The 232,297-nt window shown below is 41.4% G+C and overlaps 8 protein-coding genes across 24 annotated transcripts; 6 read left to right on the top strand and 2 right to left on the bottom strand.

Annotated features, from left to right (window-relative positions):
• The first annotated feature begins 2,009 nt into the window (after positions 1–2,009).
• Positions 2,010–60,356, top strand: LRCH3 (leucine rich repeats and calponin homology domain containing 3). 9 transcript variants are annotated; one of them, XM_058031476.1, is made up of 23 exons: positions 2,010–2,220; positions 26,236–26,380; positions 26,733–26,859; positions 27,389–27,494; positions 27,681–27,817; positions 28,779–28,888; positions 33,037–33,130; positions 34,000–34,120; positions 36,569–36,717; positions 38,054–38,130; positions 40,778–40,870; positions 41,283–41,334; positions 41,465–41,602; positions 42,836–42,883; positions 43,880–43,933; positions 46,955–47,035; positions 48,315–48,386; positions 49,247–49,295; positions 49,791–49,904; positions 50,521–50,639; positions 52,124–52,261; positions 54,349–54,426; positions 56,696–60,356. In XM_058031476.1, exons 1-23 carry the CDS (start codon positions 2,010–2,012, stop codon positions 56,894–56,896), a joined length of 2,514 nt encoding a protein of 837 aa, XP_057887459.1. In that variant the 3' UTR covers positions 56,897–60,356. The 9 variants fall into 9 exon arrangements, with proteins under 9 accessions (XP_057887459.1, XP_057887461.1, XP_057887463.1 ...); XM_058031478.1 differs by having other exon boundaries at positions 2,031–2,220; positions 59,655–60,356; XM_058031480.1 differs by lacking the exon at positions 40,778–40,870 and having other exon boundaries at positions 2,031–2,220.
• Positions 59,976–85,110, bottom strand: IQCG (IQ motif containing G). 6 transcript variants are annotated; one of them, XM_058031487.1, is made up of 11 exons: positions 84,161–84,707; positions 82,823–82,857; positions 80,860–81,007; positions 77,488–77,693; positions 76,316–76,444; positions 74,329–74,410; positions 68,170–68,331; positions 67,505–67,579; positions 65,930–66,061; positions 64,652–64,753; positions 59,976–64,176 (listed from the first exon to the last, which is right to left on the bottom strand). In XM_058031487.1, exons 3-11 carry the CDS (start codon positions 80,983–80,985, stop codon positions 64,042–64,044), a joined length of 1,149 nt encoding a protein of 382 aa, XP_057887470.1. In that variant the 5' UTR covers positions 80,986–81,007; positions 82,823–82,857; positions 84,161–84,707; the 3' UTR covers positions 59,976–64,041. The 6 variants fall into 6 exon arrangements, with proteins under 6 accessions (XP_057887470.1, XP_057887472.1, XP_057887468.1 ...); XM_058031489.1 differs by lacking the exons at positions 82,823–82,857; positions 84,161–84,707 and adding an exon at positions 85,040–85,110; XM_058031485.1 differs by lacking the exons at positions 82,823–82,857; positions 84,161–84,707 and adding an exon at positions 84,837–84,873.
• RPL35A (ribosomal protein L35a) lies at positions 85,100–88,670 on the top strand. The gene is made up of 5 exons (XM_058031495.1): positions 85,100–85,161; positions 85,491–85,533; positions 86,664–86,816; positions 87,666–87,810; positions 88,612–88,670. Exons 2-5 carry the CDS (start codon positions 85,523–85,525, stop codon positions 88,633–88,635), a joined length of 333 nt encoding a protein of 110 aa, XP_057887478.1. The 5' UTR covers positions 85,100–85,161; positions 85,491–85,522; the 3' UTR covers positions 88,636–88,670.
• A 98-nt stretch (positions 88,671–88,768) lies between these two features.
• On the top strand, positions 88,769–92,084 carry LOC131087678 (uncharacterized). 2 transcript variants are annotated; one of them, XM_058031494.1, is made up of 3 exons: positions 88,769–90,746; positions 91,200–91,333; positions 92,036–92,084. In XM_058031494.1, exons 1-2 carry the CDS (start codon positions 90,188–90,190, stop codon positions 91,304–91,306), a joined length of 666 nt encoding a protein of 221 aa, XP_057887477.1. In that variant the 5' UTR covers positions 88,769–90,187; the 3' UTR covers positions 91,307–91,333; positions 92,036–92,084. The 2 variants fall into 2 exon arrangements, with proteins under 2 accessions (XP_057887477.1, XP_057887476.1); XM_058031493.1 differs by lacking the exon at positions 92,036–92,084 and having other exon boundaries at positions 91,200–91,995.
• Positions 92,085–96,813: 4,729 nt separating this feature from the next.
• On the top strand, positions 96,814–101,187 carry C10H2orf72 (chromosome 10 C2orf72 homolog). Its single transcript, XM_058031398.1, has 3 exons — positions 96,814–97,351; positions 99,764–99,880; positions 101,096–101,187. The coding sequence occupies exons 1-3, from the start codon at positions 96,814–96,816 to the stop codon at positions 101,185–101,187; spliced, it is 747 nt and encodes a 248-aa protein (XP_057887381.1).
• Positions 101,188–104,111: 2,924 nt separating this feature from the next.
• PSMD1 (proteasome 26S subunit, non-ATPase 1) lies at positions 104,112–169,779 on the top strand. Its single transcript, XM_058031035.1, has 25 exons — positions 104,112–104,258; positions 106,257–106,300; positions 107,292–107,365; positions 107,612–107,781; positions 108,621–108,826; positions 110,053–110,196; positions 110,939–111,165; positions 112,567–112,630; positions 113,941–114,069; positions 115,078–115,166; positions 115,782–115,860; positions 116,175–116,348; positions 117,210–117,321; positions 117,926–118,122; positions 118,713–118,808; positions 119,315–119,379; positions 147,039–147,153; positions 149,010–149,126; positions 157,168–157,270; positions 161,257–161,426; positions 162,539–162,631; positions 163,652–163,744; positions 166,639–166,785; positions 168,615–168,769; positions 169,572–169,779. The coding sequence occupies exons 1-24, from the start codon at positions 104,243–104,245 to the stop codon at positions 168,759–168,761; spliced, it is 2,871 nt and encodes a 956-aa protein (XP_057887018.1). The 5' UTR covers positions 104,112–104,242; the 3' UTR covers positions 168,762–168,769; positions 169,572–169,779.
• On the bottom strand, positions 128,719–138,601 carry HTR2B (5-hydroxytryptamine receptor 2B). The gene is made up of 3 exons (XM_058031036.1): positions 138,096–138,601; positions 131,845–132,045; positions 128,719–129,787 (listed from the first exon to the last, which is right to left on the bottom strand). The coding sequence occupies exons 1-3, from the start codon at positions 138,403–138,405 to the stop codon at positions 128,907–128,909; spliced, it is 1,392 nt and encodes a 463-aa protein (XP_057887019.1). The 5' UTR covers positions 138,406–138,601; the 3' UTR covers positions 128,719–128,906.
• Positions 169,780–175,381: 5,602 nt separating the features above from the next.
• ARMC9 (armadillo repeat containing 9) lies at positions 175,382–232,097 on the top strand. Of its 3 annotated transcripts, XM_058031069.1 has the most exons (26): positions 175,382–175,423; positions 175,930–176,017; positions 176,534–176,653; positions 177,136–177,306; positions 178,318–178,473; positions 180,154–180,246; positions 180,876–180,900; positions 185,552–185,709; positions 187,533–187,631; positions 194,065–194,100; positions 199,172–199,206; positions 200,347–200,458; positions 201,381–201,473; positions 202,631–202,721; positions 203,628–203,751; positions 205,255–205,394; positions 206,176–206,252; positions 207,135–207,209; positions 208,261–208,351; positions 209,665–209,723; positions 214,261–214,365; positions 215,416–215,531; positions 219,801–219,925; positions 223,310–223,433; positions 226,859–227,028; positions 231,071–232,097. In XM_058031069.1, the coding sequence occupies exons 2-26, from the start codon at positions 175,967–175,969 to the stop codon at positions 231,091–231,093; spliced, it is 2,469 nt and encodes an 822-aa protein (XP_057887052.1). In that variant the 5' UTR covers positions 175,382–175,423; positions 175,930–175,966; the 3' UTR covers positions 231,094–232,097. The 3 variants fall into 3 exon arrangements, with proteins under 3 accessions (XP_057887052.1, XP_057887054.1, XP_057887053.1); XM_058031071.1 differs by lacking the exon at positions 194,065–194,100; XM_058031070.1 differs by lacking the exon at positions 175,382–175,423 and having other exon boundaries at positions 175,817–176,017.
• Positions 232,098–232,297: the final 200 nt, after the last annotated feature.

Genomic DNA, 232,297 nt, shown 5'->3' with positions numbered 1-232,297 from the left:
TTTTGTGGCACTTGTTTGTTTATACCAAAGAGAGGTAAGATGTGAAGCTGATCCAAAGTGGTCAGACATCTGGAAATTGTCTGAAACTGAGGAACGTTCCTGGAGGAAAGCCCTCACTTTGCCAGCATGTGTAAGGCATTAGGCAGGAGCATATAGCCACCTGCTTTAAGCATAGCTCTGTGCATCAGAATCTGCAGGATAGTAACAAGTGGGGCATCCTCAATCTGTATTTATATAATCCCTAAAACTGAGGCACCTCTTCAGAATTGCTTCCAGACCAGGCATTGATGATCTTGGCACTGCTTTTTGGTGAGGAGGTACAGTCAGGTACAGGAGGGGCTGGCTTGCTGCATCCAGGAGTGTTTATGGTGTTTGAAGCAGGTTTAACTCCTTTTCACATTCTTGAAGAATTTATATTTGACAGAGTTGGTTTCCTTGCATTTTTATCTCAAATTCCAAGTTAACTAGCATATACTGGCAACTTCAACCTTGAAGAGCACTTGACAGCAGAAGGGCTTTTTTTTTGGTATCGTTTTGAAGTCAGAGTGCACTCTGATGCTAAATAGGACTTAAACCCTTGTTTTTAATGTTGGAAAATGTACCTTAGCAGAGGCAAACTAAATGTAATGGTGTTAAGGTTTCTTTCTCAACTACTAGTAAGATTTTTTGTTTAATAAATTTCCCACTGTTAGAATTTGACTAGGTAAAGAGTAGTCAGTCATCCTGTTTCAGTGTATACATTTTTCATGTGCCAGGATGCAACAAAAAAATTCTTTTGCATCAGCCTAGATGCAAAACATTGATGCAGTGCATCAAAAGTGCTAGTTTGTATTTAATGAGAAGATGCTTTACACTGTACCTTTTGGTATTTTTTGGAGAAGTTATTACATTTGATCTATTCTGAAGCTGTTAATTTTTTTTTTTTAATAAAAAGTTACAGGTTTTATATTGTCTTGTTCCTGTTATAACCACCTGGGCAATATACTGGTTATATGAATTTTCTGATAGCTTGCAAGGGGTTCTTATTAATCAAATTCTTAGTAAATATTCTGAAAAAAACAGCAGAAAGCAACCTAATTTAAAAGAGGGTTCACACTCCTTGCCCACCTTAATACTCTGACAAGGGAGCACTTACTGGAGCGGCGCTGTGGAGGCTCACTTCCATTTGAATGTGTCAGCTACTAATTAATGTTTCAGTAGCACTTCCTAACTCAGTGATTTGCTGTGGTGAGAGTGCCAGATGTGTCAGGGATTGCTGCTGTGACATGTCTGATAGCGAGAATCGCTGTCATCAACACCTTGTGCTGCAGGAGCAGCCCGAGCCCTTCCCGGCTGTGTGCGAGTGCTGTGCCAGCAGGAGGCACAAAGCACTGGCAATGCTGCTATCAATTGTCAGTGCAGGACTAAATACTGCCTGCAAATAAATCTGGTAAGGTGTTAAATATTGTGGTTGTCTTGCTACTTGATTATTGACAGCCTTTGTTCTTCATTATCAGCTCGCGTGTGTTGGCTGCAGCATCAGGTGGGTTCAGTGGAAGGAAGCAGCAGGGGAAAATGGAATTTATTAAGATGTAGCAAAGGGTGTGGTCTTTTAATGTAATCAATCCTTAAGTTAAAAAACGTGAAGCAGTTTTGCATTTCCCCCTTGGCGGAGATCTGTGCGCTCTGCCCTTGTTTTGCTGCTGGCACGGGCCCGACACCCAGCAGCTGTGAGCGATGCTCACCCAGAAACCATCCTGTGACATCCCACATTGGCGGGAAAGCTATAATTTTTAACAGTTCCAGCAGGTGTCCAGGCGTGTCCGGGGAGTCGATCCCCTTGCACGCGGGCGGGAAGACGCGGCCCCGAGGAGCGGCTGGCCCGGTTCGGCCCGGCCCGGCCCGGCTCGGCTGAGGCGGCTCGGACGGACGCGGTACCCGCGCGGTCCCGGAGCCGCCGGGCGGCGGCCGCGCATGCGCCCCTGCCGCGCGCTCTGGCATGCGCTGTCCGGCCGGGCTGTGGCGGGGAAATGGCGGCGCCGGAGGGCGGCTCTGCCGCGATGCCCGCGGCTTGTCCCGCTCCGCCCGGTCCTTCGGCTCCCGGCTCATGGAGCCGCTCCTTGGACCGAGCCCTGGAAGAAGCGGCGATCAGCGGGACCCTCAGTTTGAGCGGCAGGAAGCTCCGGGACTATCCGCGGGCCAGCGCCGCCAACCACGATCTCAGCGACACCACCCAGGCTGGTGAGGGACAGGGCGTCAGGGGGAAATGGGAGCGGGGGCTCTCGGGGGCTCTGGGCGTCCTGGCTGCCGTACCAGCCCCTCGCTCGGGCCTGAGTCTGAGGTGACCAATTTGCTGTCTGTTCGTTAAATTGAAGCTGGTTTCGCCTCCTCCCTTCGCTCTCCGCCCTTCCTCTCCTCGGCTCTCGAGGCATGTTGGAGGAGCTCTGGCAGGGTTCTTCCTTTGCCCGTCTGATGAGATCTCTTTCATTGCAGGGGTTTTTTTACTTTACCATCTCTGCTGTAAAATGTTTCCCTTTATGGGGAACTGTTTTAAAGAGCGTTGTGAGGTTTTTCTCAGTATTGCTGCTCGCTGCTGCGATTTTAGCTAGTCTTGTTCTTGCTCTGATACGTCTGTGTGTGAATGTGTGTATATACACATTTGTGTGCCCCCTCACAATCTCTCATCTTGTCCTGCTGACATGGGAAACCAGCTTCCCAAGAAGGGCTGTCAGGTGTGTATGCTAAAGAAACTGTTCTTTATAAACTCTATAAGCTCTTATGCTTCCATTATTGCAATTTCAAACAGCCATAAGAAGATATGAAAGATACCATGAATATAATCACAGCCTTTGCTTTTTTTTCCCCTGTATAGCATGAACTTAAGGATGTTAAAGATTGTTAATTACTTTACAAGGTACAGTAAGCATTAGGGCTTTTGTTCTCTCTATTCCTTAAATGTATTCATAAGAATAGACTAAAAAACTATACTTTGACTGTAAGTACCTTGATCACAAGTGAAAACACATCTGTGTTTGCATATTACTGTACGAGCTAGAGAGCTGAGAATTGGGAAATGAGAGTTTGTGCAGATGTAGAAATCTTCTTAATACATGATGTAGATTAGATTTAGTTTATTTTGATTGTGTTTGTATAAGTGAAGTCAAAGTAACTTTAAAAGGTGTCAGCATGCCATCTGTTTGAAGCCTTGAAATGTAGATTTTTTAGTATTGTTGTAGCTGGAAAGCTTAGAAATAAGCTTCCAACATCACTTTTTTCAAGTTATCGTGTTTGTAAGTGCTGCTTACACTGTTGTTAAGTGATTCAAAATGGAACCTTCTTTAAAATTCTCTTGACTTCATATTCTGTCCTGTCACATGCTACTTATGGAAAAATCTGTCACTAACAAAAGAAACACTCATGAAAACTCAAACCTTGAGACAGCAGTGGTTTGCTTGTCTTGAACACAGCTATACATAGAAAACACTTCTTGTTGGGATATAAATTTTTGAGGTGTTTTTTGTTTCTTTTGTACAAGTGCAGTTGCACAGTGCATGTGTAGTGGACTAATCTGTAAGCCAACACAGCATACACATTTGTGAGGGGTTTGGGCTTTTTGTTTATAACACTATTCATTTACTGTACTCTTAAACAATTTGTGGGAATTCTTGTTCCCACCAAGGTTCCCATCTATTGTGAAGAATATTTGCATTGTAGTTGTTCAAGAAGCATTAAATGCTAATAAGCAGCAGTGCATGCCATACACTTTCGTGCTTTTATCATCACAATGAACCTCAGAAAAAAGCTAGAAGCTGTTCTTAAGTTGTAAAAAGCAAAGCTTATTGAGTGTGTGTGGGGACACACATTATGTTTAAATTCTCTGTTTTGAAGGCTGCTATGAATAACTTCATCTTCTGTCTTTTTTTTTAGCGTGGTCTGTTGACTTTTTCATTTTTGTTTGGAATAATGCTGGGCAGAGATTTGTTCATGGGAGGCTTAAAATTCTTTTATACAGGACTAGAACACGATACAATGTATTTGTGTGTTAGGTGTTATAAACACCTAAAGTAAACACTTTAAACAACACCCCACACTGTAGACTCCCTAGAGCCTTCCTATATGCTGTGCCACAGACTCCAAGCACATGAGGTGCTGCGTGTCTGTGTTTCATGAAAATGGCTGGAATTGCTCCCAAATTACAAATTCAGTTACAAAACTGCAGACAAAACAACGATGTGCAAACCTTCCTCCTCATGTGCCTGAGCAGACACCTCTCTGGTGTGAATCATGTACTGATACAGCTCATTCCCATTCTTGGAGCAATAAAAGTAACTGCATGTCAGTGTGAGCACATGGATGGGAATGAATCACATCCCTTGGTAATGTAACTGCCCTGCCATAAACCAGGATCTCCCTGCCCAAGGCCTGGCACAGCCCCTGGCAGCAGCTCTGAACGCAGGTGAAGCAGCACAGGGGTCAGCAGGAACAGGGTGTTGGAGATCAGAGGTTTGATCAGGTCTAGCTGGGTGCTCTGTGTGGATTTTGAGGTTGATAGTGGGTGATGTCAGCCATAACATGCATTTCCAGATGTTAAATCAACGGGAAGATCACATTTTTTTGGACCCTGTATGGGTTCAGATTTGACTAATAGTAACCCCGGTGCTCAAGCTGTAATAGCTTCTAGGTACCATTCTTAACCACTCACTGAACTGTCACCAGAGCAGCAAAACCAGGTCAGGTTTGTGCATTTTATTTTTGAACTTTATAATACAGTATTTCTTTTAGGTGGAAAAGTTAAGTTTGTCATTAATCATTTCCTTCAGTGCATAAACTTTTCACTGGGAAGTGGATTTTCTGGTCATGTCAGAGCCTTGGCTGCTTCTGGCACTGCTGTCTTCAGATGATGGAAACCCACATGGGACTTTTCAAACTGAGATCAGTGCTCAGGGTACTCTCAGCACTGAGCATGTAACTTCAGCAGGCAGTAAAGCACGAGTGGGTTTCTAGTTGTTTTGTGCTTTGACAGGAATTCAGATCCCCTATAACGTCAAACTGAAGATGGGATAGTCTGGAGAGCTTTGGCATGGATTAGCAGGAAGGTGACTCTGCAGTCACACATCTTGTGCTCTCCTCTGTGAGGGATGTGCAAGAAATGCAGTGCAGTAATAACTAATAACTTAGATATTGAAAGAGTATCTCATTCCTTTCTGTTGCTCCCTAACAGTTTAATTGGACTTTTAGAAAGTGAGCAGGTTTACAAAGCTCATTGATGGTGAAGAATGAGCAAGCTTCTTCATTATCAAATGAAGGATATGCTTTCATACTTTTTGTTTTCTTTCATGCTTTCATTGAACATTCATTATCTCTCCCCATTTTATCTGAGTTACAACCCATTTGTTCATCCCACTCATGTTCTTGACCACAGAATAGGAAAAAGAAGGGCCATAAACCACCTGAGTTAAATGTGAAAGAAAGCACAGTTGCATTTTGCCAGCACCAATGTAGATTGTGATGTCATTATTTGACAGCTTTCCCAGTGGCCTAAAGCATAGATTGAGCAGAAAAGTTATTTGTCAAACCTTCCATGACAGCTGTAATTGCTTAAACCACTCACTGCCTCCATTTGTAAAGGAGAAGATGGGAATATGTGGGTTTATGCAATAAAAGAAATGTCTGTTGTATGGAAATTGAGTAAGATAATTACATGCAGCTCACTATGTCTCATTTCTGGAATATATTAGTAGTAAAGAAGGATAGAAGGACTCTGAACAGGTCGAATAAAATGCTCTGCTGTGCCTTTTCAATGGCTTTGCCAATAAGCCATCCCTGTAGTTTTATTCTTACTAGTTCTCCACAGAAATGGTAAAACCTGTCCATAGTGTCAGTAAATTTTCTATATGCCAAGTGCTTGCTTGCATCTGGAAGGATTGCAGTGAGTGTGTGAGTGTTCTGCACTAAAGGGTCTCACTGGTGGTTTCATTCCTGCTGCAAGTTCAGTTGATAGTGCCTAATGAAATGTAAAATGGCTCAGATAGCACTGGCCCTGTTAGCCAAACATTTGTTCTTAAAGCCACAACAGCACAGTCAAAACCAGCCTAAAAGTAATTTTTTTTAATCTCTTTGGGTTACTGTATTTTGAATGTAAATTTATTGTGATCCTTAAGGTAACTGGGAAGGAATTGGGATTATTGTTTGTTCAAATCTCAGACTATTTGCTAGCAGAGTGTACCATTTTAATACTTAGATCATCTAAAGTTTCAGTATTAAAACCCAAAACCTGATATGTCAGTGGGGTCATTCAGATTCTTGGGATTGCATTTGTGTGTTTGTCTCTACCCTTACCAAAACCCAAAGAGAAATGCCCTGTGCAGAGGTTCTAGTAGCTGTAGGAGTGGGAAGGAGAGAGGATCACAACCCTTCCCTTGACTTTGGACAGTAATCCAGCTTTTTCCATTCAGCTGCATTTTTTGATCTTAGCTCCTACTTCTGTCAGTCCTTATTTAATTTGATTATTGCTCCCTTTTGGTTTTGTTCTTGTTGTGTGTCTGGTATTAGGAAGTCTTGATCTCATGTGGTCTGTGTATAAATCCTGGCAATTTTTGGCCTAATGGAGTTGTCTGAGAGTGGTGCTTTGGTCAATTGCTAAATTGAGGTCAGTTCTCTGGCTTTTTTTTGTTACCATGAAAACCCAGAGATCAGTAGCCTGTGGTAGTTTAGGGTTCATTTTTGTTGGATGTGTTGGGATTGGATGGAGACCTGAGGACTGCAGCAATGCTCAGCTGCTCTTTGCCCACAGGAAATCTTTTTGCCACACGTTTTATGGCTACTGGGAAAATGCAATCTGAGCTTGTGGCTTCTAATCCTTGTGGCAATAAAAGCAATACGTGACATGCAGAATGCCTTTGTTTAGTGAGTTTATCTTTTAAAACAAACAATAAAGTCCTACCATCAAATTTTACTGCCAGTGAATTCTTGTAAGTGGTGCTCAGTAGTATTACATGTGTTTCTAGTTACTTCCCCTGTCTTCCCCTTCCTTGACTCCACCATGATCAGATTTAATTTTTTTAATACTGTCCTGACTGCATATGCCCTTGTGGTTATATTTTTGGAGATAACTGTACCTACATAAAGAGGGTAGGGATTAATAATTGAATATATTGAGGCCTGTAGTCACATGAAGGACAAATTAGAATTTAGGGAAAAAATAATGTCTGTGTTTCTTTCATGATGTTTCCAGCTGTGTTCTCCTGTGGTTATACCTGTGCTTGGAGGTAGGAAATTTATGCTGGGTAAATACTCCCTGAAGACTGTCATAAATACACAGCCTAATGTGATCCAAGTTCTGTGCTGATGCCAAAAGGGGAGGAAGTTCTGTCTTCATCTCCTGCTACACAGTCAACAGCAGCAATCCTGGTGCCTTCCAGCAAGCTGTTTCACACTGACCTGGCTGAAAATCCAGCCAGTAACTCTGTGCATCAAATCCTTGTCAGCTCACTGGGTTTCACGTGCATGTGAATGCCAGCAAATGGAAAGGATGGAAGCACTGCATGGATGGTGGGAGTGAGAGGATCTGTTTTGGCAGATGTGTAAGTTTAAACTGACTCTCACCAATTGTGAAATTACACCTTGACTCTGTTTTGTAACCTTTTATCATTCACCTGCTGTAAATTTGCTAATCATTTTCTTCCAAACAATCTTTCACTCAATGAGCATAAGAAATTTTCATTCTACAATATGGATTATAGAGTTGAATTTCATTCAGTGAAACTTTACTCCTGATAGGTTTGGCTCTCGTGCCTCCATTTGGCAAAATACATTGTTTTATGTAAGTAGTTTTAAACTGATGGTTCAGGTTTAGAGTGCAGTAGATGTAATTAGTTTTGTCAGCAGAAGAACCAGCAGTAAAGAATTAGCTACAACAAACACTACAAATTATGTAGCATGTGTTAAAAATAAAATTACATGGTAGCTAACAAAAAGGCTGTAACTCAATTCAAGGGTTTTCTCTGTAATAACTAATCAGGCTTGGATCTCATGGTTTCTGATGCTGGCCAAACAGCTTGAATGAATTGCAGTTGTGTATTCATCTGAAGCCATGGGCTGTGCAGGCTGCTTTCTTCTTCATCTCCTGTGGCCCCCTCTCCAAAGTGGAGGGGTGGCAATCCATTCATGTTAGAAATGTCTTGTGGTTTGATTTATCAGAGCATCAGAGTTAAAAATATTGCCATAATTCCCTGAATTACAGATACTTAGAGAGGATGCAAAGGGTACAACATTGTGGTCTTGTCTTTTCACTTGAAGTGCCCAAAACTGTCCCAGCAGTCCTTGGCTTCAGCCTCAATCCTGCACTGCAAACTGCTGCTTCCACTGGCAGCTCACAGTGTCTTTGTTCTCTTCTAGCTGATAATGTTCCTGATTTGAAAGTGCTTTAACTTTCATACAAGTGCTTTTACACTCATAGCCTTCTCCCAGTGAGCTTCAGGCACTCCAAAAGGAGAACACACTGAAACCCCCCAGTTTGCTGTGCAGCCCAGGTGTTGGTGCTGGAACATGTGGTTTGTGACCAGAGTGTGCTCTGTGCAGAGGGCAGGAGGATTAGGGAGCATCTATTCAGTTCCAGCCACCACCCCCACATTGCTCAGTGACCCATGTGAATTTTAGTCTCTTTATTCAGCTTATTGTTGAAACTTAGCTTTGAATACAGAAATGTGTTATTGTTGCCTTGGGCTTTTGGGTAGTGCTCCAGACTATTGAAAAGTTTTCAAACACTATTTTTCATGTAATCTCTGTGCAGTGAAGCATGGTAATGTTACTGCATTTTTTATGTATGAAGCTTGGAATGGTACAAAGTTTGAAAGCATCTGTTGATTTGGAGTACCACAATTTAAAATACTTAGTGCCTGAACTTACAGGCATTATTTTTAAATGTAGCTTTTAATAAGTTCAGATGCCTTGGTGACTCCTTAGAAATACTGGGAATTAAGCCCAACAACTAGAAAAAATGTGATTAATTGATGTCTTTTTGAAAGATTAGTTTAGAAAATTTGCTTAGTACTACGAAGGAAATATGTGGCACTGATAGTATGCAATCTATTTTTCCAGAGCAGCCTTCCCTACTTTCAGATTAACCATTCCTTTTTCTTTGTGTAATTCCCTGGGTTTTTTCCCAGGGAATTCATGGTTTTTCAACAACACTCCTATAAGACTTCGACTGTGATCAGTCCTGATTCAAAAAGTCTATTAGAACAGAAAAAATTGGAAGAAGAATGAAAAGTGGTATGTGGTTTTTAATTAAAGATGTGGGGACAGTAGATATGCACAGGAAAGGAGCAATTAAAGTTCTGTGGGTATCTCTGATGATAACTTCATCATCCTTGTGCTTGATTTGGCCATGTTACCTATGTTTTTAACTGAGTGTTCTCTTTACAAAATATCAGTGTGTTTTCCAGGTTGCTTTCCTGATGCTGAATTCTAAATTCAGGGTGGGTTTTAGTCAGAGATGCAGTCTGAATTCTCTAGAACAGTCAAGTGGAATAAAGCTGGAATCTGTGTGACTCCTCAGGACAGTTCAAACGTTTACATTTCCCTGAGGTGAGCCAGCAAGAGAGCAGGAGTTTGTCATTCCCTGGAACCTGTTTGTGGGGTGGGATCTGTACTTCCAAGTTGTACAAATGTCTGAGGGCAGAGGTGGTGGTTTGATCAGATCTTTGGTTCTGTGTTTGGGTGTTCTGGAGGTGATTATGTTCTACACAGGTTCCTCCCTGTGTTCATGTCACATCTTGTTCCCAGCAATGTTTGTTACCTCAGTTCTGTCTCTTCTGCCCATGGTTTTTTCATCTCCTTTATCCCAACTTCCATGTCTTAGCACTTCCTTCTTTTCTTGTTCATCTTGCCTGGTCTCAAACCCCTCTCTCATCACCAACTCCAGTCTTCTCACCCAAGTTGTTAGCATGAGAAAAAGAGGAATAACTAGTATCTTAAATTTGGTAGGAAATATCTTTTAAATCAAATCAGAATATTAATTTTAGGATGCTGATGAGACAAGTAATCATTTGAACATGAGCTTAACTCATGATTACTATTATTTATGGTCACATATATTAATTATCTTTTAGTTCAGTCCTAGACCAAGGCTTCTGCTGGTCTTTGGGCTGGTGTCAGTCACGCTGTTCTCAGGGGCTGGGAGTCACTGAGCACAATAAAAGCAGGACAATCAGGAGCTTGTCATTACACTGGTCCCCAGCTCAGCTATGGAATAAATGTTTTTGTAGAGGGCCACAACTGAATGTGATTGTGAGCCATAAAATCTGCTGTTTCCTTTCATTCTGCTGGCTTGCAAAGGACTGGGGAGATTTGTGCTTAGCAAGGTAAAAAATTATCTTTGGAACCCATCTATGCTAAAACAGCAGGTCATCCATTGGAGCTGTGAACTTATTGCAAATATTCAGATGTTAAATATTCATGGCTCTGTTCTGCTGGGTGCAAATTGTGTCACATCATTCAGGGATGGCTGTGTGTCAGAAAATTGTTATAATTACCATTAAATGTTAGTGTGGAAATCCCAGGAGCTTCACTGTTGGTAGCAGCCATCAAACCTTCACTGGTGATTAGCTCAGAGCTGGTGCTGTTGTTCTGAGCATGGTGAAGGAAATCACAAACACATTTCTGGTGCTCGTGATTTGGCTGTGAATTATGTAACTGAATAATGCAGATGTGATATTTTAAACATCTGTCATTCTGCTTTCACAGATATGGTGCAATGAGAAATGCATCTCTTAGGTTCTTTTATCAGCATTATTGCATTTCAGTTTCTGTTCACAGCCCCTGTATTGCCCTGTAGTGGTTAAGAAATAAGTCTGTGGAAATTCCATTTGAAAAACACGTTATCAGTTTGAAACCAGACTGCTTAAGTGGCTTCCCACATATAAATAAAATTAAATGTTATTCAGTTCATATTCCTTTTACTTAAAACACATTTTTCTTCTTTGGATGCATAAAACAACAGGCAAAAATACAGATTTTCATTAATAATGCAGTTGTTGTTCCATTGCTGCCAGATTTGCAGTATATAAATGGAAGAAAACCTTTTAACACTTTTAATAATGACTATAATTATTTCTGTCTAATTAGATTTTCAGACAGAAATGTGATTTTTTAAAATTTTTTTTTAACTAACTTTGGCTATACTCTTGCCATATGATACAGTTCTTTTCAATTCTTAACCATGCTGAAAATGTTACAGATAGAAATAGAAGGGTTTTTAGGAGCATGCATTGCAGGCTGTGTGAGCAGACTGTGGGATAACTCAAATGAGGTGTTGTTCTTTGTGCTTTGGGGAAGAGGTTTCATCTTCCAGGGAATGTCTGCAGCACCTGTCCCTGGGGCTTTCTCAGCATAGGAAGGAGAAATGTGGCTGGTACCTGGCAGTTGTTGGGGGTAACAAAAGCAAACAAAACAAACAGAGCTGAGGAGAGCCCTGAGATTTTCTGTTCTGCACTCTGTGGGCTGCCCCACTTCACCCTTGGAGAAGCACTTGGGACTTCTGTTTTCCTCAGCTGGAGGTGTTTCAGTCTGCTGAGCATGGTTTCTGGTTTTATATCATATTAGAAGAAAGTGTGTTCATATTTCTAGTCTGCTTTCTAGATTGGCCTGTTCTGTTTCTATTCTGGACCATAAAGAAATCCTCCTGTCATTGCATTTCCCAACTCTTTGAATCTTGCTTTCTATTATGTGTGGTACATTCTGCTTCCTTCCTGTGTGCACCACGACATCCTTATGTCAGAGAATTTAGAGAAGCATTTAGAGAAGAACTTGTTTGGTGTATTGTTTTACTTCTCAGACAAAAGCATGACATTTTAAAGCTGGAAAGTATAGTTTGTGCTCCATGAAGAAAGGAGGAAAAAAAGAAATTATAAGATACACCTTATGTGGGGGACTTCTTTTTAATCTCATTTCAAGTTTTGTGTGGCATATAAGTGAATTCATTGAAACAGGTTTTTCATATGCCTTTGTATTTCATTTCCATGCCAGATGATTTGAAGCTCCGTGACTACATAATATCATAAAATTGCATGTTGTGCAGAAGAGTCATTTTTGGTGAAATGTTGGTATTAATTTTTAAAAGCAATGTCAGAATCCAGTGGCAAACTTTCATTACCAAAATTTTTTGTCAGTTTATGGCAACTTGTCTTATGGTCCTGCCACTCTTGCTGTCTTACTCTGTACCAGTGAAATGCAGAACTCTCCATTTCTTTTACTTAATATTTCTTGTCACAGTTACAACAATTTTTCTTCTTTGCTGTAGGTGCTGTTTAAATAAAAAAATATTGTTTGTTAAATACTATCAGGAGAAATACAAACTAAAATAGTTTTATTTTCAAATATAGTTTGTGGTGAGACTTTTCACAAGCTTCTCATTCTTGCCAGGGAGTTTTATTTTACTTCTGTTAGAAGTAGAGATGCATTTCTGTGCCTCTGATGATTTCAGGATAGATTTTCTTCATTGTGTTGTGCTTACAGTAATAAACTCAACATTAGTTTCAGGGCAAGAGAAATATTCTGTACTGCCACTGTTGTTAGTGCTTTATCATAACTTTTTTTTATATTACTTCAAATGTCCTGGTTGACTCACATTTTCCTACTCTTAATATTTTTTTTTTTTTTTTTTTTTGCTTATCACTTCCATATTTATGCTGAAGTTAGATGAATCTTTTAATACTGTGTCACTTTTATGATATTGTTCAAATATTGCATATCAGGGCCAATGATTTTGAGTGTGTAATCAGCCCTTCCAGTCTGCTCATTTGCCATTCAGTCAATATCAAATCTGTAGTTTCTTTGCTGCATCAAAGCCCTTCTCTCTTATCTCCCCACAGCCTGTGTAGACTTTAAGAAGTTGTTAAAGCCAAATTATTTCCATTAAATCTGTTGACTAAAATCCAGGGAGTGATTTTTGCATTGGGACTATTTCTGTTGTTTGGGGTTGGATTTCTTTGGGATTTTTTTGCAGTTTCTGACTATTCATTTGCCTCGTGTTCACACAAGTTGGAGGCTGTTGACCCTCTTCATACCAAAGCCTGTTATCCTAGAGAAGTTTTGGGAAAAGTGAGTGGATTTAATAAATATCAAATGTATGTTTTAACAACACTCATAATTTTTGATAGGAAAAAATAATAGATGGATCCAGAGGTTTGCACACAGACTTACAGTCTGGCAATACTTTCAGCTCAATTTTCAAAGCTTTTCTAATTTTCAAAGCTTTTTAAATGGGTCTTGCTTTTTGAAGTTGAAAAAGCTGATTTTTTTGAAGTTGAAAAAGTAGATTTTTTTTTTTTTTTTTACTTGGGTAATTCCTTTTGTACTTGAAGGAACTTTATCTAAAGGGCTGGGGGGATGAGTTCATTTACTGCACACTTCCCCTCAGTGCTGACTTTGTGAAGCAATGTTGGAAAATGAAACCCTGCTCTGCTGGAAGTCAGTCAAGTATTTCAGGAGCAGGGGCAGAAGGCAGGGTCGTGTTCCAGGAGCTCTGAGTGCTCTCACACATCTCCAGTGTCTGCCCCTGGCCCTCTCTTAGCAGGGCTGAGGCACTTTCTCTGTTACTTGGGGATTTTTCCACCTGAAATTCTTACATGCTTTCAAATGAACACTTTTTATATTACAGTTTCATACACATGTACAGCTAAAAATAGCAGCAGTTGAAATAGTCATTATGAAATGGAATAATGGAGATCTCTGCAAGTGGAATTCTCATCGTTGTTGTGCAGTGTGGGCAGTGGCTGCACAGCTTCTCTTCTGAGGCTCAGTGTTTGTCAGGAATTCTCCTAGCAAGGCAAAAAAAGCTTTCATTTTGCTCAGTTTGCACTGAGCTGCTATAGATAAAAGTTTTCACATGTAGAAAACTGTTTCACTGAAGGACATGGAATGATAGAACCAACTAGCCAAAAATTTTCAAAGTGACTGCTGCAGTTTGAGATTCATTTTCATTGCAGCTTCTTAAGAGCAATGTTTACTGTTAAACCTCAACTTAAGCATTTCCCTGAAGAGGAATGGCTTGGTTTGGATTTGAAAAAAAAAATCATTTGTGGTCAGATGAGTTTGGATTTTGTTTTATAAAACATGTTTGCTTCCAGCATTCATAATGTTAATTTTATTTTGTGAAAATAAGTGCATGCAATTCACCTCAAATGCTGACTGGAGAATGTAGGAATCGTTTTAAAACCTTGCTACTAGTTTTTAGCAAGCTTAGGGTTTTTTTTTTTTAAAAATGAAGATGAATGAAATGGTGGCCCCCAGTCCTGTAGCCCTTGATCCCTGGTAATGTCTGCATGGTGTGGTTTTGACTGAAGGTGACTTTTATGGTTTCCTATTCAAAATTTATTTCATATTTTACACATATATTTTGGCAATTGCTGCCATTTATCTCCTTGCTTGGCTGTTCCCTCTGATAAGGGATATTTTCCATGCACATCCTATACTGTGTTTTATTCCTTGACACTAAAGTGGCTTGTACTGCACAGATGACTTTGTAAGACTCCACTCTCTTTCTGGAATTCTGGCAATAATTGTCCTATTGAAATTGAAGCACTGCTTGTGTAAAGTGTAACAGGCTTTTTTTGTTAGGGATGATGTCAGCATGAGAGATGGCCTCAAGGAGCCATTAAAAGAACATAGGACTTTTGACTGTTATTGACTTTTCTCCTCAGTAAAATACAGTTCTGCAGAAGATGGATCAGTGCCTGCAGTGGTATGAGATGTATTTGTTGCCTTTACTGTGCAGTCTGAAGAATCTGTATCTCAGTGCAATAAATACAGAGGCACTCTATTAAGAATGTCAGAGAAATGCAGTAATAAGAGGCATAAAATTTTATAGAAATGCTTGCCTTTCTCTGAAAGTAATTGGCCTTTTTATGTGAAATTACTCACTTTGCTTTTTAGGACCTTTGAATTTTCAGTTCTGGTTTGTTTCTAACTCTTCCCTTAAGACATTTTGAAATGTAATTGCAGCTAGCAATTTTTCTTTATTGTCTGTCTATCTATTGCAGACTTTATCATTCCATTTAAACTGTTGTGGGGAAAAAAGGACTTCAGTAATACATTTTGAACTGTTTGGTGAAATATATGGAGAGAATATGCAGAATTAATGTGGCAATAGGTAAATAGCAGCTGTTATATTAACTGACATTTATATGTGAAAATGCTTCTAGATGGAGAATTTTATGTCCAGTATTAAGATGAATTGAAGCTTTTAGTAAAGTAAATAGATGAACAGTAGAAATAAGAAGTCTTTGTTAGTTGCATTTTATGTTTCCAGCCCTCCTGAGTGACACATTCCTCCTGCTTTTATTCCATGCCAGGTTGTCCTTCCCCAAGTTCCAGTTTCCTCACAGAGCTGTTAGAATGGCTGGATATATGAGGTATTTTACTGATTGAGATGGAAGCCAGGGCAGAACATCCAGCAAAGTGACAGTACCACACAGTCTTCCTCACTGATCTCTCCAGGTGTGACTCTACAGCCATGAACAGATTGTTGAGGGTTGCTTATCAATGTGGTCCATGTACCTGGGATGCCTGAGCTGGAAGGACCACCTTGGACAGTGTAACTGTACTCAAAATGCACTGTGCTGCCTTGCAGGGTTTTTCTAGCCTGGCTCAGTCCTTCTAGAGGTCCTTGACACTCTTCTGTCACCAGTGTCATTACCAAATCTAATGCATGCTCTGCATTAGATTTTATATTAACCTGTGATTTTGCTTTGTCCTGGTTATCTGACCCTTCCTTCCCCTCCCTTTTATGAATACCTGAAGTTTGGCTGTGGATTTTACACTACAGACTGTGGTACCTAGCATAGTAACTGAAGTCTTATAGTGAAATGGAGGAGCTAATATTTATCATATTCCTGATTTCCTGTCTGTTTTGGGAGAAGCTGTATGTGCAGCATAGTTCCTTGGCAGGAGTCTTTTCTATTTTCCATATCTGCTTCTGTGCATAGCCTTTGTTCATACTGTGTGCCCTGTGTTTTCCATGTAAAATTGGAAAAGAGGGAGAAATGGGTTTGAGGAGACAATAATGTGTGGAGACCTTGAAGCCTTCTGAGTGCTTACTGATCAGTCTCTGGACCATGAGAAAAATGTGGTACTTGTAACTTGTAGAAGTAAAGCTGCCCCATAGAGCACAGAGCCTTCTCTCTCTCCTCTTGCTGAGAGCAGACATCTCCCTGTTCCACTGCTCAGCCCTTGCTCTGGAGGTGGAATCCTGCACTGTGTCCTGTAGTGAAGTTTAGTTTTGAATACAACTTACCACCATGTGAGGACAAGCATAACAACATTAGCAAGCTTTTAATTAAAAACAAGATAAAAATATGTATGAAGTGACTTGACTTTCAAATTCAACATTTCATCTCAGGCCTCCAAAACAATGTCTTCAGCTGAACTTTTTACAGCCCTTTGCCACATTTGTTCCTGTTTCTGCATGGCAGCTCAGCTCCCCTCTGCACAAGCCAGATCACTAAGAAGAAGTTGCTGTAAGTTATGAACTGACAGCCAGGTTAGTTCTGCCTCTGTGGACATGACAAGTTATACTCAAGTCTTGAGCCATCAGCTGTCTTGAAGTGTTCATGGGAAAGTGAAGAGGTGATGTCAAAGAAAATGAGGAATTGTTTTGATTGGGAGAGTCCATAGAAGGGAGGTGTGTTGATGGTTTTGGTAGGAGTATGTTCATATACTGGTATTTATTCTCCATGGTCCTGAGTGGGAGAACTGAGAAAAGCAGATGTCCTAGATAAAAACAGATGATGAAGAAATACAGAAGAGGTAAATTTTGGTTTTTGTATGCTGGGAATCAAAACAGCAAATCTGAACCATGTAATGATTTTAAGTGATTGTGTTGCAGTGAGACATTTTCAAAACAAGATTAGTCTCCTTTGTTTTAGCCAAGATGGTTGCATAATGCTACAAGAAAATGGAATGCTTAAGTAATGAAGACTTTGATCTCACTCAATTCAAAGTAATGTCAACTTAGAAGATCCTGATGAAAGATTTTCTTTCAGAAGTTGTTTTCTTAGTTCTCCTTTTCTCAATTCTTTGTTAAGGCAAGACTTCAGCTTATTTGTCAGTGTGCTGATAACAGCTAATTTAAGGAAACTGTGCTGCCAAAGGAAGTCACTGCCCTCATATATCCACTAGAGAGACAGTTCATGTAAGTCCTCCCCAAGTTAGCTTCAGGCAAAATTTGCAAGAGAAGTTTAAACAGCTTCAAAAATCATGTGAGCTAACTTGACGGTTTTTCTGCCTGATGTGAGTTGGGAAATGCTCACACAAGCATTGCAGAATCAGTAGCTTACAGCAAAGGGCTGGTGGGGAGGACCCAGGAGAGGGGTAATTTTAAACCAGTAAAGTCGGATCCCAGAGGGTGGGGATCTCCAAAGCTTTCAGATGTGCTTAAACTGTCTTTGTTATACTGTATAAAAGGCTAGACATGAGGGCTTCATGCTATCATTTGACTTTTTTGTTTTTCTTTTTTAGCTTTAAATCAACAAGGAGTATGTTTGGGCCAAACCCAGCCAGCTTCTTTCAAACCAGTTTTATCAATGGAGAGGTGTAGGCTGCCATACCAGCTTTGTAGGTGTAGTCCAAAGGCTGCTTTCCTTGGAGATAAATACTGTGTCTGTGTATGTTCTGCATTAAAAAAGCAGAGGGGCTGCACTGCAGCTGGACAGTGAGGAACTGAGCTTCCCTCATTTAACTGGCCCTGCTGAGCTGGAGACTCCAGTTCATTCACTCAGTGAGAGATCTTCTGCAAAGTTACTTCTCCAACTTCCAATTAGCTTTAGAGCTGTTTGAAAGAGAAGCATGATTATGCTGTTGGGTGAGTGCCAAGTTCAGTGAGGAAAGGGAATGAAATTACTAAAAGAGAGAAGGCTGGGGGCTGTCACTGGGAAGTTGGAAGTAGAGCACATGTGAAAATTTCTTTAACCACAAACCCCATGTGAAGGGGTTGGAATTAATTCCTGTTTTCAGACATGGATAAACAGTTCAACTTTGCATCATCTCTGCTGTAGCAGTACATGAGTTGCAGTTTGTATTCTGTCTGAAATCTGTCCTATTGTTTACTGGTCAGTCATAAGGCCCAGCTGGGCAGGTCACCTGACTTCCTTCTGCCTCCCTTTTAAAGCTACTGAAAATCTGCCCCTGCTCATCTGAACAGTGGTTTCATCTCACTCTCAAAGGGTTGACTTAGCTCCAGTGTGTGCCATCCCTAAAATCCCATGGTGTGTACAGAAGGACATACATGCTTTGTACTGAGGTATGTATCCATAATGAGCAGAACTTGGGTGTCAATCCCTGATCACATTCCTGTATTTGCTACTCTGAAAAGACCTGTTTTATTAGAAGTGTTTGTGAGTTAAGGAATCAAAGCAAAAAACAAAAGAGCGGTTTCATGGTTGTTATTGACCAGCTAGTCCAAATCCCAGGTACTGCCAGAAGTCCTAATCTTGTTCTTCAGTACTCACAAAGCCACATTCTTGTCCTCTCCCTTGTGTTGATGTTAGAGATTACTCAACTGCAGCAGGAACTGGACCATGCCTCAGAAGGGCTGAAGACTTTTTGTGGCTTTGGTTTTGTTCAGGATTTGCTCTCAGTAATGAGACCCAACTGGCAGTGTGGCTGCACAGGCTGGTGCAAGGGAGAGCATGGCAACACGTGGCCAGTAAGGAATTGCTCTGAGGCTTCATGTGGCTGACTGTGATGGCAGGGTCTGCATTGAATAGTGAATAAACAATAGTTGATGTAACAGTTTGATCCATTCAGGCTACACATTTTTCTGCTCTAGAGCCAATTAGAGGAAAAGCAACTGGAGTTGTTGGAATAGAAGAGTTTTCAGTTCCTGCAGGGACTGGAGTTTGTCACTCTTGCCTGCTCTCCAATAGCCACACAAGAACAACTATGTAATGGTGTTCTATAGTTGTCACTGGTTTTTTGTTTTTAATAAACAAACAATATTTTTCCTTGTAAAAGGAAAATGAAATCATTTTGCAGGGGAAGTGGCATTGTATTCCAAGTTACTCTTGTTAGAATGTTTATCCTCTTCTTGCTGTACTCAGGTGGTTCTGCTCTAGCAAGACATCATGCTTTCCTTGGAAATGTGCTTTCTTCTCAGTGGTCATGCAGCCTTACATTAAGGGCAGGACTGTAAGATGTTTGTGTTTAGTCAGTGTTTTTTATGGTGGCACCTGTGAGGTTTTCCTTCATATGTCAAGGAGAAAGCTAAACTACAGCAAATATACATTAAAATCATGTGAAGAGAAAAAAGGGAAGGAGAATGGGAGTTGGTGTTTAGAATCTTCTGTTTTCCTCTTTGATCCCAGGTATGATTGAGTTTTCTTACTTAGTGTAATTAAAGTTCTTACAGATCTTTGTCTATAGATTTTTCTAGTCTCAAGAGCAAGTGGTGAATGTTGCAGAGACTAGGCCAGGTAAGAGGGTTGTACTTGCTTAATTTTTTCTTTTTTTTTGTTAATATGGTCTGTTTTAACAGATAAAAAGCCCAGTGTAGTTCAAGTAACTCAGAAGCCAGATTCTGCAAATCTCCCTTGTGTGACTGTTCTTAGGATGCTTCGAATTAGAAAACAAAAAAGCCAGCCAGGTTTCATGGGTAATCTGGGTGTTGAAGGGGGAAAAAAAAGGTAAAGGCTTTGGCCATAGTTCTCACTTCATTAAACCTGCTTCCAGCAAGGGATTTGTGGGAGTTCTTCAGAGAAGTGAGGGGTTTTCTTGTTTTTTAAAAGCTTTGGCAAGAAGCTTTGTTATTTGTATTGAATATTCCAAAATAAAACTGTAGCCAGAGGAAATAGCATCTGTGAAACTTTGATTCACACATGTGGAACTTGACAATGATTTGGCAGTGATTTGAAGCAGGTTTTATAAAGGACAGTTCAGCAGCCTTGGTTAAAAGCTACAAACCTTGTCTTTAGCACTCAAGGCAATCCTGAGGGCCCATGTCAGTGTGATGTGTAATCTTCTATTTGTGTTTCATGTCATGCAGTGAATTCTCAGGTTGGTGGAGCAAGTTTTGATGGTCACTCTGCATTCCAAATGAAGAAACCACTAACCTTTGCCTTGTTTTCTGCAACTGCAGAAATCACAGCCTGTGCATGGTGCCAAAAGCAGCAGGTTGGAGAGTCTCAGTTACAAACTGTTAGTCATGGAAATGGTTAAAGTGCAATTTAATGCTGCTCTGCTGCTGCTAAGCAGGAATGTGATCATGCATATCAAACATGGATCTGCTGAGAATTGAAATGTGATAAGTGTATCAAGGATGGATCACATCTGAACTTAATCTTCCTTCATGAAATGCTGGAAATTGAAACTGGAAATTCTATATTTTATTACAGGGCTACAGAAATAATGCAGGTGAAAACAGTCTTTGTTACATCTGTTCTGTGGGTATCTGGCTTGGGCAGTGGGGCTGTCCTTGACACTTTACCTGGGGAAAACACAGAAGGAACAAATGCATTTTGGTTCAGCAAATGCTACCTTACCTTAATTGGTTTACATGAAGATTATCTTGATGCCTGGGGAAATAATTGGGAAAAGTTCAGGTTTGACAGGGCTGGCAGGTAGAAGGTGAGTCAGGAGATGACATTTTTGGGGTTTGTTTTAAATTAGGGTATGGCAAAAGTGGTAGTCTTGTATCACAGCAGGCAGGAAGAGGTAAAGTCACCCCTCCTGTGTCAGGAAATCCTCCAGGTGTGAAATGAAGCTTGAAGGATGCCAACATTTTCAGTGTTTGGAAAGAAAAACACTCCCAGTAACTGAGTACAGGGAGCAACATCATCAGAAGTATATCACAGAGGTATTCCCTTATGATGATTTCTGGTTTCCTTGTGCAAGAAAAGTCAGTACCATAATACCAGTACCTCATCTGCTTGGGGCTATGCTTTCATTATATTAATTTTCTCTTAATAGCTTTATGGGAGTGTTTCCTAAAAGTCAGCAGAATCACAAGGATTGTTGCTCCTAGGTTATCAAGTTCTGAAGTGTTTGAGAAGTGAAAAAAAAATCATAAAACCAGGATAAAGATGCATGCATTTATTTGGCTAAAAGAATGACAAGCTAAAGGTGGAGCTGAGGTTTGTATAACAATGTGCCTCAAATCCATTTGGAAATGTTGTTGTTCTAATAGAGTTGATTCTAAATGTCAGCATTGAGCAATCAGATGACATCAAGTTCCTCAAAAGATGGTTTCAGTGACATTATCTGAGAGGTGGCTGTACCTAAGCAGTCACTTTGCAGGGAGCAGGAGCTGTGAATGAGCTGTTCCAGAGAGCTGCTTTCCCTGTCATCAAGGCTACATCACCCCATTCAAGGATATTCTCCAGTGCCATGGTGGTTTTGTTGTTATCAGTGTGAAAGTGTGGAGTTTGCTTCTGATCTTTAAGTTGTGTATGTGGGAAAAAGTAAAAAAAAAGGGCTGTTTACACAGTTCCAGATTTTGGTATTTCTTCTTAAACAGCTGCACCTTCTCCTCCTAAAGCAGTTAGTGCTGCCTTTTGCCTTCTGTCACTATATTGCCTGTCAGTCTTCTTGTCATTGATTGGCTTCTTTAATTATTCATAAGAAAACATATTTTCTTCTGTCAGCTGCAAGCTCATATGTCTTAGATTTGTCTGTTATTAAAGGAAACCATGAATGTGATTTCTAGCTACAGTACATGTCTCATAGTTTTTGGGAAAAAAGAACATTTGCTTGCCATAGAAATGGAGTCATTCTAGCTGAGGGCAGTCTGTAGCCACCAGTGTCAGCATTGGGATTCAGATGAATTCTCAGGTGCCAGGGTTGTTGCATCACTGCAGCAAGTTCATGGCTGCCATCCCACAGCTGCAGAGGGGCTGTTCTGGAGCTGTGTTACATCATGGGAGGGAGCTGACAGTGCTGCCAGTGGCACAGCCTCTCTTACATCAGTGTTGCCAGCAGGTGTTGTGGTGGTTGCAGACATTTGGGTTTGAGTAGACAGCCAAAATCTGGGCTTTGCTGGTTGAAATTTTAAAAAATAAAAATTTAAAGTGTTTGGGGAACACGTGCAGGTCTCTGATGACAAAAGGCAGACTTTTATTAACAAAATTTTGTAGCAAAGCCCAGGTCTAGAGTGTCTGTCTTTGTGGTAGTTAATTGGAATGAGAGCAGGAGCCATATTCCCATCACAACAGGATTATGGACTGATCCCATCAGCATCTGGTGATGAACTGGAATTCACCCCCACCCAGCTGGTCTGAGTGCCAGCCACAGTTGAGCTGCAGCTCCCTCTCTTTGTAGTGTGGATAGTGGGTACCCCATGTGTTGAACAGTGCATCTTTGTGCATCACTCATTGTCCTTTGGAGACAAAATTTGTGTTACAGCTGAAGCTAAAAATATGTGAACACAGACCTGCTAATGTTTGATGTTAGAGGAGCATTCTTTGTGCAGCAGGAGTTTGCATTTAATGCCAAATGATGCAATTTGAAGCACAGTGTATCTCTAGTCACATTTAACATTGGATTTGCTGGCTGTCTCCACAGAATTCTAATTAAGATGGAAAAGGTCAGTGCTCTGACTCTGCTCTGAGATTTCATTTTGTATCTGTACTGTTGGCTTTTTTATCTTTCACGAAGAGCTTAGTTCCAAAGAATGCTTCCTCTTTGCCAAAATTCCACATGATCTTGCCTTCAAGGAAACACATCCATTTTTAGTAAACTAGGAGAGCCTTTTTTTTTTAAAGAAGATTTCTGCTAACAGTGATTTTAACCCATGAAATGTGGACACAAATGAGTTAATCCTAGTTCAAATTAGAACAGCTATATTTCATTCATATGATTATTCATAGTGAAATTCAGTATTTGTGCTTTTATGCGGGAATTAGTAATTTGATTTTTTGCAGTTTATGGTAGGAGAAGCAGCAAGGGTGTGCACCTACTTGTTAAAGAAAATAACCTGCATCACATTGATTTCTTCTTGCCTGTTAAAAAATATGAAAATTTAAATAATACCTCACTACAACACCTGTTATTTTCTCTGAGAAACAGAAATCTTTGCAGAAATTTTAGTTTACACAGTATATATCACTTATACTTTCTCTTTTGAGAAAGTAACCAGCTAGTGCTGTGCTGCTGGGCAGCAAACATGTGAATATATAACCAATCACTGGGATGATTTTGTTATCTGGTTTTGTTGTAGCTGTGCCTCTCATTCAGGTGTTCTGAGGAAGGTGATGGGGGAGAGGATGGAATTGCTGAATTGTTTCATGCAGTAACTGCTGCACTCTGCCCTATTTCTGGTCACATTTAGGGTCTTTTCTGGCATGGGAAAGGATTCCAGAGAAATTGAACAAAATAAAAAATGTCACTGTATCTTCGGGATGCTGTGTTCTGAACTTGAGGAAATTTAAATACTTACTGAAGGTTTATGGGGGACAAAGCAAGGATTGCAAATAACCAAAAGCAGTTCTTGAATTTGCAGGTTCAGAATTCACACTGTTTTGTCATATGTTGCTTCTGTCTAATTCTCAACTCAATTCTCAACTCTCTTTTTAGCTTAGTTGTTGTTTTCCTACTGCTTGTCTGTTTTTATGGTCCTGGCCAACCCTCACTCCTGGCTCCCCCTTTGGGCACATGACATCACAGAGGCTGTGTACAAGACAGCATTCTCATGGCCATAATGAGTAAAAATGCTCTGAACTTGTTACCCAAACTTGTTAGGGATAGACCCATTTTGAATGATTTAAGAGACTATACTGCAGCATCAAAATTCAGCTGATTTAATCCATTTCCCACTGAATATCTACTGCTAAATAGGAATGCCAAGTTTTAAAAATCACTGTAGATTGAGAGAAGTCTAGAAAACTTATTCATTGGTGCTAACCAGCTTTGGTGTCTCTTTCCTATCACACTCTGAGCTCATTTGTTGCATAAAAGTGTATTTTCATTTCTTCATACCTAGTGTTATTTTTGCATGGAGTTATTTCTGTAGAAGTACTAAATCATAGTTCACAGCATGTGAAGTTCTTGACTAATTCATGCCTTATGGTCTGCACAATGTGTAAAAAATAGTTTTTAGATGTTTGGTAAGGTAAAGTGAAACAAAAAGCAAATGAGAATTCTCATATTTGTGGTTAAACCCTTTCCAAAACAGAGTAGAAAGAAACTTTTTGTGACTTTTCTGCCAGAAAATGGGCTCACTACTTGGGATGCCTGTTTCTCTGTTGAAATGGGTAGAATTCAAGCTGCCTTTGGAAGCACAGCTGTGGGAAGGAGGGATAAAGCTGTGAGCTGAAGGATGCTCTTATGTTGAGAGACAAGTGGTGGAATTCAGAAACTTTTACACCTTATACGTAAACCAGTGTTGTAATAATTCTTCAAATAGATGGTTAAACATCCAGTCAGTGTGGGAAATAAGTATTTTCTCTAAATTACTCTTGCTTGTTTCTTGTCTACTCTGAAATAATTTGCATTTTTCTCTCTTTCTTTCATGGTAATACACAATTATATTGTGAAACCTCATAGCAAGTTGTGTGGATGGTAGGTAATTCCAGTGTGGTTAGCTGCACTTGGTAGAAATGTCTCAGGATACATGACTTATGTTGGAACAGTATGATTGAAAACTTCTCTTCTCCTGTTATGTTGTACAGCAGTGTTGGCACACAGATCCCACTAGGAATGTCACAGTTTTGGACACCACACTGTAGCACAGCACTAAACTCTCCTTTAAATCTGCAGCTCTGCAACTTGGAGGGGAGGGCTGGAGTGTGCTGTCATTGTCACTAAATCCTAAATTAGAATTAAACTATGGAAGTGAAGCAGAAGGGACTTTAGGACATACTAGAGCACTGGGAGATGGCTGGTGCAAAATCAGCATCCATTGCATAAATTCTTGAAAGTGTGTGCTCTGTTCTGCAGGATATATACAATTACTTTATTGACTCCTTTGTTACCTACAGATTCTTGAGCAGGTTGTGATCAGTCCAATTAATTTGCTGCTTCCACTTAAGTTGGAGTTCAGTGAGTGCTTTAAAATGCCAAGAATAGTCTCTGCCACCAAAGTAGGGATTCTTCTGCCTGCACCAGGATTTTTCCCTGGTTCTGGTATAGGGTTTTTGGGAGAGGTCATCAGAAAACCACTGTATTTCTGATCAGTTTCTCATCAGTTTCTCTCACACACTCTGGCAATGCAAAGCACCTGGGACAAGCTGTAGAGGTAGGGAAATTCTGCTTTGGCAGTAGCAGGAAGAAGGATCCATCAGAATGACATTTCTTTGCATTGATGCATTTATCTCATGTTTTATCTGGATTAGCAAATGGTAAGATCAGGATGTTTATAGAGCCTGTCTTTAGCAATCTGTAAGTGCAAGTTTTTCTTCACTCTTGGAAGAAAGGGATAAAAGGGAAAAATGTTTTTCTTTTTCACAAAAAGTAGAAAAATAGGGCAAAGATCTCAAACTGCTTTCTGTCATAAAATAATAAAACTATTCTAGATATGCAATGCAAACTTATTGCTGCCTTCTATCATTTTGTAGTTTTAACTCCCACTATTAGAGCTGTCGGAAACATTCATTTAAAGTGTTGATTTTTCAAAATCAAGTTTGGACAAGTTGAAGCTGAGGTCATGTTTGAGCCTGATACCAGCTGGAAAGAAGCACTTGGTGTTTGTGTATTGGCCGGGGAGTGATTTTTAATTTATTTATTTTTTAAAATTTTTATTGGTGAACGGACAAGGGGTTTCATGATGTTCCCCATTAACTTTTTGTATTGGTGGATTAGAAGTTTCCATGACTTTCATGCTTTCTTACCTGTGTGCACCCTGCTGAACCTTATATCCATCCCAGCCCCTGCTGTAGTGAGCTTTTGGCATACCTGGAGGCTGGGTAATGCTTCTATCAGAACTCAGAGCTGGGTGTGTCAGGAAATGGGGCCTGTAGGTGTGTGTCTGTGGGAACTGCCCTTTGGAATTTATGAGCAGCAGCTTTCCTTGACCTTTAAAGAAAAAAGAATCCTTTGCCAACTGCATTATTTATCACAATACAGCTTGGGAAGGAGAGTAATGCTCATGGATATTTTGTGCCCATAGACTGGAAATTGGAACCGTCCAAGGAAACATACAGATTCTTCAAGTGTAACAATTTGGTAGGTGTTTTGGTTAGAGAAGTTTAACCAAAACAACCTTGCCAAGCAAGGAACTTAGTGAAGTTCTAAGGCAGCTTTACTGACTCTTTCTGGTTTCCCCCCCTGCAGACTTGTCCCGGAACAGGCTGTCGGAGCTCCCAGCAGAGGCCTGCCACTTTGTCTCCCTGGAGACTCTGAATCTGTACCAGAACTGCATTCGATATATCCCAGAGGCTGTTCTGAACTTACAGTCTCTAACATTTCTAAATATCAGGTAACAGTTGTCTTACCAATTGTGCTTTAGCATGAGGAAAGCTTTTGCACTAAGCCGAAACACACTCCTTTGTGACAGAGCATGGTCACTTATCAGAGCCCCTGAAAGGGCACAAAAACCTCACAGTGCTTCACACTGAGTTCAAAAGCCTCTGATCAGCCTTGATATTCAGATTTTGTTCACACATAACTAGATAAAGCAAGTAATGAAGAACAGTCTCATGGAACCACTTTTGTAGCAATTACATAAAAACTGATTTGATCATCTAAGTGGAGTGTGCTTTTTGTGTCTTTCATTGCATGAATATTTCTCATTAGGCTTATGATTATTTTGTTTTCTTTCTGTCCAAAAGTCGAAACCAGCTTTCAACATTGCCAGTACACCTCTGTAGTCTACCACTAAAAGTTTTGATAGCAAGTAATAATAAGCTGGTTTCAATACCTGAAGAAATTGGACGGCTCAGACAGCTGACAGAGCTTGTGAGTATACACTTGATTTCCAACTATTACTGTTCTGCTCTTGGCTAAGGATGATCTGTGTCTGCCACAGTGTCTCTAACTGTGTTTGATTTTATATAGAGGTGTTAGAAAAGAGTTTTAAATACTTTGAGATTTTAGAAGAATTTTATGTGAGGGGAAGATGCACTGGAGAGCAACTGATCCATGTCAGTTTAAATGTCTTCCCTATTCTAGAAAGGAAGACCTGGTGAAATTAGAGTTCTTGCTATGTTTATTTCTGACAGAAAGCTTTTATGTAGCAAATTGTGCTACCTGATATACTATGGAGTAACTTGAAATAAGTTTCTACATCTGAATGCTTCGTTTTTTAAAGCTTTTATTTCCCTCTGTGTTTAAAATGAGAACATGCTCCATGTCAGCAGTGTGATTGAATGAATATACAGATCTGAGTTGTTGTATAAATAGCTGTCTTTTTTTTCTAAGTACACCTGCATATTTTGGTCAACAGAGACTTAGACAGTGATAACTCATTCTTTCCCCTTCTTTGTAGGATGTGAGCTGTAATGAAATACAGACAATACCTCCACAGATTGGCAGTTTGGAGTCCTTGCGAGACCTAAATGTCAGAAGAAATAATTTGGTGCGTTTACCTGAAGGTGAGAAAATGGTTCTCCACTCTAACAGCAGAAACTTCAAACACTTCTCTGTTTTCAGTCCCTTTTTCTTCCCCTGAGAGCTAGAAGCAGCTTAATTGTTTTCTGAAACACATATTTTCATACCCTTGGGTTTTTTTCTTATCCTCTTTTAATCTTCTGAATTGTATGTTTGTTTTCTATCTCCAGAGCTTGCTGAGTTGCCTTTGATTCGATTAGATTTCTCCTGCAATAAAATAACAACAATACCAGTTTGTTATAGGAACCTCAGACATCTTCAGTCCATCATGTTAGAAAACAACCCTCTCCAGTCCCCCCCTGCACAGGTAAACTGCAGCTACAAAATCAGATGACAAGTTCAGCTAAATTGGGCAGGACTAAGTTATAAATTGAAGGATTTAATTACATATTTGTTACTTAAGAACAAGAGAACTTTAAATACATTCTGTTGTCTACAAGTATTAAATATGTAGCACAGCTTGAAAAATCCCTTTTCTTCTTTTTACTGTATTAATAGTCTCTGCTGTGGAATATTACAAAAAAATTCCCTAATGTTGGCTTGAATATTTCTGCTTTCAGCAGAGGAGAGAGGAAACTCTGTTAGGCAAGACTCATTTTCTGTCACTCAAATGTCAAAATTTTGACTGAGGCCTCAGTGCTGCAGTTTGCTGATCCACTTTGCAGCAGAGTACTCAAATTGGCCTTTGAGCTAGAAACTGCAGTATTGTTAATGACTAATTTGATTTTCAGTGTGGGTATAGGAGCCCCTGAGTATTACAGGTTCTACTGTGAGCTGCTGCATCAGAGTCAAGAGGGGCACTTGCTGTAACTTGTAGTTTCAGTAGGGTTTTGCTTTCCTTGTGAAAGCAGAGACAGCTGTTACTGCCTTCATTGACTGTAAATTTGAGCTGGCTTTGGCAGTCTGCCACTGCCATTCAAATATGGGCATGGGTGGGATGCATCTGTTCTGATGCCAAGGGTATAAATTCTGGTACTTGTGAATGCTCATGTCTTGTTTGCATGATGAAATTTCAGCATCCAACTGACAGAATTGCTTGCAGACCAGATGTACTTGGAGGACAGCTTCCATTTGTCTACCACAGGCATCCCATGATGCTCCACTATAGGTGTTCCTCTAAAATGCAGTGATATTAGAATAAAAGATACATTGACTGATGTAAATGTGCTCATTTATTATTATTCTCAACTGCATCTTGAATGTCTGTAGTGTATTTTGAAAATATATTGTCAAATTATACTTACTTGATTTTTAATTTTTTTTTTAAGATATGTATAAAAGGAAAAATTCATATATTTAAATACCTGAACATAGAAGCATGCAAGATAGCTCCAGACTTGCCTGATTATGATAGGAGACCCATGGGATTTGGATCATGGTAAGTTTTGCACAAACCATGCTCCCAGTTTTAATGGCATTCGGGAAAATTTTGTCAGTCCACCTTGAGTTTCTTAAAAAAAAAAAAAACAGATCAAGGATTGTTCTTTGGTAAGTGGTAAGTGCATTGAGGAGGTTTTGAAAAATACTGTTTATGGTATTTCATGGTGCATTCTAGTAAGGTGTAAAAACTGAGAAGTGGTTCAGGAGATGACCTGGGCAGTGTCATAGGGAAGGCAGTGTCAGAGCTGATATGCAGTAAAAAGAGAATAATAATAAACAATACAGGGGGTATGCTCCTGTGTTGTTAACATCTATGTTCAGTTTACAAGATTTTAATATTTTCCACAGACTTAGTGAATGATATCCCAGCTGTGATTTTTAACCTTTTGTACAGAATTTTATAACGGCTGTGCTCAAACCGCAGGTGTAAATGCTGATCTCCACCCCGTTAGTAAACTGTTATTTCTGGCAAGCTGTCACTTGGCACTGCTGCTTGGCATTGTAACACAAATATTGGAACAGTCAGCCATATCAGCTGCTAAATTAAGATGTCTAGCAAAAAGCAGGAGTTGAGATTTATTTCTGGTATGTGATCCAGAAGAAAGGCAGTCAGTGAAGTATGAAAGTGAATATATATAAAAATTACTTCAGTCATCTTTGAAGGTAGTAATAATGTGTGGAGGAGTGAGTTGCTGAAGGATATACTGCTGCCTTAGCAGCAATAAAACACAAATCAGGGGGCTTCACAGTAAATCATCATGAGTCAGATTTATGAAGAAGAATTTGCATGAGGAACTGACAGTGATTCCTCATCAGCACTGAATGTCATAAGTTACTGTTCTAGATGAGGGCAGCATATGAACATGTCAAGGGTTAATCAATTTCCAATACAAGCTGGTCCAGCTGGTTTCTGCATAATACTGAGGATACTGTCCTTTCTCTGAAAGGAAAAGACTCTAAATTAGAAAGTGTCATGATCTGTTTAGCTCTAGCATAGTTTGTTAATTTTTAAGAGAAATTCAAAATCAGGTGGGCTGTAGGTTTACTGATTAATTGTTGTCTGTAGCTGTGTATTGCTCTGGAAATTTTCATAAATTGCTTTTGTGAAATGAAAAGAATTAATATATTTTAATCATAGCTTGAAATTGTAAATGTAAAAACAAGGGCAGAACTTTTCTCTAGGATTTTTACCAGACTCAGCAGTATGAAATGAGCTTCAACTGGCGTTGCTGTATTTCTGTACCTAAGAGGAGATAAGAGGTGGTGGTAGAATTATTTGTTGTTACTGGGCTGTTTAGGGCATTTAGTGTTGCAGGTGATTCCTTCCATCTTCATGTAGCTATGGAAGAACTGTCAGCGGAGCAGAGCACATATTAGGAGAAAATTGTGGAATGATCCTGTGAAAGAGAAAATCCCTAGTTATTATATTTTTATGTAATTTAAGATGAAAGAAATAAAATCCTTCAGCTGTGATACAATTAATATTTCCAGGCAAAGCACAAGAGCTTTGTGTTTGTTATCTTCAAAGGTGACCAATAGAAATACGCTACCAGTCAGTCCACCTAGACTTGGTTGCTGGTTTATCTGATCAGCTTGGTGTAATACCATGCAAGTTCAAGTTGAGAGTCTGAGTGGTAGAAACTCTTAAAGTTAAGGAAATCTGTGTCATGCTGTCAGTTCACATTTGTCAAACATTTTTAATAGCAAGGCTGTTGATACTGCTAATAAAACAAGATGCTCTGAAACACCATAGCAGGATGTGGGTTGGAGGTTCTAGCACAGCTAATTGATTGTTTTAGCCTTGTCAAATTCTATCAGACTGTTTAACCAGAGTGTTAACAGTGGTCCTTTTCTAAATGACAGTCATCTTCCAAACATAAGCTATGTGAAATTTATCTTGTAGCAAGTTTTGTTCAGCTGCAGCAAGCCAGTCTCATTTGCGGCAGTGAAACTCAGAGCAGCTCAGGTTGGTGCTGGAGGGAATGAGGTTGAGAGGAGGCAGAACTGTCAAAGCTGTGTAGCATTTGTTGGCAGATTGGCACAGTCTGGAGCTAAAAGGTTTTAAAACACCAAGTACTCATGGGTGAGCCAGTGTAGTGAATATTCTGGGACGTGGGCAACTGTTCTTGCTTACAGGAGGTAAAGATACAGCTTTTAGTGTGACCTGGAAATGGCAGCAAGTACTGTCTGTCATTGGTGGTCTTAGCAGGCATTTGGCCTCTCATCCTTTGATTTCAAGCTTTACACAGCTTCCTTTAAGCTGTAGTTACCCCACAATGGTGTGATCTCTCCAAATGCCTAGTGATTGTTCCTTGTGGCTTGTTGGTCGGGGAGGAATAAAAATCTCAAGTCTCAGCTGATTTCAGGATGGCTGCTGTATGATTATAAATGTGCAACGTGTGTAGTATTGGATAGGTGGGTTTAGTTGTGAGAGCTGGGAAGACAGATAGGAGCTTTGTTGTTAAAAAGGAGAAGTCCTGGGCACAGTGTTTATGTATTTTTGAGCTTCCAGCTAACTTCAGTGTTAGATGTAAAGCTTTACAAATTCTCCAATTGAAAAGGGAGGCTAAAAGAAAATTTGTATCAAAACTTCCTCATTTTTGAGCTCCTTAATTTGTAATAATTGTTCAGTTTACAGCAAGGCACTCAGGAGATGCTGAAAATATTGATTCATTTAAAATAGAATCCTACTGCAGATGGATTTTTCTTTGATCCATGTTTTTAAAATATATGTAAGTTCTATGAACTGTTGGAATAATTATGGTTCTATTGTCAGTTACTCAAATTAGTAACTCTCTAACTACATTGGGTGACTTCATTCTTTTTTCCTCCCACCCAGAAAAAGGGAGTTGGTTTTTTCTTTGGCTTTTTTCTTTCTGATGGTTTATTGTGCAGATGATCTTTCTGTTCAAATACAGGGCCCTAAAAGTGGATTTGAGTTAATCAAAACTCCATGCAGATACAAGAGCTTGTCTTTTAGTCTACATCTGCATAGAAACAGATGCATGGCTTAATGTGTCTCATCTGTAGCCTCCATCTCTCCTGGAAGGATCCCTTCTTTGCTATTTCATGTCTATCTGAAAACTAAAATAGGCCTTGAGAGTAGTCTGTTGGTCTTCTATTAAGATAATAATAATAATAATTTGAAAATAAGTGTTTCCTGAAACTAGAATTTCAGAGGGAGCAGCAACTTGAGAGCAGTGCCAGTGAGAAAATGACCTGCAATTTAGTTAGGATGGGCTGATGCAATTAGCTTCCTGAAATTCATTCTTCCTTGTGCATTATGTAGTAATTACTGCTGCAGTTCTCCCTGGGGCATCGAGTGCCAGTAGGACAGTTGAGCCATTGTGAAATGCCATCTGCAGTGGATCAGACAAGTCCCATTGTCTCTTTTACTGTAGCTATCTGCAGCAGTTGCCAGAGTTGACATCTGTGATGGCTATATGCTGAATTACGTAGTTTCTAAGCCCAGAAATTTAAAGATCTGTATGCCTGTTTGGTTATATGTATTGTACCACTGAGCACATGTCTAATGCCTTTGTCTAGACATGTCATTGACACAGCTCTGTAAATGAGAACTGTACTTCTACAGTTATTGTATTATGATGCATCTGAAGTACTGTAACTTCAGTTTCTTATGTAATTACATCACAGAAGACATTTATGTAATACATGCTGCATAGTTTTGAGTAAAAGTAGTATATTCTGTAATTTCAGTGATTTTGTACTTTTGTACATATTTATGTCAAGGTTTGTTTGACAGTGGTTTTCAACCAAAACATCTGAGTAGTAGAAAATGAAAGTTTGACTTGCAAAACAGAGAAATATGAGACCAGTTTGCAGTTTGCTTTGTCACAGTTTCTCTTTGGGAAAAAGAAGAGTGGATCTGTCCTTTGAATCAGCTCAGCTCAGAGGGCCAGGCAGTGGCAGGTGACAGCTGACTGACAGGGATGGTGAGCTGTCAGCATGTGCCTCCTGCTCTGTTGTAGCAAGTGCAGAGTGAGATTTTCAGACATGCTGAGCTTGTGAACACACTGCAAGTGTGCTTGGTGGCTTATTCTGCTGCTGAGTGGCTTATTCTGTGTAATGGCTGAGAAGCTTTTGGTGGTGTTTCCATCACAGTAACTAAAACTGTGTGTTTGACAGCCATGAGGAGCTCTATTCCAGTCGTCCATATGGAGCACTCGATTCTGGCTTCAATAGTGTGGACAGCGGAGACAAAAGGTGGTCAGGGAATGAAGTAAGTGTTGCAGCTTTATTTCTGTTGACTGCAGTACTGTACAGTAAAGATAAATAAATGTATGCATCTGGAAGCACATTCCATGGGTAACATGCATGTCCTGGTGTGCAGGTTGCCTTGAGCCAATATTACTTGTTAGTTGTTTTATTGGAGAAAAAGCAAGGTTAATTTTATATGGGATAGACCCCAAGTTGGAAGTATTAACAGCAATGTGTAAAACAATGCATGAGAGGTTAATTTACTGAAGCATAAAAAGTGAGAAAAATAGGGTTCTTCATTTTAAAGACTTTGTAACAGTATCAAATTACAATGCTGAGTCAACTCTAATTTTTCATGAAAAGATGTTTCAATAAAATAAATCTGAACCTGAAAATTCAGCTCTGTAAATCAGCTGGAAATTTGTCTTCTTCCTTTGTTTAAAACATTAAAATCTGTTTGCTATTTACAAGGAGGAAAATATGATCTCTTCGCCAAAAGACTGTAAATTATTATTGCCAGGAAGAAGTTCCCTTTTCCTCTTGTTACATCCAGAAAATAGCCAAGACCTGAAGTGCCACAGTGAGCTATACTCCATACTTGCACTCCTAACTTGATTTTAGAGAAGGTGCTAGGATTTTCCATCCTCAGATGTTTTCAGTCACATGCAGGTACTGCAATCAAAACTGTAGGTAGCTGGTTTCTAAAGAAAGCTCAACTCTATGTTTTTTTAAAACAATACATTATGGCTGTCTTTTGCTTTAAATCAATGTTTTGTGGTTGTAAAGCAGGGCAATTGAAATACAAATCAAGGACAAATAAAGAAGTAGTAGATTACAAAATTATGTTTCTGAAGAGAAATATTTCCAGACTTCACTGTTTGTTTTCCAAAGCCAACAGATGAGTTCTCAGATCTCCCATTACGTGTGGCAGAGTTCACCAAAGAGCAGAGACTGAGAAGAGAAAGTCAGTACCAAGAAAACAGAGGGAGTGCAGTTGTAATTAATGGTGGAGGTAAGTAGTGACTTTTGGCTAACAGTATTTATTGTTATCATTATTAAAGTTCCAGCATGTTTCCTACAGATAGTAGCTTGTTTAAAGAGGAAAAAAACCAGAAAGGTCTAGGTGGAATTACACAAAAACAGTGTTGTGAAAACTGTAAAAATACTATTGTTTTAAGGATGTTAAAGGCAAAATCAAATAGCAGCAGAATTGGCATTTTCTTGAAAACTTTGTCAGCTTTTGGCTGTGTCCTATATTAAAGTCTCAACTGCTTCAAATGGTATTTTGGAATATTGAATTTCAGTGCATAGAGTTTTGCTGTTTGAGCTTCTGGGGAAAATTTACTACAGCAGTACATTGTCAGTGCTCTGTGCCAACTGCTGTGAGAACAGGATGAGCAATTTTGTCAGGGAATTTCATATTTCTGACTGGTACTAGTGTCTCATTCCAGTTTTGGGTTTTAATCCAAACTTCAATATCATCCAGGAGGGGCTGGTGGTTGAGTGGCAGTGCTTTGTTGTGCTTTCTCAGTCTCACAGGATCACTTTCACAGTTGTTCAAGAGGTGGTTGTGCTTTCCATGTTTCTTGATCTCCAGTCCTCTTTCATTTTAACTTCCAGCAATCTCTACTACCAGTGTCTCCTTTTGTTTATATGCCTTAATTTTAACAGTGCTTCAGGTTTGTTTTCTCAATCATTCCTTCTTCTCCATTGTTCTGCAGTACTTATTATTAGATCTCATCTGCATATACTTTGATCTTCTTCTTTGTCAGCTGCTCCCTGGTTTTCATTTTCCCTGATGGCTACAGTTTATTTTCTCTAAGTGTTACTCTTCCCAGCTACATCTAATGACCTCACTTCTCTCCTCTTCTCATCTTTATCTTTTGCCATCTTCTTTTCTTGGTCTTAGTCTTCTGTGCAAACAATTTTTTGTTTTCTTTGCCACCTTCTAGAAATATCTGAAACTTTTTATTTAACTCAAGGTCTTTCACACATTAATGAGGAAGAAATTAATTTCAAACAGTTACATTCTGGCAGTTAGAAGAATTGAAGATATGGTGTCATAGGGAGTGTTGGGCAGCCTTAATAAGAGGTAGTGCTGCCAGCTCTGCCTCCAAGACTAACTTTATTTTGTTCTTTGGCTTTTGCACACCAGGGATTTCAAAATGCCTATAGCAGACTTTTAAGCTGGAGCATGATCAGTTCATGAGTAGGTGTACCTGGGAGGGGCACAAACCATAGCGTGTGGCTGTCAGAGATCCAGATGCTTTGCAGTTTTACAGTTCCTAACACAGCTACTAATATCTTTCACCTTTTTCTCTATTGTTGTTGTTATTATCATCATCATTATTTAATAAGCAAGCCTGGAAAGAAGGGAAGTTTGGGTTTTTTGGGTTTTTTTAAGATTTGAAACTGAGATGGAAATTTAATGAAGCCACAGTATATAGGAATGTAGTTTTGGATGGTTGTAGTAGCAGAGGGGGTGGCTTTGGCAGTAACAGTTGCTAGATTGTGTGGTGAGGCAAAGAGAAGTCTGTTTTAGACAAGCAGGAAAGGGGCGGGGGAGTAAAGAAGAATGTCTGCAAGAGTCTGGAGCAAGTTTGGGGAGAGTTTTAAGAAAAAAGAAATCTCTAGTGCTCTGAAAAGGAACTTATACTTTCCCCTGCATCCCCAGTGCAATATTTTTCACCAGGGGCGTTTGCTCAATGTCATGACTCTCAGAATCCCTGGGCAGAATGTGGAAAAGCAGTGACAAGTGAAAAAATTGCCCTACTTAGTATCTCCCACACAAAGAAAAATCAATACCAACTACACTGTGCTGTTTCTTGCTCTCATTTCAGTGATTCCTAGTTTCTTTTTCATTCTTCTTTTAAAATAAAATTGTAGACGCCTTATATTGTTTTAGAGGAATCATGTTGTTTTCTGTAGTGTTGTTCATTATTTCCACATACACTTCTTATATTTCTTGTATTTGCATCCAGATAACTTAGACATGCTGCTCTCTTTTTTGTTGTAGTAGTAACACTAGTAGAAGGATCTGTCATCTGCATTCTGATTTTTCTGACAGACAACCAAGAGAAATTATTCCAAAATATACACAGGTCATTGTACAATCTTGATATTAGCTGAAATACTTTGATATGTAGTTTTTGGTTTTGAAAAGGAAATCACATTATTTACTTTTTCAGTCACTGCAAAAGTATTTGCAGCCAGCAGTATAAAACTACCTCCTTCATACATGTTCCTTGTTGCTTTTTAAAAGGCATAAATTTTACAATTATTTCAAAATTTGTTGATCTAATGTTAGCGGGCCTGACAAAATCCAGGAGCTTTCAGGCTGAGCTTTCCCAGATGGTAGAAAAAGCAGGGCCTTAGCTCCTGACCGTGCTGCATTGCTGGGTTTTGTCCTCTCTCATGGGTTATCTAACAGTGGCTGTTTTCTCTGTGTGTGTTTGTCAAGTGGAACACGATCTGGATCAGATTGACTACATTGACAGCTGTGCCACAGAGGAGGAGGAGGAGGAGGTGAGGCAGCCCAAGTGCCAGGACACAGACAGCCTCAGCTCCCAGTTCATGGCCTACATCGACCAGCGGCGCATCTCCAACGAGGTGGGGCCTTCCCTTGTGTTCACTCAGTTCACAGCACAGCCCTTGGGAAAACTCTTCCCTGTTAAGTCATTTGGATGTTACCCTTCTGGAGAGAGTCCTCAGAAACTGAACCTATAGAAACAGATTTTTAGCCACATCATATTTCCTTCTATGTTCTTAATATCAATGTACACAATTACACAGTTCAGTGGCTCACTGTACAGACTACATGAATAACTTGTCTGAAAAAAATCTTTGTGGCTGCTCTGCTTAAACAGTAACTGTGGTGCTGTGATTCAGATGTGTCCTTTCCAAGTTCTGTATGTTTTGAAACAGAAAGATATTTGCTACGTCAAGAAAGAAAGGAAAAAAAGGGGAGCTTTAGCTTTTATGTAGGAGCTTGGTCCCTATCTTGTGAACCTTTTATTACTGTTTAAAATCAGTCACACAGATATGAGAGATGCATTCACTTTACAAAGCTCATAAATTCAATATCAGATCACAGAAGCTGAAGCACAGATGCAAGAGCAAAACTTTCCTAAGTCAACTGTAGGCAATGCAACCCAAGGACTCCTTGCTGTAGATAGGGAAAAGGCATTGGTCAGCATGACAGCAGCTATTCCTCAGGGTCTGTCTAGTCATACAAATTAAACTGCTTTTAGCTGAAGGAGTAGTTTCTCTAAAAAGACTGCTTAGGAAAGCTGACTGCATTAGCAGCATGCATGCAGGCATGAGTGAAAATTGACACGTTTATCTTGAAAAGTTTCTTCTAACTTCTTCTAAGTTTCTATTTTCTTATATTAATGGGTGTCAGTGGAAGTTTTTAAATAACACCAAAGGCAATATGTCCCTGTTCCCAATAGGATAAATTATTTCATTGCTCAAATTAAATCGAGAGTCTTCTTATTAATCCCATGTTTTGCTTTCTTAGTCTTTCTGGGACCTGTCTTTAGAATGTTGTAAAGGACCATCAGCTTCTTTATTCTATATTTCTGAGAATCCAATCTTCACTACTCTGCACTTGTAGAGCTAAACTCCAAAGAATGTATTTCCATTTCAATACAAATTTTATACCTACCTGAACTTCTCTGCATGATTCTTAATACTGGAGGTTTTAAACTCCCAAAGTTACCAGCATATTTAATCTTGAAACTATTATTTATTTAAATTGGAGAAAAAAATAAGAGTGAGCTTTCTTGGTTGGAAACGAACATCCCTGACGTGTGTTTTGTGCTTTGCTGTCAGGTGTTTTAAATACCAGTAGTTACAGATGGAGCTCTACAGAGAGATTGTTTGGCATTAATGTACAGTTTTCTGAATAAATTGCTAGCTTAGTCTTTTGTGGTTTTTTGCTTAGAGCTCACCAGTAAAGCCTGTATCCATCAGAGACTTTCAGAGAACAGAGGATTCAAGAAGACATTTACATCAAAACAGGTAAGAATTACTGTGGCAACAATAATTTTGTCCAGAATTTTGTGATGAATACAGAGCATGTATTTACTGAACATTTTTAGAAAATGGCATTGTTTCCTGTTGCTTTGCCAGAAGTGTGTATGGCACTTTTTTGATAAATTATTGCTCCAAATTAGGAATTGGAATTCTAATAATGGCAGTGAGCAAAAGGCATAGCTGTTCTCTGCCAATACTTGACTTAAAATCAGTTGGTTAAAGAAATCTGCATAATTAAAGTGCATATTTTTATACTGATTTAATATCTTCTTTTTGTGATTTAATTTGTGCTTTGATTGAATAGTTGATTTAAGCTGTAGTGCAAAGAGGACAAAAGGGATAAAGGTACTTGCAGGAAGGATGGAGATAGCATGGAGTATCTGATGTGCTGTGAGGACACATTCTTGGTTGTCTCCTGCTGGTTTTGGTATTGTGGAAGATTAATTTATTTTAAAAAGTACCTTTCTGGGCCATAATCATGAGCCTACATCAGCAGAAGGGATAGAATGGTAATCAATTCTGAAAACAAGTTGTTTATTTTGATGAAGTATGCCCCTGCTCTTTAATGATTACTCTTAATTGATTACTTTAATGATTATTGGAGAGAATGCTTATCTGTTATATAAAGGTCAGAATTTGACAGAGTATCAGTGAGGGGTGGTTAGGTTTCTGAAAAGAATTTTGGATGTCTAGTTAAAAAAGATAAGCAAATAAATGATAAAAAACAATTCTTGCAAATTAAAATTGATAGAGCCTTTATTATGCTATTGAAGCATTTCTGAAAGTGAATTTGCAGGGACTCCACAGAAAACCAGCCCAGTTGTACTTGGAATGTTTGGGGGGTGGGGGAGTGGTGGAAAAGACAACTGCTAGTGCTAAGTAGGTCATTACTTATACTGTCAGTAGAAACCAGTTTTTAATGGATTCTGAAATGGTATTGAAAGAGCAAATTAAACCAAGATTAGTGTATAAATTTTTCCAGAGTTTTGGCAACATTTTAATAGGTATTCTGAAATGTGCAGAAAATGTGCAGATACAGTAGCTGTACTGATATAAGGGAGGGTAGCTATTTCAGCATATGTCAGCAGTCCTTATCCTGTCCACAGGTTAGGTATAAAGTGATATAGCAATTCTGCCATGCTCTCCCCCAAAAAAAGAGTGCTCTTCGTTTGAAAAATTGACTTTTTGCTTGTTTGTTTACTTCCTTTTTTTTTATTTGAACGTTTGTGGTCAACATGGAAATAATTAAACCTTGCAAACCCTGGTTTCCATGATAAATCTGAAGGAAATTGGAGAAGGCTGGTTAGCTGGGGAGAGCTGCTGTTTACATAGACAGATGTTAATGATAAAGGAAGTTGTAGCTCAGTAAGCTATCCAGTGATTTCAAAATTTAACTTGAGGATAGCAGGAGATCTCCATGCTGAAGTAGTTAATCAGCAATCTGAATGAATTGTAGCTTACTATGCTGCAGCAGAGTGAAATGATGAAGGCACTAAAACCAGATCATGTTGTTATTGCCTTCAAAATTGTGTAAAAACAGCCATATGACAATGAGTAATTTTTTGTATTTTAAGCTTGTATTAGTCAAATATTTTATTTTGTGGCAACCACAAGCTGTAAAGGGCTTCCCCAGTAATTCTGTGCAAGTGCCTTGGCAGCCAGCCTCTTCTTTTTTTTTTTTCTTTAGCATGCTGGAGCCATTAAAACTGAAAGTTGGATGTAACACAGACTTCATCTCAAGAGTACTTATATTAGTTGATTCAATTAAATAAATACAGTTTATGCCTCTGGACAGACTGTGGTGCATTCCTGATGCACCAAAGCTGTGTGTACTCTGCTCTGAACACACTCCTTGGCACTGAGCTGAACCCAGTCGTGTCTGTTCAAAACAGCTCTAAGTAATGGGTTTGTTATGTGCTTCAGTGCTAATTTAAGTAACAGAAGAGACCTGTAACATCTGGGTCTTCCACATCTCATCTCCATGAGGAAAAGGCCCTAAGTGTGCACACAGCCAGCTGGACTGACATTTTTTGGAAATGCATGGTGAAGTGTGTCTGTGTTCCATGGCTGCCCCAGGAGCCAAGGTCACAGAGTTTAGGCTGTCAAGAGGAAGCTCCTTGATTTCCATCAACTTTGTTTGTAGGCAGCAACATGTCAGGGTACATGCTGTAGGCTGTGGACCTTGGGAATTGTTTCAGTGCTTACAGCTGCCTTCTGGCAAAGAACTGACTGCAGAATTTCTCTCTTATTGTTGATGTGATGGATAAGAGCCAGATGGGTTCTTGTTTACCTTGTGACTTTGAGGGCTTGTGTCACTGGCAGTCACCTGATTGGTGAGGTGAGCAGATTTGTGCTGAAAATACCCAGGGTTCCTGAAGTTTAAAATAATTCTGCTCTTTCCAGAGCAGAATAAGGCCTGCAATAACCCAAATATTGTCTTAAAAGAGAGAATCCATCTTTGTGCATTTTTAGATCATTGTTAATTCAGCAAGTTGTGTTTTAATTACGAACTGCAATTGTGATCTGACTTGCAGTTGTGATCTAACAGTTGTAATCTAAAGTGGAATTAATCTGACAGTAGTCTATATGCATCAGTGGCCAAATCCCCTTCCACCTGGTGTCTTACCTGCAGGGATACAGATGAATTACGAAGACCTGAAACTCTAAATTTGATGCAAGACAGAGAGCATCAAATACTAAGGAGTTATGTGGACAGGACAGAGAGGTAGGGAAAAAGAAATTGAGTGTTTCTGCTGATTCATTTTATTGCTTTCCCCTCCCTCAAATAATCATATTGTGCAGTTGTTCCTCTAAATGAGGATCATGTGAAAAATTCCTGGTTTGGTTACTCTTAGAGAATGGGTATAAAGTATTGAGTATGTCAATGTAGTAGGCCAAGTGTACAACCCCACTGGTACATCTTGTGCTGTAAAAAAATGTTATTACAATTCAGGAGAAGAAATAGAAATGACTCACAAAATCTGTCATTCACAGTGTTAAATCGTCATCACAGCTGTTAGTAGACAGTTACTCTTCTGATTTCATCAGCTACTTGTGTGTCACTGACAATTCATGTATGCAGAATTTTTGGATTTAAGATTAAAAGTCTACTTACTCTCTGTTTTTGCATTTGTCAGACCCCTGCCTGATTCACCTTATTTTCTGTCGCTATCAAGTCACCACACCCAGGTAACACATAGAATTCACATAGCTTTGAATGGGTTTGATGTGAAACCAAAGTGTTGTCCCCATTAGACGTGGGCAGTTTCTCCACAGCCCATCTGCAGCCTCACAGCCCCTGGTGCCTGTTTGGTTGCAGGTGCCCAGCGCGGACTCGGAGCTGCAGCGCCGGCACATCGAGCGCACGCGCCGCGAGGCGCAGCTGGCAGCCCTGCAGTACGAGGAGGAGAGGATGAGAACCAAGCAGATCCCGAGAGAAGCTGTCCTTGACTTTAAGGTGCCTCCTTTCAGTACCTACTTCATATTTTATCTTTTCTAAATCCCTTAATTATAACTAATTGCCATGATAATTACTGCTTGTATGTTATACTCCTGGCACTTCATAAAGAATTTGGACAAATACCATTTCAGTCCATTAAGTGTTGGCGCTGTAGCTTAATACAGGCAAAGCTAGAACTGAGGAAGAAGATGGAAGATGTATCCAAAATGTGATTGTTGCAAAGAATTCTGATTTTTGCACATTTCACCTCATACTTTCAATTTTCATTTGCATAGATGTGATGGCATTGGTTTAAGAAAGAAGAGGCCTTTCTCTGAGAAGGCATAGAGGCAGTTTAATTTTGAAGACATATTTGGCAGGGAGGAAATAATCATACACACAAAAATTTAATGCTGCCTGATCTATTTTGCTGTTTTGTGATAAAAAAATAAGTTTGTTCTGGGTAAAGTGTGGGTGCAGGCCTGTGGTACGTCAGGCACTCACTCTGAGCACTGTGTCTTCACTGTCTCTATCTCTGCATTCATGTCTTCTGTTTAGCATGCCAGTTTTTTAATATGATAGTTGATTTAAATTTGTTGTACTGTTTGCTGCTCTGGTCACTTACCTGACACTTACCATCACAAATTTAAGAAATATTACAGTTAATATTTATTTTGTGTTTAGAGTGGTCTGCAGAGAGGCAAAGCATGGTTTATTGCTTATATTTAATGTATAAAGTTAGTCTAGGAAAAGGTCTTAGCTGCCTAAAACCAGGCTTTTCATTAGCAACAACTATTCTTAGGCCTCTGGCACTATTTTGTAGTAAAGCTGCTTATTAAAGATTCAGCTCAGTGTTTTAGTTAAAGATTAAGCTTATAGGATGCATGTTGTTCATTGATGAGTCTCCTGGGGTTTTTGGTTTGGGTTTGATTTTTGGGTATTTTTCTTCTGTTTCCTTTGTTGTTCATGACCACTTTATTCTCAGCAGTTAAATTCCTCACATGAGTTATATTTTGGGTTTATTGTGCATCTTTCATATACATAATTTTAAATTTTTGTTTGTTTGAATGTGAAATAAAGGCTGATTTTTTACTAATATTAGGGAAGTTTCAGCTCAGTGAACCCAGTGCACGTTCTGTTTTAAAAAGTGAGACCTCTGTTTTCAAACACTTTTAAGTTACACTGCTTGCTTGTGTGCTTTTGTTTCTCTGTGACATTATTTTAAGTTTTGTTTTTTCTTTTTCTGTGTAGCATAAAGCCTCCTTAAGTCCTCAGAAACAAAGCCCAATGGATAGTGAGGTAAGAGTCCAGTAAGAGCACTAGTATGGATGTCAGCGCTTAAATTCCTAGCTCTCCATCAGAGTTATCCTTATTGTGGAAAATACCTCAAAATTGGGTTATAGCATATTTTTTTCACATACCATTAAGCCTTGGGTTGGGGTTTTTTTAATGGGCTCAGCCTAGAATTTTCTTCTGTTCATGTAGATTGCCTGTCCAAGTGTGTTGCTTTATTATTTTTGTATGTTTTCCTATGTTCTCTGCAGAAAATATATTTCATATTCTATTCTAACCTGCTCCTTGTGAGCAGTGCAGTTTATGTTCTAACAGGAGTGTTCAGTCAAGTTACAGTGTTATAGTCATCCTTCACAAATCAGTTTTCTCCCAGTTTCCTGTTATTAGATCACCAGTTGTCCCAGACATATTAAGCTTTAGAATTTTGAGGGTTGTCAGAAAAAGGAATAAATATTTTTATAAGTTTTTTATAGTTTTACAATAATGTAGTATTTATAATCAAAATCATGTCGTGATTTTGATTATAAAGTCACTTGGTAGTGTTAATTAGATCAAAACTTTTAATATTATAACAAATATAATAGTTCTTTAGCAATGTTTTGCAGCTAACTCTTTTTGTTAGAAAATTAGCAAAACATGGGGTAATTGAAATAGTTTTTTGCTCCTTTTTCTTCTTAATGTTTTTCTGTTCTTAATTTATTCTTTTAAAAGGTCCTTTGTTCTACCAGAGTCAGCACTGTGAATGCATAGTGTTCTGTATTTGCTTGACACAACACAGAAAGCAGAATAATTGATTCCTTAAGTAATGTGGCTGCTCTGTAGTTCCTGGGTCACGAGGCTGTGTGTTCCTACAGAGTTACAGACACTTCAGGGATTGTTTTAAAGAGCCTCACAGTGCTATAAGCAAGCAGTACATGTTCCAAAATGTCTGTCTGTTCACATACCATGTGTTTCTGACATTGTGTGTGTTTCTGACATTGCTCCATCTCTCCCACCTCCCAGTGTCCCTTTCCATCCAGAAGGTCTCAGCATACTGATGATAGTGCCTTGTTAGTGGTAAGATCCTGCACGTAATGGCCTTTTTCTGTGGCAGATTCTAGAGCATAGAAATGACAACATGTAATGATTGTCTCAGATTAGACCAACTCTTTTAGAGCTAATCTAAATAGCATAAAACATGACCACCTCCTTTAAAAGTATCTTAGCTGTGAACTACGATGTTATGAATGTGTTGACACTTTTACTGTCAGACATTTGCTAATAATACAATGATGTTTTTCCACAAAATAATTAAAGTTTATATTTTGTTTGAGAGCAGAAGACAATTACTGATAGTAAAGAATAGTTTCTAAGATGAAGAATTCATCTCTAGTTGTTCTGGTTTGATTTCTTTGCCATTCAGCTTGCTTCCTAATTGAAGTGCTCTTCAATGGCAAGGAAGCAGTTTTAATGCTTAGTACAGCCTTCTGCTTTAACTTGTCTGTGTCCTGCACATGGGTGTTAGAAATACTTGGCACAAGAAAAAATGTGTTCTACTTGTGAATGCTACAAATCATTAAATACTCCTCATCCAGTTTTATTGTTTATTAGGGCAAATGTCTTAAAAATAATCTATTTTGAACACTTATCAAAAATAAAAACAAGTGTGCACATATTTCATGTTTTATGCTATTACTTCCTTTGTGGCATCTTAGCAATGTAGCAACTAAAAAATCTAATTAATGTCATAATCCATGTCTAGAAAATTAAAAATACACATGATTTGCCTGCTGTTGCATGACTGCATGCCTAGAATTTATTTTCTTAATTTATGTGCTTGCATTATCAGCCTAAATTTTCTTTAGGCAGTGCTCTTGGTTAGAGTGTCTCTCTCCTGAATGTGTTGGTCAAGGTATTTACTGTGTCTTTATTCAGACTTTTTGGGTTTTCTGCTTTTGTAAGACTAGTACTTTGTGGGTGAGGAAGAAAGCTTAAAATGTTAGAGAGAAATTTAATAATCATATGGCTGTTTAGAGAAATCACTATCAATGAGCATATTAAAATGTACTTTCATAGTTAAGTCATAAAAAGCAGTAGAACAGCAGTAGTTTGGATTGAGATGATTTTCTGTTGTCAGTGAATTTGTCTTTGGAACATATTTGAAGATGCCTCTAGGAACCCCATTTCTATTTGATTTTGTGATCACATGACCTTTGTTGTAAATTAAGATACCGAATTTTCAGAAACTACATTGAAACTGGCTTCCTACATTGAAACAAACATTGCTGTTTGTTTCCTTTCTTGTCTTTAACCAAGTTACATCCTTTTACTTCACAAAAAGAGTGACCAGGCTGGCAAGGAAGGATTGAAAGCAATAATTTCTCTGCTCATTTTTCTTTTGGTTCCTCATATTTTTCAGCAGCACTAAATTATAATAGTATATGAAATGCAGGGGTTTGTGATCTGTAGCTGTCTTCTGTGGTGGAAATCCACACTGTGCCTGATGATCACTTATGCCAGGGCAGCTGTTTGTGGCTATTACTGTAACTGAAACATTAGGCCCATACTGGCTCATGAATTTGTTCCATCTTTTGTGTAAAGGTAAAAACAACAAGAAAATGGTCATCAGATTGCTTTAAAAAATTATTAGAGTTTACATTGTTTTTACCTTTTTATATTCTGTTATCTTTCATTTGAAACTTCCCCTGTCCTTATGTGTTTCAATTTTAGCTAGGTCTAATTTCTGAGGCCATAAGGAAAAGCTTTTAAAAGTACTAAATCTAATACATAGCTAGAAAACAAGTAAAAAGCAATTAAAAGCAGAACTTTTATTTTACTACTTTACTCTTCTGACATTGTTACTGCTTTAACAAAAAATTACAGTTGTGAATCTCCTTTTTAAAATCTTTGGTATTTCTTTTGGTCATCTTTTTGTTGTCTTTAATCACTAATTAAAATTAAAATGTATTCATGTTGCACAGGTTACTCTGACCATTTCCTTCTGTTTATAAACAATGTCAGGACAGTTGGTTTGAAGTCCCAGAATGATTGCCCATACCTTGTGTGGCTGTTAATGGTTCCCTTTAGTTGTAGTTCCTCCTGCATACCTGTGATTTGAAGTGAGTCTGTCTGTAGAACTTCATTGCACACTGTGGTGGATTTCTTTGGGTTGACCTGTAATGGATAACCAGACTAAAATGTTGTTAAAGAAGTGTAATCACTGGCCTCTCTGAAAAAATAAAAGTTTTATGTTAGTCAGAACTTCTTGCTGTTCTCACAAGGATAGTTCCATTTGTTACAATGGATATTACTTTCAGAGCTGGTGTTAAGCTTTCAGACTTGGCTAATAACTTGGTTTCAGCCTTCATTGCTTCTAAATCTCATTTTCCTCCAAATAGTTTCTTGTTTTCTCCCACACTGTCCCTTACAATGTGGCTGCTGTCAAAGGGGGAAAAAACCCCAAAACAACCTCTGAAACTGCTGCTCAGTTTCTCTGTTGTGAAGCCCACAAGGTGCTTGAGAAGCATCAGGCAGCTGCTGTGACCTCATCCTCTCACAACCTTTGTGTCATTGCTGCCTTATGCTCCCTTCCTTGAGTTGTTTTATTGTTGTGGTCTCAAACGTAGCCTGAGTCTGTCACATTACTGTTAGCACATAGGATCTCTGAAACATCTGAAGTTAAGACTGCGTTTAAGTTAAGCAACAGTATGTTACAAATAATAATGGTTATGGGTAAAGTAAGCAGGACTTGACTTAGGCAGACTTGTACCATGGAGTTTTCTCTCAGACCTTTGCATTCATTTGTGTATTCAAATGTTTAATAACTGAATTCTCTTAAAATATCCTTATTTGGTTCATGCAGAGTTCTGGTTGGGCTCTCCTTTGGCACTCCCTGTATCTGCAGTTGTTTCTGGCACAGGGAAAATTTTGTGACTTCAGTGCTAGGCCTAAAGACTGCGTGCAGCATGTGCAGAGGGTGGTGTAAGTCTGAGCTGCAGCCTCCTGACTCCTTTGGTGTTGTGGCTGCCTTTTCTCACAGTCATTCTTTGCATCACTTCTTCCTTTCTTCCCTCTCTCTTTCCTCACTGTCCCTGACAGAATGGCTTTGAGCCTCTCTTTGTGTTTGAGATTGACAATAACACCAATACCATTAAAAGGAGGCCAGGCACTCGCAAACAGGTGAAGAGCATGCAGTGTGTTGGTGTTGTGATTGTCCCTCCTGTGCTGTGCTGTGTCCCCTTCCCTGTGCCCACTGCTGGCTGTGTGCATGGTGACTCCTCCTTCTTAATCTGTGTCAAGCTTGCCCTGCTCTGTTCATACAGGAATAAGCAGATACCTTGATGGTACAGAGCACCTAGTTCTGATTTATTTTAATGTTCTCATGTGCTAACTAATGTGTTGTCTAAGACAAGTGATACTTGAAACTCTTAAAAAAAAATCCCACCATTTTGGCTCTGCCCTGCTCTGGACAAAGAGGCGTTCTTGAGGATCAGCTGTAAGTCTCTACAGGGGCTAAAAACATTTGTGTTTAAGGCTTGCCCTGAGTGTAAACCTTCCCTTCTAGTCCTTCTGGCTGTGCTGGTCTGAAGTGGCAGAAAAGTTGCAAATGTTTTAAAAATTAACTCCCAAATATATCTTTCACTACGTGTAGAGTTTCCAGATGTCATTTGATGTTCTTTCCTGTGCTGCACTGTCACTTTGCTATTTGAATGCTGTTTCAGAAAGCATAGTGAGCTATTCAGTCCTCAAATGTTGAAATTCTGATGGTGCTTTCAGTGAGACACAGGATTTGGCCTCCTAGATCTGCCTGTCAGTGACAGATGGGCACAACTACAGCCCCTGTTCTTTAAACAGGAAAAGTTATTTATTTGGCTGGGTTTGACACTGGTCATAATTGAAATGTGACTGCACTTTATTTATGGCAACACTGTAAATCCTGACACTGACATATTCCCCAAGAGTGAGATTCTACCCACAGAACCTCATCTACTTCATGGGTAATCACAAGGACCAGTTGTTAGTGTTTGTGGCAGATATAAACTGTGTATTACTGAGCCTCTGGTACATGGGTTTCCCTGATTTTTCAGACATGCATAACATCCTCAAAGGAATGAGGAAGCTGTTTATTTTTAGTGATTGCCTAGAATGGACTATTGTAGGGTAAAATTTCTTTTTTTTCTGATGGCGTAGATGTTACTAAAGAAGCTTTTGCCTCACTCACTGTTCTTAATTCTGTTTTTAATGTCACTGGATTATATGTAAAAGAAGTACTATACCTCCCAGAAAGTTCAGGAGGATAGGAAGGCTTTAAGTATAATTCAGCAAGTATTGATGTGCTGCTTGTTGAGTGTTTCTAAGAATGTGATTGTGATCACCTCTTCATTTTTACTTCCACCTTTGTGTACCTGTCAGCTACTCACTAACTCTGCTACTGCCTTCTCTTTCTTTCTGCATTCAGTCACTCTCAGGGTTGAACCAAGAAAGCTGTGCTACTACCCTGCCTAGTGCCTCTACCTTCAGTCCTGTCAAGGTATCTCTTGCTATTATCATTCACCACTAGAGCCAACAAAAAAATCTTGGATCCACACATCGGTTTAAACAGGTGTTAGTCTGTCCTCATCTAATCAAAAGTTCAGGTAGGGCATGAACCTGATTCCCCTGATTAAACTGTAGTGTGTATTACCTCATCTTAGCTTTAGGCTGTTTCTACAGGAGGCCTGATCCATAAAACATGGTAACCAATCTCTGCTCCAAGGGGTTCTTAGTTGTCTTTGATGTTGCTTTTTCTGTACAAGATCATTTACTCTTGATCAAGTTGAGTTCATCAAAAGTACACTTGTATTCTTTGCAGGTTTCTTTCTTTTCTGTGGAAACTGCTGTGCTGAATTCATTCCTCAGAAGAATTCATTAGTCTGTGTAAGCACTGTGATGAAAGCACAGTGTGTTTGTTTCACTGGGGACAGATGTTCAGTAAATAGCAGTACTGCATCAGCAAGGTGTCAAAGAGGAGTGGCCTTGTCAGGGGTGCTGTATTGCCAGTTCTGCATGTTGTTTAATTCCTGCTTTTTCCTGTCCCCTTTGCAAAGAGCACTTCTCAGTTTGAGTTGGAAGGAAAAGTTAACAATGATCTGTCATTGCATAGTCAGGGCTGTTTCATCATTCCTATTCTAAGGAAAAAGAGCAGTTGTATCATTTCTGTAAAAGAAAAAAACTTTGTCTTTGCAAAGATGAGACTTGGGAAACAACATACAGTGGTTTTTCTTATTTCTGGTTATTTTTCTGAAACACATTTAGATGGATGGAGCTTTTCTTAAAACACAGCAAATTAAAATGTAGTCAAAGCTTTTCCAGATTAGGACCACTCATGCTCTTCTGCTTTTTTGTTCACAGAGTGATGACAGATCTACCATCTCCCCTGGCTCACCTACTGCTCAGACAGGTAACAGGGACAGGAAAAAAATTCTGAAAAATAAGATCAAAATGCCTGCTTGCTTATTTGTCCTATGAAGAAAGGGGAGCATCTGTTCCCACCTCTGTCTGTGGCACTGCTCTGTGTGAGAATTTACCCAGTTACTTGGGTCTCCTTAGAAAAACACAAGGGAAGAGACAAAAGGGATGAAGTATGTCCTTAGGCAGAGCACAGGGTTTGGCTGGTTTTGGCCTTCATAGAGACTTTGGCACACAGATGCATTCAGCAAGAGTGAGAACAGTTGTTGGAATTGGTATGTGGAATGTGCTTTGCATGCAAGTGTCCTTGGAAGTGCCTTTTCCTGCTCTGCTTTTATCATGCATGGCTGTAATTTATTTTGTCATCATTGCATTAAAATTTTTGGTTTGTTCTTTTAATTACCACATTGCTGTACCCATTTCCTATTTAACTCTAACCATTTCCTTCTTCCTCCTTCCTTTCCTGTGCCTTTCCACATTTGTTTAGTCCACCTTTCCCCTCCATATCCTGGCCATGCAGCCCCGCCTTCCTATAGAAACCCTTCCCAGCGACCCGAGAGTTTCCTTTTCCGAACAGCTGTCAGGGATGGAGCCAAGAAAGGTAGGTTATAAAACTCAGAAATCAGCTGGTTTTGCTACATTATATTGACATCTGCATTACCTGGGGCTTGCAGTGTTTTGTTACCCCAGGTCTTTATCATCGAACTACTTCTAGAATTCCATTTGTAGTCAGATGATATCAGATATGCTGTGAACGAACAGGGTTTTATTTGGAGCTGCCCAATATTCTTTTGTCATACCTGTACAAGTGTGAGAATTTGCTCATCCTGGTCTGCACTTACACCTTTGCCACACAAGCCTTCTACAACTTGATAATTCTTGCATTGCCCAGTAGCCTGTAACAGAAGTGCAATTTCTGGAGAAAGACAGAACTGTTTCAACATGTGGCAGAACTTTGTTGTCATTTGTGCATGACTTACAATCCAACAGAAAGATCAGAATCTAAACAGTGAGGGAATTGTGTTGACATCATCATGTGTTGACATCCCTCATTTAGGTTGGTAGACCATTAATTGATTAATTATCAAAGGTAAGAAGGAGATTTGTGAAAAGGAATGTAACATACCCATTCTGGAACTTTGTGTGCAGTGCAGTAGCAAACAACACAAAGCCAAACTGTGCTTAGTGATTTTCTTTCCTTCATGCTGCTGTTTTAGCTGTTGCTTCATCCTCTACCTGTGCCTTGTCTCCTGCTAATGATTCTGCAGACCCTCGAGTGAGACAGAACTCCAAGCAGCGGGAGGAGGAGCTGGAGCTGATAGAGCAGCTACGCAAGGTCAGTGCTGCCAGGAGCCAGAATGTGAACACAGCAGGAAATGCACTTTGTGACCCTGCTAAATCTGCCTTTGTCTTGTGGACAAGTTTCACTGAACCAGTACGGGGCACAGTTGAACAGAATGAAATGGTGTGGTACAGTCTGTGCACTTCTTTCAGATGGGTGCAGTGGTGTTCGCTTGGTTGTTTGTGGTAGGTAGAGTCAGCTTCAAATTCTGTATAATAAATTATGTCAGGTCTTCTGTCTGGTGAACTCTGCTTTTATGTGTGTTTCCTTTCTTCCTTATCAGCTTTCACACTTGTAAGGAGCTCCCTGGAAAGTTGCCTTTACTGTCTCCTGTTAATGCCTTTTTTTAAAATTCTTTTTGCTATAAAGCTGACAGATGAGCAGATGGAGTGCAGAGACTGCTGCCAGTCATGCTGCCATCTTGGTTTCCTCATGTGCTCTAGATCTGTCTGTTGATTGTTGCCTTATCCTTAGTTAAGTGCAGAACGCTTGAGCCACTAATGTTTCTAATATTTATGCTTTTTGTCTGCCCGGGGCACCACACTCCTGGTTTGTGCCCAGGTGCAATGACAATAAACAGGGATATTGGCAATGCCACAGGGCATTAAGGTACTGCCCTGCTTTGCCACAGACTTGTTTCTGCAGAGCATGAAGGGATTTCTTGTGGTGCTGTAATTAATTGTTAAATTTTCCCAATAAATAAGAATGTATTTGCTGAAACTAATCTTAAAAGCCATAAGCATTCCAGATAGAAAAAATTTTCTCTTTGGGGGGAAGATTTGAAGTAAAGACAGTCTCCTTTCTCTAAAGGAGAAAGGTAACTACCTTAGATAAAACTTGGTGGTGTTTGCAGACCCTCTCTTATGTTATCTCAGATTGCTTTCTATGTAGTCTGTCTCTTGTTCTGCTCCCCAGGAAAGCTTAATATTATTTTTTAATACTTAAATTTTGTACAGTATTACAAGTTAGTGATATTCACATAGCATTTAAAATGAGTTTGAAAGCCTAAATTTAATTTTTATTCATTCTCTTAAGCAAATGCTAACTATCTTCTTTTTAAAGGACTGCTTATGCCAAATAGTTCAGTTTTTACTTTAAAGGCAAAAATATTGTCTTGACTTTTGTTAATTGTGTTGTCCTCCAGCCCACAAAGACAATTATTTTCACTTCCTTTGGCAAAACCATTATGTGAGGATATGTATGGTTAAAAATACTGTTCCTAGAGCCTGATTTCCATTATTTTTGCATAATGGTTGCATTAGTCCATCATGCTGTACAATGAAAGCTGTTCTTCGTTGAACTCAGTTGCTCCCAGGCTGTGGCCAGCCCTGGCCACAGTAATGCACAGGCTTTCCTTGGGGTTATTCAGCAAGCTGGTTGGCAATGCCATGAGGACAGACAGAGTTGTGATGCAGGAACTGTGCAGAGTTCCTGCAGGAGCTCTGAGCCCCCTGTGTGTCCCTGTTGGTGTCCCACAGAACATCGAGTCGCGGCTGAAGGTGTCCCTGCCCAGCGACCTCGGCGCGGCTCTCACCGACGGCGTCGTGCTGTGCCACTTGGCCAACCACGTGCGGCCCCGCTCTGTCCCCAGCATCCACGTGCCCTCGCCTGCAGTTGTAAGTGTGCAGCAGTGACTCTGCTTTATGGCTGCCCACAGGGATAGCCTGCAAAGCCCTGTCATCCAGACAGGCACTAAAGTCAGCATTCTCCTCAGTGAATGTACGTGACAAAAAAAATAACCATCTGTGCTGTTTAAAAAAAGGTCTGTAGTGTCACTAAATGAAACTCTGTTTGGGTTTGTTTCATTTAAAGGAAATTACTTGTAACAGCTTGTAAGCAAATGTTAACGTTTTCATGTGCTCCCTAAGCACATTAACTTCAAAATTAGTGAAATATGAGACAATTGGGCATGAAAACTAAAATAGGATATTTTAAAAGATCAAAATGACTGAGAAGTTCAGGAAAATGTAACAACAAGTAGGATCCCACTACACAAGACAGTGAAACCAGGCAGAGACCAAGCTGAGTCTTGTGTCCACAGCACTACAAATTCCTCTGCTTAGGAATTTTAGCAGAACACACTCAGGATACTTGGAGAACGGCATCTCCTGGAACAAAACGAATCCTGTCATACCTTTGTGGTAACAGGAAAAAAAGTGGCTTTGTCAGGGGACTGTTGAGAGCAGGGAAGTATTGCAGTCTGTTTGGTAGGGAAAGCACAGAATTAGAGAAAGGTCAAAATCTGTGAGATACCAACAGATTATTTATCCAGTTTGTGTTTGTGGAAGTCAGGAAGTTCAGTGAAAATATTTAGGATCAGCTACTTGAAGGTAATATGGACAGGCAGATTGCTTGTTGTGCACCTTTAAAATTGTATGCATAAGGAAAAAAAACCAGAGATTGTTCCTTGGGGAAGAAGTTGAAACATGCACATAGTCTTCACTTATCCTTCTTTTAGAGTGAGTCTTCATGTTGATTGGAATCTGAACTGGCACTTCCAGGGCTACCAAGTGTGTCATTGTGTCCCTGAGACTCAATGTGACCAGGCAGATGGCCCTGTTATTTTGAGAACGACTGAGCTGGACCCACCAACACTTCAGGCAGATTGTGGGATCATTCTAAGCAAAGGCAGGGAGCCACTGCTCAGGAGACTTGCATCAGTGAGATCTTTTCAATGGCCTGGTTTGATGTGCAGCTGAATGTTCTGTGTTAGGAATTAAATTGTGGCTTTGTCATGTGAATCCCAAGGAAGAGGCAGTCTGGAGTCTCGTGGCTCCAGGAGCAGAAGAGGCATCACGTCATGCCCAGGCACAGGGTGATCTTTGTGCACACTTGGTCCTTTGGGAGAAAGAAGCCAGTGCTGGCTGTAACCTGCTTCCTTGGTGGGGAGCACAGCACAGGGAGGGGACAGAGGAAACCCCATCACTTAGAGAAGGGTGAACACCTGGAGGCTACTGCCTGCTGCTCCAAAGCATGTTCATAGGAGCAGGGAACTTGTGTCTCTTGAACCAGAAGAGAATAAGCTTTGAGAGCAGGAACAAGACAGAGCCTGTGCTGTGGTATGTCTGAAGAGGTGTGAAAACTGACTGCAGAAAAAAACCTCAGTTGCAGAAATGCCAGGGAGTGCAATTCAGACTGCTCCATTAAACAAATCTACAACAGACTGACAAGCAGCAAGCTTCACTTCCAGTTTTCTGGCATTATTTTTTTATTTCCTCTAGCCTTTATTTTTTTACCTCTTTGTTAATTGAAGCATGGTTTGATATTTATATAGTTTTGCATTATAGTAATCCAAAACAGATTCTAGATTGCTTTATGTCACGAAATTGCTCTGAAATCACAGCATGCAAGCCATGGATGTGCATTTCATCAAAAGGCATTTTTAAAATTATTATAATGTAGTCACTAAAAGTGTTAGCCAGTTTTATATAACACTGTGTATATAAATATTGCAGGGCTTAGAACTGTCCTTTTTTAAAAATCATCCAGCATTCATAACTTAGCTTTTCATAAAACAGCTTTGAAAACTGGGATGGTTTTCTAAGAAAAGCAAACTTCAGCAGAGCCTGCTTTGAATTAGACGAGCTTATGTCAGCGCAGTGTTTTTGGCAAAGAGATTTATTAAGAGTTTTATTTAAATAAAATGTAAAGTCTTTTAAAACCTTGCCAGTTAAGAACACTGTATGCCTTTGCTTTTTTGCAGCCTAAACTTACAATGGCAAAATGCAGACGAAACGTGGAGAATTTCTTGGAAGCTTGCAGAAGGATTGGAGTGCCTCAGGTATGTATTTCTGATGTCCTGATATGTTTTAGATGCATTTTTGCTGGTGCTTCAGAAAATAAAACTTTCTTTGGAATATTGGTTTAAAACAAAATAATTAAAAGTTTAAAAGGTTCAGGAACAAGCTGTCCTGCAGTATAAATCAGACTTACCTTGCATGGTCTTCCAGAGCAAAATGAAGCCAGGTACAGTTTATCAGAGTGTAGTATATAGATTTTATATTTCAGTATAGATTCACTTAAATACTGTACATCAAATTCATAACAGCTGATGGACTTTGAGTCTGCCTTTAGAACTGGCAGGTTCTATAAAACCAGTTACATTTTCTCAATATTAGGTATGTGACAGCTTAAAAGTGGGATAAAATCTGGATGATGGTTTGCATGTCTTTTTTTTAATCCCAAAGCTTTTCATGTTCCTTCCCAATAATTCTCTTACATAAATGTCTTTACTGTCTTACCATCAAGTCACAGAATTATTGGCCTTTCTCTGATGGTAGCTGTCTTGCATAGTTCCTACTTTTGTTATGTACCAATGGTAGAAGTCTGTCTTCCTTGTCCCCCTTTTGAAACTGGTAAGATCTAGGAGGTGGACACATAATAAATAGTCCATCTTATCCTGTTGTTCCCAGTTATCCTGTTTTATGCTGTCCTGTCCTTTGCACTTTGTCTTATTCAGCAGCTCTCTCAATACAAATAGTTTTAATATATTTTTCCTTATTTCCCTTCCAGTGCACTAATCAATTTGGGATTTTACATTGCTGAGCATTGGTGTTTCTGTTGTAGGTGCTGGTTTCTTTTATATTCTGAGAGGGAGAAGTAGACCCCATGACTCAATTCCCAGCTACATCTAAAGTCAGTTCTTGAGTCAGTCATGCAGGATTTTCTGTGTTTTCAGATCACTTGCAGACATTTGAGCCACTGGGATTTTAGGATGACTTATTTATTGAGCTGCCTGGCAGTTTCACATGGCTCAGTGGTGAATTGTGTTAGAAGGGGCTTGGGAGTTGTAAGTGATCCCTAATGCTGGGAGATCCTGCACTGCTTTGTCCCCTAAAAACCTTTGGACTTTCAATCCCAGCAGAACTGCACAATATAAATTCATCTGGGGCATTGTGCAATTCCATCCCAGCTTCCCTATTTATAGCTCCCTCAAGCATGAAGATGTCATTTTTATGGGATTGCAGTACAAAGAACATCACTGGAATGACCCACAATCAAAACCAAACAAACACAAAGGCCAATCAAGAAAAAGTCCCCTGTAAATCCAGGCTGCTCCATCTGCTACCCCTGCTGTGCAGGGCCCTCCTGTTTTTCTCATATATCTTGTTTTAATGTGAAAGAGTTCAAGGAGTTCTCCCTGGGAAAACTTAGTAAAATACCCTCCTTGAACCCAGAGCTGCTCTCACATGTCTGTATTACATCTCTGCTGAGTTGTGAACATAAGATACCTGTATGGTACCAGAATGGCATGGCAGCCTGGTATGTTTTTCTTGAAAAGTTACTTGAAGGTTTTTCATTTCATTTCCATTCTAATCATAAAAATAATAGGCTTTCTGAAAGCATGGATCCATGGAGGAATACTTGCCTTTTAAGGGGAAGGCTACTTTCAGAAAGGGCTAATTACAGGCACCACAGCAGAGCAGCAATTTCCTTAGGACTTTGGTGGTTTTAAAGCCCTTGGATCAAAGGAAACCCTCAGCTGAACAGGTTGATCCATGCATCTAGATTTCACTGATTATTAGCAGTTACCTGTGGGAAAGGGAGACGAGAGACACACAATGGGAATACTTACAGAACTCCTAAACTCTAATTAGTAATAGATATTTCTGCAGGATGCTGCATTCAGGCATCAGTTACACATAAATTATTCCTTGTCCTGCTGTTTTCATTAAGTTACATGTGGAGGCTGAACTGTGGTGAGTACTCAATGCCAGCAGCATCTCAGATACCTGTAACCTCTTCACTTCCAGGGAAAAGTGGGTTTCACTAAGGCTTGTGTAAACTGCTGTTTTTAACAAGGAATAATTACATGTGGGAGCGCTGGAGAGGTGACAGGCACCTCACTGCACACTAAACACTGACATTGAGTTCTTTGCAATGGGAGTCCTGCAGATTTCTGTGTGAGAATTAACCAGCTGTGATGTGCTTCTCAAATGTGTAGGTTGTATCTGAGATGTCTGATAACTGCTTCGTGGATGTTGCTATGGCTAACTGACTGACCTTTTTTTTCTGTCTGTTTTCCCTTCCTGCTCACACACTCTGGACAGGACAATCTTTGTTCCCCTTCTGACATTCTCCAGCTAAACCTCAGCGTTAAAAGAACAGTTGAGACTCTTCTTTCCCTGGGGACAGATTCAGAAGAATCCAGTCTTGTGTCCCTTTCCGTTCAGCTCTGGGGCTTTGTGGTGTTTTACTGTACTCTAATGCTAACGCTCTGTATGTTCTATCGCTGGGTCTTTTTCCTCTAGTGAAGGATAGTGGTGCTGCTTCCTCCCTCCATCACTCCAGTGCTTGGGAACAGATTGTGGGCTTTGCCAAGACTGTGTGTATGAAGTGCTTTGTTTCCCACGGAGGGGACAGAGGTGACAAGTCAAAGTACAAACACGTTGGTGCACCCACGGCACTGTCCGTGACCCAATTCCCATTGGTATTTGCTGTGGCACGTTGAGCAGATGAAATGCCTTCCAAGGGAGGGAGGAGCTGCTGTCCCTGGGCTCCAGCGAGGGCTGAGGGCAGGACATGTGGTGCATGCTGGAGTCTGCTGACCAGTGGTGTAGTGAAAACTGCAGTGTCAGTTTGTGCCTCTGTTCCCCCATCTGTGTAATGGGAAATGCAACCACTTTGGTAAACTGCTTGAGGATTATCTGATGAAAAATGTTAAACAATGTGAAGTATTTTTTTCAATGTCAATGTTCTTGATGTGATCTCACAGTCTTAGGAGACATGGTCTGGTGTCATCCACAGAACTTTCAAACTGGTTTGTTTTTTTACCCCCAGTCCTTTATCCTACTTCTAAGAGCATTTGATTTCTCAAATTTATAGACTCTGCTGTATTACTTCGATTCAGGATTTTCAAAACAACTGTCAATGAATCCTGAGCTACTTGAACATTATAACAGTTTCAAGCAGAACAATTTCAGAGAAATTAAGCTCTTCAACAGCTTTAAGAGAAAAGTTTTCTGTCAGAGAAAGAAAAATCTTTATGATCCTGTCAGGTGCTACAGAATGTCGCAGCATTTTACTGTGATCTGGATAAGACCAAAAACTTGTTGAATTTTCCCTTGATCTTGGGCACTCCAACCCAAGCTTGTTCCATGCTTATTCTCTTCTTCCTCTTATCCTGTCATTTTCAGAAACACTTGTATCATGCAATTGCACAAACATAAGGCCCAGCTGCACAAGCACTCTTCACTGTTTTACAAAACTCAGGTAGTCTTCCATAAAGCTTCGCAGCCTTTCCCTCCCCAGGGAAAGCACCCTGGTGCTTTAATGCTTTAATGTCTCAGGGACACCTCAGAACTTCAGGGCACTCCCCATGTGTGTAACAGACCATGTCTCCTCAGAGTGGGGATCCATTCAGGGAGCTCTGCTCAGACACCAGTCACAGGTAAGTGTTCAGGAAATGGCTGTTCCAAATCTGTCTTCAATAAATTTTGTTATATCTGCAAGTGCAGTAAATGGCTTGGAAGCCCAGTGCAAGTGGTGTTGGTATTCCAGCCATATCCTGGAACACCTCTGAAGCACAGTTTAAGGTACACAGGAGTTCAGTTGCAAATGTGGTCACTACCAGTAAAAATGTGTTATGTGTATGTGGGTCTCACAAGCTTTTGTACCATGAAGTGAGTTTTTATCAAAGGAGCAAGTAAGAGCTGCTGCCTTCTGTCCAAGTCACACAAAGTGTTCTGTCCAAGCCAAATATCACTGAGTAAAGAAGGGACTTTTGACAGGGGGAGATTGTTTTACTTTTAAGTAAGCTATTTTTGCACTGCTTACTGGTATGAACTAAAACGAACTCAGTTCCTGTGTTTTTTAACCTCTAATGAACACTGTGATAAAAGCTGCAAGGGGTTTTACACTAACAGTGCCTTCCAGTTTTTAAATTTTGTTTGTCATTACTGTCTGCGGTATGGAGTCATTCCAAAGCTTTTCCCCCCTTATCTGTTTGCATACATAAGAAAAAGATAAGGCATATTTACTCAAGTTTACAAGTATTTTCTCAAAAAGCACACTTTTTTCAAAGTAATATACATTTGCTGGAAGAAAAATGTATTTTAGCCTGAGCATATGGCTTTCTATGAAAACTGCAGTCGGGGCTCACTTGTTTTCTCTCTGCTCGGAGCTTTGAGGGAGGAGTGTTGGCTGCCACTGTTTGTGCTGAAGTATTTCTTTAACCTCAAACATCAGTAAAGACTCAAGGAGTGGAGAAATGCCAGTTGATGTGGAAATGACACATGAAAAATAGTCTCTGTAGCTGTATAGGAAGGACACACTTGGGTTATTTTCTGCGGATACAGAGAACTGTTGGACATGTATCCTGACTGTTGTGGAGGGAGGATGGCCAGGAGGTGCCAAGGACTTCTGTAGGATGAGGCTTTAAATACATCTTAGACTGAGAATAGCACAACTGTTAATAAACACTTTGAAACCTCTTTTTGCATGTTGTGTGTTACTGTTACTCCTCAGGATGATTTTGGGGGGCACTTTGGGGAGGTGAGTGAGTGACAGTGGCTCATTTTCCTCATCAGGGCTTCCCTCAGGGCTGTAGCTGAACAGGCTTGTCCCAGCAGAGCTCTCTCCAGAAGGTGATTTGGGAAGGAAGCTGTGGTTCCTCTCCTGCTGTGTTGTAGCACATTGATCATACTGAAGCCACCCCCTCCTCAAGTCCATCTACTTTGGTTTCTTAAAATGCTGCCATCTCAATGTGGGCAGAGATGGAGGACAATTTGCTATTCCCCTTTCCTCCCACAATCCTTTTTCAAATTCTTATTTATAGAGTTTTTTATTAAAAGAACACGAGAGATTAGCCCAAGGCCACCTTTCTTGAGTAGTCAAGGTCATGGTTCCTTTGTCACAAGCAGAAATCTCATGTCCTACCCCTATGTGTGTGTGCTGCCTGTCCATAACATTTCATATTTCAGTCACTTTTTGCTTAATTTTTTTTTTTTCTTTTCAGTTGAGTGGTTTTCATCCATTTTGTTTTTTGTCTTTGTTTTGTTCCCCATTCAGGAGCAATTATGTTTGCCTCTGCATATTTTAGAAGAGAAGGGTTTGACACAGGTAGCTGTGACTGTGCAGGCGCTCCTGGAGCTGGCACCCCCAAAGCAGCAGCCACTGCACCACTTGTCTGCTGTGTAGAGACCTCCGGGACCTTTTGGGTTACCTTGGCTAAGCAGAAGGACCTGAAGACTTTACTGCCCATGCAGTGCATCCAAACACACAGAGCTCTGTTCTAAGGAAATGAGTTTCCGTGATTCCTGACAGGAATGTTTTACTTCATTTCTCCATTTTTTTGGAGATCACAACAGTTTCCAGGAACATTTTTATTACCAATATTTTTGCCCCTTATTTAAAAAATGAGAGTTCATTGGGAGGAGGGCAGGGAATTCTAGTGGCTGGCTGTTGGAGCCAGCTGTAGAAATGGACCTTGCAGGATGAAGAAATGGGTTTAGAGTCTGAAAAGCAATTCCCAGGGGAATTTGTAAAAAGAAAAAAGAAAAGGTGTTGCTGTAGTGGGCACACAGGGAATTAAATTATTTCCTTATCCACAGGGTGCAAAGAAATGGAGTTTCTTTGCCTCCAAAGAAAGAATGGCTATTTCTATTATAATATTTTTTAAATTGCATCACACAATCTTAACCTGCAGTGTTTGATAACACGGTCGAACTTCACACAGCTGTCACTTGCCTTGGTAGGTCCTCATCACTAAAAGTTGAAGAAAAATAACACTTTCCTTTTCCCCAAGTAATTTTTCCCCAGTGGAAATTACTGCATGTTTTTTCTGCCAGAAACACCTTAGTAAAAGATACTAAGTCAGATCTGTTCAAATGGGATTAATCCCATCAGCATTCTTGCTGGGTTCCCTTTCTGTTTGGGTTTTAACATGTCTTTATCTGAACTCTTTTCCAACAGCAGTGGAGGGAGGTTCCCCTGTCCTCACATCCCCTCTGGTGGTTTTGTGGGATCACCAGAATCCCGTGCATTTCCCTGCAGTGGGAACAGTGCCAGCCTGCCCTGCTGGTCATTAGAAGTCTCCCAGCTAACACATTTAAGAGGGGCTGAAGCATCCCCTGCAGGCACAGCGTGGATCATGTTAAGAGCACAGTTCTCAAGTTCCCCAGGTGGGCTGGCTGTTGTCAGAGCAGCTCTGTGCTAAGGCAGCTCTGAAGGGTTAGGCAAGGCTTTCAATAAAGCCCTTTATTAGTTGGAGTTTATGTAGAGAGATGTGCTGGTTTTACAGAACTGCTGTTACTTGATTCCTCTTTCCATAACATAATAATGGAAATTCACAGTACAGAAGTGGGAGAGGCAGCTGACAAATTTTGCATTTTCCTGGAAAGCTGATGTGCAAAATAAAGACAGGTCTCTGTGCTCTGGTCCTAGTGACAAGGCCAAGCTCGCTACCAGACCAATTAACAATTTTTTCCCCCTTGCCCCCCCAGAAGGCCTCAGAAAATCCAGTTTCCACCTATGTGGTTCCTTTGTCCCTGAACATAATGCTACTAATACATGGTACATGGTCTGAAAGCAACTCCAGGCATCAGCCATATTCTGTCTGGGATATATTTGAAGCAGAGTACACTGAGAGGATTTTATGCAGATAAAGGAAGAAGAAATGGAAACAAATTAGCTAGAAGTCATTTTTGTAGAAGTAAAACCTGCTGTGGGAGTGCCAAGGACTGGTCTTAGCTGCATTTTCCCTTTTGAGTTGCAGTTTTGTTTCCATTTTGTTTTGCTTCATGTATTTCTTTCAAGGGCTGTTGTGGTGATTGCTGACTCCCCTATTTCTCATAATTATTCCAGTTGCTTCTTACTGGCATTGGTTGGTAACATTTTAAGTGAAGAACACCTGGGAGGTGTTTAAGAGTGCCCAGCTGCAAAGAGAAACCTCCTCATGCTGGGCAAATGCAGCGCCCTGTGCCCTGCAGGGAATGGAGGTGCCAGGAACTCAGAGTACCCACAGGAAGAGCAGCTCCACACGGGCATTCTCACCCCCTTAAGTGGTTTTTGTGTTTCACTTGATGCCATTGTTGAAGAACCTTGGTCATTCCCACAGGGTTACACAGAGGTGTCTGAAGTGTCTGCTGCTGTTTGCTGGGAGGAAGGTGCTGCCACTCACAGGCAACACCACAGACTCGGTCAGAGTGTTCCTGGTGTGTTTGTCTCTGCACGTAATTAGAGAGGGAGGGAGGCACTGACTTCATCTTGGTGTCCAGCATTGGGTCACCTGTTGTTACAGGGACAGTTGCATTTACCAGCACACCCATCATGGGCTGTTTAAATACCCTTGTTTGAAGAAAACCATTCCCTTCATGAACTGCAAAGGTGTGGTGATTGCTCCAGCACTTAAGGAAAGTGAAACTTAACAGTATTCAGGTTGGTGGAAATTTTGTCATTTAATTAACAGTGGTTTTTATTGGGGTGGGGGCTTGAGTGTGGCCTGCAAGAAAGAGCCATTTCCTGTTGCCATGTGTGGCTCATGGCCACCTGTGGCTGAGGCCAGGCAGGCAGAAGGTCCCTGGCACCAGGGACTCTGTTGTGAGCAACATTCACTCTGGAGTTTCAGTGTAGGTAATTGTGTTAGTTTGACATTTGTAATCTTAGGTTTTCAGGCTGGCAAGCACTAAACCTTGTCCAGATGCTTAGGACAAAAATCCAAACCTGAAGTTTCATCATGCGGTTTATTTAATGTGTTACACCAAACCCACTTCAGTTCTCTCTTGCAGAATGGGTTGGGATTTTTCAGTGTAGTTATGTGCAATTTTTGTTGTAGCCCATGAAAAGAGTATTTGAAAGAAAACATGTATAAAGTTCTATTCTGTGTGTTAAAGCAAAGAAGAGATGCTCTTTCCTCTTTGGGGCATTTGTGCTGGAGGATGTGGGAGGGATCCACCTCAGTGTTCTGTGCTGCTGGTGTTCCTGCACTGACTCCATGGTGCCACACTCCATCCTCAAACCTGACGAGCCCTGGGCACTGCCTGAGGCTCTGCAAGGTCACACACTCCAGGTGGAGCAGCCCAGGCACTCAGGAGCCCCTGATGGCACTGGGGGGCCAGGGCAGAGCAGCTGGGGGTTCCCCTTAGAAGGAAAGGCTTTTGTAAAGGCCCTGCCCCCTGTTAAATCCACCAGGGACAACTGTGCACAGCACCAGGGCACCTCTCTTGTTCTTGGTAGCAGCAGGATGGCAAATGGTATTCTTACCCCTTTATGACTTTAAATGGTTCTTTGAAAAACTGTTTTAGAAACAGAGGACTTGTAAGGTGAATTTGGACATCAGAAAATTCTTTTGTATAGATATTGTGATGTTCTACAAAGTGATCTAATTTTGTTACTTCTGAAAACAGTGTAAACGTGTAAGTAACACAGTAAAGGATTTTAAAGCTGCATCCCATGCTGTATGTCTGTAAATACATTCCATCATTTCTGTTACATATAAATGTGTCTGAATATTGTATATTTTAAATTGCCTGTATTCTGCCAGTAGTGTGAACTTCTAGCACATAGGTAATATAAAAGGAAACCATGGGTATTTGAAATAAAGTTTTAAAACTTACATGAATTGCAGTATTTCTTCTTGCTGTTTTTCTGTTGTCCAAGGAATGTCCCATCCTCTGTGTCAGGTGTTTATTCCCCTTTCACATCATCCCAGTTCGCATTAGATGGACCTGCTTTGATTTTCTATTTTTCATCGTTAACCAGGACAGGAAAATCACAGTATTTTTACACATATTTTGCAGCCACATCAGAAGGTTTTTCTTAGGTATTTTTAGCCTTCCCAGAGACTGATTTTGTACAGAATCCTTTGCTCATATATCCACAGCTCCTTGTTTTTTCCTTGGTCAGAAGGTACATGGAGCTGTTCTGTCTGTGCACTGACACTGTGCAGGACTGTGGCAATGGAAACCTGCATGCTCTGACTGCACTTGTGTTTACACTGCAGACTTGCCCATGTTCTCCCTGCTGACCTGATGCCAGAGCTGGAGGCATGGAGAGCACAGAGAGAGCCCAGCTGGGGCTGCCTCAGCCTCCCCACCTAACACAGAGCCACAACCAGTGCTTTGGGGGCAGCAGAGGAGGTTCTGGGTGCAGAGCATCCCACACTGCTGAGTTACTGGGCTGGTAACAGATTGCCTCCCACTGTCTTGTTTCCATAAAGCTCTTTGCAGGGGATATAGTGTTTCTCACTGCTTTGATGCAAATCCCCTTTCTGCTGGGGAAAAAAGGCTGAACAAGGGCAGCTTTAAGATCTTTAGTGCAGCTTCACCATAAGTGTGTCTGCAGGAACTGCATTCTCCAAAATTGCCTAAGCTCTGTTACATGGTTTATTTTGTCCTGTCAGACATACCACAGTGCCCTGCCCAGCAGCAGTCCTGGAGCACATCTGTGGCCACTTTCTTTACTTAGCTTTTTTCTTCTTTGCTCCAGATTTTTCCTTGCCTGTTTCCTCTCCTATTCCCTTCAAATACTTCTCAAGCTTCTGGTAGGGGCCGAGGAATCTGCGGACCATTGTACCTTTCCACCAGGCCTGCACCTGCAAGTGAGGGAGAGAGAGGCCTGAGGGGAAATCACTGCTGGGGCACCTGGTACAGCTCAATGCCTGGAGAGTCTTTCCTGTGCTCCCCAGCCACAGAAGGGAGCCCCCAGCCCATGCAGCAGCCTTTGGGCCTGTGCTGGTTGTGCCAAAGGCATCCATAGCTGGGCTGAGGGCACCTGTTGCTGGTGGCCAGGGAAAAGCAGGGACACTACCCTGTCACCCTCCCTGTATCACCTGTGCAGTGATATTTGCAGGAGACTGGCTGCTCCCCTTTCATTTCCCTTCTCAAACCTGCAGCCAGCTGCTGGCTGAGTGTGCCCCAGCAAAAGGAACAGGCTTTGTCCTTTGCTTGTGCCACCCCACACCAGCCATCTTTCTTGGGCTGTTTTCTGCCTGGACAAAGCCTGGGGCACAGATTATTAACTCCCAGCTGCTGCTGGAGCAGCAGTGCCTCAGCTTTGCTCCCCTTTACCTTCACAGCACTCCTCAGCTCCAGGGCTTCCCGCTCTCTTTGTTTCTTCTTGGTCTCCTTGTCTGTCCGGTCAATGATGATTGTTGTCTGGAATGTCAGGCACTGCAGGAAAGCACAGGGATGGCAAAAGCCATGAAAACACATCCCCTAAACTGCACAGCCAGCCTTCAGGGCTCACTGTGCCCAGCCATGTGCCAGGGCAGGCCTCACCCGGACCCTGGTGCAAAGATTCTTTCCCTCTGCTGCCTACAGGTCTCATCCTTGCTACACACTTCCCACAGCCCTGCCAGGACTGCTCAGGCCCATGGTTGTGGTGTCTCTGCAGCAGGGAGCTCCAGGGCAGCCCAGGGATAATGTGTGAGTGGGGGCCTTCCTCCCCACCTCCATTATTTGATCTTTCCTAAATCCAGATGGCAAATGTTGCTCATTACCACCGTCAGTCCTCAGGCACTTGGAGCTGCTGCCAAAGTGAAACCTCTCAAGGCCTGGATGTGATTAACCCCTGATCCTGTGCTTTAAAATGGCTGCCTGATGCTTCCCAGGCAGCAGCTGGTGGTGGGAGGACACTTGGTCCCCCAGGCCAAGCAGCAGATGATCTACAAACACACTTGGGACCCTGAGATGACAGTGTGCAGAGTGAAAAATGAGCCCACAAGCAGGGAAACATCCAGCTCCATCCCATCACTTCCAAGCCATGGACGGTAAGGAATGTTTACAAGTAAATTCCTTCTGGTTTTAAAGCACACATTTTTCTAGATGCTTTTCTCTGTTCTATGCTGCTGTTCTGCTGTGATCAGAGCTCAGCAGGTAACCAAGAACCCAGTGGGGCAGGAATGGTTGTACCCAGAATCAGCTCCCTGATCACAGAGCTCTGTTCAGCTGAGAATGTGTATCTGCAGGAAGGGATGAGCTTCCAGTCTCAGCTGTGTTATCCTGATCTTCCTAGAAGGAGCAGATTTGTTCAGACTCAGGCAGCAAAGTAAGGTGAGGCATGCTGATGGGATGGGACAGTACCTCTGCCCCTCACACAGGCTGTCAGTAGCTCTCTCATTACTTGCTGGTATATGAAAATAGCATCATCATCCCTCCTTGATGTCACAGGTGGCAAATAGAAGATGACATCTCAGCCCCTGTCTTCCCAAGACAAGTGCCATAATCACAGCATATGCCTCAAAATTACTGATTTTTTCCTGTGGCCCTCGTTTCTTATCCAAATGAGTGTAGGAAAAAGCCCAACGCAATTTTGCATGGCTAAACATTGAGATGCTGATGTCTTACCTCCTTGGCAAATCTCTGCATTGTTTCCAAGTTCTCTGCTTTTAATGCTCTTAGATCATCCAGTTCTTGATCTTTTGCAGCAGTGTCTTTTTGATACTTGTCTATCCAGTATTCCAGCCTCTCTTTCACCTTCTGCATGGGGAGAGTGGTGCTCAGCATGGTGCAAAAAGAGGGCACAGGTTTGCTATTACATGGCCTGCTTTCAGGATGGGGGTGAGAGTCCTGTCAATTGTGCATGGTCAGTGTTTCCTTCTCACCTTGAAAGCATCAAACCCCTAAGACTACTCATAAATTACTGCAGGGCAGTTATTTTGTGCAGTCAGTTCTGATGAAGCAAGTGACAGCCAGAAGCCATTTGTTGTGTGTGTACACAGAAGGAGGGGAAGGTTTAAAAAGCACAGTTTGTCAGTGGGAGAGCTTTTATCCTCTGCCTGACTCCCTCCCTGCTTTCTGAATTAAGGTCAGCACACCAGGAATAAGGTCCCAGGGGACAGCACTTCACACTATTTCAGGTTGTGAACTTGGCTTTGTGTTCATGAATAGGGCAGGTGTTTCTGAAACAGGCACCCAGATGACTTCCTCCTATTCACCAATAACTTCTCCATAGCAACCACCGTGATTGCTTCCATGGAAAAATAATCTGAGGAAAAGCATCAATCTCATTACAGCATCACAGCTGGACACACAAGGGGGATGGAGGGCATGGCCATCCTCCTGTCTGCAGCCCCTGCAAGGGCAGCAGCTGCTGTCTGAGCGCTGAGGGGCTGCTGCTGGAGCTCAGCCAGGCTCAGCGTGTGCTGGGGCTGTCCCCTCACTGGGAGCATTGATCACACCAAAGCTCTGGGGTGCAGAGCACACTGTCCAACTGCTCACAAGATACACCACTGCTTTGCACTCAAACTACATTTTTAAAAAGGTATTATCTCCTATTAAATTCTGTCACTGGCAGTGACCTCAGGCACCCTGCAGCAGTCCAGGTTTTCTTCTCATCATACCATTTATGAGAGACTTTGCAGCATTATTCACTGTCAAGTTATTCACTGTTAGTAACAGGAATGCTCTGAACCTCTGAATCAACACCACAAGGACATTCATGTTGCTGAAAATGCGTACAGTAGTTGTGGTTAGCAATGATCCAACCCCAATTCTTCCTCAGGTAAGGCTGGACTGGCAGTTTGTGTCATTCCCTCCCCAGTGTCCCTCCCCTCTGCACAGCCCTTACTTTGGGCTCTTCACTGGGGGTGCTGGGAGCCCCAGTGACAGCTAAGTAGGGTCTAAATAAAATTCCAGTTAGCCAAATACAACTATCTGAGAGAGGAAAAATCCATAACACCTGAATAAACAATGAAATTCAGTACATGAACCCTAATTTTAAGGAAATATATCTGTATGTAGCAAATCCCAAGCCTTGGAGAGCTAGGTTAATTAAGATTTGAGGACAAGTAATCATTCAAACTGCAGCAGTCATGAACCTGGTACATTTGATGGAGCAATAACTGTTTTCCTTTAGGCACTAATCGATGATATGTTGTTTATAGGTTGCTATTTTAAGCATTGGCTGACAGTCACACATACCTGATACTCTTGCATGAGGAAATCTTCGGTCTCTGTGTGAAGCTGAATCTCCTCATCAATTTTGCTCTTCAAATTCTGTGATCAGAGCAGACAGAACATGTGTGAGACACTGTTGGTGTGTGTGTGTGCACACACTGCTGCTGAAAGCTGAGTAACAAGTGCTGGAGCTCTGTGTAGTCCACAGACATTTTGCCCAGTGATAAAATCAGCCAAGGCAGTCCTTGCTCCCAGGCCATCCATGAAAAAAGGACAATTAGATCTGACCTTGATCAGTCAAAAAAAGATGCTTGCAAAACCAGACCATTTTCTAGTCCTTATGGCCACAGAAGCAGCTCTGTGTATAATCTGCTGGGGGCACTGCTGGGAGCTCAGGTTGCCAATACCTTTGGATACACTTCTGGGTCTGGTTTTCTGGCCATGGCATTGCTTGAAGCATTCCCTGTCTCCTACAGCCATGCCATCCTTGTTGTTGCTGTTTGCAGCATCATACAGAAAAACAATAGAAGAGATAAAGGTGTCTATCCCCAGTGAGTTTTCTCATCCAGCTCAACCAGCTGTGCTGGTGACTGCAATGGAGAACAGAGAGGGCATCTGGGGAGCAAGGGAGGGCTTTTCCCTTAATAGATGGAGAGGCCTTTCAGTATGGGCCATGGGGAAGGGCTTACCTGGATTACCTTCTCCAGGGCATTCTCTGCACTGCTGCACTTTTTCTGGGTTAGTTGGATCTGGAGATCTGAGTTTTTCTTCAGGTAGTTGCTCTCTGTGTCCACTTTGGCCGTGATCTCTTGAAGCTTATCTTTAAGGCCATCAATAATTTTTTCTCGTTTCTGGTGGAGACAAAAGCAGCACAAAAGTAAGCCTGGAAACTGAGTTCAGCTCACCTTCTTTAATCTCTCCACTCCCTGATAAAGTCAGAAGAGACAAAGCTATGGGCTTCACTTTCACTTGAATGTTGCTCCATTTCAAGGAGCATTTCAAAGGTTAGTTTTAGCTGTAACCCGTATAGGCAGCAACAAACCCATCAGCAAGGAGTGATTGCCTCTGGAAACAGCAGACTGAGGAACAGAGTGGGGCAAGAAGGCAGGCCTGCTCTCTGGTCAAGGAATTGATTCAGTCATGCTTAAGATAAACATTAATAAAAGCCAAAGAATTTTAACCACTTAAAGTTAGGCTTTACTTTTACTAACACCTTGCATTAGACTATCTCAGTGAGTGAGCCTCTTAAGAGGAGGATAATGTCTCAGCCCCACAAAAGCCAAAGTTTGTTATCCTAAAGTATACTCTGTTCCCTGGATTTATTTTTTTTTTCTAGTTATGCAGCAACTGTATAAACACAGCCTTAGGAACAAGTGCAAATCTAATGCTGACTTGCTCGTATTTTCAAACAGTTCTTTGTTGAAATCTTACCAGGTAGATGGTGCCCACTTCATTATGAAAACACACCCAGGCCAAGGAAGCAGTGTCAAGGAAAATCTGCCTATGAGGTCCCAGCCTCTCCCCATGCCTTGCTCTGCAATGGAGCTGAGCTTTCCTGGGGCAGAAAGCTCAGTTTTCTGTTCCCTAGAGTTCTCCCATACAGCAGAATCCTGAGTGGTTTGTCCAGCTTTTGGAGCATGCTTAGGAAGCAAAGTGCATTTGCTTGATTTGGGATTGCTGTTCTGTTTACTCCTTTTTAATTAATTTATTTGAATAGCAGATAAAGGTTCATTACCCTGGGGTTGGAACTTGGGACAAATGCCTGTAAAATGAAGACTTTATTGAGTTAAAAAGGTCATCAAAGCTTCCTGTGTAATTATGCAAGATCAATGTGAATGCACCCAACTGCTCCATTACAGCCTTTCTCTTTGCTTCCCTGCCATGCTGTGGTGGGTTTGATATTCATCAGCCAAACCTCCACAGCTGAAGATGAAATACCAAAGTGCTGACATTTTTTGAAGCCCACATATCTTGTCTCTGAAGCACCTCGCATTCCGTAGCTGTGTAAACATGGAAAAATGCCACTAAAAGAAGCCAGCTCAATAGTGCTGTGTTTGAAAGCCCTTGCAGCATGACTCATTTGGAAAAAGTCTCCTTATAAGAAGAGTTTGGAACAGTTAAAAGGAAAGTCCTTCCTTCTGCACCCCTTGTCATGCATAGGAAGAGTAGAGTACCTTTATGAGGCTCAGGATAATTGGGGCCTTGGCTGATGCTGTTTTGTGGGTTCAAAGATGTTCACATGTTTTTCAATGTTTCAAACATCAGATACTATTTTTATGGCCATATCATCATATGACTGCAGAGAGCTACAGACATGAGCTGTTTGTGCCTCATTAAGGTTTCTGGTCATGGCCTTCATTTTCCCTGGCATGGAATTTTGGTGGCCATTGGGAGGAGTTGTGTTCCTGGTCAGCAGACAGGGGATGTGAGTGTACTACTCTATTTTGAGATTGTCTTCCTGGGTCTTAGTGGAATGATGTCCAAACTGAAGAGCCAGCAGAGAGACTGAGGAGATGCTAATTTAAAAAAAGCAAACCCACAACTTTTTGTGGCACTGAGGCTCAGGGAAGTCAAACACTGCTGATGTCAGTGTGTTACTGCTATCTGCTCATGATCTGCAAACTTGCCAGAAAATAAGGGTTCAGCCTAGGTTACAAAGTACTCAGAGAGTTGGGGCAGAGCATGAACTTCTCACCAGGTTATTTTCTTTTTCATTTCACATTTATTAAAGAAAAAAAGTGCTTTTGATTCCCATGCCCCAGGCCTCAGCCGGGATGGGGGCCCATCTGCTCTGTTGTTTTCTCTGGTGAATGGCATGTCTGTGGTTTGGATTTGGTCTGCAGTGTTGTAAAACACACTGGTTAGAGGTGGGGAGTCTGGGGGCTTGGTTACACAATCTAAAGCAGACAGGAAGTGAAATGCAAAACCCACGGGTGGTTTACAGCAGCATCTGCCTGGCCAAGGAATGCGGGCTGCGGGCGTGAGGGCAGCTCCTGCTGCAGGACCTGCAGAGCTGGGGCACCTTTGGGATTTAGCTCAAGGCTGTAAATGCAGCAGTAAATGCCCACTAGCTGTGGGTACCATCTGCAGAGTGTGCTGTTCCCCAAACTTCAGGGACAGTAACTGGGAAAATGAGTTAATATTTATTCATTCTGGTTTATCATAGCAAAGGTCCATGCCAGGACATGGAATGCTTTCATAGCTGATGCAGTAAATCTCTGGGCTGCTTATTTGGGATGACTTCAGTGTTGAATCTGCCAAACCAAATCGTCCCTCATATCCAAAACTATCAGAAAACTGGCAGAGACCAAGATCAAAACCCAGGAAATAATTGTCAGGAGCCAGACTGCTTCACAAGCAGGTAAACAAGCTGATTTTCTCTGATCTCTCAGCTCACAGACATCAGCTCAGGGGCCTGTCTACTGTCACCTGGTGCCACTGGAGTCATCCCCACAGATGCTATTTGGCTGCAAAAGCAGCTGCACTTAGCTGGAAACCTTATCCACACTCCTATGTTTTCATTCACTTTGATTTATCTCTCTTGTAAGTGCCACCAAGCTCTTCCACAGCAATTAGTGTTTACAGTCATAAAATACAGCTGGTTACAAAAATAGCCCCCAGAAGTAAACAGTCTGAGGAATTCTGCAGCAGTGCAATGCTGCCCATTTGGCAGGGGAAGGAGTGCTGTGCTCTGTGCTGACAGAGGCCCTGCTCTGCCTTGCTCCCACACCGAGTGCTCAGAGCTCAAAGCTCTTCCTGGCAGCTGTGGCATCTCAGCTTGCAGGGCCTGGAGATGAGCTTGGATCCACACAGCTGCTGCAGCCTGGGCTCACTCCCCTGAAACCACAACAGGGGAGCAGCAGCCCTGCAGGCACTTCAGTAGGGCTCTGCCTGCATCACTGTCCCAGCTCCACAGCACCCTCGGGGAATGTCTGTGCCCCAGGGACAGCAGGGCATGGACAGAACGTTTCTGCAGCCCTTGGCCAGCTCAGCAGCAATGCCAGCAGCTGCAGGAGAGCCCCTGGAGGGGCACTTTGCTGGCAGAGGGAGCAGACCTGTTGGCAGCAGCACTCCTATGGAAAACCCTGCCCCTCTGGATCTAGTGCACCAGCCCCAGGTCCTGCAGTGATCCTTGGGGCTCTGCCAGCAGGGAAGCTCAGGACCATCACAAAACCTGTGCCTTCTGCTGTAATCATCCTGTGCATATCTCCAGTAGAAACATGCACCAGTGGGTGTGTGTATGTGTTTAAAACATTGCACAGAACACTCTGTTGATGCATTTGTCCTCCTGGGAGAGGAAAAGGGAAGAAACATGGGTTTTAATCTTGCTACTAAAAGCATGACTGAGTGATGCACTGATGCAGTGGGTCTGGGTGTGTTATGAGAACTGACAAAGAATTAAAGTTACAGATCTGTTTTCACTGGTCCTGTGGTGCAGTGGCTTGGCTTTCTGTCTGTTTGGTAGCTGTAACATTACTGCTTGTTACAAAATGACACCACTACCTGCACACATGTATAACAGGAGTACACCACAAAACCTACAGGACATAAAAAGTCTTTGGGTGAAGAACAATGCAGGAATGCTAAATTTTACATTCCTAAATTTTTATCTTATGCTGCATAATCCTGTATGATATATTAATATGTTTCAAAAGCTGCACAGGCTGCTGTTACTTGTCCAGGAAACCAGAGAAAGTATTTTCATAGAAACTATGAAATGAACAGAGCAGCAGCAAACAGACCCCCTGCAGCCAAACCTGAGCTACCAGTGCTGCTCCTGCACAGAGAGGTAAGAGCAAAACCAGATGCACCATTTCAGCTCTTTTAGAGACATCAGTGCTTTCCAAGAGAAAACAAAATACAGAACATGTAGCATTAGATTTGTGTTCCATTAGAAAGAAAAATGAGTTGAGCAGGTTAATACACTATTAATTAGCATCTTATTAAGAGGTAGAAAGGCTGAAAATACAAATTCACAGCAACATGAGTGAGACAAAGGCCGTGTTTTTCTGGTTCCAGGATTAGAATTGCTCGCTTTTGTTTTCTCAGCCATGTAGGCTTTTGTCTACAGGTCTGTGCATTATTACTGCTGTTCAAAGTACTCCAAAGTCAGTGAAGCTGTATTTTTATTTTTAATTAGTTGGCAAGGTGACAAATCATGCAAGTGTCTGTAAAACTGCCTATGGGAAAATCCCATATGAAGCAAATAGAAATTATTCTCCCTTGGGAGACACAGTGAGACACCATTATTTTTGGCACAGGAGGAAAGCAGTACTTTAAAGTAGTCTTGTCTTTGATTTATCAAAGCTGAAACTATAAGGGAGCTCAGAAAAGGACTTTTAAGCTTGAAATATTTTTTTTTAAAAATCCCAGATAAGTGCAAATCCCACTTGATGAGGCAAAACCCAAGAACTGAATTAGAAAGGACAAGAAGATCCGCCCCCCTCAGCACGGGAGCTACACACATTTTTATGACTGCAGGAGGTAGGAGAGGTGCAGGGCAGGACACAGAGAAGATCCCCCTGACTGTGGAGGGCCGGGACATTGCTGCTGGTACCAGACAGGATGATTACAGCCCCTGGGAAGGCATTAAACCAGGACTGGGTATGTATATTGTGTGCATGGACATGGTGAGGTTTGCAGAGCACTACACAGATGGAGAAATACCTTATAACATTCACCAGCCTGGGGAGTGGGAGAGCAGGAACTTCCCAGGAGCCATCAGAGTCTGACTGAGAAGGGACAGTGTGAGAAGCAAATATGTCTCCCCTGTATTTACAATTAAACTGTCCACTGTGTATGCATCCAGGCTGCCAACACAAAACCTTTGTGTTCTACAAACCAAACTTCACCAGCATGTCTGGAGCTTAAAATTCCTGTCTGTAGTCAACTATATCCTGGCTTGATTACTCTCCACACTTTTATCCAAAGACAAAGCTCAGTGACACCAATTCTTTCCTCAGATGCCCTTGCTATCCTCTTGCTCACCACGGAACCAAGTGTCAGATTCTAGTTCCTTCCCCCAGCCCCTGTACAGCTCTGCCCCAGCTTCCCTTCTGCTTGTTTGCTATCACACATCTGCCTCAGCAGGGCCAGGTTACATTTCCATGTTGAATGAGCATCCAGTCTGAGTTGTCTGGTGAACATCAAAGTGACCAGTGATAAGCCATTCAATTGATCTGCATTAGTGTAGCAAGTTTTATATTTCCAGAATGCCCCATATTTATTGTGCATGCACACAACCTTTGCACGATGCAGACAGAAGGGCTGAAGCTTTCCAGAAAGATTAAGTTGACAGCATATGTGCAATAACATTGATCTGCCCTTGTGTGGGCATGTTTGGGATTTTCTGATGTCTGGAAGCCTAGAAAAACAGATTAATAGAATGACACTTTCCCCAGATGAAAATGTAGGTAGAAAAATGGCCTGCCCCTATGACAGGTGTCTTTCTCACTCCCTTTGGCACACTTCCTTCTGTGCCAAATGATCTGTCATGACTGAGTATGACAGGACCTTAGATACTGTTATCTGCAGATAATCTCTTTCTTACTGATTGCACTATCTGTGCTTTGTCACTCCCAGCAGAATTTTTGGGATATTCTAATTTGACCATGGTCTCTCATGATTATGAGCATTTTGAGCTTCCATTTGAAAACCATCAGATGCTGCTCTTGAAGTCATTAGTGGGCTTATTCCAAGTACAAATCTTTATTGTAATTATTCTGCTCCAGTACTCCTAAGTGGTGGCTCATTGTGTATGGCCATGGCCCCCCTGAGTGCTGGGCAGCAGAGGCCAGCTTCCTAACAGGCTTCCCCCTGGCAAGATGCCCAGTGCTAAGTGCTCTCACCTGAAGGTCTTGACCAGTTTGTTTCTTGACTTCTTGCAGCTGTTTCTGGAGTGCCTTTATGTCCTTCTTTCCTTTTTCCTCCCTGAGGTGGGAAAATACAATCACTTGAATATATCAAAAAAGACAAGAGCTGTTTACCTAGAAGAGGAACTTCCTGTCTCCTGATACATTGAGGTAAGATAAACAAAGACTTCTCACCAAAACTACTGACTTGGTCAGTAAATCCTGAAAGAAGAGGTGCATAGACTGAGCAAGGCAGATGGGAACAAAAGGGAGAACAAGCAAAAAAAACAGGGGATGCTCTTATTGAAGGCCTGGAATGGATTTGAGGATGATGCAATTATTATAGTGGAGATGGAAGATGGCTGTCATTGAGTCACAGTTTCTACATTTAGGCAAAAAATGCCTTGAGATTCTATACAATAGCAAGCCTGAGCAGCAGAGAGTGCCAAATTGTGTTATTAGGTGCATGAGAATGTTGTTTCTTTCATATCAGACCTAGAATCTTCCAAAAAGCACTGCCCCAGGTTCTGAGATCATGAAGGGACCTGAAGGAAGTGTTCATCTGTCTAAAATAAAACAGATGCAGTAAATATTCTAGGTATTATTATCTTGTTTCACTCAGAGTGCTTCTCTTAGATTTTATGCTTGTGATTAGTTTTAAAGCCAGTAAATACTACCATTGGTCCCTGAAACTTTGTATCCTATTCCAACATTACAATCACACATGCATTTCATTTTCAGAGTCCTTATCTGGGTGACTGATGAACAAAAGCTCCTGATAAGGAGTCTCCCATCATCTCACAGCAGGTGGCTTTCAGAACAGTGTATTTACACAAAATGAGGCAAATATTTATTATCTTGAAGGACAGATCAAGTTCATTCCATGAAAAGAATGTATAGTACAACATGGCTAGATATGATTGACAGAAGGGGATAAAAAGGATTATGTCCTTTCTGATTATAATTTGTCTGCTCTTTTCTACCTGTCAGTATTGGATAGTTACTCCACAGCCAATTGCTAATCTCATTCTTGCTTTCTGTCCCTTCCATGGATAAACAATAAATCCCTTGGTTTTAGACAGTGGAAGTGGAAGAGTTGGGTTTCATGCTTGAAGTCACACATTGCACTGAGCGGGAGATTTGCCCTGGAGGCAGATCCCTGAGTCACCACAAGAGCAGTTCCAGTAGGTTGCACTCCTGGCAAATCATGACTGAGAGCAGTTTTGCTGTGCACCCTCAGTGAGGGGCCTGAGCTGCTACACTGAGGTAGCTTTAAAGTGGTGAAATATTTGTCTGCAATTCTCTCTGACAGTTTGGGATTGAACCAGAGGTTTGCATCCTAAAAAAAAAAAAGGGGAAAAAAACCCCCAAAAAAACCCCATCTTTAGGCTCAAAAGTTTGAGCTGAGAAATCACCAGTTTGAGCTGAGATTATAACAAATGTGTACCCTGGAAGATTTGGGACAGAAAAGAATCACAGCACAGTGGCTTATGGATTAGCCTTAAATACAACCCCTCTGTCACCATCTGTGCTAACCCCTCACTGCTGCTGGGAAAAGGGAGCCCATTAGCATATGGGTCAGAGCAGATTCTCCTGGGCATCAGACAACCTAAAGGCCATATGTTGCTGGCCCTGATTTGAACAGATCCTCTGCTGCTCTGGCTTTCACTGGGGACAGAAGTTAAAGATCAAGGAGCTCCTACATCACATTATGTTTTAATTGAAATGAGGCATTTGCACTAATTCAGCCACTGGTGTCCACTGTGGTCAAAGCTCAGGCAATTCCTATCTCAGATCAGTATCAGACCCATCCACTGTTTCTTTCCAAAGGGGAAAATTTGCAGTTTGCAAAGCAAACAGAATAATTCAAGTTTTAAAAGGCATCCCTTCTGTATTTTAGTTTTATTGGGTTTTATTTCCTTTTCAGCAAGTACTGAGTGGGAATGGCTTTCAGCATTTAAACAGGGAAGAACACAACACTGACCTGCTGAGGATGTCATAAAACTTGCCCTTTCTTGCCTTCTCTCTCTCATTAGCATCTGTTAGGCTACTAAATGTTCCCAATTCCTCCATCTTTTTAATAGTGACTGTGATTACATCACTTGCATACTGCCTGCCAGGAAGAAAAGGAACACAACAATACTTTACAGGTGCTGGTAGTATCCATTACTGTTTACAGTAAAATGTAGGGAAATAAAATATCCCTTTTCTGGTCTTATGTCCTATCAAACCCAGGAGTGCTTCTCCCGTGGTATCTGTTTATTGTACATCTGGAGAACTCAGTATTATGAGCTGCTGGAAATTTATAATTTAAAATGCTGCCCAGCATGCTACTCTGGAAAATTGCAAAGAGGCTCAAACATATCCATGCTGTGCCAGACTGTGTTGCCATTAAGAAGGCTGCTGGCCTGCAGCAGTGATGGCAGGTGGATCTTGGAAAATGAGACCTGGCCATGTAATACATGGCCTTGGAATATCATGATGCATGTGGCATTTACATTTTAGCTGCATTTTCCTCATTTGTGTCAGAATCTTCCTTAAACCTATTGTTGAAATGACATTAAATGACAGAAGCCAGGATGCAGAAAAATGCATACTGAGCATTCAGCTGCATAATCTCTTTCAAACCAAAGGCTGTTGGTATTTCTGCAAATCAGGGCACTGGTTTAGGTGCAGGAATAAAGTTTGTTTTAAAAAAGAAAGAAAATCTTTAGTTTTTATATACATTACCTTTTCTATAGTGGCTATAACTGCCACAGAAGCTCTGTGTGCCCTGCAGAATGACCAAGTTCAAAAACAAGGCTCAGATCTCCCTTTGCATGTGGGATCACCTAAAGGCACCTGAATCCAGGTACCAGAACATGAGCACTGATTAGTGCCTGGCATGATTTCTGCCCAGGCAACCATTATCAACGGGGTGATGTTTTACAGCTCCATTCAAAATAAACTCCTGGTCATTAGGTAGCATTCAGAGGCAAGCAAAGGCTGGAACTAAATGGTCTAGGAAGGATACCACTCCTATCCCTACAGGAACTCCTTTCAGACAGAGACTGATGTACTCTGGCAGTGGGAGAGCAAGGATTTTTTATTTTTGCTTTCAAAAGATAGACTGAGAACTTTACAGCTCTGAGCATCCCTCACAGGTCCTTCACTCACCTGTCAGCATAGATTTTTTTGAGCTTCTCTAGAGCCCGAGTGATGTGTTTCTTGGGGGTTTTGGAAGATCTTTTGTGATCTTCAGTTTTCCCCTGCTGCTGCTCTTGTTCGGTGTTTTCCAGGACTGTTTGCCCACTCTCTTGCTTTGCTGCCATAAGCTCTGGGAAGTTGATACCCAGCTCCTCCTGGATCACTGCTTTCGTTTCCTGGATGGGAATGAAAGGGGGTAAGGGAAATAAGAGAATGAGGGAAAAGGGAATAAGAGAGACCTGTTTGCACATTGCACAGCAGAACTAAACCCTCTGCAACATTATGTGATAGGAAGGAAAATTAGTAATTAACTAGAATGAAGCTATACTGAGAACAGCTGATAGTGCATGTTACATTTTGCCAAGAGTGGAAGATCAGAAACATTTCTGTTGGTTAGTTTTGAGCACACAGTGTAGCTCATTGAAGTTTATGGGCTCAAAAGTCCTAAAATGACAGGACTAGAAAAGGCCTAAAAAGGTGAAATCATTCACTCCAAGAGATGATGGTTCAGACTGTTCTTAATCTGACATGTTCTTAATGGCCTCCAGCAGTGCAGACTACACACCCTCCTGTCATTGCCAGCACCTCACAATTTTCTTTACTATAAGAAATTTTCTCCTCCTCAACAGTATTTTAACTCCTGGCTTGTTATCCTGGTCTCTAGGCACAGAGAACAAGTTGTTCCCTCCTTTTTTGCAGCAGTTTTTACAAACTGTTAGCCTGTTTCTCCTCCTCCTTCTCTCCATCTTAGACATTTCCCACTGCCTGTCACCAGAAACTTTCCCTACAAAATAATTGTTATAACTAGAGCTGTGTGGAAATAATTGCAATAGACTTTCTGTCTGCTATCTACTTAGCAGGTTTTTTGAGAGTAACAGCTGAATTCAAAGGATAAATTCAAAATATTGGCATCTCTGTCCTTCATGGAAAGGTATCTTGTGATTGAGTACAATTTCATTAAAAGAGGAAAAGCCCCCAAAAATGCAAAGGTACACTTTAAAATCAGCTAAGCTCTTGCTTCTAGGAAATTCTCTGCTTTATGTGTTATGGATAAAATGCAGGTGTATACACTGGGACATTAAAAGAGAACATTTTGTTGCTTGCCTAGCAGCATTTCTGTGGCTGAACACTTCCTAACAGCACTGCTGACTGCAGCTAACACAGTCTCTGCCAGCCCCATCCCTGTGCACAGCTGCCTGCTCCCCACCCCGGCTGCTTGGGGAAGCAGACAGAGAATTCACTGTGATGAAACATTTTCCAGCAAAAAAGAAAAAAAAAAAGTTATTTTTAGCAACACTAGTTCTCAGTCCAGATCCTTCCACAACCACACACACATTTGTGCCAGCAGAGCAGAGAAAACAAGTGGTCAGGGCAGCAGCTGTGGATGCCAGGAGTACTTGCAAAAGTTACTTGTCAGGCAAGTCAGGCAAGGCTCTGTCAGAGGCTGGAGGTGCTGCTGCAGTCTGTGAGGGCACTGCAAGGAACTGCTTCATGCTGAGTGTTTTGGACAGCTCTGGTTGGGATGGATCAACCTCTGGCAGTGCCTGACTCATCAGTGACTACAGAAGGAGGATAAGTGACTATGTGCTTAATTTTTGGACTGTTAAATTTACATTCAATTAATCATATACAAAACATACACTGTCCAATGAAAATTGCATTGTTAATTAGTAAAAAAAAAGGGCTCAAATAGCTGGTTGGTGACAACTGCACTTCAGAAAGAACTAATTTTGGTAAACAAACTGCTTTAATATCATGTAGATTTTATGAATGTTCTGATGTTTTTTAATGTCTAGGAAAGTTCAAGGCAGGCAATAACTGAGTTGTCTGTAAACAGTAGGTAGTTACACACTAATAATCAACAAATAACTATGTAAAAGCAAGAACTTTATAAACTGCATGTGTTACCATCTGTGTAGTCTCCTAAGTGCTTGTGTGTTGCCCAAAATCCAGCAAATAGAAAGGCTGCCTTCCTCTGGGGCATGCACTGTGTGAAGAAATGTGCAAGAGCATCCAATCTGGAAAATCAGTGAGGTGCTGGCCAACACTGTGATTAATCCTCTCAAAAATGTCATCAACTGAATTTCAGATGTCAGTCTTTGAAAATGCCATTGCTTTGTCTGCCTGATAGAACTCCAGGGTACTTTGCAAATACAGATCTTGTACAAATACAATGAAAACAGCCAAATGTAATCTGAGAAACAGGGAGGAGTAGCAAATTACAGAGCACCAAAGTTAGCAAGTAGCTTCCCTAAGCCATTTTCTTGTTTCTAAATTGTTTCCTCCTCAAATTGTTTTGAAATCTTTAAGAACACAAGTAGGGTTTCTAACCTGTGAGAAAGTTGTGTTCTAAGATGTGACTCGGTGAAAATGAGCATCTGTGATTGAAGAGAAAAGCAAAGGTGTTTTCTCTGTAATTTACATGTCCCTTCAGTAGATCTATCAACCTGAGTCTGTGTGTCTGAAGAGGACAATTCCTGCTGTCCCAGAGATTTGCTCTTTCTCTGTCTTTTGCTGCTGGCACATAAGAGAGGGAGAAGCATCCTCTGGGAGCAGTTGAGGCCGCTCCCGGGAGTCTTTCAGGGGAGCAGTGCCCTCTATGGCACAGACTCAGCATCGTTCCCGCCCTGAAAATCAGTGTAACTCCATCCTGACTCCTATGTCTAACAGAAATGTCACACCACTTCCTCCACAGCAACAAACCCCTGCCTGAGCATTAGGAATTCTCTGTTCTCCACATCTCTGCCCAACCATCTTAGCTATGATGCCTGTTAGAAATAATAATTATTATTATTATTATTTATAATTATAAATTATTATAATAAATTAATTATTATTACTAATAATTAATGAGCACTGAGAAAGGGTAGTTACTAATATATTTTGAAATGCATCTTTCTTAATACATTGTGGGAACAAAAGGATCTTTGGCATGGACCTGGAGAGGAATAGAATTAACCTGGTTTTGAGTACTTTGAAATAACCTATACATTTCTACTTTTAAAATAGCTCTGTATCTACAGAAGAGCCTACATATGTTTTGCTTCCTTTCCCCCAATTCTTTGCTTATTGTCTAACCACAGAGATTTTAAAATCATAATCTTAGAAACTTCATCTTGGATCAGAAGAGTCCTTTGCACAAATTCTTGACCAAGGCTTCTCAGTGATGCTGCAATATAAATATTTAAATTAGGTAACTTTTATTGTGTTTCTTCACCCAAGAGTCATAGAATCACAGAAAATATATTTGAGTTAATTTTTTTGTAATGCTGCTAAAAGATATAAAACCAAGACAAAGGAAAAAAATATATTATATACATCTTTTAAAGCAGTGGCACATACAAGGTTGATGTCTGCCTTGTCTGAAGGTGGAACTGGCATGATGTATCCAATAATTGTAAGCTGATCCACACAGCTCTCCAGCACAGCACCAAACATCAGAGCTTCCACATGAGTGATTTTTTCCATTTGTTTAGTCTCTGTGTTCTTGCTAGGAGGAACAAAGATAAAAGATACCAATCAGAAAAATGCTGTGGTGTTAGTAATGTCAGCAAGAGTAGTTTAAACTAAAGGTAGACCCAAAATAGCCTTATTGCAGCCTTACATATACTTCCCTGGCTTTGTTTATAACCTTCCATACACTGTTTATAAGAGGAGCTGGGCTCTGCTAATGGCTGCATTCAGGGACAGTGGGAATGTTTAGCTTTCACAAAACAAAGAAGTCCTGGTCCCTCCTCCAGCAGATCTGGGTAGACAGGCTGAGAAGGGAATGGGTATGGAGGGCACAAACTGGGTGAGGTGCCTCAGTATTCAGTTCAGGGGGAGCAGTGGATCATAGTGGACTTTGGGAAATGACAGAAGAAAGGTGCCTTTTCATAAGAAAAACATAAATCCATATCCTTTAAAGTGTCAGAGGGTGAACATTCATGCTCTAATCATTCCTCAATATTACTGTGTAGCCTTCACACTTTTATGATCCCAGTCCCCTCTCAGCAGGAACTGTTACCATCTTAAGATGCTGAAAGTTAAATAAGAACCAATATCTGGACTGAGTAAACAATCGTTAATTTTCTGCATTATTTTATTTTAACTTGCAATTCAAACATGAAACTGCTCTGACATACACTTAAGCACCCCTCTGACTTGCCTACAGATGTAATATTGTGAAAGCATCTCTAAGGAAAAGTGAAAATTCACTATTAATCCAAAAATACCTAAGAAAGCACCTGCACAACAATGGGGAAATTCTCTGAGAATGGTAATGTTTTGATATGCCATTGGACAATCCCTCCAAAGCCTGTACATACAAAGCAGGTATTTCTTGTACAACATGTAGCACAACTGCAGTCTGAGGTGGCTGAGATCCTGAATGTCATTGCAATGGAAGTATCAACAGCCACTAACAAAATCTTAATTTGGCTGCTCTACCTACAACTGGATTTGTGCCATCTGTAAAACCCTTGCATAAACATATCCTAAGCCTGCAAAATATTACAGCCCAACCTGTAAGCATGCCAAGGAAACACATCAGGCAGTCCCTGTTAGCATAGGACATGGCCATATTCTGTGAAAATTAAAGAGGTTTGAAGGCAGCTTTGCTCTGCATCACTGGGAATCAGTGATATTTCATAAGCAAGTGTTTAAAAAGATTCATACTTGCTATAACATTTCTGTAGCAGTTCTCATTTGTCCTCCTCCTTTTTTGTTGTTTTTTTTGAAGAAAGTACGTAATTTAGAGGTGGATCATGAAGTTAATTTCACTTGGCAGAAAAGAAGAGCCACTTTTCAGTGCAGGTTTATTTGATGTCTGTTAGTACAGAATAGGTAAAACAAACAAAAGATTCAAACTCAAAACAAACTCAGATTTCACACATCTATTTCCTGACATCCCTGTCTGTTGCAGGAAGTTGTTTAATGCAACACTTGTTGAAATGTGCTGGAAGAGGACAGGGCTCTCCCTGGGGATGAGATTAGAAAGTGTGCCCAGGGCAGTGACTGGGATTGCTCTCAGTAAATCCATAGGAAGGGCAGAGACCAGGGAGAGACAGAGGTATTTAAGGTAAAGGATAATACTGCTCTGGGTCAAGGGAGAGTAAATTCCCCTAAGCCAGGCCATTGTGATAAGGTTTCTAACTCCTGAATGGATGAAGATGCAGAACAGCCTTTCAGCCAAGGTAATGGCAGAGGCATCCTGATTTATTTCAAGAAGCTTGTCTAAATCATGGCAGGAAAAGATAACAGCAAAGTAATGATTCTGAATATTATCAGTATGTTCACTACACTTGTATTGTTTGTAACCACTTACATCTAATTCCTCTGAGCAGGGCTTTTGATGGTCACCTAGGACAAAGAAGGAAGTGATTTCATCCCTTTGCTTCTCAGATTTTTTTCTCTCTTTTATTTTAATTATAACAACTTGAGATAGGAATCTGATAAAAGTATTAACAAAAAAAAAATGGCAAATGATCTGTATAATACACTAAACCGATCACTTTTCTTGTCAACCTTGGAATCAATTATAGATCTGGAGATGCAGCATTTTTTCATCAAGAAAAGCAGTGTCTTCAGTCAACAGACACTAATAAAATATTTTTCTATGTTTTACTCATTTTTATCTTTTTCAGAAATCCATGATCCATATTTTAAGTCTAAACAACCTAAGAATAATCTATTACATGTGGAGTCATAATGCTAAAAATATGGTGAAAAAAGATGTGTTGGGAGATAGCTGTGACAGATGATTACAGCAGCATTTTTGGAAAAAAAAAATAACACATGCAGCTCTCATAGGAAAAAGTGACTTATTTGGAAACAAAGGAGGATGCAGCAGCTTTTCCTCTTTTCCATTAGCAGCTTCTGACCCGGAGAGGATTAATTCAGGATATTAATATGTTTCAAGACAGCTGGCAGCTGGAATGTTTCTCTAAAGGCCCTTTGCTGCTTTGCTCCTCCTGTGTATCTTCTCTTACATCCCCATCCTTGCTCAGCAGATCCATGTGCCAAGCCAGCAGGGTCTGGGCTTGTGTTAAGTTGGACTTGAGAAGGAAACCACTGTCTGTGAATTAGCAAACTCTACAGATATGAGCTGCTTGCTCTGGATTTCAGTGTCAGCACAGTGCCCCTCAGACCATCCACTGGCATCACCCTGCACTGTTTTATTTGCTGAAATCCCTCATTAAACTTTATTAATAATATTAAAAAAAAAAAAAAGTATTCCCCTGTGACTTTTGGATGACATTCTTTCCCTGCTGATATAAAGAGAAAGAAAAACATATCAAGTAATAATTTTTAAAGCAACTGTATAAAAGGTCTGGCCTCCTGCTCCTTCGGGGATTGCAGCTCCCTCTGCTGTGTGAGAGTCCTGGATGTTCATTTCTCCCACCCTGCTGCCTGATAAAGGAAAATGGATACAAGAGCAGCATTTTGTGCAGCATTCCTTGTAGTCAAGAGAAGAGACTCCAGTGAATTCCAGTGATAAAATGCATAGCTGAGAATGTCACATCCTCTTTAGATCTGTTTGGCAAATGCTTGGCAAAGAGAGGTTCTGAATATCCACAGGAGCAACAGCTGAGCCAGAAATCACAAGTAACTTCATTTCTACCAAAGAAAGGTCTCTTGAAAAGTAAAATAGGTGTGGCCTTACCTTACACAGCTCTGCTTCCTGCTTGAAACACTATGACAGCAAGGTGCTCATTTAAAAAAAAATAATAAGGGGGGAGGGAGAAGGGGCAAGGAAAAGAGAGAAAAGAGGAGGAATGGAGAGAGGAAGAGGAAGGGAAAGAAAGGGATGGGAAGAGAAGGAAAGGGAAAGGGACCATCAAGGTTCCTCAAGGTTTCCCTTCCCTTCACTTTCCTTCCCCTAAATCACTTCAAGTGCTGTGAAAATGCACCTGGATTTCTGGCAGTGTGAGGGAAGTGGCAGAAATCGGGAGTGAATAACCCTGACGTGAGCAAATGGGTAAGTACATGCTTCCAGATCTTATTTTGGAAAATAAAGGAATGTGTTACAGGGATTTCAGTGTCGAAATATGTTTTCTGCCTCCAAGGCGATATCAGAAGTAAAATAAATGTGGAGATGATTCATTGACTGAGGGTGAGAACATCGGACGACGAGCAGGGCCCGGAGCCCACCGCGAACACCGAGGGCTGCTCTCTCCCCCCGCGCTGCCTCTCTTCGGGCCCCTCGGTTCGTTCCACCGCCGCGGCCCATTTTCATTCGCCCTGCCCAGAGCGGCCCGCGCTCCCCTCGACCTCTAACCGGGATCTGCCCCCATTTCCCCCGCTCCCGTTCCCACTCCCGGTCCCGTTCCCGCCCTCACCGGGATGCGCCGCCCGTCTCCATGGCAACCACCACGCTCGGGGGCCTCGTGGGGCTGCCCGGCGGGTGCCTGAGTAGCGGGGCTGGGGCTGTCCCTCCTGGGATCGATCTTGCGGGGCTCGCCCTGGAGCACGCGTGCACAGGACAGGGGACACGGGACACAGGACAGGGGACACGGGACAGGGGACACGGGACGGGCGGTACCTTCCTTACTGGGTGCTGCTCACTCCGGCAGGGCTCGGGCTGCCCGCTCGGGTCCTCGTGGCGCATTTCCCGGCAGGCAGCGGGCCGCGGGTCTCTTTCGCCGCCATCTTGGGGCGCTGCGGGTGAGGAGGAGCGGGGCCGCGGGCCGGGAGCGGGGCTGGTGGATGCTGCCCCCGCTGTGGGGCCGCCGGCGGGCGCGGGGCTCCCGGGGCGCGGTGGATGGCGCGATCCGGGGCGGAGACAAGGCGGGATGGCGTCGATGCGCGGCGGATGGTCCCAGTCGCGCGTTGGGGCCCTCGGCTGGAGCGGAGCTGAGGCGGCTGCTCTGGGGGGCAGTGGAAGCTCCCGGAGCTCCGGGTGGCTCCCGGGCAGTCCCCGGGTGTTCGGGGTCCCGCTCGCCGGGCCGGGTGGAGCTGCCGGCCCGGGGCTCATGGCTGTGTGTCGTTTGCAGGCCTGCCGGGACCGGGTCTGCGGGAGGACACCATGACCGGGAGGTGAGTGAGTGCTGGCTCTCGGCTCGGTGCTGTCGGAACGTTCCTGAGAGCGTTTGTTGAAGCGGTGGGCCATGAGCAGTGTTCCTCTGCCCGGTGTTCCTCTGCCCGGTGTTCCTCTGCCCGGTGTTCCTCTGCCCGGTGTCCTACCGGGCCCTGTTGAACGCCCGCTGCTGTGTGTCCCTGTTCTGAAGTCTCTTGAGCTGGTTGTAGGTGCTGTTCCGATGTGCTGCGCTCCCCCTGGCCTGTCAGTAAATATCAGTGTGACATTTGTGGGTTTGTTAATCTCCAGTGTACAGTGGAGCTTTGGGATGGACTTTTTCCTTGAGTAAACAGGGTATTGTGTTTTTCTCATGGGTGAATTTTCTGTTGTGCCACCGTAGGGATTGAGTTGGCAGGGGAGTCAGAACTGGATGGTCTTAAATGTCCTCTCCAGCCCAAAGCATTCGATGGTTCTGTGAATCACAGCTTTATTATCTCTGGAGTTTATGTCCTGTTACACGTGTGGCAGGTAGAACTGGGTATCTCACTTGGATCCTGCTGGACTCCGGGGCAGATGCTGGATGTCCTTGGGCCAGATGTGCTGTCTGCTCGGTGCGTGGGACAGGTCTTAGAATGACTTCTTCAGTGCCTGAAGAATTGTCCTGAAGAATTACTGGGGGGTTTGTGCAGTGCCTATGTCCAGGGGATGTCAGGCTGTTGCTGTGGCTGTTCACTCCTTTAAAGCTACAAATCAGGGGCAGCTCATGCCTTCTATAGCAGTTACTGCAACACAGGAGAGTTGCTGTGGTGTGTAGAAAAAAAGCAATGTTTACTCGTTGTTAGTACATATTTAGGAACAATATCTGCTAATGCTGCAGCATTTGAAACTTAGTATGAAGCCAGTATTGTTGTGCCAGGAGTTTATGACAAGCAGAAAATGCAAAATTCTCTCAAATACTTCATGTTCCATATACTCAGCTTTCCTCTTTTCATTGAACATAAGTATTTGCAGTGATTTGTAAAAGTTGGCTATTTCCCCTGCTGATTTCTACTGGTGTGGAATTAGTTTCTGCTGAAGCAGCCTGTGATTTGTTTTTATTTTTGTTACTTTGGAGTGATTCATAATTCACAGATGTTTTCCATGTCTTTAGGCTGTGGTGCAAGGCCATTTTTGCTGGCTACAAACGTGGCCTCCGAAACCAGCGGGAGCACACGGCCCTTCTGAAAATTGAAGGTGTTTATGCCCGTCAGGAGACAGACTTCTACCTGGGCAAGAGGTGTGCCTATGTGTACAAAGCTAAAAAGTAAGTGATGTTTTATTCTTGTGCTGAATTAGCCAGTTCCTGTATTGGCTTTGTAAATGCTAGGAGACAATGATATTACGTGAGACATTAGAGAGCAAGTGTGATGAGAAACAAGTTTTGCCTAAGCTTGGCAAAAACTGAAGGTGGGCCGATGGAGTAAATTGAGATGGGTGAATTTGTGTTAAATACTTTAAACTGTTGAGTTACTTAAACAGTAAAGTGATTTTGTGAAGCCTGGATGAATTTGTATTCTGACTTTTGTGTGTCTGAGCAATGTCTCTCACTTCTGCTCTGCTGCCATTGGTAGACACCATGGGATCAGCTGCTTATTGCTTCCACTTCTTTTTTTTTTTTTTCTTGAGTACTGTCAGAATTAACCTTGAATAAAATGGATCAAACTGGTAACTTGACCACCATCATTTCCAGCATGGTCCATGGCTCTTCATTTAAGGTGATTTCTGCCATCTATTGCAATGGCCTATTCTTCTCCTGCCTTCAGTGTGTCTGAAGAAATAAGGTGTTGGCAATTTCATATTGTTGATTTTTCAGTCTCATCCTGTTAGCAAAAGTGTTTTCCAAATTTTTGAGCTTTGTAAGCTGTTAATACTTGTCCAGTGGAACTTCTGATCAATTACAAGCTGTAATTATGTCTTTGAAAGGTACAGTGAAAATCCCAGGCCAGGAAAATTTCACAGCTAAATAAAAGTGGATGTTGCTCTAGTTAAAGATGGCTAGGGAGCTAAATTATTGAGGTGCCTTAGAGGAACATATGGCACCTCAGTTGTCACTGCTGGTGACAGCAGAGCTGTGACTGCCCTGCTGAGCTGTTCTGTGCCTCCTTTCCCCCAGCAACACGGTAACCCCTGGAGGCAAACCCAACAGGACCCGCGTGATCTGGGGGAAGGTGACGCGCGCCCACGGGAACAGCGGCATGGTGCGTGCCAAGTTCCGCTCCAACCTTCCTGCCAAGGCCATTGGACACAGAATCCGGGTGGTAAGTGGACGTGGTTAGCAGCAAGATATTTATTGGCAGGTCTTGGGGTGCCTTTTAATTCCACACAGTATGAGGGAACATTTGAATTCTGGTTTTGTTGTGTTGCTGCTGGGTGTTCAGCATGGCTCGGTGACTGTTTATTTTGGAGCCTAGAGAGGCTTTTTCCTGGCTTCATATGCTGAGGAGGTTTGTCTCTTTGTCAGGTTTGTGTGCTTGCTCAGGTTGTCTGGAAAGGCTCTTCAAGTTCCAGGACTCAACTCCTTTCTAAAGCTGCCTTGATTTCTTTTCCACCAATCTGTTCTATGTATTTTTGCACCCTTCTACTCCTCCACCTTTTGATTTTTTTTCTTGCGTCCCAAATGTTTTCACTGAGGGCAGTGCTCTTCTATCGTGGCCACTTCCACCTGTCCCCACTGTTGGCATTTTAGCCACAGGGCTTCAGTGGAACTGTCCTTTTCGGGTCTCTCACCCAGAGTTGTGATGTCATATTTTCATAGTGATGCTGTCAAAAGGAGTATAAGAGGGGTGCAGTCCTTTCTTTCTGTCATTCTCCTGTGCCTTAGAAACAGCACAGATAATTCCTGAAATCCAGAGCCATGGGAGCTCTTGTTGGTGCACAGGAGGGCTGGCTGCCACAGAGTCTGTGCCACCAGCAAAGTGCTCCTGCAAGTCATTCTCACACTCTTCTGCATAAACTGGGGATTGCTTTAATAGCAGGTGAACGTGGTCTAGATTGTAACTGCAAAACGTGTGTTTGAATACAAGATTTCTAACATGATTCTCTGGTTTTGTGTTTTACAGATGCTGTATCCATCTAGGATCTAAATTTTTATTCAAAATAAAATGGAGAAGCTGTTTAACTTTTGTATATTTCTGGTTTTATTGCCTCCACCAATTTTGAGACCTCTTTCTCAGTAGGGTATCAGAGTTGACAGCACAGACAGAGACACTAAATCCTGGCAGGTGCAAAGCCTCTCTCACATCTCACAGTAGTAGTTCTGGTAGAATCCCTGATAATGAGCCCACATGTTCCTGGGCAGCACGTGTGCCTGTAGGGTCTGCTTTGTGTAAATAATTTAAACACATTTTCATTGCACAGCTCTGTAGTGCCCAGGTGTTAATGCTGTTTTCTTGGCCACCTTATCCCAGCTTGTCATGTAGGGCAGTGAGCATCTACCTGCACTTCCTTAGTTCTTTTCATTTTGCTGAACAATATGGTGGTGAAAAATGAACTTACAGTTGTGAAGTGCAAGGCTCAGTTTCTTATCTCTGAAAATCCTCCCAAAATACTGGGTGGTTCAAAGGGCGGTTTGAGGTGGGTACAGGTTGTCATGGCTGCTGCTGATGTCACAGTCCCACAATGACCTGTGGATACCCTGTGAGAGCTGTTCCACATACACCAGGTAGTTCCATCATTTTCAATGCATCCTGTTTGGTCGGGCAGGTGAGTGTGTTGGCTCAACCACACCTTGAGCCCACTCCAGTGCAGTCCCTCCTTCCCAGGGCATGAGAGTTTCCTTCTCCCTGCCTGGGCCTGCTGCCAGTGTGTGTCATGGAGCCCTCTGAGTTGTTGGCTTTGCAAGTCTGCAGTGGGCTGGTATTTCACAGCTAATCCTCTTCTTGATGAAAGAGGTGGAGTAGTTGTCTGTGCAGAATATATTGTTGGGTAAATCATAAACATTACTGTGAATTGGAATTAAAAACTTGACCCAACTACTCAGCTCTGGTATAGAAATTATTTTGCTGGGCTTAAAGACCTAAGCCTGCTGCCAGTGCTGTCCTTCACAGCAGGAGAGCCTTTGCCATGGAAAACTGCCTTTTTTTAATCTGTGTAGAGAAATTGCAGTTTATGGGATGTGGGACCAGGTCAGGCAGGGCTTTTAGTCTTCCACAACTACCAATGGGTTGGACATGTTGGATTCAAAGAAGGATGGATGGGATTTCCAGCTTTAGGCATTACAGAGGAAGGAGGCGGAAACATAATGAGCAAAGTGAACTGTAACAACAGGTTAGTAGGCCTGTGGTCACTATCATATAGTTGGGTTTTGGTGATGAGAAGGGAGTAAGTTCTGAGTTTGATACAAGATGCCCAAATACACATAATCATCCCTTCTCTTTCCCCTGTAACTTGTTTCTGTTGTACCAGACTGCCAAGGTACAAAGCCTTTTTGTGGGAGGTCCAACCCCAGAAAGCACATGGCTGCAATTTGTGAATCTTTGTATCAAAACTGCTATTTTCACATTCATTTGGTCCCACCCAACCCAGCCTTGGCTGCTCAGAGCAGCAGGTGTTGGCTGTTTTGAGCCTTTGCAATTGCCTTTGCTACTTCCAGTCCTTTCCCCAGCAGCACAGTAAACTGAGGTGTGAGAGGAAGCTATGGCATCCAAGGAGTCAGCCTCCTTCGTGGACAGAACCACCTGGGATTTCCTCAACCTACTGGACATGCTGGGGAGCCGGAATGGACGAGTGGGTGTGATGGAGGTGGACCATGCTGAGTCAAGAGCTCCCTCATTGCTGGTGGATTTCACCCGGGACCTGTGCGGCACAGGGGACATCAAGCACAAACCACAGCAGGCAGAGAATGAGGGAAAGGAAGAGGAGGACCTGGTTCCCCCACATCTGATTTTTATGCTATGGCAAGCCAGTGTGTTGAAAAGGCTCATGCAGTGGGATCACCTGGAGGAAGCTGTCCGGGACGTGAGGAGCCTCCTCCCCTGCCTGCCAAATGTGCTGGTGCTTGTGATGATCCGTCCTGACTCCCAAGAGCAGCTGGACCAGGCAGTGAGGGCGCTGAGGAGAATGCAGTGTGTGCTGGATGGGGCCCTGCAACTGACTGTAGAGACTGCAATTTACAGCCCAGGCCAGCCTGGAGGTGTCCTGGAGGCAAAGAAAGCTGCCTGTAGGGCACTGAGAGAAGCCTTGAACTGCCATGAAGGTAACTGGGTGACACAGGGGTGTGGGACACAAAAACAAGCTCAGGGCAGAGCCTGAGGGACGGTGTAGATGGAAGTGGTGCTTGTTGACTGCAGATACAAGAGGGAAGACAAGCTGGACCTTGCAGGTAATACGAGCTAGAAATGAGAATGAGGGTTTACGTGCTGGGGTGGGGATGGACAATGTGTCCAAGCTAAGTGTGTTCTCTCTTCCAAGTCAGATAGTGTAGGGTTTACCTTGCCCCAAAACACACATGGCAGTGGAAATGGCTGCTCACTGTAAGAATGCAGTTCTGACTCTGCTGGAGCTTTCTGTGATGATGTTAACTGCTCCACAGCCCCACTGACATTGAGTTCTTCATTAGAGGGATGTGCCACCCTTTTTTGGGTGGCCACAGACCTTAGCTTAGAGAGGATGGTGTCAGGTGTTCTATCATTTGTGTTTCTTCCCCTAGAAGTCGACTCCCAAGAGCCATTTGTTATTTCACTCCCGGAGCTCAGATACTGCCGAGTTCTGCCTGAACGTAGGCAAGAGAAGATATCAAAGACAGATGGAGAATGAATTCCCTTGGGCAGCCGAACCTGTCAGGTTGGTTTTAGCACTGTCCTGCTGGATGTCCCATTGCAGAACACTTCCTTCCTGCTCACTTGCTTGTCTGCCCAGACCTTCTGCATGGATGAGATTCAGTGTGTGGCTGCTGCCAGAAGGGGACAGTGTGCCCTCAGCATCGCACTGTCCTTGCCACAAAGCTCAGAGTTCTTTGCTGAGTTGGCCGAACAATCTGCCCCGGGAAACTTTTAACAAAAATCACGGGGTTTCTGCTTTGCATTAAATGCCTTGTTTATCAAAATGTCCCTAAGAAAGCTGTCAGCAAAAAGGGAATCAGAGCAGGCCAGAAGCCTCTAGATTTGAAACTGTCCCAAAACTGAAATAGTGAGAGAAAATCAAGACTAAGGCCTCAGACCATGTTTTCCCAGGAGAACCTGGATGGAGGAGTTTTTAGTATTTAGTTCTCATCAGGAACAAAGCTCCTGAAACTCTCCCAGGTTTTTTGTAGCAGGGGGTTGACCTTCCATACAAGCATGTACACATCCAGCAGATTGAGTTTCTAGGATGGGTTATTTTGGATGGGAGGAACTGTGGGAGCAGTAGAATATTTTTAAGTCCAATTACCCACATAATAGCTGAATTAATTTCCCATCCTCTCTGGGCATGGCAAAGCACTATAGGTAGCTACACTTCTTTTGCATTGGGAGTTTATATGTATTTTTTCTCTGGTGTTTTTTGTAGATCTTTTGTCATCCTAAGATCTTCAATGTCATCAAAAAAAGGATTAAACACCTGATAGTTATCTCATTTCTCTGTGTCTGTGTGTATCTATAAGCTTTAAAGCTTTTATCTAAGACTGCAAAACTTGCTGAAGCTGCTGGTTTGTGCAGTATGGTACAGAAGGGGTGAGATTTGAGGGCAGTACAGATCCTGTAAACCAGTATTTGTCAGAGAAGGGATTCTCCAGGTTATTTTTGAAATTCAAGATTCTTTCCAGATCCTTAAGGATGTGGCTTTATGAAGCAAAACAACCGTGCTCTTAAGTGTTTGGGTGGTGCTGGTGCTTGGCAGACTTTTGGAATGAGGTAACCCAGTTGTTGTGTTGTGGAGGAGACTTTCCACGAGCATTTCCACAGGATGAATTCTGCCTTTCATTACTGAGAACACCGGTTTTTGGTCAGCCTAATGAAGAAATAGTTCTCTTGAGTCAAAGTAAGACATGTACATGTTCAGGCTGTTTGTGAGTGAAGAAAGTTTGGCTTTAAAAGATCAGCATACTAGGATATCCTTAAAGCAAGAAGCCACAATGAGGTCCTGTGTCTATGTTATTTCCTGTAGCATCTGAAACACACAGATAACCATCCAAATCCAGGCATAGTCCATGCAGCTCTCAAGTTTTTCCTCTGGCAGCACGTTTGTACTTTGTCCAGGAGCTTCTGTGCAGGGTGATGTGGGGCACTGTCAAGATGAAACAGGGAAGAAACTCTTGAGATGTGGCTGAAGTCCTGGCCAGAGCTTGGGAGCACAGGAATGCCCTGCAAGGGCAAGTGATGTACCCACAGGAATGTGTGGCCAGGACTGACCAACACTTTGGGCTCTCTGCACATGGCCCTGTGCCAGGTTTCCATCCTCCTCTTCAGCCATGCCTTCCTATGCCCCTCTGCCATCCAGAAGGGGACAGTGACTCAAGGAAACATAAGGAAACTTAGGACAACTGCAGAGATGGGCAACTTTTAGAGGGAACAGAATTTTGGAGAAAAGAGACAAAAAAAAAGTTTGAGGTTCCCCATCAGGAAGCCAGGCTGTGTCCCAGACGTGGAGTGCCAGGGACTTCCCAACTTTATTTGCTTATGTGTGTAACCTCCCCGAGTGGAGCCCAGAGGGCTGTGATGACTTGGATGGATCTGGGTCAGGGCTGAGCTGGTCCAGGCTGCCTTGGGACCAAAAGTGGGGCTGCCTCAGCTGGCCCTGGAGGTGGCTGGATCTGTGGTGAGGGACCTGGGTCAGAACAGTGTGACCATCCAGTTTGGATTCAGTTGTGACTGAACTCATCACAGAAGGGGTTCATGTCTGGTTTGATACAAAGTTCGAGCTGCAATGGTTGAAAAGTGGGAAGATGTTTGGGTTCAGGGGCCAGAAAGATTGAGAGGATGTGGAGGAAATAGGAAGAGCCATGGAGGAGTGAACAGGAGGCAGGCTAGAAGGGAATCAGTGGGACTGGGATGTTGGGGGCAGGAGTGGGGTTTGGGGTATTTTCTTCTCTCACAATTACCTCCTCTGCTACTTCTTTGGGCAACCCAAGGAGGTCTCCATGGATGAGGAGCTCAGTGAGTGCTGGTGCCTTGCAGCAATGCCCTGGAAACAACTGGTAGTGCTACACAAGTAAAGCATGTGCTTTCCAGCATCTAGTAAGGATGTGTTTTTCAAAGTAATAATTGAAGCAAGTTTGGAGAACAAATCAGTGGAAGAGCAAATGTACAAAGGTCTGCTGAGGCTTAGCTTAGGAGCTGGAACTGCAGCCAGTTCCAGCTCCTACCTGGCTCAGAGGCTTTTCCAAGTGTCCCTGTGAGTACCAAAGCTACTGAAAGGAAGAGTTTATGGAGCTGGGCTGGGTCATTAGACATCGGGCTCAGAACAGCTCCTACAGATTCCTTCTTATTCAGTCTCTTTGCTCTTCTATCATCAACACTGGCACAAGAATCCTTTATCCCTGTCCTCTTTTTACTCTCTTCAGAAGAAAGGTTAATCTTGGTAAATGCAGGCTCTAATGCAGTAGACCTTTTTTTGTTGTTTAGGCTTCAAGGCATTACTGATACACTTCACTCCTTTTTTGAAGTCAGAAATGAAGAGATGTTTTGTCTTCTCTGGACGTATGTAAGAGATGTGATGACCCTCACTTAGGGCTGTCTATAGTGATTCTCTGCAACTGTGACTGTCAGATGGATGTTTGATGGAGTGTCAGATTTTCTAAATATGTCTGAATTCTTGCTCAGATTCCTGACAGGGCTCTGAAGACATTTTATGGAGGACTACAAATGCTGCTGAGCTCATGACTGCCTCTGAACTGTTTGAGTTGTACCTCTTTAAGTAACACAAAGGGAGTCGTATGTGTTAGATCTTACCCCTGTTAATGAGTAAAGAAATGTAAACAAGGTTGTTTGGGTATTGTGGGTGACATTCACCTTTCCAACCAGCCTGTGCTGACAGTGTTACATGTGTACCCAACATAAACTAAAGAATTGCAGTGGCCATGAAGAACAGCTCTACGTGGTCCCAAATATTAGTTTTTAGTGGCTGTGCTGGCAGTTTGAACATCGAGGCCACTGCAGAGAAGTAGCCAGTGGTGTACCTGAGTTAGGAAGAAAACTCCAATTTTTTATATACCTTCTCTGCAAGAATTATCTTCATAAATGTGGGGAATTGCTAACTAGAAAGTCAGCTTCCCAGTGCCTGAGGCATCTTGGCATCTCTAGGCAAGTCACTGGCATAGTGCTGCTCTGGAAGAGCTCTGTGAGAGCCGTGCTGTAATAGTCTGCACATCAGTCAGTCCTTAACCAGTACCACCCCACCACAGGCTGTGCTGGCAGCTCATGAGGAGTGAAAACACTCTGTGGATCTCTTGGCAGTTTTCCAGAGAGATGAGGACTTCTGGGGACTAGCATAGTGTTCCTGTCCCCTCCTGCTGCTGACACAAGTCATAATGCTGATTATACCCTGGACTTTTGTCCATGGGACCATGAACAGTCTTCTGAACAGATGAAAAAATCCTTGTAAATACAAAATCTGGGCAACACTAAGGCCACACCAGCCTACTAAATTATGTCTGACTTTGTAGCCCTCCCATGTTGACAGCTACTCTCAGGGCTACCACACTGGCATGGGGGCACAGGCTCTTGGAGACCCTGATCTTTGGAAGAGGAGCCTAATCTTTCTGTTTTACCTTCCTCTTTTTGCCCTGTCCCATTTGCTTATCAGCATTTGTCCATGAGTAAATTACTTTTGCTAGGACCCAGGGCAGAAAGTCTCTCTTGAAGCCCTCATCCATGACACTAGCCTGGGGCAGTGTTTGCTAAGCCTTCCGTACTGGGGAAAATATTTTCCTTGGATTAAAATTGGTACCACATTGTGACCTTCCTGAGGTGCCACACTGCTGTTGTGCCTGGGGATCAGCCTGTGGTGCATCCTTTCTACTGTGGCTCCTGATCTGCTTGGCTTTGGGGACACATGGTCATGAGTATGGACAGGCAGCAGGCACGATGGCTCAGCCACATTTGTGGCTGAGTGTATCTGAACACCCAGTTTGGGAATCACCAATCCAGGACAGACACATGGATTTTGGTTCTGCTTTCACACCCAGTACACTCAGAGACTCCTCCACTCATCCCACAAGAGATGGTTTGGCTCCAAAACTCCTCAGAGAGCAATTGGCCAAAGTGACCGTTTACACCTTTGAGCTGTTTATCCCTTCCCAGGTTCTTGCGATAAGACGTTATTGGTTTGGAGGAGCCTGTTCTGATATGGCATAGGGGAAGTACTTACTGCATGCCATGGATTGGAACTTCCCCATGCAAGTGTCAGGGCTGGGCACAATGGCTTTCATTCACTGTTGGATGGCAGAGATCTGTGCAACGAGTGCCAGCACTGAAGCCCTGACTAAAGCTCCACACACATCCCTGGAAACATTAGTGCTTTGATGGGATGTAGTGATGTTGATGCTTGTGGGCCTGTGACTGCAGGCTCTGTTTTGCATGGAGGTGGCAGAGGGGAAGTCAAAGGGCTCTGGCTTGGGAAGGGACTCAGAGATGCAGCATGTGGTGTGGGGGCTGCAGCTGAGGTATGCCCTTGTGAGCAGTGGGGTGGGTGTGTCCTTTGAGGGCATAATTGTTTCCCAAGGAGGAATCGTTTTCAGGGGTGGCTATAGCCTGGCCAGGCTGTGCAGCAGCATAGTGCACATGATGCCAGAGAGACCACCCTATTGCTGCTCTGGGGTATGAGATGCCACACCATAGGGGACACCCTGGGGATGATGATCATGATTGCATGATCAGCTGCTCCTCTGTCATTAAGTACAGGCTCTCTGCAATTTGCAAGCTGTTACAGCTGCAGTTTTCAGTGTGTGTCCCATTTTGCAGCCATCACGGCCTCTCCTCATCCCCTCTCACATTTCAAGCCCCTCCACAACACAGTTTTTTGCCTGAATTTTATCAACTCCTCATCGGCAAGAAGACCAGCCTGTGCAAGGGTTCTGAGTCTGGTCGTTTGGGGCTCTTTACTAGCCTCTCTGCTGTGCCCACCGGGCAGCAGGCAGGGGCTGTTCACCCCGCTGGATTGCGCAGGTCCGGGACGGGGCTGGAAGCGGGGGGGATCCTTGATACCCTCTCGCCCCGCTGCCCCGGGGTGTTGCTCTGCGCGGGGCCGGGGCTGGTGCAGGGTGCCGGGGCGGGTGCGGGCCAGTGGGCGGTGCGGAGCCGGGGCCGGGGAACAGGCGGATGCGGACCGGACAGGGAGCAGGGCGGGGGATGGCGGCGGCGGACCTGCAGGAGCTGCGGACGCTGGTGGAGCGGGCGGGCGGCCGGCGGGCAGTACTGCTGGTGGCCGAGGTGGCCGAGGTGGCGGAGGGGGCCCCGGCGGCGCCCGCCCTGGCCGCCTTCGCCCGCGACCTCCTGGACTACGAGGCGCCGCGTGCAGCGCGCCCGGGGCCGGTGCCGGGGTGCCGGGCGCGGCGCTCGCCGGGCGCCGGGGGCCGGGCGCTGGGAGCGCGGCTGCTGCTGGTGCTGTGCGGCGGCGGGGCGGCGCGGGACCGCGGGGCGCGGACTCGGCTGCGGGAGGTGGTGCGGGACGTGCGCGGCCGCCTGCCCGCGGGGCCGCCGCCCGCCGTCGTGGGGGTCCTGCTGCCCGGCGGGGACGGAGAGGACGCGGCGGTGCTGGACGCGGCCCTGCGGCGGCACTTCCCGGCGCCCGGCACGGTGCAGGCGGCCCGGTACAGCCCGGGCAGCCCCGGCGATTGCCGTGCCGCCGCCTGCCGCGCTCTGCGGGCTGCCCTGCAGCACCCCGCAGGTACCAGGGTCGGGAGACCCCTTCCTTCCTCCCTCCCTCACCCGGGGCCCGGTTTTTACAGTGGGATTTGCTCTGTTTTCCTGTGGGATCTTCCCCTTCTCAGTGGGATCTACCCCATCCTAATGGGTTCTGATCTCTCCTCATGGGATCTCCCCTACAATGCGGTCAGGTTTTTAACATTAGGATCTAACAATTCCTGCTGGGAGCTTCCTCTGACCCAATGAGATCTGGCTTTTCCCATTGGAATTGGACCACTCACTACTGATGGGATTTTTACACACACACAAAATCGGATCCGCCTTTTCCCAATGCAATCTTTTTCATGCTGGTGGGATCAGAGCCTTTCCAGTGGGATCTGCCTCTTTCTGGTGTGGTTCCCAGACCTGGCAGCCAGGGCAGACAAACTTCCCAGCAGTTTGGGAAACACTAGAGCAACTCATGGATAACAGGGATTGTCATGGCTGTCAGCTGCCATTTGTGGCCATCCATGAACACAATGTTTCCATGCTTACTGGATGTGTGGTTTTGGGGGAAGCAGGACTGGGATGTGGCCTGTGCCACAGGGTGCAGGCAGAACCTGACCTTCCTGCAGGAGGAAGATGCTTGCGCTGATTTTGCATAATGAATAAGTAACAAAAGCAAGTTGTTGTTTGCATGTAGAACAATATGTCAGGATGAAAGCTGGGTGTCAGCCAGGCCTGAGGAGCAGCATTTGCCCTGGGGTGGAAGGGGAGTTGGGTTTGTGTGTCAGTGAAGGGTGATGGGCAGCTGGGCAGGCTCTGCTCTTGCAGCTGCCACATAAAACACTTTAATCTTTGGCACTGTTTGTCTTGGGCTTTTTCCCTTTGCTCCTCCCTTCTTTCATTTTTTCCCACTTTTACCTTGCTGCCCAGGATTTCCAGGGGCTTGGGTGTTTTGCTGGCTTTACCTTGAGGGATCCTGCCTCTTGCCCTCAGCACCACAGGGTTGACAGGGTCTCCTGGGATCCCTGGGACATGGGGATGATTTGCTGCAGTGCAGGTGCTTCTTTCTATCAGCTCAGCCCAGAAGCCTGGACCTGAATGTTGAGGAGCTTTGAGGTGGCTGGTGCTGAGGGCACAGGGCTGTCCTCTGCCACCTCTCTACTGAGGCCCACAGCTCTTTCCAGCTTCTCTCCTTTCATATGCTTTTGTCTTCCTCACGTTGTTCCTGCTGCAAGAATTTCTGGTGTGCTCCCAGACATCTGTGAATCCTCCAGTTCTGGTTGCAGCAGTCTGGTAGGACAGCAGCTGCAGAGGCAGAAAAACATCCCTGCATACCTTTTTCTGCCTTGGCACTTTGCTGGTGCTTGGCTCAGTATATGTATTTTTGTGGCTGGCTGTGGAGAACGAGGAGCAGGAGCTGGATTGGGTGTTATAGCCTGTTTGTGTGTGCTCACTCACTTCTGATGCTCTGCCTGGTGCTCTGAGTCATGTAAGTGCCCCAGTGTGTGTAATGAGGACACTCATCACCTTCAGGCTTCAACCTTAGGCAGGGATAACTCCTTTTCCATGCTTCTGTGAGCTTTGCCTTCCAAAATCTCCACCTGGACAGAGGGATCCCAAGCGTAGCTGTGCCTCCAAAGAGCAGTTGAACACTTCAGGCAGTGCACCCCAGGCTGTGCACTGGAGTTTTTTGTTTGTTGACTGCCAGAAAGACACCGAGCCCTTTAGTGTTGTAATGGCTCAATAAAGTGAAGGACACTGAAGTGGTTTATCATTTGTTATCTGGTTAGGAGGTGACAGGCTGGATGATATTTCAATGAGAATACTGAACTGCTGCTGTTGGAGATCATATAAAATTATGCTGCTGTAGTATTTTACAGGCTGCTGTAGTGTTTTACTAAAATGGTTGGAAAGTCTGTAGTAACCTTGTTGTCTTCTAGAAAAATTACCATACATTGACTACATGCTCCCTGCAATTTGTAAACAGTTTCAGCTGCTGCAAGACCCAGGGTCCAGCAGGTCTCCATGGGAGGGAGGAATTGCTTAATAAAGCAGGGAGCAGTAAACAGGTTGATGTGGTAGAAGCTGTGTGACAATGCAAAAGGAAAACTTCCTTCTGTGGGAATTCTCTAACTGTGGCTGTCAGTCCCCAGCCTCACCATGTGTGCCAGCTGAGCTGCTGCCAGGTTTCCTGCTCACTCTTGGCTGCCACATCCAGACTGGTTTTGGCAGCAAGGTGGCAAAGTACAAACTGACATCAGGGACAAATTTCCAGGGTAGAAGAGAGGTTTCAGTCAAAAATAAGGGATTTCCTCTGTGCTTTCCAGTGGTGGGCTTTATGGACCTGGTTTTGGGCCTAGTTTTGTTGCGAGGCTCATGGAGGGAGATGTGAAGAAGCAGCAGGGCTGACCTGCTGCCAGTCTGAACTCATCTTCTCTGGTTTATTCAGAAGACATGAAAGACAGGGAGAGGTGGAGGCTGCCATCCTTCCTGCAGTGCGTTTCTTGGAACCAGAGGAGCTGGAGAAAAGATTACAAAGCAAAAGCTGAAAACAACATTCATGAAGGTATGCCCAGCTCCCTCCCTTGTACTCTGTTGTGATTGTCAGAAGCTCCTCATGATTCCCTGGTGGTTCTGGTGCCCAAGCCCCTTGCTGGTAGCCTCTTCCAGCTACTTCCAGCTCTGCAGTTGACCTTGCTTCCCTGGCTGTGGTTTAGCCCAAACCTGAAGACAACCAGCACATATGTCTGCTTTGTTGTCATTTCCTTGTTTTCTGACCTTTTGCTTGTCTAAACAAAATCACACTGAGTCTGGGGCCCAAATACACCCCTGAAAGCATTGCTGAACTCAGCTGCATCTTGTTTGAATGTCTGGAAGCAGAACTACTCTGTCTAATCAATGAATTGGAAGCACCCTGATATTGTGTGATGTTTTCTGCAAACATGGGTGGAAGGAGTGCTCCCAAAACATTTGCTTTTAGGGCTGGCAGAGAGAAGGGAGAGGGCAGTCAGCCGTGGGCTCCCTGATCCTAAAGGAAATTGTTCAGGTAGCACACAGCATAGCATTCAGCCTTTGTGCATGGCTGGCACTTTGGCTTGCACTTCCCAGCAGTGACTTCATTTCTGCAGGAGGGCCTCATGCAGGAGGCTACAAGGCTTGTGCTGTGGAGATCCAGGTTGTACTATGAAGCACAAAGAGGAGGGAAAGTTCCTTCACTGTAAAAAGAAAGACTAGACTAGAATAGAATGTTATATTTTCACTTGAAAGGGACCTACAATAATCATCTAGCCCAACTGTCTGACCACTTCAGGGCTCACCAGATTTCAAAGGATGTTATTAAGGGCCTTGTCCAAATGCCTCTTAAATATATAAAATACTTAAAGAACATAAGAGTCAGACAAAACAATTGAAATGAATGCCCAGTTTATGGAGCTTTGAGACATGTGAGACATATGAGGCTTGTGAGACCCACTCTCCATGGTCAGAAAATGGAAGTGTCTGATCTTGCTGTCAGTGCCAGGCAGGCAACACCCTGTGGCCATGCAACTTATTTTGAGATTGCTCAGACTTCAGGAGGCCAGGAGCCAGGCCCTGTGCTCCTTTGCTCTATTTGCTGAAGCAATGTTAAATTTGTAAAACAAAATGAAAAAAACAGCTGTGCTTAGGTTGTGAGTATATATCAATTGTTTCAGCCCATGCTTTTTTTTCATCTTGAGCTGCATTTTCTGGGAAGAGGGGTTTTCCATTCAGGTCTGCCTTGACCTCTCTCTGCTCCCTGCAGATGACCTGCAGGACTCAGAGGAAGAAGTGGCTCTGGCCAGCCTTTCCCCCAATGGAACCTGTGAAGAAGCTGCTGGAGGCACAGGCACCTAGAGCTGCTGGGCATCCAAGAGAGTCCACATCCCAGACCTGCCCAGTGGATTTGGAGCAATGGGAGCAGGAGCTGGTGCAGGCCCTCTCTTCCAAGGACCCACAGCTCCAGGGAAAAGCTGCTTGGCTGAACTCATCAGGGTTTTTTTAGCTGCCACCAGCACAGAGGGTCTGTGCCAGAGAGCCATTCCCTGCTGCCCAGGGGCACTTGGAGCTGCTGCTGGACACTGGGCTACTGAGAAGCCCTTTGGGATGAACACCACATCCTGGGCAATATGACTTGGGGACTTTGAGTGTGAAATGCAGCCACCTGTTTGAAGAATGAGAAATGTTTTCTAATTCTGAGCAAAGTTCCCTGCTGAGGTTGCTGGGGCTGGCCTCCCTTGCAGACTGATTCTGCTGCCTTGTTTTCCTACTTTATTGGTGCTTGGAAGTTCCCACCCTCTTTGTGATCAAAAACCAAATCAAACCAAAACAGAACAAAAAAAAAAAAAAAAAACAAAAAAACAAAAAAAACCCACACCAAGTAACACCAGTGGCTTGGAGACTGCAGTGGGACTAAGTGTAAGCTCTGGGATCTACCAGCTACTGAAAAGGCTTGAATGTAACAGTGTAACATAAATAAAGCAATAACAGCCCAGCTTGAGGGGCAGGAGTAACATGAAGGATATTTACTGATGTACTGGCACCTAGATCAGAGTGGGCTTTGGAGCAGGATCTGTCCCTCTGGCCTGTCCTGGTGCTCATAGGCTGAGGGATGCCTGGGTTGGAGGGTGGCAGGTGGGCACTAAGGGGTGGCTGCTGCTAGGTGGGGCTACAGGAGAGGGCCACCTTACCTGGGAGATCTCCACAGGCATGGTGGCACATCTTGGAGGTGGCCTGCAGCACAAGAGGTGGCTGTTTAATAAATAAACACAAAAATATAAAAATTATCTATTTAAGTAGTTCCAAAGGGTTGCCTGTAGCCTGTGGGGCCACACCACAAACTAGAAGTCCTTGGTTTACAAGGCATATTACTCTAATGCTAAGAATATCTTTTAAATTCTTTATGCAACATAAAAGAGGTCTTGTTTTATTTTGAGCACAAGCTTGGGGCTGGCTTTCCTTTAGGAGTTTCCTTTAGCTCAGATCAGAAATTTCAACCTGCCTACGTCTACTTTGGGTTAGTTGCCAAAATGCATCCTCTGTGCATGTCTGTCCTCTCTCTCTCTCTCTGGCTCCTTTTTCCCCCACTGGCAGCAGAAGTTTCTGGAGTCCTGTCAGCTCTGACCTCCAGTACTCTGCCTTTGGCATCCCTCTAGCTCTTACCTGGAGCAGGGGATGCTGCTCTGCACAGAGGGCACTGACCCATTCTCCTTCCAGCCTGCAGGATTTCTGTGCTTAGGACCTGTGCAAAACACAAATGTAACCAAGTGACTTGGTGTGGGTGGCTGTGTTACCAGCCCCACATTTCAGCACTGAGCACTCAGTGCATCTTGGTGAGATCAAGGTTCCCTCCTGCTCCATCCCTGTACAGCCCAGGTCTGTATTTCCCAGTTAAGCTCTTGGTTGGGTGGGTCAAGCAGGACTCACCAGGAGCAATCTTTATTTTCTTGCAGCATTTAGCCTTTGCTGCTAAGCATTCTCCAGTGAAGAGGTGGCCCAAGAGCACAGACTGGCAGTTAAACCTCCCTTGGTGCTGCAAATCCACTGGATTTATTTACTGGTAATTTTTAGGTAAATAATGCAAGTTTATCCCTGCGAGAGACTGGTGAAAGTGGATGAACTGCCTGGGCCTTAGGGGGTGTGAGTGAGAATATATTTGACCAAAAGTATTATTTTTCTTTGACCGAAGAATAAAAGTGACTTGAATTACTTTTTTTTTTTAGCTTTTCTCTGTTCACTATCTGTGCACTTGGAGGTGTAAGCAGATAGTTTTACATGTTTAATTGATTGAATAATTTAAGGGCACTATTACATGCTTGTTGAATAAAGACACTTAATTTCCAAATTGGAAGGTGCTTATCTGTTTGCCAGTGTTATTCTTAAAGTAGCATTATGTACAGCTTAACTCGTATTCATCTTGGCTTGAAAAAAATGGATATTGAGATGGAATGGAAGTGACCCCAGTGTCTGAAATGCAGAAGATCAGAACTGAGTGCAGCCCAGGTGGGGCAATGGAGAAGGCTGGACCTCTTCCCAGTTGTCCAAGAGCGGGGCAGCCTCCCTTGGCATTTTAGGTAGGGGTCTGATAAGCTTTCATTAGGAACTTTCCTTAATAACTTTCACTAACTGACACCATTATGCATCCTCAAGGAATTCAAGCCCTTCACAGGGTATTTCCTCCTATTCAGTAGCATCAAGGAGAAATTAATGCTGCCGAGGTCTGAGCACTTCTGTCCCTTGTGTAGCATCGCTGCTCCTGAGCTGAACTTTCCCTGCCGCAAATCCCCCAGCCTGGGTATCCCATCTGTCTTGTGCCGCAGAGGCGGCCGGCACGCGTTAAACCCATGGGATAAAATCGCTGATCCTCGCACTGCCCTGGGACACGCCGTGCCCCTCACGATGCCCGCCCGGTGCGGCCGGCCTGTCCCGGCGGGGGAAGCAGCCGCTGCTCTGGGCACGGCACAAACGCGGGCACCGGCGGGGTCACTCGTGGGGAGCTCGCAGCTCTCGCTCAGGCAGCGGTGCGGGGTCTGTGGGAGCCCGTGGGGAGCTCGCAGCTCTCGCTCAGGCAGCGGTGCAGGGTCTGCGGGAGCCCGTGGGGGCTGTGAGGGAGCCCCGGGAAGTCTCGAGGGTGCCGGGGCGTCCGTGAGGGGCGGCGGGCGGTACGAGGCCCCCGGTGGCAGGGCTGCCCCGCTCCTGCCTGCCTGTTCCTCCGCCGTCCCGCGCAGGCGATCGCACGGGCACCCCTCCCGGCGCAGCGCGGAGCCGCCGGAAGAGGCCCTTGGCTGCACTTCCGGGCCGGGCAGCGGCGGCGGCGGCGGAACCGCGGTTGGGCCGGACCGGACCCGACCCGACCCCCCCCGGACCCTTCGGACCTCCCCGACCTCCCTTCCGAGGGCAGCCGGGCGGCACCATGATCACCTCGGCCGGTGAGGCAGCAGCGCGGGGCGGCGTTGTCCGCCGGAGTTTCGCTGAGTCAGGGCCGTGACTGAGCACCGCCGCGGCTCCGCGGGGCCGCCCGTCCCGGGGCTCCCTCGGCCCGAACAGCCCCGGACGGCAGAGGCAGCCCACCCCGGTGCCCGGCGGTCCGGCACGAGCGGCTCCTGCAGCCCGGTGCCGTGTCCGTCTCCCGCCGGTGTCTCCCGGGGTTCCGCTGCTCGGGGCGAACGGCGCAGTTCGGGTGTGAGAGCGGAGCGCGCTCGGGAGCGCAGCGGGAGTGAGAGGGGCGGGAGGAAGAAGGAGTTGGGAGTTCAGAAACGCAAACCCCTTGCACAGGAAGGGTCGGTCCGAGGATGCGGGATAATGAAGCGTGTGAGGGGTTGGATGTTACGCGGTGTTTGTGCCGCCGGTGGGAATTGATAGTGTAAAAAACACGGGAAGTATTCCCAGAAATACTCAGGCCTGGAATTAACATGCGGCTGGTTGTGGCTTGGCGAGAAAAACAGTGCAGAGAGTGACAGCGTCCGGGGAGCTTTCTCTTCCTGAACCCTTTGCTTTGTTGAAGTCTTTATTTTTATTGAGGAGAAGTAGGAATTAATTTTAGAGGCATTTTAAAAATGTGAAAATGGTATGTGGCAGCGAGTATGTAGGTGGTGTGTAGGAGTGAGATTGCGTTCTCCTGACAGACCAAGTAAATGCAGGGACTTATTTTAAATAATAATAATAAAAACCCAAAGCAAACATTTGGTGCAGAGATGCAGGAGACAGCTGGGAGGAGCTGGAAGTGGGATGGCTGCTGAATCTGCCTTCTTTGCCTAAGAGCCATGTTGGTGTTCCTTCAGTTCCTGTTACTGATGAATGTGTCTAACCTGGTCTTTAAGAACAATACCTGATAATGCAGGATCTGCAACTTCATTAGGCAAAGGAATAAATGTGTTCTTGTGAGAAAACTTTTCAGATCATCAGACCTCATTCTTTGAGGCTTCACTAATGTTTGGTGTTACTGCCTTCCTGCTGGCAGCTGCCCTGAATGCTGCACCCTTCCCAGGTGTCTGTAGAGGAACCAGTGAGGAGCCTCCAGCCCCCCTTGAGGAGCTGCCTGCCAGAACTCCTGTTCCCAGCACCCTGGTTTGCTCCTGACTCAGACGTGGTGCCCAGCACTGGGCACAGGCTCTGCCCAGTGGGTGCCAAGGGAAGGGAAGGTGCCCCATGGATCTGCCAAGAACTGCTCTCACTTACACATCTGTGTGAGGTTTGGGTTCTCTGCCTCCCACTGCAGCCAAATGATATTATTGATCATATTTTAAATAAGCCTCTGTACTGTTCAGATTCTATATTTGTACATTTTGGTTTGGACCTGCACATGCTTCTTTTAGATTTGTCAAGATCTTTTGGGAGCCCAGTTCAGCCCTCCAAAGGCTTGCTGGTCTTTCCAGTTTCATGTGTTTTTTCAGATTTAAAGAAGTTGTCAAGCTGTACAACAGAGTAAAGATTGAAAGCAGTGCATTGTGTTGGACTTTGATCAGATCATATTCCAACCCTTTCTGTTGCATCTTTGCAGTCTGGCAATGAAACCACCTATCCCTGTTCTTCACATTAGCTCCTGTGAACCTCTCAGTCATGCCAGTTAAACAATATTTCTGTAACTGTACAAATGTTCTGGGACAGGATCAGCAGTCAAAAGCATAAAGCTGTGAGGTACATCTCCTCTTATCCATGAGGCCAGTTTCCTTGGCATGGAAAAATTCTTTGTTTTCCCCTAGGAAGGATCACCTTTTATAAATAGTGTACATTTTCACTAATAAATTCTGAGCTATTTTATGTTATATTTAATACAAACTTGAATCTGATCTTTGAAGTTTTATACTGGAGATTTAAAATCAGTATTCCAGAGACAGCCTTCTTTCCTATTCTGTTGGTTTTGAACTAAATGACAAGCTTACTTCTGATACAGAGAAACCAAAAGTAACTATGATCTTGTTTTGCAGCTGGAATTATCTCTCTTCTGGATGAGGAAGAGCCACAGCTCAAGGTAAGCTCTTACATCTGAGAGCAAATAACAGCAAATGGATTATGTGGAGAGCTTAAAATCAAAAAGGAGCAGATCTCAGTAATTTCTGGTTGGACAGCAGCAGGTGGGCACCAAATTGTATCTAGCCTGGAAGCTAAAAGAAAGGGCTTAAATAAATGATAACACATTGAAAACTTCCTTGTTTGGAGCATGGATCTAGCAGGAGCTTCAAATGCAAAAATCTCTATTCATGAAAGCTCCCTTCTCTCTGGTGGTAATGGAGCTTTGTTACTTAAAATTGTTCCAGAGGCTGCATTTGACTATGTAAAATACAAAGTTGAAGAGCAGCTCAGGTTTTTAGAATAATTTAACCAAGGTAGAACAAAACCACAGTTACAGTTTTCATTTGGAAAAAAAATCACAGTAATAGTACAACAAGAAGAAAACAGCAACAGAAACTTTCCAGGGCACAGAGGGTATGAATTCACAGAGCACCAACACTCAGAATGATGATGTGTTATGGAACATGCACTTATCAATATTTGTAATTCCCTAATTGTTTTTCTTGGATACACACATAGGTAGTACTGGATCTGAATGATCCCTGATTTTGCTGCGAGCTGACTACAAGTGGGCTGATTGTGGTTTGTTTATCATCTGAAGTACTGTGTCCATATAGATAAATAGAGTTGGCTGCTGTAGGCCACAGGATGATTCCATGTGCTACACAAAGATTGTCACAATTTTGTCTGTCAGACATATCAGCCAATCATTCATCAGAGAGAGGCCATGGAAAGGAATGCTAGAGTTCTCTTACCTATGATGTGAACAGCTTTGTTTGCAAAGGACTTGCAAAGAGTAGTGAATGCTTGCAAAGATCTTTTAAAATAGAATTTGCTGTTGAAATGGGTCAGTGTTGATGATACTCATCCTAGAATGTACTTCATTTTTTCTGGGGAAAGGTGGTGAATGCATTTTTAATATGATATAACTTTACCTTTTTCTTTTTTAGGAGTTTGCTCTTCACAAGTTGAATGCTGTTGTCAATGACTTCTGGGCAGAAATCTCTGAGTCAGTGGACAAAATGTAAGAGAAGACACTTAATACTGCTTAAAAAGAACATGAGATATGAAGTGGATGTAATTCTGGTTTCTTGACAATGGTTAACATAACATGTAGCTCCATATTACCTAGAAAGCTCTGATGTGTGTGGTTGTGGAGTTAGAGCTGTGGTCCCAAAGATGCAAGTTCAGTCAAGCTTGTACTTGAGTCATGTGGCCTTAAGGAGATGTGAGCACCCAGAGCTGATGCTCTTCTCTCCCTCCTCTGCAGTGAAGTTCTCTATGAAGATGAAGGTTTTCGGAGCCGCCAGTTTGCTGCTCTGGTTGCTTCCAAAGTGTTTTACCACCTGGGAGCCTTTGAGGAATCCCTGAACTATGCCCTGGGAGCTGGTGACCTCTTCAATGTCAACGACAACTCGGAATATGTGGAGACCATCATTGGTAAGGAACTGTTGCTGCAAAGGAAAAGCTCTTGTGTTGTCAACGCTGCTGTAACTTTGAAATTTTACTTAGTTTAGCTTTTTTCTCTGTACTCTTCTGGCTGTCTTTGTGTTCATTTAAACCAATGCTGTAGTTAATTTTAACCAGTTTATTTGTACTTTCTTATGTTTTGGGATTCTGTAATGGAACTGACTTTGGAGTTCTGGAGTTCTTTTCCTATTCTTAACCTTTATTCTATAGTGAATTCCTAATAAGAAAATTGCTGTGGTTGTTTATTGTCCTTTCTCTCATTTGTGTGCTGATGTTATCAATTTCAGCATGACTTTGGAAATAATTGACTGCTAAGTGTAGCTGGACACTTAATTGAGAGGGACAGTTGTTTTTATTCACTGCTGACTTGCCACAATAAGGTGGCAAGTCAGCAGTTGACTGCAGGTATAATGTGAATGCCTTTTAAAAATCTCATCTGCTGGAGTCACTTGCTTTTTACATCATATTTTACAGGATATGATGGATCTGGGCTGGCCTACAGTCTCCCCAGCTGGTGTTTGCAGTGGAGCTAGGAAGTCTCCCACTGCTGATTTGTCATTTATTTAACATGACAACTGAGAAAAGATCATATTCTCGGTTTAATTTTTAAAATACCTACTTGATTTCAGCACTAAAATCAGAGAAGTGTTTTCCACTGTTATCTGTATATAACTACACAAATGTGTAATTTCCCATACTGTACTTGCTGCTAGAGCATGTTCATGCACATGCTGGTCTCTTCACCTGCACAAAACTGCAAAAATCTGAGAACTTGACTTTTCCCCCCATAATTGTTCATATCTCTTCAGCAAAATGCATCGACCACTATACCAAGCAGTGTGTGGAGAACGCAGAGCTGCCGGAAGGGGAGAAGAAGCCCGTGGATGAGAGGCTGGAGGGGATTGTGAACAAAATGTTCCAGCGCTGCTTGGATGACCACAAGTACAAGCAGGCCATTGGCATCGCTCTGGAGACACGCAGGCTGGACATCTTTGAGAAAACCATCCTTGAGTCGGTATGTGCAGGAGGCAGGAGGTGTCTGTAGATGGGCTTTTCCAGCTAGGGATCCAGAAATCAAGTGCAACATCCATGTTGCTGTGGAACTTGCCCTGTTTTGTATGAAGAGAACAAAAGATTAAACTCAGGGGTGTTCATGGCAAGCAGAGCCACTCAGGAATGTCAAATGTAGGAAGATCCCCCCTACCTTTAGGAAATCCTTGAGCCACAAATTTATGGGACAATATTCCCAGGAAGCTTGGCTATGTGCCCTCTTTTTAAGGTATTCCCTGTCAGCTACTGGCAGAGATACAATGCTGGTATAATGTAAGAACAGCCCTTTTATTTACTATACAGTCTATCAACTGCCGTAATTCACCATGGGAAGGAATCCTTAGGGTTGGATAAGTGATTATTAATGGCAAGCAAAAGAAAAAACTCCAGTAGGTGGGTGAGCTGCTGTAATTTTCAGTGACTCTGTGCAGTCTTGGCCTGCCCTGACTCAAAGACAGTGCACCTTGGCTTTAAAATCTTTCACTGAGGCTTTAAGGTAAGTCATGTTACTGTTAGTGTCAGTAAGATAAGCAGGCCTGTAGTCATCTGCAGCAGCTCAGCAGTTGTGTGCAATTTTGTTATGCTATAGTATCTCAATCATATCCCAGACATATAGCTTGAATCCTTTAAATTATACAGCTTTTCAGTTTACAACTTTTATGTATGCTTGGATGTTTCCCATTTCTGTGTATGAGTGATAATCATAAGGCATCCATCTTGCTTTCATTATTCTCTTTGTTGTCCTATGCAATTAATAACTTGCCCATTATAAATCCCTCATTTTGAATTACCTTTCTGAGGTCTAGTAACCAAATCAGCTTCTCAAACTTGATCTTTTCTTGGTGCATGGTTTGTTTTGCTAATATTTTATGTTAGTACAGTGAATTTCACTGCATTCAAAACTGATTGTTTGAACAAGAAGGGTGAAGGGAAGATAGGTATTGTACTTTTAAGTTAATATTTTGTATGTTTTAACTTCTGAATTAAATATTAGTCCTGCATGATTTTGATAGTGTTTTTTCTTTAAACTGTAATACACCTGTGTATAAACTTTCCTGAAAATAGGAAAGGAAACTGAAGATATATATGCACATTTGGTCTGCTTTTTAAAATAGAAAAAATGTTGCTTTATTTTCCTCTCTAAATCCTTCTTGTCAGTCTGATGTTTGATATCCCTGAATTTTATTTTAGAATGATGTTCCTGGGATGCTGGCCTACAGCTTGAAGCTCTGTATGTCTTTGATGCAGAATAAACAGTTTCGTAACAAAGTCTTGAGAGTTCTAGTTAAAATCTACATGAATCTGGAGAAACCAGACTTCATCAATGTGTGCCAGGTAAACTTTTTAAAGTCATCTTTAAGGATAATAAAAAGTTGTACTTCTGTAGGTATATTTGGCATGACATCTACCTGTTCTCTGTCTTTTATTCAGTTAAATGAAATATATTTTCCTGGTTGCGTCCTTCTAACATATATCAGAGTGAGACCAACTTGAAAAAGAGATGTAAAGATTACATATTTGGTCAATTTATAGAGAAAGAAGTCCACTCAAAGGCAGTTTAAGGGTACAGACAACTCTGACAGAATATTTTAAGCCTATGTAGGGAGTATCACATGGTAGGTTCACAGCTTGGAATTTTATTTATTCTGCACAAGAACATTTCCAGTGCTTTGTTTTTTTGGTAAGCCATTGTCTGAAAGTGTTTAGACAACCAGTTGTGAAGTTACTCAGATGTTCTCAGATCTTTGCCAGTCTTGGTATGCCATGTACACATGACTCAGTATTATGCCTGTTTCATTTCAGCTGAGACATCCCTACAGAATGACTGGTGCTTCTTCAATGTGCTTTTGAATTTCTGTGTCCAGTAGGACAAGTCTTGTTTTTCTGTGAAAACTCTCCTGAGTTTTCTATTGTCTTCACTGAAAGAGAGGAAAGTTTTCTTTCTTTGCAGAGAGTGTTCTGTGGAGCAGCAAATGAGGGAATTGGAGTGCAGCCTTGGGTAGTTCTGCTTTCTCATTCTGAGGTATCTAATGTCTTCTCCTAATTCTTTTTCTGTTCTTCCCTTTCTCCTGCTCAGTGCCTGATATTCCTGGATGACCCACAGGCTGTGAGTGACATCTTGGAAAAATTGGTGAAGGATGATAACCTTCTCATGGCCTACCAAATTTGCTTTGACCTGTATGAAAGCGCGAGCCAGCAGTTCCTGTCTTCTGTCATCCAGAATCTGCGCACGGTTGGAACTCCCATTGCCTCTGTGCCTGGGTCCACCAACACTGGCACTGTCCCTGGATCAGAGAAAGACAGGTGAGGAGATTGACTGGAGAGGTGGTGGAGTTCTTTGGCTCCAGTGCTGCTCTAAGGCAGCCTCATATTCCATGTATGGAAGCTTTTTACAAGTTATTAAGTTACTCTCCTTTAATTAAGTATAGGCAAGATGTGCTATTTGCTCAAAACAAAATTGTGTATTACCAAAATCTACTGGTTTTTAAGAGGATTTTTCTTTGCAGTTGAGATAAGCACAGAGCTGTTATACTGGGGTTCAGTAATGAGCAGTAATTCATTAAGCTGCAGCATGAGTTGCTTGGGAATGCTGATTCTCTGTGGTCTTGGCAGCAACTTGCAGAGCTAAGGAAAGGGGGGAGTTCAGGGAAAAAGCTCATGACAGCTATGTGCAAGTTTGGTTTCACATAACAGCTTATGGGAAGAGTGAGCTCAAATGGTACTGAGGTGTCAACAGACCCTTTTGTACTTGCAGTTCAGAAGAGCTACTTCAAATCTACTTTGAGTTTTTAAAAATGTGGTCAGTATCACAAATTTTAACTGCAGGAAGCTGCTGTTAAGAAAAATCCAAGTTGGCCCTAACCATTCTATCATCTTTATTTCTTCTATTGGTGACTTACAGGAGAACTGGCCAGGTTGCTGCCCAGGTTGCTGCCCAGCTCAGGGGCAGCATGGAAGAAGTTTGTTCTCCACCTGCTGTGTAATCACCATAGAATGCTTCCTGGTACTTTCACCAGAGCTCTCATGTCTGTGCACAACCTGCTCCCAGCACTCTTTGATAGTGTGTGGTGGGGAATCCCACCTGGATCCAGGCTGGTTGAATATAGGGATTTATCCAACTGTGGAGCTGAGTATTTATACTTTTGAATAAAGTATAAATGCTTTATACTTTAAAGTATAAAGTGACACAGGCACGGCAAGCATTTTCCTCTTCCTCTCTTTTTTGCCAGTGAAATAAAAAGAAAGACACAGAGTAATTTATGTCAGCCTGTGAAGCATTAGAACAAGGTGCTAACAACAGCTTAATATGTTTAATTTCCTTGTCAACACTCTAGGATCCATGCTAATAGTGACAAACACAAGGCTTCTAGGGGAGGATATAATTATCCTTGATGCCTTGTTTGTTGACCTTGTTTTCTCACCTGTGTCTGTTCCTTCCCTACAAGCATCTTCATTTTTTGTCTCTATAGGTGGAATAAGAGAATAGGGTTTTTCCAGGCCTTTGTCTTCAAGTTCAAAATTGAGTGGAGGGGGAGTTTTCTGCTCAGCAGTAAGCTCCAGATAGTCAGCCCTTGTTCTATCAAAGTCCTCTTTTCCAGTCATCATCTCCAAATCCTAGACTGCTCCTTCAGGACAATGTTCAGCCATAATTACAGTTCCTGACTTGTTGCAAGCGATGCATTTTTCTTTTCTATTTTATTTCAGTGATGCTATGGAAGCAGAAGAGAAACCAGGAAGCACTTGTGCAGCAGGGAGGTCTGCAGAAATTGTGAGTGCTATTTCTGAAACAGACCTTAGTTTTTCTTATGTGTTCTCTGTGGATGTCTAGGATTTCTAAATTGGTTTGGCTTGAAGGTGTGAAGTTACTTTAGGCCTGCATGGTGCTGTGTTGCTGTGCTAGTTGGTTGGAATTTTTTTGTTTAGTTTCTTTTGTCAATTATTGGAAGAAGTGAGTTCACTTCTGACATGCACATACAATTGCATTTCAGCATGTAGAATAGTAATGCAGTTTTGACATTTCCAGTGCTGCAGACAAGGAGTGTTACCAGAGAGGAAGGTAAAACCCAAGACAAGTTGGTTTTTTGGTTTTCTTCTTTTTCCCCATGGTAAATATTTGCAAACAAAACTTGGGAATATTTGAAAGATCCTTGCATATCATTTAAAAATTAATTAAGGGCAAACAGAAGCATTTCCTTCCAGTTATATTTCACACAGAAAACAAAAGGGATTGAGTTTCTTGCCTCAGCAAGGAACCTTGACAGCGCTTTTGTACAGGAAAGGTGTCTTGAATCAGTTTTTGCTGCATTGGTTTTGCTGATTGTGCCAAGTATACCAAAACAATCTATGTGGCCAGAAATGTTCTTTAGCTTAATCTTCCACAATTAAGAATGCTGACTACAAAGAAATAATTGAGGGAATTAGTTTAAGGGCTGAACTACTCATGCTTGACTGGTCTGTGACCAGCTAAATGTCAGGATAAAGAGCTGCACTGTACTTTTCACCCTGCTTAGAATGAACTTCTGCTTCTACAGATCCATTTTCAACTGTTCCATCAGGAGGAAGGAGAGCTCCTGAGGATGAATGTATCTGTGTACTAGTTCTTCTAGCTGTTGTTCTAAATGAAGCTTGTAGCTCACAAGAATGGTGCTGCAGCTCAGCACAGGCTCATGCAAAGTATTGTAGCTTTGTGGCCCTGTCTGTGAAAGCTTCCATGGAAATACAGGTTCATTTATAAGAGGGTTTGCCTCTGGCAGGAAACTTACTGTCTCTGTAATGCCAAACAGCAGCCTGCAGAATGTCAGATGTCACCCATATTCTTTTGCTTTCAATGAAAGAATACATTTCTTTTTGAAAAGTCTCTTTTCCCACCTGCACTGCTGTGCACAAAAGCTTTGATTTCTGGGAGGTTTGGGCTTGTGCACCAAGGACAGAAACAATGTCTTTTTAGTCCTAAAACCTGATAGCTTTTGGAATATATGGTGATGGGAACATACCGGAGTGCCTTCTCATGAATTGTATTTTAACAGAGTCATGGTTGGGTTCTCATGGATTTTTTTTCCTTTTTGCTTGTATATGAAGAACCCAGAGCCTAAGGACCAGATCTCAAAAATGATTAAAATTTTAAGTGGCGAAATGGCCATTGAGTTACATCTGCAGTTTTTAATACGAAACAACAATACAGATCTCATGATCCTCAAAAACACAAAGGTAAGAGACTTTGTTAAATATGATTGTCTTTGATTTATCTCATTCATCCTGTGTTGGTTTTGACCATGCTGCTGTTGTTTTTGATTATAGGATGCTAGTAGGATGTTGATATTTGAATTAGGTTTGTTTTTTTTTTTTAATTGGTTATAGCAACTCATCTTTTTCTCACCCTTTTTGGGTGGGTGGGTTTGTTTTTCATCTGTTCAGTAAGATGGGCAAAATTTACCCTCCAGCTCCATGTCAGATCCAATGCAAATGCTGCTTGTTGGGAAGGGAGGAGTCAGTCAGGACTGTAGGTTACAGTATGTTGGTGTCTTGGTTGAGATGTTAGGTAAGCCCTTCAGCTTGGCAAGGGAATCCTGGTATGTAGTAAAAAACCAGTATTTCCATGTTGGAGACAAAACCAATCAGATACTGTAATGTAGACAAAGTGAATGGAGTAACTGGTTTTGTTTTGGAAGGTATTACTCAAGGGTGGGCAAATGAAAAATTACAGGTAAACTAGAATCTTAAAAGCTTACTAGAAACTATAGGAGAAGTTTTTTATTTGTGAAATAAGATGTACATTGTCAGTAAAAGTAGTAGGGGTTGCTTGTTAGTGGGTTCATTTATTTCAGATGACATTTAAATGTATTGGAAAATCTTTTCCATCTGCTGGTAAAGTGTTCAGGATTCTGCAGTGGAGTTCTGGGAACAGCTTGGGAACGTCAGCAGCACTCGCTGTGAGTGCTCAGTTCTGGGAAGCAGAGCAGGGTGGTTCTCCAGTTAAGTGGCAATTGGAGTAATCACATCTCTGAAAGAAACTCACATAAAGGATCATTTTGCATGGGAAAGATGGCTAGAGGATATGTTAGAGTGTATTAGCAATCTATTAGCTGATTACAGGGAAATTGCTGGTTAAATTGAGGATCATTACAATCCATCTTTCTGCTGTACTGGCAAGCTTGTTAAGTGACCTTGGGCAGATCTCTTGCTGAGTGATGCTACTGATTGTTCTTGTTCTTTCAGGATGCAGTGAGGAATTCTGTGTGTCATACTGCAACTGTTATAGCAAACTCCTTTATGCACTGTGGGACAACCAGTGACCAGTTCCTTAGGTAAATCTATGGCAAGGAAGCTGCAATGTCATTTAGAGGTGTTTGAACAACGTTGTTGCCCTCCTTAACTGGTTACATCCGGAATGGTAACTGCAGAACTCTAATGGTGTTAGAGAATTGTTTCCTTTTCTCTATCCTTACAAACTGGCTTTGTTTGACTGTTAACTGTATGAGCAGCTTGGAGGGTGAAGATCTGGAATTTCTTTTCTCTTTGTTTACTAGTTAGAGAGTTTCTGAGATGTATCTTCATATGGTAGAGACTGACAGTACTGAATGATCTTGTAGGAGAAATACTAAGGCTGACCTTCCAAGGGACTTAAAGAAATCTGCAGAAACTCTACTAAAGTTTCTCCCAGAAAATTGGTGGGCTGCATATTGAGCAGTTCGCTGTCTTTCACTGATATCACCCATGTCTAGAAGCTTGACTACAGCCAGGCAAAAATCAGGACTGATGAAGGGGAGAGAAATGTAAAGTGGAAATGTATTTAGCTGCCTTCCCTTCTGGAGCTGCTTTTTAGTTGGAAAGAAGTCTTCAGTGCTCTTAAACCCTGTTTGCAGGATTAGGAACAGGCTGTATGAGAAACTTTGTTTAACCTTTCTCTTTTCATCTTCTAGAGACAATTTGGAGTGGCTGGCCAGGGCCACTAACTGGGCTAAGTTTACTGCTACTGCCAGCTTGGGTGTTATACACAAGGTAAGATTGCATTCATTTCCTTCTGCACAGTGTAAATGCTTGACTTGTGAACAGTGAAAGTGTGGAAATGGGGATTCTGGATAGTGTCTGCACTCCAGTGTACCTGGCATAGCTATAACATATTTTGTGTCTTTACACTATAAAGTTCCTTACTGTAGAAACTCTCAGTAAGTTTGAACAGTGATGTGTGGCACTGAAATACTGATTTTAGTGGAGAAAATAATGGCTATAACAGATGTTTAAATATTACTTTGCTGTTTTTTCCCATTTCACTTCCCACTGTCTTCCCTTCCGGCTGGTCACTGGACATCCAGGGTCATGAGAAAGAAGCATTACAGCTAATGGCAACCTACCTGCCCAAGGACACCTCTCCAGGCTCAGCCTACCAGGAGGGAGGAGGCCTCTATGCCTTGGGTCTCATCCATGCCAACCACGGCGGGGACATCATTGACTACTTGCTGAACCAGCTGAAGAATGCCAGTAATGATGTGTGTACTGGGCTCTGCAGTGAGCCTTTGCTTTGTTGGGAATATGCAGGAGGGGGCTGGCTGGTTTACTAGTGGGGAGTAGAGGTAATTAAGCACCAATGTGGTATTTAAACTTCCTCTGGATTTTAAAGATTGGTTAAAGGTTGGTTTTAACAACCTGTTGCTTAAGGTTTAGGTAAGATTTTTAGGAATTTCTTATGTACTTGACAGTGACTGTAGCTTCATCATATTTACTACTTGTTATATCTGCTTTGTTTTGCTAGTGGACCTGCAGCATTCAGGCACTGTATTGTGTACAGCTTAGTTGTCAAGGGAATAAGCCACAAAATGTTTCTGCTGGCATGACCTGTAGTTTTAATGCATCTTGCACAATAAGAAGTGTTTCACTTCTGCACTTAGTGTTTGTAGACCTCTAGGAAAAATATCTTTTTAAGTTGGGAATAGGTCATTGTCTCAGCATGTTGCCTTTTTCTCCTTGTGGAATCTAATCACTTTTTTTTTTTTTTTTTAATTCCGTGAACAGATCCTAATAGTCTTTCTGCAAATGTATCTATTGTTAGAGTAAAAGAGTTTACAGACTGTTTTTAAGTGGGTACCTTTTAACCTTTTTATTTAGAACTTATTACTAGCTAGGTTTTTACACATGGCACAGATTTATGGTTTTACATAAATCACTCAGTGGGGGAAAAGAGTTTGAAGTTACTAGAAAATCTTCTGTGCTATGTGTTAAGCTTCTGTTACTTACTGTTTATGGGCTTTTGAACTGTTTTTCTTATATTTAATATTGATGGAAAGATGTCTGCTTCAGTTGAAGCCATACTGTTCCCTGCTTTATGACTGAAATTGCATGTGCTTCTCTAGATTGTGCGACATGGTGGCAGCCTGGGCTTGGGACTGGCTGCCATGGGGACAGCACGTCAGGATGTGTATGATCTGCTGAAAACAAATCTCTACCAGGATGATGCAGTGACAGGTAAATGTTCTGCTTTCAAAGCAAATAACCATCTGAGGCCTTATCAGGCACCTGGGGTTTTTGATAATATTTTTTTCCCCTCAGGTTTTCTGTTAGCAGCATAGATTGTTTCTAGCTGTGTTTTACTTACTGATCTTTTCCTGATCATTATGGTTCTTTAGTTATGTGTCAGTAATGTTCAGAGATCCTGTCATGACTGGCACTGTGGCAAGTTTTAATGAGACTAGGTCTTTAAACAGCTCCTTTTTTGCTCTGTTCATTTCTTTGTCATATGCTTTTTCTTTAGTGTGGCTGTTTTCCAAAGCCATGTGCGTTTTTGAGCTGAGTGACAGGCTTGGAGAAGCTTGTGGGAGTTACTGCTGCATTGGTGGGGCTCATAGGAAAGTGATCTCAGCAGCCCTTGGTCCAAGGAAGGGATAATTGAACTTAGTAGAGAAAAGTACTAAATTGTGGTTACAAACACATTTTGCCATGAATAATGGAGTTTTTAGGCGTGGTGATGCCCAGAAGGGATCTATTGGTCTACATCTGGTGTGATTCTCTAGACACAGTATTTATTACTTTGGGAACAGAGTTGACTTTTTTGCTTTTCTGTGATTTTCAGGTGAGGCAGCTGGCCTGGCACTGGGGTTGGTTATGTTAGGATCTAAAAATGCCCAGGCTATTGAGGACATGGTTGGCTATGCACAGGAAACCCAGCATGAAAAGATCCTGCGAGGCCTCGCGGTTGGAATCGCTCTGGTCATGTATGGGAGGATGGAGGAGGCTGATGCTCTCATTGAGAGTCTCTGCAGAGATAAGGTAAATTGAGCTGTGACTTAATCCCTGACTCTTGTGTTACATGGCTGACCTTCCTGTCCATTTGTGAATCTCCAGCTGTGGTGAGTTGGCTCTTTTGAACCAGAGAAGTTCTTACATGGGTCTGAAGTAGGACTGTTTCACAAATTGCTGGGCTCTGGTCAAAAATACAAGAACAATACTGCTTAGCTCTGTATTTCTTTAGCCTTATAGTTGGTTTTCATAGTCATGTGAGCAGCAGCAGGGAGTAGATCAGGATGCAGTGCTTAAAAAAGGACAAAACTAGCTGTAAGTGGGTCATCTCAAGGCTCTGGTAGTGATCATTGCAGATTGCAAGAAAGAAGCAGAATGACACCTCTGCCCTGTACTCTTGGGTAGCCTGCAGCATAGCAGGCTCTCTGTCCCCCTGAACTTGGTAATGACAACCCTGCTTTGGTGATTGTCCTGTTACTTGTCCCAAATAAACAACTAAGCAATGAGGCTGACATGTGACCTGTTAGCAGGTTCAAGACACAAGAGTGGAACAGATTTAAAGTTAGAATTACTGAGTCACTGCTTGGATGGATGTGAGATATTGATGCTCTCTCTTCCAGGATCCAATTCTCCGTCGTTCTGGCATGTACACCGTGGCTATGGCATACTGTGGCTCAGGGAACAACAAGGCTATCAGGCGCCTGTTGCATGTGGCTGTAAGTACTGTGGCCTCAGCAGCACATAGGAGGGAATTTTTGGTCAGCAAGCAAGCACATCACTTTGTCAGGCTTTGTGTCTGCACTGTTAATATTCTGGTCCAAATCAGAGATTGTGAAGTGATGAAAGCTTTATTTAGTATTATGAGCGGAACTAACAGGGCCTTCTTTCATTAGGGTAAAGAGACTTTGAGACTTTCAACCTGGTATCACAGAGAAGGCACCTATTAAAAATTAAAATCTGAACCTAAACTACCCAGCTAACAGCTTTGCAGTGAATAGTCTATGTAATGATGGACTGGAGAAAAAATAAATTACGCTGTAAAGGATGAGGTCTGTCTGTTCTTTGATCATCTTGTAGTTGGTGTGCAAGCATGGGTGAGGCTGTTTGGGCTAAGGCTGAACATTATTTTAACTAGTTTTCTCTATAATCCTGTCTTCTGGTGTGAAACATGGTCCTCAAGTGTTTTAACTGTATTCTGAATATCCTGTTTTTCCTTTTGTAGGTGAGTGATGTGAATGATGATGTGAGGCGGGCAGCTGTGGAGTCACTTGGTTTCATTCTGTTCAGGTAAAGTGTCTTCCTTGGTCATTCCTGCAGCCTTCAATTTAATGTCTGTTACTTTTTTAAAAAATGAGTATGCAACTGCTTTCACAAAGTGACTCAACTGCTAACTGAATCAATTCTGAAAAGTTAAAAAACTGAGAGATTGGTTTAGGATTAGAAGCCTTCCCTAATGTCCAGCAGATGTTTAATGAGTCTTTCTGTAGGTTTCTGGATTTGTGGCTTAATTCTCTGAACAGAGCTTGATGAAGTTGACAAATAGAATGAAAAATTAATATTTGTAGAATTGAGAGTTAATTAAAAATTAAATATACTGTGCTTGTTACAAGCCTCTTAAGGGCAGCAGTACCCAGACAAATATATCTGCCTAATGACTGTCTAAAATGTTGTGACTTTGATTAAGCAAAAACAACTGAAAAAGGACCTTGAAATAGTCTTTGTTTCTTAAGTATCCACTGTAAAACCATGAAAAGTTCCTGGGCTTACATTGTAACATGTGCCCATCACAGAACTGTCACAATGTTTCCTTTGGTTGTCTAAAGTGAAGCCTGTTGCTGAAATGGTGTTTTGTAGTGCCCTGCAGGTCCCTTGGCTAAGAGGTGGTTGGGGAGTTAGGAGGCTCCCCAAGGACTGCACCTGCATCTGTTAATACAATAATCTGTGTTCTGTTAATACAATAATCTGTGTTACCTGAGCGCTGAGCCAAACTGCAGCCTTTGAGTGTGTCTGAGAGAAGCTGGTGCATGCTTGGGTGCATAATTGTAATTTTAAAATTGTTCTTCACATCTTCTTTTGGGTTGGTAGCTGTCCTTAAAAGCAGGATGAGAGGTTCTTAAAGATGGGATTAAAACTTGGGTTACTGATGTGAGCAGTGAGCTTTTCTGTACCAAGTTGTTCCCCACATGGAAGTGACTCTGCACTGTCCTGCCCTATCTGAAGGATAATTGAATGTGGATTGCTAAGAGGGCAGATTCTCTCAGTGAGCAGCAGGTGTCTCTCGAGTGCTTTTGCTCTGTTTCTTCCAAGCAGCACAGCTCCTTCCTTGCTGCTTAGGGATCTCTGCCTCTCCTGACGCCAAGGGATCTGTTTAGCTGACTTCTGTATCTGTGTACAGAACAAAAATTCCATGCATGCCTTCCATAGTTTCAGGCATCTTTTTTCAAAACAGGTTGTGACAAAGCCCTTTTGAGCTCGGATTTCAGTGTAATTTCTCTTTTCAACAAATGCAAAACACAATTGGACATGGATATCTCTTACCAAAATGAGAAACCTTCAAGGCTCTGAACTAAACCTTTTACTATGTGCTGGCATCTTGCTGGAACAACATAGTTCAGGGTCTGTTCTCTCCATATCCAGCAGTGAGGAATGAGTGACACCATCTTTGACTCTTTCACCTGCTGTACTGTGGTTCAGATGTTATCCTGCCTCTTCCTCTCCCTTCCTGGAGATACTTGCTGTCCAGAACCTACTTGTGCAATAAGGAGGAGCATTTGCTTGTAAATTCTAGTGTCCACCTTTCTTGGTAGTCCTTGGTAGTCAAGGACTAACACTTTTTAGCTGATTAGCACTGGCTCCTGGAGGCAAAAGGTTTTTGTTAGGCTGTGGTAGTTGCCAACACTTTTCACTTGATAAGTGGTTGTGTGCTCTGCCCCAGCTGAAACAATGCCAGTGTACAGAGACATAAAGACCAAATGAGTTGTGAGTTTGTCAGATTTCATGGCTAAAATGACATTTCTTTCTTAGGACTATTGTTTTTTGTAGTCTAACTGGATTTACTTGTAAGGGCTGCTAACACAGCATTGAATACTGGCAAGAGTCAGTGATTTGTCAGCTGGTGGGTATACAGAGCTTTTGAATGAAGTGTTTTAGAGGTGACAAGGTCTGAGACACAGTGGGCTAAATCCCAGAAATTAATCTCATTTTAAGTGAAGGAAACATGACTGAAGGTCTCATGAAAAGAGTTGTCATTGAATTCTTTGTATGTGGTTGCAGATAGGGAACTGTCAAATCAGGATTGAAGTAAGAAAATACCTTTGTTTAATGCAGTCTACATTTTTCTTGGGGAATTCATGGCATTAATGAGGTTGAGTGTGCTAGAGGTGTGAGTTTGTCTGCTGGGTTGTACACTTCAGCAGCCTCAGACTTTTGCTTCTCTCTGTTCCTCCTATAGGAATAGTAAAATCCATATAAGGGTGGAGGTTACTCAGTCAGAGGATGATAATTTCCTTAAAAGCACCATTGCTTGAACATGACAGAACTACAGCCCACAAACTCACATCATGTCATAAATATCCAGTTTGTTTTCTCCTGTTGTTACAACTATCTATGAATAAATGTTCTTCCTCTTGGATTTGAACTAAAAGTGTCGTAAACATCACAAAACTGCTAATTTTAGGTAATGCATCTGCATAACAGAACATTCTGTGAGGCTTTGCTGTCCTTGTTTTCCTCTGTGAGCCTTCCTTGCTATCACATTTATACAACCCTGCCTACACTCACTCAACAGCCCATCTTGACTTTTATTGTTGATTATGAAAACAGCAGAGTATTGAAGCAAAATGTGATAGAACATAATGCAATAAAACATGGCATTTAATTTTTAGAGCAATAAGGTTTTGCTTGAACTTGAAGATTACCTCTTTTATATTTTTTTAAGCGTAGTTTGGTTTTTTTTCATTGGGCTTTTGAATTACTGGAAAAATATTCAAAAGAATATATATGGCCTTTTTCATTATTCAGAATTCATGAATCAAGGTTTAGATAGAATATTCTAGTCTAGGTTCTTAAGTTTTACCTAAGAATTGCAAGATTAAAATTTCTGGTGTGTTGTGAAAGACAATAAATCACCCAGTTACAATCCCTGGAGGACTGGGGGAGCAGGGGTTAGTGCTGCTGTTACAGTTTCACTCTGGGATGTTGGATGCACACTTGCCTGGCTGTGGGAATGTCTGCAGTCACCCAAGTGAGCAGAGCAGCATCAATCACATTGCTTGGGTGCAGAATATGTTGCAGGTCGTATTCATATAGCACAAAATCTTCCTTGTCCGATTCCTGGGCTCCCCAAAGCTTTCCAGGGGACCCTGTGTGTAGAATTAAACCTTGATCAGCAGAGTTGCTGCTGTTAATTCTGGTTTTGCTGACTGTTTAGAAGCAGTCCATAGGTTCAGGCTGGGGATGGAAAGCACAGCTTGCTGGCTGTAGAACTTGATGTGGCTTTTTTCCCTTCTTGGCTTAGTCCCATACAAAAATTAGGCACTAGTTATGGATTTTGGAGCAGATCATTTTCATACCACTATATTAAATGATGAGAAAATGTTCTGGTGCAAGAGAATTGTTTCAAAATTGCCTCCTCTTTTCTTCCTTTTGCCGTCTAAAAATACCAGTCAAAATTGTGTGGAGCAAAAAGCTGAGACTTTACGTCTTCTCTCTTTTTAGAAATGGCCACCTCTTACAGGAAGCACTTCTAAATAAAATGTTATTGTAAAGTGATACAGAGGCACTAATGAAGCTTGGGATGTTTGGAGCTTGCAGTGTGGATGCAGGGCTGAACAAGAAGCTGTGTTGTGAAATAGGAAGAAGAGAAATGATGTATTGAGTTGGCTGCTGTAAGGTGTCTCTGTTTTCCCAGTTCTGCTCCTTTTGCCATTGATCACAGATAGCAAACTCATCTAATTGTTGATGTTTACATACTGGTGGTTCTTTGTGCTGAAGTGGTTTATAAAATATTTATGATTGCTGGAAACAGCATTTAAATCACCTGTGACTTTCGGTCAGCTTTTTAAAATTATTATAATGCAATGGAAAACCTGATCGATATAAAGTGTTTTGCTTTTTAAAAATGGAAAGACTTATTTTTATCATAATTTTTACCACTTTAGATCATGAATTCTTTGTTTGTATTGCAGAGTGAGATGTGATTGGATTATGTAGCCAGCCTTATTTTTACATTGTTAGAGCAGTGCTGCAGAGTATCTAAACACTTTATGTACAAAATGAGGAGATAGATGTTTTATGGATAGAAGAAATCTGATTGGTAAAAAGCTTCAATGTGGGATGGAACAGTGCTTGCAAGCATGAATTAAAAACGTTTAATGCTCTCATAGCAGTTGTTAAATCCAGAGGAGTGAGACTTTTGGGGAAGTGGGACTTGAGTTGTAGGATGCTGCTTTTGCCTTCATGCAATCCTGTTGGGAAAAAGCTGAGGGCAGGAGAGGGAACAATGCAGCCTCTAGAGAGTCCCAAAGGGAAGATGTAGTCTCAGCTGATAAGTGTAGGCTACCCAAACATGAAGAACTCTGCATGGCTTCTGTTCAATTTTTCATTTTAGGATGATGCAAGTGAAATCGTAATGTTTCCTGCTTTTGTATGCTTTGTGTTTACTTAGCCTTTGGTATTTTAAGGCTATATATTTGTTATAAGGCAAACAGATCAGATACTTGGATTTTTTTCCAGGAAGACTGGGACAGTGTGTTTTTTTATATCTTGTAACCTACCTTTATCCAGAAGGCAGATAGCAGATGATCCGGGTAATTGAGTGTGAGGCTGACAGTCACTCTAATGTGATCTGCACCAGTGACTTTTTCAATGTTTTAATTGTGAAGAGGAATTCAGTGAAATAAATCTGCTTGTTAATTCTTGCATAGGAAAGATTAAAAGGGTTTTGTTTACAATCCAACACACTTTATCTTGTCATATTCAGTCTTCCTGGTAGAGGAGAATGAAGGTCCCTTTCAAAGAAATAGAAGCAGAAATCTTACTATAATCAGAAGAAGCCTTAGACTTTCACTGAAGTTGTGCAGGGTTTAATGAATTTGAAAATGATTTGCCATTACCTGTGTGGAGAATTTGTAAAGAGGATCCTTTAGAGAGTAAAAAGCTCTTAATTTTTAAGAGTGTGATGTTGCTTTTTAGAGGTTGGAAAGGACCTGAATACCTGCATGCTGGGAATTGTAGCTGTGACTTAACAAATAGTGTTGACATGAATTATTAAAAAATGGACACTTTTAGCAAGCCATCTTTCCTATTTTTGTACCTAGCTTCCCATTGTAAAATGAAAGGTCTTCCTCTCCTCTGCAGAGCAAAAGTCTTCCTTTTCCAGTGGAGAAAACATTGTTTCTCCTGGGAATGGACGCTGATAGTAAACACCATGTTGTTATGCCAAAGACAAAATTATGGAAGTTACGTCTCTCCTGCCTGTTGTTTTTGCCATGTTAATGGTTGCCTAGAGAGCCAAAGGGGAAGTGAAACAAAGGAGGGTTTCTGAGCAGTTGTACATAGGCATCTTTATCAATGTGAGGAAAAAAGTCTAAAGCTTCATGGTAATATTAACTCGGTGCTGAGAACTGGCCAGAACTCTGGGACTCTTGGCTCCAGCTTGCAAGGTAAAAAGCCAGAAGAGCTCTGGCAATGTTCTGCCTCCCTGGGTTCCAATGTCCCAGGTTGTTCAGCATGCCTTTACCATGTTTACTCTGCTTACACTGCTTTACTTTTTAAGTCTGATGTTACATACAGCAACCTAGAAAAAGACTCAGGGGAGTTATGTGTTTGTTTTCTTTAGCAGCTTGCAGTGATGTGGATGTTTCCACAGGATGGAAATGGTGTAGAAAAGCTGCACTTTCTGTGAAACACTAAAAAAATCCTATGTGCCTCTTGTGTGCAGGTGATACAGCAGCAGCTGGTAGCATCAGCCTCTCTTCTCAGTGCCTTGTGCTTAACACTTGCTTTTAACTGTACTTGCATTTGAAAATTGATGCTAGTATGGCCTAGCGTGATATAGTCAGGAAGAGTTTTATACTTGTGGGATATAAGATAACTGAATAGTTTTTCTAGCTGCCTGTAGGTTTCCTGACAGCTAAAAGCCTGCAGCTTATAGATGGTTTAGGACTGGCTTCACAAAATGCATTTTACATCATAGCTGGGATTAGCTGAATTTCTTGCTTCTCCGTTTCTGAGTGATTTAAAGGTTAGGATATTTTTTTGGGGTTTTTTTCTGGCTTTGTCTGTTTCATGTGTATTTTGTGGCTGTTTTGTTTAGTTTTTTGTAAAGTAATGCCTTTATTTGCATTTCAAGGCACTTATTCTGTTAGGCTGCTAACTCCATTATTTTCCTCTCTGCAAGACTGCTGAGTCCTTATGTGCATGTCTGTGGTGTAATTTTTAATTAGATAGGCAGACAGAACATTGACTGAATGTCTCCTAACGTATTTTAAATAATAAAACAACAAAACAACCACCATACTTGTCCATTGTTCTTTTAAAATGTTCTTCCTATAGTGCTTGGGTTGCAGATAAGCTTTGACTTATCTTGCTTTTCAGTAGTTTAAAAAGAAATTAAATATGCCATATAAAGATCTTCGTGATAATGACAGAAGTTGAACTAGGTATCTCTAAGTTATTATTTTTATGGACTTTATTATTTTGTTATTTTATTACCTCTGCAGTAATAACTTGGAGTTGTTACTGTATTGAGACTTTAGAGCCTGGCCAGGTGGCTGATTTGGTGTGGGTCAGGTTAGGAAAGAACTGGCAGCATTTTGATCCAGAGAAAGGAATCCCTTTTTTTGTTTGTGTGTGTTAAGGGGAAAGTGCATGACCCCTTCCTTCTGTAAAAATGTCTTGTTTTCTACAGCAAACTGACTGCAAAGCTTTATCAGTTATTATACTGCTATCTTTATGAAAAGAAACTGTGAAATATTGTAATGCTATGAAAATACTCTTACTTTGCAGACCGCATATAAAAGTATATTTTATATATTTTATAAATTTGTGTTACCTAAAGGCAATACTCATGGATTTTATCCTGAGCCTCCTGTTGTGCTTGTTGTGCTTGTTGTGCTTGTTGATGCCACAAGAGCAGTGTTGTCTGCAGTTGCCATACAACAAACTGGTGCTTTCTTGCAGGAGCTTGCAGTGACTCTTCCATCATGTCTTACTAATGAAGGTGATGCCTTTGTTCAGAGCTGTTCTTGTAGATACAGTTGCTAAAACAAGAACTCCACTGTCCATTATGTTTTCTTGCTTCATAGTTCTGTATCTTCATTTTTTTTCTTGCTCTGTCCTGCTTTTTCAAGCTGTTACCTGAATTCTCAGCTTGTTTGCTTTGCGAGTGGACAAGGTCTGAGCAATATCTTCTTGCACTTAGCATATTAAGTGGAATGTTTTCCACTTGGAAAGTGGAAGCATGGAATGTGCATGCTTTCTTGGCTGATGTGTTTCTGTCTATGGAGAAATTTTCTTTGCCTGTAGAAAGACTGGATTTTTTATTAGTCACTAGTCCTTTAGATGGAGGTTTGTTGTTGCTGACTGAACTCAGTAACTGGAACATGCTGAGCTTCTATTTACAGTTACTAAAACTCAGAAACCTGTATAACTGGCTTGAGAAAATACATCTCTGTTGGGTGAGACTTTCTCAAGGATGATTTCCAGTTTGTGGAGGTCTAAGCACTGATAGCAAAGAGGCCTTGGAATCTTTCTCTGTGGGACATTTAGGGCAAATTACTCCTCGTAAGACAAATTGCAGACTTGACAGCTACACAAGAACAGAGTCAGAAAAGAGCTGAATTACCTCTCAGTTTTTCTACATGCTGTGAGCCAGCTGTGATGTTTCTGCTGGAAAGGGAAAATATAAGTTGCTGCTCAAAGTAGGTGATTCCTGCCTGCTATATGAACATTTTTTTGTTTAATTAATATGGATTTATTTAAGTATCAAGAGAGTTTTCAAAGATGACTGTTTCTTGCTTTCTGACTACTGGACAATAACCCTTCAGGAATGGTGGTTGCCTTTTGGTGTTACTGCTCATGAGGGTGTCTTTTACAGCTACCACAGTCCATCCATTCTGGCTTTTAACTACAGAATCCTCCTAAACAAATTTTGATTAAGTGAAGAGGAGGGAGAGCAGTTAGAATTTACTCTGATTTAAGTGGCTAGTCATTATCACCAAAATTGGGAAGACAACTTACTTCAAGTACCACAGATGTATTTTTAATGCTTTTGCCTGAAAATCTCTGGCAGTTGTTACACTAAGCTCTGTTTTGAATTTGCATATGTTTTAAATTAAATATATATAAATAAATTTTGGAGGGACATGTTAGCTTTAGTACTTTCTGTTCTGCAGATGAAAAAAAACTAAGCCTTTTGCTATACATAATTTTAGTGTAACTGAAGAATGCTGAAAATATTAAAAATGAAAACAAAGCCCAAACTGAAAATTTTACTGTAAATGGAAACTACGGAAAAAATGGTGAGCTGGCTGCTTGATGTAAGAACTCCAGTACTTTGAGGAAATCAAATTGAGGAAATCAGATTTCTTTTCCCAAAGAGTCTGGAGCTGTCAGAAGTTTCTGATTTCCCAAATAACAGACTCTGGTGGCTTTTAGGGATTGTGAGAACCAATTATTTCTATTAATTTTGTACTCATACTAAAGTCTTGAGCATGTTTGAGAGAGTGCAGATTGGGACCTGTAATTGGCCATTAGTCCAATTAAATCATTTTGAGCTCAGCTAAACTGTGAATATGTGCAGGTGTAGCCAGTACTGTTGTCTCTGCTGTCTCTTAAATATTTGCTCTTATTTTCTTGTGAAGTAGCTGTTCTGTCTGTGATTTCTCTGCTTCCTGTGAACTACATTGGATGAGGGGAGGCTTTCACTGAAGGTTCCATGGTCATTGAAAAGGAGGCCTGTCATACAAATTATATGGATGTTCCAGGCATTGTGTATCCTGTTTTTCTTATGATCATTGATTTTGTGTTGTGTTATTTTGATTAAATAATTCATTTTCTTAGTATGAAAAGAAGAAAGGGCAGTTTTCAGTGAATAATCTGGCAACACTGAGCTTATGCATATGTAATGGAGATGAAATTCAAGTGGGTGAAATTCTGCCCATCCCTACAGTAAAGGGATAATTTCCTTACATGGAATTTTTAATTATGCCTTATGGAATAGACTTGTACATTGGTCTCTAGAGTGAGCAATTCTGCTTGTGTTTTACACACCCTTAGAGAGCAAGGAAAGTTCATATGTGGATACTCAGTCTCAGCAGAGGAATGTGTCTGTAGGAGGGAATGCAGTGAGCTTGTGTGCTGCTCTGTTTGCAGACATTTAAATTGAAACCAGTGAGCTTGTATCCCTCTGCTGCTTCCATTGTAGAGCATCAACCTACAAAGTTTTGTCTTCTTGCCAGAGCAAATCTTAGTGTAGTGTTTGTACAGAAATGGTTTTCTTATAAAGATATACTTTGAAGAGACTGAAGGTGATGAGAACTGAAGTCAGATACTTAAACTGATTTAGCTTTTATTTATTTCCCTCTTCCTTAGGCTACAGTTCTGCATGAGTCATTTGCCATGGAATGAAGTTGTGGTTGCCACCATGAGGTTGGGGTTAAAGTAGAGGAGACTTTGGAGGAGGGGAATTAATATAAATTTATAAGATATTGCTTGCATAAATAACAGAAAACAATAGTATTTATACCCTTTTACAGTGCAGTTATCTAGAATAATACATACAGTAATGCTGTAGGGACATGGCTGCCATTCCACTATACATAGCTGACTTGTTCTTCTGTTTTATCAACCTCATTCTCGGTGAGCAGCAACGTATCCAGCAGAATGGCCGATGATGCTTGGATGGGTGAGCTCCTCAGCCTCATTGGGCTCTGGTACATAATGGGGTTAATCCCATTTCTCATCCCATTCATGACAAACAGCTTGGAATTTTCTGCTACGGAACTTCTGAAAGAGATCCTGCTGGAGCGCTGCCGAAGGGCCTTGATAGGCTTTGTGGTCCGATAGTTGCAAGTGATGTACCTGCTGAAAGCCTCCCTAAATGTTTTGTTGAAGAGTGTATATACAAGAGGGTTCACTCCTGAGGATACATACCCTATCCAAACAAATATCTCCAAAAGCTTTTGAAAAACCTCCTGGTTGCAGGAGTTGCACAGAACTGAGCTGATGTTTGTTATGAAGAATGGGCACCACATCAGCAAGAAAAGAAAAAACACAATCCCCAGAACTTTTGACGCCCTTTGTTCATTGGTTATCGTTTGCATGGACTTCCTCCCAATGGTGGATGTCCTGCTGATAGGCATGTCACTGGACAAAGTCTGGTCCTTTCTGGAGCCGTTTAGCATGGCCACCTTTTCTGGTGAGGAGGCAGGTGTTGTGTCACGCTGAAAGACTGTGGACACTGCTGACCAGGTGAAGCGCTGGGGCGGCTTGTTGATCAAATAGGCCTTTTTGCGCAGCACTTGGATGGTCAGTAAATAAGTGACGATCATGATAGCGAGGGGAATGAAGAAGGAAGCCACTGATCCATACAGAATGAAGTCATGAAAACGATCAGGCGTCAGGAAACACGTGATGTTTGTAGAGTTGCCATTTCCATCCTCAATGCCCCTGATAGGGACAGGAATTGCAATGCCTGTAGGAGAACAAACAAGTGCTTCAGCAGAGGGTAATCGCTTGCAATCGCTTCACTGAGTCTGAAGCCTCGGGCTTTCTAAAGAAAGGTAATTCCTGAGCTCTGGAGCAGGCACGGGAACGCAACATGAAGTGTGGAGAGCATCACGTGGGTAATTGGGCAAACAGTACTTTGTAAGACTTGGCAGGCTGAGCTTTAACAGAGTGCCCTTTCTAAGGAGATTGGGCCTAACTCATAGAGATTGAGGAAGCAGTATGAAGTTGCCAACTTTTCAAGTGTAAAACACATGAATTGCTTTGACTCTGGTTATTAGAATTAGTATGGCTTTTCCTCTAGTGAAATATGTTTCCCTAATGCCATCTCCCCCTTTTTTTTTCTCTTCCCCAGAGTAACCTTTGCACTCTTTGAAGGGCAATTTTGTAAATACATAAATCTTGTCTTTCCCTCTTCTGTTAACCACATCAAGTGACTGGACACAGACAGCTGATTTTTTTCACCCTGCTCGACTCTTTCATATATACAAGTAGCTAAATAGTTGCCAGAATTATGCAGTGTGTGTTTGAGATGGATTTGTTGTTTTAAGTCTCCTGCATATTTAGGAGTGTTTAAATGAGTCTGGCTAGCTCTGTAATTCACCACTGGTTTAAAAAAATGTTAACAGTCTTGTCTTTTAAATGAATTTTTTATAACCACTAAATTACAGTCAGCACTTCATTTGCCAGCAGTCTGACATTACAACAAAAACAACAGGTTCCTTGCTGTCTGGTGAAGGTGATTTGTGCAGTTTTCTGATACCACTTAATGAGATATAGGGATTTACTGTATTCCTCTGCTACTAGGCTTACTGAAGTTGGTTTAAACCAGCAAGAGCAAAATGGGTTTCCCTTCAGCAACTTGATCCCTTTTCTAATTAGAAGCACACATTCAGATACAGAAAGCATTTAAAATAAAGATTGAACCAAATTAACCTTTGATTTGGAGAACCTAGCTCAACTGCAGACTAGTTTTATGTTAGATAAAAAGAAATTGAAAAGTACAGTGCTGTTTAATGGCAATAAATCACACATTAAAAGGTCAACTTGTGAGTGTCTTGTCATGCTAAGTTTTTTTTGGGGTGGAGGGGGGTGGGTTGGTGATAGAATAGAGATAGCATCTTTTCTCCTATCATCACAGCTCTTCCAGAATTTTTTTCAACTCAAATTTGGAGTTTGCCTTAGCCAAGAAGGTGGCTGTACCCATTCTCCTATGCATCACTGGACTTAATAATCCAGAATAATTTTGTTTGGTCTTGCACACAGAGCATACAGCACTAAGGCTGTCTGGAGCATGTATTAAATTATTTGAATTAAATGTTTTCACTTCCTTAGCTCATTTAACAGATTCATTTTTTAAGCATTAAAGACAGATTACATGCTACATGCGCATCACAGAGACACTGATATCATAGAAGTTTGTATGTTGGTATAAACTTCTTCATTTAAACTGTTCAAGGTTTGTTGTTTTGATTGTTTGGGGTTTTTTTGTTAGACATTAGCCTTTCTATATGCTGTCTCAGCCTTCAGTGTTAGCCTGGATGTTACCAGCCACTCAGTCATATCTTTGCTATAAATAATTAACCCTTTTGTACTTCCTTTATGCAGAATTTTACCAACATCTGTTCAAGGCTTAAAGTTGTGTTTGGGACAAAATATAGCACCATGGGAGCATGAAATCTTGCTTTCCCAGGAGACATGTGCATGCACTATCTGCATACTAATACTGTGCATGCAGATATTGTTTTCTGATTTTTGAGCTTTCAGGACCATGAAGAGGAGTGATGATTAATACTCTGACTCAATCCTTGGCCTTTCTGGTGAGCCTAATAAGGAGCAGTGGTTCAGGCAAATTTCTATGATGTAGCTATGTATGATCCAAGAGGTGGACTTTGACCAGCCTGAGTGTTATGGTCCTCCAATCAATAGTACTTGGCCAAATTTTCCATTTTCTCCACATTTCACCTATTGTTTTGGACATGAAAAGCTTCTGTGTTCCTTTTCCAGTCTCCAGGTCCCACATACCTATTGAGATGAGCCAAACCACGATGATTTTGATGATTGTTGTAGCCCATGAATTGTACTGGCTGGCCTGGATTGGCTTTTTTATGGCAATGTAGCGGTCCAGGGAGATGGCACAGAGGTGCATGATGGAAGCTGTGGAAAAGAGGACATCAAGGAACAGCCAGATAGGACACAAGGCAGTTGGTAAAGGCCAGGTATTGTCTGAAAGAGAACAAAAAACTCATTAGAATCTAAGCTTTTTGAGAACTTTCAGTGTGTCATTTTCCTGTGGCATCAGTATGTTTGAAAAGTTCATAGTACTACAGGAACTGAGCTTTGTCACTGCCTCAGATGGGTTCTGTCCTATATTGTAATTAGCTCCTAACTGGTATGGTTGTTGCCATCATATTCATCAGGCTACTGGTGTGCTATAAACCTTTCCCTGTCTTTCTGTCCTTTTGTGGCAAGGACTCTGGATTTAAAAGTTTATTTAAAATGGACCATGACTGGTTCTTGTGAGCCTACTAATAAATGATTATTTTCAGCTGTTTCTCATGGTAGAAGTTGATATATTAAATATATTTTCCTCCCTTGGAAACTTCTGCTGTACTCAATCAGTAAGTACATTATTAGTATTGCCAGGGAAATCAGTTCTTTGTTTAATGACGATTAGGGGGGGGAAATTGCATTTCTAATAAATCAGAAATTTATTGGTTTTAATTTCCTTGGTCAGCATAAATAGACCTGTGTGCTGAGAAGACAAAATGAGCTGGACTTTTGTAATGTTCAGTCTTATCAGTGTAGTAACATTGCAGTCATTTGAGATTTAAAACATTTTTTCGTAACGTGACTGATAGATGGAGATGATAACAGTGCTGCTTTGACTTGAATTATAAACTCCAGTGGATGGAAAATTTTATGAAAACAAACATAGCAAGTACTTGTCTGCACTCTACCTATGCTGGGAAACCTTCTGTGTTAAACAAAGAGAATGGATGGATGGAGCCCTGAACTGAACCTCAGCCATCCCCAAAGCAGACCACTCTAGGTGAGGATGACATAGGCAGTGAGGCAGAAGGGGAAGAGGCAGTTTGCTTTCAATTTATTAACCAGAAAATTTTAGTGTCTACCATCATTATTTCCTAAAATAGATTCTATCATTGAAATTATGCTTCAAAAAGCTTAGTCTATCAGACAGGTATGAGAAAGTTGTAATTAGTAAATTATCAAACATTTACTAATCTTTAGTTTTCATGCCTAGACTTTTAGCTGGCAGTAAGGTACCATGTGTTTCTGAAACAGATTTCCTTTAAAAAGAAAAAACAAAATGTATTGTGGCTTATGTAGCCAGCTGTAATTAAAAAAAAAAACAGTTAAAAGAAAGATGCCTTGAAATGTTTTTGCTCACTCCAGAAAACTGACAGCTTCTTTTGACTTTGTAATGAAGGATTAGTTCAGGTAAAACATGAACAATAGAAAGTGTGTTCTACAACTTGAAGGATTGCAGGTAACACAGCTGGATTTCAAGTGAACAGCTAATGCTTCTTTTGGATAGTACTCGCATTCCCTGGATTATAACTGCTTTGAGTTCTGGAGAATCCCAGTGTAAGAAGTCTTTCCTTTTTTAGCTAATTTACTGTTTGCGGAAGAAAATACTTTGCAACAAAAGGCCCTTTTGCTTCTTTGAAATAAAGATACATTTAAACACTGATCTGATACAAAGCAGTCTTGTATATTTTTTACTTGTAAGAGCTTTTGTGAGTTGACAAGTGGAACTGAAGAGAGAAAGCTTTCAATTTTCTTTATTTTTGTCTATTTTTGTACAGGGTGCAGAAGGCAGTAGGTTATTACATTCATGATTTGAGCATTATCTTCTGCTGCATTTATTCGTGTGTACGAGATGCTGGTTTTTGTCCAACAAAATCAAAGTAAACTTTAAATGCAATAACTGATAAGAACGGAAGATTATGGTTATTATTTAAATGAAACAAATATCACAAAACCGATACTTTAAAGTCCAGAAGAGTCACACAGTTATCTAGGATTTATTCTGTGGTGTATTTTGCTATAAGTTACTTTAATTTGTAGGTTACACCTAACAATCGAAGCTAGAAGCTGTGTCCATTGTTTGAGACAATGCTCTGGGCTGAGTTCTTGTGCTTTTCTGATGATGGTGGTGCTGTCTATCACTGTTGGCTTATTCTGTTCATTTAGGATTAGGGAAATAATGGCATATTAATTTCCTTTCATGGCTCAGAAAGCATCTCTGACCCTTGAACGTGATGGTGACCTGCTTGGTTGCTGTCCTGCTTTATAATTCAGAATGTAAAATGAAAATGTCCTGCCAAGTAGTGTTACAAAGCCATTAGCAGGTCATGCCCAGTTTGAACTGTTCTGATTCTCCTGCTATAGATCTACATTGTGGACGCAGACCAGAGCATTTACAGGGTAGAGATTCTCCCATTTTTCTTGGGAGCTAATAGGAATTGGATTTTTTTTTTAATGCCTCAGTTACCTGACAAAGATGCCTGCCTGAAAATTTGTCTGGTTTCTCCAGCTGTCAGGTAGTATAAGTTAAAAAGAAATTCCTTCTACCTACAGACCTTGCCTCAGATCCTCCCAGCACTGCAGCAGTGCCGCTGTCAAAGATTTTGCATATTTTGAGTCAAAATAAGACCAAATACATGCTTTAAAATTTGTCTTGCACCTTTAGAGTAGTAAAATGAACTTTTACTGCAACTGTCTGCCCTTGATTAATCTTTATTTAAGAAAAGTTTTATTTATAGGAAATACCTTAGAAATGTGTAATCCTTGAAACAAAGTACAGTATAGAAGAGCTGCTCTTGCTGTAAGCCAAAATGTTTTCAGAAAGCTTAAGAGAAAGCACAGCTTGTGTACATGTATAAGTATGATTGAGAGAAGTCTTTAAATAAACTTGGAAACCATTTATTCTTCTGTTCTAAGGGCTGTAGAAATATGTTACCTGTAAAGGGCCTTCTTGTTGTTATATAATGATGCATTTGCCAAGATGGAAATGGAAATATTTTCAGTCACCATCTCCTTTAAGCCTAAGCTTCAATCTTCACCCTGGTGTGTGTGTCTGCAGCTGCATGTGCAGTGCTCACCCTCGTGTGCTTGGCTCCCTGGGCTGCCAAGGCCTGATGTCTCCAGGCTGTTCTCTAGGATTTTTAATCAAAGTGTTTTTTTCAATTAGGCTTACTTTCTGATAAACCCTTAATGTCTTTGGATTTGAGGTTGTGGAGAGTAGTCCCCAATTAAAGTTTTCTCTGGCAGTTTGCACAAGCAAGAAGGAAAATTTGTTGTGGTTATCATCAGTAATGGGGAAAGATTAGGACTGGTTGCTTGTGATTGATTAAAATAATGGTTTGCAACCTAGGATAATGAACATTGCTTTCTGATTTTAAGTGGATGATTATTAGGAGGAGAGACTGTATTTTAAAAAATGGTACATGTGTTGTCTTCAAGTAGCCCATTGGCCACCAAGCTGTGGACACCAGACTTCTTCCTGCTACAGGCCTTGCAAATGGGAGAATCTCTCAAGTTTGTTTGCCAATTTCACTATTCAGTGAATTTCAGTAGTTCTGAGTGTTAGAAATTTGGGTAACTGTTTTGAAAGCTAGATTTTAGAGAATGCAGTTATCTCCTAGTGGGCCCTCTTTTTTTTTTTTTTAAGAAATGAGAAATATTTAGCAGTCTATAAAAGCTATGAAATGTTTATGTGTTCTGACACTCACATTCCAAAATTAAAATTGTTGTGTATGCTTGTACCAGAGTACATTTTGGTTGTTCTGCTGAGAATAAATAAAGTACTGCTCATGGCATTACACCTGCAAGTGAGTTTACAGATTCATTTATTTACTTATTTTTAAAAGGGGCAGCTCTTTATTATAGATACAGTCCATTTCTGAAGATTTTTTGTGAGGGTTCTGTCAGGGTGTGGAGCCAATGCCTGTAGCAGATTTTGATTTTGAACACCCTGTGACACATTAGTTTGTACAGTCAGGATCTCAATGTGACTGCACTTCTGTTCACACCTTTTCCTTCAAATCTTCTCCGCATAATTAGATATCAATCCCAAATCGGAAGCATAATATTTGTACTCTATATCTAGAAGCTGCACCCTGCTCTTTCATTATTATTCCATTTTATGGAAACATTCCTGTGTGGAGGTGCCAGGAGACTGGATTTAGTTTGCTGTCTGGCTGTCAATGACTTCTTTGTTCACGTAGTTGTCTGGCTAATGTAGCTTCAAGATTTAAACTTGTTATGTATTTAATGCCAGTTCTATCTTCATTCCAGTAACTCCTCATGTTTTGCTCATGCTTTGAACTTCTATAAACACTTCAGCATCTTCTCCCAGTTGGTGAAGAGGCAGAGCAGTTTTTCTGGTTGGCTGCCAAATAGAGACTTCTGTGCAAGAAATTTCAGTTTTAACCACTGTTGTGTGGAAGGCGGGTTGTGGTCTTAATTAATTATAATTGATTTTACTACTTTCTGGTAAATTTCCTGCACCATGAAAGACATTTTTGTTTGACTTTTGAAATAAGATTCCTAGCATGCTTTAAACTGTTGTAACCAGGGTTTAGCAGTGGATTAATTGAGAGATTAAGGAGCAATAGAGTCCTTATGAAGTTATAAAGGAAAGATTTGTTAGTCTAGCAGAATGAAAATAATAATAAAATCCAAAACAAGAAAACTCCACCACTACCAAAAACCTACTCCACAAAATCGAGGATTTGCCTTCCCTTTATATTGATTGCTAGTAAATACTAGTAGTTTTTATGTCTAGTAGCTTTATTGTTGTTAGTGATGAGACCTGTGGCAGGCACTAAGCAGTTAGAGCATCCATGTGTAAGTATGGAAATGCATATCTGCTGCTTGCCTCCCACATACATGTTTTCTATAAGTCACTGATTTTTTTTGGAGTTAGAAATCACTGTCTCAGTTATGTACATTCAGTTTTCTTTTTAGAAACTATTACTTTGGGAAAAAAAAATCCCAAATCCCTTTTCTATGATCTCAATGCTGAATTCTGACCTCCTGTTCACAATTCTGTTTAGGGAAAAGAAGTCTGTAACACACAGAAATTCTCAAGGCATTTAATGAATGAATAAACAGATTTGTTAATAAAGTGATACCAGTTTTCTGTACAGAAATTACTGATGGCCTTTCTGAAATATAGTTTGATTGTGTTTGCCTGTTGCTTAGGCAACTCTTAGAGTCTAGCCTAGGAAAAATGAACTCCTGCAGCCTTTCTTAGGACCCAGTGTATCTTAAAGGTAATTCTATAAATCATTAAGTTTCTTGAAAAACCTGTCTCACTGATTTTTTTTCCATTTATGATATGAAAAGAAACAAATTAAAATGTTTTCTTAAAGAAATTTTAGCGGTTAAAGAGAGAGACTTTCCCATGGAGTTGCCTCTAATTAGTTGTCAGAAGCAGTATCTGAAATAAAGCTGTGTGTGAGGGGCTGTGGAAAAATCATGCTTGTTCTGTAAAGACTAATGAGAAAGAAAATGTCACATCCAATGTTTGTTCATGTGAAAAAGACCTATTTTATTTCATATGAAGCAGACTAAATGACAAATACGTATCTCAAACATTAGATACATGGATTGAGGCTTCCTTGGCTTGACAGATGATTTACTTGTGATGTCTTATGAACCTGTGGCTTTCCCCAGGGTGGGAGGAAATCAGTTTCTCTGAAAGCAGTGCTGATTAAGTTTGTCGTCACTGACAGTGCCAGGAACCAACTCTGACTGACCATGTAAATATGTGACTGCTCATTGAGTCAATACTCAGGTAAAATCAGATACATTACTCATAGACAGTTCAAAAAATACCTCTTCAGTGGGCTAAACACATACCTAGCCCAGATTTCAAGTTTTTTAAGAGAATACCGTCTGCAATTAGTGTAATATAATATAACAAATACCAGCATTGTGCTAATGTTGTTAAAAATTATATTACACTGTACAAATTCCCTGTGCTTCAGCTCATATTTGAATATTTTTAAGTCTTGGATGATTTTTGAATGGTTTGTTTCATAGGAAGGAATATCCACATAGTTGTACTTCCCATAAAGACATTAGGCTGTATTAAGGTGAGAGGAAGAGAAGATTTAGCATCCCTCATCCAAGTGATTTTTAAAATTGTAATGCTGGAAAGCAAACAACTTTTCTGTTTAAATTAGGCCTCCCAAAATTGTACCCCATATGCAAACCTGATAAAACAAACACGCTGCACTTACCAAATAATATCATGAGAAGAGCAATTGGCATCACAAACAGACCCACGAGCAAATCTGCCACCGCCAAGGATGTCAGAAAGTAGTTGGTAGCATATTGCAACTTCTTCTCCAGGGACACTGCCAGAATGACAAGTATGTTCCCCCCAATGGTGGGGATTATCAGCAGGAGGATCAGCAGTGCTGCCCAGTGCACTTTGTTTCCTTGTTCCTCACTTGGGTAGTCCTGCTTGGGTGCTCCTGTTACTGAGAGAGGCGACAGAGATCCATTGCCAGCTGCAGGTCCGTTCAGGGAGTGTAAAGGATGGGACATTTTTGTGTGCAGAGGAATGTCTTCAGGGGCTGTGTTTTGCGCAGGAGTTGCATACGGTGTAAGAGTTCTCTGTTCCTCTCTGGTCCAGGATGGTCCTGAAGATAGGCCAGCATGGTCAGTATAGTGAACTGGTCATCTGCTATTTTGAGATATTGTTACCATGTCCGAGCTGGTATCCAGTTTTTTTATTCTTTGCCTTGCTGGGTGCAAAAGAGTTTTAAAAATGCAAGTCCTGTCTTGTGTCCATCTCTGGTTGGTGGGGTTCAGGGCTCTGGTCTCCCCTTTATAGCGATGTTCAGATTTCAGATGATTAAAAGGAAAAAATCAGTAGCTGTCAAAAATAAGCAGTGCATTAGCTTCCTCTTTTTTTTCTTTTTTTTTTCTGCAGCAGTAAAGAGTGATAGATGAATCTGAATGCAAAACAATTCCCTTTAGGTGCAGTCTATGTAGATTTGCTCCTTCTGAGTACAAACTGATGCAGAGGCAGATGCTCGAGTTGTGTATGTGCAACTCCTCCTCTCCTGAGTGTCTCGTCTCCAGCAGCATGTGCGTAGGCAGACAGCAGTTCCCATATTTCCCCTTATTAAGAATCCTATTTCTCCTCAGAGGGTAACCCCAAAAATATCTTCAGAAATTATGTATGAGGTTTCCGTTTTAATCTCAGCGCTTCCTAATTTATCAGGTGAGGGTCAGGAAGCTGCAGACAATAAAACACTGCTGACAGTCTCAAGGGGACCATAGAGATTTATCGAACTGAGACATCTAAATTTACTCCTTACTTGAAGGGGTCGGGGTGAGTAAAATGCTTGTTTTTGTAATCTGAGCAAGGCTTTTATTAAGCACAGCCCGTTCGCTCCTCTTTTTCTCTGTCTCTGTCAACTCTGCTAAAGAATTAAGGCTTGCATTTCCCCCTTCAAGCAGAGACTCAAACAGCTGTCCCCATATTAAGCTGAACAGATGCTCAGTTACTGAGATCTGATGTGTTGCAGTTTTCAGGTGAAGAAAGCCTTACCTCTTTCTCTTGCATTTTAGTAGAATTCACTTTGCATCCAGGAAGATCCTTTATAATTTTCTTTTTCATCATATGGTGGAAGTTGAGGTTTTTCACTACTTTCTGGAAAACAAGTTGTTCATTTGCTTTTGCCTTCTATAATATTTCTGAAGCTTGTCTCTTTGTGTGCTTTTTTTTGTAACACATTTCTTGTATCACATTTCTTCTAGATTAAAACTTTCTATTTTGGGAAGACTATATTTCTTTTCATCCAGGTATTTTCTCCAACTCTGAAATGGAGGAAAATAATAATTCTTACCACATGTAAAAAAGGATAGAAATAAGGTTGTGTTCACTTTTGCTGTCCTTTAACTTCCATTCTTTGCTGATTGTACTGAGATGATCAGCAGAGTCTGTGTGCAGTTCTCTCTTTGCTCACAAGTAAAGCTCGCAGTTTGCTGCTACCCCTGTTCCTTGAGTGACTCCTTCCAGTGTATCCAGCTGCAGTGTTTGGAAAGCAGGGAAGGGAGTGGGTGGGGGGTTTGGCTGGAAATGGGACAGTGAGGGTTAATTGATTCACTGCTCCAGCACTCCCTGAGTGTGTACTCCCTGGAGCTGGATCAGCATGTGCAGGTCCTGGAAATGACCCTTCCCACTGCAGCATTCTGTCTGTGCGCCGCAGCGTGTCTGTCTGTCTGTCTGTCTGTCTGCTGCTCGCTCTCTAGGCTCTCTTGCTCACTTGCTTTCTGGGTGGAAGCACAGTTAACTCTAAAAAGTTCTACAGGCCTGTAAACACTCCAGGTTTTTCCTTGCCTAACTTTATAAAACTATTGTCTAGCACAGTTACTTTAAGTCTGTGTGCTGTTACTTTAAACCTTTCCTTCTGCAGCTGCTTTTTATTATCCTGAGTGTTCTCTTTTGTTACCTTCCAACTTTCAGTCAGATGTGTGTATAGCCTCAGTGTCATCTTATAGTTCTGCATTAAAATGGAAATGGAGTTCACTTCCAAGGACATTAGCTGCAAAATTGGGTAATAAGTCCTTGACTAAGGCCAGAAGAGACCATGAGATCATGGTTTGACCCTCTGTATGACACCAGCCATTACATTCCATGAATTGCTAGTGCTTACCAGCCTTGAGCTGGAAATCAGGTCCTCAGTGAACTGTGCATCAATTTATATTTCTTTTAAAAAGAAAAAATAAATGTTTCTGGAATGCAGGTAATGTGGGGTCAAAGAGAGAAGGCTGCTGTCAGAAATTAACAGAAATACTTAGTATATTGAGATCATACCACGCAATTTTCAGTAGCTTCTACTTGTTCCTTACTTTTCCTGTTTAAAGGAAACTGTCAATAAGATTCCATGCTGTGTTTATTTACATTTGAGAGCTGATTTCTTTATTCATCAGAAAAGTATATATTACAAAAATAAAAATTAATCCAGCTATGGTAATACTGTTTCCTTATCTGGCCACCTCTCTGTTGTCACCACTGACCGTACTGAGAGAGCAGAGCACATGAAAGCATATAAAAAGTGGAAATTGAGACAGGACAATACCTTATTTGGTTAATGGGCATTTGGATCCAGTTTTTCTTAAGCTCCACTATGTCTAATCAAGTTCTGGTTTATATTTTAAAAATCTTGAAGGATATCCTGACATTAATCTAGGTGTACTTGAAGTTTTTACTGCAGATTGTTCTGATGAAAGCTAATGAATACATTTTTATCTAATTGAAAAGGAAATTATTCTTAAAATACAGATAAAACCAATTATCTTAGGAACTTGCGGAAGATGATACAAGTTTAGTGGTAGATTGGCTTGCAAGCATTTTTACCTCTTTGGTGCATTGTTTAATTTCAGAGAGATGAAAAACATACCTGCCATTTATGATGTTTTCTGAACTTTACCAGGTTTGAATCAGTTGAGAAACACATCCTGCTCTATATCTGTTACAGACCTGCAGCAGGTTCTTCACTGTGTCTTCTGGGCAGGCTTTTTGTGCAGGCCACTGTCCTGCCCCATATCCAGATGTGTTAATGATGGTAAACTTTAAATCTTGCTAGACCCCACTCCTGGTCCAGTGTAAACTGAATATTTGAACCATAAATAGATATTATTTTTATTTCCCATCCCTTGGTGTTACTTCTGTTTTCAAGCTGCCAGTGTGATTTTATAGAGCCATGTCCCCATCAGATATAAGCTGTCTCTGGTGAGTGCTGTTCAGTCAGTACATATCATTCAAGTTCACTTGTTGTGCTGTACATGAGATAGTTGCAGGAAATTCCTGGTTTGGGAATAGCTGGGATCATTTTTGTCCAGAGAGAGAGACTGAATGTTTAGTCTACACTGAATATAGCAGTTTGTTGCATTTTTTCTCTGCAAGTTTTCTGTTTTCTATATATTTCCCTTTCTGTTGCACATTCCCTCCTTCAGAAATGACCACAAACTGTGCAGTTAGTATCTGCATTTCTACTTTGTTAACTCATTAATGGATGAAATGAAACTTCTGTTAAGCTTTTTTTTTTTTTTATAATTGCCACTACACCACTAAAACAGCTTGTGGAAATAGTTCTGTATAAAATGATTAATTCATGACCAATAGTTTAAAAATGTTATAAATATTTAGAATCTTTTGAAATATGACTGAGGACGCTTAATGAGGAATTTAGAAGATATATTTGACATTGCTCTTCAATTCTCTGATGTTTCATTTTTCAATGAGTTGTATAGTCCTTAAATATTTAGACTAAAATGTAAGTGCATGTTAGTGATGCTTCAGATGCTTCCAGTTTTAGTCTCAATCATGAGACCAGTGTGATGGGTTTTTTCAGTATTCTGTATCTTTACTTACTGATGCTACCATATACTTACATATATATAATTTCATGTTTAAAAATTGCTGAAATATAAAGAAAAGTGGCAGTAATGCATTAACCTTGAAGATGTGCAGCTTACAGGATTGGAGACAAGCTACTCAAAGGATGAGGTTTTAACAGGTCTGTGATCTAAGACACTTGAATTGGAATGTGCTCCAAGTTATGGCAGTCTGAGCTTTTAGTTTATCTTGTTGCATGCCTCCTGGGGAAAAAAGATTACAGTGGATTGTTAAGAGCCAATGTGGCTCACTGTGATCCTCAACTTTCAGTAGCCCAATAGGGCTCTTGAAGGCAAAGCCTAGTGAGAGCTATATCTGCAGATGTTGCAATTGTGAAGACTTTCAGAAAAAAAACAGTTTAGGTCAACACCAAAAGGAATCTGACCACCTTCTGTGTCCAGCTGACCTGGGAGGGTTTTTTCATATTAGTCTGTCTAAACAATCAACATCCTGGTTTTCATTCTGTTGATTTTTGCACTGGAGGCTTAAGAAAAGTTTTCTTTCATCTCTCTTTGGAAGTAATGATGAATTCAAAATTATTTTAGCTTCTAAGTAGCCTAGAATTTCTGAGAAACCAAAGTTTCAGCTTTTTATGGAAAGAATATGACATTTTTTTTTTAATATATGTCCTTATATATATGCAAGAAATAACAGCCCCAGAAAGGAGTTCAGAATTGAGGCTAAGGCAGCTGGGCTGGAGTCAAGCAGCTCCTCTGTGTTTTCACTGGTTCTAGTTTTTGGGAAGATTCAAAATCCATAGTGTGGGGTGTTTGTTTCTTGCAGAGGTTTTAAGAGCAACCAGTTGGTGAGTAAAACTAATAAAATGCCAGCTGTTATGTTTTGCTGAGAATCTCATATTGCTGTCTTGGTACATCTTTATTTTTCTTTATGATTTTGTTTGACTTCTGAAACAAACCAAGCTGGATCTTGGAGGAAGTCCTTCATCTGCAGCCCATTTATCACAGCAGTAAAACTGATCCTGATGTAGGGTGGAAACAAAACTGTAGCTTACTACACTGTTGAAGTTCCATGGAAGAAACTTCTTGAGATTTTTGGCTTCTTTATTCGTTTAGTTTCCTAGTAACAGAACAAAGTTGAAGCTAGTTATGATGTTGGTTTTTTTTGTGTACAGGTCTGGGTTCACTGACGTCTGTGGTTTCATGGCTTATGTAGGAGCAGCTGAGCAATTTTCAGATAAAATGAAGGAAATAATTGGGCCATTTTTTTGTCATCATTTTGCTGTTGTAGTAAAATGTAATTGCAAAAGCACACTGCTTGAGTAAAACCAGTGTTAGGAAAAAAGGAAGGAACCAGTGCATTAAAGATAATTTGGTTTTCAAAAATAGACATTGCCTATCTTTTAAGATACACAGTCCAGTTTTGAGACATGCCTTAGGCTTTAATGTAGGAATTTTAAGATGAAATTACTGGACTATGTTATGGGAAGGTCATGCTAGAGGACTATGGTACATTGCTTTTGTCCTCAAAATATATTAAATCTACTCCAGGCCTAGAATTTTTACTGTGACTTTAAAGAGGAGAGAAAAAATTTGTGTCTGGAGATAAAATGTCCACCCACTGAATCTCCAAATGTTATTCTGGTATTTCATGTAATGTTATTTTCTGTGTTTAACTTGCAGTAATGACAGATATCTGCATTAGGACTGAGTAGGAGTAGCGAGTTGCTGAGTGTGAGTTGTGACAAACCATTTCTCTTTTTTAGGAGTGTTATTAAGATTTCTCACACTCTTCATTATTTCTGTCCATCTCCCACCAGTGTGTGCTCCCAGTGAAGGGCCAGGGGAAGGAGAACATGGCCATTTTTTAAGCATAATCCCCAACTGGATTACCAGATGGAAGTAATACCCATGGGAGCACAGTTGCAGCCTGGGACTGCTTATGAGGGCTTTTAAACTTTTCTTTTGATCACTTGACAGAATTGTTTTGGGTTTTATAAATTTTATGGAGTGTGGGTTAGGGTTTATATGGGCTGACCTTAGGCAGCACTGTGTAGGACTTTGTAATTACAAACATCTCAGCACTAAAGGAGTAAACAAATGTTACTGCTTAAGCATTGATGTCAACAATGTTCTTGTGCACTGAGGTCCTGCTCCTCCAATACACACTTTTGCAAGACTCTTTCTCACTTTTTGGTCTGCCTTCTAGATCTCTCTTAAGTGAGAAGACATTTTTTGAAGATTAAGGTTTTGAGAAAACTGAGCAAAGTGGTGGAACCCATTAAATTGCTGCAACTCCCAGAGTGGATTTATGGAAGGCCTCCTGTCAAAATTTTTGACTGTTTTATGGATAGATTTGAGATAAAAGTACTTCAAATAATCACCACAAATAAATTAGGTCTGACCAAGAATTCAAAAAACAATTAGTATACATTAATCCTGATTTTATAATAAAAACTGTGTTAGAACTTCTGAGCCTGCAGACACAAATATGTGTCCAAGTTAGTGATTCTATAAAATCCAGTTTTCTGAACAGGAATTTAATGATTAATGCCTCAGAGTGCATAATCACATCTTTGCCAGAAAATGTTTTTCTCTTCTTTGGCTCACAATCTGCCTGTTTAACATTATCTGAAGTAAGGCAAACACAAAGGTGTTAAGGGTCTTTGTGCAAGAGCTGAAGTCTTCTGTGCAGCTGAATGTTGGCTTCATTTATTATAGGATATGTGTCTCCTGGTCTCCACATCAGCTCATTTTTTTAAAAAAAACATTGTCTAAGCTGTTATTTGAGCAAGAGACTGATAGCTATTTTTAAATGTGTCTTTTAGTTTGTTGTCTTCACTCATAGGGCATGACAGAATTGTTCTGTTGCCCAGCTTTTCTCCCTTTCTTAACATTTGTCATCATGGCTTCATCTTAGAGGCAGCAGTTTCCAGCAGCTTGGTGTTTCCTTCTCTCTGTGGGTTTGCTTTTTTTTGCTGCTGTTGAAGGACAGGGGGGCTGTAAGGTGATGTTGGTAGGTGGGATTCTTTCCCCATGTGGATGCTTTGGGAAGACTCAGGTGGAAGTGGTGGGTGGGGGGAAGATGTGGGTGCTTGCTGCCATTGTTGCTGAGCTGTGTCCTTATGAGTAACCACTGGAGCCTGTGTGGTGCTGCTGCCTGTCTGGTCAGCTGGGGTAGAAGAGAGGAGTGCAAAGAGGAGTTCAGGACCAGTTGTTAGAGGAGACCATGGGAAAGTGTTAAAATGGGAATAGATAGATTGGAAATTAATTGATTATGTGTGTAGAGTATAACTGAAGTATGAGTGTGTCATTATATGAACACGTTTTCTGTCCCCCATCACAATGAAAGAAGAGAATGAACTAAATTATTGCTCAAAGTCTTTTTCATTACTATTTTCTATGATTCAGCTATTCATTTAAATAAAACCCATGCTGGAGTATATTCTATGGTTTCTCTCTCTCTCTTGAGTTGTTGAGTGCCTTGACAGGTTCTGCTGCCACCCTCCACCCTCCATCTTTCAGTGTAGCAAATGTAAGAAAGGAAGCTAAAACAAAGGTGCTCTTGCCTTCTTCCTAGGTACACTTTAGTCTGAAATCAGTTTACAGCAGAAGTAAATGGCTTGTAAGACTGCTTATAGGATTGTGAATGTGAGTTAAAATGCTGCAAATGCAAATGCTGAATGTGAGTCTGGGCTGCAAGACACAGTGAGATAGCATGAAGAGCCAGATGATGTTCACGCTATAAACAGATATAATGAAATCACTTACAATTTATAGTTTTACATCTTTCTTCTTCATGAGCTTTTACGTTCCAACTGCATCCCTGCATTGCTCTTCTGTTCATTGTGCCATGAGACTCAGTATGCTGAAACTGGCAGTATTTGATATTATGGAGTGGTTTGTGTGGCATTAAAATTAAACCAGGGATAAATATGACCATGAAGACAGGTAGGAAATCAATATATTAACATCCATGAGTTCTGCACTATTTCGGAAATACTCAATATTTACAAAGCTGTTTGCGTGAGCAACATATGCTTCTGACTGTGGGAAATAAAGGCTCTCTCTCATCTTCCAGCCCTGGGCTGGAAGTTTTGTTGCTGTAGTGACCAGAAGGACACTGGTTCCCAGCTGGTGAGGCACAGAGCATATATACTCATTTCAGATCTCTTAAAAGCAGCAACAGTCCCAGCATGACACTGTAAGGAGGCAGCAGTAGACATTGCTCATAAACTGATTGGAAGTGTGTGTTGTATCAGCATTTCCTCCCGTGCTGTGATTTACAGCAGTAGGTGGGTGTGAGGAGGAGTTGGCAGAAACCATGATTGCAAAAGGGAGTTTGGGACCCACCAGCCTTGAAGGTTGATTGTATGCTGGAGGTGAGTCTTGTGTCTGCTGATGGGAAATTTAGTACTGTGTGTCTCATGGAGGGTAAACCTCTGCAAATGGAAAGCCTGTCAAAAAGGCATGATTTCTGGAAATAAAGATTTCAGCCTCAATAGATGCATCATTCTGCTGGGTGATCTTTTAAATGCAGAAAATAAGCATTAAGGAAGGCTTCAGTAGTGGGAACTGTGTGTGATTATCTGCAGTGATAGGGAAGTTTATGAATGTGTTTATTAATCTTTTCTCTTAGCCCATTTGTTTCTTCCCTCTGGTTAAGTTTTGAGAAATGAAAAAACATACAGTGTGGAAGAACAATTTGAAATTTTCAGGTATGAACAGAGTGAAGTAATCATTTTAAAGCACAATACCATATTTTGAAGAACACTAATAATAAACAATATTCTGTTTTTGCCTTTCTCTAGGACTCCAGAGCAGTGTCCAAGTGTGGTTTCTTTGCTGTCAGAGAGCTACAATCCCCATGTGCGTTATGGGGCTGCCATGGCTTTGGGGATCTGCTGTGCAGGCACTGGAAACAAGGTGAGGGCCACAAAGAAGCATCTGTGGCCAAGACTGTTCCTGCTCCCTCCTGTGACAGACACATTGTGTGCAGACATCATACATGCAGATGGATTTCTCACACATGTATACTACCAGCCAGCAGGAGTACAGCACTACTTTAAATTCTTTAACTTTTCTGGGTATAGAGTTTCTTTTCCTGCTTGTACAGAATAGATAAATTAGATTTTTTTTATACGTTACTGCCACATTCTTGGAATTTTGTCTTCAAAACTTTTCTTAGAGTTTTCTTACTGTCAAGTTCCCACTGAACTTTAAATGTATGTTCAGTACTCCAAAATCAATACTGCTTTGCCCTTTGAGTGGCAGTGATAGGAAGAGAGCAGGTGTTTTGCTTAACTTCTAGCTCTTTTCATCTTTCCTGTGATACATGATTCATAAAAGATCCATGTAGTAAAGCCAAGTGAAATGAAATTTAATTAAATATATTGTTGTTTCAGGAGTGTAATTAACAACCAGTACATTTTATGTATTCTCACTTTATAATTATCAGTGAGGGTTAATTCTCATGGCTGGTAACAGACCATTTATAGTAGGATTCCTGCTTCTGCTGAGGGAAGTGAGCACTCATTGGAACAAGCAGCAAGTAAACTTGGGAATAACCTCCCTCTGCTTCTCCCACATGTGTATAATAATCTGTAGTGGTACAGAAATGCAGTTTCAGAACAGGTGCACAGACAAAGCAATATGTCATGCTTCTGAGTCTTTGATAAATCTCTTGCTTATCTGTCTCATCTCTCCCTGTATTAAACATTTGGTGTGTGGCTCTTGCGTGAGCGCTCCCGAGTGTCGCTGTGCTGCCAAAAGCACAGAATGCTGACGTGCACTGCCTGCCATCTTTAGTAGCTCAAGCATGCAGATTTGAAAGCAGATCTCAGAGTCCTATTTTTATCCAGGTCGCTTTATTCTCAAGTGGAAGGTGGAATCAAGGAGTTAGTTATTTTTAACCTGCTGCATCTGACAAGTTAATTTAAGTGGAAATGCTTTTAGTCGCAAGAATGAGTCTTGTTTTATTTCCAGATTCATGGTATGATGACCTAAACCATCTGATTACACAGAGACATGTCTTCCAGAGTTTCTATTAGTAGGTTTTGAAGGCTCAAATAGATTCAATTTTGGAGATCAGAAAGTTCAGCTTTTTGTCATAGTGGGTGTTTCATCCATGGTACTGAATGCTTGCCAAAGAGTGAATGAGTCACCTTCAGGTGAAGAAGTACAGCCTCCAACATAGCTCAGATGGCAAAAGCAGTCTTAATGAAGGCATGATGTTATTCTAGAAGTGGTTCTTTGAAACAATGTTCTGTATAAAATTAACTTGTTTTTAAAAGCTTCACCTAATGGAAGTAACACCAAGAGTGGTCTGAACTGGGAATCTCTTGCACTCTGCACTCAGCTACATTTGCTCATCCTCAGTTTAAGTATGGACAGAAGGACACTCTGAACAAGAGATTACTTAAAAGATGCTAAATGCTACAGGTTCTAACAATAAAGTGTAAGGCCAAGAATTTGGAAGCTAATGTGATGAATGCATCTGTTGCTTATACCTGTTGTTTGGCTGTTGCCCTGTTTCTGCAGGTAGATATTGTTCCATCTGTCAATCACTTGTTTTTAGTGTTTCTTTTCTTTTTCATCACAATTTTTAGATTAAAATCTACAGTGATACAGATTTCTGCTTCATTTGCCAAGAACAGGCAAAACATTTTTTAAAGTATATCTGATAGCATGAATCCGATAACCTTCCATTGGAGAATTGAATCCTGGCATTCTAAAAATAGTAGTATTAACTCTATGACTGTGTATTTCTTCATTTCTTTTAGGAAGCAATCAATTTGCTTGAGCCCATGACAAATGATCCTGTGAACTACGTGCGTCAAGGAGCTCTGATTGCATCTGCCCTTATCATGATCCAGCAGACTGAGATCACCTGCCCAAAGGTAGCATGTCACACCTCACATACCTCATGTGCCTCTTAGGTGGGAAATTGTCTTGGATGCCAAATCTTTAGTGCCTGGCACTGCATGTAAGCACTGGCAAGAGGCTGAACACGTCTGGTAAAGAGCAGAGCTGAATGTATGGTGGGAAGCTCCTGCTTGGATCAGAGTATGTGCTCTGAATGATGGGACCATGATGGCAGCATTCTAACCCTGGGCACTACAAGAATAAATGCTCTTCCTTAAAAGCTCTCAAAGCATCTTGTAATGATAGGAAAGTGACTGTAAAGACATTGGTTTTGATGGTAGTAAGCTTAGTTTTGGATGTGGTCACCATGCAGAGAGGTTCTGTAAGAGCAGTGTTTCCTTTGTAGTTCAGTGTTCACATGAAACAACGTCAGAACTTTCAGAACAGGCTTAGTGAGTTGATAACAAATACTCTATATTTTAATGGAGTTTTCTGCTCATAAGGTGAAAGGGGTTGCATATGTTGTGTTTAGCTTTTAAAAGTAGGTTCCCTGTGAGTGTGTGACAGGTGATGATATACAAACATTTGTACAGGCTAAAAGTCCACATTGGAGAAGCTCTGAGGTTCCACATTCCACCTGCTCTGGTGAATGCTGAGGCAGAGCAGTAGCTGGTACTTTGCTACTCATCTGCTGCATATTGGTTGCTTTTATTGATGTGATTTTAGAAACTGAACTGTGATAAAAACAGACACCTTTTTACTGCATTTGGATGAGAAGAAGGAAAAAAGCTGTCCAGTGAAAGATTTTGCTTGGGAAAGTCAGAGAAGGAGATCTACAAATGCAGGTGTTTGGGTATTTCTAAGTCACGGAACATGAAAATTTGCTGGCAGACAGTTTGTTCCTTCGAATTATTTTTTTTTAAAAAGAAAGAAAAATGTTAGTTTTCACTGAGCAGAATCTGGGAATGTTGTTTATATTATCAGAATTGTAGTTCAAGTGAATAAGCCAAGAATAGTAGTTCATTTAAATAAGCCATTGGAGAACACTAGACTTTTGTTAGATCCCCCTGTCCTCCAAGATACAAAGTTTCTGTAATATGAAGTTGAATTATCTCTCTGTGGAAAGAAATTAATTGTTGTTTTTATTGTATGTTCCTTGGTCAGGTGACTGGAATGCCAGGCCTCAATATAGGAGATCAGGTTTAATTATTCTGTATTGCTCTAGTACTGAAAAATTATATAGCTCTCCTGTGCCTCAGTTTCCCAGCAGAAAGAATTAATGTTCCTCAGTTTCCCAGCAGAAAGAATTAATGACTTATATATGAAAGGACATTATGAGGATCAATTCATTTTAGTTTGCAAAGCACCCTAATCCTCTTGGGATGGGAATTGCAGTCTGCTCTGAATCAGTCAGCCTTCCTAAAACATGAATCACTTGCTGAGTCTGCCTGTTGTAGTTTCTGGCTTTTTGAGATGATAGATGAAAGACTCTGTTTGTCCTAAAGAAAAATGTGGGTAGGAAAATATCTAGTGAAAACATGGATTGTTTGAGGTGTGTAATAAGGCAGATCTCTTTTCCCAAAGAGGCCTGAAAACCTTGTCTTTCAAATCACGTGTGATACTTCTGCCTGATAAAAGGGTGGTTAAAATAGTTGGCCAGCAAATACAGGATGAGGTGTATAGTTTGGGAGTCAATGGCTTGTTTAAAAATGGGGCAAGAAATTGAAACACCTTAATGCCAAATTATTGCCTGATATAGATACAGAAGGCAATTAATTTTCTGGTCATAGAAGCACTACAGATATTAAAAAACAAACAGAAACAAAGTTCCAGATTAAAAATTAATAAAAAATACCTGAAATATTCTGCCTGTTCAGGAACTAAACACGGAATACACAAATTTTGCTTTTTATAAATACCCCAAAAGTTGGTTATAACCATTATTGTTTCTTGCTCAAAAGTAAATATTTTGAGGGATATGCTTCCAATTAAGTTATTTATTATCCATGGGAAACTTTTTGGAGGTCTCTGCCAATCTGAAAAAAAATTACTTAACTCTGATGTGAAGTGATGGAGTTCTTCAGAAAAGGAGCCATTTTTAGATTGCCAGGACATATTTTGATCTGATTAGATTCCTGAGTGACACACTGGACACTGTGTGCCAAAGGGTGTGACTTGATGGATGTGGGCATTTGCATTGCTGAATAAGCACCTAGGAAGAGCAGTGTGGTGATTTTTGTATCCCACAGGCTGTAGAGTCTTGATGGGACTACAGAGAAGCTAAAGTTTAAATATCATCATCTCACTGTTTCTCAATACCTGGTGATGCTTTGCGTGTGAGAGATGGTGATTTTAAAAAAGACTGTGTCATAGAGCCTGGCCAGCTTCCTGTCATTGCTGCTCAGTTTTGTCTCTTCTGGGATTTGATATATTTTTTTAGTTAACTTATTATTAGTGCGCTTTGGGTTAGAAATACTTTCAGTTCTCTGCTGATCATTTGGGGAAGATGGTAGCAAAAAATCTTCCTTAAATAGTTCAGGATGTTTTTGGGAATAAAATGTTGTCAGAGTTTTGAGAGCTGAGCATTGCAACACCAAAATGCCAGGAATAAACAGAGATTTAAGAATCAAAGTATTTTGGTTTAAAAAAAAGCCATTTTTATTGTGAGAAAAGGGTAGATGTATGCCTTTGAATTAACTTCATTGTGATCTTCCCTTTGTGTTTGTCCTCCTCTTTGTTGTGCTCAATCTTTGTTTAAATGAATAATTCAAAAAATTTAAATTTAAATAGTTTAAATAAAGGATTGTGAAATAAAGAATTGTAATTACATTAACTCCTTGAACTTGCAAGTTGCTTAAGGGCTAAAAAGGCATAGCAGGTGTTGAGTAAAGGTGGTTTGGTCTCTTTGGAATTGAGACAATTCCTCCATGTGCAGCCAACATGATTTTTCCTGACCTCTGTTGGTAGATTTAAGAACCATATTAGTACCAGATATAAAATATTAAGAAGTTTATTTTATGAAATGGAATCCAAAGTTACAGATGCAATGAGGTCATCTTAAGAGAAATCAATGACAAATTCAGGATATGTTTGTGACCTGCAGAGCAATGAAGTCAGCAGTGTTAGAGACAAACTAGGTGCTGAACTACTTGAAAAAATTAATTTAATTCCTGGTTTTGTGTTAAGATAGTCATCTTGGCAAAATGAGAAAATAATAAACAAGGTCAAGCCTTTTTCTCCATCTTCCTTCAATCATATTGGCCTGTTGTCTTTAAGATGTGAGGAAACCAGGACCAGATTGCTGTTGGGATTTTCCTCCCATTTAGATGAAATGCTAGGTCTTGCTAGGGTGCAAGAATGATTTTGCAATATTCTGAGAGCACCTTTACTTTATGGAAGCCCTCCGCTGTGAGATGCTTCTGCACACTCCTTCAAGTGTATGCAGAATAACTTCATCTTTTGAAGAAGACAGACTCAACATGCAAACAGTTTAAAACCTATTTTATTAGATTTTATTAATGCTTTTGTCCTTAAGAGCTTACATTTGCCAGAAGCATCGTGCAAATCACCTGCCAATATTTCCTGTAATAAACTGTTTATAAAATCTTGTTCTTGACAATCTCCTGGGCTTCATGTGCATGAATATTGACTGGTGGAGGGAGAAGTGATAAATAGCCTGATAAATGACAGCCCTTGGTGGTAGGAAATGGTGCTGTATGGTTCTCTAATCTCAAAGTCTCTGTTGTTTCCTCAATGTTTCCAAGGTTCTTTGTTTGACTTCATTTGAACTCACTGCCATGTCATTTTGGCCAGCACTAGTTATTAGAATGGGGTGTGTGTTTTGTTAGAAAGATGAAATGAGTCATTGTCTATATTTTAGTGTTCCTCCTGGAAGCTGCCCAAATAAATTTCTAGGTAGCATTTCCAAATGCTGTAGAATTTTTGAAGTGCTTGAAGATTTCAAGGGAGAAACAAAGCTTGTGGATTTCATAGCATATTAAATAAACTTACACAGTAGTTTGGGTTGTGCTTGTTGCTGTGGTTTGAAGGAAAAATAATAGCAGATCAAAGGGCTTTACTAGACAAATTCTGGCAGGTTTTGCCTCAACAGCTTAAGAAATGGCTGGCTGTTGACATCTTGCTCCATTTTGTAGGAGGTGAGTGCCCCAGCACCTTCTCCCAAGAGAGAAGCATTGGCTCCATGTGAGGTTTATACCTTCCTGAACTGCTGCAGCCAGAGCTGCCAAAGCAGGCTTTCCCCTGCAGCAAGGAATGTTTTCAGCTGGGAGCTGATCCAGTCAAAATTCCCATTCCTGTAAAGCATTTGCTTTGTAGGAACAGCCTGAACAAGCATGTGGGCCTATTATGCATTTGAGTGTCGAGACCTTGGTCTCATCCTTGGGCTGGGTTGTCCTGGCCCCTCAGTCTGGATAGTCTCTCACCCTTTCATAGAACAATTTTGCTTCCATTGACTTTAAACTCTGAAATGGGTACACTTAGTGCATTTTCCAGGCCTGGCAGTGATCCATGGCTCACAATGCACAGGTATGCAGAACTGATATGAACACAGAGTACTCCTGAGATGGAATTACATATTTTGTATTTTTATTATAGATGGTGTGAGGACTGTTTCCTACTGCAGCTATTCAGTGCTTATTCACTGAATGCGTGTTCTCAGCTGATCTGCTGTAACCTGTCCCTGTCACCTGGAGAGGTGGCAGGGTAAAGCAGCCAGGTTTCTGTCCTTGGTCCCTTGTCAGTGTCTCAGACACCTCTCTGCCCTGCATGGGGTCCTGCTGCCAAAGCTGGCAGGTTCCTGGTGGGCTTGTTGCCTGGGTGTTTTGTTCACATGCTCTGTTAATGCACACATGAGTAGGAGCTGAGGAAGGTGTATTGGGGAAGGGTGCTCACAGGGCAGTGCCCCTTGACCAGGGAGGTGGATGGTTTCCCTTTCTAGCCCTCCCTCACCTTCCCAAGTGAGGGGTTCCTGCCCTCTGTTCCAAGGCTGCTCTGTCAGTTCAGACACCAGTGTGAACATCAGCAGTTCTGCTGAATGCCTTCTCACTCCACCCAGGCTTTAGTTCTCTGCAGATTTGATTACAGTGTAAATTCTGGATTACAGTCCACCAAATGAGCTTTGTAACATACGTCTGTTTTCATAAATATTCCAAACCCAGAGGCTGAGCCCAGAGTCAAGGGAATGATGTGCTCTAAACAGAGGCACTGGAATTCTGCTGCTCAGCTCAACAAATAGTTTCACCTGTTACTTCTGTTTCCCAGTGTGTCTGTTTCAAACAATACCTGAAGGCTTAGGTTCACCTGGTCTGCATGTGGCTGCCTTTGAGGCCCTGTTCCAAGCTGCAAATGCAAACTAAGATGTTTTTCCAGTGTACAAAGAGGTCAGATGTAAGAAGCAAACCATTTTCATTGAACATGTAAACCTCAGTGTAAGCTTTTCTAAATAAAAATCATGAGAGCTTGAAAAAGCATAAATGGAGGGAAGCAAGAGCAGAGTTTGATCTGAATACCCAGAATAAACCCTGCATTGTGTGTGCAGTATCTCCCTGCCACACATCTGTCTGACTGCCCTGATAATTTATGTTGCTCATTTTTCTTACTTTTAATAATTGCAAAATAACTAAAAACATTTTAATGCAAAAAGGAATTGGTGAGTAGAGAACTAATATTAGCACACAAATTAGAAGTTTGGACTTCGGTGGAAAAAAAGAAATAGTTGCTGTTTTCCCCTGACAGTTCTAATAAATGCATGCTGCTCTTCCAGAGAATTGTTTTGTTCAGCTGTTGCTCTGGTGCTTCATGGTAATGAGACTGTCCATTGGTGTGAAACAGCCATTTTAATGCAGTCCTATTTAGCAGGACAGGACTTGCTTCTATGAATGTTAATGTCTTCTGGTATCACAAAGTGGCTCAATCAGGTTAGATGCCATCAGTGCTGAGTGAGTTGAGGTGACAAGTAGTATCACGGGGGACTGGCTGTAGGAGTGAAGGCAGGGAAGATGTCACCTAGAGAGTGTCTGTTCATTTAGGACACCTGTGTTTTAAGTGATGTGATGAGGTACCCTGCATTGAAAACTCTTTTGCAGAAAGTGTGGTCTGACTCTGAACTGTGCAGGGTGTGCAGGGCTGCCAAGCACTGCTGCAGCTCTTGGGTATAATGCTCATGGGTTGGAGAGATGGTCTCTGTCTTTTGTTTCCACCCCAGATATTGGACATAATATCTCAACGGTCTGGGCTCAACTTCTTACTGCCACTGGTCAAAAATTCACATGTGAAATGCACTGCTAGCATTGCCTTGGCTGCAGGATTACCTCGTGGCTCAGATGTGCTTTTAGAGGGGAATCTGATCTTGTGCCTTGCTGAGAAACCCCTGCAGTGTGATTCATCCCCTCAGACAGCTCTTCGTTCTGTTTCAATATTTGTTTTTTACATTGATGAATCCCAGTTTAAGAAAATGTTATTCTCAAGCACAGTTCTCGTGTCACTGACTCAGTTGTATGAATGGATGTCTGTCACAGGTGTGAAGGCTTTCTGCAAAGCTTGAGATTCCCCAGGCAGGCCACATGTGATGGGAGTGATGCCTGAAGGCTGCTCCTGGTGCCCTGTGCTGACCCTCCTTGGCACAGCTCTGGAGCTCAGTGTCCAGCATGGATGGGGACCAGTAGTGCTGGGTGCTGTCCTGAGTTCTTGGTCAGTGTTTAAGCCTCTATCCCAGGTACATTGAGGCTCTGGGAACATCAGAGGCTGTGCCAAAGCCCCTTCCTAGTGGTCATGTTGAAGCTTGGCCTCGTGGGACACTTGTCACTGAGCAAAGCTCACTGGTGACCCTGGAGAGCACACGCTCTATGGATGTGAGTCGTGTCTGGAATTAAGGTTTTATGCTTGGAAACTTCAACTGTGTTTGAAATTATCAAAACTGCTCAGTGTCTCTGCTGGCAGTGTCTGGCCCTACTGCCTTGAGCTAGAAGTTTGTCCTCTCTTTTGTGGCTGCAGATGTAGATAGAGAATTTAGAATACCAGGAACAAAATGGGCCAGTAGTGGGGAGAAGCTTGTTAAAGACATCTTAGAAGAATTCTATTCAAAAATGTCTCCTTTGCTTTTGAGACTGTCAAACGAAGGCTTAGTATGAAAAAAGAAAAAAAAGGAAGACAAAATGTCACATGAGTATCTGGATTAAAATTAATTTTAAAAAGAGATACATATAAATACTCTTCCAGATGTTCTGTGGGTGTGATGTGGCTTCCCAGGTTTTGACTGGATTGCAGACTGGGATTTTCTGGACTGTTTTTTCAGCTAGAAAAATTATACTCAAGCTAAATCGTTGCACCATAGATTAAAAGACATAGGTTATTAATTTATGGTAAAGCCTTAGATATTGCTGGATGTGATACTGTTCTGTCTCTTCAATACTTGGTAAAGTGAAAGGTGAAACCGTTCAAGGGCATAATAATAACATAAGCAAAGATTTACCAATTTCCTTTACTGTGTACTTAAGATATTGTGGTGAACATATAATGGCATAAACTGTTACTTTATTAAATATTTTCTTTAATGATTCTCACTTAAAAGGTGGGAGTGAAATAGCAAAATTTGCTGATGATCCATCATAGGGGCATTATTGGTACAGCAGAAATATTGTGTAGGAATAATGGAAAAAGTTGTAGGTTTTCAGCAATAGGAAATTGAGTAATTTTATTAAAGTGAAGTGCCAGTCACATACGAACATAGAATAGTTCTTACTACAAACTCATCAATTGGTCTTTTATTCCAGTGACACCCTAGAGATTCTAAGGGTATTACTCTAAGGTTTCAAAATGAGATTTGGAAATGCACATCCATCCTGAATATTTTAAAATCAGTATATGGATATCTTCAAGTGGAGAAAATCTCTGTAATTAATTATTAATGGAGTGACTTGTAATACCAGTGACTAAAGTTGTTGAAAATGCAAATGTCATTGTAGGGTGCAAAATTGGCAATGCTCTACTAAAGATGGACAATTTGACTCGTGCAGTCAGTTTTATAATTTCTTTTTCTTTTTTATTATTGTTAACCAGGTCAGCCAGTTCAGGCAGCTCTATTCCAAAGTGATCAATGATAAGCACGATGATGTTATGGCAAAGTTTGGAGCAATCCTGGCACAAGGCATTTTGGATGCAGGTAATTCCTCAAACATTTAAAGCTGCTAACATTTCTTAAACTTGTTTGGTTGCAATCATGGTAACAGCAAATTTAATTTGGGAGATGAGATGCTGGTTTTATGCCTGTCGTGTCATAGTAGCAAGAAATCTCAGTTTTCAAGGAATTTTAGCTAATTAAAGAAATAACCTTGTTTTGTAGTTTCAGCTTATGTCAGCATGTTTCTGCTAGGAGAGACTCAGCCCAGTCATTTGGGCTGAATTTATGTCCAGAAGTCTGGACAAATACAATATTTCTTCTCTAAGTCTGTTTTGTCACCCTGAATGTTGATTTATTATAGCATGGTAAGTTGCTGCTTTATTTTTGTAAATCATCATCTGCTCCAGAAATTCAGAAATCATGTGGTATCCAGTCTTCATATTTTTCTTTTTCTGTTAAAACTTTTCATAACCAGTTTTAAAAATCTTATATAAGTGTATATATAAATATAAATATATATATATATATATATATATATATATATATATATATATATATATATGTCTTTAATAACTAGTTTTTGCTACTTTCATGATTATTAAAAGAGATTGCACAAAGGAGGAAGCACAGTTAACTGCATCAGTGTTTTTTCAAAAGACCCAGTTAGTTTCACAGACTACTGCTACCATTTTCTAGCAAAGAAAACATCATTTCGTGAATGTTAATGACTCAGTGTTGAGTCAGGAAGAGGATTCTCTAAGGCCATCATGATTTCACAAGGGCTGAGTTACAGGGCCTATTAAGGACAGTTTCTGTAAGCAAAGAGGACAGACAATGTTTTGAATTTTTCCTTCTGCTGAGGTAGCATTTGTACAGTGCTGTGTCTGTCAGTGGCACTTCTTTTGCAAGTTTCCAAACACAATTTCTCCCATCTGGTCTCTTGTGCTGAGGCCTTCTCTTGCCATGCACCTCTTTATCCCGTGTAATAGGCAGAAACAAGCTGATTTTTGCTGTGCTCTTGAGATCAAGATTAGTCCTGAAGTCTGCAAGCAAAGGAGCCTCAGAATTTGTCTCTGCGCTGTGGCTCAGGCACAGCAGCCTGCAGTGGGTGCAGGGTCTGTGTGAAATCCCTGCACCTCGAGGCTGTGCCATGGTGGGGAGAAGAACGTGTTGCTGCCTGCTCCTTTCTGCATGGAATGAGGTTTAAAAAGCTTCCCTGCTGGCCATGTCAGGCTGCTGTGTCACAGAGGACCAGGCCTGCTCAGTAACAGGCACCACCTTCCTGCCTCCTGGTGCCCCTCCTGGAGCTCAGGCTGAGCAATGTTCTTGGCATGAGACTCTCAGAATAATTTTGGTCGTTCCCATACTCACAGTCAGTTCCTGGGAAGTCAGGGACTAGCTGGCTCTGAGATTTTTCTCTCAGCAGTACAAACCTGTTTTGAATTCTGACCCTTAAGATTAAATCATAAAAATACAACTAAAGCCTTATTTGCCTCCTGTGTCACCCATGTATTGTATAATGATTTGGAAACCAGAAATGTCCTGTTTTAATAAACTTTATGGGAATTTATGCCAACCTTAACCTCTTTTTCTTGCTGAGAGACTCACGGAAGGCTGTGAACTCCTTTTCTTAACCTATTGCCACTTTCATTAGAGCCTCCTAAAAGAACAAATTCTTTTTATCCTTCCTATACAACTGGAAGTGCTTATCTGAAACAATGAGTTACAGAATTTATTATTACCAGGAGGAAAATATTCTTTGTGTTATCTGCCACAGCCGGGGCAATTGAATTTAGTTTTGTATCTTTTTTTTTGTGGAGTGAGGAGAAAAGCCCAATTTTTTTCCAATGACAGGGTTGGATTAGAAGTGCAGGATTTCCAGTGTATGCCTGGAAAATGAGCTGGAGGTGGGATTTTTGCACTGACAATGAGGCAGCCATGTAGGCTGGTAATTTAATGGAAGGAGTGGGGTACCTTGGGAGCACTAAATGAAGAATTTGGTCTTTGCCATTGCTGGGGCATTGATAAGCCCCAGCAGCAACATTTTTCTTTAATAAAATAAGAAAAAAGTAGACAATAAATTTACTAAATTTAGCTTATTGCTTGGGGTTTTTCCCCAAAATCCCCCCTTGCCCCAGTGGCAATGTGAATTTTGGGGGATGGACCTTATAGTACAAGGATCCTTGGAATTTTTTCTTTAGTGTTTTTTAAATGTTTTTTTCCAGGCATCATGTTACAACTTTTATTCATCCAGCCAAAGATCTGGAATGTGTTCCCTTCCAGGCAATCAGGGCTGCTATTTAATCATGAAGATAAATCACAATTGTGCAGTATTATGTCTCCCCACCTTTCCTGCTCCCTGCAAATTCCTGGGAGTGAGGGTGGACTGTTTGTGGGTATAAAACAGCAGAAAAAAGTAGCATGACAGCATCTTTTGAATATTAAATCTGTTGCTCATTCAGGAAATTCCAGAGATTGGGTAATTCTATGTTTTATCTGAATTATAAGTTAAAATTCTGAAAATTAAAGTGCAAAAGTTTGATAAAGTCCAATTAAGCTGCTTGTGCAACATTCACTGGGCTGCTTGATTCAGAATATCTGCTGATAACCACAGTGATGCAGTAAAATAAAGTTCAAAGTGAAGATGGAGGAGAACACCAGAAATTTGAGTGTGCTCTGCTTGACGTGTTTAAGGATAGCACAAGACCTCAGGCAGTCCCCCCACAGCCCTGTGGCAAATTCAGATGAAAAGGCAAGAGATTGTTATCAGAGAAAATACTAAGCAGCAGAGCAGACATAGCATAGAAAAATACAGGGCCATATCTTTGTCTTTCTTCAAGACCTAGCAGGAGGGAGTTTTTCTGTCAAACAGCAGGAGATCTATTGCTACACAAAAGGAAGAGGAAGGAGATAGAATGTAGGCAGAACATCCTACAGGAGGGCATCAAAATGTCCCACCTTGCACTCCCTCTGCTGGACTGACCCTGACAGATGCCCAAGATGACAGTACTGCTTCAGCTGGGGCTTTCATTAGTTTTGGCAGCAGAAGAGAATTCTGTTTGTCTTTAAAGCTCAGCTCCATTGCTGTCTGGCCCTGCCCGAGGTGGCTGTTTGTGCAAGCCTGGGAAAAGCTACTCCAGTTTGGGATTTTGCAGCTATAAAGTGGCCTGAGGAATGGGTGTTGGTGTTTTAACAAAGTTAACCTCCGTGCACCAGCTCTTGTCAGCGGTAATGGACTTGCCTGGTGCCCTCTTCAACTCAATGCACTGTGCTTATCAGCAGACAGAAGATCAGATTAACACTTTCTCACTCTGTCTGCAAGTCTAGTCTTTCAATTTTGTTTCTAGCTCGATGTTTCTGCACTACATCAACATGGGGAGTTGTTTGGGTCTCTGCTTTGCAAGTACAAATCTAGGACTTGGTTGTCTGGCAGAGATGTAATTTTTCTGCAAAGGCTGCAGGAGCTTGTCTCTGTGCAGCTTAGATTGATAATGTCTAGAAACAACTTCTGAAGTTGCTGCTGTTTACATTTTTTTTTCTACTGAGATGGTGTAAGATAAAAACCTAGGCATATTTCTTCTCAATAACTGATAGCTCAGGGAGGCAGTCACAGAAAGAAAAGTTTCTATGTGCTCAGCTGTATATGTACTGTGTTCCTCTTGAGCCTCATCTTGGGGATCATTTGTATGCCATGTTTTAAAACTGTTTATGGCAAAGTTTGTCTTTTCCTCTCCCTCTCACTGCCTGTACTTTTGTCTAACCTGTATCCTGGCAAAATGAGCATGGAAGAAGAGCTGTATTCCCTGATTGTTTGGGTACTTTGGAGCAGTGTGGTCGCTGTGGTGTACATCTGCTTTACTGAGTGAGCTGAGCTCACAATAAAGAGGGAGATATGTTCCAGAGGAGGAAACTGGCAGCACTGTGGCCTGTGCAGGCCTTTGACAGCAGCAGTTGGACATTCATTGCTCAAGGATCTTTGTGGAGTACCCAGGAATCAATAATTCACTGACTTTCATGATTCCTTACAGGGGGCCATAATGTAACCATTTCACTGCAGTCGAGGACAGGACATACACACATGCCTTCTGTGGTGGGGGTTCTGGTCTTCACCCAGTTCTGGTTCTGGTTCCCTCTGTCACACTTTCTGTCACTGGCGTTCACCCCAACCTGTGTCATTGGCCTTAACAAGGATCTTAAGGTATGTAATGAGAAGGGAGAAGAGATTGAAAAGTTGCTTGGAATATTCGAGTGATCTACAAGGCTTGGTCATGGATTTGTTGGTTTTCTTTGCATGTTTCTGACTTGTTTGTGCCAGAAAAGGCACAAACTAACTGGAAGAAATCTGAAAAGCAGGCTTAAATTGCAGAGCTGGTGGTGGGAATGGGAACAAGAAAAATGTAGAGAGCAGACACTGACCTCTTTACTTCAAAGTAGCTTAAAAAGAAAGGAACTCTATTTAGAGTATTTTGGCAGAGGCCACCCCATTATCACTCTTGAAGGTCAGGGTTATTTTTTTAAAAGTGTGTTGCCCCCCCTGGCCTCCCAGATAAATTATGTGATGTTCTCCCCTAGGAAAGCTAGCAGTGGGAAAGGAAGATTTGTTTGGATTCCTTGGGGACTAAACATTGAACTGAGCAGCCATGGGCACTGCACTTTTCTTGTGCATCTGTTCTTCAGCTGTGGCACAGCCCCTGTAAAGCTGTGTACCATGCTGGGTCTCCTGTGCTGAAGAACTAAGCTAGGAAGTTCCAGAAAAAAGCTTCTGGGTGTAACAGCATGGGGGTGTTTAAGAACTTGGATTGGCTATCAGAAGATGCTTTCTACCCTTGCTTAAGTAGCCAAGAGTAAGAGAATGTGTGTCCCTGGTAACTGACCCCCAAATGTACAGTCCTTTGGCAGGGAGTGTCAGTGCTTGGTTTGCCCTCGTGTGCATTGATAGAGCAGATCTTCACTTAGATCTTAAACCAATTTTGTGTTTATACACACAAACACAGCAACAACATCAAAACCACAAAAGCTTTGAAGCAATGAAAATAAAGCATGGTGTGAATAGGATAGAGTGTATGGAGAGGGCCAGGAGAGCTTGCCAGAGTCAAATTATAGAATAATTAAATAACATTGTTCTAGTTGAACCACTGCCACTGATAACAGTTTCTCAGCTTCCGGAGAGGGAGAAGGGGAAGCTTGTATTCTTTAGTGGATCTGTGTTTGTCTCTGCTGGAAGGAAAATGAAGCTAAAGTAATTATTCTGCTGTGGATTTTCCCCCTGCTTTTCTAGTTTCTAACATTGTTTTAAACTCTTTGTCTTAGATGCCAAAAGTCCAGTACAAGTCCAACTGTAAGCCGTCCACATTTGCCTACCCCCCACCTCTTGAGGTACCAAAGGAAAAGGAGAAAGAAAAGGTATTTGAGCTGGCTTTCTGTGTAAAGACTAACCTCTTCTCCCTCCTAGTATAAACATTGACTTTGGTGGTACTACTAGGGAATCTAAAGAGCAAAGGAAAAATTGGCAGGTGCTGTAGTCTCCAAAAGAGAATTCTAGGTAAATTTTCCTGCTGTGCCTGGGACTGTTGATGATTGTGGCATACAAGTGCTTTGCTACTGAATTGCTGCAACCTCCCTTGTCTGAAGTGGTCAAGCAGAAGTATTGAATAAAAAAACTGCTTTCCATCCCCTACGGACTTGTATGTGCAGCACCCAGCACAGCAGGGTCTGTTCTGTGACTTGAGCTCCAAACTGCTGCTCCAGTGCAACCGTTGAAATATTAGGTGAGACATTTCTCAAATAGTCCCATATGGAAGGAGCAGTGGGCCCATGTGCTAGAATAATTGCTGTCAGTTCCACAGATTGCAAAAAGGTGAGTGTGGCACTGAGAATATCTCGGTATTGAAAAGGAGAAGATGAGACCTGTGGGGTCACAAGTGGGACAATAGTGGAAGCAATTTGTCTCCTGGAACAGGATGGTAAAAGCTGTTGAGCAGAGCACAGCAGCAGGCAGAGCAGCCCTTAGGGAACAATTGTGGAGCAATGGAGACCTCAGGCATGTCATGCTGATGAACAACATGGTGTGAAAACTGTAAAACATCTTACCAGAACTGACTGCTGGACAGGACAGATTTCCAGGCCACCAAGGAATCCAGAAATTAACCCTGATGAAAGGCAAAGCTCACTGCTTATAGCTGTTTTCTTGCCTTTGAATAGGATGTGAATTGGACAAATCTTTTCTCTTTAAACTTCCCTGGCCAAAAGTTAAAATGTGCTAAGAGCCCACATTTATTCTCACCAGCAACATAACAAATGCTTGCTTCCTGACCCTCTCAGAAAGTTTCTGCCATTTGTTCCCAAAAACCTCCAACCTGGTGGGCTGAAACTCAGTATACTGTGTTGGGTCACACTGAATGCCTCATCTGTTGCCATATCCAGGTTTCCACTGCTGTGCTGTCCATCACTGCAAAAGCCAAGAAGAAGGAGAAGGAAAAGGAGAAAGAGAAGAAAGAAGAGGAAAAGATGGAAGTGGTGGGTGCACACATTGAATTTTAAATGTCTTCTTCCCCCTCCCCCCCACCCTTATAAATGTGGAAGGTGTGTCAGGAAAGTTGACACACACTTATCTCTGTCCTCTTGCAACCTGTGTTATGAGCAAAGCACTGACACACACTGCTGCAGACACTGGTGATCACCTTTAGTCTGTGTGTGCGCTGTTAAAAGCAAGAGGTGCTATTAATTTTGAATCTGTTATTTCTGACAAATAAATCTTCCTCAGTGTTGTTAAGTAACTGACTTCCTGAATGGCAAAAGCTTGTTTTGACAGGTTTATGTGCCTTTAACTGCATAAACCTTATGAGTATTATTTCATGAACTGCTGGTTTTAGACTCAGAGGATTCTTCTCTCTTATCCAAGTAATTTTCTTACTAATGCAGAAAAGGCTTAGTAATTTTGCATCCTTGGGACCTCTGATTTTTTAAAAAGGAGTGTTGTAGCAGTTGCTTGATTGTGTCTAATTCACCTTGAGAGCACTGAAGAGTTTAAGCATTCTGGTTTTCCACATGCTTAACCTCCTATTCTGAAACATTCACCTTTTTGGCAGCAGTCTCTTACATGCTTTGCCCATCCATCAAAATGCCAAACATTTATCCACACCCAGCTCAGAACCAGCTGAGGTTTGAGCACAGGTTCCATAAGCTGCTCAGTAGTTATGGTGATTGCTTTGGTCCTCTAATGATTTCTTTCAGCTCACAGACCTGACACAGGAAGTCGTCATCCTCATCTGTGAATAATGTGTTATCCTGGAGCAAGCTGAGTAATGGAGAAATGAATTTTTGGTGGTTGCTGTATTTCGGAAAACATACGGCAGCTAAAATTCTTGTAGTACTGACAAAAGACCCTTTCAATTGTGCCCTGCTCATAAATGGAAATATTCCAAGGACAACTGTAAGCTGAAAGTGCATTGTGGACCCATAGAATTCTTTAGGTTTGAAAGACCTCTAAGTCCAACTTGACCCCAGAAATGCCAAGGTCACCACCAAACCATGTCCCCAAGAGTCATATCTACACATCTTCTAAATACCACCAAAGATAGTGACTCCACCACTCCCCTGGGCAGCCTCTTCAAGTGCTTGACAACCTTTTTGAAGAAGAAATTCTTGTTAATATCCCACCTAAACCTCCCCTGGCACAACCTGAGGTCATTTCTTCTTGTCCTGTGTCTTGTTACCAGGGGGAATGACCCCCACTTATCTCCACCCCCTGTCAGGGAGTCAGACAGTGATAAGGTCCCCATTGAGCCTTCTCTTCTCCAGGCTGAGCCCCTCCAGCTCCTTCAGATGCTCCTCACAGGTCTGGTGCCCCAGTTCTGTTGCCCTTTTCTGGACACACTCCAGCACCTCAATGTCTGTCTTGCAGTGAGGGGCACAAAACTGGACACAGGGTTCAAGGTGTGACCTCACCAGTCCCAAGCACAGGGACAGTCCCTGCCCTGGTCCTGCTGTGCACACTGCTGCTGACACAACCCACAATGCCATTGACTTTCTTGGCCACCTGAGCACATGCTGCCCCATGTTCAGCCACTGGCAACCCCCAGGTGCTTTCCCTTTTGGCCTATTTAATTTAAATTTTAGTCTAACAAACCCCACATCTAATGTGGCATTAGATCAAATGTTTGTATGTAAAATAACCTTCCCAGACCTACATAGGTGTGATCACATTGTAGGCACTGAATGTCATGCAGCTGGCCCAGAAAATTCATTATCTCACACATACAAGGTATTATCTCTGGGTTTTGGTTTTGTTCTCCTTTGTCAAGTTTCCTTGTCACCAAACATTGCCTTTTCTTTGAATTATTCTTACAGTTCTATGTAGTAAGCAAAATGTGCTGAATAGATGCATATTTCTTCTAAAATTGCTACAACCTACATTTAAGTGCAGGTATTGAGAGGAAGCAGTATATTAGAAGGGGTTCACATGTTGTGTCTGTGTGTGGCCAGATTTTTGAAAAGTTTATTTGGCTGAATCGAGCAGAAAAGCAAGGATTGTAAACAGGGAGCTTGCTGCCACCTGCTGTGTTTGAGTTGAGTGTTTTGCCACTGTCCTAATGTTTTAGAGGTATCATTGCTTTCATGTTTCCCTCTTATTCCTGTTATGTGACTAGTAATCCATAGCTTCCAAGGGATCTGCAGAGCAATGAGCAGCTGCTGTGCCAGAGAAAGTCCTGTCTGCTGTTACAGGACATGCCATGCATTCAGTGGTGTTCCCAATAGTTTCCTGTTGGTTGTGCCCATCTTTTCTGTTTTGTTTTTTTTTTGGTTTGCTACTCAAATGTTTCTGAGCAAGAGGGAATAAATGACCCACGTTTTGAAGTATGTAAAGGATAGTGGTTTTTTCCTTCTGCTTTTTGCCTCTAGCTGCTGAGTCATTGATAAGGGAGGGATTCACTGTGATTCCCTAGCGAGTTGCTGAGGTCAAGTCATTTTGGGTGAACTGCTGTCACTGCCAGTACTGTGAAATGTCAGTGACAGCTTTATAGCTGCAAAAATACAAGGGCAGCTTTTGGCAATTTTCATATGCTCAGTAATGATATTAAAGAATCTTCAATTGTGACAAAAAGTGGTGAGTGAGTTTACAGAAAAGGTAGGAGAAAGGGAAAGCAGAGGTTAAACTGTTCCACTGCTACCTCTGGCTGAACTTGCTTTCATCTGCAGCTGAGAGTGAGGCATTGCCTTGTCAAGAGCACTTAGATCCACGCTGGCATTTTCTGTGCCAGCTGATAGATAAATATTAGCATGTTCCTCAGCAAAAGAATGGTTTCTCACCACACTGTGGATTGCTGCCTGACTGTACATTGCCCTGCTGAACTGTGAAAGGTTAGAGGACGCTGCTGAAATCATGTTGATCTTTTCTTCTCCCTCCACAGGATGAGAATGAAAAGAAGGATGAAAAAGAAAAGAAAAAAGAGCCTGAACCCAACTTCCAGCTTTTGGACAACCCAGCCAGAGTCATGCCTGCTCAGCTCAAAGTTCTCACTATGACAGAGAGCTGCCGGTACCAGCCTTTCAAACCAGTAAGTGTCACCTTCCCAGTCCATGTGCTTGGCAGAGCATTCCCAGGGCTGGGCTTGTGTGTAAGGCCCAGAAGTTCTGTGTGTACATGAGAACTCACAGCTGGTGCAGCACTGGAATATGTTGCAGAGATTTTCAGCTTTGCTGTCGACATATTTCCTTTTTTAATGTCCCTCTTTGCAAGTGGTCACAGGCAGTTCTAGTTGGGAGAGCATCACAGCTGCTGCAAACCTTTTCACCATGCCAATGCTGCTTTATTTTTCTAACTCCTTGTGTCAAATGTGCAGCATGAAAATCAGACATCCTCTGTGTATTAATGACATTGTTGGAAACAATTTTGAAACATCATGACTGAGCCATGATCTTTAAATTGGACTGAGAAGTTGTACAGGTTCAGTGTTAAGGCAGTGAAATACAACAGGACTTGTGCTGGAGCTTTATTACCCTGCAGTGGGATTTACACCTACATGAAGGGCTTTTTTCATTGAATGTACTTACTATTGAGTTACATCTGGCTTTAGAAAAGTTCCTTCAGCTCCCATAAACATAGAGAAGGGAGAGCATGGGATTGTCAGATGGAGAATGAAGAAGGTCTTTTAGCACTCAGCCCAAGGGGTAACTAACTTCTGTGAGATGCTCAGATATATTGCAAATCTGATAAGCTGGCTCCTGAACTGTAAATCTCCTGAGTCAAAGTCTTCTGCCCTTTAGTTTTTGTTCAAGAAATAACATGCTTGATTTAACCTCATTTCCAGGATTACACATGGGAAAATGGTGTTCAGTAGTAGTAATACTTTTTCCTGGAAAATAGTAATGTTTTTAATAAATGGATTTCCTGGAATTCCATCAGCACATTGGAATTCTCTGTGTGCTGTTCGCTTTTGAAACATCTCCTTTAGCAAAGCAGTGGGAGGATTTTTTAGTTTCTGCCCTTTAAAATGAGGTGACCCAACTGCTGTTTGGATTGGGAAGATCTGCTGTGTGTTCCAATAAGTGTCCACTCACTGAAATGTGTCTGTTTGCTTCAATTTCAAAAGAAGCTGAGTCCTTGGTGAGGGAGTTCAGTTTCCTGCCTTCAAGCCCCATAAATAGGTTTTGAAGAGAAGAGAACAGTGCACTTTTTGCTGAAATTAGGGTGTGTAACCAAGGAGCCTCTTGGAATGGAGCCGTTCTGGACCTTTGCTCTGCTTTGGGGAAGGCCAGAGTAAAAGATCTCTTTGAAATGCTGTTTATAGCCCAGAATCCTGCTGTGGCCAAAGGCCTGGTCCCAGCCAGGCGTGACACAGCACTGCCTCTTTCGCCTCGTGTTTCACTCCCGGAGGTGCTGCAGCCTGCCCACGTGTTTGGTTGTGATCTTTGTAATGAATTCCCCTTTGGTTTTGTGACGTTCTGCTAATAGGATTCATCATTCTGTGGAAACTAGTGATCAGATCAGTCTCTGTTTCAGAGAATCTCCTGGGAGGCAGCTACACAGAGAGGCTTCACTAAGTATTGTAAACCTGAAAAGATGAGCCTTATAAAGCAATTACAGTTCAATTAGTTTTCATGTGGAAAGCCCCAGACTGGAAATGGGGTAAAGCTGTGAATTCAGATGTCACTTTCTGTTGAACTGATACCTATATAGAAGAAATATAAAAGGTAGCCTGGATAGACTCTGCCTGTTCCATGTCCTGATCAGACAGAGATCCAGGTGAGTGTCAGATGCTTTGCTCTCTGAAACTCATTCTTGCTGAGGAGTCTCATATGGCCTAGGATAGGCTCTGTGGCCACAAACGCTCCACCATGAGGCAGAGGCAAGCAGTTCTAAATGCTCATGGCACTTGTCTTGCAGCTTTCCATTGGAGGCATCATCATCCTGAAGGACACCAGTGAGGATATGGAGGAGCTGGTTGAACCTGTGGCAGCTCATGGTCCGAAGATTGAGGAAGAGGAGCAAGAACCTGAACCACCAGAGCCCTTTGAGTACATTGATGATTAAGGCCTGAGGTATAGTGTAGTGTGTAGAGTCTCCTTTTTAAATCCCAATGAAGGAAAAGCCTCTTTGTACCAACTGAAGCAATTACCAGCACTCAGCACTCTTGGTTTAGCTCTTTGACAGCTTCTGTGGCAGATTTAGAAAAAAGCTCTGTCCTAATTCTAAGAGTTTGGCAGCTTAGAAATCCACAAATTCATTCTTTTTGCTCAGGCCTGACCCAGTTGTACTGGATCTGCTCTCTAATCTGGCAGGCTTAACTGCTCTTGAGTAGGGCCTGGCTGGGCAGAGAGCAGTGCAGGGGTCACAGGGACAAGTCAGCTTCTGAAAGATGGTCCCAGAGGGGCAAATAGTTTACATAACAAAGTTGACATCTACTTGACCTCAGGGTGCCAGGATTTGTCAAAACAGAACTACTGTTCTGCTTCCTGGAGTTGCCTTGTCTCCCCAGCAGTTCTTAGCAGAATTTAAAGACACTTCAGTCATGGGCTCTGAATGCTAGTAGTAGATCTGTTTCAGGCAATAAATGGTGCAGTTCTCAGATTCCTTGGTTAAACTGCCTGAATGGATGTGCAAGTTTCTCACTGAGAGGCAGAAATCCAGTTGCTTTATTTCCAAATATGGGCTGGCATGTCTCAGGGCTCCCAGGAGCAGAGATTATGCACTTGAATTGGTGGATGGGTAGGGAAACAAACTCCTTGCTAAAAACTATAAATGTTGTGTCAGTGACAGGCTCGGGTGAGTGTGTGTGACCCACCACAAGAAGCCTTAATTAAATGCATTTGATTTTCTGGTTTCTCTCTCTCCCTCCTCCAGGGTCATGTCATCTAAAGAAGACTCTATGCTTGATATCAGAAAGACAGGCATGAAGACCTTCCTATTGAGATCTGATGTTCAGTGCATGCAGCCCCAATCTGTGCTGAGCTGAAGCTGATAGTCCGTGTTTTATGGCTGAAGAACAGATATATGCTATTTAGTGTACTCTTTCACAAAACCTTGTTTTCAAATAAATATATTAAAAGCTCTTGACATAAAACTTGCTTAAACAAAAAAAAAAAAAAAAAAAAAAAAAGAAAAAAGAGAAGCTAACAACTTTTGCTCTCCCCAAAGGTTAAAAACTAAACTCAAGTTGTGCATCTTTGTCCAGCAGAGCTTGATTGACTCCTCTGTACAATTATCAGGATCTGTGCACACCTCTGCACTTGTTGAGGATGAATAAGGTCACAACTGCAGCCTGGCCCAGCCATAGCACTGATGCCACAGAGGGCAGCTCTCTGCTTGCCAGCAGCTGCACAGATGAGGTTTGCTTCCAGATTCCCTCTGTGATCTTCCCCCTTGCTTATCCTGGTATTCATGTGATGTTGTGGGGCTGACAGAAGGGCTCTGGGTGTTAATGGGGAAAGAGGGGCATGTTTCTCCTTGTTTCACAGAAACCCTTTTCTTTTGTGTGTGTGCTTTCACCAAATATGAGCAAAACAGCTGATCTAGCAGGTTACATTGCAGGCCTAGATGGAGTGGACCCAGACATGTAACTTGTCACACTGATGTGTTTCATTAGCTAAGGGGGAATTTTAGTCAAGGATATGGAATGAGGAGCAGTCAGAAGGAAGGAATGGTGCTCCACCATTCACTATCCAGCTGGCCCTTCACCTTTTGGGCTGTAACACTTCAAAGGGTGTCTCAGCAGCAAGCCAGGGACTGCAGCCCTGGTCTGCTGCCAGCAAATGCTGGGTGAAGCTCCATTATTGGAAACAGCATGTAAATGGAATGAGGTTTTTATTCTATCTGTGTGTGGGGAGAGTATTTTATCCACATGAACATACCACCATCTCACATGCATTGGTAATAATGGAAGATAAATCTTGCATGTAGTGCTTGGGAGCTTCTCCAGCAGATAGCTTATTTTTTTGAAAGCTACTATAGCAATGGGATAGTCTGCCTTTGTTCTCTGCAAAGTTAAGGAATACTGAGCAGAGACGTGGGACTGAAAGCCATTTTTGCATCCTAGGCTTCAGGCAGAAGTCCCTCAAGTTGAAATGTCTCAGGTTACTGGTTAGAGCTTGCAGTTCTCAGCATCATCCAGATCTGTTCTCCAATGGAGCGGAGCTAGGAATGGAGCCAAGAACCTGAAATGGCTACAGACAATGTTACTGTCAGTAAACCTGGAAACAAAGAGGGAACCACTGCTTCAATCCCGTGGTCAAAGACTTGGTATTGTGGTGTAAGAAACAGAAGCTGGACAAATGTACATTGGTGAGTCTTCTGGTGCTGCAATTCCTTCCCTTTGAATGGATACCTGTGTCCCTTACTCCAGCATGTTCTGCCAATGCCAACCAATAATGGTGTGTGATGTCTTTCAGGTAATTTGTTAGTAATGCCTTGTGTTGTAAAATACTGTGGAGAGGGAAAGACACTGGGAGGAGAAAACTCCTCATTTCGGGCTGTTCAGCAACCTGCCAGAGGCCAGATATTGCTAGAGGATTTCTGTGGTCCAAGTAGAAATGCTGGGAACATCTGGCTCAGAAGGACCTAAAGTCCTGCATTGGTGCTTTGGCCAAGCTGTGAACAATGCTGCTTTTCATGGGACTTTTGGCCACACTTTTCTAGTTGCAACACATTTTTCAGGGTAATCCAAACATACCTGATGCTTGCTGCAGGTCGTCAGTGAGGCTGTGTAAATCTGTGTGTGCAGAGCAGCTCCCACCATGGCACTGGGTATGCTTGGGGCACCATGGAGGAGGACTCTTGATTCTTGCTAAATTATTCTCTTGTGCCTGTAAGATCCCTACTGCTCTGACAGTGATGTTTCCCCAGAGCTCCCTTAGGATAAGCAAATGTCAAAACCTCAGTCCCAGACTGATTTCTGAGCTGCTGTTCTGGGGCCATGAGATAAGGTTACACACAGAGATTTTTAGAGGAGATTTTGGTGACTGTGGAAGGAAAAGGCCATGTGTGCCAGACTGGGGACAGCAGGAGGGAACTGGGAATTGGCCTGTCCTCATTCCCCATCTCTGTCACTCTGTGGTTTCTTCTCTCACTGTGTAAAGGATTGAGAGCACTCATAGAAAAGCATCCACTGTTTTTGTTTTCTCCTTCAGCTGCTGTTTTTTCCTCCTGGGACAGGAAGATGCTGGTCTGTGTCTCATGAGACACGTGTGTAACTCAGGCTGTTTCCTCACAGGACAGTGCTCAAAAGACTCCAGACAGGACTAGAAATGCTCCTACAGAGTTCTTTTGAGAGTTTGTGTTACAAAACATGTCCAGATTATAGAAGGATCCCATACATGCAATTTTTTTTTTTTTAATCTCTACATAATCCCTCAGTTTACTGATCAGGCTGCTGAGGGTGCTGCTCTGTGACCACTTGAGGTCATGTGGTGCCTGAATGAGGTGCTGAGCTTTGCTCAATTTCCAGGGTGCCACTTGGGAAATTTGGAAATGGTCAACCTGTGAGAGTTGAAAACAATAAAAAGAGGCTTATATAACCCTAAGGGGGTTCTAGTAAATCTCTAGGAAGAGTCTAGGAATGTTCTGGAGATACAACAGGAAACCTCCAGAAAGACTAGAGCAATATCAATGAAATGGCCAGTCAATCTCCAGAAATCTTCTGGAAAGGTGCTAGAAAACCTCTGAGAAGGCTCTGGAACCCTGTGGGATCCTGCCCTCGTGCTAAGGGGTCTGACCAGTTTCTCTCAGGCAGATGAAAGCCAATAACAGCAGAACTGGCTCAGTGCTTTGGATAACGTCATTTGTTTCAGTGACTCATTAGTGCTGAGGAAGTGCTGCTCTCCTGGGCCTGTCTGGGGATGCTGCAGAGGGACCCACCCTGATTGTTTGTCAGGGGCTAATTGGACCTAAACACTCCTGACTTTGCCAGAGGGAGAGGCGGGGGTGTCAGGAAGCTGCTTCTGTCCCTCCTGACTAATGGGTTTCATCTCAATTAACCCTAGTGCAAATTAAATCACTTCTAAAGCATGCTGCTCTGACAGATCCCAGAGTCCCTCCAGGAGGCCCTGGACATTTCCTTAGCCTCCCTTTTCCACTCCTTAACTCGGGCAAGCCCCCTGCTTGGCACCATGCTGGGACTGAAGTGGTGGTGGAGATGTTGGAGGTAAAGCTCCCAATGCAAGAGGTCTTCAAGGAGGGGGCTGAGAGCCCCAAGCCCCCCAGCAGTGCTGTTCCTCCCCTGCAAGCATTCAGTGGCCTCATCCTCTCACCTCTCCCCATCACCCTCCCTTATCTCTCCCCTTCCTTCCCCTTCCAGGGCCAGGAAAAGCTCCTTGTCTTTCAGAGAGAAGGGTGGGCACTGCTGATAATAATGATGATGTTGGCCATTTATCTCTTGCATCCTGGCAGCTCCACCCTCACCCCTGCCAGATACCAGCCAGCCCCAGGCTCTTCCCTTGCTTGCTGCTCTTGGCATTGGTGATGGGTTGGGTTTTCAGCCCAGCTCTGGGCCACCTTGAGCCTGCAGCAGTGGCAGGATGGGAGAGCTGGTAATCATGAACATTTCAGAACTGTGAAAGCCTTGTGTGGTTTGCTTGTAACCTCTGATGGGACCAATGGGCCTGAAGGCTCTCAACCAAGGGCGCTGATCTTTGCCCAGGTGGTTTTATGTGGAAGCAAGGGTCTTTGCTCCCTCAGTGAAAGAAACTGCTGGGGCAGACCTGGTTCAGTGTGTTCCTCCAGCACTTGTGGGATTAGCCTGGCCCATGCTCTGTGTCTTGGGAGGAGATGCTGCCCCAGCCTCTGGAACTGGCTTGACTTGGCCTCTGAAATCCTGTTCTGTGGGCAAATGTTCCAGCTGGCAGCAGCCCAGATCTGGAGTTAAGTTTTGAGCTCTATACTCCAGTTTCTGCCATTGGTTGCACAGCTAAAGCTCTGGGTTTTGCTTAGAAGAAATACCTGTGCAGGTGCTCAGGTGAGCCATCAGTGTCTTTGCCACTGGGGATCAGTGTCACCCACATATGGCAGAGAGGTGACTCAAGACCATAATCCCAGACATCTCTGCCCAGTGCACTTATTCTGATGGGCCCTGCTGCCTGACAGGGTTTGGTTCAGCAATGTGTATGTCTGGGCTTTTTTCTTTGTGTTTGCAGAGCATGAGCAGAAAATGGGCACAGGAGGGTCTACCCAGTAAGGGTCCAGGTGAAGCAGGTCCTGGGGAGCAGGGCAGAGTGCTTAGGGGGACACCCTGGGCTCGCTGCCCGCTGCCTGGGTGCAGGGTTGGCCAAGGGGAAGGACAGTGGTTTGGTGGCAACAGCATCCCTGGCCAAGGGTATAAATAGCTGCTCTGGTGACCCAGGGAAGAATGGCTGCACAGGCAAAGTTAATTGTCAGCACAAATTATGGGGACATTGCTCCTCCCAAGATAACCTGCAAGGGATGAAGCATGAACAAATTTTTCCCCTTCAGAGTGAAGGAAAAAGGGCCTGAAATATTGCTGCAGTGTCTTTGTTCTCAGTTTTAGGGTGGCTCTCCCATTTCATTGTTTTTTTCCATTCCGTGTCAATGAGAACCAAGATGGATTAACTTTTTGTCTCCCCACCATGCCCTCCCAGAAGAGGAACTGAGATAGCTCCTGCAGGGCTGGGCAAATTCTCTGTTTAATTTAACCTCACATCAAGGTCCTTTTTATTTTTAGCTTAAGCATGAAATCTGGGGTTCAAGGGTGGACAAGAAGCAGCAGAAAAGAATTTGCTGGAAACATCTGCATTGGACAGCAGAGTTCATGGGCTCCTTCAGAGATGAAATCTGATGCTTGCTTCTCTTGCAGGCCTGGAGGTTTTGCAGTTTCCTCCTGAGTGGCTGGGCAGGCCATTGGTCTGTGTCGGTGGCAGCACCAAAGCTATGCTGGTGTGATGAGGGCAGTGAGACCAGACTGGGGATGTTTCTCCTGATGATGAAGCTCTCTGCCCTGCTGTTTCTGTGCAACCAGTTCCCAGACTATTTTGTCCATATTCTTTTTTTCTAATGGAGCATCTCTAGCTCTTGCTTTCTCCCAGCCCCCTGCCATTTTGGGCTGGATTGCCTTGCTGTGACTGGAAAGCAGCTCTCTCACACCCGGGCAGCACCTAACTGATCATACAACGCCGTCTTACAGCGCGCAGCTACCTGATGTGTGTGGGTAAAACCTGATGTTAATGGGGAAAAGTTCATTAGCACTGTTCATTGAAAAGGCACAAAGACTCGATAAGGAGCTTGGCCAATCCTCCTCTTTGCTTTGGCGGGGCTTCCATCAGGCAAGGACTTGACAGACAGCGCGGCTCCGGCACATCGCATAGCGCCACAGCCGGGCTCAGCCTCCTCCCGTTCCGCTCGCTCTCTGCAAAGCTCCGCCCTCCTCTCCCGACATCTCCTTCAGACGAAACTTCCAAGCGGGAAGGCTTTTCCCGGCCCAAGGCGGAGCGGGGCGACAAGAGCCCCGGTTGAGGCCGTTCGTCATTTCCAAACCCGAACCGCCCCCAGAGCCCCCGCAGCCACCTCAGGCCGCCGCTGCAGCTCCGCCGCCGCGCCACGGGGGGCGCTGTCCGCTCCACCGCCGCGGGCACGCCCCCGCCGCGTGACTCGCCAGTCCCGGGTGGCGATTGGCTGAGAGCGGTCACGTGCGCGGGACGCGGCGCGGGGGCGGGGCCGCGGTTGCCGGGGCGACACCGGCGGCGGCTGAGGTGAGATTGGGACAGGTGGGAATGGGGGACGGGGGAATGGGGGACAGGGGGAATGGGACACCTGGGAATGGGGGACGGGGGGAATGGGACACGTGGGAATGGGGGACGGGGGGAATGGGACACGTGGGAATGCGGGACAGGGGGAATGGGGAACAGGGAGGAATGGAGGAGAGGGAGTAATTGGACACGTGGGAATGGGCGGGTGGGAGTGGGGGATAGGGGGGATTGTGGCAGGGGAAGTTGAGGGACGGGGTGGATTGGGGTGGGAATGTGGGAGGGGTGGGACTGGGGCAAGGCAGAATGTGGGGCAGGAGGGGCTGGGACACGGAGTATGGGAGGCAGTGGGATGTGGGGCAGGTTGACCGTGGGCTCCTGTGTATGTCTGTCTGTCTGTCTGTCTGTCTGTCTGTGTCTCTCCTCATGCCCTCTGGAGGTGCCGTGGCTGATGGGCTGCGCTGTGTGAGCCCTGTGCTCTGCACTAACACCCTTTCTTTGCCGTTTTCCAGCTTTATCAGCGATGAGAAGTAGCAGCAGCCATTAGCAATGGGTGATGTTTTAGCATATGAGGCCGAGTTACTTGGACTAGTGAAAGAGGTTGGTTTTCTCTCTTTATTTCTTTCCTTTTTTTTTTTAATGATTCTTGCAATGCAAGATTTCTCAGTGTTTGCATTCAGAGCCAGGCATTGTAATTGAGGCCTAAATTCTGGAGCTATTTATCTGGCTGAGTGTTGCTACACTCTGAAATTGTGCTGACTTCTGTCATGCCCTGTCAGTTCAAAAGGCTCAATGTCCATTAAATGCAGCAATAAATTTTCTTCTTTGGTTGAATGAAATTACTGGCTAAACCAAGAGACATCATTCTTTGAGAGATGGTGTTTCAGTTGTCTCTAGGATGCAGGAGGAAATTGAGAGATGGTGTTTTCCTGCCATGAAGTATCAGTTCTTGGTTTATCACTTTGCAGTCTTTGGCATTTGTGAACCATCATGCAGAGAAACTTTGGCATTTCATGGGCCATTCATTGAAGTATTAATCACTTAAAAAAGGATTAATCATTTACTGAAGCTATAATCATCTAACAAATGTTGTTCCTCTATGTTTTTATCTTGCAGTACTTGGATTTTGCCGGATTTCAAGAAACAGTGAAAGTATTTAAAAAGGAATGTAAAATAAAAGGGAAGCCACTGCCTAAACCAGCAAATGTTTCCTCAGAAGATTCATTGCCTGTTCAGGTAATACATCATTTGCACTTACTTTGAGTAAGAATGAAAACTGAGGTCTCTATCCACCCTGGGAGTTAGTACAACAGTGAATTGTCTGAACAGATTCTTGATTACTTGAAGAAATCTCCTGTTAGTCTTCTTCCAGCACAAGAACTCTCAAGTTTGGGGTTGGGGTTATTTTTTTTTCACAACTGCAGTCATTTTGAACTCAAGGCACTAGTTTTGATTTACACTACTTTAAGTTTTTACTGATATGCTTGAATATATGGGCTTTGCTTCTTGTATTGATGGTTGATTCAGGCTCTCAAAGTTACTAAAGATAAGTGAAGAAAGAATATTTGGGTGGTCATTGAAAGGTGGGACATTTGTGAATAAAACTTTTAATTGGAAGTGTTCAGATGGCACTGGAACTCTTCATTCACTAACCTGGTGCTAGGAATATGTGGCTTTTCTATGTTTGGATTTTCATTTGATGCTTTTTCCTTTCACAGGAAGAAATGCTTACAGCATTTGAAGATGGTGATCAGAAAGTTTTCTTCCAGCTCTGGGAGGAGCATATTTTGTCTTCACTCCATGACAGTGATCCAGCTGCTCAGAACCTGGAGTTTTATCTCCACATCTACTTTGCCACCTTCCTCTTGAAACAAACTATGGGAAAGCCTGTAAGTTTAGTTCACAATTCAAACCTCTACTGTTGTTTGTTTTACTCCATTTATTTGTCTTTAGTGTGGATGAGGATGGGATATTTTCTAAGAATTATTCCTAGAATATGTATCCAGTTTTGGCCACAGTCTGCATTTTAGTTCAGCCAGATCCTTTGTATTGTGGAGTACAGAGATGGAAGTTGGAGCTGTCCTTATCCCAAAGTTCCTGAAGTATTTAAACTCAGAAAATACCAAAATGGCAATACTTTCACACTTGTAATTGTAGATCATAACAGATTCTTAAAACATTTATTTTGCTTGGAGTTTGGAATGGAACTGTGAGTTGAAATACAATAATTTCTGATTAAATGGCAAAGCTCAGTTTTGACCAGCTCAATATATTATGCTGAGAAATTTAAATCCCAAGATGTTATAAAGCAAAATCTCTGTTACATGGGGCTTTTATGATGAAGAGACATTTAAGTAGCCTGGATTCAGCCAGATCAGCCAGGGCTTAATAGCTCCTGGCCTTCACCTGTCAGCTGCTACAGGAGTATTTGGATGCCTGCAGTCTGTTTTCCAGCCTCTAAGGAGCTTTTGTTCTGTTCTGTGTGCCAGCTCCACTTCCCACTGCTGTGCAAGTGGATTTTTTTGTTTCTGCACTTACCACTGAAATAAAGCATCTCTAAAGTATGTTTTCTCTCTGTCCTGAGTGTAGCAATGGCATTTTTCTTTAAAAGTCTAGCCTGAAGTGAACAGGAATAATTTACATGCAAAAAGCAATTGAATGTCTCTCCTTTCTTTGGACCTGGATGAGAGAAACAACAGCATTAATTTACATTTTCCTTTATGACTGGTGAAAACATACAGTATGTTCTCTAGTTAAATAAATACTGATTTTTAGATAACAAATATACTGGAATTTCAAATTTGGTTTTAATATACTTGGGTCTCTTCTTTAATTTGCTAGCTTAACAGTTCATTTAGAATGGTAGTTTTCTAAATTACAAATGCTGCTTTATTTCCTAGGACAAAGCTGAACTTGATGAAAGGATTTCTTATTTCAAGGCATACCTGGAAACAAAAGGAGCTGCACTGAGCCAGACTACAGAGTTTCTTCCCTTCTATGCTTTGCCATTTGTTCCAAACCCCATGGTGCATCCTTCCTTTAAAGAACTTTTCCAGGTAAGTATCTGTGTGGCAGAGATGGTTTTGTGGTGACTTACACTGACATACCTACACAAATTTGTTTGTAAAGCATGTTTTGGTATTTTTTAGAGTTACTTGCTCTGAATGCTTCCCTGACCATGTGGCCAGTTGTGCTGCCTGGCTGAGCAGCTGTGGGCAGCCACTCTGGTGCCAGGAGATGTCTTCAGCCTGCATTGCTGCCACCCTGCTTTTGATACCAAATCAAAGCTTAAGTGATACTTGCCCTAGGGCTGACTTTGGATGTACCAGCTGTTGAGGAGTTCCAGTTTAACACCAAAAAAAGGCATATCCTGCTATTTTCCTTTGGGACTAGCTATAAATAATGAGATAGATGGTTGACCTCAGAGATGGAATATGACTACTCTTTTTTAATTGTACTTAGCAGCATTTTTTTAAAATGTGTTATCTAAGATGAGATCCTCAGGTTTATTCTGAGTAACCCAGGGCCCAAGCTCTTAGTCCACACTCACTCATATTTTCTTGTGGGAATTGTTCAACTCATTCCATGTTAGTGTTGAAACACAGATTGTTTTATGTTTGAGAAAGAGCAGCCGTGAGTCACTAGTTTACAAAGCAGAGTTCTTATGGCATATATTTTTCTCAGGCATCTGATGCTTTATATAGCTGTAGTTCCTGATAGTTTGTGTAATACATCTTGAAAAATCATATGCACTCCTCTCTGCAGGAGACAAGGTTCCTTTGGTAATATACAGTGTCCTGTGGTACACCACTGTCTGGATAGTGGGTTGGTAAATGCAGCAAGTAAATTCTGTACACTCTCCAGCATGGTGAAATAAGGGCAAATCTGAGCTGTGAGAACAGCTTACAACATATATATACAGCAGTAAATTTAGGGAGCTCCTGGTACTTGTTGGACGACAAGTTTTTTCATTGGCTGGCTTTTCCTCAAGCAGAAACCAGCTTCACTGAAGCTTGAAATAGAAGGCATGAGTATTTGGTGGATTCCTAGGTGCAGTTTGACTTTTTCCCTTAACTGTTATTTCCTTGTCAGTATGAGACACTACGTCAGGCAGAGGACAGCATTCCAGTTAGTGCTCTGAGTCTGTTCTGCTGGTCTATTTTTTCTGCATTGGCTGTTTTTCTCCAAATCCTTATTTTTGAAACATTTAGTACCCACCAGTGTCATGTCATGATGCTTGCAGTAGTTATTGACAAAACTTACAATTCCCAGATCTTGTTAGGAGCAAAGAATGAAAGCTGAGCAGTGCAAAATTATGAATTTTGTACTCTATTCAGTACATGTGAAAATATTTTTTTATCCTTTTCTCAAGTTGCTTGTTCTTTAAAGGTGCTTTTACTTTCAGGGCAGTTCAGGGCAGTTGTTGTGTATGTATATAAGCCACCAACACTATGTGACAGTTTTGTACTTTAAATAAAGATACATTGTGTTTCTAGAACTCTTATCTAGGAATAAGAGTTCTTAATAATAATATCTGAACTCCCCTCTGGCTTCTGTATGCTTTCATGGGGACTGAGCAAACACATTCACATCAGTAACAGTGAAGGGAAAATCTTTTAAATCCGGTGTTGGCTGCCTTGTTTTGCCTTGTGGGAAGTTGCTGTGATTCAAGCAGTACTTTCTGCAGAGTGTACATATTTGGTGAACAACTGTCATTCTTTGTTTTTCTTTTCAAGGATTCTTGGACACTGGATTTAAGGACAAGATTGGAAACGTTCCTGTCTCAGGCTCTCAAAGCCAGACAGACTCCTCGGCTTCTCACTATATTTGTATCCTTCTAAGAACACACTTTGCAGATAATTAGAAATACTGTAAAGAGACAGTATAATTTATTGCAAGAGTGTGCTGATAAGATTTATTGCAGAATTGCAGTAACATTGCAGTTCAGTGTTTTTATGACAGGAAATGTTTATATTCCACATTCAAAAACAAACTTTTGAAAAGGTCATATAAAGACCATGTCCAGATCCATATGAACCTCCACGCTTATTATGTGATCATTCTTTGTTTCCGTGTATAAATACAGGATACCCAAAGGCACCAACCTGACCTGACTTCTTCCTTAGCATTTCTAAAGCTGTTAGTCTTTTAAATTAGCTATTTCAGAGACTAGCTGAAAGTTTTCCAGGGCTTTTATTTGGAGCAAATTATCCAGGGGAAATTATTTCATCACTCATAGGTCAGCGAAAGATCTCAAGTCCCCAAGCAACATTGCAGTTGTGCACTTATGAGATTTTATGTATTTATTGTTGATTTATGTATTCTGTAGAGCATCAGGCACTTCCAGTTTGCTGGGATAGTAGGAATACCTGGCTTGGTTGAGGTTCTCATTCTGAGTCTCTAGAACAAACACTGAAAAGGTGCACATTTTCCTGATCTGCTTTTACTCGTGGAACAGAAGGAGAGTGGACAGTGCAACAAAGGTAAATACTGGGCTGTGGTAAGGATGTTCTGTAAAATTATCAGGGGCTGTGAAAGTAGTGGGAGATTTACCTGCAGGGGTGGGGAAACCAGTGATGCATAGCAGAAAGTCCTTGGAAGTCCAGGTCCCAGCTTTGGTGATGGCTATTTGTAGCTTTCCAAGCTCAGTAAGGTTCAAGCAGTCAATGAGTATCAATAAGTATGGACTAGAAATGGGAAAGGACCTAGTAGTGGGATTTGTATTAAACATCTATTCTGTTCTGAAACATGGTAAAAACAAGTGGAGAACTCCATACAAAGTGCATACCAGCTTTCCTTTTCTAGTTCTGATGAAGGTAAGTTGCCTCAGATTCCTTTCCGTTGCTTCCAGGTTTTATGTCTCATTCAGCTATTTTGATGACTGTCTGATGATCTTAGACAAAGTTGGTTTTTGTTCCTATTTACTCATTTTGTTTAAATAAAATAGTGCGTATTAGTATATCCTGAATAAGAATGTGTTCATTTAAATGCGATTGGCTGATGTGTTGCATTTTGAGGTGAGCTGCTTGTACACACATTAATGTATGTGTGTGACTTGTGGTCCTTTAGAAATAATAATTTCAGCTCAGAATCCTGTTAGATGGTGGTAACACTCGAAACATGTGCCTTTCAAAAATCAGTTCAATAAACAGAATTTAGGATTTCCAACTACCTTTCATTGATTTTTTTCACTTTCTACATATACTTTCTAGTTAGGGATTTATATGAGACCAGTTGGACTCTTAAAACTACTTTTCCTCTTGAGTTATTTTATCTGTACGTTTATTCTGAAGATTTACTTTTTGTAGATTGAATTAGGCAGAAAGTTAGGTATTCTCCCAGTGTGAGTTCCATGTGTTTTCTTTGTTGTTTTGTGCTTTGTTTTATGCATTAGACTTTCACTGAATAATAGAAAGGTCTCTTGGATTTTTATTTTCCAGAAGTTATACTTCTTCCTTGTGGAGGACTTTCCTGAAGGCAATAATCCCATGTTCTTATTAAAAAGAAATAACTACCCAATTGTACCTGACTTATTTGGGCCCTAATTAGTTTTAATTTGGGCAGGTTCTGTGCTTTGTGCAGGGACTGTCATGGAATTCAATTCATGCAGGTTAGCCTGAATTTGCAGATCTGTTATGTGCCTTGGAGGTTGAGTCACTCTGGATTTTTCATAAAGGTTACTTGAGGGCTGTCTTATATGAAGGTTTTCTATCCAAGAGGTTATTTTTGCAGTATCCCGCTCACATCACATGGGATCCACAGCACTTACTCGCTGCTGGAGAATATTTACTTTATCAGTAAAGGGGAAATGCAAAGGAAATCTATAGGCAGCACATGAATGAAGAACAGTATGGCAGAATCCTGAAAACACCTTTTTTAAATAGTTGCCAGTCATCAGTCTGACATGCTGAAGTACTTCAAGTTTGGGTGGGGCGGTGTAAATGCTTTTGAGAGTGGCCTGAAGTGTTCATAGTGTTTACCTTGCCTGCTTTACCTGCTACAGTAAACTTTACCTGGCCTTTACCAGCCTTTACCTGGCTTCTTACCCATTTGCTAAAAAATTTCAGCTCCTGTATGACTTCCAAAGCTATTTGGGTGGCAGTTGTGCTTAACTTACAGTTCTCCCATATGTTTTCAGTTTGGCTGGAAAGGAAAAAATTGCAGAATGGTTGGCATCTTGCACAGAGAGCTTCAGACCTTCTCTGTGGCCTCTCTGCTAACAGGAACTGAGGGGATGAGGTATTTGGGAGTGTGTTCAGCTGCACTTCCCTTCACTGCCTCATTACAAACCTATGGATGAGTTCACAGCCACTCTTCCACTGTTTTGGGTAGGGGGAGAGTGGTGGAAGTGTGTCAGGCTCCTACACCAGAGAAGGTGGAGTGTGACCTACCTGTCTATGAGGATTTCCTAAAGCCTGACTATTTATGTGGAAAAATGTCAGTCTAGAGTATGGGTAGTAATTTTTAAGCAAGAAGGAGACTCCTGCTTGTCCTGAGAGCAAGATTCAGTGTCCAACAGCAGCTCCTGAGACCTGCAGCTCCTCTGCTCAGAGCTCTGCTTTGTGCAGTAACTCAGCTGGCTGGAGTCAGTGCTTCTGGACAAGTATGTGAAGGTGGGCTGAGATTAGACAGAAAGAGACAGAGCAAGCACAAGTTCAGGAAACAAGTGTTTCAGTGTAGGTAAGTGTAAAGGAATCTCTCACTTAGAGAGAAAAGGTTATCAGGGAATTAAGTGCATATGTGTAACTCTTGGCTGCTTGTAGGATCTGGAGTTAGAAGACTTGACAATTACACACATGAGAGGCAAGAATTCTGGTAGAAACATGCAGTAAAGATGATACCCAGTGCCAGCATCTTCATTTGGCAGAGTCACAAGCTTTACACCAGGAAGTTAAGTCTTCTGTGCTGTATTTTCCCCTCTTTTCATCGACATATGAATAATGTTTCCAGTAGGTGTTTGGCCCAGAGCTTTTTTTTCCTCCTTGATAAGCTTATCATATGTACAAAGCATTTGTCAGTGCTGGGAGTTGTGTCTGGGAAAGAGAGAAGCCACAGTGTTACTCTGATTCCTGTAATGGTGCAGTTGGATCACTGCTGCAAGATGACATAAATGTCAGCTGAAATGCCTCTGAAAGGTACCATTTTCTTTTACCAAATCTGGACTGGAATGGTAATGATTTAACATTTTAAACAAGGAATTTAATACTAATTTTTAGCTGGTAGCTCCCTGATTTGTCTAAATGAATGCTGTTAGAGGGATATGGCAAGAGTGCAGTGAGGGAATGGGGCAGCACAGGACCAGCTCTTCCAGCAGCTGTCTGAACTTGGAACAGCTTCTTGCTGCTGTACAGTGATGAGAGAGAGCTTCCTGATCTTCAGCAGGAGAAGCTGTCATGAAAGGCTTTCCCCTTTTCAGTTAAATTACTTATGTGTGAGAAGATAGTGATACAAAATTGCAAGAGATGCCAAGACTTTGTGATTCCTTTCTGACACCCTTTTCTCAGTTTATTATTGACAATCCCTGCATTTAACAGCCAAGAGGTAAAATTGGACCCTATTTCTGAATTTCCAAGACTAGTTTTCGTGAGCTGCATTGAGTTTTGGTTATGTAGTTTTTTCCTGCTGACTGAAGTTGGAACACATATTTTCATCACTGGAAATTTTACCCGCTGGGCTATGAAAAGTAAGCAAACTCTGAGAAGGTTTATGCTTTGTGATTTGGTGCTTCCAACTTTCCTCTGAGTGAAAGTCATGCTCTAGATACATCTATTGGAAATTTACGAATTGAATGTGTTATGTCACAGTTAAATAAAAATATATTCCCATTTGCTCATCTAGGCAACAGAATAAAGTGCTGGAGTAGCTAGTTTTGTGCAGTGGTTGCTCTCAGAATCTTTTTTTAGTTTAGAAAATGTTCTTGTTTTGAAGCTGTATCATATTAAAGCTGTGGTAGCAGTTTAACAGTAATGGCTGTGAAATAAAAACAAAATCAAAGTTGAATTATTGTGATCAAGGCTGAATAATTTGGTTGTCTTTGGAAGTCATCTTAACCCTACTAATTTTTGACTTAATATTGATTGAAATTGAGATTAGTGTAGCAGCTTCCAGAATTGTAAAAAGTTTAGCAGGATTGCTTAATGTTACTGTTCTAGTGGTGTTTTTTTAATTGGTCTGGGAGTTTTTTAAGTGCATTTTGCTGGATTTGAACAGGATCTGTGGCTTATTGTTCATCAGTGAGATAAACTGTGTCATATTGGGCTGTTTAGAACAGTTCACTTAAACCCAGAAAGATTCTCAGTCTGTGAGAGGGAATCCTACTTTTGTCTGAAACTCCACAGTCAAGCTGGTTCCTTCCCACTGTTTAACAAAACCTCCTATGGTAAATATTGTATCTGTTTGCAGATGGGCCCAATGCCACTTTCACAGCACTAAAGCAGTGCTGGCTTCTCAGCAAACTAATTTAAAACATATTATTGTGCCTCCTTCATGGTTTTGTCTGGTCACAGAAATCTGCACTGTGGACCACAGCTCCAGATTCAGTGCCCAGTTCCATGCAGAACACTGGCTTGGCTAGGTCTGAGACTGGGGTGGAGTACACACATTCTGGTACTCAGTTTGCTTTTGTCTCGAAGGGAATTGAACCCGAAGGAACAAAGTGTATCAGAAATGTAACTTTTTTATTATTCAGATAGAAATGAAAAACAAATTTTCAGAAACTTAGGATATTAAAAATAAGCTATAGAGTTTACCATTAACCACTGAGTAATGGATCATCCTCTTCACAAATTTTCAGAAACTTAGGATATTAAAAATAAGCTATAGAGTTTACCATTAACTGCTGAGTAATGGATCATCCTCTTCACAAATGTGTTCAGTGTTGTTTACTGCCTTATAGTTGTGTTGCTACTGTAACTGTGAAGCAGTTGGTTCTTTGGGCTATTAAGGCTTAATAAATACTGGTAGGTGTTGCAATGAAATAGAATCTTGCTAGAGGCATGAAATTATCCATGTAGGCAAATTCCACACCTCAGAAATTGAGGTTGTCCCTTCAGAGCAGTAAAAAGGCTTGTGGGTTCTTTTGTCCTTTTGTTTGAATAGGTGATGCTATTTCTTTCTTTATTATTGTCTTGACAGAAATGATGCAACACCTTCATCAGCAGTTAGTGAAGCGTGAGCACAGGTACATGACCAACCTGAAACGACTGCGCAAGTTGCAGATGGACTACCGTGGTCTCCTTGAAGTCACTGCAGAGCTGGTGGATTCTTTGGAGGCCACAGTCACTGGCAAGATGGTAAGAGATGACCCAGATGTGCACTTGCTTCCACACCCCCAGAAAATGGAGACCAAAGGGTGGATTAAGTTTCATAGTTATGAGCATTTCTGTTAGAGCTGTGGCCCTTTACTAATGAAGCACAGCACTTTGGGTGAGCTGTTCTCTCGTTGCCCTGGTGAAGGAGGATGAAAAAAATGCAAAAAGTGGGTTGAATTATGCTGGCTTAGAAATCTTGAAAAAATTATCACCATCTCACAAGACATCTCAGATCTCTTGTGCAAGTCCCCTTTTGAGCTTTGGCAGCAGCAGTTATTGAAGGGCATTTTGGTGATTACTGATTGCAGTCCAGCCCATCAACAATTGTTGTGTATTTAAAATTTCAGTCAGGTCTGTTTTAAATTCCATGGTAGTGGAAACAATCTTCTTATCCAAAATTTTGGTGAGGAAAAGATTTGCTCTCTGTTCTGCTAAACTGGACTTGTTAATTTAATTGATAAAGGGAACAGGGAGATAGGAGTGAATGAGTTATTCATCATGTGGAATGAGCCACACGTATGTAAGTGGAGAAGGTACAGCTTTCTTAGGAGTATTTTTTGTGTGAAGTTGATTGTCTTTTTCAAGTGTTGTGCTCCTCTGGAAGCATGAGTTCTGTGTAATCTGAAGGTTGTTCCTATGGCAGATGTTAGTGGCCTCTAGGTGCTTTTAAAGGAACTGTGAATTGTTAGCAGGGAGAATGACCTGGCATTTCCTGGGCAGCCTGCTGAAAAGTCAATATGTACCTTCCTGCTGTCATCAGCATGAACACCATATGGTTTGTTACTCTGCTCTGGGATCACTGCTGCTATTACTGCAGGGGATAATTTGCTTTTGGGTGGATTATGCTTTACAGCAGATTAGGGAAGGTATCTGCTCAACAATAAAATCACAGTCATTCATTTGCTGCCTCCCATTTACACCTCCGTGCCCTCCAGCGATATCCAATTCCCCTCCGTAGTCGGGAGCCGGACGCTGGCTCTCTTCTGTCGCGGATGTTGTTCAGTTCCCTTTGTGAGCCTTGAGCGGGGCACTCCTTTGGTGCTTCCCAGCTGTGTCCAGCTGAGGGTGCCCTTCCGTTAGGGATCCTGGATTCTGGCAGTTCTGAATCCAAGGTGCAGCTGGGTACTGAATAAAGTGATACTGAACTTACAGCGTTCTGAATTTGAAGGGGTTCATTGTCCTGCTGAAGGTCTGGGAAGTGTCCCCAGTTGAATTTCTATAATCTCGGTCCTCTCATCTCTCTTTTGGGGAAGGTATTAACTCTCCTAAAATTAAGCTGTTCTGTTGAACTGTAGATTTCCCAAAACAAAACCACTAAACCCACTGAGATGTTTTACATTGAAAAATAAAGTTCTGTACTGTGTAATTCATATTTATTCTCTATGCTCTACAAGACAGTTGGTCAAGTTCTACTCCTTAGGTAAACAACATGTCAGAGTTGTTTCAAGCTCAAAACTGCTTCATTTTTAAAATTGATTTGATTTTGAACCTTTTGATTCACAAAAATCTGTATGCAAAAAGAGGTGTGAAAAAATCTGGTTTTCTCCTAGACCCTCTGAAAGTGTTTAGCACTAGTCTTGTGAATAGCATAACCATTCCCAGATAAAGAGAATTTACGGTTTTTAAATTTCTGTACAGAATGGTAGTTGCAGTATATACCTTGTGCTTGTGTCAGTGAGCCTCAGGTGTGTGATTTCTTACTTTAAAAAAAACCCAAACAAACAGCCTTTAATATAGAAACACTTGTCTGGTAGAGAGTGTAAGTTTTATGTAATCCTGTTCTCATTTTGTTTCCTAATTTTTAGATTACACCAGAATATATTCAAAATGTTTGTGCTTGCTTGTTTAGCAATCATTTGAAACAATCTGTAACACACAACATTGACTTCACAAGGCCTGGAACTGTAAGTATAAATGTTTGGGATTTTTACAGTAACTGTCTCAAATGACAATACTACTTAAGCTATATATAGAACAATAAATGTTCTTTACTGGGAAAGACAAAACATAATATGTTCAAGCTTGTATAAGAATATGGCAATACATTGTTTTGTTGATCTCAGATGCTGGTCAATGACCTGATTGTGTAGTTATAGCTGTATAAGTATGGTTACTTCTGTTGTTGTGAGGACAGTAAAATTTGTGTCTGTTAAAATGCTAACAAAATGCTTTAAATAAACATTAATCATAAAAGTTCATCAAAATGTTTTAGTAAGAAAATATTGTGTACCACTGTTGTACAAAGACAAGCCAAAATCATGAACTGTTCTTATTGTTTTTGCCATGGCAGGCATTCATGTGTACTTAACTTTGTAGCAGGAGAACTTAGTGAAGTGTCAAAGGAAAAGCAGAAGAAAATAAAATTCCTGCTTCTTATTCTAGCCAAGGTCTTTAATAACAATGATGGTAATGGTACATTTTGTTCTTCTTGAAAATTTGCTACAGAGAGATAAGGAGATGGTATAAATGCTTCCTTTTCTTTTCTACGTGCTAGTATTTTCAGAGATAAGTATTATTCCTCATTGCTCTTCAGGCTGATCTAAATGCCCTCACTTTCCTGTTAATGGTCAGAACTCTGACCTGCCGTGAGTTTAGGAGGTGCACTCTTATGCAGCCTCCAAAAGCTGCTATTTCAGGGTTTCAGGAAGGAACCAGCATCTGTTTGTCTGTTACCTCAGTATTAGGTGCTGTCTGCTGCTCCCCTCTCTTCAGATTGATATCATATCCATAGCTTATCTCCTATTCTGTAATGTCCCTCTTCCCACCCCATCTTTCTTCTAACCAACAACTTTCACATGTCTTTGCTCTTTCTTTGACAGTAGCTTTTTGAGATAATGCTTTAGGTACCTCAGTAGTGTTCTGTATTGTTGCCATCTGATGTTGAGGTTGTGTGTGTTTCTCTTCCCTGTACTGAGATCACCCACCCATTCTGTACAGCCATGTGCCCTCTTCTCTCTGCTCCTGCTCTCTGCTTGCATCAAGACTTCTCTTTTTCTCCTGTGCTTTCAAGGTGCTCCATTTGCCCAGGGTTTTGCTTATTATTTCTATTCTTTTTATCATACATTGATCCTCCAGTCTCTTGAACCCTTTTAGGAAAGGGGCAGAGGGAAGTGTCATTGTTAAGCAAGGTTCTGATTTCTGCTTCCCTAAAAGTGTCTCTAAAAGCATTTCTGCTCCAAAAGCACCTTTACCATTAGACTTATGGCACTATGGCCATTTTGACACAGTCTCCACCGATACAGATAGGTTAGAGAAAGAGGATATGTTGGTGGTGGATTTTTTTTTCCCTGCTGGAAGTACATTTTTGTCTCCCTTAACTAGGTTAACCTGAGCAAAGCTGTGTTTTCCTGGCACAGTTGTATCTATTTTTTACTAGGCTTTGCTAGCAGAACTATTTCTGTGTGACTTTGTGGCTCATTTATCCACACTGTTTGAGGTAGGTGCTGTGAGAGCCAAGCTCTCTAGTGAAGGACCAGTCCAATTATAGCCCTGAGACTGTTTAGATTAAGGGTTTCTAGACTGGTTTAGGTCACGCCTTGACATTGAGCTTCTAGCAGCTACTGTGGTTGAACTCTCATGTTGTTTCTATAAGCAGATCCACAGAGGCTCTCTGAGGCATTAGCCAAGTTTTGGAGGGCTAATTACAGTCTTTGCAAATAGACATTAACTGCATCATAATCAGGTTTCCTCATCTTATCTTTTTGTCCCCTCTTGATCATATTTTCTTGTTTATTTCCCATGTAAAGGGTTCTGGTTTTATATTAATAGCAAACATGTAGAAACACAAATAAATGTTAGAAGAAAAAATAGATATTTTCTTATGAAAGGAAAAATGAGATTCTTTTCTCATCCCAGAATATTTCTGACCACTCCCTGGCTTTGTTGATACAGGAAGCCAGATGAGATGAACTAAAATTCTGACTATTTGCCACTAGGCCACTCAGGCATGCCATTACTTTTTCTTCAAGGATTCAAGTACTTCATTGTTATACACTCAGATGTTATTGTTCTACCCTTAAGTGGTTTCAGGTTTTTGCATAAGTTTTGGAATAAAGCTGGAGGCACCGTGACCCAGACTAAGTAGCAGCACGAGTTCACAGCATCTGTGCTGGATTTGTGTTGCAAGATTCATTCACTTTTTGCCCATAACTACTTGGAGGCACTAGAGTGTGGTCTTTCCAGCTACTCCATTTCAGAAACCTCCTGCTGTAAGGGGCAGCCAGCTGCATAATTACAGAGAGAAGAGACTAGCAGAGGGGCAGCTATTTTGTTCATCCTTACCTTACCATCATCTTACCTCATTCTGTAGGAGAGATGAGTGAGAAGCTTAAAAAACAGTCATTGTCTAAAGAGATTTATCAGGCATTAAATATGATGGTTTGTTGGTTGTTAGGTTTTTTCCCCCCACTTCACCTTGAGTGTTCAGGATGATCCTGTGCCACTGACATCACCAATGTCAGGACAAGGCTGTGATATACATTTGGTTCTGCTGGATCAATATCTTTACATAAATGAGCAGAAAAAAGGAATCATTAGCAAGGAAATTACTTTTTTTTTTTTGTACTGTCATGCAGCCTTAAATTTTCACCACTGTTATTTAGGGTGTGAGTGATGCATTACATAGTTTGGAAAGAGGAGGTGGTTGAGTTCACAGCCAGTTGTACTGATGAACTCAGGGGGCAGTCCAGGTTTTGGGTCAGGTTCTGAGAGCAGAAAATGCTAAAACTGCATCATTCTCTGAGAATTGTACTTGAGCTTTAGAGTATATTTTGTTAAATCAGCTACACTGGTAGTTTTTAGTTACACTGGGAAGGAGGATTATATTAGTACTGTAACCAAAATGAAGTATTGTCCAAGGAAATTAAGGAGTATACCTTGGATTATATCCTAGGTAGCATTATTTGTATGCAGAGTTGATTTTGTTCCCAGTACATTGCTCAACTTTTAATGTTGGAGAAAGTCATATTGTGTAGTAGAAAGCTGTGAGGTGTCAGGCTTTGAAATTACAATAAAGGTGACCTGTATCAGTTGTTGATGTGCAAACATCATTCCTGGCCTGCCCTCCCCCATGGCTGAAGGCCTGGCCTTTCAAACTGGAAGAAATTTGGATCAGGAGAAAAATCCCAGAGGCAAGTCTTACTGAGCTGGCTTTAAGACCTGAGGCAATGACAGCCAAAAGAGTTTTCCATTGTAATCATGCCCTGAAATCTTACTTAGCAAGGGCTTCTAGTGTCAGCTCTGTGTTCTCTGGTGAGCTGGATTGGATCTCATTCTTTTGCAGAACAGCTCCATGTCTCTTGCCTGCTCTGTGACTTCCTGGGTCAGCTTGTGAGCCTGATGTACAATCCATGAACAGGATGCATCTGCTGCATGCAGTGGGAGAGAGGTCACACTACTGTTACAGCTGGGAGATGTTTGCAAGGCCTCTAAAGCTCTGTTTCACCCTAAGGTTTTTCTCTTAGCTGCAGTTGAATGTTATCTCCACCTTCCATCATGTCATTTGACATGTGTGGTCCTGAATTGGGAGATAAGAAACCTGAGAGAATTGTCAGAGCAGAAGGTGGGGATTTAAGAATAGAAGGTCAGAGCAGCAGGTCTGACAAGCTGAAGAAAACATTTATTTGAGGAGTTAATAGATTCTTGACTTTTTAGTGTTCCTTTGGATAGGGAGCTGATGTAGGTAATGGTAAATTTGAAAAGTATATTTTCAAATACAGTAATCTATTACAGCACTATCACACTCCCTTATATTTTTAACACTCTTGAGATAAGTCAAGTTTTAATTTTTTTTACCATTTTCCTTTTCTAGTCTTGATTTGTCTGGTGGATAAGAAGCAGAGTTTGTAGTTTTTGATGCCTGCAGTTTTCTGTTCAATACACATCATGAAGCCAAGAGGATTCTGGCTTTTTATCACAAACACAGTGCATTCACACTCCACCAAAAGTAGCACAGGCTCAAGTCTGAAACCCAAAACCAGTTTTTTTTTTTATTGAAGTAAGGTGTACACCTTCCTGGAATATTTTGAATTAGGGATAAGGTAATAAGGTTCTCTGAGTTTTGAATTACAGGCAAAACAGGAACTGCTTCTTCAGATGTGCATTTTCTGTCAGTAATAGAGATGGGTGTAAACCACTGGAGAATCTTTCTGTGACCTGAAAGCTCTAAAATTGTTTGCATGTATTGCACCTGTGTAATGGAATAGAATAAATGCCCATTATGTTTTTGCTGCTATTCATTCTGATTATATTTACCTGCAGCTGCAATTAGGTGAATTAATGTCCCTTGCAAATTTTGGGTCTCTTCAGGTGGGTCTCTACCACTCTTGAAGCTGTGGAAAACTAGTGGGATGGTTTTTTTAAGTTCTGTCACTGGACAGAATTACCAGCTCATCTGGAAAGTTAAACTGTCACTTACAAACTATGAACAAGAAAGATTTTTTAAATTTTATTTTTGGGGTAGTTGTAATGACTACTGTGGGCTCCTATTTTTCTTGTGCTCTTTGCTTTTTTCCTCAAACATGGTTTTTACTGCAACTGTACACTTGTCATCAAGCTGTAATACTTGGTGGCAAGTATTCCATTTCTTACTTATGAAATTTCTGCACCAGCAGACCACATGAAACCTAAGATTAGGGTAACAGAAGGTTTGTATTTTGTTTTTTTTAATCACTCTCTAAACCATTCAGAGTGGATTCACCAGGCATTATTATGCAGTTGTTTGCTCTTTCATTTAAAAATAAAGTGCTCATTGCAGCAAACAGCATCTACCCTAAGTGAACTTTTCTTTGGATGGCATAATCAGTTTTCTACATCTCTGTCCCTGGGATTATTTTATATGTTCCCATTTATGTATGGAAAAGAAGAAACAAGCCTACCTCTTCATGTAAGCAAGGAGAAGTTCATATTTTCCTGCTGATACAATATATAATGCCCTTTTCACTGCAAGGTTTTTTGTTTACATGAACTCTTTAAGGGTAAGGTATTGCCTTCAGTAGGGATTTCCACAAGCTTTTCTTGTTACTGTCCTCAAATCATAGAATAGCCCAGTTTGGAAGGGACTTTGAAAGGTTGTCTGGTCCAACCTTTTGTGATTTCCTTTAATGTTAAAACTTTAATGTCATCTTTTGTCTTGATGCCTACATCCTTTTTCAGTGGCTCAGGTCGTGCATGTGTTGAAATGTCTCTCATCATGATGCAGTTTATCTCCTGGTTTCTTGTGCTCATTATTGGTCTCTATTGATGTCATCTTTTGTCTTAAATTTAATTCTAAGTTGTCTTTGCCAGGAACTCTCTGTATGTGTGTATAGCACCATGAAAGTTAAAATAATCATTCTCATCAGGGAATTCTAAGTATCATAGTAGTAAAAAGAAGAATGTCAGATTTTTAAAATTTGTTAAAGAATAAAAAGAACTTTATTTTCTGCTCACAGTGAAGAGTGGCAAGTTTCTTATGTCTTCTGTGTAAGCCTGTATATGTCTGTTAAAGAGCAGCCTGCTAAATAGAGTGTTTATGTGCTTATTCATCTGTACAAATATGTCCTCTGAAGTAAGTACTGGCAGGTTTGCACAAAAAGGCAAATAATTAATGTTGGTCTTATTTCATTGTGTTAACTGTGTATCTTTATTTTTAATTAAGACTGTTCTTTTTAGATACCAAGCTGTTCTAAGTATTTTAGTCTAATTAACGAGAACATGGCATCTTTTGTACTAAACTACTCAAACCATGAATTAGCACCATTCTTTATTTTAGTAACTACATACTAGGTTTCCTTCCTGAGACTTTCTTAGTTTATCCCTGGAACCTTTTAGCATGAAGAATTGATAACATTGCTGAAACACCTTAAATTGTCTCTGTCAGTCTTTGTTATGTGCTGGTCAGAAACTCCAGTCAAAGCAAGTGTGGAGAATAGTGGCAGGGGCTTTCTCAGGAGCTGAGGTCTTTGATCCAGGCCATGTTCAGGGTTTCTCTCTTGGCTGCCTCAGCAGAGTGAGCAGCACAGGTCATATATTCCCGTCAATTTGTCAGTGTTTTGTGTGTAGATGTTCTGACTCTGACAGTGTGGAACAATGTGCAGACTAGGTGTGTTTGCCAGGTGTTGAGAAGAGAACTTCCAAATATATCACAAGAGAGACACAGCAATTTCAGTTCTATGACATACAAGTATGAGGATTGGGAGAACATGTTTATACTTTTCTTTTCAAAGCTAATAGTCTGTTAATTTTTAGCTGATTTCTATTGGTTGTTTTTTTTTAACTGTGCATTTCTCTGTGATTTATTTCTGTTAACTTTTTTTTTTAATCTTCTTTATTTTAATGTGTGTCTGTTTGCCTATAAAGGGATATTACTCTATGAGCCCTTGTGATGACGGATATGTAAGTGTCTATCTTTATTTCCTTTCACGTTGCCTGCTCAGTCTGTCACAGTCTGTATTTCTCTTTATTTCACAACATGCAGCAATTTTCCCTGCATTTTAACTTGTCATGACACTAACTGTGTGGTTTATGAAGATCCAGAAAGTGTACAGGGCTTGGGAATTCTGCATGGGGAATGGAATAGATGTTCTGGGTAACCTTATGGCTTCATAATGCACTTAACACAGCATGTCAACATAACAGCAGCTTTGTCCACAACTTTCACATGAAACTCAGCTTCTTAAAGCATGCAGAAAGCAATTGTTTCTTCCATGGGATCATCTGTGTATAGTATACATTCTCTCTGAAGTGTGCCAAAACCAGCTGACCCCACAACACCTTTGACAAAGCAAATAAATATTATTGCTCAAGATAATTCAGCAAGTTGATTCATGTTTTGCAGAGGGGTGTTGTATTCTGTATATTTGTATTTTTTGTTCCTAAAGTCAAACTTCCTTTTTGTAGTAAAGATTATGAAATTCTTTCACACAGTTAAAATGATCCTCTTTCACTGAAAACACAAAATTGTATTTTCTGTACTGCCTGTGACTTCTGTAACCCAGATGGAAGTTTGTATTCTGGCAATACTACAAGTACACCATAAGTATCTCATTTTGCCTGTAGTCAGTGCATTCTTTGTGAAGAAAGGAAATGAGTCTACTTCTAAGTAACTCAGTATGTAATCAATTCATAAAAGTGATTGACACCAATTCTGAAAGATGCCAGTCAATTTCAAATAATACATATTTGTATTTTTATCACTTTCTTTAGGTAAAACTAGATTTGGTTTTTCAAGAAAATCTGCCCAAATTTCAAACATATATATCACCTCTAATTAAAGTAAACTCTTGTGGGCATTCAACTTTCCATTTAGAACAACATTTTATTTTGAGAAATAGTCATAAAAGTATTTAATGCAATGGACTATTCCTTACATACTTATTTTTATCTTGATGTAGAGAACACAACCCACATCCACCTATGGTGAAAGATCACCAGTATCAATCAACCTGTTCCCATTCGTGACATGAATGTTCATAATGGACACTTTTTGCTTGATGTTAAGCATTTTGTTCCTTCCTATAATTCTCGGTTTTGAGATTGAGAAAGGTTCATGACAGATGAATCAAATTATTTTTGCTAAAGAAAAACTTTTTGCTTATACAGATTAGTATAAAGCATTAGTTAAATGTAACTTTATACAATGTTGAATGTAATAGCTTAGTGTGCAGAGTTGTTTATAAAATTTTTGCAAAGCTGTCTGACTCTGATTCTGAAATATTTCTTGAATATGTGGGTAGCTTTCAGCTCCCCTCACTGTTTATGTATTGTATTTTATACTTCTTTCTGACATTTGTGTTGTCATTACATTATCACACAGTATTGCTGTGTGACTTTTTAATGTACACATCAGATGTCTTAAAGAACCTGTTTTATATGGCAAGTGGGAAGTTTTCATAACAGCATATCTCTAGTATAAGTAGGAAAAAAAATAATTAAAAACATTTGCAGATCTACTTATGAAATAATACTTTGCATATCCCCAGTAGACCTTCCAGGTTACACAAGCTCAGGGTCAAACCCTCACAGGCTGTGTGGAACAGTCTTCTTGTTATTAGTTTGTAACAAATGAACTCAACATAGATTTGTGAGTTCTGATGATTTGTAGAAATCTGCTCAAATTTTGCTTTTACTCTTCACATATTCATCACGTATCTTTGATTATTAATTCTGAATCTGCATTGAATTTGCACTAAATTCTTGCAGCACATTTTCAGAGTGGGAACTGAGGACAGAATCTGACTTTCAGCTTTTACTTCAGCATATTATGAATATATACATCAAACAGCAAAGGAGATATGGTTTGAATATAGGTCTGCAGTATTCGATAAAATCAGTTGTGGTTTTGGCTTGCACATGAAGTGCATCTGCTTTCTTTTATAAATACTGATTTTTTTTTCCCTTTGAACTTCTTTGTTTTATTCCATGCTGTTCATATTCATGCCTGTCTTTGTTCAAAAATAAAGTGATGCCATCTGTGTCTAATGTGCATTGTGACAGAATTATTTGACTTAATGTGGCACCTGGCTTGGCTTTGGCAAGAACCAACACAAACATAAGTCATACCCATGATCCTACCAGAATGAGCTATGCTTGGGCTGTTTTTTCTTGTGTTTCTTTTTCTTTCCTTAAGACACTGAGCTTCTGCATGTCTTTCATTTATGACAAATGATCCTCTCTCAAGATAGGTTTTGCATGAAATGTATTTTATTCAAGATGAAGTCTATGAGTGTTGGGACGTAGGACCTTGCCACAGGTTCTTCACACTCTGCCTTTCATTGGCTGTCTAAGGTATACTGTCACTCAAAAGGTTAAAATCAATGGTTAACCTGTTCCAGGAAAGACTGGGAGAAGGGCTTGGGAGCAGATGCTGAGGAAATAAATATTGTAATCTAAGAAAAATGAGAAGAGAAGCAACTAAATAATTTCTTTTTATGGTGGCTGTGCTATAAGCATTCAATTGTTTAATAGCAAAATAATAACTTTTAGCTCTTGCACTCTGCCATTCATTGGTAGATCTCAAAACCCAGCTTGTTAAAGAGATTGATGCCTGTATCTGCTTTTCAGATTAAAAAATTGAGGCCCAGAGACATGGAATGATGTGTTTGGATTCTGTCTGCAGTTGGTGTCTGAATCTGGACTAGGAGTGTATGTCCTGAGCCAATGCCTTACTCAGCATGCCACAGATACAGATTAGCTTATTTATGAGTAATTGCAATCATGCAGATGAAAAGGAAGAAAGGAAACCTCTGCCTGTAACATGCTTGCATTCTTTCTGCTTATCAGTGGTGCTGATCATTGTCAGATTGAGAAATGACAGTGCAGTGAAGAACAAACTAGCCCCCCAAAACTTTCTTCATTCCCGTTTAGCCTGGACAATCGAACCTTGACAATTGAACCTGATATAATATGAAGTTTATCCTTGCTGCTTTCCCAGAAACACCAAAAGCCTGAAAGAACTTCCTTCTTCCTATGCAGGTTCTAGACTGATAAACTGGGTGTGATCAGCAAAGTCACCAGAATTTTTTCCAGCTCAGTGGTTCTGCCCTCAGAGCCCCAGTGCAGGGCCTGCCTCACTCTGGTGCCTTTTTGGTGTAGGAAGAATACAGAAGGAAACCATACTAAATACCTTGCTGTGCTCCATCTGCTGGCTTAAAAAATAATTTGGAAATTAGTAGGACCTTGTCCCATTTGATCTGAATATTTTCCAGTTGAATTTTCTGTAGTTTGAAATTTTATAAAAGCTTGCAAAATCCTACACTTGCCAAAAAGTTTTATTTGTGTAGAAGAGAGATATGTGCATCTTAACCAGTAATCCTCTGGTTAGATTTTGGTTGGAGCACGTTTTTCTTTCTAAGACAGCAAAGAAGTGCATAAAAAAACCCTTTATTGAGAAGCATAGAATCTTTATATGCATCTATATAGCCCTAGTGCCCTGCTCTGTTTCTTTCCACATTGCTATTCTCTGTTTGACCTTCCATCTCCAAGGGCTCTGCAATTTCTTTTGCATTTAAGTGCTGTAGTCACTTTCTTCCATTTCCCCTAATAGACAAAGGAGAAAGGTGCTGACAGAGGCAACAAAAGTGATATGTGATTTCTTTGCACATGCAGCTACAAGGTTTTAGGTTTTGACTGGGAAAACAGTTTTGTTTAGATAAAATTAACTTTTTATACATATTGAAAATGCTAAGGAAAATGAACGAGGGCAAAACAGTCTAGGGGCAGATATGATACTTAGAAAGAATTTTGTATTGTGTAAGATAAACTGTGATGTGAGAACTGCTGGTCCAGACAGTTTACTTTTGAGGTGTATGACTTGTAAATCATTCATTGACATAATATAAAATGCTTTCCACCGTGCACATAAGCTTATTTCACATCTAATAGAGCAGTTCCTTGTATTACAAGGATACCCACGAGGTTGTTTTCAGGAATATGTCAGCTGGTGTAATTTAATATTCTGTATGGTATTTCATGCTTTTTGTCTCCTAAATCCCAGTTTTAAATCTGACAATAGACATTGATTATATAGTTCCCATTGAAAGAGGCTCAGTTAGGAGACAAGACCAGTTTTACAGGCATAAGTGGTAATGAGAGATTTTTAGCAGAGAGATCAGCACAAAGAAATGACATTGAATATTCTGCAAATACAGCATGTAGTTGACATCAGAATGCATGACATGAAGCATTCTTATGCCAGAATTGCTGCTTCTTTGCTTACCTACAATTAAATCTAGCAAAAAATGCTCACTGACGCAGACTACTTTCATGTGGAACTTTTGTGTGGTGTTGGTGTTCCTTGTTGCACAGTGGTACTGCACTGGCACTGTGTCAGCCTGCATCAGAGCAGAAATATCCAGGATTTAATTATAATATCTTAGGCAGAACCACTAAGAAATGGCACACTATTTCATATTGGTTTTATCCATACCAGAATACATAATCCTGTCTTTACATATTAATAATTATATATAGGGATATATTTTGGTAGCAGCAGACACTTGATAACATTAGTGTTGGAGCAAAGAATTACAATAAATTTATATGCAGGAATGCATGCTGGGTCTCCAATGAAATATTATTGCAATTTTAAAGAGATGACAATTTATGAAGTCAGTGAATGTGCTTAGCAAGTTCTTCATCTTCCTCAGTGGGCTCAGATAGTAGTTTCTATTAATTTATTTATTATTATTTTTTAAAATGTTTCAAAGTATTTTTGGACTATGTGGGTGAGGGTAATATAGCCAAATCATAACAAAAGAGATTTTGACCTGTAAAACACTTTAGGGAAAAGAAAGATAAACACTGAAGTGCTCTTTGTTCAGCTGTGTTTCTGGTTTACAGCACAGGTTTTTATAGGAAAAGAACTGCAGAATCTTAGTGAAAGAATTCACTTTGGACCTCATTAATAACATGTGAAATTTGGACTTACATGCTGTAATTTCCTTTTTTCTTTCTTTTTGTGATTCAGGCTTCCACACTGATAAGAGCATCTTTATCCTCTATGTAAGTATTTGTTGTTGAGCTCCATTTCTGTCTGTAGAGAAGGGTTTGTAAACTGAAGTACACATTGCCAGTTGTCCTCAAGTGGGACTTCTCCTCTGTGCTGCCTCTGACCTCAGTGAACATTGATGCAAATAGTGTGTGATCTGTGTTCTTCTGCTGAGCAGCTTCTGTAACGTTCTAATTTCAGCAGAATGTTGTTAATCCAGTAAATCTGCCATTCCACACATGTGAGGTTGTTGCTGTATTTTTAGTGTTTCCACATATTTGAGTCCTATTGTTGTAATTGGTTTGATTCTCACAAATCCAGGAAAAGGGGGAATCACTAATATGGATTTTTGGGTGCCTTAGCTTAATTTTTTTTGTGTCTGACTTAATTAATTTTGTCTTGTAATACTGAATAGAAATTGTATATTCAAGGTGAAGTTCTATTAAATTTTTGAGACACTTTTTATCCTGTTTACAAGATAATGGGCAATTATGCATAGGACATAAAATTTGTTTTGAAAAGTGGTAGGATGGGAAGATACTCAAACATTTTAGTGGATTATATTTAAATATTAAGATTGAAACACTTGACTAGAAGCAGTTTTCTTAAGAGAAACTTCTATTGCAGTGTTAAATTTCAAAATAGCAAGATAGTATTGATGCATAGGAAGTAGTCCAGTATTAAGTCTCATGTTAAGTCAGCATACTCCAGGCTATAAAAACCCACTCAGCCCACACCACCTTTGCCTTGGAGAAGACATTTCTGTGTGCATAAGGGCTTGGAGGTGGAGATGGAGCTGCAGCTTTTTACTGCATCTGTTTCTAACTGTTCTCATGCCCTTGTGGCCCAGTAGAGAAGGGAAAAAAGGGTCTTACTGTACTGTTTTGTAAAAATCTCAGATCATCAGCTGTCTTGTTGTCAGTTTACTGTCTGCAAGTTATGATGGTAAGCAAGCTGCATGCATAAGTAAGAAATAACCCCAAATTCAACAAGTCTGTTGTTCTAACACTATAATGGTAACAAAAGTAATAAAAGTGTGAAAATGTGGAAGTTCTTTTCCTGAAGCAGACTTCCTGTTTTGGCTCTTCTCACCTCAGTAACATCAGCTGCACTGAATGAGGAGAGAGAGTTTTGATGAATGTCTTTTCCTTTAGGAAGGTGCAGGATGTGCCATTGCTGCCCTCTCTGGATTATGAGAAGCTGAAGAAAGATTTGATTACAGGCAGTGATCGTCTCAAGGCCCTCCTACTGCAGGCTCTGCGCTGGGTAAGGACAGGAGGCATCCAAACTAAGACCCATTTAGCAAACAAGATGGTTGTTCTGGTGATGAGTTCAACATGATAGGCAAATTCCTGTTGGTGAAGCTTTCTAAGGCTGTTGAGATGATGAAGGCAGCCCAGGCAGGTTTATTTGTACTGTAGCAGTGTCCTTCTCGTCTGGGGAGAGACAGATTTCTCACACAAGGATTTCCCAGATTTCTGGGATATTCAGAGGAAATAATTTCTGATGTGCTTTCAAATAAATTGTTGTTTTATGCAGTTCCCTTTTCCATATATCATTTTGGTTTATATTTATATAAATACTGCTGTATCCAAGACATACCTGACTCTAATCACCAGTTTTCCTTTATAATCAATATTTTACAGAAACCTACCTTTTGGTTGACCTGTGTCATGTAATGACATTTAAGAAAAATTACAGGTGACAACAGGAAGTTACATTTTCCTGCTGAAAAGGAAGCTGATGTCTTCAAAGTGACAGTCATGAAAGTTGATAATAGTGGAATTCTGATCAAGTTTCACTGTCCGTTTTCACATAAAAACAATCTGTTTGTTTTAACCAAAAGTACTTCTTGCCCAATGCTCTGTCTCAAATGATTAAGAAAAGCACCACATCTGTAACTATTACAGGGGCTTTTTTAACTTAATGGGAAGTAATTCTGTGTCCTTCCTGTATGGACAGTCATGACAGCTCCCAAGTAACAATTTTGTACTGGATCACAGAGCTGAGGTCAGGTCAGTTCGTTTCATCTCTTTCCCTTATGTCACTGAGGTTGAATTACTGCTCCCCATGAAAGAGGTTCTCAGCTATAGAGTATCAACACCTTTAAAATCTCCAGGGGTCATCAATCCATAGTTTTGGCTTTTTATGTTTTTGACTTGTTTACTTGTGTTGTTATTTGTTTTAGCGCTTGACAACGTCATATCCTGGTGAACAGAGAGACACTATCATGCAAGCCTACATCAATAATGACCTCCTGGACTGCCACAGCAACTGTCAGGTCAGGTGAAACTGAGTTGTCAGTTGTAACTTCTGTGTGATATTGCTCACTTGTGTATATGAAGTGCTAATCATAAAATTTTATTGTTCTCTGGAAGAGGAGAAGGAAAAAAAGGTAGTAGTGCCAAAATTGGGTGACACATTTAGCTCCCTGTGCTTCACTTCTGTGAGTTGAACCGAAGCCTGAGGCCCTCTAAGTATTGCTTATCAGATGCTGTGCCTCTTTTTGAGTGATTGTGTATTGTTAAATAATACACTCAATTCATTTCACTGATCAAAGATAAGAACTAAATTAGGACTTCAGTCCCAATGCCGCCATGGAATGCGTCATTGTGCATCTGCAGTGATCAACTGTGTTTCTGAGAATTTGAGGTGGATTGGCACCTTTCTTTAGAAAGGGGAATTCTGGTGTGTTGATTTTGGAAAGTTGTTTCAGTCCCTGATAAGCCAGTGCTAAGAAAAGCACAACTTCTTTCATTGGTTTTAGTGGCTTCTGTGCATAATTGAGTTTCCCAGGGGTTTGAGGCACTGAGCCTACTTGGTTTATTGTGGCTTTATTGTCTTTGCAACAGTTTCTTGTACCACTAGGAAATGTAAAGGATTATTAAATCAACCATCAGTTTTTCCTCCCTCTGAATTTCTGTAAGAGGGAAGTTATATGTAAAGCCTGAAATAAAACAGATAAGAAATAATTTCAATGTGGTGATTTTGGTAAGTTACTGAGCTGCTTGCCACACTCTTCATTGTCAAAGAAAAGCATTCCTGTTCAGGTAATGTTACTGCATTTAAGTTTATCAACAAAGCTGAATTGTTTGGTTTGTGGGGTTTTTTTTGTCACTGACTGAATATTAATTTTAGGTACCAGCTTTAACTGGACTATGTTGGCTCAATATAACTTCCATTCTACACCATAAAGTTTAATGGAGTTTTAACAGACTCAGACGAGAAGCTGTAATTTGCCTATTTGTTCATTTTCCATCTCTCCTTCAGCCCCCTGCCAATAAAAAAGAAATTGTACATCATATTGACAAATCAGTATGCATTCAAAGGGTTTGGTTTTTTCCTGTGTAAGTTTAATGAAGCTTTTAAAACATTATAGAAGACAAACTTTTGTGTTTTCCTTCTTTGCCATTTATTAACATCTGCTTTCTTTTTCAGAGAAGTGTCCTCCAATTATTATATTCTAAAAGTGAGGTAGTCAGACAGTATATGGCAAGGCTCATCAATGCTTTTGCTTCACTGATAGAAGGTAAATGATTCACTGCAAAAAAATAAGATAATATTTTCATATAATGCTTTCTTATTGGTGCTTTACAAGTGCATGTCAGTGCATGTGGTAATTTAGAGCCTGATTTGCACCCTTTTTCTAGTGATTCACTATCTTTTGTAGCATGCATTCAAAACAACTTTTCAGTATCTGGAATGTTTTCATTTTGACACTCTATATTCAGTATTTCTGACTTGTTTTGATGATTTGTGATCTGTGTGGGAACTTACTCAGATACTGCCTTTAATATAGTCTTCACTTTCTCCATGAGGGTTAAAGAGAAAAATCCCCATTAATCAGGGGATTTTTTTTCCATTAATTTTCCCCCATTAATTAGGTTTCCCGTGGGCAGACCTGCTACCAGGTTGTGCAATAGTAACTACTGTGGCTCCTGCATTTTCCTGGTCCTCACCTGAATAAATCTTTGTGCATCACTGCTAACAATCCAGCTGCATATATATCCAGCTTTGTATCTCTGCCTGTCCCAAATTAGCTCTTGGTTTACTGCTATTTTTGGAGCTAAGTATTGCTAGGTGCTGAAATCTCATTTGAAGTCAGTAGCAGGAGGGCACCTGACTTTCCCAAGCTCTTTGGACATTTCTGTTCTTTTTCTTGATTGTACAAAACTGCTAGATCAGAAAGCATATACTGAAAGTGGGTTCTGTGTGGTATTGATTTGCAATTGTGGACCTCTAATACCCCAAGTGTCTGGATTGAATGCAACTGGTCTGCTGCACAACTTTGTGCTGGTTTGTTTGGATCTTGGCACAAGTCTGTGGCTTGTCAAGAGGAAACTGAGGTCAATCCAGCTTACTTTTCCAAAGAGAGGGAGGTTTTCTGTCATAGCTGCTATCTCAGCATCTGTTCTTTCATCGCTTTTTGCACCAGGTCGTGCCTACCTTTCTCAGAACCCAACATTGCTGCAAATGCTGGAGGACAGACTGAAAGCTGAAGACAAGGATTCCCTTACATGGGAGAATGTTCTGGGGGCTCTGCAGAAATTCAGCCTCAGGTGATGAAAGTACAGCGTGTGGTGGTGACAGCAGGGGAGGAAATGCAGGCTAGTTAGGCTCTGTTCAGGGAGGAAAGAAGAGCACCTGATTTTCCCATAACAATCATCAGAACCTCTGATGGCTGATGAAAGCAATGTCACTTATTATGGAGGAGAATTCAGTTTTGCTGACTGAATTAACCTGACTCCCTACCAGCTGTCAAGGCCCAAGTAAATATGCATCTCCTGCCACAGCCTTGTGTGCTTTGTATGTGTTCCTTAACTGAAGTGAAAATCTTAATGTAGAGAGCTCTGACAATTGTACACGGAAAAAAGAGTTGTGTTACATTCCAAAGCATAAGGTTTTCATTATCCTTTCTGCAAACATTTTTCAGGGATTTCATCTTTATCCTGTTGACCCCCTTTCCTGGAGCTGTCTATGCACAGGCTGTCTTGTTTCTTACTTTTATATTAGCAGTCTGACTCAAGTGCCCACCACAAAAGAAATACACAAAAGCAGTAAAGGGCGTGCTCTAGTTATCAAATAAGTATGATCTTAGGAGCTCTGTTTTCACAGCAGGCAGGAAGAATACTGAAAATGTGAAAGTTTTTTATTTTCTAAAAAGTAACAATCTTATAGAAGGTTAATTCCAGATACTTGACATAAGGGAAACTTTTTAGTATGTGGTCACATGCTCCCTTCTTTTGCTTAGTCCATGCCACAGACCTGCTGCAATATCCAGCACTAAGAAACATATGAACTTTCAGGACCAAAGCCAGGAAAGCACCTGCTTTGATCTTTGCAATTTAAATATAATGCCTCTTGGAAATAATGTTATGAAAAATTCTGTTCTTCAGTAAGACTTTTCTATCAGTACATACTTCTTTTTTTGTATTGTAAGGTGTAGAATTTTTATTGTAGACCATGGTTGGCCACCTGGCATTTTATTCACCATAGTCTTTGAGGGCAACTACAAGCTGAGTTAAAAGAGCATGAGATTTAAGAATCTCTAGAGAAAAGTGCAAATAGATTCAAGCAAAAAACATCATTTGTCAAATTGGCAGTACAAAAGTGCTACAGTGCTATGGCTGCCTGTGACAGAAGAAGTAATTAATTTGTTTTATGGATCTGTTGTGTGTAACTGCCTTTTTAAACCAATTAAAAAAGACAATTGAAAATGCCATTTTAGCTGGAGTACGAAGCCCTAGAAAACAATGAAGAAATTTACCTCAGCAGTTCACAGGTTTAAAAAGAACAAAATAAAACAAAAGACAAAACCTCCCAATCTATCCAACAATGTTTTAGTCCTATAACCATATGGGAATCTCCATAATTTCTTCAGGCTTTGTTAATTACTTGGTTTAGTGATTCTGCCAAAACAGGTAGTTTAGGGATTTTCTTTTTTTTTGGACAGGCTATTGTATTTTTAATGTGCTTGTACTGGCTATAAATGTATATGAAAGCTATTTATGTTGGGATCTGACATTTGTGATTTGTGATCTGTTTTTGTTTTTTAATCCTAGGCGCACACTGCAGTCAGCAATGATCCAGGATGGGCTCATTTTCTGGCTGGTTGATGTTCTAATAGACCCAGATTGCCTGTCTGATTACAACCTGGAGTATTGTGCTGCCCTGCTCATGAATCTTTGTCTGAGGAGTGCAGGTGTCTTACATTTTGAATTACAACCTTATTCCAAGAAATAGATAGAGAAGATTGTGAATCTTTTTCTCCTGTTTTACCAGGATTCTTTCAAGTGGCTACAAACAGCAGCAGGAACAACAACCAGAGATATTTGAGTGTTATAACCAATGCTTTTGAGCCAATCTCCTTTCCCAAGAATTCCAGCTATGGGAATTCTAAAGAATTAAGCAACGGCACTCTTTAAGATTTGATTATTTTTTTATATTAGCATGTGAAGGCTGCCATTGCTACATTCAGGCCCACTTTTCAAAGGACACTTTGTTTGTGTCCACTTATAGACTCTGTGTTAGAGATTTCTTTGTAAACAGACAGAACTGGGTTGAGGAGTAAGAGTGAGGAGCTTAACCTTCACCTTGCTTTGACTTCTACAAAGCAGACATTCCCCCCAAGAAAATAAGATCCTCTCTGTGTCCAAGAGACTTAAAAAGAGCATAAATTAAATTTCCTTTTGAAAAGGAAAGTAAGGTAAGGGTGAAAACTCATCTGCTTCTTGTAAGCAAAAAAATGCCTTTGGTAAATTTTTAAATCCCCTTTGTGTTGCATCCTGTCCAAGACTACAACTGCATAAATCCAGAGTAATTTCAGTGATTTGAACTCAGTTATGCTGAACAGCATTTGTCAGGAACAAGAAACAATATTGCTCTGTGCAAACTATATTCAATACTGATTCTAAAAAATAAGAAAGAAACTTGCTCTGATCTGTTCTGTTTTTCAAGCATATTTATGTGTTCTGCCTTTGCAGGGAAGAAAATATGTGCAAGTATCCCAAACGCCATGCTCAGAGTTCTTTCTGGTCTTCTTGACCACGAGAATCCTAAGGTATTTGTACATCAAACTTTGGGTTAATGAAAAGGTGGAAAGAAAAATTTAAAAAATAAGAAAGGAAAAAATGTAAAAAGTAAATGGGTTTTGCTTCCTTTATTAGATCCTTGTAAATTAAGTTGCATGAATTTTGCCTAAAATTCACAAATGCATATATTTTATTTTGGTGAGCAGAGATCTTTCTAGACAGAAGCACGTCTTGCTTTAACAAACATTGGCAGCTAAGAATGGCAGCTTTGGATGCAGTTACCATGCAGTCCATGTGCCTTGATTGCAGTTTCTGATGCTGCTTGAATGTCATACACCAATTCATCTCAAGCTTGACTGTTCATGAGATGAACAATGTGTGATGCAAAACATCAGGTGCAGGGGAACACATTTGCTGTGGTTTTAAGGAATGCTGTAAGAAAGTAGACTTGTGACATTCATGAAGCTGCTTTGGCTTTATCATCCTGCCTGAGGCTACAATGCTTGAAGTCTGTCTTGAGTTCATGCTGGCAGAGACTTTTCCCTGTTCTCTGTCCTGTTTTTTGTACTGCTATTAGTGTTTGTCAGAAATTAACCTTTTTTCTGCTTGTCTCTCTTTCTTATTTTTTTTTCTTTCTTATGGCTAGGTCAATTTGCAAGAATACATTATCAGAAGCAGGGGGGCTGTTTGGGAAATTGGCATGCAGCACATTGGTTTAGATCAACCATATCACAGTATATTTGCATCCTAAAAGTTCTCTGCTTCCCATGTGGGAATTTTTGCAAGTCCAGTCTAGCCTGGTTAAACTCTTTGACGTATAGTAATTTTATACTTTTGGTTTTATATTTTGATAGTCAACTAGGAGGAATGGAAGAGTTTTTCTTCATGGTATTACTATTTCTTCCTCTTAGGTCCAGTCATATGTGAATGGAGTACTGTACAGTATTCTGGCCATCCCTTCTGTCCGAGAAGAAGCCAGAGAAATGGTAAGGAGTGCTGATTTGCAGAGCATGAAAATCAACATCTCTGCCAGAGATGGCCCAGACAGGGACCTGCTGAGCAGGGCACAGCAGGGCTGTGAAGTGGGAGCATTTTGAGAAGGGAACCCTCAAGAGGCCCTTCCCCTTTGATCCTCAGGGAAGTATGAATTATTTCTCAAACACTTCTGCCATATTTCCAGGTCTTTTTCGCAGGAGTGGAGCCCCAGTAGAGTGAAGGATTCAGTCTGAATTATAAATTAAAGGTGTTCTTTTAGAATTCTGTGTCCTTCTAGCATTTTGTAGACTCCTTGTTGTCCCAGGAGATGCTTTCATCTCACCTGCTACTTCTTCCCCTTATTCTGCACCAGTGAGTAGCCACTAAAAGGACTTCTTGCTGCTTTTCCTTCTGCCTGTTGTAGACATGGTTATCTGGGGAAGGAGCAGGAGGAAGGTTTCAGAACTAGGAACTGATTTCCTGTGAAAGTTAGTCTAATGGTAATGACTGTGTTTCAACTTCTGTGTTTGAGGAAGCTGTTCCTGGGATAGCAGCATGTCTTTGTATCTTAAGAACTAACCCAGAGAGTTATGGAGACATAATTGTTATCAGATGTTCTATCTCACAGAGGATTGCAAGGGATCATAAATGCATAAAGACACAACATCAAGGCTATAAGGAGCCATAAAGAGAGAGACCAAGTTTAAAGACAAAGCTGGTTCTGTTTTCTGCTTCCTTTCTCTGAACCTTGCACTGTTGTCTCTGTGGATGTAAATTTTACCCTGTTCTGATGACTATTGTGTACTGAATTCAGAAGGCAAAAGCAACAGATCTGTTGTAAAAATTTGCTGTTCATCATGGACATGTCTCTGTTTAAGCCTCAAAGCAATCTAGAAAACATAATTTTTTTTGTTTGTGCAACACTTGGAGCTGGACACCGTGGTTTGCTTCACACTAACTCTGTCTTCACTAACCAAAAAAAAAAAAAGATATTTTAGCTAACAGATCTCTGTTACTGGTGACATGAAACACTGATCTTCCAATGTTTTCTGCTACATCCAGGGGATGGAAGAAATTCTGCGCTGCTTTATCAAGGAAAGAAACGAAGAGATGGTTCGACAGATGGAATTTGTTATCAAGCAACTCAATTCAGGTCAGAACACAGGCAGCTACCAGAGCTTTAAATCTTTCACAAAAACCATAAAAAACTCATGTTTTTACTTGGCATTGGAAACCTCAAAGAATAACAATAGTGTGATGGTCTGAGAGAGGGTGAATAATGAAAGTCAGGATTTTAAAGTAATGTATTTTAAAATTTCCTTTATGTTCTAGTAATAAAGAAGAAATAAAAGGCTGAGTAAGACACAATTCCAAAGTTTGGGGATCATAAATAAAATTACCTTTGCTGTGTTCTTTCATGGCAGTGGTCTGCCATGAGCCAGATAGTAATGAGAGACTGCTGCCAACTGCAAAAATGCAATAGAAATTTGTAAAATAGGATTTAGGGACTAGATCTGTCTCTTGCTGTATTGAGGTGTATTTATGTGAAATGGCTTATCCTGAATAGGGAGCAGAGACCATCCTTTTTGGAGAGGATGTTGATGGGTTATCAGAGTGGTAGATGCTGTTAATACAGACTGAAAAGGTGGAATATTAATTCCATTTTCTGTTGCCTGTGACTGAAAGGAAGATTGAAAAAAGATAAAACAAATAATGAAAAGGAGATTAGTTGTGATTGAATCTTTCTCTACAGTAAACATAGAACAAGTTGAACTGCTCTGTTTGGCTTTTGGAAAGAACAGAGCCTGTCATATTTTTTTTTGTTCTTTTACAAGCTAGAACTTTTACTAATTCTGCCTTGTAAAAGAACAAATAAAATATTTAAGTACTGTATTGCCACTATACAGTATTTGTTCTTGAACCACTCCTCTTCTACCTGAAAATGGCATTTTTAAGAGCTTTTGTCTGAGTCATTGATGATTCAGATTTCCAGTATAAGCCTGGCCACTCTTTTCCTGAGGAAATAATTTTGTCCAAAACTTACAATGAGTATTCTCCAGGAGTACTAACTTTTTATGTACAAAAGCCGTATAATATTAAAGTACTTTTAGGGAGAAGTAGAGTCTCTTATTCAAAAATATTTGAAAAATAGACAAACTTGCAAGTGCACACACTTTCATTCAAGTCTTGTCAGTAAATACAGTGAGGTGTCACCGTGGATTTTCTGAGAAAGTAACTATTCCAGAGTGTTTCTGTTTCTGCCATTTTCCAAAATATGAATTGAATTCAGTGATTTCTAGTAGAATGCTTTTAGGATCAAATTATTACAATAGCTGTCCTGAAAAAGACATGTCTGTATGAGAAGCAGGTTAAATCTTGCTCCTGTAAAACTGAGGAAATAATGAGATTCTGTCAAGGTGTACATGTGCAACTTAACTGACACCATTTTGTTTTGCTTCTTTCTAGAAGAGCCATTCAATGACAATATTGTGTCTGATGATGATGAGGAAGAGGAGTATGAGGAAGTAAGTAAAAGCTTTCTGGCACCTTTTAGAAAAATCCTTAACCTTCTAGAAAGAAAATATTTGTGTCAATAAACCAGACATTGTTTTCTGGTTTTGGTTTTGGTTTTTACGTTTGCTTAATTATTCTTGCATTAACAAGAAAATTGGATCTCTTTCCATTACCTTTTCTTCATTTGAAGTCCTACTCTTTTATTTTAGTAACTCACCACCTCTGTGATAATCAAAGGATTGACTGGACATAAGTGAAGAGATGAGGAGTTACTGTAGAAGTAGGAATCTTGCTTTCAAGCACATCTATTGGATGCAGTTAAAAAAAAAAGTATATTACCAGAATAGTTTATAAACAGGTTATCACTTTTTCTTAAGGTATCATTATCTATTCAGGGTGTGACTTTATTTGTTGTTTACAAACTATGAAATGTATTTAGTAAATTGCTGGAATGTAAGAAAGGGAAAAGGTTATTACAAATAAGAAATAAGTCCCATGAGAAAATAAAATAAAATAAGCATGAGAAACTATATCATAGTAAATATAAGCTGATCAGCTTTGCATTTCCTTCTCTGCTAATAAATGCATTCTACACCTGTATTTCAATATCTTTTAAGAAGCTGTCTTCATAGAGCCATGGGTGTAGATAACACAACATACTGGATCACCTAAATTAAAGCAAGATGTAAATCTTGTGAGGGAAATGTTATACCCAGTTTTCACTTGTGGTGTTGCCATTTCTGCATTGCCATAAGTGCACAGTGGAAGCTTGAAAATACAGTGTCAGCAGTTATGTGGGAGTTTTATCTTGAGGAAATCTACCCCTCTGCATTTTTATTTTATTCAGAAGCCTTGCTTGAGAAATTTAAAAGAACAGCTGTAGTAGATGTCCTGGAAACAGTATTTGTACATGCTTCGGTGTGTGTATGTGTGCAAATAAATACATTCATAGCATGTGTTTGGCCCTGAACAAGTCAGTGACATGGAGAGTGAGTGAACTGCAAAATGTTCTTGTATTAGAAGTGTTACTGCAGAACAGATTCACTGAAAACCATGCTTTTAGACTAAATATAAGTTTTTTGTCCTGAACCAATGGAGAATAAGACAGATAAAACGTAGTTGTGTCCACATTCTAGTAGCTCATTGCACATTAATGAGAATGACAATGACTGAGGAAAACCAAATCTAAAATTTTTCCTGTTACTGCAGCGTGACAGAATGCATTTTCTAGTGCACATTGACCTTTTCCTGTTGTGGGAGCAGATAAAAATGCAAATATCCTGACTGCAACAGGTGTGGTGTGCTCTCAGTTGCTATGAGGTGCAGCATCATGCAGGATGCAGCCTTTGCCTGGCAGTATCCAGGGAAGCTTTGCACTGGTTGCATTATTTATTCATTTTTTGTGTTGTGTTGTGTTGTGTATACCTTTTGTGTTGTGGCACAATAGGTGGTAAACTAATAATCCCTTTCCCTAAAGTTAGAGCTATGTTGAAATTCTAACTTTAGAGCTAGAAAATAAGTTTTATTTGACAATCAATTCTCCCATTTTTATTCTAAGGGGAGAGTTCTAAGTTAATTCTAAGGGAATACAGTAAACTTTTCTTTTCTTGTAGGATTAGATTATTGTAATTGTTTCACCTCCTGCAATCCTGAAGTCTGTTTTTTATAATCTTTCCACCCCTCCAACTGAAAATCAATGCTTGTGGTGCAAGATGGGCTTCCTGGAGATTAATCATTAAAACTTCCCTTTGCTTAAAATGCTGCTTAATTCCTTTTAACTGACATTTCAAGGCTTTGAGTGTCTTGGGTGTATGGTGAGAATCCAAGGTGACAATACCTTTGCCTGAACTTTAGTATAGTTTTTTAAAGGCTACTGTGTTTTGTTGTGAAAACACATGGATAAGGAGCTCCTTCCTGAAAGGTGTGGTATTGAATTGCATGATAATGTTCAACACTTGCATCACGTCACCTGCTCCTGGGAATGAAAGGAAGGTGAATTCTCCTGTTCAGTCCTACCCCCTAAATGAGTTGCTGCTGCTTACAGTCCCAACAAAGGCTCTAGGTCAGATCCTTTTGAAATGTATTTTTGCCACTGGACCATCATGTGATTAAGATGGACTTCTGGCATTTCTTATTATTTGACTCAAAAAACAACAGCAGGCTTTTGTGTCCAATTCCAGTTTTTCATTAGCTTTGCCATTATATTAAAAAGAAAAGCCAAATTTGAAACTGTTTTTAGTGTAACATTAATTGCAACACATTCTGAATCCTTATTGCTGCTGGGAACTATAATTCTGTTCTGCTACAAGGACATCTGGTTTCTTAGTCCCTCAGTTTAGAAAATATAGTTTACAAATATCATGGCAGTAATGCATAATGTTGTTACTTTGTTAAATAAACAAAGATTTGTTGACTCACTACCTCAATAATTGGAACTCTTTTGTATTTTAAAATTGCAGTGAGTTATTGTTTTCAATGGTGTTCTGTGATAACATCTGATGTTGTGATCTGGCAACAGAAAGTTTTGGAAAATTTTATCCAAAATCTTGCTTTTATGTAACTTTTAAACCACTACAGACTGAATACATTTCAGTATATGTCCATATATTGCCAGTGTTGTCAATTTAGTGACATGCTTTCAGACTGCTTACTGATGTTAGAATTTGTTGCTCAATACCTTTATTTATACCTTTAGAACTCAAGAAACTACAAAAACACTCTCATGCAGCCTTAATTTGGAGGTTTTACTCCAGCTTTAATTGTTTACAAGAGCCTGCAAATGTTCCCAGTGCTGTTACTATTACCTTTCATGGGGGTTTTTTGCTTTTATCTGTGTTTAATTTAGAGTTGATGAATTCTCTCCTGGCTTTGAGCAGATCTTGTGGTAATGACTACTTTCTCCTAAACACTGTAGCTAAGATGCAGTTGAGCCTGTTAGAGGAAAATTCTGGGATTTCTAAGGGCATCATATGTTCAGAAATTTAAGATTCTGTACTGTGTAACGTTGGAGCATGTAACCATGTAAAAAATGTCTCTGTGTGTGCTGTTATTCAGAAATAAATTGGCTTTTGTGTTTGGCTGCTAAGCTTTAAATTAACTAGTGTAGAGCTTAAGGTATACTGGCTCCTGGAGTACATACCCAGCCCTGAGATGTCAACCTTCTGGGGTGTGTTGACACCCACAGTCACAGTGTGTATTTCCTGGTGCTCAACATTCTCTTGACTGGTCTGTTAAATACTAACTTAATTTATCTTCAATATTTGATCTTTGCATTTGTTTTTTTATTTGACTTGGACCATCTTGAAAAGCTGCTTGTTAAAGTGAATATGTGATATTGTAGCTGTGATTCCAAAGCTTGGTTACAAGCTGGAGCTGTGTGAGGTGCCTGTACAGTGAGGATTTATCAGACACCCTCTAATCTGCTGTCATTCAGCACCTGGCAATAAAATCAGAGAGCTGTCGTGTGAAAATCCACTTCAGCCACAGAGTACATCAAAAGAAAGGGCTTAATCACAGGGCTTCCAGCCATTACCCTAAAGGGCTTGGCTTCCAACATCTGCTGCAGCCTGTGAGCAGTGGGGAACAGGGCACCAATTGTGTTATTTCAGCAGCGGGGTGATGGCACAGGGGCAAAGTCCTCATTTTGTACAAGGAGGCAGAGGACAGGGGGACACTTTCAGGCTCGGTTACCTGGCAGGTTAAATAATGTCAGGGAGCAGGATTGGCTGCATTAACAAACCTTGTAAAAAAAAAAAAAATCCCCCAGACCTATTTATAGAGCTTATCTTTGCAACTTCCCCCCTCCCCTAAAAATACACCATATTGTGGACTTTGGAGTGTGGTTTCTTGGTGAGGGGTGGCAGGTGATGGGTTGTTTTTTGCTTGGTACAGACAATTGTTGCCTAGTCTACAAGTGTTTGTCCTTTTGCCATCATCTATGTTATTTTTCACACATACCCAGCTTGCCAGGTAATGAAGAGCTGATTGTGACTATTTAAAACTGAGTCTCAATCTCACAAAAGTAAAACTGCTTTTCATTTTCATTGTGTTCTGGAGTTCACCAGAGTCCAGTGCACATTGTTTTTAGTGGAATTTATGCCAGACTCTCTACATAACTATGCAATATACCTTTTTATAATGATTCCTTTACTTTTTCTCATTTACATTTACTGTCACAACAGGTTTGAAAAGCAAAGAACATTTTCTTCATCTGGAGTGGGTCTGTCTTGGTTTGCTGGAGAAATCCCTCAAGCTTCAAAATTTCCTGGCTTTTTTGATGTGTAGAAGCTGCAGAGCTGCCATGAAAGATGAATCACCCATAGCTATTCTAGAAATAGGCACCAGAGAGTGAATTCTTGGTAGTTTTTACTTGAAGTTGGTTACATTTGGGTTTTTGGAATAAAATCAACAGAGGGATGTTGCCTTGTTGTATGATCTTTTTATCCTGAAATACTGATTCCAAGCTTTTTGTACCAGCTTTTGGGTTTTTTTTTTTAATTACCAGCTTTAAAGCTTCCTTGCACACGTGAGTTTCTTGTTGCCTTGCAGGAGGACAATGACATCCTGGAGCCTGATCTGGACAAAGATGAGGTTTTGCTGCCTCAGCTGGGGGAACTTTCCGGAGAGAAGCTGCTAACAACGGAGTACTTGGGAGTGAGTACCACTCCTTAGAATCTTAAAATAAATTAAATTCCTGGGTTAAGTGTTTCATTTCAGCAGTTTCACCACTTAATTCAGTTTGTTGCTTGAAGAGGCAGGTGCTACTTGCAAAGCAGTGTGGATCTTTCACAGTCTGTGTATGAGCTGCTGCTCAGGAGAGGCAGAACCAGTGTGAGAAAGGAGCTACCCTTTCACAGGGGGTGGTCAGGCTGTGGCTTAATAATAAGCTACAGGCAGCCTTAGGGTTCTGGTGCTACACCAGTGACTCTGAGCACACAAAGCAAAGTACTGAGCAGGTTAATAACTGGAACATTCTGCTGGTCTGAAATTATTTTAGAAAAAAGAAAAGTTGAAAAGTCAACTGCTCCTGCAGGCGTTGTGCCGGATCAAGTATTGTCTGCCTTACTTCAAGCAGCAAAAAGCTATTAAGTAAAAAAGCATAAAGTTTGTATGAATGCCATTTAGTGTGCTGTGACTAATTTGAGATATTCAGAGGGCTGGAGCACCTCTCCTGTGAAAGCAGGCTTAGAGAGCGGTGTTATTCAGCCTGGAGAAGAGAAGGCTCCAGGGAGAGTTTATTGTGGGCTTTCAGTCCTAAAAGGGTCTACAAGAAAGCTGGAGAGGAGCTTTTTCACAAGAACATGTAGTGATAGGACAAGGGAGAATGGCTTCGAACTGAAAGAGGGTAGGTTAGATTATATATAAGGAGAAAATTCTTCCCTGAGCAACCTGATGTAGTGACAAGTGTCCCATTGCAGGGGGGTTGGAACTGGATGGTCTTTATGAACCTTTCCAACCCAACCCATTCTATTATAAATGTGCACCTTCTGGATCCAAGAGTCCAGAATCCTGGCAATGGAAAAGTGACCTGAGAGAAGGTGTTATGAAAGAGCTTTCGGTGATTCCAGGAAGTTTTATGCAGTGACACCAGAATGCAATTAAGTTTCTGCTGCAGTGTTTCTATAGAATTTTCTCTATGGCTTCAAATACCATGTTTTTGGTTTTGCACTGCATTATTTTTTTTCTTCATTTCCTGTATATCAGATAATGACTCACACTCCAAAAACTAAGAAGAAGCAATTTGCTGGTGTCCATCAGAGTATAGATGAGCCACTCCAGAGACCTGTGACACCAGGTTATCACAGACCTGCATATCTAATGTAAGTCCAAACAAATGAGACCACGTTGGGTTTTTTAAGCTCTTTTAGAAAGCATAACAACAATGAAAAGAAGCCCATAACAATGCCTAATAGCTAAACCTTCTCTATCTAAAAGTGCATTGCCATTGTCATTCATTGTGGATAATTTCAAAAAAAGGTGCAAAACACAGAGAAAGGTCCACTGGCTGAGGTCACATTCTTAAAATAGTTCAATGAATATATACTGATCAGGTTGATTTGAATTTAGATTATATCCCATGTGTTCTTGCATCTTCTGTAAAATATTCCATTGGAAAGTTGCACCAAACATCTACAATGCCTGGGATCTTCCACTTCACAAGCAACAAAGTGTATTTGCTCTGAGCTGGTTTGTTAAAGGACAGATGAAAAAGAAAATGGATAGGATAAAAATCTTGTTATGTTGTGTTTCCCTGCTTTGGAAGAAATACATTTTCCATCAGAAGTGTGTATGGCACTTTGCTCTTGGTGTGATTTGGGTCAGAGTAGAAAGCTTATTGTAAATGGAATTGAGGAATCTTACCATGTAGAGCTCCTTGAATATTCTCTGCTTTCTGTTAGAACAAGTATATCTTAATTTCTGAGATGAGATTTGTCCTGTTCACTGTCCTGACTGAGGAAGTAAAATGCCAATGAAATCCCAAATTTAAATTATTTTTTAACTTTCAGCTGCATAGTTTTGGATTTGATCAAGTCCAGGTAGCTATGATACAGGCATGTTTATTGTGTGGATTTGGAATTCTGACTTTGGGACCTTTCTTACAGCAGCCAACTTTTTGCACCACCACAACATCCACAGTTTATGCAAGACCTCTCCCCATATGTATTAAATAGGTGTGTTTGTGTGTCAGAAGAAAGCAGCAATTAATTAATATGTTAGTAAAATAGTGATTACCTAATAATTTTCATGCAGTTCTCCAAAAGAACTGCAGGCCTTAAAAATCTAGACTGGTTAATCTATGCCTAAATATACATACACTGGCTATCTATGCCTAAATAGACATTGCCACTTTACTGTGGGGTTGGTGTTAGAGTTCAAGGTCCCACTTCCCCACTTTTACCCATGGTGGGCTTGGAGACCTGGACTGATTCTCTGGAGTTGGCTGTTAGGGCAGTGTTACAGTCCAGTCTTTAAAGTGACTAGAAATTCCTCTGCCCAAATTAATGTATTAATGAGCCGATATGCCAAAGTCAATATTGTGCATTTTATTTGATAATAAATATAAGAGAGAGAGGGAGAAGAAGGAAGAGAAAGAAACAGAAAAGAGGTGGGAGTACAGAAAGAGAGTGGCAGATTAAAGAAAGTCTCACCACTCCATGGATCCCAAGGATGTTCTGTTGATCCTCTCCAGCTCTGGTCTTCTTGGTGCTTAGGGTGCCCCAAAAAGCTCAGAATGCAATGGTTGAGGACATGGCCAGGCCAGGTGGGAATGCCCAGGTACCTCCCCTGGGGGGACACTTAGACTCAGTGTCTTGCAGCAGGCTCTGTGGCTGTTGCATCACTTTGCCTCACGTGCAGTCCTGTGGTGCAAGGCCTTAGGAATGAGTCTGAGGAACGCTTTGGGGGTCTTGGATGGATTATGACACCCCCTCAGCTGCCTCCCACATCAGTGTCCCGTGGATGTGGCCTGTGGGGTTTTACAGTCTGTGTAAGGGAGGATGGGTGCTCAGTGCCTCTGACCAGAGGCTACACCCAAAACCACTATCCCCCTCGTTTCAGGGGAGTCTTTGTAAACCTGGCCTCTGTGGGCTGTGGTCTCCCTCACCCCAAACCCAGCCAGGGATGATTCTCTGCTGCATTTGGCTTTCTTGTGAATGCATTCCTTGCTCTCAGCCTTGTTTGCTTCTCCCTAGATCTGAGATGATTGAACATCTCTTATCTTATCTAGGTGGCTTAACTCACAGTTCAAAGTTCCAGCCAGGCATCTTCAAGGGGGGGGGCTTCTGTGATTGTAGCTTCTTTAAACTGTTTTTGCTATAGGGCAAAACTCCTTCCTCACAATGTTTAAGGCATGAACCATTTTAGTCCCTGACAGGCAGCCTTACAGCCTATTTAGAAAGTATATTTTCAGGAATAATTCATCATTATCACTGGAGTGTCTAAGCTTTGCATTCTTGCTTTGTAAGTGGAGATAAAACCAAGCTTGTGAAAATGAACACAAAAAAATTGTGTCAAACCCATGGGAGTGCCTTTTATTTCCCTATGTCGTGTACTGCACTGCAATTTTTGCATCAGAAATAATCTCTGGAAGTGATTGTTGCCTCTCTTTAGCACCATCTACCCAGGCAGGGTGTTTACTTAAATGTCCCAGGATCCTGGAGTGACTGAGTCTTGGATTTGGCACAACTTGAATCCTCGCAGTTGTGCAGCTTGTGCCTCTGCAACATGGCTGCAGGTCACTGCTGGATACAAATTAAAACCACATTTCTATCATGCTGGTTCTGGTAGCTCTTGGTCTAAGAGAAGTGTTAGTTTGATGGTGTGAAGCAGCCTTTACAGATTGCCTCACTATGCAGACTACAGAGGAGAAATATAAACAGCAGAAATCCACCACTGTGAAAATACGTGAAAATTAATTTCCCTCCTGCTCTGCCCAAATGGTGAAAATACTATGAGTGTTTGATGCTTCTATGTTTTAAACAAGAGTACCACCCTGAATGAGAAGTTTGTCCTTTGTACTTAACTAATTTGTGTGCAGGAAACTGCAGTGAGTAGATGAAGACATCCTCAAACTACATTTTGCAGCAAAAAAGGACAAGCTTTGATGGTTTTTATGCTGTTCTAATTTTAGTACAAATTCATTTACCAAAATAAGGAAATACTCACTTGGAAATTATTGCAGGAGGAAGACAATAAAAACTTAGCTGCCTTAATTTGAAAGCAATATCTGAACTGGATGTATTTTGTAGTTTAAATAATTTAAGTGGCTTGTATCATGTGAAATCTCATGAAAAATGTTAGACACTTTTGCCCTGGACACAGTTTGTCTACCAGATACAATCCAGGACAGTTCATCTGAATTATCTGGAGTCTCGTATTCAGCACAGTGGTTAAACTGCATTAAAAATTTTTGTAAATGCTGCCATTCAAAATTGAAGTGAATATAACTTGTTTGAAGTTCTTCATGTGAGACTCAATGTAATCTATTCCATTTAAAAACATCATGAAAGAGGAAGCAGTTGAGGAGATACTATAACGTGTCTCTTTGAGTTGTTGGTTCATACCTCCAAAAGGGAGGGGGGTGAAGATCTTTAGTGCTGAATAGAAGTATTCACACAGAAAATTAATGCAGAATAGCCACTGCACATGAAGCAGCCATTTCATGCTAATTTTTCTATGACTTCCCAGTGCAGACAAGGCTCTAGTTACTTCAGATGAATTGTCATGGGATCTCTGTATGGACAAGCTCTTGCTGTATGGAGCTGAGGGAGTCAGGAAATACTGGAAAGCTGCCTTCTTTTTCTTTTTTTTTCATTTTTCCCTCCTTCTTTAAAGACTTGCTGGCTGAGATCACTCAAGGGGGCCTGAACTACTTAATATTCTGCTAGCTATTTCCTTAGAAACTGATTTAGCTGTGGAATCATTAACTGCCTCCTTGGACTGCATCTTTGTTACTAGAAATGTGGTTTAGTTACCTTAACCTGGGCAGGGAAACTTTCCATGTCTGCCAACTTCTTTCTTCTTTTCACACACTTTTCACACCCTTTCACTTGTGCTGTGTTTTATGGCTTACTAGTAAGCAATTGTGTCCCTGTTCTGTCCTTCAGCTGCTTCAGTTTCCCACTGATCCACTTCGCTTGTGAAATCAAAAGTTCTGTTTGTTGCCTACTTTAAGTCAGTGTTGCATATTGCTCTTTAAAGTGAAATCCTTGGAACATTCAGAAGCAAATCTTAAATCTTTGAAAAAGCTGAGTATTGAAGATCTTTCAGGCCCATTTTACAGTCTTTTTCTGTAAGTGTCATGGTATTTTGGGTCTTCAGACTGCAGGGAGTTATGGTTTCCTTTCCTCAGCTCTTTTATTGCAGTAGGAAAAAATGTTAATTTCAGATACGTTTGATGTCAGCTGGTTTGGGGGAGCTACAGTCAAACAGTTTAATTACATCCTTAATACTGGTTTGCAATATGAAATTAAAATAACTTCAATGTGTACTATGTCATTACAGGCAATTAGAAGAAATTAGAATTTACTCTGAGTAAACTTTTTATATTGTACTTTTTATTTCACCTTGCATTCTCCTTTCTCCTCCAGGCCAGAAAACGGTTCCAGTTCCTGTCACAACAGGGATGAGAAGCTGCAGTCTCCAGCAAGTGGTGCCTCTTCCACTTGTGGTGGGAGACAGTCCAGCATTTCTGACTTCTGCATTTCCCCCTCATGTAAGGATGGCCTGTGGGTGCTGTTTTTAATTGCTGACGTCTTCCTTGACTGGGGCAGGTGTGGGGGGCCTGGACTGTGTGTTGTAGATTGGGGATTCTCTTAGTGTAGTGTGGAAGTGGCCCTCTGTTTATAGAGCCTGGGTCAGTGTGCAGGGCCTTGGGGCACCCAGCAGGCTCCAGCTCCAGCTGAAGAATGGCCACAGAAGGGAACGAACGTGTGGCCAGCAAACACCAATGGTGTCACTTACCTCGCTCCATCTTGCTTCCTGTGGGAGTGCCAAGGATCAGACCCAGGGCTTCCGCTGTGTGAAGGATTCTCTGCAGTGCCCCCTGCCCAGGGAAGGAGCTGCAGCCAGAGGCAGTGCACTTCCCAACAGGCAAAGGCCCTGGGTTGATCAAATATCCCTTGTTTGGATCTAAATGAATCACTGTCTGCTGGCACCTGCGGGCTCTGTTGGCTGGATCTCAGTGTTAGAGCCGAAGGCAGCTGCAGTTATCTGCTGAGATTTGCAACTGCATTCAGACCATCCAGGGCTGTGGAGGATGGGCAGCCTGGTGCTGTGTGGCTGCATTGTGGGTAATGCTGCTAAAGATTCTGCCCTTGCAGCTTCTGCAGAAATGAATGCAAACTCAGCTGGGCCTGACAGCTCAGAAACGTGATGGAATATAAAAGGTTATAGCCTTCTGAAATACTCATCTGATATCCACGGGATATCTGAACTTCTGATATCCACGGGATCCTGCACCTTTGGATGTTGGAATTTCAACCTTCCTGCAGGGATTCATTAACATTTGCAATTACAGATCTAAGGCAATTTGCTCAGCAGTCATAGATAAAGGATCTTGCAGTATATCCGGGACAGAATTATTAATAAGTTCAGGCAAAGTGTGCCTTTTCTTTTCTGAAAAATATGCTTTGAAGCAGTAAAGGAATAGCATACTTTTTACTTTCTCTTCTATTTTTTTAAATTTCCTAAAGGAAATGAAAAGGATTCTGAGAAAAGTAACCAAGGTCTTGCAGACAGGAATTCCCTTGCGTAATGCCCAGAGCTGATAAATGTAACATGCTGAAGCAGAGCAGGACAGGAGCAGGAGAAGCTCCTGTCCACGATGGGCTCTTGGATTCTTGCTGTTGTGCAGCAATGGGAGCTGCTGTTCTCAGCCTCACTGTGCACAGTAACACCTTGAGTACAGCTCAGGGGGTTTGGCTGCCCTTGGTCAGCAACTCACACCAGCAAAGGCTGTAAACCAAGTAAAAGCATACTGACTTGGCAGTGCTCCTGCAGAGAAGGAAAAAAAGAACATACCTGTGCTTTGTAAAGGAAATTAAGCCAAGTAGTTATCAAGGGTGCTCCTATTTGGTGTTTAAAAGTGTAACTGGATGCAGTTCCTGAGGCATTTTGCAGCCATCCAGAGCCCAAGTGAACAGATTTTGATCTCTTTCCAGTGAGATGCATGCACTCACCTCTGTCACTTTTGCTGTGCTACTGATGCTGTCTGATAGTTTGTTTTGTAGAGATTTGTGAAGAGGTTTAAACAGGCAGCCTGGGTCAGTCAGCAAAGCAAATGTTGTTAGTTTTTGATTAATATTGATTTAAAGTGTTCATGATGAAGATATTTCTGCCAGCTGAAATGTTTCATTTTGTCAGAACTTTGCTTGTAGCCTCTGTTTAAAACATTCTGTTAGCTGCTTTCAGTCAAAATTATATGCAGGTGGCTACTAATAAGACTACTAGATTTTATTATTTTCCTGTAGAAAAATCTTTGAGGTCAGAATATACAACATATTGCTAGTTTTATATGCATTATACATGTAAAAACACAAATAATTTTTTGTTTGTGACAGAGGAAATTTTTCCTAGCATTAATCCAGGCTATTAAATAACACTGAGCTACTTGAAAGATGGCCTGAGGTTTGTTTTGGGTCTTTCCAAGTAGCAGTGACATATGTGCTTGTCTTTCTTATCTTTTGAGATTTAGAAATGAGGTGGAAGAAAAAAAGAAGAGAAAAGAGAGACTGCACTGCTGGAGCCCCTGGTTGTTATGTCAGTGACAGGACTTAATTCTGCAGGATGATAATTGAGCTGGGTCTTTGAACATCTCCACATTTCCAAAAGGCATTGGGGATTGTAATATTTAAATTAAAAAGGCTTTAATTGAAGACAATGGAAAATAAGCCCTTTCTCTTCTGTTGCCTTCTAAGATACAGTAGGGAACAGAAATGTGTAAAAATAATGGTACTGCTTCTAGAGGCTTTCATGATGCTCTGCCAAACATCTCTGCTGTGCAATAAATACACTGTTTATTGACTTCTGATCTTGGTCTGATGGTCATTCTGCAGTACCAGGAGCCTGCTTATTTCAGAATATTTGTTTCCCAGCATCACATGAGTACCTTGGGACTCAGAGTTTCATGCAGCCAAGTCATGAAATGAATAGTAAGAGACAATGAGTGAAAAAAACAGAATAAAACTTCATGTGAACAATTAGCATCCTCAAGGGGCTATCTCAAGGAGGCTAAGTTTAGCCTCAAGGAACCTTGATCCTCTTTTGTTTACCAAAAATGACCATCGTTCTTTAATGTCCTCCTGGAAATATTTGGTTGTTCTTGAATTGGTCTGATTTTGTCTGGGTCCATCCTCTCCCCCTTTATCCTTTGTTAAGAATCAATAATTCTTGCACTCTTTTCTTTTTTGTCTCCTGTGGGCAGAAAACTTGTGGACCAAGGATGAGCTCTGGTCATCTTCCTATACTTACTATGCTGAATGCCAGACAGAACATGTGTTGGGCAGCAAAATGCCTGTCTGAGAGTGACCTGATCTGCATTCTTATCAGCATGAGAGAGCAAACCAGGACAGCAGCCTGTCCTGAGCATGGCAGGAATGGAGCTAGGGATTTTCCCTAAACTTTCATTGAACTTGCACATCTTTGTAGCCTTGTGGTTCTAAGCAAACTGAGTGTCCTTCACTTCCCCATTAGTGTAAGGCAGAAGTTGAGTCTGACAGAAGTGTAAAACATTTCTTTTTGCCTGCAGTCGCCTCGTTACTGTGGATATGTACAGACAACTGCAAGGGGTTGTGTTCCTGTGGCTTTAATGGGGTATTGGATGTAGCTGATGTGTGTTAACTGCAGGTCTGCATGCTCCTATCCCATTGCAAGTGCACAGTGCAGCCAGTTTTATTGTCCAGCTGCAGAGGGCTTAAATTGCCACACTTGCAGCTGTTTTGCTCAGGTGATGAGCCCTAATACACTCTGCCACACAAACTCAGTAGCCTGCCAAAACCTCAAGGTTTCCTTCATACAGCAGGAGTTGTGACTTGATTGTATTTCTAATAAAACTGTAAGGAGACAACTCCTCACTGAACTGTATTTCTTTTTTAAGCAGCAGTTGAAATGAAGTCATCTGAAGCATTTGCATCAGGCCATAGAATGGACAAACGCATCCCAGATCCTTTATCTTCTCAATCTGCTGGCTTCACTGAGGACAAAGTAAATGGTCCATCACACAGGTATGATCTATCCAGAGAATCCCTAAAATTGTCAGAGGAGTCTGACAGGGTTTACCAGCTAATTCCATGCTGCTGTAAAGACAATCTGTGAAGTTACTTGATGTGTGATGTAGTCTGGCTTGAGACAGCTGTGGTTGTGCTTGCCAAACAAAATACCCTTTGCTGTGCCAGAGGCAGCTGCTCAATTTCTAAGCATCTGGTTCAGAATGAGAGAAGTCTCAAGCAAGACATTATTAATGAACTTCACATGTATGCTCAATGCAGCCTTCTGAAAATAAAACCTCCTGATTGCTTCCTTATATGACTCAACAGTAGTCCATGAAAATCATTTATTAGTAAAGAAATAGGGAGGATTGTGGGGACAGGACAGGAATTAACATGCAGAAGGAAGAAAAATGAAGCATTTAAGTGGGTTAAGAGTGCTTAAACATGCTGAGTTGCTAGCACTGCTCACCAGAGTCCTTCATTTATCCACTAGATGGGTATAGCAAAGGAGGCAAAGTTATGAGGTCACCTAGCAATGGGTTTCAACTCTTCCTTGAAATCATTCCTGTAAAATGAAAGGTCTTGCTCTCCTTATCCTGCTTATCCTGTTCACCTCAGGCCCTCTGTGAAGCCTTTGTCACGTGTACAGCTGTGATGTTATATCTTGGATAAGAACAAGGAATTAATTAGCAATTGGACTAAAGTCTACCAAAGTTTTCAGAGCCTGCATTTGTCCTTCAGACATTAACAGCTTTTTCCTATAGCTAATTAGATTGGGCCAAGTTTTAAACAGTGTAGACAAATTTTAAAAGCAAATATGTTCCAGAACTAAAACACAGAATGGGTGGAGATGTGTTAAAGGAAGGCTTTTACTGCTCTTTATGCATCTGATTTTTGAGAAGTGCTTGGTTATTTGTGTCAATTACAGCTCTAGCACTTCAGAAAGATTCTGTGTCTAGAACTTTGTTTCCTTCATGCCTACAGCTGCCAGTGTGTGGTTTGGGGGTTCTGGGGGAACTGGTGAGGCTCTGGTTGTTTGGTTGGGTTTTTTTCCCCAGTTGTACTGTTTCCATGGGGAGATCTGAGCAATTATACATTGTCAACAAACTGATACTGTTTTCAGCTGAAGTGATTAGGAGTCATACCTCTGGGCCAGCATTGCTGTTTTGTTTTTTTTTTTCTGTTGTCTCTTGTAACAGTAGCTAAGCACATAATAGAAGTACAAATAGACCATACAAATTTATGACCAAATTGTTTGCTTTGTGGTGGAGATAGGGATATTCTTTTCCAGGCTTTGTTTCCAGGAAGCAAGTAAAATTGGCAGCATCTTGTCCCCCACCTTAGTGAGATGCTTTGCTTCTCTACATAACCTGTTATTTGAAAGGTGTGTTCCCAGTAATTTTTAATATTTGTTCACAATCATATGTATAAACCTCAGGAGGGAATTTATAGGAGTGAAGGCGCAGGTGCAGTGTCCTGCAGAGGAAGATCATATCTTTTCACCCTGTGTTTCCTCAGCATGCATGCAGTAATTTGGATTTCCAAACACAGCCTTGAGTTACAGATACAGGAATGCAGCCATTCTCAGTTGAAGAGAGCACAGGGTTTTCTGTGTCAAGGGTCTTTTGTTAATATGTTGGTGTTGCAATACCTGCAACTAGACCTGCCTTTTCACTCTTTCACTCCTGGACGCAGACTATAATTTGTTTGCAAAACAAATAGGATTAATAAATCACTTCTTTGCTCATAGTTTTGTCCACTGTAAGAATTGCCTCCTTCCTGGAGGCAAATACCTGTTTGGCAAATACCAAGACCTTCCTAGAAGAGGTATGTATGAGAAAAGGAGGGCTGAGTTGGGCTGTGGAAGTGGTCACTTCTCTTTCCTCTCTTCCTTAGCAGTGTAAATTGGGAACTTAACTGCACAGAGTTGAGTGAAAGGATGCAAAATCAATTGGAGAGAAGAATGAGATCTTAGTAGTGACGTTTCTGCTGCAGCTGTTTTATTTTCACTGGAACAAATGATTGTTCCAACTGATGCAGGTCAAACTGAGTTAAATGACAAAATAAGCAATAACAATGACACTGCTCTGTGGAGCTAAAGATGTTTAAATATCTCCGTGGTCCACGCCTTGAGGTTTTATCTAGGCAGTCTTATTTTTTGGTTGTTTTACCAATCTGTTTCTGCTGCCATCTGCCACCTCCTCCTTTGAAGCTGAGACAAGTATTAACACTTGTAATAGTCATAGGCAGAGGGCTGCAGAGATGGTTCTTAGCAGAGCAGTTAGCACTTCTCTGCCCTCAACAGCAGCATATACATATGCGAAATACAGACAATGATGCTATTTAAAATACAAAAGGAACACTTGCTCAAATCTCCCTGCAAGGTGAAGCAGGGCTATGGAAGGGCTAATCAATACTGACTCAGCAGCATTCCCAGGGGAGGAGGGGAGATCAAATATCTTGAAAATCCCCCTAATCACCCCTTCTGATGGTCACAAAGGGTTCTTTTGATGGAGCTAATAACACGGGGACTTTCTTTTTGAATCGCCGATTTTTAGACAGCACCTTTCCATGTCCTGCTTTTGGCTCTTTTATTTCCCTTTTTAAATATGGTGAAGTTTTCATGTAGCAGTTACTTTAGTTTAACCTTTTCTCCTTTTAAGAGAAAATCGACTCACTAGTGCAAACATTAATTTAGATTCAGAATTATTTTAGAGACTTGCTATTTCCTGGTAGCCCACATTTTTTTAACTGTGAAAAGCTGTATTTATGCTGGGGGCAAGGAAGGGCAGTGTATCCTCACACAGTTATTGACAAAATTTTAAAGAATGGTATTTTTGCAGATTGTGAAATAGCAGCACCTGCTTTATGTTCTCAGTGTCAGCAAGGAACCTGTGTGTTTAAGGAATTTATTTTAGAGATGCCATCACAGCTTTTTGCTCTCTTGACAAAACCTTCAGGGCGTTCTACAAATCTTATCTCAGACAGGAGCCAGGGAGGCTGCCTATGTCTGCCAAGACTGCCCTGTACCTGGAAGAAATCCTGGTGTCTGTGCCCTAAAAGGATGTGTTCCTGTGCTGTAGCATATCTGTGTATTTTTTGCACCCCAGAACGAGTCACTGGATGTGATAAACACAACAGAAAACAAGCTAAAGCTCAGTTCCTGGTTTGCAGGGAATGTAAGTGCCCGTGTTCACTCCTGTTGTGCAGAGTGAGGTTTGGGCAGGATGGAGAGGTCAAGAGCCAGGCTGGAGGCTGTGCAGTGAGCACACGGCCCAGGCAGTGCCTAGGGTGCCATGTTCCTTTCCATTTGCAGCCTCCCTGAGCTTTGAGCACCTGCCAGGCTGTCCCAGCACGTACTGCAGTCTCACTTGGTTGCAGCCTCACTATGCAGATGTGTTTCTCCATGCATTGCTGACCCTTTCCCTCTCCTCCTCCAGTGACTTTGCCCTGGCCTTCACCAGCAAACCCAAGATCCCGCGCACTCCTGACGGGCAGAGCAGCAGCCCCAGGAAGGGAAAGGTCCCAGCCATTGCCCCCCAGTTCTCTCAGTCTGGACCCCAACAAGCAAGCCATCCAAGCTCCCCAGGATCTGCAAGGAGTAGACAGAGTAAGTGGAAAATGCCATCATTCTGTTTGTCATTCCTTGGGTGGGAAAGGAGGGAGCGCTGTGGAAACTCCTCAGGAAAGAAGTGGTAGACTACAAATGTGCCAGGAGTATATGACATTGTGCTTGTCATCTGCAGGATGTACAACCATGTAATTATATCCTGCTGAACACTGCTCCTATTTCCAGGCTGTCATGTGAGCAGTTAAAAGACATGCTTTTTCCTGTCTCTGGGTGGGGAAAAGTGCCTCAAATTCTCAGAAGTTTTTGGGGAAGCTTATGAGTCTCAGATTAGACCTTCTCTAGATGTCATCAGAGTTTTTCCTTTACTTTAGACACTTGTTCATCCCACTGAATGGACCTGAATCTGTCATTGCTCTGCCTATGGGCATCCTCCAGGTGCAGTTCTATGGCAAGTTTTACCATTGGCAAAGTTGAGCAGATATTTTCTGTGGCAGTAACACCTAGAGATCAATCAGTGCAGTAGAAGTGCCCTTTTACTTGCAAGAGTGAAATTTCCAGATATGAGTCAGGACATTTTCAGTTGGCAATCACAAGTAGGCCACATTTTCCCTCTAAGCACATTGGTGTGACACTTGTGACTTTAACCAGCTAACACAGATCATCAAGTACAGTGTTCCAAACTTATTTCAGGGTACCCAGACAGGAATTGTAACAGAACCTGCTTCAAGGCTTGAACCAATTCATAGAAGTATTTCAAGTTTCTTCCTGTAGAGATAGAAGGGATGGTGGCATAATACTGTCTAAATCTTTAAATTAATGCTGATGTGGATGTGAACAAGAGGCATGAGCAAATACAGTAATAAGATGAGAAGCTGGTTAGTAGCAGCTGAACTTCAAGACTGTGATTAAAAATTTCTCATTTAAGAAATCTAGAATTTTTTTCTTCAGGTTTTTTGTGTCTTCTGGATTTGCAGACTGGTCATTACATCTCACAAAGCCCTATTCCAAGCTTTTTCCTTGGGACCATCCCTATCCCTAGGCTGCTTTACCTGCCTAGGGTTAGGGTTAGGGCTAGGGTTAGGGTTAGGGTTAGGGTTAGGGTTAGGGTTAGGGTGTAACTTGAAGTCAGATCCCTGGGTGTGTCTGCACTGCAGCTGAACGTAGATCAGATGTCAGGCAGCCCAGGAGATGGCTCAGGGCAGCTTGGTAAGCAGGGTGCCAAGCACAGTGTGCTGCTTCTGGCAGTCTCCTTTCTGCTGGAGACTGGTACTCCAGAGCCATGTGGCCGTGCTGTGGCCTGCAGAAGTTTATAAGAAGGACTTCATCTGTGGGGGATCAGAAGAGAGGGTGGCTTCAACGCAAGGATGGAGGAAAATGATGGACTCTTGCTTTGAGCCAGGCAACACATGCCCATTAGAGAGGAAAAATGGGTCTTGGATGCTCACACATCAGTAAACATGTGTGGAGTGTCAGCTGTGGAGTTTTTTGGGGTGGAGGGGGAAGAAAGGTGCATTCTTCAGTAATGAACAAACTTTTTCTCAGGTGTGTGGATAGGAAAAACTGGATTCCAATACAACTCTGTGTCCATCATCAGTGAAAATGGCAGGAGCGTGGCATCATAACAAGTTTAGTGATGATTATTTGATCACAATGCAACATTAGCTCTATTCTTTAGCTGTGACTGTTACCTTGAAACATTTGACAAAACCATAGTAAGTCAATACCTTCCCAAGATACTCAAAATCTGTGTATATCATTAGCTACTCATTACAGATAGAGAAAATGAAATGAAGAGAGTTTAAATAACCCAGTAAACCAGTAACAGAGCTGGAAAGAGCATGCTGAGCCTTCTGTGTTGCTCATTCATTGTTCCACACAGTTGCACATGCAGAGAAGTGGTGTGGTTTCGTTCAGGGAGTACAGGTGAGGCATTGGAAGGGAATGTTCTCGGTGGCGAAAGGAGGTTTTGACCTGGAGGCTCCTTGCTTCAACACTCCTGTGCTGAGGTAATGCAGCTCTTTCAGCTTTACCTTTGCTGCATGTGCCCTGGGTTTTACCTCTGACACGAGTGCTCTCTGTTTCCTGTGACAGCAGCACTGTTCTGCCCTGACTGGAACTGGTGTTAACACCCAGGAGTCTGTCCCTGGTTCCTGTTTCGGTTCATTTCCAAAAGCATTGGCCCATGGAAAAGAAGCCCTAGTGAGGGCAGGAAAAGTACAGAGCGTGTGTGTGTGTGTGTGTGTGTGCACAAAGAAATCTTCTGCATGTTCTGGTTTCTCAGGGCAGCTTTGCACTCCTGGGGAGAGTGTCCTAGGAAAGATGTGACAGACCAGTGTTGCTTTCAGGAGGCTCTGGAGCAAGATCCTTTTCCAGGGGCACAGTGTTAAATATATCTTATTTTTAAGTTGCTCTAAAGTAGATCACTTGGGCTCCTCTGTGGATTCAGTATATGTGATCTGTTAGTCCAGATACTTGAGCTCTTCTAACTTCTATTGTTTTATTTGTTTTACACTATACCTCTTTGCTGGGAATGTATGCTGAATGTATAGCAAGCATTCCAACTTGCTATGGTCCATTTACCATTTCTCCCAGTTTTTTGCTGGGGAATCCAGGCTATCATTTTCTGTCTGTCCACATGTGCCACGAGACAGTGTCAGCAATTAAATGTTAAGCTCTTCCTGCTAAAAATAGCAAATAAATTATTTTGCAAACAACTAATCTTCCACTCACTCTGTGTACATGTGTCCAGCCTTCTTGTCACAGAGCACCAATTAGTTCTTGTCCTTCCTGCAGGAACTTTCTCACAGGTGTTTATAGGTGGGAAGAGTTACATGAAGGTTGTAAGGACCAGATTTTTTAAGGACTAAAAAGGGTTTTAAGCACTCACACTGAAACTTGAGTTTCTCAAAGGTAATTTTCAGCTGTTACTTAGAGATGCATGGAAGAGATCTGAAGCAAGTGAGCCCCTAATGTTTCCCCAGTAAAGCTCTGTGCTTACTGCTCCTTTAATTTCCTAGCTGACTCATCTGTAGGTCAAAAATGGTATCAGATGCACAGATATCAGCAATCAGTAGATTCCAGCAGTTGCTGCCTCCCTTTTGCCTGCTGCATAGGTATGTAGGATTTTACATCTCAAGAGACTCTGTTCCAGTGGAAGACTAATTTGTGGATTTCTTAGTATTTCTGAAGAAATGCAAGTTTTTATAGCTGATGGACATGATGAGAAAAAGATGACTTTCTGATTTTACTCGCTGCATTCACTTATTTTAGAGACACATTTTTAGCTTGATTTTAGTGTTTATTACAGGTGTGTTTTCTGGGAACAAGTTGATTTTATGTAAACCTACCTGAACCAGCTGGACCGCTCCTCTTGCAGCATGGAGTGTGTGGAATGCCTGAGGAATGCAGAGGAAGCCCAGGTACTTAGTGCAGCTACAGGCCTGGGGCCAGATTCCTGCCTGAGATGCAGCCCCTGCTGTTAGCTGAACTCTAGAGCAAAAGCAAGCTCTTCATATAATAAATATGAAATAAAATCAGCTATGTTGAGATCCTCTGTGATTTCCACTTCCAGGCTGGTACAGGGATGACACTGACAGCATGGCTGCAAAATAGAATTCCACAGGGAGCACAGGTACCTCCAAATGTAAACCTTTTCAACTGTGTTCCATGTGGACATGGTTGTGTGGTTTAATCCACTCTGATCCTTATTCTCTGTCTGTTCCAGGCAGCTCAGCATGGGTGTGCTGAAGCTGTTTGCAGTGTACCAAGGCACATTGCAGCTAGGGCAGTACAAAAATCTCTACCAGAAGAATGGGGAATGTTTTTTGTTAGGAGTGTAACTGGGCCCTGGTGATGCCCTTTCAGTTCTTTCAGTATCCCCTGAAAAGGGGCTGCCATAAATGCATTCTGCAGTTCTGAGTTGCAGCATCAGGAGTTAAAGGAGTTAAAGTGCCTCTCTGCATGTTTTTTGTGATGTTTGTGTGCCTGTACAAGTTGAACAAGCATTGCCCTCAGGCAGCTTCTGTCTTGTAAATAAATCCTGCTCTCAGCTGACAGACCCTTTCTGGATGTTTTTCTGCAGGCAGCCAGTCCTACAGGAAGTGAGAACAGTTCCTTTCCTCGAGAATCACCTGTCACATTGCTGAAGGACAGAGCCAGCTTCCTGTAATGAGCTTCACTGGTGACTGCAGAGGAGAGTGAGGCTGTTGGCACTGCAGGCCTTGCACAGGGACTGGGGATTATCTGATGGGATGTGTCTGTGGCCTCTAAAACTGCCTAAGACAAGGGCCTTGTTATTCGAATTTGAGTCTCAGCAGCAGCCCAGGACTGACAGAGGACATGGATATTTTCTGATTGTTTGCTCTAAAGTGACATTGCCACCTTGAGAAGGAACTCTTGCTCTCTGCCTTCTGTGTCAGTGTAAATGTCTCTGGAAACAGAATGTAGGCTCAGCCCAGGATTCTTACCAAGAAACTGCATTTTTTACTTATTGCTTGCTGAAGCAGCCTGCCAATTGCTTTTTTAAAATTTTGCCTGTGTGACTGGGTTGGGAGGTGTCTGTGTCCAAAGGATCTGTGTGAAGAGGGACAGTGTCTGCCACATGTGCAGAGCCTTGCAGCCCAGAGCACTCCTGTGTGGGGTGAGATCTTCCTGACCCTGAAGAGGAGGTATTTTATCAGCTTCTGGTTGACCTGTAGCAGATGAAAAACACTGTTACAGTGCCCAAGGCACCATCCATGCTCACCTCTGAGCTCTTTATCTGCAGCAATTACTCCTATTACTTCTTTCTGCATTTTTTTGTTTAACATCTGTGGAATGAAAAATATCCTTTTTTTCCCTGGAATGAAGAGCTTTGCTTCTTCATTCATAGAAGAAACCATGAGAATGTGAACAGATCAGAAGCAACTTTCTCTTTACATGTAACTGTGCTCCATCATCTTTGGTGTTTGTTGGCTTTTTTATGTTCCTCACTTCAGAGCAATGACTGTTTATGTCTTTATGGAATTTGTGCTGGTCTTTGGTGCATGTGAAGTGCTGGCTAGACAAGAGATATCAGGAATCCTTCCACTAAATAAAAAGCAGCAGTTAGTTCTGCCAGTGAATTACAAGGCCAGTGCTGTTTGTTGTTCTTTCTCTCAACAGTAACAGTGACCAGGAAACACTGAAGTCTTCACTGGGGGTTGGCTTTTGAGTAACACCCCTTCATGTCACAGCTGCTAGGACACATAAATGCAGTTTACACTGGGACTTGGCTCCTGCTGAGGCAGAGATGTGCAAAAGCTGACAGTGTATTTGCCATAGTCACACT

The sequence above is a fragment of the Melospiza georgiana genome, chromosome 10, assembly GCF_028018845.1.
Source record: "Melospiza georgiana isolate bMelGeo1 chromosome 10, bMelGeo1.pri, whole genome shotgun sequence".
Taxonomy (NCBI): domain Eukaryota; kingdom Metazoa; phylum Chordata; class Aves; order Passeriformes; family Passerellidae; genus Melospiza; species Melospiza georgiana.
This window is presented reverse-complemented; position numbering and strand designations above follow the sequence as displayed.

What these genes read in the sequence shown, in the direction of transcription:
- LRCH3 (XM_058031476.1), top strand. Translation starts at nt 2,010, where the DNA reads ATGGCGGCGCCGGAGGGCGGCTCTGCCGCGATGCCCGCGGCTTGTCCC. An exon ending in AAAGCCCAATGGATAGTGAG is followed by an intron (nt 42,884 to 43,879) that starts GTAAGAGTCCAG and finishes CCCACCTCCCAG; the next exon opens with TGTCCCTTTCCATCCAGAAG. An exon ending in GAAGGATTGGAGTGCCTCAG is followed by an intron (nt 54,427 to 56,695) that starts GTATGTATTTCT and finishes CACTCTGGACAG; the next exon opens with GACAATCTTTGTTCCCCTTC.
- PSMD1 (XM_058031035.1), top strand. An exon ending in ACCAGTGACCAGTTCCTTAG is followed by an intron (nt 115,167 to 115,781) that starts GTAAATCTATGG and finishes TTCATCTTCTAG; the next exon opens with AGACAATTTGGAGTGGCTGG. An exon ending in AAGAGGAAAAGATGGAAGTG is followed by an intron (nt 163,745 to 166,638) that starts GTGGGTGCACAC and finishes CTCCCTCCACAG; the next exon opens with GATGAGAATGAAAAGAAGGA.
- RPL35A (XM_058031495.1), top strand. An exon ending in TATGTGTACAAAGCTAAAAA is followed by an intron (nt 86,817 to 87,665) that starts GTAAGTGATGTT and finishes CCTTTCCCCCAG; the next exon opens with CAACACGGTAACCCCTGGAG. An exon ending in TTGGACACAGAATCCGGGTG is followed by an intron (nt 87,811 to 88,611) that starts GTAAGTGGACGT and finishes TGTGTTTTACAG; the next exon opens with ATGCTGTATCCATCTAGGAT.
- IQCG (XM_058031485.1), bottom strand. Translation starts at nt 84,859, where the DNA reads ATGGAGACGGGCGGCGCATCCCG. An exon ending in CCCTGGAGAAGGTAATCCAG is followed by an intron (nt 67,580 to 68,169) that starts GTAAGCCCTTCC and finishes CTCTGATCACAG; the next exon opens with AATTTGAAGAGCAAAATTGA. An exon ending in TGCAGAGATTTGCCAAGGAG is followed by an intron (nt 64,754 to 65,929) that starts GTAAGACATCAG and finishes GCTTTCCTGCAG; the next exon opens with TGCCTGACATTCCAGACAAC.
- LOC131087678 (XM_058031494.1), top strand. Translation starts at nt 90,188, where the DNA reads ATGGCATCCAAGGAGTCAGCCTCCTTCGTGGACAGAACCACCTGGGAT. An exon ending in AGCCTTGAACTGCCATGAAG is followed by an intron (nt 90,747 to 91,199) that starts GTAACTGGGTGA and finishes TTCTTCCCCTAG; the next exon opens with AAGTCGACTCCCAAGAGCCA.
- HTR2B (XM_058031036.1), bottom strand. Translation starts at nt 138,405, where the DNA reads ATGTCCCATCCTTTACACTCCCTGAACGGACCTGCAGCTGGCAATGGA. An exon ending in TCTTCTCATGATATTATTTG is followed by an intron (nt 132,046 to 138,095) that starts GTAAGTGCAGCG and finishes GTTCTCTTTCAG; the next exon opens with ACAATACCTGGCCTTTACCA. An exon ending in GGTTTGGCTCATCTCAATAG is followed by an intron (nt 129,788 to 131,844) that starts GTATGTGGGACC and finishes GTTCTCCTACAG; the next exon opens with GCATTGCAATTCCTGTCCCT.
- C10H2orf72 (XM_058031398.1), top strand. Translation starts at nt 96,814, where the DNA reads ATGGCGGCGGCGGACCTGCAGGAGCTGCGGACGCTGGTGGAGCGGGCG. An exon ending in TGCCCTGCAGCACCCCGCAG is followed by an intron (nt 97,352 to 99,763) that starts GTACCAGGGTCG and finishes TGGTTTATTCAG; the next exon opens with AAGACATGAAAGACAGGGAG. An exon ending in TGAAAACAACATTCATGAAG is followed by an intron (nt 99,881 to 101,095) that starts GTATGCCCAGCT and finishes TGCTCCCTGCAG; the next exon opens with ATGACCTGCAGGACTCAGAG.
- ARMC9 (XM_058031069.1), top strand. Translation starts at nt 175,967, where the DNA reads ATGGGTGATGTTTTAGCATATGAGGCCGAGTTACTTGGACTAGTGAAA. An exon ending in GAGTGGACAGTGCAACAAAG is followed by an intron (nt 180,901 to 185,551) that starts GTAAATACTGGG and finishes TTGTCTTGACAG; the next exon opens with AAATGATGCAACACCTTCAT. An exon ending in GTAAATGGTCCATCACACAG is followed by an intron (nt 223,434 to 226,858) that starts GTATGATCTATC and finishes CTCCTCCTCCAG; the next exon opens with TGACTTTGCCCTGGCCTTCA.